Source organism: Eretmochelys imbricata, chromosome 8 (assembly GCF_965152235.1).
Source record: "Eretmochelys imbricata isolate rEreImb1 chromosome 8, rEreImb1.hap1, whole genome shotgun sequence".
NCBI classification, from domain to species: domain Eukaryota; kingdom Metazoa; phylum Chordata; order Testudines; family Cheloniidae; genus Eretmochelys; species Eretmochelys imbricata.
Window position 1 is genome coordinate 65,682,713 of NC_135579.1, and position 288,358 is coordinate 65,971,070.

Sequence of the window (288,358 nt, forward strand, 5' to 3'; positions counted from 1 at the left end):
TCAGTAACAAATGCCTTTCATCTTACTGAGGTGCTGGTTATATTGAAGGTGTGGGAAAGGGAGAACAACATTTTAATGATGAATTTAATGCTTGTGGATTGTAAGAGATTGATTCTATTGTAGACTGAATTCCTGGACTTAGCCAAAGGCTATGTAGAACATTGTAGCTGTAATGCTAACTATTAAAGCCAACATTACTTCCTCATTCCTATAGAATTCTGTTTTATAATTCTCCATTACAAGGATAATTTACTCTCAGTGACTACTATTGGTGAGCAAAAATAGATTAAATAAAGCTATTTAAATAGATTAAATGAAAGCAATGATCATTTTGATCGGTCTAGAGTGCACTAATCTCTGGGTTGCTTTCCTCAATGAGTGAGATTGAAACCCAAAGGTCTCCAGGTGGTATTGGAAAGAATGCAATTCACATGTATATGCCAGGGAGCGCTGCAGAAGAGAACTTGAGGAAAGCAGAAATGGGATAGTTAATATTATAGAATAAGGTTCATAGAATGGTTGTAAGCAACGGAGAAGCACTCAAATTAATTCCATTTACAGACATTTGTGTTCAGCGCTGGATTTTGATCTGAAGCTTCACAAGTAAAAAGAGAGGGACAAATTTACTGTGTCAAGAAATATATTGGTTCCTTTTCAAATACATAGACAAGCTTCTTCAGAATTTTCAGACAAAGTGCTTTTCCAGCTAAGATATAGTTTTAAATGCATTTCTGAAAGCCTCTTAGATCACAAAACTCATAGCAACAGCTCCTGCTACTGCTTTAAAAGTGCAATAATGTTTAATAAGAAGGATGCACTTCAGTTTATAGATCACTTGTTTTCTGTTTTACTTCATTTGTCATAATACTTACCTTTCTCTTATTCAAAAAAAACCCCAACAATCCTGTATTGATCTCCTCTTTCCCAAAGCAGATTCTCTTGGTCTGGATCGAACCTGCCTCTGTCAGTAACTGTTTTTCCAGACCATTCTATTTAAAATGTTTCATAGGCTATCTAGTTATTTGTTCATTTGTTAGGAATGGTGGGACAGACTATAATAGACAAGCAGTCTCAGCTGGCTGCTGGACGTAAGACTAGATCTGGTAATATTACAGGAGAGGATATATATTCTGTGCACTATGGAAAATAGTTTTATGATACATCTTGACCCAGGACTTATTAAAAAATCTATTACTTATTTTAATTGAAGTTCAAAATGCCCTTTGGAGTTTAGGCATTTTTTTACTAAAATATTAGTTTCAGTGCTGTGAATGAGAAATAGCTTGAGTTGCCATATGGTTTACATGACAGCTATTAATTCAGTATTGGAAACTGCATTTTTCTAATTTACAGTGAAATGAAATATGTTTTCCTTCAGAGCGAACCTCATATCAGCGGTACGGTTTCTTTACATCAGTCCTGGATGAGCACACAGGTTCTGTTTATAGGCTTGTTAACCTTTGTCTAACAAGGACTGACTCAGTTCTTGAGTTTGCTTTTTTAAAATTTTGACCCTAAGGATAGCTTCCTACAGACACAACTGTACACAAATATCAGGGCAGGAATGTGTTGTAAAGTGTAATCTGGACAGTCCTCATTTCATCTGTAATATCAAAGCTCACTGATGTCAATGGGAGAGGCAGTTGGAGCTCATACCCTACATTAGGCATGGTGAGAGGAAACCTGAGACCTGCTCCTTTTCTTCTGACACACTTACAAGACAAACACATGCGCCTTTAAAAATAACACTGCTCTGCTCTGATATGTTTCCCTCCCATGTGTCTGCCTTAAAAATGTGCATCAGTTCACAGTGTTATGCTTGTTAAGATATAATATTACTGCTCTGCAATGAGGCACTTCAGAGAATATAGTGGGAAACTTGGCTCCTGTTCTGCTGAGCCAGAGCAAAACAACCTCTTGTTGTAGCACCAGTTCTTTCCTCACCCTGAGTTTGTTCTTTGGTTCTTTGCTTGGGGGTTTTGGGGTTTGTTTTTTTTGGGGGGTGGGGGTGGGGGGAGGGCAGGGTTGTGTCGTGCAGGTTCCACCCTTGAAAACTGTAGTGACATAATTGACATTCTTTGCAGCTGTGGCTGAAAGCACTAGCAGGCAATGTATTACATTTTCTTTTCTCTGCACAGTAATTTGTGGGTCACAAGCATACAATCTCATTCTTAGCACATCTCACTGTGAAGTGCTTTTAATCCTAATTTTTTACCATTATTTAAGAATAGTCTGCCAATGGGAAAACTATCAGAATGCTGCTGTGTGGTGTTAGCCATTATTTTGATCTTGGCTTACTCCTGCACAACAATCTGATTGCAGTTTGCAAGCACATGGAATGTTGTTCGTATTCACATATTACTTGACAGTAGTGGCAATATAACCCATAATTGCAGGAGGAGGGTTAGCGTGTGGTAATGTTGATGTGGGATGGGTTTTTTGGTCCATATTGTATAAAGGAATTCATCTAGATCACAGAATTTTTCCATTAAAAATGATCCATTAAAATAATGGATATCCATAATGCAAGATGCTGTATATGTGGTCCTGCATACAGGGCTTAATTGTGTGTGTGGTGGGGGAGAGGAGGGAATAAAAGATCACTTGAAGTAGAAAGAAGAAAGATTCCAGAAGAAGTAGATGAGACTGATATTCCTATCTACATCTTAAGGTCCTAAAGAAATTAAAGTAAAGGTACTAAAGAAATCTTTATAGTCATTTTTGGTGCCTGGCTTTTATGAATGAGCATGTCACTTTACATCCTATTTCAGGAATGAGGAACCCTAGCATTTCTCAGGAGGTTAACCACCATGGAGATTCCATCCACTGAAATTTCCATTTAGCATTAGCACTTTAGGAGCAGGATCAATGTCATTTTAGTGGTGGCTGTGAATGCTTCAAACATTTAGTGCTTGCTGATACATTAGCTGATCTTAACTGTTTATCCACTAAAAAGGTTGAAGTAAAGTGACTCAAAGTGCCTGTTAATTTCGGTTTTAAAGTTTGTTATACATTTAGTTTTTGTGAATTAAAATATCAGTATAGAATTACTTCCTGGTGGAGAAGTTTGTCACAGATTTAGATCATTCTGTTTTTGTGTAGTTTAATCAATTTAATTCTTCCTCCTCAATCTCACCTCCCCCTTAATAAATGTGGTTGTATGTGGTTTAGGCCCAAACCTTAAGGGCCATATCTCCAGCTGATATAAATTGGCATAGGTACATTGATTTCAATGGAGCCATCTGGCCCTAAACTTTTGCTTAGTCCTTACTCAGGCAAGAGAACTTTAAGAGAGTGATAGCTCAATCATACATGAGAGAACAAGTATCCAGCACAAGTGAATATAGGGGAACAATCCTCCTCTCCCAAATTTAGGTTTGCAAGAGGCAAATCATCCGATAATAATATCTGAACCTGTTCGCTCTCTTTCGTTTCAGCAGAACTGTAAATTAGAAAATATAGAAATGCTTGATAAAAGCCATACAGAGTTGGAGTTATAGCTGGGATGGGGGAGCAGAGGGAATGGAAATATGTTATTTTCTATTTTTCAATGGCAATATGGCCTGATAAGGAAGATGTTTGTTTACATTTCTCAGACATGCCCTGTGTCCAACATTGTGAGTCTTCAGTAAACACTAGTACTGATATGACAGGTAACTATTCAGCTTTCTAATTGTGTAAGTACAAATACCTGTGGCTAGCTCTTTATTAATAACAAACAATAGAAATGCACATGATAAGAAAGGAAAAGGTAAATTTTGCTATGAAAATTCTGTGGGGAGTTTAATCAAAAGTACATAAAATCATCCAGACATATTTTATATCATTTTAAAAGATACCTATACTTACACTGAAGTGAAACTTGACTAACAGAATATAATTTTTTTCAGGGTGATTAAAACTCTTTAATTTTTGGTTTCAGAGTAGCAGCCTTGTTAGTCTGTATCCGCAAAAAGAAAAGGAGTACTTGTGGCACCCTAGAGACTAACCAATTTATTTGAGCATGAGCTTTCGTGAGCTACAGCTCACTTCATCATGCATCTGATGAAGTGAGCTGTAGCTCATGAAAGCTTATGCTCAAATAAATTTGTTAGTCTCTAAGGTGCCACAAGTACTCCTTTTCTTTTTTCTTTAATTTTTGTTTGTTTGTTTTTAATACCTATTCAACTCTGTGTCACAACCAAAAGAGTCCACATGATCATCCCTCCAGCTAAAGCTGAAGAGAACTTCCAATCCACGTCTATGGGTCCTGCAAGGTCAACTTCCAGCAAACCAAAGGTAAGACTTGGCATGCTTGATATTTATATGTTTTGGGGGCTTTTAAGAAGGAGAAGAAAAAAACATTATAGACCTTCTTAAACTTTTCCTTTTCCCCTCTTCAAGTCACCTTTAAGAATAGCTGGCATCCCCCCACACTAGATAGTGAAACAACACCAACCTCACCCAACAACGGGCCCAGTACCCATGAAAATGGCTATTGTGAGACAAGGGCTCAACTCACAGGTTTTTACTTGGAGCACCTTCCAGATCTCAGTGAGCCATACTGGCTGAAAAACAAGCAGAAAAAGAACGGAGGATTTTTGGCCTGAGCATTTGCCCTCTCGATCCTGCTCTGTCTCCACAACAACAGACCACTCAGTTCAGATCAAGAGAAATGTATTTACAAACTGACCCAAAAATACTTCAGGGTATGAAAAACTGGACTCTGTATCTTAGTAGATGAAGCCTGGAATAACCAGGTAATTGACCACGTGGAACAAGTCAACTATGCAAGACTGTGGATGCAAAGAACCTGATCTCAATCTTCTGTGCAGCCACAGCATAAGACTTCAAAAACTCTTTATGTTGTAATTGATCAGACGTGGCATGGGACTTCCCCCAACAGCACTCCAGCCGTCTCCCCTTGCATTTCATCTGTTGTGGGTCACCCATAAACCATGCTGACCCCCAGGAGGAGGGAACCAGTGAATAAGATTGTGCCTTTACATATGCACACAAGTGTAAATAAGATGTTATGAGACGTAACTTTTGATTTGAGGGAATTTGTCTGTTTAGCTGGAGGGTTGCATTCATGTAAGTCAAACATTTTTCAGATGGCTTGGAAAAATATTTTTCTCAGAATGATTGATTATTCCAGACAGGGGTTTATAATGGAAATGCAAGCAGACCCTTAATTATTGCCAAAACTGGGTATGTTTCACCATAATAAAATAAAGCAGAGAAGGCCACTTCATGTGCAGCTATAATACTTAGACAGCATAAACAGTGTTGTGACAAGCTGCCATCAAGGAAAGCCCACCATATGGGATCCAGTTAAACTTAAATGTTGTTTATTTCTGCAATCAAGGCAAAGTAACCTGAAAATCCAAAAGACTCTATCAGAAGGAAACCTTCATGAAAAACTTTCTACAGGAATTTTACATGGAGATCAAAGACATTTTCCTGGGATCTACCAACTGGGAATTAGGGATACTTGTTTCTACCACAGTTGTAATGTCCCACAGAGCTTTGACACTTACAACTGCTCAGGGAGTAAAGCAGATTTACAAATGGCAGTGACCTGTTTGTCAAAAGGGAAGTAAAGTAGCTAATTCCCCCTGCCCCTTAACATGACAACATCATTCAACGTACACTAGGGAAAGTGCTTCAGCAAAAAGTTTACAAAAATGACATTGACAGATCACTGTACATTAGATAAAATCCCAGCAGTATACCACATGTTTTAAATCCTCGCAGTAGCATCTTTTGTTCGACAGTGAGACTATAAATGTTTGTTACCTAAATATTTTAGTGTCATCTGTTTTGCCAAAGTAACTGGCAATGGAAAAGCCATTGTAGCAGTAATTTTTAAAATAATGAATGTGTAAGCCACAGATATTTTATCTCCCATCCACTCATCCTATAGTAAAAAAAAAAATCTATATTTAAATATTGTTGCTAGTTTTTTCTCTCTCATCTTAGATACAAGTAACATTGGGCTGTGTGGATGGTTTGTGTTCACTACCTGGTTACCTTGTTACTATAGCGACTAATAGCCAGGCTAGCATAGAAAAAAAATAATAGAAGTTGCCTCCCCAGTTTGTTTGTTTTTTAATGAAATCGACTACTTTAAAACTTAGTTAACTCCTGCTTTTTAATCTCAGTGCTTATGGCTGAGAATCCACTTCTCTCTCGCTATAATTTCCCATACATAACAATACAATTCAACTCATCTATTTATTTTGCTACATAGAAGCAGTAAAGCAAAATTCCTTTCTCTGTCGACTTGGACAACCAATGACTAATTTGTTTTCACATAGCAGAAAATAAAATCTACTTCTGTCCATTAAAACGTTTCAAGATTCAGTGCTGAATTAAAGTAAAAAGCAAATGTATTTAATTTACATATTTTTTAAAATAGTTTAACAGAGCACATTACATAAGTATTCATAATAAATATGCTCGCTTTGGGCTGGAAGGGAGAAAATTCTTGGGCAACTTTATGATAAAGCAAGTTTAGCTTCTCCATCGATCCCGAGAGAGGCATTAACAATCCTTAAGGGAACATACTGCAGAAGATGGCATAACTGACACACACAAAAGACTCAGTAAAAGGTATGTGGAGTGTTGGGAGGAAATGGAACATTTTTAACATTACATCCTGGTCATACCAAGGTCCATTGACCCTAAACTCATTCCAGATAATTAATTTACAACACATTAAACCTCTGTGTGAAGGAGGATGTTATGCATCAATTGTGTAGGAATAAAAAGTGCTATTGATTTAAGATTTCTACTGTATCATGCGCTGACAGAAAGACACAATCTAGCTGTTTCTTATAGACAAAAAAACCTTTTCTGAAGGACAAATTTGCTAATAAGTGCACTTTATGCCACACTAGTGTTGACACCCTAAGAGAGATTCTTGTGGAAAAAATTGAGCATAATTAGAAGAACATAGAGTGACTCACTAATATTGACAATCACTCTGACAATCAAATTTTTGGAGGTGATAATGCTCTTTCTTACAGTAAATGTTTAAAATAGCAAAACACATTGACACATATGAGTGAATCTGTACCATTCACACAGTGTGAAGTCTGATGTGAGTCAAGATAATTCTCTCTGAGCAGGCATTGTTGATGTTTAACCATTATGTAAGATAAGAGAATAGCTTAAAGAAGGCAAAGTTTGAAGAGACATGAACCGGATAGCACAAGGCTAAGTTGTCTTGGCTGAAGTTTATTGACAGTTACAGTCTGATTTTTTTTTTTTAACTAAAACTCATACCAAATATCCAAATTAAGGCTGGCAAATGTTGCTAAGCATTACATACTAAAAAAAATTTAAAATGTAGTTTTAAATAAGCCTTTGTTTTATACTGAGACACTAGTACAGTTGGAACAACTAACATGCAAGCTATATACATTGTAGTTCATCATGTCCAGCATATAGAAATGAGATAAATTCACTGAATTTCCCAGGAACTTAATACACATCCTCAAAAAAAGTCAATCCTGGGTCACTTTTACTTTACAGTGGGCCTAATCCAAAGCCCACTGGAGAGGCCCAATATGGGTGCTTCTGTAAAGGATGTGGCCCCTTGTGCAAGATCTCTTCGTAGCATCTAATGCATATTATTAACTGAAGGTGTATATACGTGTATATATATTTCATATTACACAGAAAAAACTCCATTAAAAATATTAAGAAACTGGGACTGGCTGGGCAAGGACACTGTAAGTGGAAATCAGGTAGGGAGGAGAGGCCAGGACTGCACACACAAGGCATATATATGTATGTATATTTCATATTACACAAAAGCACTGCATCAGAAGAATATTATTAAAGTTGCAAAGCCAAGCACTGAAAATCTGGGACATGCCCATATTAAGGTTACCCGTGCACAAAAGAGCCAAATTAAGGTTGCTGAGACAGACTTTACCTTCTTAGCAAACAATGCAAACCGTGAGTATCTGCAGTGAGGCAGGGCAGCCTTTTCAAAGCAAGGTAGCATTTACTAGTCAACTGGAATACAGTATGAGAAATTCCTCAGGTTAGCATAGAATCATAGGACTGGAAGGGACCTTGAGAGGTCATCTAGTCCAGTCCCCTGCACTCATGGGAGGACTAAGTATTATCTAGACCAGTGGTTCCCAGACTTGTTCCGCCACTTGTGCAGGCAAAAGCCTCTGGCGGCCCACGCCGGTTTGTTTACCTGCCGCGTCCGCAGGTTCGGCCGATCGCGGCTCCCAGTGGCCGCGGTTCGCTGCTCCAGGCCAACGGGAGCTGCTGGAAGTGGTGGCCAGCACGTCCCTTGGTCAGCGCCACTTCCAGCAGCTCCCGTTGGCCTGGAGCAGCGAACCGCGGCCACTGGGAGCCGTGATCGGCTGAACCTGCGGACGCAGCAGGTAAACAAACCAGCGCAGCCCGCCAGGGGCTTTCCCTGCACAAGCGGCAGAACAAGTTTGGGAACCACTGCTCTATACCATCCCTGACAGGTGTTTGTCTAACCTGCTCTTAAAAATCTCCAATGATGGAGATTCCACAACCTCCCTAGGCAATTTATTCCAGTGCTTAACCACCCTGACAGGAAGTTTTTCCTAATGTCCAACCTAAACCTCCCTTGCTGCAATTTAAGCCCATTGCTTCTTGACCTATCCTCAGCATGGTAAAGCCAACCTAAACCTCCCTTGCTGCAATTTAAGCCCATTGCTTCTTGACCTATCCTCAGCATGGTAAAGCCAAGCTCAAGTCAGAGTCCATATTGGTATAAGCAAGCACCCCAAGATGCCATGCTCTTCTGATATCCTTATTTGCTCTTCATCTCTGTGGTTGACTCTTTGTGATCTTCTAATGTTCCCAGCAGTCTGTTCACACCCTGGTCTTTTGTATCTTGTTGCAACCACACTATGCTCAGCCTGTTTTGGCTTCCTGATCATTTAGTGCTGAATGTTCAGTCATTGGAGGCTCCCATTTTATCATCTGGCTTCTCCATTCATACATCTTGATTCCAGAAAGTGCTTGTTAAATTATCTGGGCTCAACCCAGACAGCATCTGTGACACTTAGCCATGCCTCATTCCCTTTTACACTCAGTGTATAGCAGTACATAGTGAGCAGAGTAAACTGGGGCACACATATGGGTCCTTAAAATATTACCTCATTCATCACAGGCACCTGTGAAGATTTTTTTACTGAGCTTTTTTTCCCCAGAGGCTTATACATTAGGCACATTCGGGCAGCTTTTCACAGGGATAGCAAAAAGCACATCTCTAACACAAAGGTCACCTCCCCCACCTCGCCAAATTTCAAGTCTGTCTTCCAAAGCAGGGGATGCTCTTGCTGTTCAAGGGAAAGGGTGCCAGAATTTTTTTAACATGGGCAAAGCATATTTTTTCCTCGCCTTGTTCTCAGAAACATTGAATGCATTTGTTTGACATTTTCCAGAAAAATTCAACCCAAGGCAGTGATTCAGCATGGAAAATTTCAGCCCAAACAATTCAGTTTGGCAAGGTTATAAATAACTGCAAACAGTGTTGGGCAAACTTAATAAATATGCAGCACTACCAGCCTTGCCTATAATATGCACACATACATATATCCTGAAAATGCATGTTTGTTGGTGGGCTTAGGGAAGGCTAAAAGGAGCACTGACCTGACTTGCTGAGATCATTCCATTTAGTTATAATTATACTGTGACGTTGCACTCCATATGTTTATGGAAATATGCTTATGAGTGTGAATATAATGTAACTGGAATATGCTTTATGCAAAAGGTCTCTTATAAGGTATTGTTACAAAGCTTATAATCCACTGAGTGTGTTCATCCTATTTGCATGAATGTATCATTCTTGTATCTGAAGCTAGAAATATAAAATATTACTCTGAAGTCCTATGGTAACTATGCAAAGTGTGGGCCATTAATGGTGGCTTGGAATCTTGATGGCTCCCATTAACCAGGACAGTTGGTTGTAAATGGCTCTGCTTTCTCGCAAACCTTCCTGGGTACGTTCAGACCAACCCTGAAAGAATGGAGAATGAGGTCTTACATGTGATCATGTCACCTGATACTGGAATCCATCTTAAACCTGGGGCTTTTCCATTTAGAAGGAAGGGTGGGAGCCCAGAGAGAGAGACAAAGGATTCCCGCCTTGTGCCAAAGCTATAAAAGGGTATGGAACTGAACAAAGGTGGCTGCAGACATGAGAAATCCCCTAGTTACCACCTGAGCTGGAACCAACAAGGACTATACCGGGGAAAGGATTGGGCCCAGACTAAGAAGGCGTCTAGTCAGTGAAAGAAGCTTATTGAAACATCTCTGAGGGTGAGATTTACCTGTATTCAGTTTCTTAATGTATTAGGCTTAGACGTGCGTGTTTTTGCTTTATTTTACTTGTTGACTTACTTTGTTCTGCCTGTTATTACTTGGAACCACTTAAATCCTACTTTTTAGTCTTAATAAAATCACTTTTGTTTATTGTTGAACCCAGAGTAAGTGATTAATACCTGGGGGAGCAAACATCTGTGCATATCTCGCTATCAGTGTTATAGAGGGTGGACAAATTTCTGAGTTTAAGCTGTATAAGCTTTATACAGAGTAAGACAGATTTATTTGGGGTTTGGATCCCATTGGGAGCTGGGTGTCTGGGTGCTGGAGACAGGAGTACCTGCTGAGTGGTTTTCAGTTAAAGCCTGTAGCTTTTGGGACATGGTTCAGACCCTGGGTCTGTGTTTGCAGTAGGCTTGCATGTCTGGGTCAACAAGACAGGGTTCTGGAGTTCCAAGCTGACAGGGAAAAATGGGCTCAGAGGCAGTTTCAGCACATCAGGTGACAGTCCCAAGCGGGTCTCTGTGACCGAACCCATCACATATACATCATCGGCTCTTGGATTGCTTTGAGTTTTCAGTTTGTCATTCAATTTTTAGTCCAGCAATTCATGTGCCACTTCACGTCAGAGAATTTCTCTAATCACACCTTATGAATAAGCTTCTAACAGACATTAGGTCAGATTCTCAGCAAGTGTAAAATGGTATAGTTCCATTGCCTTCAATGGAGCTTTGCTGATTTAGACAAGCTGAGGTGCTGGTCTATAGTATTTTTATGGGAGCATTCTTTTAGGTATTAATTTAGAGCCACATAGACATGGAAAGTGTTCATGGCTGTTACTGGAATCAATAGGAATCTCAAATGCACACATATAAGGACATAATTTAGCTATCTCAGCATTTGTCTACACTTCAAATGCGACAGTGGCATTCTTGCAGCCGTGCCGCTGTAGTACGTCAGTATAGACACTGCCTACACCAACAGCAGGGGGAGGTTCTTACGTCGGCATAGTAATCCACCTCCCTGAGAGACAGTAGTTAGGTCAACAGAAGAATGCTTCCATCAACCTAGCAGGTCTACACCAGGGGTTAGGTCGACTTAACTACGCCCCTCAATAGTGTGGATTTTTCACACCTCTGAGCGATGTAGTTAAGCTGACTTAATTTTCTAGTGTAGACCTGGCCTTAGTTTCATAGTTTCCAATAAATTCCTGCTGTCCTATTAAAGGAAAAATTTCAGTCAGTCCTACTTATATAATGACTACAGGATCGGGCCAAAGAATAAGCAAATTTTCAAATTAGATCAGAGAACTCTATGTTCAGGTAGATGGTTTTAAAACTCTTCACCCCCTCCTTACTCTCTCCCTTAGACAGGACAGGCTGTAGAATTCACAGATCATTATTCGTTACAGCATCGTTTCTCTTCAGTATAAGATTGTGGAACGAAGCCCACATTCTGAAATTACGCACAAAAATGTTAGAAAAATGGAGTGTTTGAAATCAATTCTAATGTTAAATGCAAAGGACTTCCTTGGCTCATTAAGTTAAAATATCTCATTTAATGAGCGGGAAAGCACTGGAGCACACTGAACCCAGACACAAAGCAAATTATTTAAGTGATAAATTATATTTTATGGGGAATGTAAAAGTTAATAATACGCAGGGGTAAGGTAATAAATGCAGAGGTGTAACTAACTTCATTGACTGCTTTACTTGCAAACATGCCATATGTACTTAGTTACTTGAAATAGTAATAGAAGGACTGGGCAGAATTGCCTGGAACTGAAAAGTCACATAGAGACCTTTGCAGCATTCTTTTCCATTAAGCAACCTGTGTTTTATTCTTTCCAAACTCTTTCTTCTCTCCTCCCCCTGCACTTTAGCTCTGTTCTCTTTACTTTTCACTTTTTATCAAATATTTGATTTTGCAGCCATTAAAACTGAAACTTCCTTATCTACCACAAGGGCTAATAAAATCAGGTGCTCATTGACCCTCCATGATGCCCCACAAGTGACCTGAATCCTGGCTTAAAGAGAACCAAGTTGCAGATGGAAGAAACCAATGGTTCAGTATTGAATCTCACACCATTCTAGCTCTTTCCTGCTCAGTAATGCTGATTGGCCTTCTGTTATTCTCCACCAACAATTTTCAACAAAAAAATGATTGAACCACCCATGTTCTGATGAAACTTTCACTGAGATCAGTTTCAGTGAGCTGGCACACAGTGAATTTAAGCATAGGACTAAGTGTTTGCGAGTTCAGGGCCTTTATGTAAGATTAATGCACCAAAGCCGAGCCCCTCGTTTTATGTTTTTAATAACACAGAGGAGCATTCTTACATGTCAGCTGAAGTAGTGAACGGTACCTAGTAATTGGCACCCAGCAGAACAGGGTAAATTCTAACAAAAATATTTGCTGAAAGTAATGCTTACATTTACATTTAATTTGCTTCAGTCAAAAGTGGTATCAAATCATAGAAATGTAGGGCTGGACGGGCTCTTGAGAGGTCAAGTCCAGGCCCCTGTGCTGCACCTAGACCATCCCTGACAGATATTTCTCCAACCTGTTCTCAGAAACCTCCCATGGCCGGGATTACACAACCTCCCTTTGAAGCCTATTCCAGCATTTAACTAACCTTAAAGTTTTTCCTAATATCGAAGCTAAATCTCCATTGTTGTAGATTAAGTCCATTACTACTTATCCTCCTTTCAGTGGACATGCAGAACAATTTATCATTGTCCTCTTTATAACTGCCTTTAACCTATTTGAAGAGTATCAGCTCTCCCTACCCTCCCTCTAGTCTTCATTTCTCAAGACTAAACATACCCACATTTGTAAATCTTTCCTCAGCAATCAGCCTTTCTAAATGGTTTATCATTTTTTTGTTGCTCTCCGCTGGACTCTCCCCAATTTGTCCACACCTTTTCTAAAGTGTAGTGCCCAGAATTGAACACAGTACTCCAGCTGAGGCCGAGTAGTACGCAACAATTACCTCCCATGTTTTACATATGACACTCTTACATTTCAGAATTATATTAACCTTTTATGCACTGCATCACAGTGTTGACTCATGTTCAATTTCTGATTCACTATAACCCATACATCATTTTCAACAGTACTGCCACCTAGCCAGTTTGCACTTGTCTTTACTGAAATTTCACCTTGTTGCTTTTGCAACAATTTGTCAGGGTCTGAATTTTGAATTCTAATCTTCTCCTCTAAAGTGCTTGTAAGCCTCCCAGCTTGGTGTCATCAACACATTTTATAAGAATTCACTCCACTCCATTATTCAAGTCATTAATGTAAATATTGAACAATACTGGACCCAGTACTGAGCCCTATGGGACCACACTAGAGGTGCCCTCCAAGTCTGACAGCAAAGCATTGATAACTATTCTTTGGGTAGGGTCTTTCAACCAGTTATACATCCACCTTGTAGTGCGGACTTGGACATGCATTAACACAGCAGGGAACAAGGTTAGCAAAGCCCCTTGTGCAGACATAATTAAATAAATCAGACATGGGATGTAACTACACCTATCGCAACTAGGACTGCCCTCACACCCGTGCAATTATTCTGTGTGCATATCATGGGAGAATAAAGTTAAACTCTGAACCAAGACAAAAAAATCTTATGTTAGCCCCAGTTTTCTAGGAGTGAGGCCTCCAGCAAAGACCATATTTCTCAGAAAGGGAAATGTTTAGAATATGGTGCTATTCCCTAATCCCTTTTAGCTGTGATCACTCCCAAAACTGCTCCCTCTCCTTATGAGAATCAAAACCCAGTGACGACTTCTGACAAGCCACCTGAGTAAGAGTTATTCTCATCAAACAAACAAATAACATGACACCACATGACTGATCTCAAATCACCACGCCAGTTTGCATTTGGAATGCCAAAATATCAACTACAAAAAGAGAACTGTTCATGATAAATTCATAGAGTAAACAAAACCTGGTGAAAAAAAAGTGTAGAGTGAGTTCAAATCATTTAGCTCTAGTAACCATCAATAAAGATGTGAGAAATGACACTTGGGGTACCTTAGATCTAGAACAGTCGTCCCCAAACTTGTTCCGCTGCTTGTGCAGGGAAAACCCCTGACAGGCTCGGCCAGTTTGTTTACCTGCTGCGTCCGCAGGTTTGGCTGATCGTGGCTCCCAGTGGCCGCGGTTCGCTGCTCCAGGCCAATGGGAGCTGCTGGAAGCAGCGCAGGCCAAGTGACATACTGGCCACCACTTCCAGTAGCTCCCATTGGCCTGGAGCAGCGAACCGCAGCCACTGGGAGCCGCGATCAGCCGAACCTGCGGATGCAACAGGTAAACAAACTGGCCCAGCCCCCCAGGGGCTTTCCCTGCACAAGCGGCAGAACAAGTTTGGGAACCACTGATCTAGAAGATGAGATACTTGTCTTTGAAAAATGTAAGGGATCATAACTTCAAACATGGGGGTGTTTGAAATCACTCAGCATTTTGTGTAGGTTCACTTGTAAAATGGCCAATCTGAACTACTCCTGGTAGAAACAGTCAGTTGCTAAACAATATCAGTGGAGCACATCACTAACCAGATTACAATTTTTTAAAGGCAGTCTTCCAGTCTTGCAAACATCCTGGGTTCAGCCGCAGGACAGGTGAAACAGCATCAGTGACTCCAGAAAAAAAACACCAATATTTAAAATAAAATGTAAATTTTAATAGTCTTTAAAAATAAGTATTATTGTATTATTTGAAATTAAAAACCTATGGGATAACAACCTCATGCTTCCGCAGTAGCATGTTATTGCAGAGTGGTCCATGGTGGGACTCCGCTGTCTTCCTCAGAAGCATGTGGTACTGGCCACTGTTGAAGACAGGCCTAGATCTCCCATTGGATTAATGGATCAAATATGTAATTCTTATATTCCTATATACAGATGAAAATTTCACATGAAGGGCCTGATCCAAAGCCCATTGAAGTCAATAGGAGCATTTTCACTAACTTCAGTGGGCTTTGCCTGAGATGCACTGTAATTGCTTTATGGCAATTTATGGTCACTACTCTTTGTAGCTGCATGAGCAACAATTTTCAGGTGGTGGTTGATTTGACTGCGCTTTTGCATTTTCAGACTTTAGGATCTCACTACTCCAGACAGAGAGGTTATGATGGTGACCACACTCTGAGGTAGGGGTGTAATTCCCAGCTCGAGGAGACATACCTGCACTAGCTCTAATCAAGGCTGCTCACTAAAAATAAAATGTGAACAATAGTGTGAGCGGGTCTGGCCTTCTCAAGTACTTACCCATCTGAGACACTAGGCACTTACTCGGGGCAGCTAGTCCTGCCCTCCACTTGTGCTATTGCATCTACACTATTTTTAGAACACGAGCTTGATCAGAGCTACTCCAGGTATGTCTCCCCGAGCTTGGAATTATACCCCCTGCTCCAGTGTAGACATACCCTACCATGAATGGATAAGCAAGATGTGATTGGTACATTTTTTTCTTTAAAAAATTATTTTTTAAAAAAAATTCCCAAAGACGTTTTATATTTAGAGATAGTTTCTAGATCATATGTACAAATGGAGAAAAAGATTTTTATATTTTTAAGCACTAAACACTTTTCTACAACAAAAGATATCTTTTGCATGCAAGAATTACATTTGCATGAGCACTGACGGGAGGTTTAGAGAGGCTAAGGTCTGAATGGTCCATGGAGATGGATTTATCGTCTCCAGATTAGAAATGTTAATTTCTGGTCAGGGTGGTGGTGAATTGGCATTAGCAGGTTGGTGTAGGGATGCTTGCTCTGCTACTGCTGCATGAATTCAGTGGATAGATGCAGGATTTCAGGCTGCAGGGCTGTCACTATGGCATTTTTCATGATCTGTAAATCAATTTCAAAAACACTAAGTCTAAGAAAAAATTATTTCCATTTCTGGGCAGAGGCCTTTTTGTTTTTAATTTAAGACCTGAAAACAGAGATAATCCTGACAAGCTCATAGACTAACTCCTGTAAGGCAGCAGTTCACTTTAAAATTTCTTTTTAAAAATGTGCTTTGCTCTTCTCATCCAAGGATCTGAAAGTGGTGTAGATAGGATTATTCCCACTTTGTGGATGGGTAATTGAGGCACAGAAAAGTTAAGTCACACAGTGAGTTAATGGCATGTTTGAGAACAGTGCCTATGTCTTCTGTAACCCACTAACCAGTAGATGCTGATATCTTTACTTTTTCCCCACACATGCTTTTTATGGTTTTGGTTACATGTAGAATAACAAACGTACTGGTGCCAGTCAGATATTTCATATCACTAGCCTCCACAAGCAAATTTATTTTACATAGCAGTTGAATGAAAAACATCCTGCAGAGAGTGCAAATGCAAGGGAATGAAAAGAGAAAACACAGCACTAGCAACATGATTTAAATTAATTAAGTGAACATTAATACCTCCAAGACATTGCATTATTGCTTCAACTCTTTGGTGGGAAAAGCTATAATTTACATGTACAATATTTTTAACACCCTCTATTAATTAGACATGTACAGCAGTTCTGTTTAATTGATACTGTAAACAAAAGATCCATTCAAAAACGCATGCTGCAATAATTAAAATGTTATTATGCTGACAGTGTCTTTCTTTGAGGAACTTGTAACATCTGTATTGACTGTGATAAGCATTGATTATCTGGAGTGATATAAATATTTGGGGAACTAATAACAATCAGGTAGGAATTCAGTTCATGCTATAGACACCAAAGATAAATCACAGGAAACGTAGATCAAAGCTGGTTAGTGAATAAGTTTGTTTTTATACTTAATGCCTCACTATAAAAACACACACAGAAAACTGGTCTGAGATTTAAAGCACAAGGAAATGCCATAAAGAAACAGCCCATCCTGTGCAGCAGTTCTGTACATCTGTAGAATCTCCATATGTAGTGAGCAGGACGTCAGCATATAAAGAGAGACATGAATCCAATTCACCAAGCCCCTACCATGCATATTTATCAGTAGACATTTCTTTGAATGATTAAGAATCAATTTAAAAAAACCAAAAAAATAAAAAACCCTGGTATAAATCTTGCCTTTGCTCATAGGTTAACTTTACAAAGTGTCTGGGTCAGCAGCAATCTAGTTCCAGTTCAGAGCCTGGCTTACATGGTCAGCTGCAACTTGGTTCTGATTCAGAGGCTGAACTTTTTTTTATGCCCAGGTTTCTGATTTACCCTCATTAATCATCCATTTTAGTCTACTGATAGTAGAGAAATTGCAGCTAGGGCTCGGATCGTCTCCTGAAGATCCAAGTCTGGAAGTGGCCCTTCCCAGGTACCTTTCCCTTCCCATTCTGATGTCTCTACACTTGCACCTCCCACTTGCCACGTTGTCATGGATCCACAGGCTCTGTGCTACACCACAGCTTTTAAACAGTCCCTTCAGTCTGCCATACCCCCACGGGGTCCCACTCTTCTTTATGGGTAGGCCACGAGGATTTAATGCCTCTGAGACTGAACCTCTGGGCTCCAGCATTCCTGTTTCACACTATCAGCTCTGCCCAGCGAGTCCAACTGAGATAGATTCCTGTTCAAAGGCATTTTGCCCTCCTCAGGGATCAATGCACCTCAGCAAGTATTTGCAGGGACACCAGCAGCCTTATTAGTCAACTGGAATTCAGCATCAGGAAGTCCTTAGGTTAACACAGAGAAGCAAAGCTTACAGTAGAGTTCAGACTAGCCAATATCAAGCCTCTACCCAGCCAAGCAGCTATAGAATCCATTTTCATTTCCTCTCTCTCTCTCTTTGTCCCTTTGCCTGCCAGTCCAAGGTGAGAGCTGTTGTGTCTCCCCATGTGTTTAACACAACCACATGATACCTCTTCCCTTTGTTCTCCAACTCAGGCCCTTTGCGCTACTTCCCTGTGGGGGGGAATGGGGGGACAGACTCCTTCCTCTTGGCTGTTGGTTGCTAGGTGTGAATGTCCAGGCCACTGGGGTTCCCGCTGTCTTTCCAGATCCTTCATTCATGGTCAGTTTCAGCCATTCTTTTAGCTACCTATTCATAGTATCCTAGCAGTACAGTTATGTGACACGCACACACCCCAACTCATGTCTCCTGCTCTTCCCCCAGAGCAGTTTTTTAACCCTTTTGCACCCACTTGGTAGCAATCCTTCATCAAGTAAGTCACTGTCATGCATATTACTCATAAAAGGGTCACAGAACATTCCCACTTGGTCCCACATGCAATTACTCTTCCCAGGACACTTTACACAGAAGGGGCCCCATACGTTTCTAGAAGTGATAGGCAGTGGAGTAAGTTTTCTGGCAGAGATAGCATTGACTCTAGTCAAGTTGAAAAAAGCATACCTGAAAGCAGGATCTGGCCCCCTGCATTCACAAACAGGAATTTATATTCTTGCTTAGTTTCCTCTTTCAGACACAGAACAAAAGCTTAGTCCTGCCAGTCAGTGGAAACAAGCACAAAAGATGATTTTGTAAGATACATAATGATGTGTGCCTGCATATTCAAGGACAGGAGCTAGCGCTAAGGATTCGATCCTGACTTGAGATACACCTGTGTAATTCCCACTGAAGTTGCTTGTGCCTATTAGAGGACAGAATGCGGCCTCCAATTTTTCACTTTGATCTGTGGGTGAAATCCTGGCCCCAGTGAAGTCAATGTGAGTCTTTGCCATTCACTTCAAAGGGGCCAGGATTTCAGATTGTGTCTATGGCCCCGATTCAGCAAAGTACTTAAGCATATGCCTGACATTAAGCACACGAGTAGTCACATTGACTTCAAGTCCTGATGGGCCTCCTCACTTGCTCATGATCATTAAAGAAGCACAGTTTATGTAAACCTTCATCCATGAGTCAGAGCCAAGAAAACAGAGATTTAATTCATATTTTGTGCAAACACTCCACATTTAGTGTACAATGTACTGCATTTTTTCTTGTTAAGTCATATTTTTCATTTCTTTGCTTTTATAATTTCGATCTGACACTCATGGTTCAAGTCTCTTTTTTAAAGTTATGCATTAACTCATCTTTCTATAACCTCTGTGCAGCTTTTTCTGTGATTGTTGTAACAGTTTGTACTATTCAGAAGCACAGGGATTAATTGTGTCTCCAGTTTTTATCTTGTCCTTGTTTCACTCAGACTAGCAGCCTCTGAATTTTCTTCAAAACAGCTAGGAGGTTAAAAAGACATCATTTGCCCAATCACGTAAACAAATGTTCTCTAGACACAACAATGGCTGTTTATTGCACCTTGCATAAACTACTTTAATTACCGCCAGATTACTGTTGTTATTCAAATCATTCATTTATAGCTAAAAGGGACTGTGGACATAGACAGAAACTCTACAGTACATTGTACTTTGTACTAGGCTGCACTACAATGTATTCTACTCTTTATGGGATTCAAAACAGGAAAAAATTATATAAATGGCTTTTCAGATATTAATATAGTTCCTATTTTAATAGCTTTATGGCTTCTATTATTTTAAATGAAAAACTGAAAACATTGTAACTGAATGCCTTAGTAAAGCAGCAGTAATGTCATCATAAATGCATTGCTAAGTGTTACTCTATTGAAAGACTAGTGTGGTTTTAGCAAAGTATAATTTGGTCAAAATTATATATAAATTCACAGGTTTTTACATACTATAGCAGCTGTACAGTACATTTTGGTTGCACTTGGCTAGCCAAAAGATAACTCTAACTCTCTCGCTCGTCTTTGCATACGGTTGTAAAAGTTACAAGGATGGTAGCATGGTAGTGAGTATTGGAGTTGGAGTCAAAGACCTAGGGTGTGATTTTTCAACAGTACCTCAGTGATTTGAGAAAGTCAGTGGAACTAGTGATCCTAAGTCACTTGGGTGATTTTAAAAATTCACTCCAGTGATTTCCCTGAGCACTGTGGACTTGCTTTGTTATGCTGGCTAAGTCACTTAAATCTCTGTGCATCATTTTACTCCCATCTTCAAAATGGAGATGATGATTTCCAAAGTTTGTAAATTGCTTTGAGGGCTGTAGATGAAGAGTTCTACATATTATTATTATTATAATAGGGAAAACAGATTTTACTTTCCCTTGAATCTTAATAGTTCTGACTGTATGGCACATTGTGTAAATATAAGGTTATATATATATATTTAGTTGACAAACAGTTTAAAAAACAAAACCTGTCCAGGATTGGTTCATTTTTTCCTAACCAGCAAAAGATCTGGTCAAATAATGGGGGGTAGTGGGTTCATTGTTAAAAATGTCAAAAAAAAAATTTCAATTTTAATAGAAAATTTAAAACAGTTTAATTTTTTCCAACTGGATCTAGTTACCTGGATCATATTTACATGGCTAAGTATAATGTGTTTTTTTCAAACCAATCTGTGTGCTAGGCTCTTACATTTGAGGCTAAATTCTAAAATGGCTTAGACCATTCTGCAAAGTATCAAATAGCATAGGCTTACCTTAAAATAGAATAGGTGTCAGGTACCGCCCCCAGATGGAAAATCAGCTGAAATAAGAAAATAGGAAGAGTCCTCGGACACCAGCTCATTGTGGCTTCCATAGGTTTGGATGCACGGGAAGTAAGGGAGCCTAGCAGAAAGATAGTAGGGGTGTTCCACCCAAAGAACCACGGGAAAGATTAATCAGTATCTGAAGCCTTGTCTTTCTACCCAGAAAGACCAGACCTATTTTCCAAAATTCCCCACCATGTCTACACCTCCACCAATGGTACCAGTACCAAAGCTGGGAATACACTTGCAAACATGATCTTGGTGATCATCAGAATTTTCACCATTGTTTCATCTAGACCTGGTTTCAGCAGAGCTGGACTAAGTCCTCAAGCAGGCTGGCAGAGATGGTGGGAGACAGCCAGGTGGAGACACAACATACAGAAAATGAAGACGTCCAAGGCTAACTTGCTGGTAATTCCTTGCTGGTCATGTTGGAGACTTTCCTTTAGGGGCCTTTCACTACTAGATGTGGATAAGAGCTAATAGGGAAACTGACCCAGATTCACAGCAGCCCTGCATTATAATGTCACCTTAATTGTAGTGCTTCACTGTATTTAGAATAAGAAATCGCTGTGGTAACCGAATGGCTTTTGTCAGCAAACGTTAAGTTTCTGGTGGTAACCACTGTATATGGAAACAGTGCTGCATATCACACATAGCTACTGGCCAAGTGGAATACTTACCCCTATATCAGGTCCTGCATGCCTCCAGATACAAGCAACTAGAGCCCATAAACACATAAGAATCTTCTGTCTTGACCATTGTGTATTTTCTAAGTAAATTGTTTCCTACTTGTTATTAAGGCAGAGCCAGTTTAGGGAAGTCATAACTAATTTGCATTGTAGCCCCAAATTCAGCATGGAGCCCTGAGAGGTGGTTTCTGTTTGACAAACTAAGGAATGGGAAGAAACTGACTTGAGGAAATTTGTGTGAAGGAGGTACAGAAGGAAAAGATTTGAGGAAGGATGGTCTTGTGGTTAAAATTCTGGACTGGGCCTCCAGAGATCTGGGAATTGTTTCTGGCTCTGCCAAAGATTTGCTGTGTGATCTTGGGCAACTCACGTACATTCTCAGTGCCTCAGTTTCCCATCTGTCTTAGACTATAAGCTCTTCAAGGTAGAGGGGGACACTTGGGACTTATGTGTGTATATATGATGTCTAGCACAGTGGAGCCGCAATCTCAGTTAGGTTCTTTAAGCACTACTGTAATAATAACATTTATAGATTTGTATAGGGACAAAGAAAGATTGAAGGAATTATTATTAATTATTTGTTTTACAGTATCACAGAGACTTCAACCAAGACTGGGGCCCTCTCATGACAGATGCTGAAGGGATGAGGTCTCTGTCAGATAACTTCACTTGTTACTATTTCCAATTTGATTTCACGTATACTTTAAAATAAAGTATGAAAAGTTTGCAGCATGAATCTCTCTAATCCTACAGGTACAACGAAAGGAAATTCATATTGATTTACTGTAATCACATATGTGTTAGACTCTTGAAACAATGTATGTTACATGTTCCTTTTATTTATTGCTACATTATCATAACTACTGCAGGACTGGTTAATTTTTTCAATCCAGTCATGACACCCACATTTTAAATTTAGAAACTATGCCACATCACATACAGCTACATATCACAAAAATGGGCAAGTTTTCTATCTTATAAATATGTTTCCATGAACATATAATGACTCTTAACTATGCATAAAGTAATTCCATTTGGAAGATGGAAATTCCCATTTACATAGATGGTCCCCTTACATTTTTGTCTCAAAGATTACTTACTAATTAGAAAGCTTCACAGCATTTTGTATTCATGCTAGAGTAACTCTTATATATAAGTGTTATGTTAATGATCACTGTAATTTGAGACTAGGCTTTTATAAGTGTCAAAGATGTCTGAACACATTTGTTTCTAAACAAGAGACAGACTGTGACAAACACACATGCTGAACAGTAAAAGAAGGGAGAGTGGTTATGGGAACTGGAAATTAAAAATGAAACAAAAAACGTAACAGCCTGTTCTAGTGACCTTGATACAGAATCTACTGTTTAGCTGTAAGCTGGGTTTCAACTATTCATTCCATTCTGGTTCTCTCTTTATTTAGTATAGGTAGCAACAACAGAAGAATTTTTTGGGGAAAATAATAAGATCTTTGTCTGAAAATGGAAAAAAAAAAATACCTACAGTGACTTAATATTAACATCATAAAAATCGCATGTCTAACTGTGAAATAATTTGTATACAACTATAAATGTTTCATGTTTCTATCAAACATTGATAATAAATGTTTTAATATTTATTGTTACCCTTGGCCAAACTCTCAGAGTTCCCTCTCCAGCAGGGTAGGCACACAAAGGTACAGATTGCCTTTGGGTACTACTGATTGGGGCGGTGAGCACACTGGGGATTTCCCATTGGAATATAACACTGGTACTCAGTTCTTCTTAATATTCAATTTCATGCATTCATCTGTAATTATCTTTATCTTGAATTCTAATGAGTTTTGTTTTTACATTGGGAGCTGTACCTTTAAACAATCAATGTTATTAAAATGACCCTTGATACTTCATGATTCTACAGTGTGGATTTTCAAAGCTATGTACAAAAGTGCAGTTCATTACCACTTTAATGTGGAAATTAAGAGTCAGAACTTCTTTCCATGGTTCTCAAAGTTATTTTACTAGCTTTGAACAGTTGCTTGGCCCACCATGGTGAGCAATATGGCATGCTCCCCACAGCAGCCAGACAACTGTTCAAATCAACGTAAGAAACATGGGGTAGGAGATTGGATGGCTCCTAGGATGTGTGATAGGCTCTGTCTTTGACCTCTAGGTCACTAGTCTGAATGTAGCTCAGGAAAGTAGTGATAAAAAAATCACTGCCATCTGACAGTTACTTGGTGCTCTGTATTTTACTGGGATAACTTCAGAGGGGTTGTTTAGTTGTCTTTTAATTGTTATATTTATGACTTTATGTAATGGCTCCAAACTGACATGACAAATAAAATTTATTGCGAAGTGAGTTTGATTTTGGCAGTCCAGTTCCTATTGGACGGGTGAGCACATCTCAGAAGCTTCCAAAATAACAGTGGTAATAGTGGAGAGACTACATGTAGAATTAGCCATCATTCACAGCACAGCTTACTTATTAAAAGTGTTTAAATGGTGTTTTAAGCTGGAGTTATGATAGAATAATTATAGTCGCAGATGTACAGTGTCAGTGCACAAGAGTGAATGGCTGCAAGAGGATACTGCTTTTTAAAATCTGAGTAGAGACTGATGACATCTCAGTCAAAACTACACATTAAATGGATCCTGTTTTCTGAAAGACAGAGTCAGCGTGTATTGGAGAAGGTTAATGGCTAAGGTGCAGGGGAATGAATTAAACAGGAAGCAGGGGTACATAAACAAAGAGCTCCAAGTGTGTGGAAAGGGAGCCCAATGTGACATGGAGCAGGATGAATATAGACCTCTGAAAATGAAATAACATGAAACTACTTACCTACCTTGCAGTCTCCGTAACAAGTTGTTTTTCTTTCCTGGAGCAAATTTCAAATATACAAGTATAAAGAAAAGCAGAGGATCCATGCATCCCACTATTTAACAGCAGTTTCCTTTTCTCCTAAAGGACATGAAAGGAAAGCATAAGAAATCAAAAGATTTTTTTAACAAATGAAAAGAATGGTCACGCTAGAAGAACATGGTGCCAGTTCAGTGTGAAAAACATTTCCCCTTTTGACACATTTACATTAAGACTTAATACACAAATTAATCCTGATGGTGGATTTAAAGTAAGCAAGACAGAAAGGCAGTATTTCACTGGGAAGCAGCAGGACATCGGAAATGTTCAATAGATGTTAACCTATTACAGGCTTTAATGAGTTTGCTCTAATATTTATGTATAAACACATTTATCTGGCAAGAAATACGAAGATCCTTAAGCACTGAACTGTATCTGCAGGAGTGGGAGGCAGCCCTCAGTCACAGTGCCCTTTAATATAGTTAAATACACAAAAAACAATGTTAAAAGAACATTAAGGTTTCAAAGTCAAGCACTCAGAAAGTTAGGAAATGACAGAATTAAGGTTGCCAGTGCAATGATCAGTCAGCTCCCTTGCGTGTATGCATTAGGACACAGTCTTTAATTACATTCAGTTTCCCACAGGACCGCTGCCTCATTCAGTACACAGGATAGATTCTTTCCTTACCTCTACCACAGGATTCTTATATGATTCTGGGAAGTCACTTAAACCAGACATTTCCCATGTGGTCTCTAAATGGGTGTTCCTCATTTGCTGGGTGAATGAGTATGTAAAAGCCAAAGTGTGTAAGGCACTGTGTACCATTACCCCTAACTCCCAGTGATCTCAGCTCACCCTCTAAAAATGCCGTTGTTCTAAGATTCCAATCAGAGTATTTTCCTCCAGTGAAATTTTATCTAAATTCTTATATCTTTCCTCAGAGTTTTTGCTCGGTAAAAACATACGAATTTAGCTAGAATTTCATTGTAGAAAATAGCTCCTGCTAATGACAAGTTTGTAGCTTCCCAATTAGAAGGACCTTGGCAAACTCCAGCAGCTATTATTGTTAGTGTAGTATTGTAGGCTCACCTTGAATGCCCTTTCTTTATTTCTTCTGCAATCACAAAGAAAAGTGGACAAATTTTACTGAAATTCAGTCTCTAAGGACACTAACTTCATATGTTTTCCTAGTTAAGGATATGGTTATTACTCGTTAATATTAGAGGACTTGTAAAGGATGATGCTGCCACAGTTTCATTTGCTACTGTTAAAGCATTTGATATACAGACATTATAACAAGGGGAAAATATCTATCATCATGCCATTGATCAGTATTCAGGTTCAGGGAGGTGGCCATGTTTACACTACCACTTACCATCAGCAAAACTTAGGTCACTCCAGGGTGTGAAAAAAAGAAACCCTGGACGACATAAGTTTCGCCAGTATAATGGCAGTGCACACTACGCTATGTCAGCAGGAGAGCTTCTCCAGCCGATGTGACGACTGCCACTCATTAAAGGTGGTTGCATTACGTCGACGGGAGAGCTCTCGCCCATCAGCATAGAGCTACTACACGAGAGATCTTCCAGCCGTGCAGCCGCATCAGTACAGCTGTGCTGCTGTAAGGTCTCCAGTGTCAACATAGCCGGTGAACCTTTGGAGAGATAAAGCTCAGAAAGAGCCTGAAGATCAACTCTTTTATAATCCCTAGCTAACAAAGTTGACTTTACTTTTTCTATCACAAATGATCTATTCATTTATCCTAGAAAAATAATCAGAACAGAGGCTGGTTGTAGTATGGACAGATGCTATAATAATAGGCACTTTAGCAATATGTGTAATAATAAATAATGAACTGTGAGGTGATGAAAACGCCAGTAAACTCCATTTTGTAAACCAGTATGCAAGAATTGGCTAACAGGAGTTGTCTGGTTCGTCTAAAAAAGAATTGCCGGTCTCAACAGCAGTTCATTCTAGGCAGCAGTAAAATATATATTCACATGTTCTTGATGGAACAGTGGGTGTAAAAAAATAAAGGCACGCCATTAATAATGTTAATGAAATAATTTCCTTATCAAGTTGACAATAATATGAAGATCAGAAAAAACTCTGTTACAGCTAAGATTACTCAAAGGTTTACTTGAGGCCATATAGGATTACTTGTTTTCCTGATTAACAAATCATCACTGCTTAAGGCATGTAAGAGCTACACAGGTGGTCAGTCCTCTTGGGGTCACATCAAAGAGGCCACCATGAAGTTTTAGATGTGATTCAGAAGTGATCTGAAACTTGTCTATCAATGTTTGCCACCATCGACTGTACTCCAAAGAGTCACACTTAAAGCAGCATTGGTTTACAGTAATTGGATTTTGTAAATAAGCTGATGTTAAAAAATTGTTTGATGGTGTTTTATTAACTTTTTATTTTCAAAGTACTTGTATGGAATAATATGCCAGTTTAAAAGTGTATTTTTCTATGAAGCGCTGTCTACTTGTCCTCAAGTGCAAAAAACAAAGGGAGTTTTACCATGTGATAACTCTCCGTATAATCCTGTCTGTAACTGATGTCAGTTTAGGTTACAAATAAACTATGGTTAGGAAAGCAAAAGATAAAGAAATCCCAATTCAGAATTCTGAGTCTCCCACCCCTTCCTTCACATCAATAAAAAGAAATATTGTATAATATAAATTAAGAATAATGCTTGAAATCATCTGTGCTGTTCCCTTGATGGGAAATGTCAGGCCACTTTTGATTAATCTTTTTTAAAAAATTTATCCTGAAAATGTCCTTATTGTTTGTTTTTATTAGCTGTTATCATACAATAATAAAAGTATGCTTGATCTATACTGCACATGAGATAACATTTTAATGTACATCCCAAGAAGAAGAGAAATTGAAATCTTTTTCTGAAAAATGCTTTCTGTTTACAAATGTCTAGAGTCTACTAACATAGCATTTAAATACGTGAGTTGCTGAAAAAGATCAAAGTCTAATTAAGTACCAGTTATTCCATCAATATCAATGCAATGTTTGTAAGCCATATTTCACTGTGGGGACACCAGAGGATAATTCAGACCTATAGCTCATGAAGACAGACAAAACTAACAAGATTTTTCAGCTACAGAACTCTGCCTGACAAATTAAAAGCAAACTCACAGGAAGAAAAACCCATTGGGACTTCACATTTTTAATTGGCAGATAGAAAGCTGATGACAGAAAGATTTCTTGGCCCTTGTTTTTCAAATGTTCCCATTCACAAGATGATGTACTCAGAAACTCTAAAGAAATGTATTTTACCTTGTAAAGGCATTCATACTATCATACTACTTTAGTTCTATTGTATCTCATAAGTTATGTAATGGGAAATCTCCAAGTAAAACATGGGTGTTGCAAGAAGTGATTTGATCAGTGGTATTCTTCCTTTTAACACTGATGAAATATCTCAGCACAATGCTATGGGCTCTGTACTGCTGGATGTGCCACTGTTCTGATGAGACATAAAACCAATGTCCCGAGCTTTTGAGGTCATTATAGATCCCATCTCACTTTTGCACCTTGGCCAAACACCAGTTTGCTAGGTTACTTTCACCCAACCTAAAATTCCCCAGTAGTTTCAGTGGCAATGACCAGCTCCTTTATCTCCTGACCTAAGGCGCTGTATAGCACAGCTATGCACTGGTAGGCAGTTGCCATGTTTCACCCTAGAGATGGTTGCATGGGGAATCCTCAGCTGCTTCTCTTGGGTGCCTATGCCTCTCCAGCATCTCAAAGGGGATCTCTGGGAAGACCAAGGATGTAGCCCCAGTGAACCAGTATTACAGGCAGAATTAGAGGGCAAGAATATCTGGCTCAACACTCATGTTCAGCCCAAGAGTTCCATACTGCCTCATTTAGCTGAGTTTACTCACAAGAACTTTGGGCCTTTGGTAAGGGCTTATCTTTTCTCTCTTCCTTGAAGGGAGCTCAGGGCCCAGCTGTCTGGGCTGAATTCTGGTGATGTACCAGAGGCCAGTGGATACTGTGACCACCCCTTTCCAGTTCTATCTATGGTAGAAAATTCTGAATTCCTTAGAATCATAGCCTCAGGTATTGCATTGGTAAATACATTCTTGTGGAAAGAACAAACTCTGCAATTTTCTATCCTTTTCCTTGCGCCTACAACGCCCTTTTCTTTTGGTTTGATTTTATGCTGGGTACAATGAAGCCCCATTTTTTTGGCAAGGAAACTTTGCCAACTGACCGTCCAGCCTGGCGTATGTGGGGCAATCACTTTTCTGCTGCTATCTGCTCCGAATATAAGAGGCTGTGTACTCTCACAGAGCACTCATTTAAAATTCCCTTACTGAGATTCAAGTGCAGTATCATCTGCTCCCTACCTTTGAAGGGTCCCTGTTGCTGAACAGAGAAGGGAGGTCAGATGCTTGATGTCTCACACATAGGATGGGGTGGCTAAAACTGGTTTCCCCACTCCAAATATGGCGAGAATGTTAGTTATCTTCCAGGAGCAACATTCTCCTCAGGGCCAAGGAGTGGCTGTAAAGAGACTTTTCTCTCCTACTCCCACCTGATCTTCATAGTCATGTACTCCATCACCTTTGGCAGGGCTTGGGAAGTGATGGTAGTGGCAGAGGGACTGAAGGGCACTGTTAATGGCTTCCCAACGTGCTACTACAAGGTCTTCTGAACCCAAGAGCTGGCACCTGAGAGGAGTTCCTGGCACTGAAGAGTCCGTCACATCTGTTCCCCACCAGCACACACTGTGAGATACTTAAGAAAAGACATCATGGCAAACTTGTAAGCCTCCTGACTGATTCACACTTTAAAGCAATCTTTGCAGCTAGAACAGCTCGAAACATTTCTCTGAAATGAAAGTTGTGACTTGTAACATTGGCCAAACCAGTAATGGCTGTGAAAAAACAGACCCCACCTGCAATATGGAGACTTTTTCACGCCATCTTGATAAAAACAAAAGTCCTGCAGACACATTCTCAGTAAGGATGTAGGATCAGCATTTTACGTGAAATATGCATTTCCCTCAATTAAAACAGAGTGTGTGATAACAAGTGCTGCAAATGAAAGAGCAGAAGAGGGTATTTTTCCATTGCTAATATGTTGCCCAGAGCACTTTAACTGACCTCGTAGGAGGGTAAAAAATTGCTTCTATCCAGTGACTCTACAGTCCAGATCAACTGTAGTGGAGGATTTTTTTTCAATCTAGCAAGGTAACCGCTCAGTGAGACTAATTAGTTTTCTCTGACAACAGCTAGACTATTGATCTGAGATTTGAAAACATATTGATGTACAGTAGTCAGTTCCACATGAATGAGAATTATCTTTATGGGAATTTTAAATAAGAAATAGGGGAAATTTTACATTTTTCTGACTTGTATTGGTATGTAACTAGACAGTTCCACTAAGAAATGCAGAGATTCTCAGTGCAAATACATGCAAACACTTTGAACTTTATGACCATCATGATATTAACAGTGACTTCTACATATACTATGTAAGTTATGGAAACCATAGTGGGCTTTTTACTGGAAACTAATCCTCGCATTTACCTGTCAGATTCTATAACCTAACAAGCTTCTGGAATGTGATTTCTCACATTGGAGTATCTATTTTAGGACTTGTCAGCATAGACAATTGTTTTATCTGACATACTAGAGATATGACAGTCTTACACTGAACGACTGTGATAAAAGCATGTTTATAGGTCAGTGCCAACAGCCAAGCTCCTCCTTCGTATGAAAATCTCAAGCATTCTGGGCCACATTCTACCCTTGAGCACGTATGTGTTGTGACGATGATCTAATGGTCCCTTCTGGCCTTAAAAACTCCAGTCATCCATGGTAAATTTCACTCTAGGAGTCAACTGTGTTTATCCAAGGGCAAGGTTTGGCCCCACATATTCTAATTGTTATATAAGGGTCTGATCCTGTAAGGTGATCAGCAACCTTGGTTTTTCCAGCCCTGATGGCATCTCTCCATTGATTTAGTGGGAATAGGATTGGCACCTTATCCCTATCAGCCAATATCTAGAACACTTACTTTGTTAACGACAATTTTGGGCTTGGCTTGCTTTTATATTATCTATTTTATGTTTTCATTCATTTTACGTGGGACTTCCCATGTGCTTAAAGTTAAACACATGCTAAAGTGCTTTGCTGAATCAAGACCCAGATTCTTAGCACAGCCCCCATTCACTCAGGCAACAGAAGAGTCCTTGGATTCCCCTGCTAGATTGCTGCCTATGGACCATCAGAATCCTGGTTGAGGCTCAGCTGTGGTAAAGTATTGGGAACTCAGAAGCCACAACCAGCCACCTGATGGTGAATTGTACTAAAGGTCTATCCAACACCCCCTGAAGTCAATGGGAGTCTTTCCATTGACTTCAGTGAAAGCTGGATCAGCTTTCCTGGAATATGGCTACTGGTTGTCAGAAACAGCACTAAGCCACTGTAGAACTTGGGTTTTTAAGCACAAAATGCAAAGCAGTTTGCGGTGTGTTTTGATGTGCTGATTCCTTTTACTCCTGGTATAAGTTGTAATGGCTAATATATAATGTTAGCAAGTCTGAGCAAAAGAAAAGCCAGTTTTCCTGACACTGAGTCTGAGGCTTCTTCTAAACACATACAAACAAGGTAACCCATGTTGCCTCTGATCCATCTTCTCTGCTAACATGAGGCTTGTATTTTAAAAAAGTAAGTTTTTCCATTTAACTCTAGCGTCATATTTCACATAGATGTGCTAAAAGGCAACATCATAATAGAGATCACACATCCCTGTCTCCCCACCACAGTGAGACCCTTCAAACATGATATTTTTGCTGTCACAGGCCAATTTATCAAAGAGCTCTGCCCCCATTTCATGGTGTTTCTGCAGAATATAACTACACAGACTCCTGGCGAGATCTCATTTGAAGGGCCCACTTAAAGCATGGCTAGCTTACAGCCAGTAAACAGGGGGGTGGGGGAAAGGAAGAGGAGTGACATTACATCTGGCTAGGCATAGTTCTTACAGACTATCTTTACAAAGATTTTGATGCACTTTTTTAAAATTGATTCACTGTGTGTAAACAGAAAAGGAGTTTCTTTTTTCTTTTTGAGCTTTCTTATGCTCAAATAAATTTGTTGGTCTCTAAGGTGCCACAAGTACTCCTTTTCTTTTTGCGGATACAGACTAACACGGCTGCTACTCTGAAACCTGTGTGTAAACGATGAGAGAGTACATCATCCACAGCCTGCTTCTACTGGGCACTCCTAGAAATAGTTAACTCTGGTGCATATGTCAGAAGGGACCTAAAAATACAAATCCTTGAGTAAATTAAAAACTCATTTCCTGCTCACTTATTTTTTAAACTGTAGTTTCTGTTCTTAGAGTAAAGAGATATTTTCAGTGTGAATAACTTATTTTAGATTACGAGAACAAAAAAAAAACAAGCAAGAACCAGAGTAAGGTCTCCATGATAAAGCATTCAATGCATGTGTGTATCTCTCTAGTCTGAAAATGGCTGCTTGTGTTTGCAGATGCGCAGACTATATGGGCCTTGTTTATATGAGAGAGTTTTACCAGTTATTCCAGCGTAGTTATACTGGTACAATTATGCCTGTGTAACCTCCTGTGTGGACACATGTATTCCAGAAGAAGAGTGGCTTCTTTCAGTTTAGCTTAAACCCCATCCCAAGTGACAAAGCACTCTTATGCTGGAATAAGAGGGTCAATGCAGGGGGTTATACCATTATAATGGTACTGGTTTAAATTCACCTGTATAACTTTCCCATGTAGCTAAGGCCTTACAGAATTAAATGGGTAGCACACAAACAGCAAGTATAACAGTTATGTAGCTATCTACACCACAGTTTCCATTTCAGCAAGCCATGATTTGCTGGGCTTGGCTATGTATTGCACTTGCTTAACAGTGAGCTTGAGAAGATGCGGCTCCTTTTTTATTTTAAAGATACAAGGTGCTTTTGCAGCTTCAGAGTTCAGTCCTTTTGCCACATCTGCTGTTAAGTAATTCTTCAGCATCCATCATAGATGGTTTGGCATTCTGAGCACTAGCTTCTCTACATGATTGCGGTTTAGACTGCTCAGCCAAAGACCAACAGCACTGGTTCTGGGCCTGTGAGATGTTGGACATCTAGTCCACTAGTTTGAGCATCCATAGCCCACATTATGCCCATGTGGCTGAGGACCTTCGGTTGTAGGGTGATGAGATTTTCAAAGAGATGAGCCAAGGGTACCTGGTTTTGGAGGAAGGGGAGCATGCAGGGTACTGGTTTTGACAGGGAGGTGAGCAACAGTTTAGAGAAAAAAATAACATGGTCCTCCTTTCTTAGCCAAGCAAACCGCCCCCCTCTCCTTCCCTGTGTGGGAGTGAGCTGGCTTGCAGACTCGTGCTCAACAGTGGCAGGAAGGGAACATGGAGTGTTTCTCCTCACTGACCGGTCCTGGCTGATTGACGGGATCCTGGCAGCTCCTGGACCTTTTGTTTGTTGCTACCTAGTGTAATTTAAGCAATGCAATCAGACAAAATCATCTTCTCATTCTGTCTGAGACCAGATTCCTAGCTGAAATCTGGACCCTATGACAGCTGTGTGTATTCTTCCAGAGATCTAAGTGTGGTTTTAAAGTTACAGGTTGATTATTATTATTGATCTAGGTATGTCTTAGGGTCATATACATCACTCTTAGCACTAGGACACTATATCTCCTACTATTATGTTATTCATTTAATGATAAGTAATACTTAGCCTTTACATAAGCGTGTATATGTTCTAACCACTGTACAGACATTAACCAATCCTTACAACTATCTCTGAAGTAGATGGACAAGATTCTTGCTTTACAGGTGGAGAAAATGTGGCAGAGAGGTAAAGTGATTTGTCCAAGGACATAAAAACAAGTCAATGGCAGAGCCCAGATTAGAATTCAGGACATCCTGATTCCCAACCCTGTGCTACTTCTTTAAAAAGCACCATAGAGCTTCCTGGTGCTTTACAGAAGGCTGAACTGTGGCTTTGCCATGAGCACCCAATCAAGAGTCAGTGCTTGGTTTTGCTGCCCTTGGAGCAGCTTAGGATGCAGACTATGACTCAGCCCAGACTAAACAGTGGCCCAGCTATTGTGCCAGTGCAGGTCCATCAGGTGCACAGCACATAAAGAGAAGCAGGGTCTGCAGAGGTGCAACATACCCTTGCACGGATGGGCAGGAGGGGATGGAACGGGGAAGGGAATGGGTGGAACCTTGGCTCTGCCTCTGAACATGCCAAGCAGCACAGATGTGCCAGGGTGCCAGGATCCATATAAACCAGGTTTGGACCAGTAAAGTTCACCTCCATTCCTCCTTCTGTTCCTGCTTCTGCTCCAATGGAGTTTACAATCCGCCAGGAGGGAGATTATCAAGGCACGAACAAGTATTTGGCAATAGGAATGGGTTTGGGATATGTTGCAAAGGAATAAGAGGCAAGATTTAGCAATCGCTTGAATGAGGGGGCTAACTGAGCGGAGTGAGAAGTCAAAGACGGCACTGAGGAAAGGAAAGGATTATGGAATTCTCTGCTGTAACGGAGAAGGGACAAGATGGGGAAAGATGAGGACTGGGAAGATAAAGGGTTCTGTTGTTGTCATCAACGTCTTCAGTGGGAATTGTGCCAGTTGATCTTGGGTAGTACATGGTTCCAAGCATGCGAAACAGCACCTTCAATGGCTATTTTCTCTTAAAGTTGTGAAATGTCCAAACAGATTTAATGTTGAGACCTGGAATGAGGAGAGAAAGAATAGTCCAAGAGCCCCTTTTGTTAAATTTCAGCCTGGAGTGTAAAATTATTGGTGTTTATGAAGGAAATGCTGACTGACCCTTAACCATAGCAGTGTGAACAAAAATATACATATTCTTCTTCCTACTAAAGTTTTATTGTCTTGAAATTCAGTGTAGAATTAGTTTATTGATTTTAGAGAGAATTTTTGAAAGAAAGGCTTCATGGTGCTTTCCTCATTCCCTAATGCACAAAAGAAATAATTCCAGTTAAGTTTACTCGGAGGGTTTCAGAAATGAGTATGACTAGTTTCTCCTAAAATTGGCCATCTGGTTGCCTGTGACAGCTTTACAGGCTTAAGCGCTATTTCAAGAGGCATGTAATGGTTCACTCAGAACGGAGAAGGCCATTGAAACGAAATAGCCACAGCATTGTATTCGTTTAAACTAACATCATCACTTCCATCTTAGGCTCATTTTTTTTTATTTGATTTTACACTGTGCTTCCCAACAGGGTCCCCCCATTAATATTAAAGGATTTGTGAATCTCATTACTCTCATTTAGATCTTTTCAGTATATTTAAGACTATGTCAATATTAAGTTATCTGTCCCTTGCAAGGGCCTTGAATAGAGCTTAGATTAGGAATATTTTTAAATATATCCTCGCAACCAAGGAGTCTTTCATTCCACCCTGGGCTGCGACACGACACACTTGTACATTGTACTTGTATATTGCTTGCTTTTATGACAGTATAATTTAACACTAACAGTTAGTAAGGCTTCTTCATACAAAAATATTACAATATTCTACAGCAATGGGCCAAGTCATTGTGGTAACAGTGTATGCAGCAGTGCTCTTAAGGACTCCTTACTGAAATATTCTGAGCACTCCTGGGAGGTGCTGAGCACTCCTGGGAGGTGCTGAGCACTTTGAAAGCCCCGGATTTCACAGGTATTGAGGATGCTCTGCCCCTCAAAGGAGCCAACAACCTGGTGCAGGCTTTTACCGCCTTTCTTGATGTACCACTCACATTAGTCCTGTTCAGGCTACCTGCAACCCCACACTACCTCCCTCCCCGCTCGCCCATAAATTAATCATGCTGGTGAAATGGAGCAGGAGTAATCTGCATGGCTTGGAGCTGATCGAGACCTGTTAGGTCCATCACAGTCAAGTCGAGTTTAGGGATATGTTCCACACACCAAAAAATGAATGTGCCTTTAACAATCAACTCATGCTAAAATGATATTGGGCACATACACGGCGGACCCACAGAGTCACATTTCCATGGTTTTGGATGGGAGCCAGAATACAGTTTTTGCTCTGTGGTTGCCTTCCTAGCCAGGTGTTTCTGGTGTGCATATCCCTGTGGAACAAGCTAGAATTTGTACTGACTTTATCAGTTTTGTTTAGGCTTGTTAAAAAGTGCAGTATGTTGACACAGATCTGAGCATCATTCTAGCTGCACTATATGAGTTAGTAGAAAATCCTGCAATGATTTTTTTTTTACTTATGTAAATGATCAACCCAAGTGATACACAGGCAGATGAGAAGACCTAACATAGCTTCATTTCTCAAGCAAAGGATGAGTGTGATGTGACTGGAGCGCAGCTTCTTTGGACTTGCTAAAAATCTACATAGTGCTGAAATTGATTACTTTGCTAATTACTGTGGTTAGCTGTCTTCTACTACCGCTTCAGTAATAAAGCGACTAGTTCTGTTGGAACACTTTGATGTAATTGATATCTGTATTAAGATCTGCTTGTACAAACTTCCCCCTGCAAACCTAGGTTTTCATTGAAAATGGTCAGAAATATATTGGAAGTCAGACATATGTTCAATGGCAAGCGATGTTTCAAATAAATAAATAAACCCCCAATGGACACACATACACAAACACAACCAAGTCTACCAGAAAACGATTACTGCAAATCATATATTAGAGAGGTGACAGGACAGCATTTTATCTCCTGTTAGGTGGGGTGAGACTGTGAGATGGTGTATTCACCCTTGGAGCTCCACCTTGCAACCATGTGTAATGTTGCCGGTATCCTCAGCTCCAGCACCTCCTCTGTCTGCCTCCTCTCCCCAGCTTTTCTGTAGCTCGGCTTTCTGGCCAAGACACACAGTACAAACCCCTTCCTGGTAAATCCAAGCAAATCCAAATGATTCTCCTGTCCCGCTGGGCTATGGAAATCTTCAGCTGCCACTTACAAATCCTATCTCAGGACTGCCTCCCACTGGAGCCTACTCTGCTTCCCGTGCAGCTCTGCCACCTGTTGTAGGCCCCTAACTCCGGGCCTCCTCCCACTGGAGATTACGTTGCTTCCCATTGTGTTATTTCCAAAAGTGATAAAGCTCTGCTGCATTTCTCACTGAATTTTGCCCCTTTTCCAACCCCACCAAAGGGATCCATTCTGTTCCTGCGGTGAGTGTAGAGCGCATTCCCTCTCTGCTGGATCTTCTTCCTTCAGTTTCTTCTTCAGTTTTGTGCCATAAGCCAACTCACTTCCTGAGACTATGACCACCAGGCACTGAACTGTGTATCTAGTTCATGACTTAGAGTCTCGCTCCTTTCCTGGTATTCTTAAAGAATTGCAGAAGAGCTCTTTTATTGGGCCCCTTTTCCTTGTCTTCTTGATAGATGTTGCAAGGACCGTTTTGTTACTTTACAGCCTCTGAATTTGCTATCTAAACTCCTCCTTTCACTGGTACAGCCTTTACCATCCCAAAAGGATATTATCATTTCCTGGACCTCACATGTTACCCATAATCAATCTGTGTTCATGTTAGTTAGAAATAAATACTGTTTAATTCACAAAGCCCTGTTAGAATTCTAAATAGACGCACTGCACTCTTCCTCTCTGGGCATTGGATCATAGCTACATTGTCAACTGTTGGGCTTACTTCTCGGAATTTTTTCTCCTTTGTTTCGTTTGCCCACAGTTCTTACCATTCCTTCCTTAGCTCATTTTTGATTAGGTATTTAAATTCCAGTTTGCCTAAAGGAATTCCCAGGTCAACTTCTTCATGATTAATAGCATGATTTTTGCATGGTTGTCCACCAGTTCATTGCTTGCTATTCCTACATGCTCTGGGATCCATGCTATTACCATGGATATATCCAATTGCGCCAGCTCAGTTGTTAGCAGTAATATTTCATTAAAAATATCATTTTTGCTGTCAGACTTACCACTGTAAATTGCCTGCAACCCTCATAAGGAGTCAGACAAGTAGGCCACGGCAGCTGGCCACATATCTAAAACCTAGTTTACTGCTAGCATAATCCCTGTTCGCTCAGCCATAAAGAGAGCTACAAAGTTAGACTTACGGCTTTCTTGAGTCCCATTGAAGTCATGCAGAAAGTTGTTCCCTGTACCTTCCTCTTTGGAGCCGTCTATACTTATTTGGCAATAGTGTCCCCACTTATCACAAATATAATGATTTGCTATATCTTGTATATTTATCAGTCTTCTCCTTTTATTTATTTCCTTATTTAATTCCATGTCTACCTCGAGGGAGTTGGGGATGGTTTCCTGGGGTAGAGTATGTTCCCACAGTTACAGATTTTGGTCTCTTTCAATCCTTTCTTTTCATTAAGATCTTTATCTACTTCTGTACCCTATTTACCTGAGGAAATTTGATTTTTTTTTGTCCTGTTCAGGCTCCACTTAATACTCAACAATCATTATATATATGCTTCATGCTGCCATCTTCGCTATTACCAAGTCCTTTGGCCCAAGAGATTAAGTCTAGGAGCTCATTCTAAGAGTGATAGGCATTTCACCACCTGCTATATGTGGCACACCCAGACACACAGTAATGAAGGCACCACATACAGTATGAAAGGCCTGTACTTGGCTATAATTTAGTTTTCTCAGATTTGTGTTCATTGGTGATCCAAAAGCTTGTGAATAAGCTAAACCCAATTAAGCCCACTTTAGTTCTGAATGAGAAGTCCACAGAGGGGTTCACTGCAGTTTAACTAATACACTTTTAATTCCTACCTTTTTGTTATAACTCGGATTAATTGTGCTGAGTGTCCCCTAAGACAATTTTATTTTGTGGATGACTTTCTATTAACTATGTATAGTTGCCTTTTTCAGGTACAAGCATCTGTGGTTCCTGCCTATCATCCAATCACATTTCTCAATAGTAATGGATTATCAGCACAGGTAACAAAGTAAGGCCATAAGTGATGGGCTGGTAAACCTTTCACTGCTACATAAAATATAACTGAGCATATCAGCAAATGTCTAATGTTACCTCTCAGAAAGAGCTCTCCTGTGACATCAGAGTCCCAGCCCAGATTTTTTTTTCCTAATGGGTTTCTTTCTGGTTAAGATTTTAATTCATTTATCTAACTAGCTAGGGCTAGAGCTAGAGCAAACACTCCTTTTCCTTGCAGAAGTTCATTTGACCTCCCTTCAGCTCAGCAAACTGACCTTTCCAAAATAACCTAACTGCAAAAAGAAAAGGAGTACTTGTGGCACCTTACAGACTAACCAATTTATTTGAGCATAAGCTTTCGTGAGCTACAGCTCACTTCATCGGATGCTGTAGCTCACGAAAGCTTATGGTCAAATAAATTGGTTAGTCTCTAAGGTGCCACAAGTACTCCGTTTCTTTTTGCAAATACAGACTAACACGGCTGTTACTCTGAAACCTAACTGCAAAAGTAGATTGTGAGAATTCCAAAATTACAAATTGCTTATTGCCATTAGTAAGAGCTACAACAGATCTCACTTGCAACTTTCTATACAAAAAAATAATATTCTTCTTTGGGAAAAAGGATCTGTACAATTTAAAAAGGGAAAGCATTAAAGCAAACCCTTTTTTCCAGTCCAGGAAACATGGACTTTCATTGCCCCAAGGGAACTGATGAGGTCCTAATCTATGTTGTTCTCCCTCCCCTTCCCCCCCACCCGCCGCCCATTTCTGCATTCACTGGATGCAAGATCCTTATCAACAGAACACAGCACTCCCATTTATTTTCAAAAAATTAATTAGTTGCAGAGTCCCTAATATATGTTCCCTCTACTGCTTTACTAATTATTAATAAAGGCTGACAACTCTTTTTTGAAAATGAATTAGTCTAAACATACTGTTTCTATATTAAAGACAGAAAATTAACAGATTGAATATGTTTAAGAGGAAGTATTTTAGTAATAAAAGCTTGAATATGCCCATAACCAGCACTTCTATTATTCTGTAGTAATGATGATACATTTGCAGGTGGATGGGGAATAGTATTTGTTTAATTAAACAAAAACACGCCATGCAACATAGAAACACTGTTTTGGCATATCAACAAGAATAGGTACACTACACTTCAGAGACGTACCCAGAAGTTGTACCTTCAGTTAGTAAAAGGACAGTCTCATTTTTAGCCAAGAAACTACCAGTCCACAACTTAACTGAGTTTTAAAGAATGAAGTCATGGATAAAAAACAATATTTGTCAACGTTTTCACACAGCAGTGGGGAATCTGCCAGCTCCTTTTCCAATGTCTTCCTCTGCTACTTGGAGCTACACTGCACAGTGGGATGCAGCCTGCTTTTCACTGTGGCGTGTAGCTACACATACTGCGCCACCGCAAGTGTAGACAAGGCTTAATTCCTTACAAATTGCCTGGCGGCAAAAGCCTGCTGCACACAGACACCAGTGACATCCTGTTTCGGTTCCAGTAGGTCCCTTTGGAGTTGAGACGGTGCCGGTCAGGGGCATGAAAGAGCTCCTTCAGGGCTTAGTTCTCCATTTTTTTCATGACAGTCCTGTCCATGGCTTTTGATACAATTGACACAATGGTTCATTGTAGGGCTTTTCCTAGTGCATCTTCAATGCTTGCAGCCTGTTCAGAATGCAGCAGCACACTTGCTCACTGCTTTAAGCCACCATGATCACATTACACCTGCAGGCACTCTCTGCTCTGGTTGCCCATGACCTGGCTTATTGCCTTTAAAGCCCTAATTCTTCAAGCTGCTCCATGTGTGTGGACCCCATCTGTAGTTTTATTTGGGCACATCGGTCATCTTCCTACATGAAGCAGCTTGTAGGACTGAGGCCTCAGTAGGCACTGTGGTTTGTTAAATGGTGTAGCCCCAAGCTAGACCTCCATTTTGCATCTTGTCCTGTAGAGGGAGTAGGACACCACCCTGACTGTAGGGATCTCCAGCACATCTGAGATCAACTAGAGATTTTACCTTAGCTGTGATGGCTCCTAATCGGTAGAATTTGCTCCCACAACATCCATTCAGCTCCTTCTTTGTCACATTAGAAAATTACTTTTAGTATCATTTACTGGGGTCTTTATAACCATCCTTCTCTTCCCCACCTGTGTTTTTAATGAACAGGTTCATTACAGCTAAAAAGAACCATTATGGTCATCTAGTCTGATTTCCTGCATACTACAGGCCATAGAATATCACCCAATATTTCCTACAGTTTGTGAACCAAAAGAATCACGCTGTCTTTATTAACTTTATTTAAGATTTTTTATGAGGATGCATTTTTAAAAAAAACAAAATTATCGCATGTCTTCATTTTAGAATGATTTTTAGAATGTGTCTTTGTTGGCCCAAAATATTTCTGAAAGAAGCACAATATAAAGTCGTCATCATTTATTATTTATTTCTATGGCAAGTTGCAACACATTCTATTTCACTCTGTTTTGGGGATTTGGGTAACAATGAAAATAAGGGGGAAAGAGAACCTGTGACCCCAGAATTTAAACACACACACCACATGTACATACATGCTCCCTTTATTCTTTCAGATTCCTCCATTGATTTTCATTAAGGCCTATAGGCATTTATATGCTTCAGTGGTATTTTTACTAAGGACTAGATTTCAGGTTGGACTGTGAGTCAATGCAGGGATCTAAGGGGCAGTAAGTATGTGCACAGGATATTTAAACCTTGGATGCATGTGTGCAGGGATAAATGGGCACTGCACACCTGCTACTTCTTTTCCTCCAGAGCAGGTGGATAGGGAGTGGGCTGGGAAGAGCAAAGCATGGGTGCAGCTGAGCCTGTGTGAAGGGGGTAGTAATTTGGTGCTGGAAAAAAACAGTGCCAAATTACTAACCCCTTGGGGCAAAGGGTAGCAGGGGCAATTGTGGCTACCTGAGATGCTCCAATAGCACTGAAGTGATGCTCCATGCTTGGCTATGGGCTGTGTCCTTGGGGAACAACCTAAGTTGGAAGACATAGAGCAACAGAGTCCAAAAACCCAAATACTGCAAAAGTTACATTTCAACAGGCAAAAATATCTAATTCTATCATTTTACTTAGAGCCTGATCCTCCAGCTGTAACTCAGACTAAACTCCCCAGTGACTTTAATGCCTGTTGTAAATCTAACCTAGAAATTATCACCCTATCTTTTAAATGTTGACAAGTGGATTTGCAATTACCGATTTGCCATTTTAAAGAAAACATGTAAAATGATGAGCCTAACTACACAATGTGTTTTCAAGGTCCCTTAATTATTGTCATTTGCCATGTTTTAACATCCCTGCTTATCCTGCCTAGAATGACATAGCACAACACTAGAAGAAACAGTCTTCAGTATTGTTCTGGTCTCTGCTTCTGTTAGAATTGTGTGAAAATAGTATTTGTTTTCTCTTGCCTTTTTCTTTGCTTGTTGGATTCGGATGAGAACACATTGTCACAGTAAAGAATTGTGATAAAAAGAAGAGAAGTGTATAACACTAACCCACTTTTATGGTAAACTTAAATGTATGTGGGCAGAATTTTCCTTAGATGGAGATCCACATAAATATAGAAGAACCACAGTACTGTATTTGCCTTTTCTGGTGTACTGACTGAATTTACTAATCAGGATGATATAAAACCACACACACAAACAAGGTGGAAGCAAATCATACTCAAATGCATGCAAAGAACTAAAGTTGGAATACTGAAAAGGGTAGAACCAGAAAATTCTAGAGTAAACGGTTGGATTTCCAAAAAACAACACCCTGAATCTCCTCTTGGTCTATTGAAAAACAACTGGCTATAATGAAAGAATTTTTCAGATTTGTGTAGAAGCTTACTGGTGATAGCACATTGTTTTTAGAATCAGCGAAATCATTATGCACATGATAATCAAGTGCTTTAAACCCTCTTTTAAATGACATTATGATATTTTTAACTTACCATTTGAAAAATATTCCATTTGTATACATTGCTGCTCCATAAGCATACATGTTTAGCATGTTGAAAACAGGCTGCTAAAGAAGTTGATATATTTGGCTATATAAAAGTCCTCTGAACAGAAATCATGAAAAATCCAGAAGAATTTGAATAGTTTCCTATATAACAAAAATATAGCCTGAATTGTCTGCACTGGCAATGCTGACAAATGGTGTTAATAAATGGGAATTCTCTCTCTTGCAAAAACTAAATGTTCTAAACCTACTACACCAGCTGAATGATCTGTGCTAAATGGAGGTTCTCTAATGGTGAAATTCACTCTTATTCAGAAAGCCAACACAAAGCCGTTGTGGGATTAAAGTGCATTCGAAGAGCACACTATAATGCAATTGTGCTTAAACATGTTGTGACACACAGACCCCATGGCAAAGTGTCTCTTGTTCTTTGCAAACAACTCTCTACTCAGACCGACAAACTCACTACAGCAAACACGTGTCTTACAGGATACTTATCCATAAAGAGTAACATGGAGGGTGTATACAGGAAGCTCATAATGTCCAGATTCATAATCACTGTGAGAGGTAGGTATGGGTAATATTGAAGGAATAATGTATTTATATGGAAAGTATGGTCTATAGACTTGGAGTAAAAATTAGTCACCAGGAGTTGTGTGTCCTGGTGATAACACATTTGGACAAGGTGAGCTGTCACCCCACCCTGTTTAGCCACTGAAGTAATGCAAGGCTCAGTTATCTAGCCTTGCTCCCTCCCAAGACTATCAATGGAAAACAAGCAAAGACAACTACAATCAATCAAAACCACGTGGAGATGAAAACGGAACATTACGACAAGGCAGGGGCTCGTCCTATCTGTGACTAGGAAAGGTTGTGTTCAATATAACACAGAGGCCAGAGAAGCATTGTGTACCAGTCACTGATGAAACCCCTTCAGGAGCAGGGGGCTTTCATCAATGTATGGATCCTGGTTCTTGTGAAAACAGCTGGCTCTGCAAAAGACTAAAATTGGGGGGGGGGACTATTATATAATATAGACTAGAACTATTGATAAGTGTAAACCCAGGTTTACAATTTTGTTTTGTGTTGTAAACAGTTGTAGCTCATTGCTTCTTATTAAATCTTTATTCTTTCTTAAATAAACGTACTTCTGTCTTATTATAACTTCTCCCAAGTAGTTTACAGGAGCAGTGCCTTAGTTTAGTTTACAGGAGCAGTGCCTTACAGTAGTAAGGCCTTACAGTGCCTTACAGAAGTACTGCTCCCAAGTAGTTTACAGGAGCAGTGCCTTAAGGTGAAACTGGTAAACTGGGGTACACTGCACCTTTGTGTGCAGAGGATCCAGAATTTCTGTGAGTCGCCAGTGTCAGGGGCTGGCTTTCACAGGGGAACGCTTCAGATGGTTAACCTGCACGTTATGGCTGTCATAACCCAGAAGGAAGTGACTGAGTGGCCTAAAGGGCTGGTGGTGCTATGGAGATGACACCCAACTACCACAAGAAAGATTTCCTCTTGCTGGAAGAAGGAATAACAAGATGACTCTCAGTGCTGGGTGCCCTGAGAATTGTCACACGTGTATTAACTAACATGATTCTAAATGCAGACCAGGAACAAGCATTTTAGAACACTGACACATGATAAAACATGATCTCAAACAGTGGTGTAGCAAGTGCTAAATGAGAAGCACTCTTGAGGAAACAAATTTTTTTGCAAGATTTACAATGAAACAAAAAAAGAGTTTTGTCCTCATCCTACACCAAAGCAAGTCATACTGTTTCCACCTCATTCTCCTGTCCCTTAGTGTGATGTTGGAGATTAATATTTTTCTCTTTCGTAAGACCAGTACATTAAAAAAAGGAAAAAGATTGTTTTCAGCATTCTGGTATCAGTAGGGAAACAAACCCATGATAAAAAGGACAAACAGGAACCCCACACCTGACAACAATAAAGAATCTTAGTTTCAAACATCACACAATTGGCTGACACGATTTTTTTTTTAATGGGCCAGCAGCTGCATGACTCATTTATGTATGTTTTGCCTGCCTTAGCACTTACAGGACGGTGTAAATAGGAAGCGATGAGGAAAATCAATGTAAGGCAAACACATTTTTTCAAGGCTGTAACAGGAAGAGATAGGAAGCCCAGGAAGATACTTGATAGATATTCAACTCTGTAGAAAAGAGGAAGTAACATGTTTAAAGCACTACGCTGATTATTTTGAGCTGTTGAACGGAAACGGGATACAGCACAGAAAGGATGCAGATAGAATGCATTTTGTTGCATAGCAACCCAGGGGATAGAAGCTCCTGTATATAACTGAAGATCATCTGCTGGTATGACAGAGAGAGAGAGAAACACGTGTTTAAAGGGGAAAAGAAAAAAAATGTGTAATGTTGAAGAAGGAAGTTTGTATACAATATAAATTTCCTAAAGGTTCTTTTACAGAGATAAATTCTCCCCTGGTATAAGTAGGCTGAATGCTATTAACCTCATTGCATCTACTTATACCAGGGCTTAATTGGCTTCATAAAAGGACCTTTAATACCAGTATAGTGTATACAAATTGCCTTCTTCAATATCCTTATTTGTTTTATATGAGCCCACTTCACACCCAGGTTGAAGTTGGTTCTCTAAGAGCACAACGCCAGTGAGATCAGTGAAATGCAGCCCTTTACACCACAGTTAGATTTGGTCCTCTTTTCTTTTCAGCAATATTTGATATTGAACTGGATGAATTTTTAGTGTGAGCAAGCGTTAGCTTCCCGTTCAACCATTCCAATTACCTCCATTCAGACCTTGAACACATCACCCTGGAACAGTAGCTGCATGTGAATTTTGTGACTGCTAGTCTTCCCAAACCATGTAGCAGTGATTTTCTGACATAAGCAAATGTTGTTTGTGGCATTAGACTGAGACAACACCAAACTCATTTCACTTTTGTCCCAAGTCAAACTTGAACCCATTCTTCCTGAAATGAATGGAGAGTGCTTGCCAATGCACCAAGCTTCTAATCAATTTATAGTCAAAGAAAGAAAGAAAGAAAGAAAGAAAGAAAGAAAGAAAGAAAGAAAGAAAGAAAGAAAGAAAGAAAGAAAGAAAGATATTCTGGAAAAAAGTACCAATGGATTGGTCTGTCCATGAAAGTGCAATGAAAAGGAAACAAAACATTAAAACAGGCAAGAAGATCAGAGGTCCAGTGAGTTTTCAGATACAGAGCCAACCTCAAGCAAAAATGCCATGGAATACTGGAACTCACTGTTGTTGGTATTATGTCTAAAGAAATGTTTCTCCTGAGATTTGCCAAAAATTATGTATCCACCTACAAACATTTTTGCCCATAGTTGACATAAAAGTCCTACTAATCAAAATAACATCACTTAGATACTTCAACAATGAGCCAACATTTGAGGCAGAAAAAAAGCAGTTTAAAACCGAACTAGATATAGATATTTTAACGGGTCGTATGTGGCACTTAGTCTGGTAAACATTTGATGCACTTGTTGCACTTCAAGAAAAAAATACCAAACACTGTGAGGTCAAAATTTGCAAAGTTGGAGTCCTAAACTTAGACAAATAATTTGTCTAAACTTTGTCTAAACTTGAAACTTAGACAAATAAATCCATATTTAAGCTCCTGAATATCTGGCCTGATTTTCGAAGTGCACAGCGCAGCCTGCCAAATGCCTGTACATTGATTTAGATGTTTAACTTTAGGTATACAGGTATGAAAATAATGACCACAGTTCTTTACATTTCTAAGAAATGAACAATATATTTATCAGACATAAGCCCACGACCACCCGACTAGAGGTGTGCAAAATTTCTAATACAAAACTGAAAATGACACAATTTTAAAAAAATATTATGAATTTAATGGCCTATGTTTTGTAAAAATTTGCTAAGTATGCAGTTAGTTTAGCAAAACTGGCTCTATATTTTGAAAAGATATTGCTAAGTTATATTCATTATAATGCTGGAATGTGCTATTAAAAAGAGAAAATAGACCAGTTTTCAAGCAAAAATGTCTGTTTCTAAGCAAATATGACATTTGCATTAAAACCAGCAGTGCGCATTTTCAAAGTGGACAAAGCCATTTTGTTGAAAATTGGAATAAAGCAAAATTCAGGTGGTATAAAATTCTGTAAAATTAAATGATGAGAATTTTGATGCAAGCTTTCATGAAACAAAACGTGATTTTTGCATAACCCTGCACATGTCAACAGAGTGAACAAGGAAAAGGGCTGGGTCTGTAGCATGACGAACAGCCTAAATCAAATCATTCCAGGAAATACTGACCCCAGAAACATCATTGAGAATATCATCAAAGCAGCTTTCCAAACACTGGAATGTTATATCCAGTGCGTTTGGTGTATACTTGAAATTTTGTCTGCCAAATAACAGCACCAGTATGGTAGGAAGTCTATAAGGGTGGGAATAAGTTTAATCCCTCATGCTTTTGACTGGCATAGGCCAGAGGAGAATGAAGAGGGTTAATCCTACACTGATTAGCCCCCTTATTGGCACTCTTATCAGAGGCCACTGATAGGCTGAGCATGGAGACTGAACTCCTCTCTTGCTGCCAGATGATGAAGCCTCCAGGTCAGGGTTCTGATGCAATGGTGAAATCCTGGCCCCATTGCAGTCCATGGGAATTTTGCCAGTTTGGCCACGATTTCACCCCATACAAATATGTTAATGACTAGTTGTCACACAGTAGCTGGTCCTTTCAGGGGAGTTGAGTCCCATCTGTCACACGCTTCCCCAGGTAGCAAGAATGATGCAATGTCACATACCAGGCACATCATGTGGCTAAATCAGGCATTCTGGGGGAGAAGGGGAGATAAAGCAGAAGCCTGTGGAGTGCAGAAGAGGAGAGCCAGAAAGACTCCAGGTAGAAAGCCTTGAGAGCTGCTTGATAGGGAGCAGAAGGGCTACAGACTCTGCTTAGCTCTCAGGCACAGGCCCTGAGGAGTGCAGAGAGCCAGTACCTGCTAGAGAAGCTGGAGCGTAGGGTGAAGGAACGTCTGAGCTTCTACTTCCATGCCTTTCTGAGTATCAGAGTAATGTTTGACAGGGTCCTCTTACAGTGTACCATCTCATCATACATATGCACATCTCATATATGTCACAATGTTTTCTCCTTAACCATTTAAAGGCATGTAAGGAGAATATTTTCCCCTTTAAAGACCATATAGTGAATAAGTAAATGGTCTAGGAGCTGTCATGACAAGAGTAATAATATTTTTATATATCTACAAGTATAGAACCTTTTTAGAAGCACAATAAATAGGTTACATGGGACATCATATGGTATTTACATACACAAGCAAAACTCCCACTGAAGTCACTGAATGACTAATTAAGGAAGTGCAGAATTGGCCCCACAAGCTTTTATGACTTTTCAATAGAACCCTCAGAGGTCAAGCCATTGGTCATTAATGAAAATATAGATGTAATGGAAGCAGTTCAAATGAACATCTGTTAAAGAAATAAGATTGTAAAAAAAAAATTTCTGTATGAAATAAAAAAGTATAAAAGAGTATATAGATACAGGAAAACTACATGTAATATAATATCAGCATGCCAAGCAAGGCCCCAATCTAGCAGTGTGCTTAAATGTGCTTAAATTTAAACACACAAGTCGGCCCATTGAAGTTAGAAGTACTACTTATTCATTTAAAGTTAAGCCTAGCCTTAAGTACTTTGTTGGAGCAGGGACTAAAAATGAAGACATCCACAGTTAAAGTTTACAGTTCTCCCTGAACCCATCCCACTGTGCTTTTAGTGACTATATTCCGAGAGTCCCTACAATAGCCATGCACAAAAGAACAAATTAAGGGTGGAGAGTCAGACCCGCTTATCTGATATTATGTCAAACTTATATTAGCACAGTCCATCGGGAATACCTTTTAAAAAGACTGGAGAGATTTATTATTATTAATTTTTTATTATTATTATTGTTAGATAAAAATCTATGCCTTTAGGAAGAGATTTAATAGACCAGAATTCTGATTTGGATAATGTTTTTGATGAATTATAATGATAAGAGCTGTGCAAAAGTATCAAAGATTTGCTTTTGCATGAGTATGTGAACATTTTTTCAAGTAAGTTCTGCATGAATTTAGATAAGATCTATATGGTTTTGCATTGTTTTCATGTTCAAATGGACCAACAATCTAAAAGCAAATCTCATCTAAAACTAGCATGTTTAATCTCTTTTTGCATTGAAACTATGCTAATTTTGCATGATTTTAGAGCACCACCATACATTAAATCAGCCCAGATTCACTTGAAATGATCATAAAAAGAAAAGGACTACTTGTGGCAACTTAGAGACTAACAAATTTATTTGAGCATAAGCTTTCATGAGCTACAGCTCACTTCATCGGATGCATTCAGTGGAAAATACAGTGGGGAGATTTATGTACACAGAGAACATGAAACAATGGGTGTTACCATATACACTGTAAGGAGAGTGATCATTTAAGATGAGCTAATACCAGCAGGAGATGGGGGGAGGTGGGGGTAGAAAACCTTTTGCAGTGATAATCAAGGTGGGCCATTTCCAGCAGTTGACAAGAACGTCTGAGGAACAGAGTGTGTGTGTGGGGGGGAGCAATAGTTTTACTTTGTGTAATGACCCATCCACTCCCAGTCTCTATTCAAGCCTAAGTTAATTGTATCCCGTTTGCAAATTAATTCCAATTCAGCAGTCTCTCGTTGGAGTCCGTTTTTGAAGTCCTTTTGTTGTAATATTGCGACTTTTAGGTCTGTAATCGAGTGACCAGAGAGATTGAAGTGTTCTCCGACTGATTTATGAATGCTATAATTCTTGACATCTGATTTGTGTCCATTTATTCTTTTACGTAGAGACTGTCCAGTTTGATCAATATACATGGCAGAGGGGCATTGCTGGCACATGATGGCATATATCACATATGTAGATGTGCAGGTGAACGAGCCTCTGATAGTGTGACTGATGTGATTAGGCCCTATGATGGTGTCCCCTGAATAGATATGTGGACACAGTTGGCAACGGGGTTTGTTGCAAGGATAGGTTCCTGGGTTAGTGGTTCTGTTGTGTGGTATGTGATTGCTGGTGAGTATTTGCTTCAGGTTGGGGGGCTGTCTGTAAGCAAGGACTGGCCTGTCTCCCAAGATCTGTGAGAGTGATGGGTCGTCCTTCAGGATAGGTTGTAGATCGTTGATGATGCGTTGGAGAGGTTTTAGTTGGGGGCTGAAGGTGATGGCTAGTGGCGTTCTGTTATTTTCTTTGTTAGGCCTGTCCTGTAGGAGGTGACTTCTGGGTACTCTTCTGGCTCTGTCAATCTGTTTCTTCACTTCAGCAGGTGGGTATTCTAGTTGTAAGAATGCTTGATAGAGATCTTGTAGGTGTTTGTCTCTGTCTGAGGGGTTGGAGCAAATGTGGTTGTATCGTAGAGCTTGGCTGTAGACAATAGATTGTGTGGTGTGATCTGGGTGAAAGCTGGAGACATGTAAGTAGGAATAACGGTCAGTAGGTTTCCAGTATAGGGTGGTGTTTATGTGACCATCGCTTATTAGCACCGTAGTGTCCAGGAAGTGGATCTCTTGTGTGGACTGGTCCAGGCTGAGGTTGATGGTGGGATGGAAATTGTTGAAATCATGGTGGAATTCCTCAAGGGCTTCTTTTCCATGGGTCCAGATGATGAAGATGTCATCAGTATAGCACAAGTAGAGTAGGGGCATTAGGGGACGAGAGCTGAGGAAGCGTTGTTCTAAGTCAGCCATAAAAATGTTGGCATACTGTGGGGCCATGCAGGTACCCATAGCAGTGCCGCTAGTTTGAAGGTATACATTGTCCCCAAATGTGAAATACTTATGGGTGAGGACAAAGTCACAAAGTTCAGCCACCAGGTTTTCCGTGACATTATTGGGGATACTGTTCCTGACGGCTTGGCTAGGATCTACAACCTATCCTGAAGGACGACCCATCACTCTCACAGATCTTGGGAGACAGGCCAGTCCTTGCTTACAGACAGTCCCCCAACCTGAAGCAAATACTCACCAGCAACAACAACAGAACCACTAACCCAGGAACCTATCCTTGCAACAAAGCCCGTTGCCAACTGTATCCACATATCTATTCAGGGGACACCATCATAGGGCCTAATCACATCAGCCACACTATCAGAGGCTCGTTCACCTTTGTTGCAAGGATAGGTTCCTGGGTTAGTGGTTCTGTTGTGTGGTATGTGGTTGCTGATGAGTATTTGCTTCAGGTTGGGGGGCTGTCTGTAAGCAAGGACTGGCCTGTCTCCCAAGATCTGTGAGAGTGATGGGTCGTCCTTCAGGATAGGTTGTAGATCCTAGCCAAGCCGTCAGGAACAGTATCCCCGATAATGTCACGGCAAACCTGGTGGCTGAACTTCGTGACTTTGTCCTCACCCATAACTATTTCACATTTGGGGACAATGTATACCTTCAAACCAGCGGCACTGCTATGGGTACCCGCATGGCCCCACAGTATGCCAAAATTTTTATGGCTGACTTAGAAGAACGCTTCCTCAGCTCTCGTTCCCTAATGCCCCTACTCTACTTGCGCATACCTCACAACAGAACCACTAACCCAGGAACCTATCCTTGCAACAAAGCCTGTTGCCAACTGTGTCCACATATCTATTCAGGGGACACCATCACAGGGCCTAATCACATCAGCCACACTATCAGAGGCTCGTTCACCTGCACATCTACATATGTGATATATGCCATCATGTGCCAGCAATGCCCCTCTGACATGTACATTGGTCAAACTGGACAGTCTCTACGTAAAAGAATAAATGGACACAAATCAGATGTCAAGAATTATAACATTCATAAATCAGTCGGAGAACACTTCAATCTCTCTGGTCACTCGATTACAGACCTAAAAGTTGCAATATTACAACAAAAGGACTTCAAAAACGGACTCCAATGAGAGACTGCTGAATTGGAATTAATTTGCAAACGGGATACAATTAACTTAGGCTTGAATAGAGACTGGGAGTGGATGGGTCATTACACAAAGTAAAACTATTGCCCCCCCACACACACACACTGTTCCTGTCAACTGCTGGAAATGGCCCACCTTGATTATCACTACAAAATGGCCCACCTTGATTATCACTACCCCGCCCCCTCTCCTGCTGGTATTAGCTCACCTTACCTGATCACTCTCCTTACAGTGTGTATGGTAACACCCATTGTTTCATGTTCTCTGTGTATATAAATCTTCCCACTGTAATTTCCACTGAATGCATCCGATGAAGTGAGCTGTAGCTCATGAAAGCTTATGCTCAAATAAATTTGTTAGTCTCTAAGGTGCCACAAGTACTCCTTTTCTTTTTGCGAATACAGAGTAACACGGCTGCTACTCTGAAACTTGAAATGATTGTGAGTCTTTCCACACCTTTTGACACACCTGCTCTGATGGCGGAGTTCTTAGCAGAACCTGACTCATGGCAAGTTTCACATTGCATCAGGTTTTGTTGAGAACACATCACTCGTCCACTCTAGTTATAAACCCCTTAAACGTGGGCAAGGCAGGTGTAAATAGGCATAGCTCAGCTGAAGTCAATGGAGCTATATATAAATTACACCATTTGAGGATCTGGCCCACAGCATATAATAAATATGTGGCTTCAACCTGTGTATGACATGAACAGTACAGGTCTAGTAATCAACTGAAATAATTTTCCTGCTATTAGATGCTTTAATACATTTTCTGTGTGCTGAAGGTGTCTATTATATCTTGCAAAACATATTGGTATGTTTAATATGTTGAGAGAATACAATTACAAAGTCATTTCTGCATCTGGCTTAAATGGAAAATGCATTAAACATTATTATCTAATTTCCAAAATGCAATTGTAGGGAAAAATCTAAAAAATGGTAGCACTTGCAGAGGAAATGAGGCCTGTTGGATGACTGATGCTCCATGGATTCTTTTACTTTTCTGCATGTATAGAATAAATAGGAAACAAATGTAATCAGAAATAGGATAGTTTTTAAAAAAAATCTAATATAACTCAATTTTCTTAACTACAAATAGCTAAGTATTTTAATTGCTAGCTGCTTTTTGCACACTTTTCTCTTATAAGGAGTGTGTGTAAAGAGTTACATTAACAGCTCCATCAGTAACCATCCAGTCACATAAATAACAGGGCAGAGAAGCTTTGTAGGTTTCAATAGTTTCTACATATGGAAACTTAAATGCAATGTTATTAGCAGTGCTTATCTGATCAAAGGTAGGAACTTTGGCATTCCACACTGCCCATCTCTAAGGCAGTTCCTAAGGATTTTAGGCCCTTCTAATTGTCATACCCATCTATGTAGTATTTGAGAAGAACACTGAAAGGACTCTTAAAAATACTCTAGGATTTTTTCTTTAGACAGATATTTTTCCGAAGTATTCTAGTCTCTTCAACCAACAGAAAAAGTCTACCATATCTATTACACATGCACACACACACACACAAACACAAAATAAAGGGAACAACAGTAAGCCTGCTGGAGGAAACCTGCTTCCAGTAGGTTAATATGAATGAACACAATTACTGAACTCACAAAATACAATTAATATTCTGCCACATTTTCACAGTATTTTAGTCCATTGAGGCTACAAACAAATTGTTGTTCTGTGTTCTGTTCTGAGCTACACATCAATTCTGTGTTGTCTTTCATACGTGTATTTAAAGAAGCATTCATGTCATCCTTTACTATTTCTTCCAAAAAAATCTCATGTTTGTTCAAATATGCAATCTACCTGTGTTAGAGGGAATCCTTAAAGTATTTCCCAAACCAGGAAGTTGCATCTCCACGGAAAAAAAGCTTAATTTATAACTTAATGAAGAATTGCTTTCTAAAAGCAATGGGCTAATCAAAATTCCCAAATTTCTGAACTTCAGCTGATTCTTTAAACATCCCATTCTACATTGGCCCTAAGTATTTTTCAGGAAATTCCTAGTGAGAACACTGCAGGCATACCTGATTGCAGTGTTTGAACTGCCTGCTGGTAAGTACTTTGCTTTAGTGTTTAAATTCTATATGGATACATTATTTAGCATGCCTATTGATCTAATAGCACAAAATCCATGTTTTTAAAATAACATCTTCACCAGCTTTCATATTATCCACACTTTTCTCCATCACTAATGGGGTATCAAGACAACAAATAAAAGCTAACAATGAAGGTGGCACAAAAGCTCTTGTATGGTCCTTTAACAAATCTGTAATCACTAATTAAAAGTGAACATTTTGAGGGAACAGTACTGGAAGATCTGAATGACTCAGGGACTGATAAGTCATAATGGAATAAGGAGCCTTTCTTCTCTAGATCACTAGTTTGAATGCAGCCCAGGTTGATATTAGCTGAAAGCTATGATCTGTTGGCTGTTTGGTGACCCATGCACCATAAAGTGGTAGCCTGTGTCGAGTTTCTATTCACATCACATTCTGCATCACAAAAAACATTGCCAGCGTTTGGCACCACAAATGGCGGAAGAGATGAATGGCCCGGCAACCAAATCAGCCTCATTTACTCAGAAAAGTGATCTTTCTAGATCAAGAGATGAGGTATGAAACAACTTGATGGGATGATGAGGAGAATTTTTGCTGGAAAACTAAGTAGTTAATTCTCCAGTATCATCAACACAGCACATTCACATGCTCTAAAATCAGCTGTTAATTATTATTTCTATTATGATAGCATCTGGGGACCCCAGTGAAGGATCAAGAACTCTCTGCACTAGGTGCTGTACAAGCAAATAACAGAAAAGACAGTATCTGACTCAGAGGCCTCACAACCAGACAAACAGAGGCAGGAGGCTGGTTTGGAGAATGAGAAGAAAATAAAATGAACAGATTTTTAGCAAAAATAAGCAGAAGTCTGAGTTAAAATAAAGTATTTATTTTAAAAATCAGTCTACAGGCCTGATTGTGCTGCCACCAATGTCAAAGACAACATTCCCATTGACTTGAAAGGGTAGGAACAGACCCCAGCTATTTTTCATTCATCTTAAGAGACAATTTTTATATGTATGTTTACAGTTTGTTTGGAAACTTGAAATGAGTGTTAATCTTGTGTAATGGCTGGTCTAGTCACAAGCACTTGGCTGATGCTGTTTAATTTTGTCTTAATAATTATTTTGGGGGCGGTGGGAGGAGTGTTACTGAAGCATTTAAAACACACACACACTGAATTATCTGAAGATTTATCAGATATTCAAAGAGCAAATTCAGGTCACATTTTGAGACTGCCAGGCTTGGCGTTGTCCCTTTTAAAACAAGAGGTGGGATAGATTTGATTTTGAAGCTAGTTTCTCTTCCATGTATTTACTTGGATGTTTGGCTATAGGATTTGGACTTGAAGACAAGTTTTTTGTGAATGGTTCTCTTTGGGATTATCCTGCTTCCTTCCACCTTTTTCTTAACATTGCTGCTTGCAGCAGGACATCCTGCATTTTAGGAATTCCAGTTTGTTATCTCAGTAGTTTTAAAAGCATTGTCTGAGTCATGAGTTTTCCTTTTGTCCTTAGCTGGTCAGCATCAGCTTGGTAAGCAGCTGGCATCTATCCTCCTCTGTGTGTGTGTAATGTCACATTTTTCTTTCTCAAGCTGACATTTCACATGGACACACTATGGTGAAGGGTCTGAATAGAGCAGAGCTGTATATGACAAATATAGTGTATAGGACACTCCACAGCAATAATATGTTTCTCTTCAAAATATGTATTTCAGTTTAAAATTTCTGATTCCTTAGTACGGTGGTAGATTGTACAGTATTCATTGAACTCTTCTTCCTTCTCAAACAGCTCTGACTCATGGGGCTTTTTATAGTGTCAAAAGAAAGCATTTTCTGCCATTCTACACGATCTCAACAGTGACATAAAATGTGGTTAAATTCCATACAGCGAGACATTTTCCCTTTTTTTCCCCCTGTTGACATCATAAACCAGAGAGTTCCTCTTGATACCTGGTTAAATCAACAACATTATAGGACCTGATTTGTCTTAAAATCTGTGCAAGGCTCGAGAAACTATGAAAGGCCATAGATCCCCTCCCCATGGTTAGCCAAGTCATTACTATTGTTTTCTTGTTATGTTGGCCTAAGTCACAGATCGGGGGTAGCCGTGTTAGTCTGTATCCACAAAAACAACAAGGAGTCCGGTGGCACCTTAAAGACTAACAGATTTATTTGAGCATAAGCTTTCATGGGTAAAAACCTCACTTCTTCAGATGCATGAAGTGACTCTAAGGATCTCATCCTCCTTCTCTGTGATAAATAACTCTGGGTACAATATTATATTATATATATATATATATATATGTATATATTTTAAGTGACTTATACAAGCACCCATGGGCCGTCTCACTGCTGCAGTAGAGTTTTGCAGCAGCCTGTGAGATCAGAGAATGATGCATTCTGGGGGGAGGTCAGTTTATACAGGGTCTTTGATTCCTTCTCAAATACTATGCTGACATTTAAGCGTGTATAGGATGAAGATATCCAATTTCTGATTTGTAAATTGGACAGTTTTTATTTTCTTTTTTAATGTATCAATGACAGACTCAATCATGGTGGAGCATTTAAGTTCCCTCTGTCCTGGATGGCATTTCTTGCCATTCAGAGTGAATATTACTGATCAAGCCTAAATTTTCAAGTGTGCACTAATTTTGGATGCCTCTGATTTTAGGCATCTACAGACTAGAGACACAGTACAATGTTCAAAGGTGTTATGCTTCCACAATTCCAATTTAACTTCAATGGAAAGATATGGAGCTTAGTATCTTTGAAAATTAACCCCAAGTTAAGCACCTAGAAACTGAAGCATCAAAAATTAATGGACGTTCAATAAGAAATTGACCTGAGTGCCTTTAAAAATACACATCTTTCTTACAGGACAAGTGGAATTTTAAGACTCCAGCTATATTGGAATATGAGGTTAAGTATTTACAGTGTGATCTTATAGCATTTTTAGAAATGAAGAAGATTCACTCACTCAAGGTATTGGTAATAGAGTATACAGCCTGTCACTAGGTCACCAATTCAGCTCCAGCTCAAGTCAGTAGTTACCTAAAGATGTTACCTTCTGATGGCTGTTCAGTAGCAATGGAAAATAAATATGATGTTTGTCCAGTTCCCAATGAACAGGTCTCCATAACAGAAAAGTCAACACTGCAGTTGACAGTAAGTGGTAACAGTGTGAAGTTTCAGCAGTAAGGCCAAGAACTGAATGATCATAAGAAGATTCAGCACTGATGTACCTAGAGGAGGTTCCTTCCAGGTCAGAGTTGAAGAACACACGTGGGGAAGCTTGCACAGCCATTGGCTGTATTGTGCCCATCCTGTGGATAAATGGAGGAATTCAGAAGCAAGGCTGCCAATCTAGCACTTTTCACAAACACAAAGTTCCCTGGTGAATTTTTGTTTTTATCGTAACAACGTGCTAATGAGGTAATTAAGGAGTTCAGGAAGGTTATATTCAAATATAAAAATGTGCATGTGTGATCATGGAGAATTGGTTTGGAATAGAGCTACTTAAGCTGATGCAATGACCTGCAGTGTCATATTACTCATCCTTATAATATCCAGCATACAGATGTGGTTTGCCAAGGAGGCATTAGATTCAAACTATAGTTAAATGGTTCATAGTCACAAATTTGGGAATTGGCAGATTGCAAGGAAATAGTTAGGGATCCCAAGCAGTTTCTACTATTACTATTTTTAAAATGCAGAGAGCATTCCTGTGAACCATTAAGGATAGTCAGGGCTATCTAATATAGTTGTTATGTACACAGGCTGCACATTTGATCTATCTCAGCCCCTCCTGTTCAATTGGGAATGTTCTGTGATAGTGCTGGCAATAAATCTGCCAAAGTTCATAATCAATAGTTGGTCCCCTAAGCTTTTTCACTTTCTGTTCTTTCAAAACTCAGACAACATAAGGAGAGGGGTGGGCAACCTGATTCAGAAATTTCTCTCTCTTGCTGAAAACCTGAATGAATTAAATATCAGCATTCACAGTTGTAGCTGTGCAAGTTGCGATAGTGTTATGGGTAATAATGAAATCCATGCCTGAGGCACTGTGCTAATCGCCTGAGTGGGTTAGGAAGCACCCATGTGTGTAGCCACAGTTTTCCGACCTTGATACCGAAAGCTAGGCACCTAAGGGCTTGTCTACACTTGAAATTACCGGTAATTGAAATAGCTATTCCAAAATCACTCCCCATGTTATTCTGAAATAAGTGTGTCTACACAGGACCTTATACCAAAATAAACTATTCTGGAATAGCTAGTGCAGTAAATTTCCAAGTGCAGACAAGCCCTCAATCCATGTTTAGGCTCCTACATAAAAATTTTCCTGTTTTTTAGGAGTACAGTGCACACATAGTTCTCACTGATTGCACTGGAGAGTTGCAGACACTCAGCACTTCTGAAAATTGGGCCTCTTATTTACGTGGCTAACTTTAGGCATCTGTATTTTAAAACTGGGCCCCAGGTTCATCATTGCAACAAGAAAGGTCAAAGACTACATGGATCAAAGGTGCATGCATATGAAGGAGACTATTGTCCCCTTATTAAAACTCAGTGGGAATGTTTTGGTTGGCTAGCTCCCAGTACCAAAAGAAAGGGGAAGGGTCAATGGGAAATCAGGACCCTGAGACTGACAGTCCCCAAGGGCAATGGGGAAAGGCCAACGCTCCAGATCAGCCTGATTGACAGAGCAGGCAGGCTAATCAGGGAGTCAGGAGGCCAAGGTGGATCCTGTCCTTCCTATGAGCTGGAATTGCCTGTGTCAGACAGAGTGGGGCTAAGCGAAGGAGAGAGCAGGGGCCCAAGCTGAGCTGTGGAGCAGAGCTCTGGCAGATCCAGAGGGACCAGAAAAGCAGCTCAGGAAGCAGATCCTGTGCTGGGAGCAGAGCTGTAGCCACAGAGCCAGAGAAGCAGCCCAGGGGGCTGGAGGCAGAGCAGCAGCATCAGTGCTGAGGCAGAGTGGAGCTGGAGCTAGAACAGGGGAGCTGGAGCAGTCTGTAGCCAGGTGTGGTGAGCAACTGGGGCCAGCCAATGGGGGTCCCTGGGTAAAGGGCCCAGCACAGAAAGACACCCCCAGCCAAGGATCCTTGCAGGCCAGACCGGGAGGGGGATCTTAACCGAAGGGGGCTGATGCTGGGAAGAAGGGTCCCACCACCCAAAGCCCAAAGCTGTTGTGGTCACCACCAGAACAAGTTTCTCAACCCGCAGCATCCGTGCAGCACAGCCAGGGCCTGAGAAGAAGGCCTGGGACCTACAAGGAACAGACTGTGAACTGCCCTGACATTCCAGAGACACTGTTTGTGATGTTCCCTGCCACAAAGCGGGGTGATGTATTTTCCTTTAACCTTTCCCATTTTTCCTTATTCTTTTTTAAATTAATTGTTGATTAAATAACTTGTATTTTCTTTAAATTGTATGTAATGATCAGTGGGTCAGGGAAATGCCCAGTGCAGAGAGAGTACCCCGTAGTGGGGTATCCTAGGTGACCACAGCAGGGTTGGGGGTCGAGCCCCCCAGGAATCCTGGGCCCAGCCTTGTCAGGGTTACGAGGACTCTGCCAGACAGGACAGTGCAAGGGGAGTTCTCAAGGGCAGGGAGGCCTCTTGGGAAAGGAAGTGAGAGCGAGGACTCCGATTCTTTCACTAGCCCATTTCACCAGGGTAGTACAGAAGCCAGGAAAGTTCCCCACAATAGCGGGACCATTCCCCCGCTTACACATATGGCAACTTCTAGTACTCTCTCTAGTACACTGTTTTCATATCATGTGTTGTTGATTACAGTACTCAGTGACTAGGATTCTTCTGGGTAGAGATTGCACTGATACTGGGTAGTATCCCATTCCTTGCATTATTTATTTATTTTTACTGCCTTTGTCGGTGTTATATCCTTAGTTATTCCTAATAAGATTTTTGTTTTGTGGTTCAGTGTCTGACTATTAACTAAGTAGTAGCAGTTGTATATTAGATTTCTAGTCCCCTCCCTGTCTTTACTTTGCTTTTCTAGTTGCAGTTTTGCTGCACTCTTGCAAATGCATGCCCCTCATCGGTCTGGGGCATCATGTGAGAGTGTGTTGTTCTCACCACCTGTTTGGTTACCATGACACATGTAACATACCTGAGGGTGGAGCTGCACCTCAAGAATGCAGGCAGGAATTACATTGTTCCTTTGCTGTCACAGATTTTAAATTAATTATTGTACTTCTCTTCATTATCCCAAAATAGTCTTCCCATTACTTAATCCTTTACCTCCTTTCCACATAACACAGCAAGAGAGGTGATATCGGAAACCAGAAAAAAACCAACATTTTTCACAGCATAAAAGTATGGTTTTTTTAAAACACCTATTCTTCCTACATTGACTCTTTGATCACAGAATCCTAAATACAGGGACATACTTTGAGACAGTAGGGAGGGACAGAGGAAATTCTAATCCACAGGTTAAATTACCAAGGGTTTTAAAAGAAGCACATGGATTTACTGGTAGACTGTTCTTCAGTGACTGGGAAGGAACAAAATATGCAGGCTTGCCATGCTCTGCTGTAAATGCTTTGGAATCAGAGCCGTGCAAAGCTAAGTGCCATAGTGCCGTGATCCTATTTTCTTTCAGCTGAAGGTTATCAGTAATTCTTAGCAAAATATCAGAATTATGTTTTTTTTCCTAGAATTTTCTTGTTTAGGAAGGATGCTCCTCAATTGAATGAAGCAATGTACAGTTTGTGAGGACCAGAATTATCAATCTAAACAATAGAAGGGCATCAGAATAGCATACCCACTGTTAGATTAAAGAAGAAACGCTAGTTTATATAGCAGTTAGATAATTTTCATTATGATGCCTTCTCAGCATAGAATCAAGGAACATGTTGTCCTCTTCATACTTCACTGCAGTCTTCCTCAAAGATATAGTCAAAATTTGCTAATTTTGATTATAAACAATAGACTGAAGAATCTTCATGGTTTCATTTGTAATGAATATCTTTTTTATCTTATCAGTACAGTCAAACCCCATCAGTCCAAACTTCAATTATCGGAAACTAGGTCATTTCTTCCTCATATCCACATGCACCTTACACAGATCCCCTATTTATGCAAACCTCCATTTTCTACAGGTTTTATCCATTTTCCTCACAAAGCATGTATTCTAGAAAATTATATGCTATCTAAAAATGGCTGAGTGTTCGTTCTAAGAAGTTTCATAAAAGAAAAAAAATCTTGAAAATTAATGAGAATTGGGGATGGGGAAGATTTTCAAAGGCACAAATGGCAGCGAGGCACCTAACTCCCATTTCTGCCTTTGAAAACTCTCTCTGGGCATCCAAGCCTACTTGACAGATTTGAAAGTCTCAAAACTTCATATTTAATTGGACATATTTAATGCATGATCATGCAAACACTTGCTACAAAGTTTAGGGCCAAGGAAGTAGAAACAGAAGCCATTATGGCTCCATCAGGAGCACTTTAATGCCATGAAAATCAAAAAGGAATCCTACAAAAAAAAATGAAAACTTGGTCAAATTGTTAAGGAGGAGTACAAAAGAATAGCACAGACACGTGGAGACAAAATCAAAAAGGCTAAGGCACAAGAAGAGTTACCCCTAACAAGGGACATAAAAGGCAATTAGAAGAGGTTCTTTAAATACATGGAATTGCATGGAAGGAGAGCTAATAATAGAGGACATCAAGAAAGCTGAGGTGTTTAATGCCTATTTTGCTTCAGTTTTCACTTAAAAGGTAAATTGTGGCTAATTATTTAAACACAACTAATATTAACTAAAAGGGGAAAGGAATACAATCCAAAACAGGGAAAGAATAGATTAAAGCAGTGGTCACCAACCCATCGATCGTAATTGACTGGCCTATCCTGGAGCCTCGGTCAGTCGATCATTATCTCCAGGCCACTAAAAGTCCGGCGGCGTAGCAGGCTCAGGCAGGCTGCCTGCCTGCTGTGGCCCCACGCCACTCCCAGAAGCAGCTGACTGCTGGCACGTCTCTGCAGCCTCTGAGGGAACTGGGGGGAGGCAGCTCCACACGCTGCCCCTGCCCCCAGCACCGTCCCCGCAGATCCCATTGGCCGGGAACCTGCCAATGGGAGCTGCAGGGGCGGCAGTTGCAGGCACAGGCAGCACACAGAGACCCGCTGCCTCCCCAGGGGCCTCACGCAGAGGCGTGCCAGCAGCCAGACGCTTCTGGGAGCAGCGTGGGGCCACAGCAGGTAGGCAGCCTGGCTGAGCCCCGCTGTGCCGTTGACCGGGAGCCACCTGTGGTAAGTGCCTCCCGGCTGGAGCCTGCACCTCACCCCCCTCCTGCACCCCAACCCACAGCCCAGAGCTCCCTGCCAGACCCCACAACCCCTCCTGCACCCCAATCTCCTGCACCAACCCCGTGCCCCCTCCTGCACCAAACTCCCTCCCAGAGCCCGTACCTCTCCCCCCTCCTGCATCCCAACACTCTGCACGAGCCTGGAGCTCCCTCTTGCACCCAAACTCCTTCCCAGGCTTTCACCCCTCACTCCTGCACCCCAACCGCCTGCCCCAGGCTCAGCCAATGCACACCCCACAGTTGAGAATGTTACGCTGATTTGTGACAATCCCTGAAGGCTTTTGGATCTATAAACTACAAATGACACTAATAAAAAGTAAAACTCATAAAATGTCCAGTGGATTCTATGAGATTAGGTGCAGAGCGACCATATGATGCCTGCACCCAAACTCCCTCCCAGAGCTTGCACCCCTCACTCCTGCACCCCAACCCTCTGCCCCAGGCTCAGCCCGGAGCCCCCTCCCACAGTCTGAATCCCTTGGCCCCAGCCCACAGCCTGCACCCCCGCCCACACCCCAACCCCCTGGCCCAGCCCAGTGAAATTGAGTGAGGGTGGGGGAGAGCGAGCAACGGAAGGAGTGGGGAATGGAGTGAGCGGGGTGGGGCCTCGGGGAAGGGGCGGGGTAGATCCTGGGTTGATCTGAAATTCAAAAAGTGATCTTGTGCATAAAAAGGTTGGAGACCACTGGGTTAAAGAATATTTAGATAAGTTAGAGTATTCAGGTCATCTGGGCCTGATGAAGTGCACCCTAGGGTAGTTAGGAAACTAGCTTGAAACAATCTCAGAACGTTAGCAATTATCTTTGAGAACTCATAGATGGCTGAGGTCCCAGAGGACTGGAGGGGAGCAAACATAGTACCTAGATTTACAGATGGGGGTGGGGAAAGAGGACCCAAGGAATGATAGACCAATCAGCCTATGGGTATGTCTACACTCACAGAGTTTTTGCACTGTACGTTTCACAGGTGATAGGGAACCGGAGAATGTAGAGCACTGGTTTGTGTACTCACTCAATTCCTCAGGCATCAGAGAGTGTTTACATTACCAGCACTTCCATCCCCGATGAGAGCAGCACTGTAGGCCAGCTATCCCACAGTGCAGCTCTCGCGATAGGTCTTGTGGGAAGGGGGAGGGGGAGCGGAAGGCATTCTGGGTCCCTGATCAGTGCCCCACGCTGCCCTGCTTCATGTCTCAGGAGCCCCATTACTTCCTGGTTTCTTCCGTGGCATTTTTTTTAAAACCTCCTGCTGTCTGGCTGCTTTCCCCACCACATCTACAAACAAAGGGAAAGGCAGCTTCAAACTTCCCGGGGCTTACAGGGGTAGGAGCGGACATCCATGCGTCAGAGCAGCAGAGATGCTGGCCAGAGTGGTAGCTTTTGGAATTGTGGGATATCCTCCAGAGGCCAAAGGGTGTTTACACTGCTAGAACGTGTCTTCACTTTCACAGCAGCGCAAAAAGAACGGCGGTAAGAGCTGTATACCTCTCGTGAAGGTGGTTTTCCTTTTGGGGTGAAACTTATGAGTTTCACTGCAAAAAGTCATTAACAAGTGTAGATGCTCCCGTGGTTTTAGCACCAAAAAAGTGACTTTTTGTGCTTTAAATGGTAAGTGTAGACATACCCTAAGTTTGATACCTGGAAATATACTGGAACAAAATATTAAACAATCAGTTTGTAAGCACCTAGAGGATAATAGGGTTATAAGTAATAGCAGATATGGATTGTCAAGAACAAATCATGCCCAACCAACCTCATTTCCTTTTTTGACAGGTTACTGGCCTAGTGGGTGGGGGAAAGCCGATGTAATACATCTTATTTTAGTAAGGCTTTTGACTGTCCCATATGACATTCTCATAAACTAAACTAGGAAAATGTGGTCTAGATAAAATTACCCTAAGGTGTAAAACTGATTAAAAGACTGAATTCAAAGAGTAGTTATCAATAGTTTGTTCTCACATTGCGGGGAATGTGTCTAATGGGCCCCGTACTAATCAATATTTTCATTAATGGAGTGGAGAGTATACTTATAAAATTTGCAGATGACACCAAACTGGGTGGAGTTGCCAGCATTTTGGAAGACACAATTAGAATTCAGAATGATCTTGACAAATTGGAGAATTGGTCTGAAATTAACAAGATGAACTTCAATAAAGACAAGTGCACAGTAGTATATTCAGGAAGAAATAAAATCAAATGCTCAGCTGCAAAATGGGGAATTACTGGCAAAGCAGTAGTACTGCTGAAGGGGATTTGAGGATTATGTCACAAACTGAATATCAGTCAACTGTGTTTTGGGTGCTATTTATTTGTGTTTAAATAATTAGCTACAATTTACCTTTTAAGTGAAGACTTAAGATGTGATTTGGGTGCTAAAAAAGCTAATATTCTGGAGTGCTATCATAAGATGGCTGGCCTCAGTAAGTCCAGCGCCTCTGTGCTAGAGCAGGTGCTCCCCTTTGCCTAATTAAGAGGGCAGGACAGCACCTGGGGGCTATAAAGAATCAGAGTGCACCAATGAGAGGAAGTCCCTGAAGGAAGCCAGAAGAAATAGTCCCAACAAAGACTGGTTCAGCCAGGGTTAAGTGAGAGTTACCAGAGACTAGGGGGACAGGAGGAGATCCCAAAAGGAATCAGAAGGTGTTTCCTAGGAGAAGGCTGAAGGCAAAGAGAGCAGCAAGAGGGGTTTGCTCACTGGTGTCCCCAAGCCAGGACCACAGCGTTGGAGAGGGCTGAATGCAGGAACAGTAGTAGAGGGTGTTGCCTGCTGTTTCAGAGCCAGAGTGGGCTGAAGGCAGGGGAGCAATGGAGGCACTTACCCGCTGACAACTCCATTGCTGGACAGCTGGACTCAAAGGAACTATAAGAAGGCCAGGGGGGATGAGGGAGGTTCCCTTGGCAAGCGTGCTCCAAGCAGAAAGACTGTAAGGGTTCCCACTGGAAAGAGTGGGATTGTGGGCCAATTGGAAGGGCTGGAGTGGCTGTCCTGGTTCAAGGACAGAAAAGGGCTGAGCCAGGACATGGCGAGGAACACTAGGGCTATATGAACTGTTTGGACTATACTGGGGAAATTCTGGACTATGATTTATGTGCATGGGGGATAGGTAATAAATGAACCCCAAAAGGATATTTATGCTTGGGAAGATGGTTTGGACTATTTCTGGGGAGTTTGAAGGAGGGAAACTGAGGCAGACATGCCTGTCATGCCGTGGCCTACAGCAAGAGGGTGTTCCAGATGGGGTCATCCTATGACATCCTATGGAGTATTTTAGATAAGACACAGGAGGTAATTGTTCCTGTTTACTCAGCACTGGTGAGGTCTCAGCTGGAGCACCGTGTTCAGTTCTAGCTCCACACTTTAGGAAAGATGTGGAGAGAGTCCAGAGGAGACCAACAAAAATAATAAAAGATTTAGAAAACCTAACCTATGAGGAAAGGATTAAAAAACTGGCCATATTTAGTCTTGAGATAAAAAGACAGTGAGAGGACCTAATAACAGGCTTCAAATCTGCCAAGGGCTGTTATAAAGAGGATGCTGATCAATTGTTCTCCAGGAACAATGAAAGTAGGACAAAAGTAATCTGCAGCAAGGGAGATTTAGCTTAGATATTAATAAAAATGTTCCAAGTATAAAGATAGTTAAGTACTGGAACAGGCTTCCAAAACAGGCTGTGGAGCCAGTAGCGAGTCAGATAGCGGCTTCACAGGTCACATATGATGGCCTCAGTCTCTCCTTTGTATCCCCTCTTCCCCACTTGGGTTTTTTCTTCTGGCAGAGTGGTGGGGGACTCACACCTTCCCACTCCCACCAGATTCCCAACCCAGGGCCCTAAAGTGGTGTAGCAGTATTCAGACCATTCATTGGTCCACTCCCCCTGAGCCACTTCCTACCGGGTTGGGGCTCTTCCATTTTGGGCATGATCACAGTCTTAGTAGTACCTTCTTCATCAGTGTCCCATTCTTCAGGGCCTTTTGTGGGTTCTTGACTCCAGAGGATGGGGAGGAATATGGATTTACTGGTCCCAGAGTGGCCTTACTAAGGCTGCAGGTCCAGGCAGCAGCATCACTTCCAAGTGCAGCCTGTAACTCCTTTCCCTCTCTAACTGGGCTACCAGTGCCCTTTTTAAACTGTTCCTCCTCCTGGACCATGTCCTGCAGGTGTTGAAGTAATAGTACTGCTCCATGCCATGCTCTGGGTCCATGTGGGGTCTGTCACACCACCCACAACCTTATCACACCACCATTGGAGGTTTTTTAAGAGCATGTTAGACAAACACCTGTCAGAGATAGTCTAGGTTTACTTGGTCCTGCCTCAGCCCAGGAGGCTGGACTTGCTGGAAGGGATCTTGAGAGAGGTCGTCCCTACATTTCTATCATTCTACAGTGCTTACTTCCACTCAGTAGTAATTATTTCAGGATGAAGCATCCGTGCGTATTTGTGCAGCTATATAAAGACTGTGAGTTGCTTTCTACCACCTCATTATACGTCATTTTTTCACCTGTGTAAGTCCATTGACACAAGCTGAGTTACTCCTGATTGGCACTGCCGTGAGGTTAAAATTGAACCTTTTATTAAAGCCAAGATGCAATTCTGTTTGTGCAAATTAAAGGTTTTTAAACAAAACTGTACACTTGAAGATTAATGAAGCAAACTAATTTAAATGAGTTAGCTGAATATTTCTTACTACTTTGTGGACAGGGGGCCTGAAACTCCATTGCCTGTGCTTTATGTAGTCATTTACACCAGAGCAAAGTGAGTGCAGAGTGGATGTAAAATGCTACCCATTGTGATTTGGTGGCATTTTACATCCCCTCTGCATCTGATGCAAATGGTGCACATGGTGCAGGGTAATGGAGAATCAGGCCCAGTATTCTTATTCCTTTTGAAACATCTTTGCGCATTGCCCCTACTAAGCCTGATGGCATGCAGCCCAATTGCTCTCAAAATAAGCACAAATTTAATCAAACTGTTGATTGACAATTTTAAAAGAAATAATGACTTTGTCTTTGTGGCTTGGTCATAAAAGCATTATTCAGTCACAAATATTCTAAAAGTCCCATAAAAAAACAATCCACTAGCATAAATCAAAGAGTGTAAACCTTGCAAAGCAATATCACTGATGTCTATTATCTAGATATGATTGATTATCTGCTTACCCCAAACTCATCTAAGTGCCAAACTATGGTGCACAGTGTAAGCAGATTTGTTTCTAAAAATAGCAAGACAATAACTTGACCAAGCAAAACCCAGTACCACAGTGCTAATAACACTTCACCAAACACATCTGAATCAGGATATTTAAAAAAAAATAATACAGTAAAAGGTTTGCTGGTAACATATATGGTACCCGTAAGAAGAGATGCAAGATATATGGATGCTGTCATGGATTCACATGGGATATGTGCTATGCCCCAGCTTTTAAACCACTCTTCCTCAAGGGTGGACCAGATGGCCTCAGCACCTCCACTGAGCCTCTGGACTCCAGCACCCTTTTTTCACACTGCGAGCTCTGCCCAGCAAGTCCAACGGAGACTCCTGGTCAGAGACTTTTTGCCCTCTCCTGGGATCAATGTACCTCAGCAAGTATTTGCAGTAGCACCAGGCAGCCTTCTCAAAACAGTGCTGGGTTTATCAGTCAACTAGAGCACAGCATGGGGAAGTCCTTAGGTTAGCACGGAGAAGTCGAGTTCAGATTGGCCAGCATGAGGATTCTACCCAGCTATGCTGATGTAGCATCCATTTTGGTGCTCCCTCTCTCTCTCTTCATCTGTCAGCTCCAGGTAAGAGGTCCTGCAATTCTCCAAAGGCCATTTCTTAATACAGCCACTTTTCAATCCATTGTCCTTCTCCTGCAAGACCCCTGCAGAACTCATGTGTTCTACCTGGCAGAGTTTCCTATTGTTAGGTGTCAATTTTCAGTCCCATTGTCTTTCCAGATCTCTACTGATCAGGACCAGCTGAAACCAAACCATAAAGACTCATTCATACACCCTAGACAGTACACAGTTATGTGACATAAGCACCTCATGTCTCCTACTTTGCCCCAGGCTCATTTTAAGCCTTCTGCACCCCATAGTCAAATAAGTCACTACCATGCATATCATTCATAAAAATATTACATAAAATCATCACAGATGCTCTTCAGACTTGGTTGATCTATACAAACAAAGCAATATTAGCATTGTGTAGACATCAGTGAGTGGTGTTTGTACTAACAAAGCATTGAGAAATCGTAGCTCTTGACATTTTATCTAGATGGTTAAAAAGCTATGTAACTTTAAGATTAGCATTTTTATTGAGGTTTAACAGAGTTCTTATAATTTATTTATATTGGAAAAGGAGGATTATCCACATATTTGATAATAATTCGAGGTCAAAATAGTTCTGATCCTGACTTATACACAGTTGTACATGCTCTCTCCTTTCATAAATCCTATGCTTTATTAATCTTCAATCTCAGCTATAATCCTTATGGATGCACAACCCAAAAAGTGCATCTGTGTTAACTGAAAAGGGGCTTTTTGCTTCAAGTTTTATACTGGTATAAAAATTGTCCTAAATTCAAGTGTGCAAAAATGTATTTTCTCCAGTTGCTGTATATTCTCTGCTATATTGCCATTGCAAATCCAGGATCTGCTCACTTCCCAAAATATGAACTTCAACCTCACAGGAATACTTAAATCAGAACTAATTACAGTAGAACTGTTGTAAAATGAAGATAGGCAACATCTCATAACTGTAACAAGAACATTATTACCTTGCTTAGAGACCTCATGAGACGTTTGCTGATGAGCCCTACCCATATCAACTGAAAGAATACTGCAAGCATAAGTGCACGCACTAAGGAAGGGTTTATAAGGATTGAGGTCCCTTCCCCAACGTTGTACTATCATGTTAACACCATCCCTCAACATGCTGTAGGAATTCATGCCCAATTCTTCTCACAAACACCAACACATATCATGTGGGTGTACACTCAAGCGTTAAAATACTAGAAAGATAAAGCAAACTTGTTAAATGAAATAAAGGAACAGGTCCATTTATTTTAGGAATATATAATACCATATATTAATGGACCAGAGGGACTGGAGCTTGGATTTTCTCTGGCACAGATGTTGATTCATAGAGTTCCCTGCATGGTGCTAGTTTTAGTTGTAGTCGTTAACATTTTGTTGCAATGTCCACATTACAATAAATGACCCACAATATAGTTGTGGCTGGCCCAGGACAGCGGACTCAGGCTCAAGTGGTAGGGCTATAAAATTGCACTGTAGACATTCAAGCTTGGGCTGGGGCCCAGGCTCTGAGACCCTATAACAAGGGAGGGTCTCAGAACCTGGGCTCCACCCCAAGTTGAATATCTACACTGCAATTTTATAACCCTGCAAGCCTGAGTCAGCTGACCCAGGCTCTGAGACTCAGTGCCATTGTTTTTTTATTTCAGTCTAGACATACCCTAAGTTATTTTGTCTTGCAGTGTGGATTTGGTTACAGTATAGGGTTGGTTTATGAGAGTTTACAGCAATGCCTGGAGACAAAAATTATGCTTTGGAATCTGCTGCAATACCCAATAACTTGAATGTGCCTTGTGTCAGGCCCTTGATGCCCAAGTCTCAAAGAAAATCATAATAATCTAAATTGAATGCATCCAAAAAAGACTCTAGCAAATTTTCCATATAAGTTATTCTTCTGGCTTGAAGAAAACAGAACAAACTTAAAAAAAGAGTCTAGCCCACTACTACTATCACCATGTTGGACTAGAAGTTTAATCCAGATGTTTCCTAGGTTAATAATATGATTTGGGTGGGACAACAAATGAGGATATAAAATGCTAATTTTTCATAAAAGGCCTTTAAAAGACCCTTGCCTATCTATTTATTGGCAAGTAAGAATTTTCAGCAGTTTTCATGCACAAGCACCATTTACTTAGAGAATCTCAATTCTTCCAAGTGCAAAACCTAAAATTTGTGGGTGAAATGTTAGACGATGCCTTTGAAAATTTGTCCCTGAGAGTATGCTGAATTAAATCTGAGAGCTAAAACTGTGGCTACGTCCAGGATGAAACCAAAAACAGAGTAGATGAAAGCATTTTTCAGAGATTTGGAGTGTACATATCTTTGAATACAGACAGTGGGTGGACCTGCACACACACAGATAGTTCTTCCTCTCATTCACGTCACTCAATCAGGAGAGACTGGACTATGTTATGGAGTATTTTCTTTCATTTCATTTATTTAAAAAGGTATGGGGGGAATAAGCAGTGGACCTTTACACTTACAGTGATGACGTTCATCATCATCTCACCCAGGACTGAGTTCCAGTTTTGAGTGCTAGTTACTGAGAATGCTCTGCCTCTTGGACTCACAAGTTTCATTCTTGAATCTGACTGCTCCATTGTTCCAGGGGAATGCCACTGTCATGAGACATCATGATCAAAGCACATCCGACACAAACAGGCTTCCTCAGGTAACTTGGACCATTTATTTATTGTTTGTTTGTTTGTTTGTTTGTTTGTTTGTTTGGAGGAGCTTCAAATTTTACCCTGTATTTTCAGATAGCCAGTGAAGAGTTAGGTATTAGATTGGGGGTGATCAAAATACTGTATTCAGCAGTATTTGACCTTTGGCAGATTTCTTCGTGTTTTCTCAAATTGCTATGAACCCTCACCACTTTGTATTTAAAATTATCTTGTGTCTGTTTCTCTAGCATAAGTGCGTTACTACAAAACTTTAAAGAAATTATTTGACCACCTTTCTCATGGACATTTCCAGAGCTGTTCAAGCTGTTCAGCTACTGACTAATAACCTTTCCTGGGTATGCTATTTTCAAGAACTCTATTAGCTGATCCTGATTAGAAAAAAAAAAAGTCCCTTCCTGTTATTTACTATCATAAATCTGATCACAGTTAATAACCTGATGTCACTGAATCCTGCTCATCTCTGCCAGCCCTGAGTCTCAGGTGGAAAACATATTTAATCAGTTTTTCACTCAACGCAAATCTGAAATTGAGCCATATATATTATGTCCATTTGGGGTTTGTTTTATATAGATGTAACAATTTGGGGCAAACTCGTTAGAAAAAAATACACATACACCTAAAATTTTAGAATATCTTTATGAGACTCTATAATACACAGATAGGAGATTTCATTTCCAGTTTGATTAGAAGAAAAAAAAATCAAAATATTATGAAATAGGCTGCTCTCATGGTATTCCCAGCTAGAACTGAATCAGAAGCGCTGAAAAAATCTCACCAAAAAGTCTTTTCCTATGAGATTTTCCAGCCCAATTTTGCTGAATCAAGAGGTTGGGGGGAAGTGGTGGATAACAGAGGCTGCAGAGTCTAGTGGTTACAGCAAGGAAGTAGGAGTCATGAAACCTAAATTCCATTCTTCACTCTGCCATTATAGCTAAACAATCAGGGGCAAGGTTCATCCTTGCACCGGTGCCCTCTGAAGGGTGCTACTCCACCTCCTATGCAGGACTGATTGTGTTTCCTGCTATTCCAGACGGACAAATCAGCCAGGGCACATTAGCTGAAGCCCATGGTCTTGTGGTGCACATCTGAATCAAGAGCTTCAGCTATTAGGCCCTTCTTCAGCAAAATACTTAAGCATATAATCCTTTAAGCACATAAACAATTGCTTAAGTCCCATTGATATAATGGGACTTGACTAACTTTTAGCACATGCTGAATTGTGGCCATATTGAATACGTGATTAGATTCTTCTCATTTAAAAACTGCTTATATTATAAGCTATTACTTCCTCAACTTCTGTATGGTTTATCATCATAATGTTCTCTGATTTAAGGCAAATGCATAGTACTTTAGCTATCAGCTTCTATATATTAAATCCCATTATAAATACCTTCATTTAAACAGCTTTGTTAAAAATTCCTGCATATAGCATTGTAATAATCACAGCTGATGTTAACTGCTAGTCAGAATTGTAAACAGTGGTCTAAACTCACATGTTGGAATAAAGACTACTGCTTCTGACATTGAATGGCACAGTCTAATAAAGGCATACCTGCTCTAAAGCTATCAGCTGAGAGTAGCAGTCAGGATGCAAATTGCGCTACAAGAGACTGACCTTTCACTTTTCTTATATGATGTTTTTTGCATCAGAAATGAGGATAAAGGTGAGATTCTGCAACTAGAAGAAGTTGGAAAAGGGTGGGGGGTAAATTAACCAAAGCTGTTTGGATCAGGATTTGAAATGTTAATTAGAGTGGGGTTCTGTAGCTAGGAAGAATGAGACAAAAGAGGAACTAATTTTTAGATCTCTTATTTTAAAATGTATGCATTCCTTATTCAATGTAAACTAGATCTTCTCTGATTAGTACAATATTTTTTTTTAATAACGGATGCAATCTCACTCCACCTCTCAACCTCAGTCAAGGGCATTTAAAAATACATAAATCTCTCATGCCTTTATTCCTTTAGATTATGTGAGAACTGTATAAATGTTTGTGCATGTGTAATCTATAGAGAATACAAAATGGTGTGCCATAAAGCTTTTATCTGCATGAGTTTGGTATGGTTGCATTACTCACAAGTGGTGAAGCTGTAAGTGATATAGGATATCCAAAATGAGTGCTGATAAAACTTTTGTATCATAGGATGAGGCATTCTGTAGACAGGCAACATGTGTTACAGGAAGGTAATTGTAAGAGTATTGAAGAGATACTTTAAATGTTTACTGGGATTTCTGATAATAACCCTCTTCTTTAAACCCCACATATATGGTATATCTTTATGATATGCTGTGGAGCCAGAGATATATAAACTTGGAGAGGGAGCACGAGATCTGGCACCTGAACCTCCTTACCAGTCTAAGACCTCCAGTATACCATCCTATACCACCATTCACTTGTGCATTTTCCCAGCTCCATAGACCAGTCTCATGGAGCTCCCAAAATCTGCTGGAAGTGCTGAAATGCTATAAAGCCATCAAAGGTTGATTGAGGCATTGAAAGGCCATGGAAACACCAGACCAAGATTGCAAAGGTGCTGAAAGACTGTGGAGCTGATGGAAACTCTAAAGCTGATTAATTCTTCACATGTTAATTATGTTTCAATCTAATACATAACACTACAGCACATGCTCAGCAATACCAGCTACCGCAATCACATCAGATCTGTCCTTCACTCACTACACTGGCTCCTCATAGAATTTGGAATCAAGTTCAAGTTGGAATTTGGTCCTTATCTAAAAGGTCATATAGAGGTTCGAGATGAAGACCGTGCTTGAGCGCTCCATTCCTCTGGCACAATGGAACTCTCTACTACGAAGGTAAAACTTGTGTGTGGAAAACAGAACCTTCTTGAAGGCTGGTCTGAGACTACAAAATGAACACCCCTAAGAACTAAGGACCATTATAAACTTCACCACCTTCCTCTCCGAGTACAAGGCTCATTTCTTTGACCTTGACTTCTCGAACATAAACACATAGCAATATGTATATTTAATTTTAAAAAGCCCTAAAACCCTCTACTTCACATGCTTCTTCCACAGGGGAGAGGTTGAGAGGACAAACACCACATGATAGTAAAGTTGTTTGAGTGCCTTCTAATAGTGCATTAGATATTATGGTGATGAGTGCCATATAAGAACCTACATAGAACAGAAAAGAATCTGAGAATGTTATTTTCTGACATCAGAAAAGTACCAACAGAAAGTATGTTGTAGAGGAGCTGGGAGACGCCCAGCATTCAGAATATTTAGAGAGCCTTGAGCTGCAAAGGTTGAATCCAGATTCAGATCTAAAATTGGAGTTGTTCAAAGCTGAGACTTTGGTTTGGTTCCTCCAATCCCTAATAACATCATATAATATATACAGTACATGGTGAGCATCTTGAACATAATGCAATGGTGCATGCCTTTAATTCTTATTTCTGTTACTTATTGTAAACACAAAAATTGTATTGTGTAAATTGTATAATTAAATCTTGTTTTCCCTTACAGATCGGATGACAGTGTCCTTTGAGTGCTGTCAGATTTTTGGCTACTTGCAATTCCTGAAAATATTGATAAGTTAAAAATATTCGGATGCTTGTCTTTGCTTACTGCAGCCTTTCTTCTTGGTCAGCTGGAAAAGAACCAGCAATTTTGTTATAATGATAAATGACCCTCATAGACAGGTCACTCTTTTTTTACCTAAAGCCACAATTTGCTCCTTCCTTTAGGTCACAACCTGATTTCTCAGGATGACAGATTTATTACTTTCTTTGTGGGCTAAAAAACAAATCACCAACAATTGCTCAAAATACAATCCTGTCACAATAACTTTGGTCACTTCCCAGCCAGAATGATGCACCACATTAGTTTTCCTGTTCTAATGTGGAACAGCAGAATCACATCTTTTCTGAAGAAGAATATAGTTGACTTGAATATTCAACAATATATTTAAACAACTCGTTGAAGGATAAAATATTAACATTCTACTCAAAAAACAAAATCAAGGCTCAAGGATCTCCTTTTAAAAAAAGAGGTACCCATTTTTAATAAGTGTCACAAAAGACTATTAAATTCTTTCTCTCCCCCCACCCACCCACCCCAGGGCTTAAAGGCCCAGCCTATTGCACATAGAAATCAGTGGAATTTTTTCATTGACTCCAATGGGCATTGGATTGGGCCCAAAGTAACAATTTGTAAGCTTCTTAGATTCGTCAGACCTCATTCTTCACTCTGTTACAAATAAGCTTTGAGACAAACTGTGAGGTGGTCTAAAATTTGAGATGCTCCAGAATTTGAGAAGTATGGGTTTTGAATTACTAGGTCAAGTCTTGCTCAGGAATGGTTAGATTCTAAAGGCTTTGGTCAAGGATAGGTGGGTTTAGAAGGCTTTTCTCTGGGATAGTAATATGCAGGAGGCATTGGGCCAGATAGCTTCAGCTCAGAGAACTTACAAGCTCCATTTGTAGCCTTACTCTTTAAATATACTCGCACAAACAGAGGTAAAGGCATATAGTAATCATGGCTCTATGGTTGAAGAAAAAATAGAACAAAGTTGAAAGTAAACTCTTTAGTGACTGAACATTTAATGACACGGACATTTAGTGACTGAACACCAAAGTTGTAAATAGACAGCACAGTGGAAACTATTTGGATTGGTGAAGAATCTTGTCCCGAGCTATGATACACGCAATGTTGTGGGAAATTGTGAAACTACAGAATGCCTTTAAGCTATACTGAAAACTAGGTGGCAGTTTACTCAGGGCTTGTCTACACTGGCAATTTACAGCGCTGCAACTTTCTCCCTCGGGGTGTGAAAAAACACCCCCCTGGGCCCAGCAAGTTTCAGCGCTGTGAAGCGCCAGTGTAGACAGTTCCCCAGCGCTGGGAGCCGCGCTGTCAGTGCTGGGAGCTACACCTCTCATAGAGGTGGGTTTTTTAGAGCGCTGAGAGAACTGTCTCCCAGCGCTCTGCTCTGCCTACACAAGCCACGTTAAAGCACTGCCGCAGCAGCCTTTTAGCGTTGACAGTGTAGACTAGCCCTTAGATGACCAATCACGTGGAGCTTTTGGCACAAGGTGACTATATCCCAGTAGGTTACAGAAATATAGGTGCAATTTATTTCACTCGTTGCATGTGAAATACAATAGACAACAGGTATTCTTCCAAGTCCTGGAGAGGCATGGTCATAGGGACACTATGGTCATCAGTGGTAGATGTGCCCAAGAACCATCCCCTTTTGGGAAAAAATTATAAAACAGATGTTTAAAATAAGAACGCTTGGCCTGCCTTTAGACTCTGCTGGTGGTTTACTGGATAAATTCCCAAATTTACCAGAGATTAGATTACACAGGGAATTGTACTACCACACTCTGATGGGGGCCAAATCATTATCACCCACAAGTGTGAAAATTCACTCATTCCTAGAATTTCTCCGATTATGTCCAATGACTACAGGATGTGGCGGTGCTGGAAAAATTATTTTACTGTTCTAAGAATAACTGAATACTTCGCTGGTTACCACAGTATCAGGCACTCTTTCCTCATCGAAGCTGAGGAAGACAATCATCTCTATTCAAATCCCAAAATATCTTACAATTTTTTTACTATGCCTGAGATGCTGATAATCAAAATCAGGTTTTTGTGTATTCAGATTTAGAGCCATAATGTTGGTAGTGGCCACCTTAGTGTTTCATATCTGTCATGTAATATCTAAGTTTATAGCATAGTCAATATGAGACTTACTGATGGGCTTTCTTTTCCTATTTCACACTGAAAAACAAATAAGACATGCAATGCTAGCTAAAGTATTTGGTTGGCTGGTTTTTGTATATTACAAAGGAATTCAACCAGTGGACCAGTATCCTGACTCTGATAATGACCACTACCAGATGCTTCAGAGGAAGGTGCAAAAACCCTGAATTAGGCAATTATGGAAAAAAACAGTACTTACAACACTTAGAAGCTACACAGTTTGTGAAGAGTTACTTAATATTATTGTTTAAAAGGCAGAGTACTTAGCTGTCAAAGAAAGAGACAAAAAGAAAAGGAGTACTTGTGGCACCTTAGAGACTAACCAATTTATTTGAGCATGAGCTTTCGTGAGCTTATGCTCAGATAAATTGGTTAGTCTCTAAGGTGCCACAAGTACTCCTTTTCTTTTTGCGAATACAGACTAACACGGCTGCTACTCTGAAATAAAGAGACGTGTCCTAAAGGAGATTTTCTTTTATGAAACAAAGCTCTACTGGTCTCTACTATCCACAGTAGAAAGTATGCTCTTGTGAGTAAGACCTGAGTCCTATTCCCAGCTCTGCCACAATTTTGCTGTTGGACCTTGGGTAAGAGGCTTAATTTCTGTGTACCTCCATTCCCCGCATCTGAAAAATATGGATATATGATACTCCCTTTCTCCCACCATTCGTCTATGTTATCTGTTTCGATCGTTAGCTTTTCAGGGTAGGGACTGTCACTTATTGTGTGTGTCCAGTGCCTAGTATAAAGGGAAACTAAATTTCCTTGGGGCCTCCGGGTGCTACATTAATACAAATAATAATGAATAGCACAGTGACAGCAGACATTATGAATCTGGTCACAACTCTAGTGCCTCCACAGGGTTGCAAAGTGAGAATTATTTTACTCTGACAGAGCTTCTCGTGAATCTACCACCACAAATGAAGCAAGAGCAGTTTTAATCTTCTTGTCCTTCTATCTTTGCAAGACTCAATCCTTTGAAACTGTAGTCTTACTACATTGTCTGTATCAATGCCTATCTGATATTAGGTTGATAGGCTGACCCCTTTGCAAAAAAAAAACTCACTGAAAAAAGCTGAAAAAAATATAAAAGTAAATGAAAATGTAGATTCAAATCGTTTTTTGAAAAAAATAATCTTGCCATTGTTAATTTGTCTACGGAAACACAGCACTACTTCAGCTAGGCTCCATTCCTATAGTCTTTACTCTATTGAAGTCAGTGGAGATTTTGCCTAAATGAAGATTGCAGGATTGGGCGCTACAAGTGTGTGACACTTTATTATCTGTAATCCACTTGAAAACAAAAATCCATTTGAACGTCTAATATAGCTCCAAATGTTGACCAGTTCAGCATTAAACTGGATTTTCAAATGATCTCATAAAAATACATTCATTGCCAAGCTATTGTCTTCTCACAAAATCTCTATACAATTAAACAAACATATTATAAATGTATACTTCTGATAGTTTATCAAAGCCTGTTCCATTAAACTGTGTGTTTTATTGTAGGCTTCATAAAGCAGAGGATATACTATAAACACCAAGACAGCAATGAAGCTGAGCTATTTCATCAAAAGACTACTGCAGCCTTGGGAATAAGCTGCCAAGTAAGTTCATTGGAATGAATAGCAGAGCCAAATTTAAGAGAAAACAAGACATTTTGAGAGTGAGAGAAGAGAGCAGGCACTGAGAGATTCAGTGCGAAAGCAGTTAAGTGAGACTGAGAATAAGCTTGTTGGGGTAAATGGCTTGTTCCCGTGTAGTGATTCTATATGCCATTAAGTCCCAAGATACAGAGCTTAGGAAAGTCATATCTCCTTGCCTTAAAGTGAAGCATGGACAATGTGCTTCACTTTTCCTGCTACAAATAGAGGATCCCTGCTTCCAATGCATTTTTTCCAGCTATCTTTAACAGATAGCCTGTTCCCACTGATTTAGCACTAATTGCAGATTCACTTCAAGGACTGTAGCGCCACAGTAAGCAGAGACGATGCCTGTGAGTGTGTTGGGGGCAGGGGTTCAGGCATCCTCAGTGAAATCTGTTTGAAGAACAACAGCCGTCTCTAAATGCTGAGCATCTAAGAGGGTGCTCAGGACACTCATTAACACTCTTATTCTATTGGTAGCCCACATACATATATGTCCTGATTCAAAGTCCACTGAAATGAATGGAGACACAAATTAACTTTGAATCAGAATGCCGGGGGGCGGGGTAGATACTTAGACTCACTACTGTCTGTCTCCCTTATCAAGAAATAGTGCTAACTGAGTCACCTACCTCTTTTGCAACTACATGTGCCTCTGTGCTTCCTGCTTCTGCCTGTACCACAATACAACAGATTTCCCCACTCCTAAACTCTGTGTTGCTTGTAGTCTGCAATGAATATAAGTGACATCAAGATGGTTTAAGGAATTTGAATTGTTCTCCAAGCTACAATCTTGTGTAGACACACACATATGCATAGGGCTGCCTCCAGTTGCCAACCTTCCATTTCAGAAAAGCCACATACCAACAGCAACTTGTTTCCATTCCTCTCTGATGGCCCTACCAATGTGTTAGCATGTTAAGATTCTCTTCTGAGATTGCTGGGTTAAAAAAAAAAAAAAAAGCTGAAGTCCAAAGTCAGGCATAGCTCCCACTGACTTCCATGGGAGTTCTGCAAGTGTAAGGAATGTAGGTTCTAAACATATGTATACTCTTTACACGTTTTGTAATGAATTACTGACATAGGAGTGGTTAGCTTTTCTAAGAAGGGGGACTTATCTTTATTGATTGTAATGAAGAGTGTTTTCTCTCAGAAGCTTTTAGTACTGTTGAAAGACATTACTTTTTTTTCAAGCCCATCCTCAGCAAGAAAAGAAAATAAGGTTGGTGATCATTAGCCAGTTTTATTTTATTTACCGAGATAAGGTTTACAGCTATGATATGAGACAAAAATGTCTCAAGCCCACCTATAGTAACCTTTTAACACAGAAAATGAAAATTGGGATGCTAAAATACGATGCACCATAAAGGATGATTCTGCCAAGTTGTTATGGTATGCAATAGAATGTATTATTTAAATAGCAAACCGCAACAAATTAATTTTGGTTCATTGTGTTAGGTCACTGGCAACTCATTACAGAACGCTTTACGTGGCAGACAAGCATTCTGCAGGTCACAACTAGCACAAATCTAACCTACTCTGACTGGATTTGGATTTGTGTTACCTTTTTAAACACAAAAATAAAAACACATACACAAATCCCATCTTGTGTCTAGGTTTCCTTCATTTTAAGCTGTTGCAGACTGACTGCCCTTTATAACAAGTGCCTAGTGCACATTCACCTGTCAGTGCAACAAGGTAGAAAACAGTGGGAAAAATATTAAGCTGTAAATCTTTCCCTTCCTTCCTGCTAGGCTGATGCCAAATATTCTCCGGACAAAGGCTGAAAGTGGGCATCTAGACCAATAAGCACCACTGATCTCCCAGATTAGAACCCTTTGTATCAACGAGAGCAAATCTAATGGCATGAGAACTATTAGAGTCAGATGGCACCGAAGTAAGCAAAACACAGAAAGCAGAACTCTAGGTCACTGTTCACCAGAGTTGTAAACAAGCAAACATCTCAAAAACTCATCTACTAGGCCTTCTCATCATTAGGAGCCAGAATATGCCCTTTAGACTCACGGCAAAATAAAAATCATATCAATAAAGGGGAAAGTGCTACATTTCCTTATGCATGGATGCCAACATAGCAGCTAGAACAAATGTAATGTTCAGGGTGAGACCTTTGTGTCATGATCTCACCCTGAACATACTTGTTCAGTGAATTGAAAGACTAGACTGAAGCAAAAAAGGTGAGGAGAGGAGGAGGAGTCTGGCCTCCACACCAAATTGTATCGGTTTAACTAAAGATGTGATTTTCATCTGCTGTAGTGAAATAGGTGCAGCTTTGTGTATAGGCAATCTTAGATTGATTTAAATTTGGTTTATGTCAGTTTGGCTTGTCCTCCACATCTACAGGAGCAAGTTAAACCAATATAACCAGATTTTAAACTGATGCGCGGGCACACACACACACACACAGGTTTCTATTAGTTTAACTAAACCAGTTTAAGTTTGTGTGTAGACAAGTCTTGAGAATTGTTTGCATCAAAAGAGAACCAGGAAAGAAAGATGCAACAGGGTATAAAGAACAACAAAACCTGCTGATAGGAACAGTTTGCTCCCAATAAACATTTTCAAGTACCTATATTTTTCCTTATTGTCTGACTTCAATTAAGGTGACCTCATATTCAGTGTGAATTTAGGCATGTTTTTTCTCCTTACAAAAGAAAGAGCCAATGTTGCCTAGTGGGTGCAGAAGCCTAGGAGTCAGGAATCCTAGATTCTGTTCCTTGTTTTGTAACTTACTCAGTTTACATATGTGTAAAATGTTGAAAGTCATACACCCACCCTACAATTCCTATCATAGGGCTTCTGTGAGGTTTAATTAATATTGCCAGAGCTTCTTGAATTTCACCACTCAAAGTGCGAAGTATAATTATTTTATTACTATAATTACTTTTAAGAGCATGAGTACCCAGGTGTGCTTAAACTCACTTATCTTTAACAGGAATCCACTATAGAGTGAAAAAGATAGATTTCTACTTTTATTAGTCTAACCAAATCAGAATAAGGATTGAAGGGGGAAATGATATAATCAGCAGACTAACATATATAGTTTATCTTTAGAAGACTGGGAGAAAACCTAGCTAACTATAAGTTTTTGCTGTTTTTTGAAGAGAGGTGGTAAATTTGCTTTTCATTTAATGCCTGAGCTGAAGCCCACTGACATTAATGGCAGTCTTTCCACTGACTTTGATGAGCTTTGGATCATGTTCTTAAAGGGCTTGGTTATGTGTGCAAAGTGCTGATGTATCCATACTAAAACAATGTGGTTTAGTGACTGCAATGATACCTCTGGCTAGGTCATCCACAGGGACTGAACCCAGGTCCTGGATCCACAGCTGTGAGCCAGGATCCATAACTGTGAACACCAATTCTTGTCATGCATCATCCTCCATTGCCATTGACTCCAATTGGAGTTAAAGGCATTCAGTACCTCACATGAGCACTCAACACCTTGCAGCACGACTCTAGTTGATTATATAGGTTTTGCTATATGTTTTTTATTTAACTAAAGTGGTGACATGCCAAAGGAAAAAAGAGAGGTAATAGCTGGAGGGACACAGTAGCTGCTTTGAAGACTGAAGGGTGAATTTGGCAGGGGATCATTCTTTGCATTGGATTCTTTCCCTCATGCTTGAATACTCCATATAGAATCTGATTTAAAGCTCAATGAGTCGTTCCATTGACTTCAATGGGCTTTAGATTGGGCCCATAATTCACTCAATTATGAGCAAAAACTTAATTCAAAGAATCCATCTGCAATTTGAATTAAGATTTTAGAAGAAACACATACAATTTAGTTCACAGATTAAGTAAAATGTATGGAGAGAATGAGACAGAGAGAATATCATGCATAACTGGAACAACAAAACAAAATAGAACCGTTTAAATACACAAACTGTTACATACAAACCAGAAAGTATCCAAACTGTTAAAAAAATAAATCTGACTAAAGGAACAGTGAACTAGAGAAACTGAAGGCTGTTTGCAGGGACTAGTATGAGAAAATGTATTATTCCATGAGAAATTAAAAGTTAGAGTTGGGAAAATACCTCAAAACATTTTCCACAAAAATTCAAATAAAAAGTGGAATTTGCTTTGCCTCAGTTGAATTGCTCATGGTCATAAAGTTAAGCACATTTGCAGGATCATGGGCCTTGTCACTACTGGTAAATTCACCATATCCTTTTACTTGCACACAGTAAAATAATAAATACTTCCTGTGTTTAAAATGATGTGGAGTCCATGAATACTACTTTTCAAATCCATCCAGGGGATATGCAACATATGAGACAAGTATTTAGAATTTATGGGTCCAATCCTCCCCTCTTTCGGTTTGCCATTGGCTTCAACAGGACCAAGCTTGGGCCCAAAGCTTGTAAAATATAACTACACCCATTTTAAATAATTGGGCATAGAAATACAATCCAGTCTTGTTAACCCTCTACAGGGTAGGGGCTTTCATATTTTTACATCATTGAAGGACATGAAACCATATTCAGTGTTTCTTGGAATATCATTAGAGTGTTACCTACACTGTAATATCTGATGCTGTGATATAATATCCAGTTTTATTCTTGGGTCTTCAAAGACCCTTACCCGGCCTTCCCCCCAGTTTACTAATCACAGAAATTCTTCAGACTGGTTTGCCCCCTAATTTTTACCTTCTTACATTTATAATTCTCATCTCATGACAGAATCTATTTAAACATGGCTCACAAGTTAATGGTTAAACTTGTTGTTTGTAGTACCATTAATTTAGGTCAAGCAGCACAATAGTTACAACTGCTGAGAGGGAAGGTACATAAAGACACAGTAAGCAGTTCAAGACCTTATTACAACATGTCTGTCAAATGCAGAGGTACAAACAAAGTGTCTGATTCATCAAAAAGATAACTCCTGCTGACAATACACACTGTTCCCTGGAGTCTCTTACATGTGGCTCAAAAATTAAAACTGGAAATGTACACTACACAGACACATACTTGCAAACAGGGATATGTTTCAGCTCAGTGAGCATTTCTATGCAAAATGACAAATGTATGCACTGGGATGATTTCTGCTCTCATTTGCACTGGTGAGACTCTATGTAACTCCATCAACTTTAATGGAATTTCTCTGGTGTAACAGAGGGAAGAATTTTTTCCACAGTGCCTAAGGACACACACTTTTCACCATGGGATGCACATGCATAATGCCTACAAAAGAGATTACCTTATGCTTTATTCAAGAATATTAAAAAGAACAGGCCTCTGTCACACAAAAGCTAGTATTTCAGAAATACCAGCCGTAAGTACTTTTTCACAACTAATGGCATCTTAAAACCTTGGAAAACACATTGCTTATGCTCAGTGCCAGTCATGCAGTGTGTGCCTGTTCAAATTCACATCATTCCTGAGCTGGTTCCCAATCACCCTGGCTGAGGTTCCCAAACTAAAATGAATTCCCAGGCAAAACACTTAGTTAACCTGGAGTTAAAGCTGAAAGAATCTATCGTGTACTTCAGCTGAATAAAAATGTACTGATATTAATTTTGTATTACAGTAGCATGTAGAGGCTTTAGTCAAGATTAGGCAGGGTGACCAGATGTCCCAATTTTATAGGTACAGTCACGATTCTGGGGGCTTTTTCTTATATAGGCACCTATTACCCCACCCCTTGTCCCGATTTTTCACACTTGCTATCTGGTCACCTAAGATTAGGACCCCTCTGGGTAGAAAACATACAAACACATAGCAAGAAACAGTCTTTGCCTCAGAGAGCTTACAGTCTAATTGGACAAGGCAAACAAAGGAAATATTATTCTCCCTATTGTCAAAAGGGAAACTGCGGCACAGAGATTTTAAATGACTTCCCAAGGTCTCAGAAGAAATCTGTGGCAGACTCAGGAATGAACACTGACCTGCTGAGTCTCTGGTCAGTACCTTAACTGCAGGGCTATCTTTTTCTTTCTAAGAAACCATTGTCATTTTCTCAAAAAAATTAGACAAAGTTGTACTGACAGGAGCAGAATTAAGGTTATTTGGGTGACTTCCTCTCCTCATTGGCATGTGTATATGGTCCACAAAAAATTCACAGTGTGCATTAAAGCCATCCATCATACATGCTATACATGGAAGGCTCAGTTAATATCTAAATTATTCCATAACCAATCACCATTTCCTTCCCAAAAAAAGAAAAATATTAGCAAAGACATCATTTTTGGCAACACCAACAAAATAAAATAAAGTTGGAGTTTCCTGACCAAGCCATTTTGAAGATGTGATGAGCCAAAAAAGTATTTGTTACATTTTTAACATTTTCACATTTATTTTAACCCAAATGTCTCCAAAATCTCTTTGCCGATTCACTCCAAGTTTGCAGAAAAATTTGACTCGTGACTAAGCTAACAAGTGAAAGTTCAAGATCAGTGTGATTTTGGTGAACTTAGGGAGGGGATGTAAGTGACAAAAACAACCTTTCTTGCTTGTGTGTGCGATAAACTGTACGAAACAACATCTACTAATATATATGACTAAATATGCAACTGTTAATAAAAAAAAAGACATTCTGAGAAGAGACCACTCTGGAGTAGCCTGAAGTTAAGGCTTCTTCTATGTAAAAATATAATCAAGAATTTGTTTCAAACAGTGTTTACGTGTTGGTATGCAAAGGTGCTTTTTTTTTCATTTCCTCATGTAAAAATATATTTTAGTTCTATGGTACCTGTTATCCAGGATCTTGAAGCTTTTTATTAACTCTGGGGTGCTGTTACTTTGGGCTGGTGTAAATTAGCATAGCTCAATATTAACTTTAATGGAGCTCCACTTATTTAAACTAGCTGAGAACCTTGCCCATTGACAACTTACACAGCTTCACAACATCCCTATGATGTAGCAGAGGGATATGTAGGGAATTTTATTCATCTGGCACTGAAATGCAGTGATCATGGAAGGAGTTTCAAGCAATTTCAATCAGTATGATTCCACCTAAGTACAGCTTTCAGGGGCAGTGTTGTTAGATGTGACGTTATGTGAGATAGTTGTACTCGTATTCTCAGGGGAAGAGGTATTCAATATGCATAATATACTCACATGGTTTTCTTTGGAATCTTGGGTTTGGAATAACAGCAGATAGAACAGGAGTGGGCAAACAACGGCCCGCGGGCTGCTTTCAGCCCGTCAGATGTTTTTATTGGCCATCGAGCTCCTGCTGGGAAGCAGTGGTGGAGGCTTGCCCTGCTCTGCCTGCCCGGCGCTCCCCAGCCCCTGACTCACAATTCCCTTCTTCCAGCACACGCAGAGCCACACGGCACAGGCACGACTTCACCACGCTGTTTCCAGAATTGGAACCCCGCGCCTACACGGCAGCCTCCCCCCGTATGCAGCACTGCGCCCATTCCTCTCCCGGTCTCCTATGGTCCTACCCTCAAGAGCCTCCAAACTGCCCAGGGGCCACACCCATCCCAGCTAGGGTGCCTCTGCCTGTGGCAGTGTCTGATACAGCCGCCTTGGTGTCACTGCCAGCAGGACCCTTAGGAGTCCCCAGAACCGTCCCTGTAGAGCCCCCACCACCACACCACACCCCATGAGCCCCTCTCTTCCCACCTCAGTAACATCCCTTATAGAGCCCCCACCATGCAACATCCTATAGAGTCCCCATACAATTTCCATACCCAGGTACGGCCCTCAGGCCAAAAAGCTCCTTCCCTCCCCCCGAGATAGAACTTCTGTTGTGCTAGTCCCCTCTTGTGTGCCTTACTAAGAAAGAGCAAATGGACAAACCACTAGATAAAGCTTCCTAAGACTTTCTTTTAAGAGAAACACTTTAAGATAACATCAACACTGCATCTTCAAGTTGTTGTGCATTGTTTGTGGGGTGTGTTTTCCCATCTAAAAAAAAATCAGTGGGAGCATACAATTCAACTGCACACACAACTCTTTGTAAATCAACTACTACAATTGTAACTGACATCACAAAATAAAAGCACTCCAAAAGGAAGTTGAAAGCCTTCCCCTTCAGAAGGTATTGCACTAGACTGGTAATGCAGCACATAAGGTACTTTAGATAACACACAGTGGTGACTATAGTTTGCCTGCAATGCGTCAACAAAAATGGTTGCAATTGTAATGGAATTTTAGGCATTCATGATGAAATCTTTGCTATTCTAAATTACAGGTCTTCACTGAAAGCTTTACATGTTGCAGTTTCCTTGACTGAGATGAGATGAGCTCTACTTTAGAGCAGATGTACAGGAAACCATACTACAAGATGGTTCCTCCCCATTGAGATTAAATGGAGCTGAATTCTTTATGTGCAGTGACCGCTCATTATTGCTAACAACAGGCATAGCATAATATTTTTCCCAGCATGAGAATGCACCAGTTGAAACTACAGATTTAAGGGTGAAAGCCTGCCTTAACTCAAAGGGGAAAATGGAGTAGCAGTGGGAGAGGGAAGTGTCCAGGAACCAGCCTGACAGCACAAGGGAGGATGGCAGAAGGAAGACTAGGGGGCACTGTTTTCCACACCACATGTTCCTGCTGCTCCAAAAGAGAAGGGAACTCTCCCCAATCCCTCCCAAGACCTGATGCTGCTGGCAGCATACACATGACTGGGTAGGGTTGTGCCGTGCCCTGCGACAGTGTAATGAAATCTTTGTCCTATGCTCAAGGAAGCACTGTGCTGGAATCCTGAGTTGCTGGGGCACAGGGAAAAGACTTTGTCTTCTTGCCCCCCAACAAGACAAGATTTCACCCTAATTGGATATCTGCTGGATTTCAGTTTGTGACACTCAATCGTATTTGCAATGGGGAAACAATATTCTAAATCCCATCCTAATTAAACTATCCAAACCAATTTTATTAGCACCTTCAAAAAAAAAATCAGTTGTTCTAATGGCAAAGATTTAAGCCATTAGAATGTTTCAGTGCATTCTCCCACCCCAGCTCAGTGAACAAGAGGGGCTCATCTACCCACAAAAGTTGTACCAGTTCAACTAAAGATGTGATGTCGTTGATTTAGTGAAACCTGTACAACTGTGTGTGTGGATACATCAATTAACATGGCTTACATGGGTTTAGCTAGCCTCTTAAATTACCAGTGGAAACATCCACACACAAGTTGACCAAGTTTAACTAAGTCAGTTTAACATCACACCTCTCACAAAATGTGTGCAGCTTTGTGTGTAGACTGGTGCGTCATGATGAGAAGATGAGTGCAAGCAAATATGTCTTCATGAATGCCAGTGCCCTGCCAGTGAATCCGTGATGCAGCGGAGGTAGCATCCCAGGGGGAAGCCATGCATCCCATTCCTGGTGATCCTCTCCTGGAAATAAGAAGCAATAAGTGGAGAAATGTAGAGTACATTAAGTGGTGTGTTCATACTGTGCAGGATTGGGCCCAGAGTTATTCTGCTGTAATGCAGAAAATAATCCATTTCTGTCCTGTATTAATGGCTTGTCCAGTTTGAGGATGCCATTTTGAAAGAGTCTGATAAAACATTTAGAAAGCTGCAAATAGGAAAGTCACCATTACAACACTTCAACAACCTGCTTGGACAATAGGGCTTTTGTATATTTTACTGACTCTAGGGCTGAATCATATCATTCCAAATTCTCCAAGTAGCTTATCAGAACAATGGTGTAAAAGCAATTGGGGCTTAAAGCGCAGTACAAAGTACCACCACATAGCAGCCAGCTTTCAACATTGTTGGTAATCAAATCAAATAAGATAAAACAAGGAACACCTAATTCATTCTCAAACCACTTAGGCCTCTTTTCTTTAAGGAAGATTTAAATAATCTTCCATCCCTTTCCACATGCAGAAAGCCGCAGGTTTACATGTTTGGCCTGCCTTTTTTTTTTTTCCCCTCTTTTTTTTTTTAAAACTCAAACAGGCCTCAGAGTTCCCTTTGGCTTAGTGGGTCTTTCACAGAAGGCTCAAAATCAATTGAGACTTTGTTTAAATTAGTCTGTCCAATGGAGTCTGACTGATTAGAAAACAGAGTTGTGGGTACTATCAGGATGCCAGTAGCTAGGTTGGGTGGCTTGATCCAGGTAAGGCGTGTTGAATTACAATAATTGTTTGAATAGCACTCAAAATGTATAAGGTGCTTTACAGATATCTAAGATGCCTCCCACCAATATATTATGGCCCCACCCGAGAGACCCATCCAGAAGAGTTAACCGTGTATTCCCAGCAGACAGTATCAATGTGGTCACCTCTCACACACGATGCGGTAGTCAGAGACATTGACAAGGCTGAAGCTTCACTCAGACAACCTTTAGCAATAGGAGCAGGCTTAGCCTCAAATCCCATAAGAATTTATGATAAAGCCCCACAGCGAAAGCCATGGAAAATCCATTTGAGCAGAACAGAAGCTTCGTGTGCAGCAGTTCCAGCACTGCAGCATAGGCTGAAAGGTCGTTCTGCACAGCATATGGCTCGCTGAAAGAACCCTTTTCCTCATGTCATCGTTTCCACTGTGGAACGTGCATAGGTGAGGATCAGCAATGTACTGTTGCTTGTGAAAGTCTAATATAGTGAGAGGAATTTAGGGATCATAGCAACATTGTGGGTTGCAACGTTTCTTGCAACAACAAAACCTCTAAGCTGTGTTAGAAGAGGTAAGGAAATGAACAAGCAGCAGCGGTGGGGTAAGGCACTAAGGTTGGAGGCAGCTCACGTAAAAAAGTAATACAGTGATGGATCAAAACACTACAACTCACAAGTGTTACTGTGCTTGGATCTGTTGCCATAGAATGCTATAGTTTGGGGTTTTTTTAACTATGGGAAATGTTTTTAGCAGCAGTGGCAGTGGTGGTTACTACAGGCCTTTCAAAGGCTTAATCTTCCAGGGTGTGCTCAACACTGAGCAGGATCAGCCTCCCAGGCCAGATCCAAAGCCCTCTAACATCAGTGGAAAGAGTCCCAAAGGAGTAAAGGTGAAGACAGTGGAAAAGAGGGTAAAGAAGAGGGTCAGGAGAAGAGAAGAAGGATCTGGAGCAGAGAGGGGGGGAAAGCAGGACCAAAAGAGTGAGGAAGAGGCAGGATGGATAAATGTTTGTATTTGAAGTGACAAAATGTACTTTAACCTACCTAGTCAAAAACACTGTGATCCAGCCTATTTCCCTTGAATATCTTGCATTCTATTAGTCACTAAATCCCACTGATAGCACGCAGCAAAGTTTTCGTTTCTGCCAAAGCATTAGGATTTGTTGCAAAATTTCATGATGTTTCAGGCAAGCTTCTGGGAATTTTAAAAAATGGGGAGGGGTGATTCTCCTTTCAGTCCCAGCATTTTAAACCACTAACACCAATGTAATAACTCTTGATTCACACCAGTCTAATGAAAGGAAGATTCTGGAGCAGTATTATTTTTGTAAAAAGAAATTATAGAGTAGGTTTGAGCTTGCTCCCAAACTAGTTTTCAGTAGAAGCAGTGCTGATTAAAAACAATTAAGTAAATAGATCAAAGTACATTTTTATATCAAAATCAAACCTTTGCCTCTCCCATCTCTCCTTCAGTCTGAAAAATACTGATCTTTAGAGCTAGTCAGAAACAGAATTTTCATCCTGCAGGAAATTCTAACATTTTGAAATTCTCCTTTGTCCCAAATTGGGGGAAAATATCAAAATTTTTAAATTTATTGTGGAACGCAAATTCCAAAATATTCCATTTCAGAAACATCAAAATTACCTTATTGAAACATTTTATTTCAACAACATCAAAACAATATAAAATACACCATATTATATATGGTAATATATAAAAACATAGTATTAAAATTAAACATTACGAAAAGTTTTAATACATTAAACGTTGAAATGAAATAAGAAAATTTGAACAAAACAAACGAGGCCTAAACAAAGCAAGAAAATCAAAATGAAAAAGTCCATTTTGATTTGAATCATCAGACATGTTCCCATGAAAGATTTATTAAAACAGCATTTTCAAATGGAAAACTGTTCCAGCAAAAAAATTTCGGCCAGCTCCACAGATCTTGCTTCTCTTCATCTCCATCAGGAAGCTAATCCAATGTATGTTGAATGGGAGTCTTTCCATTTACATCAATAGGCTTTAGATCAGGGCCCTGGTCTCCTCCTCGATTCCATATCACTTCTCTGCCCTCTCTTCTACTGACTTTCACCTTTGTACACTTAAAGTTCCGGTGGACAGCTGATACCCTTTCCATTCTAACCTGCACAGCTGACTCCGCTACTGCTGGTATTTTTCCCTTAACTTGTCTCCCCGATCTTGGTCCAATCTGTTTGTTTGTTTTTTAAGTTCCCAGATAATTTGTAAACCATCGTGACATTTGATGTAAAATTCTAAACCTTTTTTTAAATCCTGAAACTTTGTTGCTTCCCTCTCTGTCCCAGTGAGAGAAATTCCCACATAACTTCTCATATGGTATTTGTCCTGGGGCATAAAAATCATTTGTTTTTTTTTTCTGAGATCTCACAAGTTCACAAAACAACTGAATGGGAAGTCATCTGCTCAATTTGGCATCCTTCCCTCATTACTGAGTCCAGAATTTGTCATGCCTGTTAATGTGAAATGAGGATCAATATTCATTGTTCAGTCATTACATTTAATCAATTGATGTGCCAAATCTTGGACACAACAAGGAGTTAGGGACAATGCCACTAACTAGCAGTTATTTTCATTTTGCTGTTGGGATTAAATATGAGAGACACAGAATTTAAAATAAATTTGGAAAAATATAAGACTTGATTACATACTGTGAATGAGCTGAGCCCCTCCATCACCCTCAATTAACACACTGGCTCTGAGACAATGACAAACCACTTTCCTAGGGTTTAGCTATATTTAGTGACTCTGGTTTGTTAAAACAGTGTACTACAAACCCCAGCCTAAGATCCCCTCCTTAAATTTTGCTGTTTCTAGGGTTTTCTTCCAGAAGCTCCTCTTCTTTCTTCTCGTTCCATCTGGCACAGTGAGACATTCCCACACCTCTGAAAAGCCTGAGTATGCTATACCTTAAAGGTAAGAGCTGCACATCACACCAAATGTTGCAATCCCCTATCATGTTTTGTATGAGCAACTTTCATTGTATCTTCCCACACGTAGCGTTTGTAATAAGCTGGGAAGGGCAATATCCTTGCAGAACAACAGTCTGCTGCTAGCTCCCCACAAGCCTGAGCTAAAGGCCACTGAAGTCAACAGGAGTCTTTCCAGATGCATGTGGTATTATTACACTATGCACCCAAGGGTAGTACTGGGCCCTTATCAAAGTGGGCTCTCCTTCTCTTCAGTCTCCTCATGTACATATTAATAACAATTTGATTTATTATAACCAAAGGAATCACAGTCCCCTTAGTTTTCCTTTAGCTTGAGCCATAGAATCAAAGTGCTTCTCACTCACGGCATACACTGGAAAAGCAGAAAATACAAGTGGATGGGGAGAGCCTCAAGAGGGGATAATCAGAATCCCATTTGAAAGGCCTTTGCCTTCTAACTTAAAAGCATGTACAAGTCCAGGCAAGTACGTGGGCTTCATTATACAAATAGCTGTTGATTACCCTGGGAAGAGATGAGGCATATTTGCATTAAATACAAGGCAAACAAGGTGGAATGATGAAATCCTGCTCACCTTATTCACATGAGCAGTCCCACTGAAGAGCAGAAAGAGGTCCACTATGTAAGTGAAAGAATGGAGTTGCTTGTGTAAAAGTAAGCCCATTCCTTGGGAAATGGAGTGCCCTTGCTGATATGAAAGAGAAAGAGTGGAGAGGGAACAGCTGGTGTATATCAGCATTGCTCCACTGAGCCAGATTTACACCAGCTGAAGGATCAGACCCTAAATATTTTACTTTCTGATCCAGAACTTCTGCTGGACATTACAAAAAGAGGGAGGAAAGGGGGAGTGATGTTGGTGGGTTGATTTTTAAGTGAATATAGTGTTCATGAAAAGCTGCCAGATGTCAGTGAACAAATACGTCCTGTTTATCGACAAAACAAGTAGAGCACGGCAACATTGCCAACACCATCCTGCCTATGTGTCTTTACCCTGACCTGGAATGACCATTTCTAGGGTTAAGAGTTGAGTCTCTGTGCTCCTTTGCCTTTCTGCTGAGAGTACAAACCAAGTTACTAGCTGTGGTAATGGTTTTGTAATGTAGACACACCCATGAGAAAATGGGCTGACAGCACCAAAGTCTTTTCTTATAACAAGCTTCCCATTTATCATTCTTGTACTAGTAATCTTATTAAATCACTATTATTATATATTTGTATTACAATAGTCCTGAAAGTTCACAGTCAGGACTGGAGCCTCATTGTTCTGGGTGCTATACAAACATACAATAAAAGATAGTTCCTGCCTGTCGTGGGGTGCACTCAGTGCAGGTGGTGCCTCCTCCTGGCTGTCCTGGGGATTAGCCCTGGCTAGGTGTTGTACCCTCCTCTGGCCCATCGTCATCTTGCCCTGTGGTCCTTCTCACTCCAGGAACTTCAGCCAGACCACCACATGGCTTCTCCTTCTGGGAGTTACCCAAAGTCCTTCCGCAAAAACAGTCTCAGGCAGTGTTCTCCAGTACTGCTCTGATGGTGCCACCTCTCCAGTGGTCAATAGAGAAACCCAGGCCCACCCACTACTCTGGGCTCCAGTCCAGGGACCCTCAACTCAGCAATTCAGGGCTTTACTCTCTCTACCCTGACTGCTTCTTCCCTGGACTGCTTCCTAGTCTTCTGGTCCATCCCTGCCCTCCTTTCTCTGGGTATATCAGCTCCAAACCCTCTTCCCAGGGAATGACTGCAATCTTTCCCAGCAGCTCTGTCTGTTGCCAGCTTCCTGACTTTATATGCCTCATCCCTTCCTGCCCAGCTGTGTCTGCTTGCCATCAGTTCCCTCCTCCCTGGCTCTTCTTCCAGGTGCAACCTGTGGAGTTAATAGGCCTACCTGGCCCCCTTAACTCCTTCCAGTCCTGTGTGGAGTGGACACCCAATCACATTGCCCCAGAGATGTTACAGTGTAAATCAGAGGCACCATTTGGTGGGGGGGCACTTGCTCCCTCCCTGAGTTTCATAAAACATTTGGGTGAAGTTAGCAACAGGAGAGAAGATGCTGCCCCTCCTCCTTCTGATGAGGAGATGCTGCCCTTCCTCCACCCCCACCCCCACAATGGAGCCGCTGCCATCTGCAGCTACTGTGCTGCCCCTGCCTCCCCTCCACACACACACACACCCCGGGGAGCCGCCACTGGCTGCGCGGCTCAGGACTGGGAGCCTGCCTCCTGATCTGCTGCGCCGAACCAGGCAGGGACTGATGTCAGGCTGTCCTTCCCCCAGCCATCGTGAACCTGGGCAAGCAGAGAGTGCCCCTCACCCCAGCCCCTGTCCTACGGAGCTGCCCCACTGTGCCAACTAGGGACCAAGCACATGACTGGCCCTGCAACAGCAGCACACCCTCGGACACAGTCCCTCCCTGCACCCTGATCTGAACCCCGCCTACACACAGCCCCAGCTACCCCATTCCTTGCATCCTGAGGTACACCCCTGCCAACACACAGCCCCTAGCTACCCCCTCCCTGCACCCAATCTGAACCCCGCCTACACACAGCCCCAGCTACCCCATTCCTTGCATCCTGAGGTACACCCCTGCCAACACACAGCCCCTAGCTACCCCCTCCCTGCACCCGATCTGAACCCCGCCTACACACAGCCCCAGCTACCCCATTCCTTGCATCCTGAGGTACACCCCCGCCAACACACAGCCCCTAGCTACCCCCTCCCTGCACCCTGAGCTGCACCCCACCCACACACAGCCCCAGCTACCCCATTCCTTGCATCCTGAGGTACACCCCTGCTAACACACACTATCCCAAGCTACCCCCTGCCTGCACCCTGAGCAATTTTCAAACTTTTTGAGCTGAGCCCTCCCCCCACCCCCCCCCCACACACACACACACTTTGAGTTATAATGTTTAGTTGCACCCTTCACCCCATTATCTGCAACAACAAAAACTAGATTTTTCAGGTGCCTAAGTAGCCCCTGGAATCATGGTTAAAGTTGCCTCCTCTCACCAAAATCTGGATTGGCGCCCCACGTGTTAATAGGGTTACAACACAGAGGTATAAGAATGCAGTTGAGAGAAGGGGAAACATTAGGAATAGAAATACATTATCAATACTAATAATAGTTAATATTGTATTTCTAATTTCTTTGTAGAATCTCCAGTCATGAATCAGGGCACCGTTGCGCTGACTGCTGTACAACCACATTGACTCCATGGTGACCCCAGATTTTGCATGCCCAACTTGAGATGCCTTCAAGAGATCTAATTTCCAGAAAGTGCTGAGCACCCGTTTTCTGGCATCTCAAGTTAGTCCCTCCCCGCCCCCCCCCCCCCAAATTTAGGCATCCAAACTCACTCGTCACTTTTGAAAATCTTGGCCAAAGAATAAAATAAAAAATCCAATATTTTGTGATAGATTGTGAAACATTTTAACACAACTTGTCCAAAAAAGACAAAATGAAAATTAAAAATAATGTTATTAATTAATAGGTTATAAGCAATCTATTATTCATGTGAAATTGCTAGGGAGACTATGCTCCTGATGTAATTAAATATTTCTCCGATGAGTCTATTTGTGCTAGTTTTAAAGAACTGCAATAGTATGTAATATTTTCAAGTAGCTAGTGCCTTGATAACTTGGAAAAACACTAAAAAGGTTGTGCATATTCAATGCAACGTACCACAGTTAAATATATACCTTATGCTATTTTACCATGAAGCTAAAATCTAGATATGCGTTAGTTATATATCATGAATGATGTTCAGAATTCAGCATAAGCCCTACAGAAAACAACCACCTTAAAATTTCAGTTGCAAAGAGATAGACTAGTGTACTGTTGAATTATTAGTGCCATGAAACTGAGCAGTATTTACCTGGCAATAACAGTGCTTTGTAAAATCTACTTATCTCTCCTGCCAGGTGTTGTATTTCTCACCATTATTAAGAAAATGGTCAGAAACCTTTATTTTGTTTCACAATAGTTTTTATTGCACCTTCCTCTCCTTTATATTATCAGCCCCAATGAAAGTCAGTTTTAAAATGAGAACTTATTCCTGTGCTTACAACTAAGAGAATGCAGTCAATTCAACTGCAAGCCCTCCCTTACTTCAGGTCCCCACCACTGATCAGAATTAAGCCTGGACTTGCACCTGCATACACCAGGTTGGAATTTGGCCAATGATGAATACAATGGACAGTTCAGTTCTTCAAAAGCCTCCAGAAATGCTAATACAGCAAACAAAGTTCAACAAGATGACATTCATATCTCTGGGCATGAATTGCAGGCTCTGAACTGCTCTCTTGGCCCAGTCCTACATTCATTGTGTACCACGGACTCCCATTGACTTCACAGTGCTCGGGTAAGGCCTGATCCTGTGAATTACTGAGTGCCTTCAGCATCCAATGCAGTCAGTGAGAGTGGAAGGTAGTCAGTGCCTCACCAGAATGCTTAGCACGTTGCAGGATGAAGTCTTAACCTGTAAGATTTGATATTTTAATTCACTCTTATCAAGATAGGTTTTTTTCTTTGCATATGTGTCTATGTATGACACCAATAGCCATGATGTCTAGGTGCCAAATACAGGAGTTTTTAAACATCAGCATGAGTCCATTAAGGACTCTTTTCTCCTGTACACCCTCTGGAGTTGTCGATTCCTGGTTTTTTATTAATAGCAATATAAATTTTCTCCCTAGCTCTATGTACAATGATGGGTGAGTTCAGAGCACCTGTTTCTTCTGCCATATATGGAAGCTATTCTTTCCTGCCTGTTTCACAAAAATCTGTTGTTTTCTCACGAAGTCAAATACTAAGCTCTTATTTCTAGTAAATGAGTCTCCCAGATAAGCTTCAAAACAGCTAAGTAACTCATTAATATCATTTTTCTTAGTGTGTCAATAAGTTAGACTGGTGAATAGCAACAAGGTGGGCAATAAATTAAAAAAAAAAAAAAGCCTTCAATTCATAGGGCCCAAACTGCTAATACTTGCGTGAGTAGTTCAGGCTTATATGGGGTGAAATTCACTCCTGTACTGACATGTGCTGGAGCTCTGTTCCAAGTCTCACGTAAGCCCTTAAAACAGTGCCTAAATGAGACATACATTGCTTATAAACCTTACGCTGGCCCTCTGCACAGAGGTGAATTTCACCATAAGCAGTCCCATTGGCTTCAATATGATCACTCACTTGAGCAGATCTGGACAAGTTCTGTAAAAAAGTGTTCTTGAATATTTGTTTTAATTTTTTAAGTTGTTTTCTTTCAGCTCTGTGCACATTCCTTTTGCATTTGCCATCCAGAAATTAATTTATTAGCAGAAATATTCACTGAAATAATTTACTTTAAGCAACTCTTGCACAAAAGTCATGGAAAGCTATTTTAGAATTTGTAATCCTATATATTTGCTCCAGCCAATGCATTTTATCATTCTGCTCATCCAGTCAGAGAATAGAAATAGATCAGTAGTGGGCAACCTGCGTCCCGCGGGATGCACGCAGCCCATCAGGATAATCTGCTGGCAGGAGGCGAAACAGTTTGTTTACTTTGACCGTCCACAGGCACAGCCGCCCACAGCTCCCAGTGGCCGCGGTTCACCATTCCCAGCCAATGGGAGCTGCGGGAAGTGGCATGGGGCCACAGGGACATGCTGGCCACCACTTCCCGCAGCTCCCATTGGCCGGGCACGGCGACCCGTGGCCAATGGGAGCTGCGGGCGGCCATGCTTTTCAGATGGTCAATGTAAACAAACTGTCTCGCAGTCTGCCAGTGGATTATCCTGATGGGCCATGTGCGGCCTGCAGGCTGCAGGTTGTCCACCACTGAAATAGATCATGTGACTGATGTGCCCAATCAAAACATCTTGAATGTTGAATACCATCAGTGAACTGCTCACAAACATTATACGGGCCAATAAATTTCAAATACTGAACAAACTTGAGAAAATTGCAATTTAATTGTGAAAATTCTGTGACGCTGGCAGACCAGGTGCCAGCTCATGCCACGGTTTTAGGCCTCAACCAAGCACTGACAAATTCATTGCTGGAAATCGGTCTGTTTCACCTGTGTGTTAGTACAGTTAAGACGTGTATTGGACTTATAACAATATGTTTAGACTTTATGAAATGCTTGTAAATTGCTGCATGTGTTAATCTCACATATAATATCTTTATCACCTGCTATACGGTAATATTTAAGTTTTTGCTTTGTAACTGTAAAAAATGTTTGCTTGAAACTGTGAACCCAGTCAGGAAGGATCATCTCCTGCCCATCAAGAAGGCCTATCAAACTAGATGGGCCATTGTGGGACATCCCAATACAAAGGCTTTGTTAATTTCCCACTCACACACATGAAGATGCTGTGTGCAAAAAGGATTATCACCCCATCAGCTTGAATTCTGGAAAATGGAAATAAAAACAGCTGATAAGAAAAATTTTCCTCTCTCTTTTGCTGTTTGGACTCTCACTGAGCCAGAGCTGTGAAACAGAAGCAAAAATCCCCAGAGTCATCCTAGGTTAGCCCTAAAAGACATTCAGAGCTAACAGATCACTACAATTCCATTACCTTTTGTAACCATAGACTATCTCATTATATGCTTGCCTGCTTTAACCTTGTCATAACTTTCTAATTACCTTTCTTAGTTTATAAAGCTTTAGACTGTTTACTGTAGGATTGGCTACACGCATTGTCTCTGGTGTGAGATCTAAGGTATAAATTGACCTGGGTTAAGCGACTGGTCCTTTGGGACTGGGAGTAACCTGAATATTTAATGATCGTTGGTGTATAGCAGCCATCTATCATTAAATCCAGCTGCCTGGATGGCAAGATATGCTGAAGTGCCCAACGGGATTGTCTGTGACTCACTGGTAAGACTGTTATAGTGCTTTAGGAGTTCACACTTGTGACTGGGTTAGTGAAATCTAATTATACAACATACAACTAGTTTGGGGTCTCTGCCCTGCTTCTTGACAGTCTGTCCTGAGGTTGCCACTCACAGTCATGAGCCACGCCAGACAGCGTGACAAATTTTTGAACAAAAAGGAAGCCAAATTCATGAAGGCCCTGATTGAAAGGATCCTTTGAAGTCAGCCATTGGGACAGACCCCAACTAAATTATTTATTAATGAATTATTCATCCACTGCAACACAACAGTTGAGACTCCCTATAGCAGGAGTAAGAGTTTGAAGGTTTCAGCATTTATTTTCACTATAGTAATATTACCATTCTTTAGTCTATTACTTTCTCCTTCTAGAAGCTAGTTTGTATATATTCAAATCCAGAACTAGGATGTGGCAGATTCCGAAATATATTTCCAGTTCTAATATATGCTTCATTTTACGGGGAGGGGGGAAAATTAAAAGAACCAATCATTTCATGATGCAAATACATTCCATGATCATAGTCATTTGGAATCAGCTGCAGGAAATACATTGCTTACATCAGAACTTTCACACTCCAGTATTATAATTTTTATTTTTTAAATGAAACACAACAGAAAGATAAAGATGAGTGGATCGATCAGATTCTCCTTTTATGGAAATACAGAAAAAAGAAAAAAAAAAAACTACGGTTGTCTACCGAATGTGCTATTTTGGTAATGAAATATTTTGAACATCAAAAATAATGTAAAATGTATCAATAAAGAAAAAATGCACAAGATATTTCAAATGAATTCTAAATGTGTATCGCAGCATCAGGATGAATATTTGAATGGATGAAGTAAAAGCAAGATTTGCAAACCTAGAGTCAGATTCTATAAACCTTACTCACATGAGTAATCCTGGCTATTTATGCCAATTAGCATGAGTGTTACAGGTAACCTGATCTGACTGCCACTGAAATCAGTAGCAATTTTGCCATTGACTTCAGTAGCTGGAGAATCTCACCCACACATTGACACACCCTTCTCTTTACACAGAATGAGAAAATTTTTAATCTTCACTGTCTTGTGTGTCTATAAAAGGTGGACGGTCTCCTGAGATGGCATAAAAAGACATTGATGGATGTACCAGATACCAAGAGAGCAATGTTTAAAAAGTTGAAAGAGAAGGGTAAACTCCAGACTGATCTCACTAGATTTACAACCAGAGATTCAAACTGGGGTCTTCGAGCTATTTCAAAAGGTCACTGTGTATTCATCAAGCCACTTTGCAAGGTATCCTTCAGAAAAAGGGCTACTCTCCTTACAAGCTCAGGCCCCATTAAAACGCATGCAGTGATAATGTGATGTGATTCACAGTATATGAAAAATTCCTTCCAACTCCATATTGTGGCAAATCGTTGCAAAGGATTACATAAGCAAGATTCAGTGTAGGAATCCTTGCCAATCTTTTTTCAAACCACCAACTTTTTCATCTGGCAATAAATGAAAAAAAACACTGGTAAAGCGTGTTTCTACTCGATGTTTTCCTAGCTCCCCTCATGACCTATATGACCATGGATGGAAAAATAAAATTGTAAAAGTATCTTGGTTTTATCAGAAGAAACAAAGTATGGAGCACACAGAAGTAGAAAACTATTGCATGGTGCCATAACTACAACAAGGGAAAGCTGATCTCATTAAGGTCAAATGGGAGTTTTAACACTGACTTCTCTGAACAGAACTCTAAGTTTCTGATCCAGCAAATACTTAAGCACATGCTTATCTTTAAGCGTGTGATTTCAATGAGACTACTCACATGCTTAAAGTTACACACATCCCTAAGTACTTTACTCAGTCAGAGCCCGAGTCCCTTTTGCTAAGTAATGACTGATTTACAAGCTGATGTAGGATGTCCTTGAGTTTTCCTATAACTTTCCTCCTTCCCACTGGCCCAGGCACTAAGGAAAGTTAAAAGTCTGTTTGTCTCTGCACCTGGCACAAATTCTTCTATCACTGGAGACAATGTATCATCGAGGGAAGGAGGTACATTTTTAAATGACCTTGACATTTGATACTGATGCAAAAAGGAATGGAGCTACAGAAGTTGAAGCCAAAGCCAGGGACTTTCTTTATAATTCCTATGATTTAGTGTATCTGTCCCACGTACTGCAGATTTCTTTATAGACACTCTTGTATATGGGCCAACGGAGCTAAAACAATGTCTCTAATGACACACTGGAAAGTTTCTAACCACAATATCATTTGCAGCATTTCTTTTATTTTAACCCTCATCTTCCCAACACTACCCCTGAGGCCGAAATAGAAAATACACAATCCATGACTGGAGGGGAGGAGGAGCTTTTCATTTTTATAACCTGAAGTTCAAATTCATTTGATCATCCCATGAATCAAGAGCAGATATAGAATTTGAATCAAATCAGATTTTCCTATAAAATCAGTCAGAATTGTCTCTGGTTTTTGATAAACATGAACCCACTTCAGTATATTTCAGTGACTGTAGAGACATGCCCAATATTATTAAATATAGCCATTTTCTCTGGCATGTAAATTTAAGCGTTGTCAATAATAAAAATAATAATAAAAATTAATAAGCATTTACCCAACCTTTTCACTTTCACAAACATACAAATTAATACTCACAACACTCCTGTGAGGTACATAAGTATAGTTATCCCACTATACAGGTGAGAAAACAGAAGATGAGATGTTAAGGAGCCCAGTTTTCAAACGTTGCATGAATTTACATGGCACATGCATAGTTACCATGATAGACTGCACAAATTAATGTTTATGACAATCACTGGTGATTTGAGTAACCAAATATCTGATTTGCACACCCCATTGTGGTACGTACACAGGCAAATAAGGCATGCATTTTGTACTTATGTTTGTGCACCTAGCGGTTTTGAAAATCAGGCCCTACATGACTTACTTGCAAAGGCCATGGGGGAGACAGTGTTATAGCCCAAATTATAACTCCAGTTCAAGATTCCCAGTCCAGACCATTAGAAAACAACTACAGATAATCTCCCACACCCAATGCCCTGCTCTAGCTTCAGTCCTGACCAGAAGGACAGGAGTGAAAAGCAGTTCAATCTGTGCACTATTTAAATTGAGCCAACTGCCATGCCAAAATGTATAAAAGGATGTGTGCGTTGCTTTAGGGCCTGATGCACATTTCACTGAAGTCCTTAGAAAGACTCTCGCTGACTTCAGAGGGCTTTAGATCTGGCCCACAGCACAGTCAATTTTCTCTATTTTGGAATAGACTGGAAATATAGAATTAATGTAAACTGGATATGACAGGCCTGATTCTGAGCTCACAAAAGTTTTACACTGATGAAATTCCATTGACTTCAGTGAAGTTATTCCTGATCTACACTGGTATAAGAGGAGAAACAAGCTCCATGAGCCAAATTCTGCACTCAGTTACATGGATGTACATGCAGCCTAACTCTATTAAAGTAAATTGAGTTACATTGCATTTACTCCCAGTGTAGCTGAGAACAGAACTTTGTCTCATTGACAGACATGCTCAAAATGACATGTAGTGATCATTTGCACTACACGCCCTTGTAACATTTATTTTCAGCAAAGCATTGTTCAAAGCAATTCTACACATTAGGAAAAGTTTTTGCATTAAAGCAGCTTTAATTGTGAATACAATATTGCCTATACATTATTTTCCTAGGATAATAATGTTTAACTATGCCATAAAGCTCTTGCTTTATTGAAAATATAGTGTATGCTTTTAACCAAATGGCTGTCATCCAAACAAGTTGGGAGATAGTCACCTGTCTAATGAGTAGGTGCAATAAAATGGGTTTGTCTGACAAAAAATCGCCATAGGTTTGCTAATGCTCTAACCCAGGGAATACAGTCCTAAGCAGCTACATAGTCCGAGTTTAAGAAATTAACGTTTGCTTGTTTTGCCATCCAAAGAGTATTTACAGAAGACAAAACAGCCATACTTGTTGGCCGCTGTGCAAAGAGGTGATGACATCGAGAGGACAGGTCACAAGCCTGAGTTTATTGTCACTACACTTACATTGGTACTGGGTTTTATCCACTCAGTATGATCTTCTGACCCCGCAATTTTACAACCTTCCACTCTCTGTGCTTCATAGCACAGCTAAGTTAATCATTTCTCTGCCATTATCTGCCAAGAGTTCTTATCTCTTTTGCTGTCACTTTATAACAGAGTCCTCTTATCAACCTGTACAGAGTCATGTGACCATGCCGAACCTATCACAAGTTTAAATTCTTCTGATTAGAGAATATCATGAAATGGGATACATGGTTTAGGGCAGGCCACTAATGTTGGAAAAAGTACAGAGTCCATTGAAAGACATACTTGCTACTTTCTGAATTCTTGGATTTGTGTTGTTGTTGTTCATCTTGCTGACTTTCACTGAAGGTTATTGTAGCCTGGGTCTCAAGGCCAGAAAAGTTTACAAACCACACCTTTTGCCAAACTCAATGCTGTACACCCTATACTCAAGGACACTGTATATTTATACCTAATAATGTCTTCTAGTTCTGACAATGGCAACATACAGGAATCTATAAAACATGGACTTACACCAGTTGGTAAGTAAAAGCTTTTCTGTTATGGTAACTGCTTAAATCTGTTAACCATGAGCCTTATCATCCATGCCAAACTGAAAATAACTTAACAACTGTTTAATTTGCACTTTGATTTTATCAGCAAGAATATGAATGCATTAAAATCCCTGTTTAAAATGTTAAGTAAACAGTTGATGATTTAATTGAATAGCTCTCTCTTCTCCTGGTATACTATAATCACTAAATACATAATCTGTCATCACTCTAGTCTAAAAGAGGTATGCATAACATAGTTAATGTAATTATTTGTTACAATTACTAATACTTGTGCAATTGTCATTAAATATATAAAAGGCATAAATACATAAAAATCAGGCCTAAGTCTATTGCATGATTTGAAGTCAATAAAACCTCAGAAGCATTTTCTAGTCTTATCATACCGACATCTAATACATATTTATTTAGATACTGTACAAATGAAGTTAAATATTCATTGAGTGTGAGCAGGGCTGTAAATAAGACAATGCATTTAATATTTTAAAGTATCTTTATAAAGCTCAAGTGCATTCAGCTAGCCTCTGGAATCATCCACTCCACTACACTGGAAAACTGGAAGGCATTTATTTTACTGCATCCAAGCTCTTACTGAATGTTGCATGGTGTGTCTTGTTCTTGATGTTGTTTCTCAGGCGTGGTTTTGACTGTTTTAGGGGGGGAGGGGTATGCTTCTGTGTTTTAAGCCTTGTCCAGTCTCTCTGAAATTCTCTCTGAATAGTTCTTCCCTTTCATTTATACTTCGCTTTGACCTTCATAAAAATGCCAAATCTCGAATTATTCTGTTTATTCGTTCCTCGGAGTTGGTACAAATTAGATCTAGAGTCGGGATTCTTTTTCCGTAAGGAGACTCTAGCATCTTACTGCATGTCAGCGGAGGGAAGAATGAAATGCCTGCTGAACGCCTGGAAAAGTAGGAAGTGCATAGACAGAACAGCAGAGAATCACTCAAATGCTGGGCGCTGGGGTTAGACCGGGATGTGATTGTGCCAGGCTTGGAGGTGGAGGAATTTTACTTTTAAATGGTTTTCCAAATCTCTTGCGAATCCCGTTTGTGTCCCGTGGCCTGAGCGTGTCCTTTCCGTGCCTTGAGCTAGCCAGGTGTTGATCGTTGTTCAGTTGACAGTCCCGGATTTGCTTGCAAAGGGTCTCCAGTTGCGCCGTCTGGGTTGTACATAGATGCCCAACCAGGGCTCGCGTGAAAGTTACAGTGGGCGAGTGCGACACCCCGGCTGAGCGCAGCCCCAGGCAGGAGGTTTCTCAGCCCCCCGGCAGCGTTGAAATACACCGACGTTGTGTCCTATTGTGTTTCACTTCTGGGGCTTGGCTTTGTGAGAACTATGGCAGGCGCGAATTTGAGGCTGGACTTTTACAAGGACGAATTCGAACCCGTGCCCTTGAAAGAAGGGGTACGCCTGGTGGAAAGCCTCCGAGATGGAGACCTCTGCCCCGGGTGGGCTGGGAGCAGAGCGATCTGAGGACCCTCTTTAGCGGGTGGTGCTAGCGGGCTGGGGAATGGCTTCGAGATCTTAGTTTGCCGGCAGTCTAAAGACGAGCAAATGCAGCTGAAACGTGATCTTTATCTCTTGGGGGGGCCGCTGCTTTTCCTTTCACTGAACCCCACGGAAGAACTTAGCTCGGCTTCCCGAGGTGGGTTAGCCAGCCAGCGCCCAGTGACTCCAGAGTCGTCCCCAGGCCAGGCTCCAGTTCTGCGGGGGGCCTTTCCCTTTCGCTTCGGTCTCCCATTCTCATGGGTCCATCTTTCAGCGAACGACTGGTGGCTACTCAGCGTGTTCTGCTCGCAATGAACCTCTGAAACAATCACCTTCAGCGCCTAAGCCTTGCTGTTTAAACTTGGCCTGGCACAGGTGTACTTCTAGAGCGTGACTGTGTCTCGTTTCAAGTGCAAAGCGGCAGGTTATGTGGGTCAGCGTCCCTATCTACTAGCCAAAGAGTATAGACCTGCGTAAAATGCCCCAGAGCCAAGGAGAGTAGGCCCATGGGCTCTTGGGGGACTAGTCCCCTGTGATCGCTTTGAGTAGCTGAAGGCTCTCCACTAATAGCCTTGATGCATCTTCCCAAACTCGAGCCACGCCTTTTCTCTCGCCATCCCAGCCACAGGCTGTTCGGCACAACGAAGTGGGTTTCGTTCGCTTCCCATGCCAGTTGGGGGTATAAATCCATTGCTTTTCATTGCTCAGCTACCGCGGTGTGAGAGGCACCTGGCGGCCCGCTGTGCTTCAGGAGATTTGTACTGAGTCAAAGCAGCTCTCTAAATTGTGTGTTCCGCTGTGATGAAGGGCCACACGCTGCTCTCATTTCTTCAGAGAGGTTACTCCAGATTTAGTGCGGGGGGGCTCTGGCCCAAGGATTCCATATGTGTTCCAAATGTTGCAAGTTCTGACCCACTTGTCTCAGGACCCTTTGGGAGATTTTTAGGCAGACGTTCTCAGGTAGCCTTAATAGTCATCGGTTGGAATGAGGCTAAAGACACCACAAGAGGTAAACTTAGGTCCATCTGAAGACTACTGCTCCCCGACATGGTTAGCAGAGAAAGGATCAACCCAAACTGCTACTGTGTGTGTATACCTGTGCTCCTTTAAACCACAATTCTACAAGCTTAAGAAAAACAAGAGAGTTGTTAGTAGAGGAAAATATGAAAAGAGATAGTCTGATTCTGATCTCATTCAGACAGAGGTGAACCAGAACTCCACTGTCCTCAATTGGGTCAATGACCTCAGTGTAAAACCAATATGAGATCAGAACCAGGTCCAGTGTATGTGTGTGTGTAGTGTGTACTTCTACAGTTTACAGGCCAAACATACACTAGTTTAAGTGGGAATAAAATATGGCCCCGTTGCTGAACAATTTAAATACCAAATGTATTTTAAATAATTATAATAGGGCCAAATCCAGCAGCCCTTACTCGAGTTAGCCTAACTCCCAGGACATTAGTGTGATTTTTGCCTGAGTAAGAACTGTACAATGTGGCTCAGAGTACGATATAAAATGTCTGTCTTCTTTTCTTAAAACTATTGTATAATAAATTGTTGAGTGCATCTCAGGAGTAGGAAAAAATGAAAGAGAATGGTCCATCAGGGGAAGGTTCTAGGCCATATCATAAAGAGAAGTGTAATACCTAGCACAGTGAGTCCTAGTCCATCACTAGGCCTCCTAGGTACTGCAACAACAGTAACAATAATCATTAATAATATATTAGCATGTATCACATTTATCCCCAACTCAGTTTAAGCTTCCTGTTCATCAAGTGGCAGCTGCAAAAAGTATGTCCCTTACAGAAATATAATGATGCTGCAGAATACCTTATTCACTTACATTTTGTTTACATAGGGGCCATACCCTCAGCTGGTGTAAATTAGTATAGCTCTACTGACAGCATGCACTTTCAAAGTGACTATATTATGTGCATTGTATCTCTGAGACACTGGAACAAATTCAGACAAATGCTGAACCCTGGAAAAAGCCAGTGTAACTCCCAGGAGAGTCTCTGGGCTAAATTCAGTGGTGATCAATGCGCTTGGCCAGATTTTGCTGTCACTTATATTGGTGTAAACCTGGAGTAATGCAATTAAAGTAAATGGAGTTACTTCAGTTTATGGCAGTACAAATGAGAACAGAATCTGGATGTCAAGGCGTCATAAAAGAGTTGTAAGTGAATGTAGGTGGCAAAGCACTGTAACCTTGCACCAATTTGGTATTCATTCAATAGATCTGTGTCCAACTTGCACACTATTGTTTGGAAGTGGTGTAGAAGTAAACTAAATGGCTTCTGCTCTCACTTGCACCAATGTAAACCAGGAATAACTCTACTGAAGTTAAATTAATTTCATTGGTGTAAAACCAGTATAAGCAAGAACAAAGTCAGATCCAGAATTCTTAAAGATAAATCACTCTGGTCTATTTTGCCTTACTCTCAGGGCCTCATTTGCCCTTGGCATAACAGGCACTGAGTGGGCTGGATTCTGATATCTGTTATTCTAGCTTTACAGCAGTGTATCTCAACTAACTTCAGTGGAATTATTTCTAGTTTATAGTTGTGTGAGAGGTGAATAAGGGCAATTGACTTCAATGGGCATATCGCCTTCTTAAAACCACAGCTGATTTTGGTCTTCAAAGATAGCATTCACTTTGTATGCTCACTCAACAATAAAAATCACAATATTTTGCCATTCACAGTTTCTGGCCAACTGATGAACAACATGTGATTCACACCTCCATTCAGAGCACCCATGTACTTTGTCCATTTATTCAAATTTATACTTTGTGTAAATCAGTTACTAGAATTGGACCAGGAATGAATATCGGTGATTAAATCAAAACCTAGCTTTTACTTAGCATTAAGGGCCTGATCCAGCTCCCAGTGGGAGTCTTTCTATTGATTTCTGGAGAAGTTCTATCTTGCCCTTAAAAGGTGAATCAACCTTGGAACATAAGCAGCCCCCTCGTTTTTCCTCACTTCCTGCCTTTTATCTTTTCCTTCCCCTCACCCCAACAAAGGTCATGGTAGGCAACTGGGATTCAGTGAGCTGATGGTGTTCAGCATTCACGGGATCAGACCATGTCATTAAATAGACTTTGGAAAATATTCATCCAGGGCTTCACATTTTTAATGGTTTTACTTTTCTTTACTCAGCCTCTTGTCTCAGGGTTCCTCAGAGAACCAATATACAATTTGTAGACACTTGAGTTATGATTATTTAACTTGCCATTAACTTGAAAAACTGGTTAAGTGGAAGGAAAAAATAATCTACTTGTAACTTCTACCTATGAAATTTTCCAATTTGCATAATACTTACTGCCATCCAAATTTTCTGTAGTCCCCGAGGCAACATCTATATTTCATACTATATTGTATTATATTTACTAAAGTGTTTTTAGGGTTTAATGAGGTAATTGATAAGGTATAGTTTCCAATGTATAGTGCAATATTAATTGACTGACAAAGCAGCAAGATTATATTAAAAAGTTGAACCTTGATATGTGTGTGTCCTTTGTACTGTGGATCAGTATCGTGGGGAATTAGGTTTTTGAGAAATTTGGATGAGAATCTCAGCATTTGCAGATAGCTGTAAACTCAAGTTTCACGGTACTTTTTCAAAATAGGGTCCCCTCCTTAATTTCTTACTCCAGCAAAGTTTCCACTAACAAATGTAGTTTTGCCTGATTCAGGGCATGCCCCAATACTGTCAGGAAACAAGTTAAATTCTGTACTTGTTTACAACAGTAAGTTTTTGAGTCTGTCATTTTTAAATGTATTATGTCAATCTCGTTTCAAGATACTTTTGAAAATTTGGCTCCTGAGTGACTAAATACTCAACTTTTTTTTCATTTTGATGTAATGGAGTAATTAGACATTATATTTAACTTGCCAAATCTAGTGTTACAAGCATTAACACATTTACACCTGCATTACACATTACACATTTACACATTACACATGCATTCAGTCTGATTCTAGATTCCAGAATAGCTGAGACAAAGTAACAGAGATGATGTCTTCAGTGTCTAAGAGGAAAGGATTGCAGTGTTCACAGATCTCTACCAGGCACCTGGCCATGTGGGTAGGTTAGGAATCAGCTCTTAAACTGTTCCTTATATAGAGTGAAGGGGGAGAATCTGCTGTTATGGTCACCAGTACAGGATGGATGGGTGGGGGAATAATTATAATTTCCTATGGTAATATATATATATATATATACACACACACACAGAGAGAGAGAGAGAGAGAGACATTTCTCAAGTATAAATTTTTAAGGTTTATTTTAAGACTATATGTGTGAGAGAAATTATATATAAAGTATATGTATATATTGATATATAGATGTATGAGCATAAACTGTATTAATTACAAAGATTAGTTGTTTAAATAAAGTTTTGCAAGCTTCAGCACATAACTGGTAAGTGGGGGGGGAAAGGATACCCAAGAAAACTTTTTTGCTATTGAATCAAGGTTACTTGTCCCAGAAATAATAAAGACGTTTTTAAAATCTGGCTGTACAGTATAGAAATCAGTTATCTCTTATGATATAGAGACTTGGGTTTAGTTCGAATACAATTCTTACTTTCTTAATAAAAACAGATGTAGAGTTGTATGTGTACTCCAAGCTACAGCTTTTCTTTTACAGAAAAAAGAAAAGGAGTACTTGTGGCACCTTAGAGACTAACCAATTTATTTGAGCATGAGCTTTTGTGAGCTACAGCTGACTTCATCGGATGCATACCGTGGAAACCTTCTTTTACAGAGTGAGCTAAACCTCAAATAGTGAAGCAGGAATATGGACAGAGGAACCTAACTAGAACAGTATAGTGATTTCAATAACACTGCAGTAAACATGCTATAGATTGGCAACAGTAAAAGTAGGTGAATGTGATAATTAATAAATAGTAACTAGACAAACGTTAATAAAATAAAGTAGTAAAAGCTAAAGCTCCGATCTTGCAAATCCTTACTTACATGAATAGTATTTACTGTCCTAAATAACGCGGTTGGCACACCATGAGAAATGTCTGTTTGTGTAAGGGGTTAAGGATGGGGCTCTTCTTTGTATTCAACTCTTCTTTGTCTATATGATAAAAACTAAAAATGTCCTCAACTTCAAAAAATTATCAAAGCTGAACAAATTCCCTCCCCCCTCCCCTGACTGCTAATGGCAACAGGTCTGAGCTGTATTTAATCCTTCTCCATTAGATCAGATTTTCCATCTGAAAGGCAAACAGTGAATCGCAAGGGGGAAAAAAACCCGAACACCATTTCTGCCTGAACGTTTGGCTCTCAAGGTGGCCTAATGGGATTGGGTGAAAACTGCAGCCTGGAATAGATTGCAGTTTGCTATTGATGCTGTTAGTTCAGGAAATTCCTCACAGCAACCTTTGGGCACGTGTTGTTCACATATTAAAATGTACCAAAGGTTGTCATTGTTTAATTTCAAATTGGATTGCAGAGTTACAACCACTTTGTCCCACCCTAAACGTCCACCACCACCCCCTTATACACACCTCACCCTCATCTCTTTTAAACCTCAATATCCATACTCCCAGTTTGTTTGCTGTAAGAAAGTTACATTGCAACCTAAAGCTAATGGGAAATTATAAACTCGAGTTTTGGTATGACTATTGAAGGTGGGAATATTTTACTCCCAAACCATAAATTGCAAACGTGAAATTTGCTTGTAAAACACCTTATTGCATAATATTTGTATTGAGATTTGTAAGAGAATTAAGCAGGGATCAGCTAGGCATTGTGTCGTGTCCCTACCTGCATGGGCTGGAAGGTACATCAACTAGTAGGAGGTGAAGTCATTACAACTCACTGGTGATGACTCATTTCGCAATAAAAAAAAATACAATCACAGAGATACTTTACCACTTACCTGACCAGGTTTATTCGTCATATAACATGTCCTGCAAGTTTCACTCTACGCTGCAAGGTGTTTATAAGGCATGGGTGCGTTCCAGTGTGCAGCAGTAAGTTTTATTGTTCTTTAAAAATAGCACTGCAGTCAATAATTGATTGTGTCGAAATAGTTGTGTATTTCGGAGTGGAGGAGATCGACACCCTCAGTAAGGTAACTGTGAATCACTCAAGCTCGTAAATGTAATAGACTTTTGAAAAGGTTGATCACCTGCGACGTATATTTTACAGCCTGACTCACTCACTGTGTATTGCGTTTTACATCGGATCAGAAAGGTGTGGTTTTGGTTTTCACTTCTCTAGACCGGGCAGTTTACTTTCTAACGCCTCCTTCTGAGAGGTTTGGATTAGAGCACTAACAATCCCTAGCGCCTCAAACCCAAGGTATTAAATACAAGACTTCCAGTCTAATGGGAAAAAACAACCAACTCCTTCTCTTAAGGGACTTGCAGTGACTTCATGTCACTCTTCCCTTTCTCTGTCTGAGAGACGTGGGTATGCTTCACATTCTGATTGACAGAAAGCAAGCACGGAACAGAAATGTGTGCTCATGTGGTCGGGGAGATGAAGTATAAAGCGCATGAATTGTTCAGGAAGAGAGCATGTCTCCCATTGTAAAGAGATCCCTTGCATTTCATGCTCTCCGAAGTTGACACGAGCAGCTAAACACTGGCTCCTCTGCTGTATTTTGTGAGGGGACGTATCAAGTGAGTGGGCTATGGACAGGCTGCGCGTTTGTGGCTCTTTGCCTTCCATCTACAGACACAGTTTGTCATGCTGATCTTTGCAATGTGAACTTTCAGCAGAGGCAAAAAAGAGAGTGCAAATCCTCTCCACCCTAAACATTAGTATAGAAGCAAGAGGACTCTTGCCAACAGCAAAGTTACAATTTGCTCTCATTTATTTCTTAATGGGATCTGGGGGAGGAGGGGTTCTTCTGCTAGAGCTGCCTGCCTTTGTGGTCAGATAAAGCAAACCCTCTCCCCTGCAGGACACTTTACCCTACGCAAAGCAGAAGGAAGGTAGCCTCGCATTTGTTGCTCACAGGAACGCCCATCAAAGTTCGAAATGTTCCTGCTTAGCTGGGAAGCCTTTAGGAGCGCCCAGCTTTGGGCCTCTTTCAAGTTCCCAAGAATTGGAGCTGGCCTTGAACTTCCACGACCATGGAGCCCTGCACTGTGAAAACAAAAGAGCAGAGGAAGTTCCCGATTAAAAAAATAAAAAGATAAATAATCAGCCCGTGTTTTTAATGGAATTGTACATACATTTAAACGGGAAAACATAAATATTCCAGAGCTGTGCTCCTTGCACTAATCAAGGCTGCTAGAGGCTCCCCAAGCCATCATCTTTTATTATTATAATTACACGCGTCAATCAAGACCTTCAGGCTACATCAGAACAAGCCAGGCAAACTCTGGAGAGAAGTCACATTAAAAAGTTTGGAGAACTTGGTAAGGAATGGCGAAGGGATTAGAAGAGAGGGTAATTAAGGTTGCTCAAGGCAATTGTGAGAGCTAAAGCTCCATGTTAAATTTAACGTAGCCACGAGGGAGCAGGTATAATTTATAATGGTTACTGCCCTAAAGTGTTACTTCGGAGAAATGTAGATGTGTAATAACCACTCCAAAGTATTTTCATCGACACTAATAACTCCTGGAGTAGCTTTGCAATGTACCATTTGAACTCCTTCCAAGTCAGGCCCCCGTGGAGTGATACTGCCTGTAACATTGACTCCACAAGTCCTAGTTAAACAGAGACTTAAGCACTAAAGAGTCATTTAGAGGGTGGATTCTGTTTATACCTGAGTGGGAGTAAACCACTGGGGGGGTGATGGGGTTGTGGAGAGTAGAGATAGAGATAGAGAGCTATAAATGAAGCAATAGGTAGAATCTTCACAAAGAAGACTGGCTCGTATTGATGTGAAAATAAGTAATGGGGAAAATCTGAACATTAAGGGCTCGATCTTAACCAGAGTAGATTTGAGCGCTCAAAACTCCCATTGATTTCAATGCATAATCTGGTCTCAGACGAACTATGAGACTGAGCTATACTGTCCTAGTTGGCATGATCTTTTTCTGCTTTTGCCTTGGTGGGCTAAAATGTTGATCTTCTTTACTCACCAGAAAGAGCGGGAGAAACTAAATGGATTGTCTCGCTGCGAGTTTATCGGACAAACAACATGAAATCACTTTCCCCGGAACAATATACTGCAGAGAGGGATAGAGAACGGCCCTTCTTATTTGCCCAGGAAACCTTAGAGAGCTGTAGGACTGAGGATCTGTATATAGGTATTAATCTAACTTTCCAAGGTCTGTTGTAAATACTGTCATAGGCTGTGCCTTTCATAATTTATGTCCTGCGGGGAGGTAAAGTGGGGTGGGAGGGACAGGGCGCAGATCCCTCTAACAGAGAACGAGGTGCTTTTAAAATAGGACACAGATAGCTACCTTTGCTCCCTTTGGAACGAGTGGGCATGTAGGGGGAGAAGCAGCGTCAGTCAATCCTGTTACATGTCTCCAAATCAGAATTTTCCGTCTAAGACCGGCTCTTTGAAAGCACCTCTGTGTTTTTATCCATTGATCTGCTCCTCTTTGCTGCGGAGACAGGAAGCCCAAAGTGTTCTCCTCTAACCCATAGCCGAACCAAAAGCAACTTCCATCAGATCCACTTTTGTGACCCTTTGCCTCTATTCTGAAGGTATTACAACTGCTGAGCCCATTCAACCTGAGCTTACAACAATTTTATAGAAGCAAAGTCTATAGGTTTGAAAAAATAAGTAAATAATACATCTACAAATGCCAAGATTGTATGGTCTCATCTCATACCCGTCCGCTCCCCTGAGAGGAAGGCATCTTTCAGGGGACATTCAAACAGCCCTCCCTAGTAGGATAGCTGCGCCGGTATTTATTTTTAAAACCTGTCCACAAGAGAATTGGAGAGATAAAATTCCAGGTTTGGAAATCATGTTAATATTGAGCAGGATTTTTTTTCCCCAAATTGGCTATTTCAATATTTTTAAATTGCAACACTTACAGGTCTGATTCCCTCCCCTCATTTAACCCGTCCCAAGAATATCAAGTCAGGAAGTCTCATAAAAGAAAGAGAGAAAGAAAGAAACCTATTTTTCAGTAACACTGTCGTTTGGAGATATCCAGATCTCCAGGAAATTAAGTTTAGAGTTTTAACTTTTAACTGCTTGATGGGAAAAGTTCAAACTAACTAAGCACAGAGCACAACCGACTCCGTTATCGCTCTTAAATGACTTTTTGCCACTTTTCCATCAGCACTTTGGTGATCAAAATTGTTTAATAAAGTTAGAGCAATAATTACCTTTTATAGAATCTGGATGAACAGTCATGAACCTTTATTTTCCATACACTATTATAGTCAATAGCATATAATACTTACAGTTCAAAGGGATTTTTATTTTCCAAATATTTATATTTTTCAATAAACGTGAACATGATTAACAAGCCATAGAAAAATAATCATATAAACTGTCAGATAGAGGAGGTTTTGATTGTTTTGAAGATGGAAATAATGCTTGCTCATCTAATGTCAACAAAATAGATATATGTTAATACAACTAATTTGAATATCACAGCAATTGTATTACCTCGACTAGTGGAGGGTGAGTTTTGATTGAAATATTTCTGCTCCTCTTACTACTCAAATAGAATACATTAAAATCTTTGAAATCCCATTCACTAGAATGGACTGCGAATGGCTGCAATAACTGTGGGATTGCAAAAGCTGGCACCAATAATTAAATATTCTAGCATTTAAAAATACTATTTGAACGAGGTCTTTCTGGTAACGTTTAGGTTGGTGCCATTTACTGCACTTTTAGTCGGCAGGTTGGCTGTTGTTTGACAGATTGCTCTTTAGGACGTTTGCTTTATTTAAGTTATGTAGCTCGTCTTGATACGTCTCACAAGACGCTAGAAAATGTAGAATTAATACAGAAAACCCAACTGTACCTCCATTAGGTCTCCATCGGACTGTAAGAAGGAAATGTAAACAAGGGGGATCAAGGCAGTGTTTGCAAAGATATACAATTCCTTCATAATAGTGGGGCGGGGGGTGATAGCTTCCCACCTGAGTCCATGTACAGGCGGCGAGCCTAGGACCATGTGCGACAACGTACTCTCTACTGGAGAGAGTTCAACTCCAGCTGTCGCTGCTGTGGGGCGGGGAATAGCCCTGATGGGTGAAAATGGGATAGACAAAAACGTCTCTTATCAGCCCTGCACATACCCCCTGTGCACGCACAATGGCTGGGTGAGAGTGTAAGGCAAGAGCGCGGCTGCACAGTTAGGAAACAGCCTGCGATGACTAAAGAAGACCCCTTAGCCCTGCCTTCCACGGAGCAGGAATAATGCATTGCCCGGCTCCTTCCTTGCACGGCACCTTCATGTCTTAGTTCCCCTGGATGCAGAGATCACCTGGCTTGCGAGGGGTGTTTGCAAGCTGCTGGCCGGTGCTCCTCGCTCCCTTAGGCGGCCCGTGCCTGTTTTACTAGCCCTGTAATATCAGGGTGATTTAACAACTGTAACGGGGGGAGGGGGGGGCTTTAGTGAAGGGGGAAGGGTTGGTTGCAGATTGTGCCTCTTCCTCATTGGCTGGAGCGGCAGTGTCAGCCTCCCCCCCGAGAGCCCTCACACTCGCTATCTCCCCAGCCCCCCTCCCCCAACCCCAGCCGGCTGGGAAGCGCCTCTTCACGGTGCATGTGGAGTAAACAAGGCAGGACCGCAAGGTCTGAACTTCGCAACTCCACACTTGTGACAGGGCGAGAGCCGCGGCTGGAGGGAGCCCCTGCCAGGCCGAGGGGAGGAGAAGAAGGGGGGCGGGGAACCCGGCCAGCCGCGCACCAGCCCCGCCGCAGCGCGGCTTCCCCGGGCTGGCGCTCAGCCTGGCTGCCGCCGCTCTCCGCCCGAGCTGCGCCGCGGGCTCCCGGGCTGCCCCCTGGCGCGCGCCGAGCCCCGGCGCCCCACGCGCGCGGCGCTAGCGGGCGGCGGCGCTAGGTGTGGGCAGCAGCGGGGCGCGCAGGGCACGGGCCGGAGTAGGGGGTGGACGCCGCCGCCGCCGCTCGCCCCCTCTCCGAGCTAAATCTGTGCTGCCGTGCCCAGGTGCCGCTCTCCCGGACGGACACGGAGCCCCCATCCCGGCCCGCAGCCGCCTTGTCATGCTGCCCAAAGTGGAGACGGAAGCCCTGGGACTCGCCCGAGCGAATGGGGAGCAGGGGCAGATGCCGGAAAACATGCAAGGTAAGCACAGGGGGGCTCGCTCCTGCGGTACCTGCCGGGCAGGGCTCCGAGCCCCGGGGGCAGAGCTCCGCGGCTCCCTCCATAAAAAGTTGGGGGCTCCTGAGCAATCGGTTGCGGAGGTTTCTAAAGCGATTGCCAGTTAGCCACTTCGAGCCGGCAGGGCTTAGCGGCACCGGCAGCTGGAGCCGGGCTGAGCCGGGCAGCTGAGCCTGACAATTGGGAAGTTCGCTGAACTTCCAGAACCGAGTTACTAAAAGCTTGGGGGGCGGGGGGGTGGGGTTAAAGCCTTCGGAAATTCAGCACGAAAGCAATGAATGGGAGGGAGAGCTACGTGTAACGATCCGAATCTACCCTCTGCCCCCGGTGCATGGGAGACGTGACACGGTGCAGTCGTATCCTCAAAGCATCAGACGCAGGGTTGAGCTGTTAAGGGAAACTCGGACCCGCTGTCTAGTATTTTAAGGGGGGAATGGGGCCTATGGGAGCGGGGATTTGCAGGTCCCCTTTATTTTCCTAGCTCCTGATTGCTCGCAAGAAAACATATCCATCCCACTGGCTCTATTTTAAACGTGTTTTATTAAGAAAAAAAAAAAAAAGGCAGCTCCAGATTCTGGCGCGCGTGAGAGAGCGTCTGAAGTTTCTCTCAAGCAAACGAGGGGGTGACATCAGGAAAATCCCTGCAGCAATTCCATACTCGCCCTTTGCACGACCCAGATTCTGTCTCTGCTCTCGAAATGCTCCTCGCCACCCCTTTACAACTTTACCTGGCATAGACTCGAAGGAATAAGGCTTGGAGACTGAAGCCTCGAAGGCATCCGAAATACACAGCTGTCAGGGGACCATTTCCAAGCAGGGTTTTAGCCCTTCTGATGCGTTATTAGCGGTCGTTTTCTGGGCTGTTCCTGTCGGTTTGCTAATTGCATTTATGGCTTTGTGTGAGAGTAAGTGTGGTAATAAGGGCAGCTTGTCTTTCAGTACAAATAACACAGGTGATCAACCAGATGCTTTGGGAAACTTTGATTCAGCAAGTCCTGAAACTGACGGCGTATTTATGCCTCTGAATTTCATTCCTGGGTGGGCAGAGAATGCAGGCGCTGGAGCTGAGTCGCTGGGGTACCATAGTTTAGCAGGAAGATCTTTTTAAAGTCCTAACTCCAGAGCGGAGCTGGAAACTTTCTGTCTGAAACCCAGAAACTTTCGCTTTAACCTGCGTGAATTTTGAGCTCGGGACAGGAGATTTGAACGCTCTTTCCGAGAAGTGACTGTGAGCGGCACGGGAACCAGTGATTTTCAGCTCGCTCCCGAGCTCAGTTAAAGGTGGTCCTTATTTGCCATGCTAAAGGCAGGGGGCTTTCGCTGTGTCACAGAGAGATTCGGCATCAGCGCTGGAGTTGCACCCCATTCACACCCCTAAATGGAGGAGCAGAGAGGATCCCCTAAATGCTGGGTCTCCATTTCGGGCATTCTCCACATCCTATAGTCCCAGGTGTCTGGTGGGGCTAGCTGGCCAGAGACACAGCGGTAATTCTTCACTGTAGAAATGCCCCATTTTAACACAATGTGCTACTCAACTCCTGAAGGGGGTAGGAGTGAGGGATCTGGGCGACCCTTTAGCAGAAACTTCTCTACCGGTCGCTTGTTTCAGCCTAAATTGTTCGATTTCAAGGGGCCCTTTTCTGTCTTGAGGCTAATGGGACGCAGAAATTGTAAGGGGATTGGGGTGTCAGGGTAATTCAGACTTTTTCTTTGGATGTGTCTCGCTCAACACTGTGTTATCCTGCAACGCTCCCGGACAGCGCTTGGGAAAAAATCCTTGTTTTCCCTACTGACCCCTTTGACCATTTATTTTCTCTTGTGACACCGGGAACTTTGTTCTTGCGTCGGCCCCTGCAGCCCAGATAAAGTGAGGAGAAGGAAGGGACTGGTCGTTCTCTCTCTCCCCCTGTGTATTTATTGCCTGCATACCGTGAGCAGAGAAACTACATTCATCCGCTCTTTAATCTTAAAGAATCGTCCATCTAAGGTCAGGTATATAAAAGAAATCAACAAGCGTGGAGATGGTAGCTGGAGAGCCCATAGCGTATAACACACACACACTACTCTCTGATCAGATTGGCCCTGATTCATAAACCGTGAAGAAGTCGTTCTGAAAATATTTTCTCTCGGCTATTTCACGCCGTGTTAATTTCACTCCAGTTCCCTCTCTAGTTCCCAGAGAGAGCCTGGGGGTTCTTTCCTTAGGGGACACGGCTGCTGTTAGTTACTTAAGTCTTAGCACATCTTTTTCTTAACCCAGAGACTCTTAACTCCAAGACATGCTCAGCCGCTTTCTGGGGGATCTCTCCCTTGCAACAACTACTTAGATGACTCAAAAACGTGATAGCGGTTTGATTCTAGGGGGACAAAATAATAACTTCTGCCGCTGCTGTGTCCATCACCCCCTTACAGAGATCATTGATTACATTACAAACCAGTCAGCTGCCTGGTGTATTTTGCAGCAGGAAAAGGGAAGGAAATTGGCTCTGCGGTGAGCGATGGGAGGGTTTTTTTTGGGGGGGGGGGGAGGATAATCAGACCTGCTGAGTGCGCTGGTTGTGGGGTGAATCCGGATCAATTCTCTCTCTCTTTCATTCAGGTCCTTTCGCACCCCCTCATCTCCCAGCTCCTCCTCCACCTTTCCTCGGAGTGGCAGAGGCCGCATTAGATTCCTACAGACAGTTTTTTTCCTTCAGGGTTTTGTCTAAATTGCATAGGGGTATTTGGGAAAATCAGGGCATAGGAACTGCTGCGTTTCCTGTTTACATTCTGTACATCTTTTAGATCTCCCGCAAACACTGATTACTTTTGTCCGAGGAAGTTGGTTACTTGCGCCTGGGACCTTCATCCTGGATCGTTGGGGTTTGATTTGTGTTTAATTTAGCATGGCGATTATATAAAATTAATTAGGTTTAGGTACTTTACCACCTCATCTCTCCAAAAAAACAATCCCAGTGCCTTCTGCTTGTCTCGTTCTTTGCTGTTCTCTAGTTTCCGGGGGTTAAAAACGTTTGGAGGCAAAAGTAAATAAAATGGGAAACAATAAGAAATGTGAAACACTTAATATTAAAACTGATCGATTTAGGTATTACAGGAAGCAGGCTTTTGTTAAAGATGAGCCTGATCAGAATCAAGCACACAAGGTTTTGGGTGTCAGGACAGCATTTTAACTTGGTGCTGTAAGTAATTTACATTCAACACACTAGGAGAGTGCTGGTTATGTGGGTTTCAAGTTTAGATAAAGTAAATATTTACAGATTGGTATTATTTTAACAAAACTTTAAAGGAAGCAAACCTAGTTAAAGTTAGTTTACATACATCAGTAAGATTTAACCTTGTCAATTTTGGTTCTGACTTTTCAAAGCACTTTTCTGATAAGTGGTGAAATTAAATTATTTAACATAGTTTCTGGTTTGATGGACTGTAGATGGTTTAAGAGCAGTGGAATTCTGAATAACTCTAGAATTTTTTCTTACAACACAAAACTTTGAAGTTTATACTTTTGTTTACTTGTGAAGAGTCCATATTGTTTTGCTGTTGAATGAAAAATTCCATGTTTCTGTGTGAGTTGTGATGGTGGGATGTTTTGTTTGTTTGGATTTTTTTAAAGTCTTTTTATTTAATTTGCAGAAGGTGTTTAATGAATTGTTTCCTCAGGTCAAAATTAATGTCTGATAGTTGGAGCTGAGGAAAGCATTTTTGAACTACTAATGTAAATGCTCATTGAATGTGTTATTTCTGTTTTTTCCAGTGTCTCAGTTTAAAATGGTGAATTACTCTTACGATGAAGACCTGGAAGAACTGTGTCCAGTTTGTGGAGATAAAGTGTCTGGTTACCATTATGGACTTCTCACCTGTGAAAGCTGCAAGGTTTGGTACAAATTACTTAATAGAATGCAAATCAAAATGGTTTAAAATGTTTAAAAATGTTAAAGGAAAGTGCTGGTAAAAATAAACAAACAGGGGTTTGGCTTCTTTCTGATTCCATTTATTGTTAGATTCACACCCAAAATTTTGAAAAACCTCATTTGCCCAAATGGAAAAAAACAAGAAGTTAGATTGTTTTGTTGTATGTCTGTGTCCACTGCTTTTAAATATTTTGTTGTTGTGAAGTGATAGAGTTGTAGAACTTTCAGTCCTAAGTGACTCAACTATTGATTTTAGGTGATTTATATACATTTAGAGTACTATTGTTCCTGTAGGATAAAGTGACAAACTGGTATCCTCAATACATTTCAGTTTTACAAAATCTAATGCCACTGTTCCAAGGTTTTCCCTTTCAATATAAAAATGTAAATTTCTGTTGTCATCACAACTTCATGCTTATTTTTCCTACAAAGTATTTTATTTTAGTATTTACTTGGACATGTACACAATTAAAGTCAAGCAAATAATTTCTTGCAGTATATTAAATAAAGAATAGTCACACATGTAATTTATCTTGTGCACATATTTGGAAACTAAATCCATATCTAATGAAACCAACTATTAAATATAGTTGAGCCTTGTAAGTGAATGCAATAATTTGTCATGAATAAACCTTTTAAAGTTATATACAACCATTTAAATCGGTTTTCTAAGAGCAGAATCTCTTACCCTCTACACCAGAACAATGCAATTTTAAACATTTCACTGTATGGCAAGCAGAATAAACCTAGCAAATCGCATTTTTGTTTTAAAAAAATTGTATCGAGACAATAAAAGTGAAATATTTATTATGTCTCTGGTATACACCATAACAATATACAAAGAGCCAATGTATCTCATGTTTCTCTTACATTTTGCATCATTTATTCCATATAAGATTACTTGAATAAGGCAGGCTTCAGTCATTTTATGAATATTAAAGAGCAGACAAAAGAGATACTGGTCAGCATCAGTGTTTATGGTCATATTGTCAGGGATGCAGTGGCATACAGACAAGTCTCACCAATCTTTGACGTAAGTCTACAAAAAACGCAGTACTACTATCAGAAAAACTCGTCTCTCGTCTAGCAGTTTTCTCCAGGGTATATCTTGCTGAAATCTAAAATAAACTACGTAACCTCATAAGTGTTTGAGTGGTATATGACAAGTTTCTGACAAATTTCCATAAAATAAAATGCTGAAACCTACTGTTAAAGTGAAACGGGCTGACTCTTTGTCTGTCATACAGGGATTCTTTAAACGAACGGTCCAGAATAACAAAAGGTACACGTGTATAGAAAATCAGAACTGCCAGATTGACAAAACACAGAGAAAGCGCTGCCCTTACTGTCGATTTCAAAAATGCCTAAGTGTTGGAATGAAGTTAGAAGGTAAGAATTATTACTGTTACTGTATATTTATAATCTATACAAACTATTGAAAATATTACATACATTTTAGTTTTATACAAATTATGTTGCACATAATTTACCATACTCATTTAAAAATACTTGCTAGTAACTTACTATATGCTGCTCTTGTATGTTTTAAATAAAGGATATTTTTAATCTATTCATAAGTAGTAGCAGGTCAATTATAAGTTAAAGCTAGTTAAAACCACAAGAAAAAATTGGAAACATTTGATTTATAGATAGTTTGATGCATTTAGGAGTACTTGGACGAAAGAGTAAGAATAGCATGGAAATTACTTTTTAAACTTTATAGGAACAAACAGAATTAATTCAGAATAAAAACAGAATACAGAACGGGGAATTAATAATTGCAACTAATTTCTGGTCTTTAGTATCAGGATTATTTTATTTAATTTATATTTTATAGAGTATTTTGTTTTTGTTGTGGTTTTGTTTTGCAATATCCATCTTAAAGAGAATGTGAAATAAAGAAAAATTAAGAGTCTTTCCTCATGCAAAATTGCAACGGATTTCAATGGGAGTTCAGTACACAGAGTGACTAAAGAATTGAGCTAAAAATAGGGGTAAAATAATCTCCAAAAGTATGTCGTAAAGCTATTATGAATAGGTATACTTTCACAATGAGATTTCTTGAAAAATTTAAAGGAAATACAAGATTTTAGAGTTCAGAAAGATCATTCGCATACAGAGAAGAATGGTAATACTACAAGAGTCTATTGAAATAATAGAACGCAAAATTACTGTCAAGAGATTAGTAAGAGAATCTTGGCAGTTCAACACAACACATTCTAAACATATCATTTACACTTAGGCCCAGATTCTACAGTCAATGGGAATTTTGCCTGAGTAAGAAATGCAGGATCAGAATTGAACATTCTTTACTCATGCAAAACTCTTATTGTAATGAATAAGTTTTGCCTGAGTTAAGACTGCAGGATCATGCCAGTATTACAATGGAAATATGTAGATATAAATGCAAATATGCATTCAAATATACAGACACCCTCCCACAATTTAGTAAATACAACACTCATTACATTTGCCCACAGTGCACAGATAAAACTGGTATATTACAGTGAGCTAAACATCTTGGGTTGCAGTATATCCCTCTGAAAACTAGTGGTAAAATAAGTCATTTAATGTTTTTGTCAGTATGGACATTTATCAGGTTGAAAATATATTGCATAACTGCTACTTCTAACTGTTTTTAATTATAGATAATCATTCAGGGCCAAATTCTGTAATCGTATGATTACATACAACTCACTTTTGTGCAACTCCTACTGAAATCAAAGTATCTCAGGGTGGAATTTGACCTATAATATTTAATTGTGCAGCATGTTGCAACTGTTTTGAGAAGGATGCTTATATATGTTACATTTATCAGCAAAATATTGTATAAGACTTTTCAGTTTCCTGTAATATTCATAAGGGATAGTGTTAGCAGCAAAAAATGCTTTAACTACAGCATCAACTAAAACTGAGAGAGACTATAAAAGATTTATCTTTATATCCTTCTGTCACATCTGTACAACTTCTCTTTCTCTATCTGGAAAATTGGAAGAACACATGCTTTCATAATTATAAATGCCTGTAACATTTATATATCTATTTCCCTGATAGTGATATGTGGACTTGAATTCTAGTTAATAAATTACCGTGTATACCAAAAATCATTAATTGTTAAAGTCTTCATGATAATTTACAGTATTGTGTACCTAGGATTCATAATAAATTTTTAATGTTACACTAATCCCTAAGATAAAAAGCTCAAGAACTTAACCTCCAGCAATCTCAGCAGTCTCATCATGTCACCAAGCTGTCAGAGGTTCCTGTTTCTATCTAATTGCCATTGGGCAAGGTGGGCTTGGCGAGAACTACTCACTAGTCCATTAGATATATGCCATAGTGACAGATACTGCTGTGACAGAGACCACCAATATGATTCCTGAGGCAGCTGTTGAAGTAGATTTGTTTTAATTATTTCTGATTCCAGAGATACTACAAGCTATAACATTGTCAGTAGTTTCTGAGTCAGTTCAACCTTCTGTGTGGAATATGGCAAGCGGGCAGCTTTCTCTATGCCTATTCAAATTGTATTTGAAACATCTCTAGAAAATGAGGAATGTTCCTTAAACATTTGCAACGATATACATAAACCATAAAGGAAATAATCTTTAATTTTTGCCAAAGAAACCAGATTCACCTTTATGCCTATTGAGCATTTTCCAGCTTACATTTCAGACAATTTTTGTGTAATGGTGGTATGCAATAATGGAATGATTATCATGAGATAACATGGCCCTCAGGATACTTCTCAGATGAGTTCAGGACAGAAGCCATTTTTTTCCTAATGATACCGTGGGTTGCAGTTAAAAAAAAGTATGAGATCTCAACAGGAATCACGTTATCTCACCATGTGTGAAATTTGTTCAACCAACCACTGTGTTTGTCCCTAATTATTACATTTTAAATGACCTAAACAATGAGTTCATACATGTTAAGAATATTTGTCCAATAGGTAACTAAGACAATTAAAATTCATTAAATCAAAAGATTTTTTTTCCTTTTGGAATAATCGTGATATTTTGATCAAAGTAAATTAAGGGAGTGCTGCTGTCTTGCCACTCTTTCCTAAACGTGTGTTCAACTCAAGAATGTTAGTTACCTGCTTAAGTTTTAACAAATATCTTACTTCCTTCTCTTTTCCCCAACAGCTGTGAGAGCTGACCGAATGCGTGGGGGTAGAAACAAATTTGGACCAATGTACAAGAGAGACAGGGCACTGAAGCAGCAGAAGAAAGCCCTTATCCGAGCAAATGGACTTAAACTGGAAGCCATGACTCAAGTGATCCAAGCAATGCCCACTGACCTGACAATATCCTCTGCAATCCAGAATATCCACTCTGCTTCCAAAGGCCTACCTCTGAACCATACTGCCTTGCCTCCTACAGACTATGACAGAAGTCCCTTTGTAACCTCTCCAATTAGCATGACAATGCCGCCTCATGGCAGCCTACAAGGTTACCAAACCTATGGCCACTTTCCAAGCCGTGCTATCAAGTCTGAGTATCCTGACCCTTACACTAGCTCTCCAGAGTCAATAATGGGCTACTCATACATGGATAGTTATCAGACAAGCTCACCAGCAAGTATTCCACATCTGATATTGGAACTCTTGAAGTGCGAGCCAGATGAGCCACAAGTCCAGGCTAAGATCATGGCATATTTGCAGCAGGAGCAAGCTAACAGAAGCAAACATGAAAAGCTCAACACATTTGGGCTTATGTGTAAAATGGCTGACCAAACCCTCTTCTCCATTGTTGAGTGGGCAAGGAGTAGCATCTTTTTTAGAGAACTTAAGGTAGGTAAAAAGCTCATATTATTTTAGATACAGGTTTTTAAGCAAGAGAATATGATTTATTTTGTTAAAATGCATCACACTTGCTTACTTTACTTCGGCTTCATGTAGGTTTACTATAATGAGAATAAACTTTCAATTGATTTTGCTATTTTAGCCTATTATGTGGGATATAAGAAAGACTAGACACTGTTCCGCCTTTTTTATATTTAATGCATCTCCCTCTCTCTCTCGCTCTCCCTCTGATCAGAAATCATTTACTCTTCTAAATACATCCATTGAGTATATTGTATGCAAGTTACACCACTATAGGTAGCATTTACTTAATTGGTCCTGTTACTGTAGTCACATATGGGGAAAAAACACTTTATACACTTATGTATATACAGCCCCAAAATTACTGTGTACCACTGGAGCATGGGACCTGATGAAGAGCAAGCAATGGTGGCTTAAGGTCTCCTTTGCACTCCCCTGATCCTAGAGGTACCAATGGACTGCTTTAACCCATGCTGGCTGCAACAGCCCCTTAGAGGCTGTTACTCAGGCCAAGGTTTGCCAGAGCACTAAACAGCTGGAACCCCTAACACACATGAATGACAGCTCTATGATAGCCAGGAATTCCCTCACACCAAGGGATTCTCCAGTTGATTTGTTAGGGCAGCTTTATGGCCCAATTGTGCAATTGATCTGGCATAGAAGAACTGGGGAAGTGGGGTGGGGGGCAAACATCAGGCCCAGAATGTTAGAGGGGTAAACAAGAGCATTCTCTACCCACTAGCTTAATAGGGGGATCGCTCTTGAATGACCAAATGGTCTCTTTCTGTCCCCAAAAGAGAAGATGCATTGGAATCCACCTCTGAAACTTCCTGCTCTAGTTCCTGTTTCTGCATTTCCTTCTGCTACTCAGGGAGATGCTGTTGCTTCAACATCATTTGTTGTACAGCCTTGTGACAGTCATTGGTTCCTTGCAGGCTGACTCTGTAGCCAATGGAAGGTAATCCAGTATGCTGATAGAACTGCTGCTGCAGAGTTTCACTGAGCACTGAAACCTCCCTTGTGAATCAGGAGCACTGATGGGGGACCCTGTTAAAAAAGGCACAGGTACAGAATAGGACGCTCGCTGCATCAGAGTTGCTGGCTGTTATAAGCATGACGATGCTAAGACACATTTGGAGTGATCTCTGAAGGCCAGTTCAAAGGAAGCTAAAGGAACCTCGTGCTACCTAGGCAGCTGAAGTATGGGTGACTCTGACCTCAGATGTCTGTTCCCACTCCATTCATGAGAGTAGTTGCAGGAGCAGTGCATACTAAGCCTGAATGATGAGGAAGGTCATTTAGAGGGAAGGTGATTTAAAAAGGAAAAATAAATGTATAATTTCTTCTGATTTATTTGCAAATATAAATTATTTAAGATTTTATAATGAGCCATGTGCTCTATTTTAAATAACTTTAAGCTACAAAATGCAGAAACAAACTTTTAGCAAACCATTTCCTAAAAGTCAAATTTATTTATAAAGGACCAGACCCTGCTGCTCTTACACTGAGGAATACCCACTGAAATCACTGAGACTATTCACAGAGTAAGGCACTACTCAATGTGAGCAAAAATGGCAGGATCTGGCCTAAAATTATTATGGATTTATGTGATAAAATGATAATCTGAAAACATCTTTAACAGATGTTCCTTAAACATTCATCTTTTGGAGTAACAGCCGTGTTAGTCTGTATTCGCAAAAAGAAAAGGAGTACTTGTGGCACCTTAGAGACTAACCAGTTTATTTGAGCATGAGCTTTCGTGAGCTACAGCTCACTTCATCAGATACATACCCAGTGCGTATGAAGACTAACCACTCAGATGGCTGTAGTGAGGACAGTTATAGGAGACAGCCATTACCTCCAGCATCAGCCACGTAGAGTCTCTTTATCCCTTCCATTCACTACAGTAAACACACAAGATGCAGGAATGTGTTCCATACAAGAGAGAGCCAACTTTTCCAGGCTACAGAAGTATGGGGACTACATACATTCTGTACCCAGCAAGCAGGTTTTTTTAAAATAGGCTTTTTAAGGCACTTTTTTCATCTTAATATTTGTACCTCTTACACCATAGGACCTTATACTTCAGACAGTTTAATGTCTACTGACAGAGATCTTCCTCTTGGACAATGAGCTACTAAACCACAGAGCATCCCTGGAAAATCACAAGAAAATGAAGCACACTAGCACATATAGATCTGATGGATTTTATGGCCCAGGTCCTGCAAAATGCTGAGCATGTTCAACTCCCAGTGACTTCAGTGGGAATTGTAAGTGCTCAGCACTTCCGTGGATCAGGTCCTAGAGTGAAAGACAACAGCATATCCCTTTGCTGCTAAAAGAAGATGAGAGAAACAGCACTAAAGCAGGACTTACATTCCTATCTGCGCATGGATTCCTTCCCAGGTCCCCCCTTCCTATCACCTTTTGCATCAGTTTCAGGTGTCCATTCCTGGTCAGTACAAAAGGAGCAGACATCTCAGAATGCTCCACAGAGCATGGATACTGAAGGAAGCATATTTGGCCTGTGGATATGACTGGGAGAACTCAAGTGCAGTATGGGAATGAGAAGTGTTTGTGAGGAAAGAGGGACTAGATCGCCAAATGAACTAGCCCTCGTCTTGCCAGTCTCAACTGATTCAAATCAGTAGTCACAGCTGAGAAGCATGAGAAGTATGTAAAAAGAATGAGAAAAATGTATCTCTTTTTATTCCTACTTCTCCAAGTTTAAAGTATGAATCTTGAACATCCATTGCAGGTTAGACAGCTACATAAAAAGAGATCTGGGAATAAGAGTTTCCCTTGGATGAGTGAATCACAAATGATGTAACAAAAAAATCTGCATAAATAGTGACTAGTAACAAATTCATAATGATCCAATGCATATAGATCACATCTTACACAAATGGGTGCAAATTATTAAACAGGGTGTTTGCAAGCCATTCAGTTCCTTCCAAACCCATTGTTACATGCTCATCTCTTCGATGCACAAGAAAGGGGAACCTTTTCTTTTGTCCCAACCCTACCGATTTGGAGCCAGAAAGCTTAAACATCCTTTAACTCGGGACTGAAAAGGACATATGATGACAACGTGCTGTCCTAGTTCATAAATGGATTAGGAAAAATTCATCCTTGGGGAAATGGCACTGAATTTTGTTCATTATTTTAAGTTTTCCCTTTATAATTATTATTTTAAAATCAACTCACATGATAATAAATGCATATTTACTTCTTAAATGGTTATGTCTTGAAGTTTCCATTCAGTTTATCCATGATCATCTTCCTCTGAGTGTATCTGCTCTATCAAAACACAGCATCTCTTCTGTGGTCCATGACATACATACAACAGGAAACACCTACCACTAGAGTAGTAGACTTACACCAGGGAAAAAAAGAGAGCGAGAGAGAACTTATCCTGTTGTGACAACAGTACATAGATTAAACTCCTCATTTTGGACCCTGCTCCTTAAAGGTCAGTTAAATGATATATTGTAGCACGCTCTTTGCATTGTACTGGACTCTTCAGAGCTTTGGAATGAAGTTAAAGATCTTTTCAATCCATGTATGAGTTAAATTTTGGGGATCATCCTTTTCATGTTGGAGAAGGAGAGAAAGGAATCATTAGTCTTCAAATGATGTTCATTATCATTTGCGGCAATGAACTATAAAGTATGCATAACAAATACTTTTCAAGCTTGGTAGTGAAATGATATTAAGAAAATGTAATGTTTTAAGACTGATAATCTTACTTATTAAGGGCCAGATTCTGCCAGTTTTTACAATGAGTGGCACCTTATTCTGAAAGTTGTCCTATCTGAAATTAATAAAACCACATGAAGTAAAGTACTATGCATCAGGGAATATGGATGTCAAAATCTGTCTCCAAGTGACTAGCTGCAGTCTGGAAACTTTGATTTCAACATCTTGCTAATATCTCAAACTTAAATATATCTTGTGTGTAGCCCTAGATGATGGCTGTGTAGCAGGCTGTGCTATCCAGGAGAAAGGTCTTTGCAAGGCTCAAAAGAAAACACTGCAAGAGTTTCTTCAGTCCAAAAACTGCATGGCCCCAAGACTGGATACAGAAAGTTCCAGTGGCCTCCATCTTCCCTGATCAAAATGTTAGTCAGCCACAGAAGAATTCACCAACTGCTATCAAAGCTAACATATTCCCCACTCCATAATGGGGAACAATCTCTGTTGCTGCATAACTCAGAAAGACAATAACACTTCCATGACGCAGTAGCCATCAAATTGCTTTCATCTTGATGCAGTCCTGATTACGCTGTGGCATAATATCCTGGAAAGTAGCAAGGGCCCTGGGCTCCAAAAATTAACTGAGGTTGGTAGTACCTAAAAGGCAAGGATCATGTAATGTTTAGCTCAATTTATTCCCATAATTTGGAGTGTGGATATTATAGGTCAAAATACTATATGGCCACAAAATCCCAATATCCAGCTGTGCTAGAAGAAGGATAGGAGGCACTGGATGTGGTTTAATTAGGCTGCAACTTTATTCCTAAATGTTAGGGAGTACCCAGCATGTAAAAGCATACAGTGCAGGTAATCCCATAATAATTTATATATACTAAAGGTTAGGGGAGTGATGTCAGCTCTCCCCTTTACTCATTCTGGTCCCCAGATAACCTGCTGCTGGGCCCCCCACCCACCTCAAAAAAGGGTTAAAAGGGGGGGCTATAAAGGAGGAGGGGTTGGCTGCCAGCTGTACCAGTCATAGAAGTCCCAAAACCTGTTTCATCTCCTTTAAATTCTTTACCAATCCATGCTATCTGAACACTGTATCCCTTCCCTATGGAGTACCTGCAGTGGACATCCGCCTCATGTTTACATAATGAGTTGTGACATCATAGCCTAACCTCCATTTCATGTCCACCCCAACTAAGCCCCCATCCTGCTGTGGGAAGAAGAAAACAACCCACCTTGCCATGGCCAATCTGGCAGTGAGGGAAAAAGTCCTTCCCAGCCCTTTGAGAATGGAATAACTAGCATAATGACCACAGCAGATCATGACAGAACCTGGCATTTAACTACTTCCAATGGGGTACGAGGGGAGGGTTGGTGCAGCTCTGCCTGGTCCAGGTTAGAGAGGGCTTTTCCTGCACCAGGGTGGACTTAAGTAGTCCCCGCACTCCACAAGTTGCACATTTTTCCTATAAGCCAGACATCAGCCCCTATCATTTAATGTGTGGTGAGGTCATTTTGCAAATGGTTGCAAGTGTGGGCAGCTTCACTGACTTGGATGAAATTACACCCACTTACAGCAAGGAGGATTCTGGTATGTAAACCATGCTTACACAGAGTATACAAAGCCACATTTACATAAATCCCCTCTCCTTGTCTGGGGTGCTCCTCTTTGTGACTTTTGCAACTTCAAGTATTGCCCCATTTTTTCCTGTTTTAGACTGCTTTTCCTTCATTACGTTGCTGGAAAGAAATGATATTAATATGTCATTTAACTGACCTTTGAGGAGCAGGGGCTGAAATGAGAGGAGTTTAATCTATGTATTGTTGTCACAATGGGGTAAGTCCTCTCCCAGCCACAACCCATACATTCTTTGTCATTAAGATGATCATTTTTATTATGTTGATGACAATTTGGTAATGTAGTCAAGACAGGATAATAGCGAGGAAGTGAGATTCTTACAAGGTGAGCATGCAATTTAAAGTTGGAATGAGTATCTTGAACATACCCAGTTTTAAAACACATTGAAAGGACACATTTATTAGGGCAAAGTTCTTTTCTCCCCTCCTGGCTGGTACAGGAGAGACCCCCAAGAGGACCCTCCAGAAACTGCTTTCTTAGTTAACCCCTCTAACAATGATGTTTTTGGACCTCTTCAACTTTTGTGTGGCAACCCCACTGGAGTTAATGCTCACCTGGGGCTACAGGAGCCGTTGTTTCTCCTGTGCAGGGGAAAAGGGGAAACCAGATTTATGGAGGCCTCCCCGTTAAGTGGCTTTGCACCCTTGGAGAAGGTGCTAGTCCATTTTCCAATATATTTACTGTCTTCAGGGTTGGTCAGGGCAGCGCAGAGCTGGGTTAAGGATACTGTGTCCTTTATTCCTGCACAACCATGGATCCAGAGTTTGTAGACTGAGTTGGACAATCCAGTGATTTCTGACTGTATCAGTTCAGAGCCAGAATCCTCCTTGCTGTAAATGGATCTAATTTCATCTAAGTCAGTGAAGATGCCCACACTTGCACCAAAACTGCATTTGGCCCTTTGACTTAAAATATATTTCTTCCAAGGTTTTAAATTCTCTAAGAAACCATGCAAAAAGAAAAGGAGTACTTGTGGCACCTTAGAGACTAACCAATTTATTTGAGCTTAAGCTTTCATGAGTTACAGCTTTGACAATTTATGTTCCATAGGACTCAGTCTACTCTGCTACTTCTGCTGTATAAATACTTGGAAATTTGTTTACCCTGGTATCAGAGACAGATGGCAACTGGGCAAAAGCCATTTAAATAAATTTAGATCCCATGCTCACCATCAGCACACCAGTTAGCAGAAACTAAAATGGGTTCTAAATATGGTAAAAAGTATAGTGTGGACAGAATCAACAAAATTACTCGGCTACATCTTCCATCCAAAAGCATTACAGATAATACTTCGTACATCACCTTTAATTCGAAATTTCTAATTCCAAACAAATAAATCAAACATCTTAAAACAGAACCCATAAAAAAGAGGGAATTGAATTACAGAAGTCCAGGAAATATTAAGTTATCTCTTATAAGATAATTATATAGAGTAGGAAATCTATATTTGTTTGTGGAGAAAAATATTAGCAGTGGAACTCAAAATTTTCCTTTGGGTGCTGAAAGACTGTTACATTATTCAGACTAACTAATCAAATGCAACTGGGTAGCTTGAAGTGCTTTAGATTTTTCTTGTATTTACATTTATCAAAGCAGGAAATGTAACTAACAGAGCTGATGAAAGGAATCTTTTGCAGTGTTCTTTCAATCAGGGATCTTCCAGAGCAAATAAGGAGAGAACAGCTCTGCTGTTTAAAACATTTAGGTTCAGGATTTCCCTTAGTATCAATGGTTATATTAGCTGTCACGTATAGTCGTGGATTTCTGGTCACGCTTAGGAAATGTATTCCATGATATGGAAATAGGAATTGCCTTCATTCTTAGTCTGTTTCTCAAACTGTGTGGAAGAAATATTGGGTGAAAGTATTAATCTTGTACAACAAAAAGAATTACTCATTTAAAAAAAACTTTAAATTGACAAACGCTGAGTGTACTTTGATGAAAAACAATTGTTCATACTGACATTTTTATCTGAGAAGACTTGGAAGGCAGTGGTAAAATCAATATTACAAAAGGAAAAGCCTCAAGAGAGGACAAGGATGGATGGAGCATGGAGACTAAGCTACACACACCATCTACAGGTGAGCCTTCTCAGTCAGTGTGGTGTGTGTGGAAGTTTACTTTGCCACTGTCTTTGCTGTATCTGTTCTAAGGATAAATACAGGATTTCAGTATCTAGGGCCATTATTCTGACATCCTTCTTGAACACTATATTCAGTCCTGATCCCAAGCCTTCTTGGGATGATAAGAAAGCTGACCTTCCATGCCCAATTACTGCAGGGCTTGTGCTGAGGCAGCCCATAAACATGCCACTTAAGGGGGTATATGTTTGAGGTAGACACTTTCCACTAGAGTAGACAGACTCAGCAACCCACCTTAGTGAATAGCCAACAGGTAATAATGATGTTTAGTCATTTATGAACTGAGCAGGACTTGAACTACTGATGATGCCATGAGGCATCCAGTCCACCCTAGAACTAGGGTCTGATGTGATAAGCAAAGGCACGCAGTACAACAATTAGCTGGAAACATGACAGGTAAAGGAATTTCAGAATTTCCATTTGTTTAACTTTCCCTTTCAAAACCGAGGTGCAAAATCAGAAGCTCAAGGCAACTATTTGCACTGAACTTTGAACTGTTACATGGGAGACGTTTATCCATCCAGATTAGAATGAAAAGATGCTGCTCTTTAGGGGCCTCATTCTGTAGGCTTTGGTCAAGCAAAAACTATATTAAAGTCAATCCAAGCAAGGATTGGGCCCTTGATCAGAAAGTGGGCCCCAATGAATAATGGGCCAGATTTTCAAAGGTATTTAGGTGCCTAAAGATGCAGATAGGCACCTAGTAGAGTTTTCAAAAACAGGTACACAGGTTAGGTGCCTAGTTCCCTTTGTTTTTATCGAGGCTGCTTAGGTGCTTCTGAAAAATCCCAGTAGCACCTCTCTTCATCTTTAGGCTCCCAAATACCTTTGAAAATCTGCCCCATTATGAGTAAAATTGAGGAGAGAATGGTACTCCCCTCAAGGGTACATTCTAGCGCTTCTGTACTGGCTGCTTAACCCAGATTCTCCCAGCTGGGGAATGTTCCTCCTCATGGAGGTGGAAAGCTATATTAAGTTTGATGCTGACTAGATCAGCATCAAGTTATCTACTAAAGACCTATGGGGTGGGTAGGGAGACATAACAATTTCTGCACCCACTGCCTGCCCCATTTCACACACAGATGTTCGGGCGTGCCACAGAGGCAGCACTCACCACCTCTACACCCCTTGCACTGGGTGCTGCTAGAGAAGGATATGATATGGTCCACAATCTTCCAAACTATTATTTGGACTATTATTTGCTGTGCTGATGTAGGGTGCAATTTCATTCTCTGTTAAATGACACAACTTTTATAACCGTGAAAAAAGGAAGAAATTCCAGTCCCGGGGAAAATCACAGATTTGTCCATTCACAGAGGAATGTTACAGTTTCATGGTGGAAGGTTTCTCCTTGTAAAAAGTTCTTTCATCTTTGCAAAAAGTTCTGTGTGAGAACAAAATGCCCTGCTTTTTGCAAACAATGAAAAGAATTGGAGGGAAGGCTGTTTTCAGTTACATTGAAAGTTTTCTCATCCAGTTCTATCAAGGAGATGTAGATTTAAGGGCATCTTTAATTTAACCCATTGCAGCTAGCAACTGCTACATCTAGGTAAAATCCTGGCCTCATAGATGCCAATGTCAAAACCCTTACGAAGTTCAAAGGTGTGGGGGTTCCGTCCCTATGGGACTAGCCAATGTAATTTTACGCTTCATATGTAGAGGTATCATGTTGTTACAGAGTAGGGAGAGGATTATCTTTCTGTATACAATACATACAGTTTGGAGGCAACCCCTAGAATAATGCATTAAATTCTTGGGGCAGAAAAATATTGACAAACTGGAGGTAACTATGGGAAGAGCGGTAGTAGTAATTGAGATTGGAGAAATTGACTTTAAAGATAGATTAAAAGAACTGCATATGCAGAGCTTGGTCAAACAACCACCTTGGGAACCACATAAGCACATAGAAGTGCTGTATCTGAATGGAGCAAACACCAAGGACAGTGAAGAACTGTGTTCTAACTGCACTAGGAGTAATAGAGTGATACTAAGAAATGGAAAATTTAGGCTGACTGTCAGGAAACATTCCCTAACAACAAGAGCTATCAAACTGCACAATAGTCTCCTAGGGGAAGCGGTGAAAGTCCTATTGCTTGAGTAATTTAAAACTGGTCTTCACAAAGTATACAGCTGTATACTACAGAGAACTGTCCAACATATGCAGAGGAGTGAACTAGATGACTTACTATGTCTTTTCCATCTTTGGTTTTAAGATTGCACTGTAAAAATCAGTTTAAGCCCCACAGGCAGGAAGGAACAAAGATGTAGACTGAAGTTCTTAGTTTTAGTGAATATAAATTAGGGAGCAGATCATTCATTGGGGTCCATTTACTGGTCCATAAATGGCATGGGTCCATTTACTTCACTGGAGCTGTACCATTTCACACTAGCCAAAGATCTGATCCCTAGATTTTTAAAATTATTTTTGGCATTTATTGAATCCATCAAGGTTTGCTCCATTACCCAGTCTCAATATCTGAGCATTCAAATTATTGCCAGCTTTACTTGCAAACTCAAGCAGGAGGTAAAGTCAGGCAGTGGAAAGTGAATTCAGTTGCTTAATTATTTTTCATGCTAACTACTCTACCTATTTTCTCAGGAGCAAAAACAACCTCCACAGAGCAAGTTTCACTTTTGATGTGAAATCCATCATAGTTTCATTACACAAGGTGGAGGTGTGATAGTTTCAATAATTAGGTTATATCTGAGTGGACTTTACAGTGTCTATGTAATTTTTCCCAGTGTTAACTCTATTAACACAAAACAATCAGCCAAACTGGAGAGTAGCACTTAATACAATGACTATGTCCAGAATTTGTTGTTCTGTTAACATAGGGGTAAGACAAATCCTGCAGTGAGTCATGATGAATAACATGGCTATGTAATTACTAAAGCAGGCAAACCTTCTGGTGAATATTTAATTTGTTGCAGCACCAAAACTATTCATGACTTTGGGTCGAATCTGACAATTAGTTTCAGTCAGAAAAGAAACCTGAAAAAAAAAAGTTGGAAACACTGAAACATTTTGTATTGACATTTAGCTTTGAAATAGCATTTTCAAAATGACATGTCGGTTTGAATCAATATTCCATTTCAAAATGTTGTTTCAAATCAACATTGGAAATGTTTCATTTGACCCAAACAAAAAAAATATTTTTTGTTTTGGCAAGAAAGACCTTTAAAAAAATTTAGTTTCAGTTCAAAACAAATCGAATTATTTTTCTGATTTTTTCTGTTCAGCCATTGAACTGAAAAATCAATTTGCTCGCTTCTATTAATTATTCCCTTTTCCCCTGAACCTTCTAGTATGATCAGTTTTTAAAAAGCAAAATAGTAAAAAATATTTTTGTTAAAAGAAGGCTCTTGGGAATTGAATGTTCTAACTTCCTGTTTGGTTTCCTGATTGATTTTCTAATGAAAAACCCATCTAATTACCTTGTTCTAGTGGTTTTAAGGTTTATAAGTAAGTACTGTTTATAAAAAAGCACCATTTATATTCAGAGAATGAAGAGGAGTTAATAGTAAATTCGAGTACATTTTGCTTACTTGTGGGCTTTCCATATCGTAACATTCATTTGAAATGGCTCTTTCATTTGTACTTCTGCAAAAATGACTAATTTTTTTTAAAAAGTACTCTTAAACTATCATTACATTTGTACTTTATAGTCTCTTGATGTACTGCTCTGTCAATTCAGCTTGGCAGCAGGATGTAGGATTGCACTACCTTGTGTGTCGAACAGAAATAGACATGCAGCCCTCACTCAGACAAAACCCCCATAGACATCAATAGGAATTTTGCCTAAGTAAGGGAGTACAGAACTGTGGCCTAGTTGTTGAAATGACTTCATCTTGAAATGAAAAAAAAAATGTCAATTATTTGCTGAACAAAAGCAACATACTTCAGGGAGGCATTAGCCTAACAGCAACTAGTTTACAGATTAAAATCTCAAATCTAGCTGTTTGACGGCAGGTCTGTTTCCATTTCACTGACGTTCACAGCATAGGGTCAATCTTATGCAGTGCAAAAGGGGGCAGGGGAAGGACTTTGTATACCACAAGAGCACAGAGATACTGCAAGTGCAAACCTGTCAGATAATCTGTAACTTGCACAAGCTTCTGCACCCTGCATGAAATTCACCCTTGTACAGAGGGCCAGACCAAGGCCTATGCACTACATAAACCCTCCAAACTGGATTTAAATAGGACTGAGGTGGTGTATAAGCCTAGTGCTGCTCTCCTGCAGAGGGGTGAATTTAACCCCACTCTGACCCATTCCCTTTGCCCCCATCTCGCCTCCATTTTCCACGTTGGCACAAAGGCAGGAGAAGGGAATATGTAAGGCTTCAGAATAGATTGAGGAGTGGTTTGGGTTGAATTTCCTGCTCCTGATCTTGCAGTGCACAGCAGCCATTTTGGACAAAGTCCATTACATCTGCCCAGTTGCAAGATAACTGGGATACAGACTCAAGACAGCATATGATAAATAGGATAAGGAGTTAGGCTACCACCTGTTCAGGTTTGTATTCCACACAAGTGCAATTCCCCTTGTTTCTGACCAGAGGTAGATTTGAGTTAATGCTACCTATTGAATAGCAAATCATTGATAATTTTCTCACGCTTTCCTCCAAAACTTTTCTTAACCCTATTGATTTCAATAGAGTTAAAAGGCATGGTACAAGTTTTGCCCCCAAATGTACCTTATTTATACATTTTAAATATTGGTCATAAGCAGTTGCAACTGGAGTCACTACTATTAGGTTGTCAGGACAAGTATAGGGCAAATAGAAAAAGAACGAAAGAAAGAAAGATTTGTATTTCTCATGGATATGATAGTGATGAGTGACTTAGAAGCATTATAGATGGATACACTGCTGGTAAAATCAAATCACACTGAATAATTTTAAAACTATTGAATACTTGTGTTCTGATAAAGTACCAATAGTTAAAAAATTTGCAATTTACAAGAAAAGTTCAAGTAAATGTTTGGTAAGACACTGAATAAACACATTACTGAAAAAACAAATATTTGTTTTCTCTATTTCTAGAGATTCCTATAGTGGTCCTCACTCTTGTATTTGGAAAGAAACAAAAATCTGTCTTCATTAATACAGAAATAGAAAAATGCTTTGTTTACATCTAAATACAGCTCTTTCGTTTGTAGAAAGAAAAGTAGCTTAGAAAAGTTTGTTGCTAAATAAAATCTTGGATCAAATAAATTTAATTAATAATGTGCTAAAGCAACAATAAACACAGGAAATATACATGAATAAAGTGTTCAGAAAGTCAGGCAAATCTTTTAAGACTATAAATATCACCTAAGCTAGGCCACTATAATTAGCAAAGGGTGAACAAAAGAAGATATCCAGAAATAGATATGGGGGGAGGGTGAAATGTCTTGGCTAACCTTATTCAAGTGTTCTTTCCATAGCATAGGAAATGGTTCTAGCTAGCTCAAGAGTTCTGTGGCTATTAACTGATTTTAAAAGGACATTTCCATGTTGTCTCTTTGCCAAGAAAATTCTTTTACTGGCATGTTTCCTATATACAGGAAATATCATCCTTCCTAAGTGACATTGGATGAGACAAAGAATTATATCTTCATTCTAGTGCTACAATGAGCATGGTCTACTCGTCTCAACTGATTACCTTTATGTATTTATTCGTGAATATTTAGGGTCTTATTGTAACCTCACAATCTGCCCTAAGTAAGGGACAGTGCTGTGAATTGTGGCTCTGAGGGCTTGTCTTCGCTGCTAAAAAGGCTGTGTTTTTTTTTTAACCTCAGGGTAAGTAATGAATGTGAGCTAGCCTGAGGTAAAAACACAGGCACATTAGTTTTACCAGGAGGTAAATTCACCAAGGGTAAACCCAGGTGGAAGTATAAGTCTGACTATGGCAAGTTAACCCCACAGTAAAATTGAAGTGCCTGGTCTTCATTATGATTTACCTCAAGATAGCCCATGTACATTAGTTACCCTGAGATTAAAAACACAGCTTTTTTTTTTTTTTTTTAAAGCAGTGAAGACAAGCCTTTTGTCATCATTCATTCTCTGATTCCCCCCTTGCAGAGGGAGGGGGGTGAGGATGGGGACTCGGGAGGGAAGCGTACCCCTGTGGTATGCGGTGCAAGGATGTTGAGAGGCATCTATACCCCCTTGCTCCCTAGGCGGGTGATTGAGAAAGTAACAACCTTTCCCTTACTGATTATCAATGTGAGTAACTCAGTCTAACATATCTTACTGGGAGAAAACTTGCATGGAAGTCAATGGGAGTTTGTCTGAATAACGAGTGCAGTCTTAGGTCCTACATATGTATATTTAGAATTTAGTGTGAAGTGTCTGCCTGGTTTCTTTGGTAGGAGTTCCCTTGTTAAATTGCTCACTATTATATTTTTCTAAGACATTATTCACCTGTTTCCAACTTCCCAGATATTCACCCCTTTTTCCTTTCATTTCTCTGCCTCTTGAAAACTGTATTAGCACCAGCTTTGCCACCTGGAGTAGCATTTTTAGCCCTTTATATCTATGGGCCAGTTTGCATCCCTCCACAGAAAAACCCACAGCGGGGGCCAGAAAAATTCTGTGAGATTCCCCCAGAGACATCTCTGTGAATCATCCTCTCAGGGGAGAGGAATTTGTGGGGTTGTGAGATGAGGAAGGGGATAAGGCTTCCCATCCCTCTTGAAGCCTCAAATCTATGGGAAGAGAATCTTCTGCATGGATAAACTCTGCCTCTGTGATATTCCAGTGGCCTTCTTTCTGGAGCTCAGGAACAGCCACAAAGATGGCCCAGAGGTAGCCAATCTGAACTCTATTAGCTTCCCCCAGGTTTCAACAAAGAAATCCAGCTGTTAACAGATGATGATGCTGTGCAGAGTAGCCTGTCTTGTGCTCCATTCCCACTTAACTTGGTATCCACTCCCACAATTGGTAGAGTCCCTTCCATGCAGAGGGACTTCATAGGGTGCTAGAGAGGGGGAAACAGTGCCACAGATGTAGAACTCCCTGTCTCCCCCTTCTGTGCAGCTTGGAAGAGATCATTAATAACTATAACTTATGCAGTAGAACAACTCCTCATAAAAAGCATGACCAGACTATTTTATGCCCAAAGCGTTGAGGCTTAAAATCTTTTAGCAGTAATTTTTAATATGAATCAAACCCACGCTGCCAATACTGTTACTCTTTGGAAAAGTTAAATTGCTGCAGAAAATGACATCAAAGAGACCATCTTTTTGTTATATGTTTTACAGTGCCTAGCATATTTCCTTGTCTACCAGGACCATCCTTTCTATTCTTTCTTTTACTACCACAGTCACTATGGAACATGACCTGCCTTTCCATAGACCACACAAATAACTGTATCATACCAATGAAGAAAAATTAAACCTCAGCACCCTGGCAAATTCATATTAATTACATAAATTATTCAAATTATCTTGTTTTGTTTTAAAACAGCAACATATGTATCTAGCTAGCTAAATATTTTTAATTATCCTGATGCTAATCTTAGCACCCTGTACATAAACTAGAAAAATTACATTTTCTGTGTACGGGACCAAAATTCTCTCTACCAAATTTAGGGCCAGATTCTGCCACCCTTACTCACCTTGAATAGTACTATACTATGCAAACAATCCCATGGATTTCAATAGGACTCTCTGTGATAAGATGCTACTCAACTTGAGTAAGACAGGCAGAATCTGTCCCTTAGTTTGCACTGCTTCCTGACTTTTTTTTTTAAGCAACAAAATTTCTGTAACTGTAGTTAACATCTTGAGAACAAAAAATATTCTTCTGCTTTGGGATTTTGATCTCAAGCTTGCATGCCCACATATACCCAAAGACATATTGAACAAGAGGCATTTTTCTCTCTTTAGAAGTAGTATTCCATGTGGTTTTATGTGCTCACATAACCCCTGTTCCAATATTTCAAAAGATACAGAACTTCCCAGCATGATGATAAAGTTTTCCTGTGTTCCAATAATAAAAGCTGAACGTACCAGTAATTTCCAGTTCCTTTGTGGCCAGGCAGCTTGTGAAGACTAACTCACTCATAAGTACCCAACCTGCAATATCAGTGTGGGAGTCGGAAACAGATGTTCACTGGACAATACAATTTGTTGTCACTGTCGATACTATGTGGCACTTTTCCCAACTGAAATTGTTTGTGGATGGAAAAGAATGTAAGGAGTGATTCATGCCCAAAATGATTATTTTTTTCATTTGCTAGGTGCTACACATCTAAATGACAGAACAATAGGGAACTAAACAATCAAAATACAGTATGCTGATGCATCTATGTAATACTTTACTGAGCAGTGTTTACAACATTTTTCCCAGAGTCATGACTATTCTCATTATTATTGTGAAAATGTTAAGCACATAGGGTCAAATTCACTTCGGTTATAAAATGGATAAAACTCTACTTATGTCAACTGTGCTGCACTCATTTATGCTAGCAGAGAATCTGGTCCATAGTATCTATCTATTTTCCTAGAGACTCAGCAGTTTTCTTCTGTAAAAGTTACAAATTAGCATTCTCGTACATAAAACAGTTAATTTATTTTAATGGCTTCTCTGTTTCTTAGCAATATTTTCAGGATTTTTGAATCATTCAAAAATTATCAAACACTCAAAATAGTAAAATTTTCTCATGAGAATAGAATAGAATGCCTAGCCTTGATTTGAAAATATCATGAATATTACAAAAGCAAAAGCACTAGATCATACTTACTGTAAGAGACAATGGATTAGCCTAGGTGCTTTTTAAATTAAATATTAATTTTTTAGAGATGCATCAACCATATTTAACAATGTACTGAATGCAGAAAAGCTACTTGAAATCAAGCCTACCATGTGACTATATTTATGAAAACAATTTCTTCTCAATATGAGCCATAATGAAAGTTAAAGACATGATTGTCATAACTCAGGGGGCATTCCTACTGTATTCTTACACTGCAAATCTGTGATATAATGTTCAAGATACATTTAAAAATTAAGACATCTTAGCTTTGATTCTGTGCCCAGTGAAGACAATGGCAAACCTCCGATCCGGTGACAAATTGAAGCTACAAAAATCAACTGTGTGAGCATGCTTCAATAGGAAAATAAAGAAAAAGAAGACTATATTCATGATAGGGTCCAACCAGGAGTGAAATTATTTTAAAACTATAAAGCCAAAGTGTTGATTCATTTTTACAAAGACATGGGGTAGTATTTGACAGAATTTCTGTAATAGTAATTTTGCTCTCATTGCTTCATGTATCCTGCAACAGACTACTTTAGTACTGTTTGCATGAAATATTTTTATCAGCGGAAAACATGAGCTGATCCTCAACTTTGTGGGGTAGGGCGGGTTAAACTATCAGAACACTGAACATTAAGATTCCCGTTATGATCCCACAACTTTAATGGTTTTAAACTTACTATAAAAGAATAGTTGTAATGGAGGAGCACTATTTCCTCAGATGATTTCCTTTAAAAGCTTAAATTCCATGCCTGACTTCCAAATTCATCATGTGATACGAATGAAACAAATTAGCTGACCAGATATCTTCTTACTATATGTTCCATTCTATGCATCCAATGAAGTGGGCTGTAGCCCACGAAAGCTTATGCTCTAATAAATTTGTTAGTGTCTAAGGTGCCACAAGTACTCCTGTTCTTTTTGCGGATACAGACTAACACGGCTGCTACTCTGAAACCCATAAATTATATGTATATTTTTGAGTGTGTGCATGTGTATATTTGTGCATGGATTAAATTAAGGTTTTCATCACATAGGAGTTGGCATGTGCCAAAAATGATTTAGGCTTAGAGTTGAATCTGCATTTGACCAGGAGTTTAGACTAATCGAGCAGCAGTTACATTTCTCACTTCATCATCATGCCTTGGATTGTACAGACAGATCTTTAATTTATGAAAATGACAAAATTAAACGTTCATACCAGACATCCCATTAGGTTAAGGGGGTAGAGGGGAAAGACTGTATTAGACCTTGCACCCAACAGAGAAGAAGCCCTGAATGCACAAAACAGCTGGGAAACTTCATGTGTAGTATATAACTTGAATAATGAATCCAAGTTAGAAATTAATTCTAAATAGTCAAATGAAACAAACCCTATTTCCTGGTCCTGTAGTCCTTGTCTTTGTAAAATACAGATTTATAGCTGTTGTGTTGTCTTGGTGCATTGTCTTTTTCAATATTAATATTAATCTTGTTTTAGCCATCATGCAGATTGAATTCTAATAAACACTTTGGGACTTTTAAGACCTTTAATTGTAATACTGTCTCTAGAATGTGGTTATCTTAAAGTTTTGCTGTTACTTAGCATTTCAATAATTATAGGGGTGGGGGGGGTTAAGTCTTTTCTTTGTAAAAGTAGCTAGTCCATTTTGAAAATTTTGTTGATGTTAATATATTAAATGTCCACTGAATAATTTCTGGTTGTACCTTCCTGCCAGGCCACATTTAGGTGTTAAAAAAAGAGAAACTTAACCTGGAAACAAATTTCAATCTTTATGTTACAGGAAGGATTTCAAAGAAGATCAGAGAGAACTTAAATTAAAAAGAACCTGCCCTACCTTTTATTAACTTGAACAAATATTGTTTGGAAAAGAGGAAATCCTTGGACACTGTATAATGTCACTTTGTAAACCAGAGTTAGTTAGAGTGCTCTGAATCTCATCTTTTGATCTCAGGCAATATTTTTCCCTGTTATGTCACAGAGGTCACCTGGCTCATGTGTGACAAACTGCCTGCATAAGTCACAGTGCCAGTGGCAGAGATTTGTAACCATGTCCCTGGTCCATTGCCTTTGAATTATTTCACAGGCCCTCTGCTTTACATTTACACTCTGTCGGAAGATGAACAGGGGAAGAGAGTAAAATCAAGGGCAGGGTCTCATCCTGAAGGACAAGGGGAAACAGGTGGAAGGTTAATGGCCCTGGAGCGTATCCACAAGCCTCTCAGGCTTGATATATGGGCCTCAGGCCTAAAACGGGCATTGGCTTTCAAAGATATATTATTTCATTTGAGGAGAGACATTCTGGAGTTCCTGCATTTGTCTGCTGATAGATGATCCTCTGTCCACAATTGGTTATGGCGTGTGAGTTTTCCTTGGGCCTGCTCCCGTACATAAAAATTTTGCTGAGCTCTCCAACCTTTCACATGCCTTTAAGAATGGGACGTGTGCAGGCCGTTTGGCAGGCTGTTGAATTTTTGTGGCTGCTATTTTAGTAGTTCCTTTTGAACCAGGAGGCAAGTGGGGGATGAAAGACACTTCTGTTCATTCATACATAACTTGATAAGGGTGGCCTTGCAACAACAACAACAAAAATAGATGTCAGGAATCAATTATGAATGTGTGTGTCAGGGTCCTAAGATGAGCTTAAATCTTCAAATGCAATATTTCTGTATTGACATTTTACCTATGTAAGGCTACACAGAGTAATGTAACAATTTAGAGAACTTCTCACAGTCCCCTGTCATTTTGATTTATAATATTTCATTTTTACTAATTATTTTCAAATGTGCTTGAGTATTTGGTGATGCAATAAATTACCCAATCCATAGCCAAAGATGCTTTATTAGGGGAGCCTATCCAGCACAGTGCTGAATGCCTACTGGGAATTGCTGTACACTTACTATGAGGTGCTCAGTACCTTGAACCTAAGTCTCCCCTTTGATGAATCCCACATCCTGGATGAGTGCTCTAACCAGTTAAGTAAAAATCCTAAAGTCGATACCTTGTAGTATCAGGTCCTTACTGACCACATTTTAATTAAGCTATTGTACAGTTAGGGCCCAATCCTGCTTTCATTGATATCAGTAATATATGATTGAGTTGAACAGTCAGGATTAGGCCAATAGGGCATGATCATGCAAAAATGTACTGCTTAGATTAGCGCTTAATACTAAACATAATCCTGTTGATTAAATAGAACTATGCTTAGTGGTAAGCACCACAACCAACAGTAAGTGTTTGCAGAATCAGGCCCCTGCTCTGAAAGTTAATTTATACATTAATTTGGGCCCTGATTCAGCAACACACTTAAACACATGCTGAAGTGTCACAAGCATATGCTTAAATACCTTTCGATAAAGCTCTCAATTCAGCAAAGAGCCTGATTCTGCATTCATTGCACACCCAGAATTCCCATTGGCTTTCCTTTGGCTGTATGGCCATGATAAATTATCATCTAGCATTTTGTTTAAAGTGCCTCTGGATAGTTAGCAGATTGTTAACAAGTTTTTCTTTTGATCTTTAGGATGTTTAAATACACATATAATGTTTGTGTCTCTATTTCCTGATAACTATTATAAGACTTTATTTTGGAGATAACTTATTCGTATACTTTGACAACATGAAGCAAGGAAAAGTTGGGTCTATAATTTAGCTACATAAAATATTATTCATTTAAAAATTATTTTCTAATAGACTTCACCATACTTACAGTAGATTTTATTTAAAACAGATCATATCAATTATTTTCAAATCTGCCACATTTTTATTATTGACATTTTTGCTCCAGATATATTGGATAAAACAGGCAAACAAACAAAATCATGACATATATATCTATGTATGAAGTCACCATGTAGTTTTTGTTTGTTTGTTTGTGCTGTCTTTAAGAGTTTGTGTTTATAGAAATAATTGTTTGATTTTTATAGAATGGTTGTTACGTTAAAAACTAAACTTAGAATCATGGGAGGCTCAATCTGAAATTAACGTTGAACAGAAGTATTGCTACGTGGGTAGCCTATGGATTTAGGGCCTGATTCTGCTGTCACGAAAATTAAAGGCAATACCACCACAGACTTCAGTGGGAACAGGATTAAGATCATCTTGTATTTCAGTCAGTCTCTGTAGATAATGCACTGTTGTAAAGCAATTATGGATTCCTTTAGAATCCAGCAGAGTTTAGTTTAGACAAGCGAGTTAAAGACTTGAGAGATGTATTTAGTACCGACTGCAGCAGTAGGAAGGAAATCTGAGAACTTGTTAAAAGGAAAGATTTAGAATCAGAAATTCTACAGAGAGAACTGAACAGAGGGTGTTAGCAGTCAGGAGGATCTGCTTTTCCACTTGTTGCTTTGATAATGGATAAAAGGCTGTCATGAACTAGAAGATACCAGCTGGGAGCAAATAGAATATTCCTGGCAGAGGGCTGCTCCCAGACTACACAGGCATTCTTTTAAATTATAGAGAATACAGAGAAGTTGTTTTTGTCATCGTCATCAGTGTTGATGTGGGTATCTTCTGTCCATGTTTAAAATGTTTGTCATCTAAGTTTATTTTAAAATTTATTTTTATTTATCTTCTCTGTGTTATTTGTCTATCATTAAATAGACAAAAATACTTCAGATATTTCATTTAACTGAACGAGGAATCCCAGAATACCAAAGAACTAGATCAAATATAAAATTCTGCTGCCTTGGTAGATCTCTCGTTTGTTCTGAACATGAAGGGATTGCACCTAGGACTCAGATAATCATACACATGCCCTGGGAGGAATAACTTGCTTGTAATCAGTTGCTTAGCTGTTTTCTTGTAGGCAAAATGTTTGACACTTTAAAATCAATGGGTTCTATACCTGGAATGGGAATTACATTAGCAATATCATGTGTTAGAACGAGTGATCCCTGCATGAAACAAACAAGTGCAAACATGACAACAGGCGTAGGGCCCAATCCTGCAAATATGATCCACTTTACTCGTGAATACTCTCTTTGACTGCAAGTTACTGACATGCTTAAACATTTGCAGGATTGTGCCCATAGCATTTTCTATGGTGAGTGGTCAATGAGATCAGGTATAGTGCTTACTTATACCAATAAGCAGTATAGCTGGTACTAAATGTTGGCAGGGCATGATACTGCAGTTCTTCCTCTGGCAAAACCACCACTGAGGTTAATGAGTTTTGACCAAGAAAGAACTAAAAGGATTGGGCTCATCAAACAGTAAATGCTTTAGTGGAGCTGAGTTATTTCAACTTGCATTCTTCCAGCCAAAGCAAAAGGCATACTTAATGCCCTGTTTGTCATTCTATACTGTTCATTTTAATGATATATTTAGGGCCTCATCTTACTTTGTATTCTTATGTGTAATTACCTGTATTAAAAAAACCACTCATTACTGTTCTGTTCCAGTGACTTAATTATACTCCTTAATTAAATCTTGACTAACCGGGGGTCACTGCAGTGTCAGTGGGATTTGTCACTATTTGTCAGCAGGTGTCTGGTCACATCTATTTCTGGTTTCCCTACTGCTGCAATCTGTTTTCAGAGCCTGGTCTTTTTTAAATGCAAAGGACAATTATGTGTTAGCTTATTGTGTTTATTTTGTGACAAATTAAATGAAATGCCAATGAATCCACTCAGTAATTTTCTTATGTATTAGCACTCACTGGATCTTTAAATTCAGGAAGAGTAACTGTAAACCTTGTCAAAACACAATCCAGTACCTGAAATGTTCTCCTTTACAATGCTCATGCCTTTCTTCACAATAGAAATTGTAGTTTTATTCATTTACAAGATAATTGAGTGTACAACAGATGTAAAACATATGATGCAAAAATCAATCCAGTGATACTTCCTCCCTCTCTCCTCCACCCCTTCAACATGGAACGAATCTAAAACACTACCAGCAAGGATAAGCTAAATCTATATTGTACACATAACAAATACAGCTGGCATGTGCAACTATTGCTGTGTTGCTTAGAGTCAAAATACCAACAGGCCTGATTCTGCACTCCCTGAATAATTCAAGTTTTGTACGTGCAATGAGTGCATAAGGGTGTCAGATTATATCTGCCATTTCTTTCTATTTCAAATTTGCATGTTTTGGGTTTGTTATTTTAGTAAGTTACTTAAGGGAAATACAATTCCCATGTTTATGTATATAATAGGCACCTAATGTTCATCTGAATAATTGATTAGTCAAGTCAGGCTTTCATAATTAGTTGTTGGCTTTCCAGTATAAGCCCACAAAACAGTTGCTGTCAGTCTACAAATATTTTTAATTTATTAATATATATGTTATCAAAAGAGCAGCAGTAGTTACCTGGAAAGCATTTATTATTTATTCTTTGGAGGCTGAGATACATGTATAGAACAGAAATACTATTTTCAATCTATTGTAATTTTCCCAGAAAACTATCTTTTTCTGCTGAAAGTTTTCATGGTTGTTTTCTGTCTATAAGCAACCGCTTTTTGAAAGTTTTATAAAATTCTATTAAATCATTTCTGAATTATCCAAAGGTGGAAAAGTGGTATGTTTAATTGGTTCAGAAACTATGCATACAATTTATTTGTAGTTGTATAAATAACCATCATTTAGATGTATAGGTAGTAATATCTATCAGTAGTAACATTATCAATAGATACTATGAATAGATAAACAGATCTATTGGTACAACACATGTAGTAGTGGTATCCAAGTTATAAATTGGGGAACTATATGATAAATTGCAGATTTATATGATAAATAATTTATCATGCACTTTGATTGCCTCACCTGAACTCTGCCCACTAATCCATCTCTGCTGCCTCAGATTCCAAACCTTTCAGCAGCTTCCAAGCAGCTGCCATTTTTAAAAAAACAACTTGCTGCAAAAATGTTTCCTTATTTACCTGCCAGTGTGGAATTTCCCTACAAAACTACTTCAGTGTGAGGGCTAAGCGAAAAAATATTCAGTTGTAAACCCATAATAAGTTTAAGGTCCTATGTACGATAAACTATCCGGGCTAGAAATGGGTGCTTTATCCAACTGGAGAGCTAACAATCCCCCACTTTCCATTAGGAGAGAACATTTGTTTCTAGCACAGGTAGATTGTGAAATACTGGATTTTAAAAGGACATTATGATTTACAGAAAAGGTATTTTAGCTGTTATTCAGGGTCTCTGAAAATTATTGGATATACATTTTTCTCTCTGGCACCAATTCAGGAAAGCATCCCTATTCACAAAAGTACTTGAGCAGGTACTTAATGGGACTGAAGCACATGCTTAAAAGTTAAACAAGTGCACAGGTGTTTTTCTGTATCAGAGCCCCTCTGAGGCCTGTGAGCTTGGGCTCAAGCTCCTAGCTTTATGGGCGGGAGAATACAAACATCAGGACCACTAGAACGTCTTCAAAATGCAAATCTAAAACATTTTTAATAAAGTTATACAGCAAATATGTGCTGTAAAAACTATATCATAGTGCTGTCTAGAGATTTTTTTGCTACCCATTTTAGTGACTTGTCGCATGGTTTCACCACTGCAGGTTACGTGGTCCCACAAATTCATGCCACAAAACTTTCATCCTATACCACAGCATAATGTATATAACATGTATTTTAGTATATATCTATACATTGTATATATGTAATACATCTGAATATATAGAAGATAGATATTCTGTAGGCATATACACAGATGTATATTGAGAGAGACAGATAGATGCATCTATGTGTAATATGCCTCAAACTGAAGCCTAATAATGCACCTCCTAATGCAAAAGGCAAATATACTTTTAAAGTTGTAGGGGAAAGTTCATCTTGCCTTGTATTATCATTTTGTATTATTAGATTAATAGTATTTCTCATTCCCAAGTGTTATAGTAATTGCAAGATCATATTGCAATACGGGCTGTGTCTATAAAGAGTCAGTGTTAAGGTTACTGTGGCAATCTTAACTATAAATTTACTGATTTGTGTATTGTTAAAATCTCAAATGTAATGTTATATTAATGTAGGGGTTTTTTTAAATGGGAAATGAGTTTAAAAGCATCAGTAATTACCTGGAAAGCATTTATAATTTAGTCTGTTGGGATAATTAAAGATTAGAGCTGTGCGAACATTGAAATATCCACGTTCTCATTATTACCAAACAAAGTTCTCACCAGTTCTCTTGTCTATTAACTTAAGGGTTTCAAAATATTTCCCAGTGGTATTGTATGGTTATCTTAGTTCTTCCATCTAGATTTTGAAACCGTGTTGTTCAAAAAAGTGTATTATTAAGAGAAATGAATATATTTGTTAAAATGATTTACAATTTCATGCTTAGACAGGTGAACTGATTACAAAGAGGACTAGAGATCATATAAATAAACAATGAATTTTAAAGCTGAATAGGATCTCAGTCTGTTTTTCTAGGTTACAGTTAAATGAGAGTCATTATGTAGGCTTTCAGATAAGCTCACAAAGCTCTTATCTATACAAGCCTGATAGATCTGCCATTATTCTTAGTGAATAACAGAAGTTATATCATTCAGTTTCATTAAAAATGCATTAATCCTTTTTTAGTAACCTTCTTCTAATTCATTGATTCAATTATACACTGAACAATAAAAATGTTTAGTATAATAAAAATACAGTACTAAAATGTGCTTTATATATAAATACTGTATTGCAGTCAGATTATACAGGGTTTTAAATATGTATGTATTAACATAGAAACGTCAAGATTTTGGGCTACTAAGTATGGTTTGTTGAACATTTTTGAAACCAGGTACTAGACAAAAATTTGGTGTTTAAAAAAAGAAAGGCTGAAATGATTCCATGAGACATCATGTATAGATTACACCCAGTTCTGCAATAATTTCCCATGTAGAACTCCCACGAAAGTCAATGCCAATATGAGAGCTAATTCGTAAAAGAGCCAGGCACCATAATAAGAAGTATGCATGTAGTAGTCCTAAATACTACAAAGCCCCAAGCATCCAAAAGGTTCTGAGCAGCAGGTGAACACTTAAGCTCTAATGGAGTGCATTGACTTGAGTCTGCCTACTAGGATCCCATTGCAGGATCAGTTCCTAAAGTGGTAATAGTAAGGGCTACCTTTTGAGGAACTTACCCACAACTTTTGACTCAGTCCTTACTCAGACAAATTCCCACTGAAGTCAGTAGCGTTTGGTTTGAATGATAGCTAAGTAAGACCCTCAGGATTTGTTCAGAGTTAACAGGAAATATTATGAGGGTTATGCTTGCTACACAGTAATTGCAGAACGTGGCAATTTTATTAGCAAATTTAGCAGCAATGGCAGCTGTTACAATTTTATGTTAAAGAAAGTACAGTAGCCATGACCTCCATAATTTAAGTATAGCTGTTAGTTTTGTTGCTTAGATTAATCAGTTACAGCTGTGGTTTTCAACCTTTTTTCATTTGTGGACCCCTACAAATTTTGAAAGAGATGCAGACCCCTTTGGCAATCGTAGACAGTTGAAACAGTTGAAAACCACTGTTCTATGGTAACGACAACCCCATTCACGGACCCCTTAGACATAGTCTGCAGACACTAGGCAGTAACGCTGGAACTAAGGGTGCTGGGGGTATGGCAGCACCTCCCACCCATCATAAACAGGGTTTACAGTTTTGTTCAATGGCTTTAAGCACCCCTACTATACAAATTGTTCCAATGCCACTGCCTGGGGAACTGCGGACCAGAGATTGAAAACCACTGGTTACAGTAATTCAGCCTTTCAAGAATTCTATTATCCACTTTGCCAAGGCTAGTAATTTTTTGTTGACAGGCCAGTAAAGTATCATTAGTTGTACTTTATCCATAATCTTAATTGATTATGGTAAAAGTGAGTAAGTAGAATTGTACCTGGGCTGGAAAATTTCCATGACAATTGTGCAAGGCTGGTGTAATTGCTATAAGAACTAAAAAGCAAGAGGAAAATAAAAGCACACTGTATTTTCATTAGTCATCTCTTTTCAGCTTTATGTTCTTTTCTCTGTAGCAAAGGAGATTTATTAAAAGCAACGACCTGAGGTCTTCATTCAGATATGAGGTTTGCGGTACAGTATAATTTGCACTATAGGGCAGAGGTCACACTGATGAGTCTGTTAATGCAGTCACTCTGGAATAAGATCAATCTCCATACTTCATCATATTGACCTAATAGCTCATTGGCACTTCCCTCCTTGAACTGATTAGCTCATGTGTGAAAAGAGATTGATGGGTTTCTGACCCTGAGGATTCTATCAGGGTACCACCCATGACAGGAGAATTAGATGTTTTCACCACTTCATTTGGGTGGCTCATTATGTGCATGACTCACATAATAAGGGAATAAAGGTTATATAATTGTTTTATCAATTATTCAGAACAAGACATCAGGGTTTTTTTCAGTTTTGATTTATACTATTACTATACTGAATCTTTTCCAACCAGGACATAAAAAGTAGCCATGAATAACCTGAATGCTAAGCATGACTACCTTCAACAACCACATATTAGTGACTTTATAATGTTATTTTTCCAATGCAAAGTAATAATAGATATTAGATTTAGAAAGGACTTCATGGGTCATGTAGTCCAAACCTCTGTATCATGACAGGATACTGATGATATATATATATATCCAAGTATATATGTGTGTGTGTGTATGTGTATATATCTATCTATATATATTCATGTAGTACTAGTATTGTCTGTCCAGCTCAGACTTTTAAGTGACAAGTTGCATGCAAAATTTGAGTTAAAATATAAAAAATGCAATTTTTTCCATCTTTAAAGATCATTTGCAGGACCCCAGTTTCAACCTATTTCATCAGCCAGTCACATATTTGCAAAATGCATATATCCGATACAGAACACTGGATTTTAATGCTGTGTTATCGCATATGAGAAGGGCCCTACCAAATTAGCAGCCCATTTTTGGTCAATTTCATGATTTCAGCTATTTAAATCTGAAATTTCATGGTGTTGTAATTGTTAGGGGTCCTGACCCAAAAATGAGTTGTGGGGGGATCGCAAAGGTTATTGTAGGGGGAGTTGCGGTATTGCTACCCTTACTTCTGCGTTGCTGCTGCTGGCAGCAGCGCTGCCTTCAGAGCTCGGCAGCTGAAGAGCAGCGGCTGCTGGCTAGGAGCCCAGCTCTGAAGGCAGAGCTGCCTCCAGCAAAAGTGCAGAAGTAAGGATGGCATGGTAGGTATTACCATCCTTAGTTCTGTGCTGCTGCCAGCAGAACTGAGCCCTCGGTCAGCAGCCACCACTCCACGGCCACCCAGCTCTGAAGGCAGCAGCGCAGAAGTAAGAGTGGCAGGGCATGGTATGGCCATCCTTACTCCTGTGCTGCTGCTGGTGTGGCGCCGCCTTCAGAGCTGGGTTCCCAGCCACCAGCCGCCACTCTCCGGCTACCCAGCTCTGAAGGCAGCGCAGAAGTAAGGGTGGCCATACCACAGTGCTCCTAAAATAACCTTGCAACACCCCTGCAGCAACTGTTCTGACCCAAGTGAAGCAACTTCCTTTTGGGTTAGAACCCCCAATTTTAGAAACACTGGTCTCCCTCATGAAATCAGTATCGTATTGGGGAAAAGCACACAAAAGACCAGATTTCACAGGGGGAGACCAGATTTCACTGTCCGTGATGTGTTTGTTATGACTGTGAATTTGGTAGGGTCCTACATATGAGACAGGAAATCTGTGATACAAAATAAACCGCAGGCAGAAGACAAATTTAAAATTGGCTAATGGTGGATTGAGTTTTAAAATGTGTGCATTGTCATAGAGTCTTTACAAATATAAAGCAGTGTAAACTGAGGGCCTGATCATTTTTTAAGTCAAGAAGTTTTGTCTGAAAATTGGCTACTGGATCAGGCTCTAAAGTATTTATAATAAAATGTAATACAGCCCAATTTCAGATATGTCTGATTGCAGGATACACAGCTATGCAACATTATAAAGGACATGGAGTTAGACATTCTCACTGTATTCTTGTATATGGAATAAGACAGCAAATTGCTAATAATATCCTGCTGCATTATTTCCCTAGACATTCTGGCTTTATTTGGGGGACTGTCCATTTATGGGGAATGGTAGATTTTTTTTATTTACATAGAAGTTCCCATGCATGTTCCACACAGTGAAGCAGCCCTTTACTATTATTATTTTTATAATAGCACAGAGACCTCCACTGAGACAGGGATCCATTATGCTAGGTATTGTATAAACACATAATGAGAGACGGTTTTGCCCTGGAGAGCTTACCATCTAAATAGACAGGACAAACAAAGGGTGGGAAAGAAAACAAAGACACAGAGACTTCCCAGGTCATACAGCAGGTTAATAGCAGACCCAAAAAATTCCTGTCTCCCAGTCCAATGCGCTGTCTATTAGATCACAATGAATGTGTTTCTAGATCAGTTCAAGTTACAAGCACACAAATTTCTCAGATTAATTGTGGATTGCCAGATCCTACAACATAGCGAAAACTTAATTTTCTATGCATTCCTTGCATTCTCTATTACAAGATCATATAACTTCCCAGTGAATAAAGAATAAATATTGGGTGAGCTCTTGAACCATCTAGTTAGGTCTAATTCATTGACAAATTACTGCATGCAAGGCACTCATTGGATGAAGGGGAGTGAACCACAGGCAACATAGCTCCTTTCCTCATCCCCTGGCTGACACCCAGAAGTGAGCAGAGAAAACCTAATAAGTTGGGGTGGAACAGCCTCTTAAACTTCTTCCCAGACTAAGGAAGAACTTGCTCTTTGATATAGGCATTTAGGAACTCACTGAGCAACATTTAGAGGTGTTCTCACAAGGCTGTGTCCAATTGAGTGAGTTGACCACTGCTTCAGCATTCCATACTCACTTTGTTGTAAGGTCCATGTTCATTTCGTGCCTTGAACAAGCACCAAGTCCCTTACTGGAAAAACATTTTAATTAGGGCTGTCAATTAATCGCAGTTAACTCATGCGCTTAACTCAAAAAAAGTAATCGCGATTAATCGCACTTATAACAATAGAATACCAATTGAAATTTATTAAATATTTGTGGGTGTTTTTCTACATTTTCAATATTGATTTCAATTACAACACAGAATACAAAGTGCACAGTGCTCACTTTATATTATTTTTTATTACAAATATATGCACTGTAAAAATGATAAACAAAAGAAATAGTATTTTTCAGTTCACCTCATACAAGTGCTGAAGTGAAATCTCTTTATCGTGAAAGTGTAACTTACAAATGCAGATTTTTTTTCGGTTACATAACTGCACTCAAAAACAAAACAGTGTAAAACTTTAGAGCCTACAAGTCCACTCAGTCCTTCGTATTCTGCCAATTGCTAAGACAAACAGGTTTGTTTACATTGACGGGAGATACTGCTGCCTACTTCTTATTTACAGTGTCACCTGAAAGTGAGAACAGGCATTTGCATGGCACTATCGTAGCCAGCATTGCAAGGTATCTACATGCCAGATATGCTAAACATTTGTATGCCCCTTCATGCTTCGGCCACCATTCCAGAAGACATGCTTCCATGCTGATGATGTTCATTAAGAAAATAATGGGTCAATTAAAGTTGTGACTACTTCTTGGGGGGAGAATTGTATGTCTCCTGCTCTGTTTTACCTGCATTCTGCACATATTTCATGTTATAGCAGTCTCAGATGATGACCCAGCACATGTTTATTTTAAGAACACTTTCACAGCAGATTTGACAAAACACAAAGAAGGTACCGATGTGAGCACTTGACCCAAGGTTTAAGAATGTGAAGTGCCATCCAAAATCTGAGAGGGACAAGGTGTGGAGCATGCTTTTAGAAGTCTTAAAAGAGCAACATTCTGATGCGGAAACTACAGAACCCAAACCACCAAAAAAGAAAATCAACCTTCTGCTGGTGGCATCTGACTCAGATGATGAAAATGAACATGTGTCAGTATGCACTGCTTTGGATCGTTATCAAGCAGAACCCATCATCAGCATGGAAGCATGTCCTCCGGAATGGTGGTTGAAGTATGAAGGGACATATGAATCTTTAGTGCATCTGGCACATAAATATCTTGCAATGCCAGCTACAACAGTGCCATGTGAACATCTGTTCTCACTTTCAGGTGACATTGTAAACAAGAATCAGGCACCATTATCTCCTGCGAATTGAAACCAACCTTGTTTGTCTGAGTGATTGGCTGACCAAGAAGCATGGACTTGTAGGTTCTAAAATTTTACATTGTTTTATTTTTGAATGCAGGTTTTTTTGTACTTAATTCTACATTTGTAAGTTCAACTTTCATGATAAAGAGATTGTACTACAATTATAACTACAGTTGAAGTCAGTGGAGTAATTGTAGAATAGCACTGGTATAATTGAGAACAGAATCTGGCAGAATCTTGTGTACAAAGCAGTTCTTGGAAGGTACTGTAGGTGTCACTTGTTTAGTGAGAAAGGTTACACCTCCTTTCCCTTATTCCCTGGCTCTTTCCTATTATCCACACCCCCTTGAGTAGCAATAATGGAAATCAAGAGATGCAGAGCTTGATAGACAGGAGAATATACACATAACAAAATTTAAATTAGAGCCAATTTAAGCATTTTGTGTATTTTAACGGATGCAAAAATCGGCACTATGGGACATGCAGCACATGGAAGTACAGAACCCTATGTGCATAGAGAGGTTATTCTAGTTGTCCATTATGATGACAGAGGTTCTTTCTGAAATTAGCATGTCTCTGTTGCACAAGAAATAAATATGTTCTCCATCTTATATTTAGTTGATTGTTAATAGACTATTTCTTATTGCAAAAAATAAATTCCATTCTCACTAGGATGAAGGTCCTCCTTAATCTTTCTTTTAGCAATGCATCTGAATGTGCTGTAGTGATTTCTCTCAGGTTTTGATGTTGCTGTTTTCTAATAAATTTCACAAATGAGAGCTAATACAGTGGTAAACTTTATATATAGACTACTGAAATAAGTGTCAGCTGCAAAAATGGGGTAGGGGTGAGAAAAGTGATGCAATAACTATCCAATAAATCACCAAGCAGGAGATGAACTTTAAATATTAGAAATCATTTTACATAATGCTAAAACACTTGTGACTCAAAGATGTCAATAGGGACTTTAATCAAAGGCTGTTGTAACATATTTTATAATTGATGATTCAATATATTCAAAAATATGACTGGGACTTTTCAGCTTGGAAAAGAGATGGCTAAGGGGAGATATGATTGAGGTCCATAAAATCATGACTGGTGTAGAGAAAGTAGATAACAAAGTGTGGTTTACTACTTCTCATAACACAAGAACTAGGGGTCACGAAATGAAATTAATAGGCAGCAGATTTAAAAACAAATAAAAGGAAGTATTTCTTCACACAACACACAGTCAACCTGTGGAACTCCTTGCCAGAGGATGTTGTGTAGGCCAAGACCATAACAGGGTTCAAAAAAGAACTAGATAAATTCATGAGGATAGGTCCATCAATGGCTAATAGCCAGGATGGGCAGAAATGGTGTCCCTAGCCTCTGTTTGCCAGAAGCTGTGAATGAGCAACAGGAGATGGATCACTTGATGATTACCTGTTCTGTTCATTCCCTCTGGGACACCTGGCACTGGCCACTGTCAGAAGACAGGATACTGGGCTAGATGGACCTTTGGTCTGTCCCAGTATGACCATTCTTATGTTCTTAAATAAAATCACCAACAGCGTTTTAAAATTCACCCGGCTTTGTCCTGTCTTCTGATTCCCAACAGAGAACCCACTGGGCTTAATTCTGATTTCATTTGTACTGAAGTCAATGTAGTTACACCAGTCTACTAGTGTAAGTGTGATAAGAATCAGACCCATCGTGTTTTCGTATTTGGCATATTGGAAATAGAAGTAGATCTACTGAAGGGAAGAGAATACTTTCATTACCAGAAACTAATATGCAAAGTATGTACCTTTAGCAAAATTTTACTAACTATGGGCTCATCTCTGCATAGCTTTACTCACTTTAGTGGAGCCACTTATTGGAGTAAGGATTACTTACAGAAGTAAGCTTGCAGGAGCAGGGTCCTATGGGCCAGATCCTGTACAAGGCATCTTCTTGCCTCCTAGTAAAATATGTGCTGGAAAGTATAGTGTTTCTCTATACCTGTCGTTGTATCCACTCTGATACAGAAAAGTCCCTGCAGTGTAAGCAAAATTTCCAATTGAAACTCAAAATAACTTTTTTTTTTTTGGTAAAAGAGAAAAATAAAAGAACCCAAGAAACACACATTTATAATTCATCAAAAATAATGCTGGCTACAAGATACTGAATAATCTACATATACGCTAACATTGATTACAGAGACAGAAATCTATTTTTCTGAAAAGCTCACGCTAGTATCTTAAGTGTTGCATTTGTTGGATTATATAACACAAATAAATATACAGCTATGACCTCATTTTAACTTTCAAATCATTTGAGTCTTCCTCTGCACGATGAGAGCTTTTGTTTACCTTTTCCTTGGGGGTACAATCTCCAAATCGTGTAGATTCTAAGCATCCATGAGGAATAGAAGTGCCAGATCTGCAGTCTGGTTGCCATTTGCTGCTCTCCAGGGCCCGTTCTGGCAGTATCGTGTCCTTACACATATATCCCTGTGCTGTACTCTTACAGGAAGAGGGAACCACATGAACAGGGTGCTGTTAATGCCGGTATTTCTGCAAGTTTGGGAGATAAGCATGCAGTTTAGAAATTGCCACACCTTGGGAGTCTCTCGGTGCCGGACTGTTGGCCTGTCCCTACTTTGCAGCGATCTTATGTGTAGGTGTTGATGGGCATATCAGAAGGGAGCATGCCACAGAGCCATTGCTCTCCGTTTGCACAGCTCCTACCACACAATTTCTTCCTTTCTGCCTGTGTAAGTGGAGGAAACCAACCCTAGATTACTAAAGTGAGTATTTGATCCTCAAGTGCAGCTTTATAAAATGCAAAGTCAAAACACAGCTACTGTACAAGAGCCCAGTATGTTGCAGCTGACTATACAGTACACATTTTTCCGTACTTTTTCAGAACAGTGGCAGGAGTTTGAATTATCAAAAGACAATGGTTAGTGGAATAGTCAGCAGCAAGAGCCCTGCATTGCATGTCAGAGTCCTAGGTAGAGCTGTGAATTGGTTTGCTGGGAATTCTGAAAAAAAATCATTTCAGGTCAACCCCAATTTTTTTTAAAATTCTCAGCATATTGAAAAGTCAAAAAACTGATTTGACCCCAAACAAAACATGTGGTTTTTTTTATTTTGAGCATTTTCAAATGTTTTAAATAAAACTGCAGGAAATTTTGAAAGAAAAATAATTTTAAATGAAAATGTTTCATTTTAAATGTTGAAATGAAATAGTTAGACTTCAGAATTTTTTTGATGTGAATAATCTGGCAAAACTGACATGAATTTGCAAAACTTTTTGCTGTTGTCGAATCTGCAACGTTTCAGCTGACATTCCCTCCCTCACCCCCACAGCTCTAGTCCTAAAGTCTATTCCTTAGTCCTGCATCTCATTCCAGGAGGTTGGTAGTGGTTGGGAGCACAGTGGATTCAACGTGTTCAGGCCTCGCTAAACAAAAGACATCATACATCACCCTGGAGCAAGGGTGACTTTGGAGGGGATGTTAGCCTCATGTTCCCTTACTGTTAGCTGAGGGGAAGATATAATGTAGGTGTCACTCTCCAAGTCCTCCACAGACTGAAAGGGGGAAGCCAGGGCTTGATATTCCAGATGTTTAAAATATCTTTAAAACTTTTTAAAAGGCCACCACCTATACAGACCATAAATGAGCAGCACCCAGCATACACAAATCATGATAAAACGTACAGTTAACTAGTATATCTATTAGCGCTGAAATACACTGGACTAGCCATTGCCCACCTAAGGTTATCCTGGGCCAGATTCACCATTGCCCTGCACCTGCTAGAGTCGTGCACAGAAGCACCAAGTGGATGTAAAATGCTACCAAATCAGAATGGATCTGATACTCACTCTGCACTGGCACAAGTACAACAGGTGCAGGGCAATGGTGAATTGGCCCCCTAGTTTGTAAACATATTTCCTCTCCCTTAATTAGGGGGGGGCACTTTTATTGGCAGATAGGTTTCTACTACAGTACCAGTGGATGGCTGGAACAATCAGAGTTAATATTAAATCATTTTTTCTTGGACTTTGTAGCACTTTATTGCTGAGCATACAGATAATCATCAAACTTTATAATAGTGTTCACTGATTCAGCAAGTTATATGCATTGTCATTTAAAACCACATAGACAGCTATACCCTGCATTCAGAAGACAATGCTGTGTGCAAGAATTTTTCATTGTTACCAGCGACATATCAAGATGTACCAAACCCCTCCCCACCTATGTAACAATTTGTGAGCTACACTTGCATTCCAGGGCAGAAATTGGCCCTTCAAGTGCACTTGTCTTATAAAACTTTGATATGGGGGGATTTGCTTCACCATAGCATAAGAAAATGTAATAACTGCTTTAGCTATAGACCTGCAATGACTTTTGAGTGATCTCCAAACCACGCTTGAAAGAAAGTTCCAGCATCCCTTGAATTTCTGTGCTTCAGGCTGAATAGTTCAGACAGATGTTTAATCACTTCAGATTCACTGGGAAATGGCTATTCAATTGCCTAGGAATTAAAAAGCAACATTTTGATGTGAATGCTTCAAGTTACTTCTTGACTTTGAGAAACATAAGTAAAACCAATTCAACCAAAGCCAACACTTACAACTTTTTTATCATGTCAGTTTTAGATTTTAATTTCAGTAATTAGATACCCACCTGAATTTTTATTAGCAATAGATCACAAAAATATATTGGCAGTTGAAGCAACTTAAAAAGCAACTTATGTTTGCATGAAATAGGATCCTCAAAAAAGGAGCTGTAAAACTGGAATGCAGGTTGCGTTCTTTCGAAAAAACTTCAACAATAATAAGTAAAATATATACCTTTATGCAGTGCACAAAAATGTGTAATCCCTGAAAACTCAAAGGTAATTCATCAAGTTCCAGTTGGAAAACACTTCTTCAAGAGGAAAACAGAAATAGAGCTGCAGTTGTTGATTACAATACGATAAGTATTGTGAAGCGCTATTCTAAAAAAGAAGGTTTTGATACATACAGTATGGTTTTGATAAGGTTATAGTACATTTCAGCAAAACATACACATTTTTCTTCATTTTACTGTTTGCCAGTTTCAGCGTTCTTCTTCAAAGAAAACAAAAGTTTCTAATGATTAACATTCTGTGCTGTGGGAAGTATACACTGTCCAACAATACTACCGTTGTATTGCACTAGTCTCCCTCATCTATAACACCAGCATAGATCGTTTTTACGATGAGTAGCCAACATTTTTGAGATAAGTCCTTCCTTTAACTAGACTTGATAAGCATGTATTCTGTATTGAAGTGTCAGCAAGGACCTGCTCCTGCTCTACTGAAGTCAATGACAAATTTCTGTTGATTTCTTTGGGAAAGGATTGGGCCCAAATTAGGCAGGACTCCTCAGATAGATCTGATCCTGGAGGTACTGTGATGCCACAATACTCAGAATCAGATCTTGCATTTTTGACAGATGTGTTTACCTCACACACAAAAATATCCTATACTGGATCCTTTTATGTGCTTTATACTGTGTAAGAGAAATCAGCCAAAATGAGTATATATTTAATATATTTCTCGTGCATAGCTGTTTTCTAATCATAGTTATCTCATAAAGAGCGCCGAACTTTTCTTTAAAAATAACTTTGAGTCATAAGTAATTTGCCCAAGGTTCCACAGTGAGTCAGTGGAGGAACTCAGGCATAGAACCAAAGAGTCCTATCTTCATACTTGCATTTGGGTAATTAACAACAATCTTAATTTTACTGGACACATTCTGAGCCAGTTCTGAAATGAAAAACTCTTAAATCCTCATCAGCAAATACAGGTTTGTGTCCTGCCATCAGCCAGCATGCAGAACTAGGGTGACCAGATGTCCCGTTTTTAAAGGGACAGTCCTGTTTTTTGGGACTTTTTCTTATATAGGCCTCTATTACCCCACACCCCCATCCCGTTTTTTTCACAGTTGCTATCTGGTAACCCTATGCAGAACACCCATCAGTAGAAGCTCCGTGTGCAAATCAATAGTCAGCCATAGCCCACCATTAAGCTGGCCATGTTTTTTGTTTAGTATTTTACATGCCAGGCACTTTCCTCATAAGGCTGATATTTGGTTGTTAAATGCAGAGATTCCCACTGGAAAAGCAACTGATAGGCATTATTATGGATGTTTTCTGCTGGGTGTTTGTGACAACTATGTATTTCTCTCTACTTACAGAAGGAGATGATACAAATAGTCCAAGCAGCATGAGACACAAGCTTACATCTAGCTCCCAGTTCTCTCACTCTAAGTCTCCCCTTCTAAACTGGCTTCCAAGGACATCACATGGACAGAGGTTGAGCTGAATTTTTTGGAGCTTTAAATCCTAGATCTCTTTACTCCCTTTGAACTCCTGTTGCCATGCTTCATTCCCAGGCACCCACTCACCAGAAGGTAGATGCCAAGGACTACACAAGGGTATTCTCTCTTCCCCTTAACTCTAAGCCGGAATTAGAGGGTAGCTGGCTCTCTTTTCCTCCCCCACCTAAACAAGGAGTAATGACAGAACGAGGAGTAATGGTCTCAAGTTGCAGTGCGGGAGGTTTAGATTGGATATTAGGAAAAACTTTTTCACTAGGAAGGTGGTGAAGCACTGGAATGGGTTACCTAGGGACGTGATGGAATCTCCTTCCTTAGAGGTTAAGGTCAGGCTTGACAAAGCCCTGGTTGGGATGATTTAGTTGGAGCTGGTCCTGCTTTGAGCAGAGAGTTGGACTAGATGACCTCCTGAGGTCCCTTCCAACGCTGATATGCTATGATTCTAAACCAATGCATAAACTTGCACTGTTAGAAGGATGATGTTCCAGTCTCCATTCTAGTCTCTTCTCCAACCTGTGTGTGTCCACTTCCAAGTCAAGGAGAGAAGATACTGTACAGGTCCGTGCTTTGGCCACCTCTCAGTCTAATTATGTGTAACCTCCTCTATGGCCAGATCATCTTGCTCACTCATCAGTCCAATCACATCACACACACCCTTACACTTGAATCCTTCAAGTCTACATCAAGTCCAGGTTTATCATCCTTGCTTTCAAGGTTTTACCTTACTTCTACCTTCTTCTGTATGTCTTCTCTCCTCTCATCTAATAGTGAAAGTCTATGCACTGGTTTCCAGTTCACTTCTTAGTGTGATTCAAGATGATGTTGATAATATATAACATCTTGAACAGTCTGGGACCCAGTTAACCAAGAGACAACCTCTGACCTTTCAGCCCACTGACCCTGTTAACATTTGCTAGCATGATCTTACTGTTGGTTCATAGGATTAAAGTTGGCAGGATGAGCAGTATGGCTTTTTCAGCAGAAGGCTTCCCTCATCTTGGGAATCCATTCCACTTATTGGGCCACCAGAATATGAGACGAGTAGCCATCAGGAAACAATGCTAGTGACACTTACTTACTTTAGCCCGGAGTTGATTTTGGTTATGGTGTATGTACATGTAATTTGGCTATTAACATACCCATGGAGGTAGTGAGGTCCTTGTGGTTTAGCTGTGCAATTTTAAAAAAATCTTTATATACCAGCACCTCGTTAATTCATTTATTGGCTTTATACACATCATTGATCAATCAATCATCTTGTCTTACCATGTTTTTTCCAGTGGTGGACTGTGGGGCTAAGTTTATTTCACTTATACTTCACTAACACCAATATCTTATGTGGCTCCTCCCAGTTTACAAAAGCTTACAGGAGTATTCCATAAATGATCACATCCCGCAAGATGTAGAACACCACCACCTTTAAATTCATCTCTGTGTCCTTCTAATGCAAACTATACAGCATTCTGCTGCTCTACCAGCCTCTCTGATAGATGCAAGAATCCCATGCACTGCTACAGACTAGGGACCGAATGGCTAGGCAGCAGTTCTGCAGAAAAGGACCTAGGGGTGACAGTGGATGAGAAGCTGGATATGAGACAACAGTGTGCCCTTGTTGCCAAGAAGACTAACGGCATTTTGGGCTGTATAAGTAGGGGCACTGCCAGCAGATCGAGGGACGTGATCGCTCCCCTCTATTCGACATTGGTGAGGCCTCATCTGGAGTACTTGTCCAGTTTTGGGCCCCACACTACAAGAAGGATGTGGAAAAATTGGAAAGCGTCCAGCGGAGGGCAACAAAAACGATTAGGGGACTGGAACACATGGCTTATGAGGAGAAACTGAGGGAACTGAGGGATTGTTTAGTCTGCGGAAGAGAAGAATGAGGGGGGTTTTGAGAGCTGCGATCAACTACCTGAAAGGGGGTTCCAAAGACGATGGATCCAGGCTGTTCTCAGTGGTAGCAGATGACAGAACAAGGAGTAATAGTCTCAAGTTGCAGTGGGGGAGATTTAGGTTGAATAATAGGAAAAACTTTTTCACTAGAAGGGTGGTGAAACACTGGAATACGTTACCTAGGGAGGTGGTGGAATCTCCTTCCTTTGAGGTTTTTAAGGTCAGGCTTGACAAAGCCCTGCCTGGGATGATTTAGTTGGGGATTGGCCCTGCTTTGAGTAGGGGATTGGACTAGATGACCTCCTGAGGTCCCTTCCAATCCTGATATTCTATGATTCTATGATTCTGTGTCAAAAGAGATGCATCAGTTAAGTTCTCTCAAGAACACACTAATTTTTGCATGTGTATTTTGCTTTTTCTCTACTACTTTTATGGGCTCTTGCTCATTAAATTAAAATAGGTGCAAAGTTTGTGAGCCACTGGCAGATGTTCACTGTTGCTAGTTTTATGAATCTTGTACAACAGCAGGAGCAGATTATGTGAAAACATGGTGGGGTGGGGATTGTGAATTTGTCATCTCCCAGCGCTCTCCCAGCACTGATTTTGTAATGAGATGATAAAAACTTGGGAGGTGAGCTTTGATAATGTTAGCTGCTGTTGGATCCTTCTAAAACCAGAAATGTAAAGTAGTTTGTTCACAAAAGTTGTTGCCTGTAGCTGAGGTAGATTTTTTAAAAATATATTCTATGAGCAATTGCATGAATGGAGTCACGTATTTTGGCCTCTTTTCCAGGTATGAGTTGTTACTCATGAAGACTGTATGATTAAAATTAAAATTCATTTGCAAATTGGATACTATTAATTTAGGCTTAAATAGAGACTGGGAGTGGCTAAGTCATTATGCAAGGTAGCCTATTTCCTCTTGTTTTTTCCTACCCCCTCCCCCCCACCCAGATGTTCTGGTTTAACTTGGATTTAAACTTGGAGAGTAGTCAGTTTGGATGAGCTATTACCAGCAGGAGAGTGAGTTTGTGTGTGTATGGGGGTGGGTTTTTGGAGGGGGGTGAGGGAGTGAGAGAACCTGGATTTGTGCAGGAAATGGCCCAACTTAATTATCATGCACATTGTGTAAAGAGTTGTCACTTTGGATGGGCTATCACCAGCAGGGAGTGAATTTGTGTGGGGGGGTGGAGGGTGAGAAAACCTGGATTTGTGCTGGAAATGGCCTAACCTGATGATCACTTTAGATAAGCTATTACCAGCAGGACAGTGGGGTGGGAGGAGGTATTGTTTCATATTCTCTGTGTATATATAAAGTCTGCTGCAGTTTCCACGGTATGCATCCGATGAAGTGAGCTGTAGCTCACGAAAGCTCATGCTCAAATAAATTGGTTAGTCTCTAAGGTGCCACAAGTACTCCTTTTCTTTTTGCGAATACAGACTAACACTGCTGTTACTCTGAAACCTGATTAAACTTTGTTTCAGAGCTTGTTTTATTATGCGGTAAACAGAGTTAGAGACACAATAATGTGCGAATTGCAATTTATGTTGGAGGTTATTATATGTAGAGCATGGTTTAAATGGTTTTATAATCCTTGTTGTGCAGCGTAGACTATAGCAAAATGACCACAAAGCAGAGTTTCAGGTATTCAAATGATAGTGGCAGATTCTGAATACAGTTATGCTATTGTAAATTCCAAGTAATTCCATTTACTTAAAATCTGGCCCATAGGGTACATCTACACAGCAAAAAAACCACCCACGGCACCGAATCTCATGGCCCAAATCAATTGACTCAAGCGCATGGGACCTGAGCTGTGGGGCTAAAAATAGCCACGTAGACGTTCAGACTTGGGCTGGATCCCAGGCACTATTTTTATCTCCATAGCATGAGCCCCATAAGCCCAAATCAATTGTCCCAGGCTCTGAGACTCACTGCCGCCGGGGGTGGAGGGTGGGTTGCTGCGTAGACATACCCACAGTCTTTTCAGGGTGTGTATGAATGTTGTAATTTACAATCCTCTCTCCAGCTAACATGTTGCTTGGTTGAAATGGCAAGGGGTGTCAAATACACGTTGTGGGCAGAGGAAAAGAAACATTTTTAATACACACTCAGCCTTGCTCTGTGATCTGAACAGAAATGAGTTATCATGGCCACACACAACATCGGGACAGAGCAAGGCTGAGTTAGTGATAGCTCCAGCTTCACTTTGATCAGGAATATATCCATCTACTAAGCCCACTCCTCTTTCTCTCCTCCGTCGCTGTTGCCAATGGATATGTGAATTGTAGCTGATATTTGAGCGTACATATATTAACTTGGCTTGCACACTGTGATTGTAATAAATACAGCAAGGGGGTTTTTAACCCATTTAAAATTATTCACATAAAAACACGTTAGAAGAACATTTTTGCTAAGTCAAGCACTCAAAAGTTAGGGAATGCCAGAATAAAGGTGGTCTGTGCAACCCTAGTTTGTCCCCCTTGTGCATATGAATCATGACACAGTCTTTAATTACCTGATCACATACTATTTTTTCCACAGGACCACTGCCTTGTGCAGTGCACAGAATGGATGGTGCTACTGAATAAGAAACTATTCAATATTTTTTCTACATGTTGTTCAATATGTGGCCCCAGGCCTTATTTATTGTACATTTATTCAAAGTCTTCTCTGAAGACAGAAGTATTAATTTCCTTGTGGTGTTTTCTGTGGTGGTCACCACTATAGTATCTGAGTACTTTACAAATATTAAAGAATTTACTTTCACAACATGCCTGTGAGATGAAGGAACATTTTACAGATGTGGAACTGAGGCACAGAGAGATTAAGGTCAAAAATATCCACTAATTTTGGTGCACACGTTGAGACACCTAGGACCTGATTTTTTAGAGTACTTACCATAAGATAGCACTTTATGTGTTCAAAGCACAGCTCCCACTGACTTCATCTGCAGCTATGAATACTTAGCACTTCTACAAATGAGACCCCAGAATCTCAATTCAGGCACACAGATAATGAGGAATACACTATTACTAAACAACTGTAAAAAGTCTGGTTCAAGTGACTTGGCTAGCATCACATAAGAACTCTGTAACAGAGGCAGGGATAGACTCCAAATTTCTAGGGTAGCATTCATTTGCCTTAACCGTGAGACCAACTCTTCTCTTCCCACAATCTCCCACCTCATTCACTACATACCTGCCAATATACGGTCCACTGGGGATATTAGTTGACAGCTCCTCCATGGACCTGTGAGCATGGATATGTACATGGCACAGCTCCCAAACTCCTCCAACATTTGTCCCCTTTGTGGTGAGAGGGAGACCCTGGTACAAATCTACATAATGTGTCAGGTTGCAGCTCTTCTTCCAGCTCCTCCAGAACCTCTTACTGAGTTCTCTCTGCACTTCTCCCCACATCTCCTGATCCTCGCACCCCATCCACCACCCTGCGTCACGAGACCTCCTCATCAACCTCCTTCTGGCATTGGCCAAGATGGCCATCAGTAATACCAGGAGGAGAAAGCTGGATAGGGCAGGGATGTTCTGCAACTGTGGAGCCTATTTCCAGTCCCTTGTCTGCCGCATCTCCAGGCAGAGTTCCTCTGGGCAGTGTCCACTGACTCCTGAGCTCCTTTGGGAAGCAGGGTGTACTGTTCGGGGCTCTCTGCCCAGTGTCCCCTTCTGGTTCCTAATATTCAACCTTTAACCTCACTCCCATTCCTGTTTTCTCCTTTGTTGTCCCCAACAATCAATTGTAACCTGGACTTAGTGTCTCCCCCCTTTAATTGAGGAGGTGGGCCTTTAGTTATGAGCAGGCCTAGACCCGCCGGCCCCAGTATTACAAATAGTATGTACCTTCCAAATTCTGCAAGGTAGAAGCAGGTATCCTACAGTCAGCAATTTCTTCACTACAAAACCCTCACTCATTCCCAGAGCAGGTCCATCTTGCACACTGAATGAGACAGGGTTCTGTGGAAAAAATAGTATGTGATTACGCAGTTAAAAGCCGTATCATAATGCATATGCACAACAAGGCCAAATTAAGGTTGCACAGGTAACCTGACTTCTGGCGTTACCTAACTTTTGGGTGGTTGACTTTGCAATTTTAATAATATTCTTTTATTGTAGATGTTGTGTGTAATTTCTTAGGTTTTTAAAAAACCCACAAAATTCCATCATGTGGCATCAAATTGATACCTATATAGGTCATCAGGAGGGCTGGAATCTCTACCACATATCTCTACCACTTAAACTAATGGAGTTAACTGATAACAGTAGTAGGCTGTCATCCTCTGTGAGGAGGATAGCAGGAGATGAGAGTGAGTTTTACAGGTATTGGTTGACAGCACTGCAATTGCAGCAGAAGCTCTGCTCAGCACTAGGCTGGAACATGCCAAGTACAGACAGAATCTTCAGGAAATTTAGCTGCTAAAAATCTGAAAGGTCTATACTGAGCATATGTGAACTGCAATTTTTCAAAGGCTTCTAACTTGACCAAATTTGGGCAGATTTTCCCGGGGCTGGAAAAAGATACATCCCTCATACAAAGTCCAAAGTCCCTGCTCCAAAGCATGGGAGAGCTAGAGGTTCTCAATGAAAAGGTCACCAGGATTTTTTTTTAACAGGGGAAGAATAAAGCACTTTTCCCATGTTTCTTTCTTGGAAAGTGGTTGAACTGTTTTGGCTGAAACTTTCCACAACAATTTAGGCTGAGGCAGACAACCACCATGGAAAATTTCAGCCCAAATGGATAAAGTTTCACAAAATTATAAGCAACTGAAAACAGGAACTTATAATGGGAGGTGTCAGGCAGCCTTAATAATAGGCGGCACTACTAGCCAAGCTTATAATAAAAGCTTTGAGTTTCTTAGGCTAAGCAAACCATACAATTAGTACCACCCTGTTGGCTGTAGCCTAAGTCTGAAAGGGTGCAACTGATAAAAAGTTCATTGAGTCCTAGAAGTTAAAAATTGAAAAGACCTATTACATCACCTATTCCAGCTCTCCAGTTATGCAGGATTGTTCCCTGAAATACATTTTTCTAGTGCTTTGTCCAGTCTAGTTTTAAATGTATCAAATTGTGCAGTGTCCACCGCTTCCTTTGGGAGGCTCTTTTGCAGCCTAATAGGTCTGTCTCTCAGAAATTGTTTTAGGTAGATATTCAGCTTAAATTTTCCCATCTGTAATTTTGTTTTATTTCTCTGAATTATAAATATTTTAATTATCCTCAGTTCCTATCCATCAGTGGTGTTTACAGCCTTTAAATATTTGTTGAACCGTATCATGCTTCCCATTTAACTGTTGCCCAGCAAAGCTACTGTACAAATATGTATTTTTTTAGGGCAAAATCATGCAGTATCCTAAGCAAGCAAAACTTCACTTGGTGTCGGTAGGACTAATACTTGTAATGAGACTGTAGGGTCATGCCTTTAATCATTCCTTAAAAGTCAGACTCACACACCCTCCCCCCCCCCAACAATTGTGCTGCTTTTATATGATTCCCCTGCAATTTCTCTCTTTTTTTTTTTTTTTTTTTCTTTTTGGCCAGGAAAAGAAAGTCCAAAACTAAAAACAATATTCCAATTGCAGTCACACACATTTTCACTGAGAAATACAGTTGCTGGAACCATCCTTGTCTGCAACACGGTGCCTCTTTACATAACCAACCCAAACTGCATTGCACGTATATACATTGTACTGCAAGCCACTTCTTTGCAGCCATATCATATTTTAAAGTTTTCTCTCTAATTTGCTATTCGCTATTATCACTCATTCTGGCAAACCACTTCTAGCAAATGCTGTTTTCCCTTAATTTTAATGATAGTTGGAGCAAGCCTTTTGTATTATTCAAATTTCAGTACTGTGCAATATTATGCCCCCAGTTTTTGAGCATTAATAAAGATATTAAATATGGTTCCACTATTCTCTAGATGTTTTACAATATGTTTCTCAATATGTTCTAAGTATAGAAATAAGATTAACAATGTGGCAATAAGAAATGATCACTCTTTTTTTTGAAGCTTCATCTATGACTATTATACAGTCATTAAAATTGCACGTCTGTGGCTGTTCATGTTGTATCATCTATGTCATCTGGGCCATTTTCTGTAAGAAAAACATTGACATTGTGCACTTTACCTGCATTTTTCTCTCAAAAAGATTATTTTTCACTGGTCCCACTACCTAATGCCATAGCATTGGTTTAGTTTGTGTCACGCCTATTTATTCAGACTAAGTTTTTAAAAAATGAGTGCTCCTAAATCCATAGCCTGAATTTCAAAAGTGCTGAGCACATAGCAACAGCCATTGATTTCAAATGTTCAGCACGTTTGGATTAAGTTGCCTAAATCAGTTAGGAACCTAAATTCAGGAATACATTTTGAAAATCTTGGTTTCAGTATACAGTAGCACCAGAATCCTCTAGGTTCATTCTGGCACTGTTTACTCTCTGTATTCAGGAAGGTGTACTACTCACAGGAAATTTACCCTTTATTTTGCATGTTTTTTCTTCTCCTCCCTTTTGGGAGAAGACAGACTCCTTTAATCTCAGCCTCTTCCAGTCTGTCTCTGACTCAGATTATAATTGCTATGTTTCAATGCCTGGACAATATTCTAGGTGGTCAGAATCAGGACTAGTGTCAGATATGCTTCTGCTATTACCAGATGCAGTCAGTGATACAGCTCTTACTACTGTACAAATTCTCTGACTACTGCTTGTACATACATTTTCTTCTCCTGCCTGGAGTCACCCTGCTCCATTTTATTTCTAGAAGTAAACCGTGGAGAGGAAGCATCCTTCCTTTCTCAGTGTAACACCACCACTGCTGGAGGCAGTATTTACTTCTTCCTCAGCCTGCTCCTTGTCACGGGATTAATCCTGGACCGGGGCTTGTCAAGGCAACTGGGTTTTTGATACTTTTCTGCTGATTCTCCAGTACTTCTAAAGAGTGGGGCTCAGTGGCAGGGAGCAGGGAGATGCCTGCACTAGCACTGTCTTTTCTATGCCTGTTCTGTGAGTCAAATAAGATCCACTCCCCAAAGCTGGGGGGGTTTTTTCAGAAGGCCTAAAATTCTTTAATTACTTCTTTTAAAGTGTGTGTCACGCTCAGTTATTCAATTTATATTAATCCATGGTGAAAGTTGCAGTTTAAAAGAACATCGCCATAAGAGCATAATAGGCATATAATAATATTCAGCTCTTCTCCAGAGCTTTTCACTCATAGATCTCAAAGCAGTCTAAAGGAAAGTGAGTATCATCTACATTTTGCAGATAAGGAAATTGAGGCATGAGGTCACACAGCAGGCTAGTGGTTGAGAAAGGAAAAGAATGCTGATCTCCTGAGATAAGCACCTAATAAGGTGGAAAAATAAAATTAATTGCTCAGTCAGTGGGCATTTCACCAGGTGTCCAGTATAATTTGGTTATTATGCTCATGGATCACCTTATTCTAGCAGTTAATCAATTGTAAATATTCTACTTAACCATAGATTGTGCCATCTAATGACAAAGGCCTATCAGCTGCGATATCAGTGTTCTGACACCAATCATTATTGACATCACTTCAGTTCTCAAAACGTTAAATCTGAATATCTGAAACTTAACTAGACAACTAAAAAGGGTGGTATGCTACCTTCTTCTCCTTCAGCAATCTGTGCAGTATGAGTTCTGTAAAAGTTATTACCAAAGTAATACTATCAATTTTTCTGTTTGTTTTACAGGTTGATGACCAAATGAAGCTGCTTCAGAATTGCTGGAGTGAACTCTTAATTCTAGATCACATTTTCCGGCAAGTGGTACATGGGAAAGAAGGCTCTATCCTTCTGGTTACTGGGCAACAAGTGAGTGTTCAGACTCCAAGAGGTGTTGTTTTTTTATTAATCATCTTCAGAATAGCAGGAGCTTAACTAGGTCAGAAGCACTTGTGTTCTGAAATAGAGAGATTGGCTACAAATAATGTAGATAAAATGACTTGTGTACTCTGTTCCTAGTCCAATGATTACAGTTAAACTTATAAAAGCAGATATAATTATAAGCACTTTGCTTTTCCAATCTACTTGTATACCACTATGATTGAAAGAGAGTAGACCTGAAGTGTCTCTCAAGAAGTTTTATTTCCTAGGGCTAAGATGGTTTCTGACAAAAACTAGGGTTTAGACCTGAGCAGTAAAAGTTTATTTTTCTTTGAGAATTCTGGTTTACTCAGAATAATCACTGGTCAGCTCAGAAGTTCCCTGCAGCTATTACCCAGTGTTGCTAAACAGCTTCTAAAAAAGTTGATTGTCTCCAGGCATCAGAGGTATAGTCTGTCTGACACAGCAAAAAACAGGCTAAATTATGAAATGAGGAAAATTGTGGGAAAATCAAAATAATATAGAAAGCTTTGAATCATTTATAATTTCCAAAAGCACAACGGGCTTGACAATGAAAATGAGAACCTATTAATAGAATACATATTCAGACTTTAATGGAACAAAATGTACAGTATCAGTGAGAGGTAGAGTGTGCCTGTACATTTGGTTCCTGATTCAAAGTGAAAACAAATGATGGTCCACTGGTATTTAAGTAACTGCAAACTATATTCCTGGGGGAATTCTGCGCTATTGCGCATGCGCAGAATTTATGTCCACCACAGATTTCTTTGCTTCCCTGCAGAAAAATGACTTTCTGACAGGGAAGCAAAGGAATGACAAAAGAGCAGTCATGTGACCCTCCCCAGCAGTATGCTTCCGGTGCCCCAGCAGCTTGCAGAGAAGTAAATCACTGTGGGGCAGGGGGCAGGACTGGGGAAGACCCGGCTGGTGGCTCCTACTCTTGCACTGGGCTCAGCTGCTAGTCCCGGCTGGGCTGAGAAGGACTGGGCTTCCTCTTCCCCTGCATGGCATCCAGGGCTGGGTCAGACCCATCCCCCAATTTCTTTCCCAGCTGCAGGAAGCTCTGAAAATTCTTCCCTCTACCCCCTGCTTCCTGCACCCATCACTCCTCAGCTACAGTGGGAGGGATCCCTCTACAGGGAGCTGCTCCCCCATCTGCCCAACCCGCATGCATCCAGACCCCCTAATATCCAGCCAGTGCAGCCAGTGGAGCCATTATGGAGCCTCCACATTTATTTGACAAATAACATTTGCAGAATTTTGCAGAATTTTAAAATACTGTGTGCAGAATTTTTAATTTTTTGGCGCAGAATGCCCTCAGGAGTAAAACTAAGCTGCCTAGATTGATATGCACAATGGGAAACAACTCTTTTTTCCAACTACAGAAATACATCATGCATGGGTCTATGCTGTGCAGAATTTGCTTAGCAACTTAGTTTCATAATTTTATGAATGGAGGCCATTTCCCTATGCTCAGAAGAAGTGTTCTGCTTGCTATTAGAAAGTTTATCATCACAGACATGGTCTAGTGGTGCTAGACCAGGACTGGGCAGCCACATTACTCCCACATTCTAATCTTGGCTAATCCTGATGCCCTTTGCAGCATTTGGCAAATAACTTAATGTCCCTAGGCCAAGATTCTGCCCCACACTGAGATCAGCTGAAAGGAGTGGAATTACTCTGGGTTTATATTGGTGTCAGTGAAAGCAAAGTCGATCCTCTGTTTCCCCATCTGCAAAATGAAGATAATAGTAGCGGCTTACCTACCACACAAGGATGCTTATGATTTTTATGTTTATAATTCCCTTTCAAAATGGAAAATACTATCTGTTACTATGACACATTGGCAGTTTTCTATTCCTGAGGGTTGTAGTAAATTAATGTCTAATTTATTTTATGATTAACTTATTCCCTTGCATTGCAGCCATTTATATGCAATAGTAATTTCTTATTGCCTTGTGCACTTTTAGCCTGTACTTAAAAAAAAAAAAAAAAAAAAAAAAAAAGATGTGCTTGTGATACAAAGACAAAGCGGAACATTTCATGACTATTGGGCAATAATGCACAGCAGGCTGCATAATAATTGCACTGCTTACAAATGATCAGAGTTGCTTGGAAAATTTATTTTTCCAGGCAAAACTAGAGTCTCAAAATATGACTAAATTGGACTGGTTGCATCCATTTTTGCCCCACCACTGACAAGCTGGTCTAATATGTCCTCTTTTCAGACCCAATTTCACCTACGTCTCTTCCAGCATTAGTGCTGCATTAGTTGGTGCAGGCACTCTCAGCATCCCCTTCAAAGAGCTTCTCCTCATCCATTGAACACTCTTCCTTCAACTTGAAATGTTCAGCGAATAGAGGGACCCACCCTGCAAGAACAACAACAAAAACCAATTTCAGTGCCTCTCCTTATGGATGGGCTACTGCTCACTTCACTCGTGCTGAGAACTAACTTAGGCTCCAGCTAATCTCCTACAGACTTTCACTGAGAAGTAGAGATGAACAGCAGCCGGATCAAATAGACTATCCAAAAATAACAGCAGTCTGAGACTGCTGGTAATAAGACAGTAAATAGTCTGAAATCAAACACACATCTGGTAGATTCTAGGTATGCAGTCTCATCCTACTCTGATCACCATCAATATGGAATCAAATTCATTGCTAGTGGAAGTGCACACTACTCCATTGACTGTGCCTGTTTATGCTAGTGGCCTATCCACTGGAACATTAGCAGGGAACTATGGGATTGCTCTAACTATGCCAGTATAAGTAATTTGCCGCTTGTAATTTTAAAACACTCAGTTTAAAAGGCCATTCAGGACTAACAGAAACTATTTTACAGAGAGGCTAGCTGAGTGTTCTAAGGATCAGGTTTTAAATATCCAGACTTACTAAAACCACAAGTTCAAATCCTGGCAGGATAAACTCATCCCATTTATATCTGAGAGAGATAAACTGAAACTATGGCTTACTACGCAGGGAGAATTTTTGATAGAAAGCTTAGAAACTGTCTGTCGGCTTTACATTGATGCTAAAGATCCCACTGTGTTTTTAGTAATTCTGGGGCACCAATGTCCTAGACCAAAATACTTCCAACCTCTGCTATTGTGCAGCGTGCTGTGTGCTTGTTGATTGCTGCCCGGCACCCAAGATGTAACGGCGTGCCTCAGTTTCCCCAACAGTAAAATGCAGATAATGCCTGCATCACATCAATAATGCCTATATTAAGTAATTGTCATGACACTAAATTGCTCAATGTCTGGAAAGTACTTGAATCATTTGACTGAGAAGCGCTATGGATATTATTTATCATTATCATCCTCACTATAAGCAAGATTATAGGGCAACATACAAGCTTTCAAGAGAAATGTTTGTGGTTCTGGCTGTCACTATCTTTGAGTACAAGCCCATCATTTTTTCTAAATGGAGTCCTATATAGTCTGCTTTGTTAACTTGGAGACATTAAGAGCTAGATTGTGACTAGCCCTGCAAGGTAATAAAGTTAAGAGAGCCCAGAAAGCCTTCCTCCTTGCACCTTTGCCCATGAGCTGGTTATAATCATAGCCATTATGCTCTCATAGGGGAAGGACCATTCCTGGCTAGTGATGCCAACCTTCTCTAAGGCCATGGGAAGAGCAGGATAAATAAGTGTCATAAACTTCACCTACTCCACCCCAGCCAGCAGAACTGGGCCAGTTGCATGAAGCACACTCTGTACCCTTTCAAAGGCTTCAAATCAAGTACAGGATGTCTAGGAGCTCTGGTTGGAGTTCTGCACAGCTGTACTGCCCTCTTTCCAGCCACATGCCGACCCTTGATAGGAAAGAGCACAGTCAGTGGCAAAGCAGCAAGCCCTGGGGCTTGCACAGAAAGGCTTTGTTTTATTTATTTATTTGGCTGGAGTTTCATAAATAATGCGGGGGGGGGGTGTTGCAAGAAAGCACTTTTTCAGATCATTACGGTCCCTCAGCAGTTCCTCATGGATGAGTTCCTTTCTGTGCACGTTTCATTTTCTGTACTAAATGCTGCCCCTCAGCAACAGTAATTACCATTTCAAAAGGACATAAACTAGCACAGGTGCATTTTACATCTCTTCAAATTTCATAACACAAAACAACCAAGGAATGAGTTGCACTGTATTAGTTAATTGTAAATCATTGCCACATTGCTTTCCATGTTCCAGGTTTCACAGGCTAACCACGTGGTATGTGATGGTAACAAACCATTTCCCATTAAAGAGAAACTTTAATTCCTCCAGGGTTATGTGCTATCCTACTGAATTCTCTACATAACAAGGTGCTGTCATTTTTCTTGTTCTCAGAACTCAAGAGTAGACATTACAACAGAATATTATTCATTGTTCATGCATTTTGCTGCAGTAGTTAATGTGCAACATGAGATATATTGCCCAGGCTGCCAGGACATGAGTTATTCATTTTGATCTTACCCATGCTCCCCTGATAGTTGCAGTAAAATCCTCTGCTTTCTTAGTATGGTATTATAAATCTAGTTGAGCTCCCCCTACTGGACATTCATCAGACAGCTGTGAGGGAATCCAACCACTGTATCCTGTGTGCTTTAAGCCTCTGGAGCGCGGGTGGCCAACCTGTGGCTCCAGATCTGCACGCGGCTCTTCAGAAGTTAATATCTGGCTCCTTGCACAGGCACCAACTCTGAGGCTGTAGCTACAGGCGCCAACTTTCCAATGAGCTGGGTGAGGTCAGGGGTTTGCTCACTGCTCAACCCCTGACTCTGCCACAGGCCTTGTCCCTACTTCACCCCTTCCCCCAAGGCTCCCGCTCCTTCCTGCCCCGTTCCCTGAGCCTGTCATGCCCTCGCTCCTCCCCTTCCCCCCAGAGCCTCCTGCATGCCGCTGGAGGCATGGGGAAGGAGGGTGAGGTGCTGATCAGCAGGGCTGCTGGCAGGCGGCGGGGGAGCTGATGCGGGGCTGCTGATGTATTACTGTGGCTCTTTGGCAATGTACATAGGTAAATTCTGGCTCCTTCTCAGGTGCAGGCTGGGGTCTTCAGACACACTCTTGGGATGCAGATCTTCTGTCTAGCACCCCATCCTGAGAGCTGAGACCTTGTGATCCAACTGCCAAGACCCTGGGACCAATACTGACCATTCCCCCCGATTCTCCTGTAGCTTAAACACACTGTCTCCCAGAACTCCAGTTGTGTGGGTGTTCTGGGTCCACAGGTTAACTCTTCTAGGGCACATGAGAGGCATAACACAACACAGACAGATTTTGCACAGATTTCTAAAACCATCATTCTTCCTTTAAAAACCACAAGAAATGCACAGATCTATATAAAAATAATGAATTCTACACACATTTCCCTGCCTCGATTTCTTCACCACTCTAGGGCAGCCTTTGGGCTGAGGTATCCTCTAGGCATATCCAGGATACTTCTGCTGCAGCTCATGGCTTTACTGCTGAACCAGGGAGTCTCTCGCTTTCTCTGACGTTAGTTGTTCTAGCAACTGAACAGAGAGCACGCACATCTCGCAGCTATGAGAGCATGCCTGACTCATCTCTTCCTACCTAAACCTTCCTGCCTCTCTCATTCTGAGTACCTTTAGTTTATATGTCCCATCAACAACAATATGTCCTTTGTTCTGCTTCTGGGGATTTTCCACTGCTCTAAATGCCAGTCCCCAGTGGAGGGGTTGGAAAAAACTGGTTCTCCTTGCATCAGCCAACCTTCTTAGCATACCTATTATGTGGGCAGAGTACAATCATTATGGTTATCTACCCTCCATCATCCCTAGTCTGGTCTGTATGTGCTACAGGCCCTGTCAGCACATGGTGAATTCCACATTTACATAGAGGTATTCCAAAATACAGTATTTTCATAAGAACAACTTCAGAGCACCAGTCTTAATTCATAAAATTGTACAGACAGATTACCACAGATCACCACATTTGGTCAAATCAATTCAGATAAAAAACAATGACTCACAACTTTGCCTAAAACTCAGACTTCTTTGAGATATTTTTTAAAATTTTTGACTGGTTGGCCAATTGACTGAAACAGGTCACATGATTTTCTATCCCCAATTGGGTTTATGAGGATGGGCTGTAATTGAAATCGAAGATCTAAACAACGTCTAGTTTTGAAGCAGGTTAAGATCTGAATCTCAACCTACATCTGAATATTGTGGTTTGAACCCATCTCTTGGTGCAATACTTTGCAGCTTTCTTTTAATTCCCCATTACTATCAGATGTTGGCAGAGTGGGGAATGGGTGGGCTTTTTTATGCGCTGCCATAATCTCTGGTGGACACTTACTCACCTCAACCGTATTAGCCAAGGCCTTTGGAGACCAAATTTGCCTCAAGATCCACCCTGATAGCACATAGTTGATGGAGAGAATCTGGGGGCACAGCTGAGCTTCCTAGGTGCTGGCTACACACAACTTCATGAGAAAGAGGAATCCATTTCAGAAGCAGTCCCATGGCAGCAACACCTAAATAAAACTACAGGAGGAACAGGAGAAAGAATTGTAGTGAGAGAGAAAAAAGAGGTTGTTAAAGAAGGGACATAAGTGAATTGTTCTTCTCTTTCTCCATTTTGTAAAGAAGGAATGAAAAAATATTTCAACTATAAACCCCAGTTCCATTCAATAAATATCTGATATATACTTGGTGTTACAGTTGTTCAACTTTTCTTAAAGTGCAATTTCTGAATTTGTCCATCCCATGTGTTTAGGCAGAACTTTCAAACTTTCCAACTTGCTGCGTGTTAAGGATATGAGATTTTGTTTTGCACTCAGCCAATATTATTGGAAGAAATTTTAAGGACTGAAGTAGGAACTAAATGGTAAATAGTCCTTATGTTAGTCCTCTATACAGAGGTGAATTTCACCCTAGTCTATTAGTGAAATGGAATCCACAGCCAGTATATTGCAATACTTAACAACAAAATGATTACCCTTGATTTTTATAAAGGAGGCATATGGTAATGACGTTAGCTTTTGCATGAAATTGTTCTGAAAACAAAATGGTATTTCTTTTTGCTTTCTTACTAACTTTGTGACAAGAACACATTGCAGTCAGTGCAGCTCGTGGTGGTGTAAATTTAAAAAGAGCATCAGCGCACAGAGCATCCAGTACTAATTTGTGCACAAGCGGCCAAATCCTGAAGTCATTACACAGGCAATGGGCTTCAGGATTTGGGACAAGGTGAATACAAACAGTGTACAGCAATGATTGTTTTGTGTTCGGTTTATTGTCCTCTTGTGTTCAGGTTTGCCCAAGTCTCATCTGATCTAGCTATCTCTGACCAAAAGGGAAGGAAAAAACAGAACCTTAACCCACATATTTAAAACAGTGTTAGGTTTGTCCTTAACAGTCTCTCATCTCTGATGATAAAATGGTGTGTTCATTCCATCTGTGCTAAAAGTTTACAGTGACATCTCAAATTACACAAAACTCACCAGACTGTAGGCTTAATTACAAATGCCAAATTCAGGTCCCTCTAAAGGTTTGCTAAGGATCCTGAACCTTTTAAGTAACCCTGGGCCAAGATTTTCAGCAATCTTGCCATGATTAGTGTTTGCTTAGGAGGCTTTGCTATGTTATGCATTCAATACAAAACCAGTTTACTACTGAGATTTTGAGTTTGAATAAATGTTATACCAATAAAATAAAAACCAGCAGGATCTTATTAAAGGGGGAAAGGCAAAATACCACATTTATTGTGAATACAGAAAGAATCATAGTAAGCAGTTAGTTACAGCTATAACATTCCATTCAATTTCATATTTATTCACACATTCATTCATTCATTCATTCATACACACAAACACACACACACTCAGGTTCTGCAAGGTTATCATCATAGTTACCAGCCTTAGAGTTGCTCATGCCAAGCCACTGGCCAGGTGGCCTGGACATGAAGAGGGAGCAGGGACTTGTCAGATGCTCATCTGATGCTCCTGGAAGTTGGTTTGCAGAATCAGACCCCAAAGTTCTCACTTTCTAGAGTCCATTTTTATAGGAATTTCTTTCTATGCCAGTCTATGGGAATTGCTTCATCATGCTGTTGCTGAATCAATCAGCAGATGTCACATTCCTGATGGCTCTGTGCTGCCAGATGTTATCTTGTTCTTTGGTTCTCCCATTCTTGAGGCTGTTGGGTGGATTCCAGTCTGCCCTCCGGGGGTCCTCTGGTTATTTCCACTTGACGCCTTCTTCAGCCGATGGACACTGGATTCTTAGGCTGGCACCTCCCTGATCATTCAGTTATTATCCACACCAAGCATCCATCCACATACATCCTCTATCTCTATTTTAATCACAATTGTTAACAAAGCGAGATGAATACAAGAAAAGGGTGGGGAGTCTCTGGGTGCTGTTTCTATTGTTACAGAGTATTGCTTTGAGCCTTTCTCTGTGTGAGTAGTTGTTGTTACAAAGAATTGCTTTGAGAGCAGACTCTGTCTTAGAATGTACTAACACAATTAGCAGCTTGCAAGTTTCACACAGAGGGAGAGAAACAGTACCAAAAACCAAGAGATCTCTTAATTAGTAATAGCCTGGAATTTAAACTATGGGGAATCAAACTCATTTGTGATTTTAATACAGAACTTCTTTAATATGATCCAACATCTAAAACCCAAAAAAATATATAGGGATGAGGATCCCCACAGCAAGGAGAACACCTTCTATTAATCCCTGTGAACCAAAATTGCAGTTTCACACAGTTTTAACACCTAGACCCTTCCTTGGGAAATGTTTTCCTTTCTCATTCTTTAATACAGTGTTTCCAGAAAGACAAAGAGGGTCATTGCCAAACCATGAGCTAATGGACTGGCAGTCTGGTAGCAGCACCACAAGGATGGTGCCAGTATAGGTCCCATATCAGATTTCAAGCTCTAGAACCAACAAGCAATGGGAGCATTTCAGAAGCAGTATCCCTGGAGGGAGTGGACACTATATCATTTCTAGCAACCCCTCAGGGCAATTGCAATAGTGACACTGATGGTCTCCAGAGTGAGCATAGACAGCCCTCCTCCAGTGGAAGGAGATTTGAAAATCTTTGAGAATAGGGGGGAGTACAAAGGGAAATGTTAAATCCTTGGAGTTAAAAGCACCTCCTCACTACCTATCAGTGGGAAAATAGTGAATTAGTATGACACTAAGGCATCTATGTAATCATTCACAAAAGTAGAAAGTTCTGATCTCAGATCTAAACTTCCCTGAAGTTCTGGCATGTTCAGACTCAGGGATTTGGTTCCAGGCCATCTCTATGTAGGTTGTACTCCAAGGGGAGGGTCATTTGTTATAGTAATTTCTGTAGTAATTTTGTAGAGGTCTCTGAGCAGATGTGATAGTATTAATCAAGATAAGGTGAGCAAAGGATGGAGTGGGCACTTTAACAATGTATTGTGGTAACTGAGTTAGCCAGGTCCTGCATGTTACTTTAACATAATGTTTATAGTGTTGTTAATTTGAAGAACCTGATCTTGGTCATTACTTCTATAAAAAAAATAAGTAATTGATTAAAACTGCTCTCTGTACGGCACCTTGAGAATACTTTTACAATGATAGGTTTTATAACAAAGTCAAATCAGTCACTGTAGATAATATATATATGGCCCAATACAGGAAATTGCAATCTATTCCTATCTTGATGTACTAGTGGTCTTTATAATGTAAGTTAGACAAAACAAATACAGTACTTTGAAGTGTTATCAGTTTTACTATTTGCATATTATAGCTAATTAGCAACCACAATAACATCATTCTAAGGGAAAGGTCCACTGGCAACTTAATTCATTATCTTCTATTATTGTGTACCATGTTAAAATGTCAGGCATCTTACACTGTACAAGTCATCACAATTTTAATTAATATAACAAACTGATTTAACTATACCTTCTGTCTTTGTCCAATATGAGCCCATCTCAATTTATATAAAACAAAGGCAGATCTAAAAATCTGAAGCAAATATTTATGAACAACATTAAGTTACCGAGGTAAATTATATATGAAAAGTTCTAAATGAGCTTTAATAGCTATGTAAAAATGTAGTGAAAAGTGAAATGTAGTTGCCAGTGAAAGGTATACAGTCTCATGCTTCAGCAAACAATAGAAACATAATTATGCTTGTGATATTAAATAATCCTTCTCTACAAACCATGCTTGTTACTATAGTATCACATCCTTATGAGAAAGTTTTAGGTATGAAGCTAACTTATGTTAAGTCACCTGCCTGTCCACCCCCTTCTCCCAAACACACCCACTTATCCACAAACAGTAAGTTAATTTACTAAATTATATATGAATTAAATGTCACTAAACTGAAATTACATTATCTCAGCCAGTCAGAATGTCCAGTTGCTGTCCAGTTATTGATCTGTAACTGTAGCTTTATTCCTCAGTTATGCAATTCCTGGCACTGGTTGAAGAGGATGTAAAATTCAGTGGTACAGTTGGTATTTTATAACTATACACTGTGAAAGTCACTGTAATCTACTAGTCTGGGGACAATTATTAGCCAACTAAAGGATTAATTATTGAAAAAGGACAATACAGTGATTATGCAAATCGCTACACTATGACTGGCTACTGCACCCCATCCATAAGCATTCAGCAAATATGACCACTCAGCTTCAATCTCCCCACTCACATGCTTCCCCCACCAACCCTCTATTTCTCCACCTGATCCTAGATGTTAAATACAATTTAACTTTAAAAAAAGAATTAATTTTAGTGCAGGGAAGGAGCCAGATTGTGCTTTTACGTTTTAGGATTTGTATTAGGATCTGTATGGAAGAGTTCTATAGCAGCGGAATCCTTTGTGGCATTCTGGCTGGCTCAACCAGAATTCCTCCTGAGGAGCCCACTGCAGCAGGATCTCTGCTGCCCCACAAGAGGGTGCAGCATACTCTCCCCTTCAGACCAGTGCTGCTCTGCTGTCCAGTGAAAGGGATAAGGACCTCATCTTTCCTAATCTATGTTTAAGAGGCTACTAGTCCTAGCGAGTGTACCACAAGACATTGCAGCGAACGCCGTTCTCTGGGTGGCTTGTAACATCTGGAATAAAATTCCACCAACTGAGGGGTGGAAGCAGCCAAGAGGCAGATCCCCTATTACATAGGTTCATCAAATCTGTTCTGATGTTGGACGCTCAGGCCGTCAAGCCCTTGCAGCCATGCAGGAACAGACCAAATGGCGAACGACTGCTACGACCAACTGTTCGGCTAGGTCTTGAAGAAGTAGTCCTAGCTAGGCCTTCTGCCCCCAAATGCTTGCTGGCACCTGTTCAGGGCACAAAAGATTCATTGTGCCACTGCCGCAACCCCTTTTGCTTGTGGACAAGGCCAGCCACAAGTCAAGTGACAGGCTGGGGAGAAATTCAGGCAGTCATGGGCTGTAGCCGGTCAGAGCACCAGTGAGATGGAGAGCACAATTATTATACTAAATCATAAGAGCACCAATCAATTTGATGGTCCCTGTTAACTCAGTCGTATTCATATCTTGGCTTTCAGGCTCAAAGCTTATTTAGCCCAGAATATAGTTTTCCGTTGTAAACAAGATTTGCCTTAAATTCTTACTTAGGCAAAACCTCTCATTGACTTCAGAGAGATCTTTGTGTGTAAGGATCTCAGAATTTGGCCTCATCTAAGTAAATACCTTACAACTGTATTGATCAACTAGAGATTACTTGATCTGGTTTCCGGTATAAGTTTTCCCAAATACATCACTTTTCACAGTTTTAAGATGGGATTTTCAAATGTACTCAGCTTTGGCCTAACATTGCTCCCATTGAATTCATTGTGACTTGTATTCCTAAGTTACTTAGGCACTTTTGAAAATCCCACCCTCAGGCACCTAAATAGGGATTTAGGCGCTTAGTTTTAAGCTCTTATTTTTGAAAGTGTCAATCATCATGTTGAACCATCTTCTTCTGCATTAAAATCTATTGTGCAATATCAGACCATCAATCTTAAGGCAGGTTTAAGAGTAGCAGCCCTGTTAGTCTATATCCGCAAAAAGAAAAGGAGTACTTATGGCACCTTAGAGACTAACCAATTTATTTGAGCGTAAGCTTTCGTGAGCTACAGCTCACTTCATCGGATGCAAATCATCATTTAATTTCAAACGGGTTTTTGGTTAATTTGGTTAATTAACCAGCATTGATGGCACAGTATGACTCACTATTAGGTAAAAGTTATGCTCTTCAGTATGCAATTGCATATGATGTGAATTTGCAGCTCAAGTTACAAGTACTGTAGTTTATTTGGGGTTTTTTAGAGAGACGTGGTATTTGAGGTAATATATTTTATTGGACCAACTTCTGCTGGTGAGAGAGACAAGCTTTTGAGTTTACACAGAGCTCTTCTTCCGGTCTGAGGAATGTACCCAGAGCATCACAGCTAAATACAAGGTTGAAGAGATTGTTTAGCATAAGTAGTTTACACATTTCAAAAGGACCATTCTAGGTGAAGTGTCCCCTTTAACATCTCTCCAGTCATAGAGGGGAAAGGAAAAAACCTGGGTAAGTTAAGTGGGTTATAGATTGTTGTAATAAGTCATAAATCCATCTCTCTATTCAGTCCATGATTTTTAATATCTAGGCAAAGTTATGAATTTAAGCTCCCAGGCTCGTCTTTTGAAAGTGGTGTGCAGATTTCCTTTGAGGATGAGAACTGAGAGGTTAGATACAGAGTGAGTGCTTTGTAAAAAGTATTCACACACTGGTGATATGGTGTTTTTGTCTTACATAATTTTTCTGTGTGAGTTCATTTGAAAGTGTAGTGGTTACGTAATTTCACCCACACAGTTGTTATTGGGCCATTTAGTGCACTGGATGAGGTACACCATATGTTGTGATAGGCATGTTAAGAACCCATGGATCTTGAAAGATGTGTTAATCATTATAGCAGTGGAGATATACTCACAGATTTTGCATCTGTTGTTCTGGCAGAGTCTGGTGCTTTGAGTTGGTGAGTCCTGGTCTGGGGGAGCTTCTGATGATGAGCTTGGAGAAGTTGGAGGGTTGTTTGAAGACCGGAAGAGAGGGTTCAGGAAAGATTTCTTTCAGGATGATCCCCATCAAGTATGGGTTGTAATTGTTTGATGGGCTCCAATGTGTGGGGGTAGGTGACAACTAGATGTGTACGGTTGAGGGGAGGTATTTCTGTACTGAAGCAGGTTCTCTTGGGACTCTGAGTAGCCCATTCCATGATGGAGTCTACTTTTTTGGTGGAGTGTCCTTGTTTGGTGAAGGTGGTTGTTGTTTTAAGATGTGTGTCCTAGTCTTTCTCCTCAGAGCATATTCTGTGGTCTCTGAGTGCCTGGCTGTAGATAACAGATTGCTTGGTGCATTTTGGATAGTTACTGGATCTGTGAAAGTAATTGTGGTTATCTGTGAGTGTCTAGCATTTAGTTGCTTTGATACAGAAATAAAACCCACTCTGACTATACACCTCTAGTTGTGTACAGTGCACACAGACACAGCAAATAGGACACCATGCTGTTTAACATGAACACTTTTTTTCAGAATAGACATTAACTGAGGCTTTTTCATGCACAGTTGACTTTATATAAACTGATTGACACCTTTGGGGGTCGTCTTTCCACTGACTCATAATTTTTCTCACTCTTGAAAAAGGCTTCTGTACACCCAGTATTCTCTAGTTAAAGCTGAAAATTCAACTCATCATATTTACACAATAAAAAAATCCATTCTGTCTTGTTTTTAATTGCAAATCCTCCTCAAGGGACCAATTCTCCTGCTTAGGAGGCAGCCCTGTGCCTTCTACTAGAGAACCAAGTGCAGTCAATTATGGTAATGAAATGTCAATAAATATAAAAATTTAATACAGTCTGCTCTTGGTGAGTGGCAGATGAGGACTTGCCTCCCAGACAAATTTGTTGGTGCTGCAAATATTAAATGCACCTGAAAGAGTAGCTGGTTGCCCGAGAGCTTTCCAGTAGAGGGAAGGTGGGACATTCAGACAACTATTAGGTTTTTCCATTATAGTATAATCACGGCAGGAGGCCAGTAATATTCCTGAAATCCATCCAAACATCTTAACTTATTATTAGGAAGTGAAGATCATATTTTCACCCATGAAGATTCTGAAATTGGTACAGCATTGAGAGATGTTTTTCCCCTAACAAAGCAGTACAATTACAAAAAGGGAAATTAAGTTGTGAATGAGATGATTTTGCTGTGAATAGTTTCACAGCAGTACGTAGCATCATGTCACTACTAGAAAATTGCTGTTCTGACAGATACGTTAACATTGAAAAAAATTATTTACTGAAACAATTAACTTATTTTGGTGATTAAGGTGGTTTGTGGGATGCAGCTTGGGCCAGAGACAAGAACACAGGGTTGCAAGTCAGACTCCTGGGTTCTAAATCCTGGCTTTGTCACTGATTTTTTTTAAACAGTTCTAGTGCATGATGTTGAAACTTGAAATTTAGCAGACAGAATGTCTCCCTCTTGCAAATAAGTGGGTAGGTGAAAATTGGCTTTTATTTATCAAAGCTACTTTTTTAAAAAAATGTTCGTTGTGCATGCACACCAAGTTTTGTAATTCAGGGTATGAATTCCAACATTCAATTCTTTCTGCATGTGAGGATAGTGTAGGAAAGTTCATAGGCAGTCCTAGCTCCTCTACAGAGTAAATGGGGTACATACCAATGAAGGCAAACCCTAAAAGCAGTCCTGCTTTCTTCCCTATATAAAGAAATCTGCTACATTCGTTGCAGCAGTGGAATGGTGTGTTGTGGATGAGGCTGCTGTCTATAGCACTCCTGCTTCACTCCTCTAAGAGGAATTAAAGTCCACTGGAATTCACTAAAGCAAATGGGACTTTGTTGAATTGACAGGGGTTGAGAGAGAGAGAAACCACTCCCACAGCCCTAGGAATTTCTATGGGACTCCAGTTTATGGGCTGGAAGAGAGGACACTGCCCCAACTGTCTCATTTATGGAGGCTGCATCACTCCTCTCAAACACCTGGCACCAGTCTCCTCTGGATCAGTGTACTCACAGCAGGCACGGAGCCCACTTCCTTGGTACACAACAGGAGCAAAGACCAGCCTCTGAGGCTCCTCAACCAGTGCCCTCCAAGCAAGGGTACCACAGTGTTTCCTTAGTACAGAGGGCCTTGTACAAGACCTCTTCCAATGGGTAAATTTCACTCAGTCAGCTCGGTTACAGTGAAGTGTTATCTAAAGTTGAGGGTGGATTTCATCTTATTATAAATAATAATAATAATTAGCTCCTATATAGCCCTTCTCAAACAAATTTAAAAATGCTTTCCATTGTAAATTCCTTTTTTAAAGTACAGGATTCAACTGCAGAGCAGACAAGTCAGGCTAGATTCTGCCTTCATTTAAACCTGAGCAACCCAACTGAAATCAGGGGTGTGTAAATGAGGCCCAGATATGGCTCTTTATATTTTAAATACAGTAACCTTTTTCGCAAAAAGAAAAGGAGTACTTGTGGCACCTTAGAGACTAACCAATTTATTTGAGCATGAGCTTTCGTGAGCTACAGCTCACTTCATCAGATGTATAAAATAAAGTCCTATGGTGAAAGCCTGGCCCCCATTAAAGTCAATAGCAAAATTCCCATTGACTTTAGTAGGGGCAGGATTTCAGCCTCTTGAATCAAACTATTTTCATGCTCCAGTTTGTAATGGCACCAAATGTTCCCAATCAAGGGTCAGATATGCACTGTACACACACACAGTGAAAAGATGGTCCCTGCCTGAAGGATCTTACAATTACAATCTAGGTATAGGATGAGACACAACAGTTGGATACAACTAACAGATAGAGGAGACAGTTTTGGTAATGCATAGTGTCATATCAAAAATATTTTATCCTTTAATTTAGTACAAACCAGTACTCAAAAATGTTGTTACATACCATAATGCTTTACACCAATAACATTTGAAAAGTACAATGCCGTGCAAGAATAGGTTTCTAAACAAAATCTTCTTGATTTGATTCCATAATTATTTTGAGATTAAAGTAAAATGTTTTACTTCCTGGGGTCTCTCACATGCATAAGATTTCTTGAGACTCTCCAACTGGACACAATATCTGGCAATGATAATCAGACAAAAATGTGACCTTCTTTTACAGATGGATTATTCAGTAATAGCATCTCAAGCGGGAGCCACCCTCAACAACCTTATGAGCCACGCACAGGAGCTAGTAGCAAAGCTTCGTTCCCTGCAGTTTGATCTACGGGAGTTTGTGTGTCTCAAATTCTTGGTGCTCTTTAGTTTAGGTAGGTAAATCCTGTTATTTGTGCATTATTTAATATTGATATCTTTTAATTGAAATTATTTTAATATTGATATCTTTTAATTGAAAATCTTTGGCTTTATAAAATGTTTTTTATTTTTTTCTTAAAAAATGAAGTAAGACTTTGAAACATATTTTATGATGTTCACAGTAACCTGGAAATTATTTTTGAATTATCACATTTGGAGAAATGCTATACAATGTAGGAGGGATTTACAAAATAAGGTTCTGTGGAAATGATTCTATGGGATTTAAAAGGGTATGATATGCTTTCAACGTTTACTTTAACATGCTATAAAATTTTAAACCAGGTATATAGTTCTTTACTAAATTCTAAAGGAGGGTGCAGAAAAACTATAGAAAGGCATAATTTTGTGTTGAATTCTATAAAGCAATTCTGTAAGAGATAGAGAAGTAGTAAGGTTGAAATATACATGTATTTTGGAAGAGCGTGCATGGTAAGTACACACAGTCTTGTTAGCATTTTGGTGTCAGTATTGCAACACATAAACCAACAACGTAACTAATAGTTTTTAAAAGTACAATGAAAGGCACTAGTAAAGTGTAAATAAATGGTCGTCATTTTATGAAAGATCTATCCAGGAAATAGACTTTAAAGGGGAGATTATTTTGTACTAGTGGAAAGGCCTTAGAATGGAAAAGATACCTATGCAAGACAAATTAGTTAAATCAGTGCTCCCAATGAATCAGTCAAGAAAAATCACTATTGCCAGGAATAAAAAAGGGATTAGGGAGATGGATTCTTATTGATTTCCGGAGACCAGATTTTTCTGCCTGTCGTCTGTTTTAGGTTTGCATTTTGTTGACTTAATAAAGCAAGCAAATACAGCTTTGCCAGGTGAATTTATTATATGCTGGTAGACAGCTGAAGGAGGAGACTTGAAAAACATAAATAGGGCCAGATCCAGCCATCCCTCCATAGACAAAAGTCCCATTTATATCAAAGGGCATTTTGTCCAAATAGAAGGTGCGGGACTGAGCCAAATGTAATAAAAAAAAATAAATACCAGTAGTGCTGAAATATACTGATATTTTTTCTTTAATTTCAAGTTACAAGCTCTTGTGCAAAGGAATAAAACTTTAAAAATAAAGAATCATTGCAACACATCCTTAAATAAACTGCAGGAGTGAAATGACTGGGCAGCAGCATAAATCCGAGAGCTACCTCCTAATGTTCAAAGTTGTCCCCTAGTGCCTTGCACTCTTCTTGGACTTGCCACCCAGCATTTGTTGAAAACTAGAGTGTTTGTGAAGGAAACTCATTTTAAATATAGGCATCTTAAAGAAGAAAAAATAATTTCTGACATAGAACGTGTAGTGAAATAACATAACCAGAAATGTTATTGGAAAAAACCTGAAGATGTCAGCATTGGCAGGCCTTCTGGGTGATTGCAAGGCTTGTGCATGCTCAATCCCAAAAACAAATGAGGTGTAATTTATCTACTGTCCGCAACATACTAACATTCTATATTTGGAGATCTGTCTCTTCCCATATGTTAAGTTCAGAGAAGGAAAAGCAGACCTTTCTTGGCAGGAGTTGTATTGTCTTATGAATTAACGTGGTGTAAAGCAAGGCATCTGCTTCTTTAGTTCTAGTACAGTATATTTTTGTAGTCATTAGACAATGTTATAGAAAGGTCTGAGGAGACTTACAGCTTTTCCCTGATAAAATATTTTGAGAAATTCATCTCACTTCAGTGGTATTTCAAATTAGCTGAAAAAATGAATTACATTTGGAAAACACTCAAGTTTACTTTAAGCGGTCTTTATGTCTGATCATTATCATCAGCTCCTCAAATACTTGCCATTCAGTTAGGAAGTATTCTGCTCCCTGCCTTTATATTTTTGGCTCTTGGCCTGATTCTGCAAGGTGATGAGCTTGGCTTCAAAGGAGTTGAGGGTATACAGCATCTTGCAATGGTGCCCATCCCTTTGCAGAGACAGAGGGTCTGATTCTCCTCTCACTTACACTAGTGTAAATTAGGGCCAACTCTGCTGAAATCAAAGGAGTTATGTATCAGCATGTTTAAAGCAGTGTACCTGAGAGAGGACCAGTGCATCTGAAAACAGATTAACTCACAGGGCCAAATGCAGGCCTAGCACATCCAAGTACAACATAATTGACTTCAATAGAATGTCTCCTACTTACTGCATGCTTGAATTTGGCCCAATATTTAAAGCTACATGTTATCCTACTAAGAGTAAAATGTAAATATATTAATCATCATCATCCTCATCTGAAGTTTTCACTGGAACTAAGGCAGAAATTTTAAGTAGAATTATGAGACAATTAATATAGTAAACACAGATGTCCTTTCCAGCAAAGCACTTAAGCACATATTTAACTTTAAGCAGATGAATAATCCCCCTGAAGTTAATGATGTTGCTCACAGGCTTAAAGCCAAGTATGTGTTTAAGGGCCAGGTTTTTGAACCTATTTAGGCACATAAAGATGCAGATAGTTGCCTAGTGATATTGTCAATATCACTTTTCACCACAGACTTAGCATGCCATTGCCATCCTTACTTCTGCCCTGCCACTGCCACCCCAAGGCTGACCGCTAGAGCCCCGTCGCCTCCAGGTGAGGGATTGGGGGTGGGGGAGAAGGAGAGTCTGAGCTCAGGCTGCCTCCCAATGAAGGATTGAGTAGGGGGGGTGGAGAGGGAAGGAGAGTCCAATCCTGGGTGGTGGGGCTCCGGTTGTCCCCATATCCCCACCTCCCAGGTGTCCATAGCCCTTCTGCACAAGCCCCAGCCCAGCCACCCAGGGCTGACAGCCAGAGCTCTTCACGCACACACAAAAAAAGCACAAGCACACAGCACCTCCCTTGGCACATTCCCACGCCTCCCTTGGGAGGCCCGCCCCATAGTTTGAGAACTGCTGGTCTAGATATAAAATTCGAGACGTAGACTGTTAGTATCTGCTAGTAAAGCAGTCCAAAGGGCTTGTGCAGAAAAATGCTTTTGATTGATTCCAGAGATAATAAAAGGATGTTGAAGCTTAAATGAGAAGATTCATATTGTAGTCCCAAAGTCCAGCCAATCCCAAAATTAGCTAGGAACTAGAAAAGAGAGAGAGTTTTACAGATTTTCCTTGTTCCATTTTTTCCCTTGCCCCTTTTGGCATCTGTTTTCTGGTGCCTCCCACTCCTATCCCATTGTTTCTTCTCTTCTCACTGAAGACCCCTCTCCAAGCCCAGTCCCCCTGGGTAGGTATTCACGTTGCTAGCCCACTCTGTGGTCCATTCCACCTTGTCTTCACTGCTATTTTTAACTATGCTAATTACATTAAAGCTAGCAAAAATATGCCTATGCCAATTACAAATCAGAGCTTTGATCTAAGTCCATAGCCTAACTCACAAGGAATGGAGAGCAGAGGAGCTGGAGCAGAGCATATCAGGAGAGAGTCAGCAAGCCCAGGTATCTGGAAACAGCATCCCCTTTAAGGAAGCAGGATGGGACCCACAGAGATCATAAGACCAAAATATATTAGACCGAAATCAATAAACACCCCTTCTCTGCCACAATTAAATCAAGTCTCACCAAAATATAACTAAATTGTTACCTATTTAATTCCCCTCCCACCCCACCTCCGAGAAATTATTCCAGACATTGACAAAATGTAACAGTCCACTGAAGCCTGAGCTCTTCATGGGATTGATCCTACTCCCATTGAAGTCAATGGGAGTTTTGTATTTGTCTTCAATGGGAGCAGGATCACTCTCAGCGAGCCTTTTGTGGAAAATCCCATGGAATTTTATGGGGATTAAACAGAGAGAGTTCTGTGGAAATTACCTTCAACATTTATAGAAGTTAACAAGGAATGGGATCCTTCCAGTGGGATTTTAGAAACATCCAATAGAATTCTTCAGCAGGAGTATAATTTTCTTTAAGATGGTCCAAAACCTACAGAAAAATTATTTTTCTATTAAACTTTATGGGGCATTTCCAAAGAGAGCAGCAAACTACGGTCTGGAATTCTATACCCCTATATTCAAAAATAGCCAGATACCACTTGATCTCATTTTACAGGGAACTGAAGACCAAGACGGGTCAAAACAGTAGAAAATACAGGCTTTAATATCCTAATACATAATTCCTCAGAATAGTTCTACCTACAGGTCCTGCTTCATCAGTGGGTTCAGAGCTTTCAATTCCCCCTTGGAATCAGTGGAACTTGGGAGTGCTCAGCATGTCTTACATGTAGTTCAGCATCTCACAGGATCAAGTCCCCAGTGTATTAACATTCCATGCACAGATTTTCCATCTCCAAACGCTGGACCTAGAAAGCAAAGTAGCCACAGGTACTAACTGCTTACTATACTACCACCCAAACCTTGAAAATTAATATCTAAATACAATAATCAGCGCACACAGAAACAGCTATCAATTCCCCCAACAAAATTAAACATCTAACCATTAAAATACTAGTTGCAGACTGCTTGATAATAACAGCTAATATAAACAAAGCTACAAACGTACGAATTATTTACAGATCCAACAATGTCAAAAATATTCCTCTTCACATACACACACAAACAGAAAAGTGCATGTATTCTAGCAGCAGAACAGCATCGTCACCTTCCTGCTTCACTGATTAGCACTAACATTCTGCAACCCTAAAGCAGAAACAGATACACAGCATAACTTGGGTGAAATCCTCGCTCCCTTGAAGCAAATAGGAATTTTGCCACTGACTTCAGCGAGGCCAGGATTTCACACTTTAGCTCTAAATTAGGTCCCCTTTCTACAAAAGAAAAAGAGTTCAGATTAATTTTTCATTACCTAAATGACTAATTTAAGATGGACATTTTAACAACCAAGCAGGTTTCTCATTGGGATATTTTCTATCATCTTGAGTTTTCAGTGCAACAGATCTTTTCTTTATTGCTGTCCAGTATTTTTACAGTCAAGTCATTTAAACTGAAATCCAGCCACTGTTTTCCCTTTACCAAAACTTCCTATTTGTCCTGCTAGCTTTCATCATTAGAACTCAGCAAGGATTTGTCAACGCTTCCATCAGAACAGTTTGTAAAGTGAAATGCCAATAGGAAGAAAGTTAGACATCATTTGACCCATGTCCAGCCACTTGTCTGCCTGCAGAGCTTACTGCTAGAATAGGCAGCAACTGACTGGTACTTCTCTCATCTCTGTCAGAACAGAGATAAATGTACTTCATTTAAGAAATGAAGGCTTTATCAATGGGCAAATAATTGCAGAGCAACTATTGATCTTGCATCTCACTTAACATGAGGCAACAGGGACTTGTACAAACAATAAACGTTTAATCATTATGTATGGCAAACAATGGGCTATTAAACAAAGCAAAGAAAGCCTTAGTTTTCAAGCAGGCCACCATGTCACATGGGGTGACAATTGTGATTCACTCTCCCTGGATGTTATATTGTCCATTATGGATGTGCCCCTTTTCTGCCAGATAGGAGCAATATTAGCAAAGAAACCTGTACTTATGTCTGTGTATTCTCTATAGTACTCAAGCACAGATGGGAGAGGACAGCTCTCATTATTGTGCTCCATCATTTGCTTCTTGGAAAGCACACAGAGAAATCTGTGCCGCAACACTTTTCAGTTGGTTCCAAGAGCTCAGCAGCAGCCTGAAGCTGGAAAAGCATTTTGTTATTAATTATTACTATTATTTACTTATATAGCATCCACAGTGTGCTGGGTGATTTACAGACAAGGAATGGTCCCTTGCTCCAAAGAACTTACTATCTAAACAGACAAAAGCTAGCAACAAATACTACTAAAGCTTTGTGGTTCACATGTAACTTGTCACTTCCACAGTTTTTGCTGAGGGTTTATTTTTTATCACATGGTTAGTTAGCCCTTCTTAGGTGAGGAACACTAGGATATCATTTGGAAGCAGTATGTTTTAAAGCGGGATGTGAAGGGGGCATGGGGACTGGTTTGTGGTGGAGTTTCAAGGCTTAGGGATGCACAGATCTGGTGAGTGTGAGATGGAACAAAGTGAGTCATGTGGCTTGAGCAGGCCAAAGGGGTCTGAGGAGTGAACAGAGGACAATATCAGAGAGCTAGACAGAAACTAATCAGTGCAGGGGTATATGACCCTCAATTTATCATCACACACAGAGACACAACCCAACAAACAGACCTTTAATGCAGCTTCCTCAGAGATCATTCTGCATCTACCACACCTGAACCCAGCCACTTGGATTTTCTGGTTTGGGCTGCTATTGGGTTTGTTAAAGGCACAGTTCACTAAAGGTGCTTTAAATTTGGGAACATAAAATAACAAGAGGAAGGATTAGGTCAGACAAAGTTATTCCCAGAAGTTCTATTTCCAGTTCACATGTGCAAGTTACTTAAGACTTTCTGTGTCTCTATTTCACAGTCTGTAAAATTGGAACAATAATAGTTCTTTATCTTAAAGGCTGTTGTGAGGCTCATAGATAATATTCCTAATACTTTGCATTTATATAGCATGTTTCATTCAAAGATCTCAAAACAGATTTTACAAGGTGGAAGTGAAGTATTATGTGGGACAAATTCTGCCCCCAGTAGCTAATGCAGATCTCTAGTTGAGTTCTGTAAAAGCTGACTGCACACATGCATGCAAAGATAGAATTGTTGCCTTAAATATGCTTGATTCTTATTGAAAGTATCAGACAGTACTTATGGTTTAATTTAATCTTATTCAGAATGAGCATCGTGGTCACGCCAGATTTATTGTTTTACCTTTGACAGCTTATAAAATATGCCTCTTTATAACTGGTCTAATATTATGATGGTTTTAAGTGATAACCATTGGAGGTCTTTGTAATGTATTCATCACATACTGTTACCCGAGTGCATTAGAAAAATTGTATCTAGTGAACTCAGATAAGCAAGAGAAATATCCTGGGGTTCTCAGCTTTATTAGCATGCAGCCGTAGTTTTAACTTTCCCCATATGATAGCCTAATTTTGAAAAAATACTTACTGTACACTTGTCAAATAGATGCACATATCTTGATCCTAATGTCTAACTAATGTATGCATCGGAGGATAATACTGGCAAATAAACATTTCCTTAAATTTATGTAATCATTTGGAATTCAGAAAGGATTGATTAGCATTCAGGAGATGTGACCGTTCAATATTTGCACCATAGAGACTTGGCAGAAGCAAATAATTGTACATAAAGCTGATGCTTGTCTTAATTAAACGCAGTATAATAGGTGTTGGAGTTGTTGGGGTTTTTTTCTCTGTCTAGTGAACAAAGCAGTTGAGCCATGGGCAGATATAACTCATTTTGAAGTTCAGAGTTTAAACCTAATCAATATGTATTTATATCAAGGGAAGGAGTGAATTTCATTTATTATGAGATGGCAGCTGGCTGCAGTAGCTAAAAACGCCATGAATTTAAGTATATTTTTTCAAACAGCAGTTTGACAATATATTTATCCCATGTGATGCTTGTTACATTAATAGTGTTGTTTACTTAACTGATGGTATTTAGCGTAGATTACTTTTGGAAATGAACAAGATCATTTACATTCCCTGTTCTTTACTCCCAGCCTAAGAATGACTTGCACAAGCAAGGAGACACCTTTAAATTCATTGAGTTGGTTGCTTATTAGTGTAGAGTTGCCCTGGTTATCAGATAAAAGTTTAGTCCTGCAAATATTTACTAGTGTGAGTAATCCCACTGCAGTCAATGGGATTATTCACATTTCTAGGATCAAGCCCTAAGTGTGCCCTAATGGAACTGGTGAGATAGCTAATAAATATTTTTTAGGCAGGTCATAGTAAGTAGGTGTAGTTTTAACAGTGAGGATAATTAATTATTGAACCACCACCTAGGAACATGGTGGATTCTGTGTCACCTGAAGATTTTAAATCATGCCTGGATGGGTTTCTAAAATATATGCTATAGCTTAAATAGAAGTTATGGGCTTGATGGAAGAATTACTGGGGGAGTGGGGTTCTTTGACCTGTGACTAGATGATCATAATGGTCCTTTCTGGCCTTAAAATCTATTAAAGTAGACTTCGGTTGAACTGGGTTGGCCCAATAAAGATATTTCACATATTGCTTTTGTTTATTTTCTATGTCTTTGATCCTAATTGCTTTAGATTTGAACACATTTAGGATTAACTCATGTTATGAAGGATTTTCCGAAGGGGATGGGTGTCAGGAGAATTGTTTTCTATTATTGACTGTCACAAATTCACAATGTGGCTTTGGATTATTCAAATGATGCCTAAATCTCCTTATCTGTAAAATGGTAATAGTATCTATCCACCTTTGTAAGTTATAATGAGATGCTTGAATGAAAGATGCTATATAATTGAAAGTATCGTAACCAAAATATCATCTGGCACTGAGACAGGGTGACTGGACCCTGTGAGTGAAGTAGGTCTAGACAGCTTGCATAGAGTTACTGGGGCCTCTGAAAGGGGAAACTGAGGCAAGCATGACTGTTATACTGCAGTCTGTCACAGGCGGGCACTCTAGGCAGGGCTGCCTTATGACAGACTCCATAAAAGTCACAGCTAAAGGCCCCTGATTAAAGAACCTTTATGGATGTTGGGGGAAGTCTTTTTTCTTTATAAATTGTGTAACATATTGTCCTGAAGGAGTTACCTTCTACATTTTCATGTTGGTGGGAATTAAGGGGCTAAAACTGTGTGGAACCCTTTGAAATGAATCCTTTCAAAGGTCAATTTTCACACCCAAACACTTACATTCCATATATTGTATGGCACAAAATGACACGTACTTGACTTTCCTTTGCAACCTTATATCAAAACCATATTCCTTTGCTACTCTGGCCCTTCTAAATTCAATATAGGGAAAGAAATCAAGCTGTCTTCCTTTCACTTCATCCATGATAACCAGCAACAAAAAGCCAAATAATGGAAAATGAGTCCTGATTCCTGAAGTTGTTACAGATGCTAAATGATGATGTGTGGAGTGAGGATTTTGATAAACTGGTATTCACCCACAAAAGCTTATGCTCCAATATGTCTGTTAGTCTATAAGGTGCCACAGGACTCTTTGCCGCTTTTGATAAACTGAGTTGACCATGCAAGACTACTCTTTGCTTCTTGGACAACACTTATTCGGCAAGCTGACAATTTTTTAGTCCAGCCTTCCATGCTGGTTTCCAAACACTGTACAATCAGCTCAGAAGAAAAACAGACAGCTAACATTTGTTTTCTACTTTCCTTTCTTCAAAGACAGGTTTCAGAGTAACAGCCGTGTTAGTCTGTATTCACAAAAAGAAAAGGAGTACTTGTGGCACCTTAGAGACTAACCAATTTATTTGAGCATGAGCTTTCATGAGCTACAGCTCACTTCATTGGATGCCTCCGATGAAGTGAGCTGTAGCTCACAAAAGCTCATGCTCAAATAAATTGGTTAGTCTCTAAGGTGACACAAGTTCTCCTTTTCTTCTTCAAAGAGTTTCTCAATCTATATCTGTTCAGTGTCTATGAAAAAAGTAAATTATTTTAAAGGAGTAAAATGAACAGAAGTGGGGGATTAATAAATTATGAGGAGGAATTAAACCAGCCATTTTGGTTTTTAATCCTTTATAATTCACCTCAGCTCTGGATGTTAGAGTCATGGTTAATAAACTCCTCAAAAGGAAGCAGAGTTACCCTTCTGTTTTATGGTTACATGGATTGTGTTTTAACAACTGCACTAAGCCAAAATTATATAGAAATTAAATAATCATCATTCATTTGCATTGATTTTATTTGATAAAACACAATGAATGGTGCAGATTCACCTCGGTGTAACTCCACTGAGTTTAATGGAGTTACACCAGGCATGAACTACTTTCGATATGGTCACTATACCTTTGGGGAAAGGGGAATGTTACAGACCAAAAAAAGCCGGCAGTTTCTTTCACTGGGTTTTTAAAAATGCAATTTTTTAAACAACAAAAGGATCAGATGCTGAAGAGAAAATTAGGTCACATATTTGTTAGACACAATTTTGTCAGTAATTAGAAACATGGGTATCCAAGTGATGTTTATATTCTATACTGCCTTTATATGCATTCAGTGGGGATTTCAGAATAAGCCTACCAGTATCTTCTGCAATCATAACACCAAGGGACTTTATCTATCTAATGAATTTATAGAATGTCAGTCACTGTAGTATTAGATGCTTCCCCCATTGCTAACATCTATACTGAAAACAGCACATATCCACAGTTGGGTCTGATAGGTCACTTTGGAATTTGTGCACCATATATGTCTTCAATGTAGATTACATATGTTCAATGTTTGTATGGCACTGGATTGCATGTGTTTGGGGGGAGGGAGCGAATGAGCATACATACACAATTTTCAAGTACTGTAAGCAGAAGCAGTAAACTCCTTAGACCAGTTCCTCAGTTTTGGTGTCCCAGGCCCCCTATCCAGCAAAACTTATCCATTTGATTAATTTTGAATTCAATAGGCCCACCCCACATTTTTAAAGGTAAGCATGATCTTAAGTGCTTTGTTGAATTGAGACATATGGTAATATTCTGAATGTATGGATAGATTCTGAAAGTAATTGTAGCAGGCTGAGAGTTAAATATTTTTATGTAGAAGTGATCATTATAGAACTGATAATTCCCCCATCACTCCCTCCCACCAGAGTAAAACTAAGAGGTTCTTGCAAATCCTTACTGCTGTAAGTAAGCAATGTGTCTAGTTACATAAGTAAGGATTGGCAGGATCTGGCCATAATATCTAACTTGTAGGAGTTTGCAGTACTAAATATATGGAACCTTTAAAAATCTTAACAGTGATTTTCCCAGCCAATTTCTAACATCTCGAGAGTTTGTTTACAAACATTAATTTATGATGAGGTGTAGAAGGGAACAATGAAGTGCTGTAAATAACTATGAGCTAAATCTGAAATATGGAACAATCTACCCCAACAGAGGCCCATTCCACACTGGGATCAGAGCTGTTGGCTACAAACATGTTTAAACACAGCATGAACATAGATGATCACCTGAAAGCCAACATAAACTTGATAGTCAGCCTCTAAGGCAACACACGCTGCAGTGTGTGCCAAAAATCCCCATCATACTTCTCTCATCCCATTGATGCCCAACTATGGCTGTAGCAGCCCTGCCAGGTTGCGAGCACAGCAGTGCCTTCTCCAGTGCCAAATGGGAGCTTTTATTCCTGTCACCTGCTGGCCAACCAAATGTACACTTGCCTGCCTCTTTGCTGTGCAGCAAGAGTGGACATGACCTCTGCTTCCTACTGCTGAGAGGTCTGATGTGGAGGGCTATGCAAATACATAGTAGCAGTATCTCCTGCTTCATCCTGGCTCTGCATCAAAAGAATCTTTGCAGCCAGGCTGAAGAGATTCTTGGGCCTATCCTACTTACAGCCAAAAACACACAGCTGGAATTAGCCATGGTGGAGACAGGAAAGCCGTTAAGAACTGAAGTAAAGAGCTGCACAAAGGAATCCATTTGCAAGGCACAACAACAACTTTTACTGCTCCTAGAAAACCTGTGTGCAATGCTGCATATTCTTAAGCACCATCTTCTAGTACATTATTTAACTAGCTATATATATACAGACATCTCGTTTAGAGAGCACTCTTGTAACTGTGGGGACTGAGGTGGTTAATGAAGACATGTAATAGAGGACCTGGGAGAGAGCGAAGGGGGGACAACTTGGAAAGAGAGAGAGAAGGGGGAGAGACCTGAAAGTGGAGAAAAGGAAGGAATATGGACGCTGGGTGGAGTAGAAGGAACAACTGGGGCAGTTTGAGTGGCTTCCTAGCAAAGGAGGAAGAAAAAATAATGGGTGGATCTGCAGGAGAGAAAGGAAAATGGAGGCAAGAGCAGGTCAACAAGAGAGAAGGAAGTTCAGGAAGGAAAACAGATGGGAGGAAAAAGAGCATGTCAGGACAAAAGAGGAAGTGGTGAAAGTGTAAAAGATGAAGGGTAAGAATAGTATGGTATGGGGGTCAGAGGAAAAGATGGCAAGAGAATGGAGGGTCATGAGAAAGAAGTAAAAAATATTAAAAGGTGGGGAGGAGAAAATTGGCAGAAAGGAAAGAAAAATGTAATAGAACTAAGAGTAAAAGTGAGAGATGGAGGGAGAATGAAATAAATAAATTAACAGGAAAAGAGCAATGGAAGAAAGTGCAGAAAGAGGCTTCGGTAGTTAGATGCAATTTCTTTGGTGCAGGCACTGTCTTTTTGTATTGTGTTTACAGCACCTCACCCATGGGTCCTGGTTCATGTCTGGGACTCCTAGACACTACAACAATACAGATACATAATTATGTACATGAGCTCTTAAGGGAAGAGGCCCTATGTCTGTATCTGTTTGTACAATGCCTACCACAATGGTGGAGCATGCAGCAGAAAGTGAGCAGGGTGAACTAGCTTTAGAAGCCCTCAAAATACTCAATGCAGTTTCCAAAACCTCAGCCTGCACAAGATTCACTCACTGTCCTTAATTATTAAGGATATTCTTAACTTGCTTTTATAAACTATACTCAAGAGTTTATGCGGAAAATATACTTTAACCATCATCACCAGACAGTGACTTTCAGTGCCCTTTGGAAATGTGGGTCCCAGTATACCCCTCCACTTGCTGCTGTTGAGCTACAGAAGGGGTAGGATGCCAAAATGGGGAGTGGCACCTCAACAGCACCCTCTCCATTCTCCCAACTGCAGGAGAACCCTTCATGGGAGTGGATTGCTTGGGGACAGGGAAGGCAAGGACTCTGGTCCTCCTCCTGATGATTCCTCTCCAAAAATACCCATGGACCAAAACAGAATAAATTACTGTAGACAGACTCTTCCTCAAAGGGCAGCTGCTGTCCAAGTTCGGTAGGGAGGCAGGTGATTTTCTGAGGATGTCTGTTCCCTTTGTGGATACCCATTTTTTTCTGGCAGATGTCCAGGCTTGCAGAGATGGAATCATCTGCTGCTTTTTGGAGGGCTGAGAGGGCCAAAAGTGAAACCCTGAACTCTTCAAAAAAATAACTAGAAGGGAATTCTACAAGTGCAGGAACATGGGTAAATAGCTACTGTGAGAGCATAAATAATACATAAAGCTTCATCCAGCCAGCTATGTTATCTGGAGTTTTGCCCCCAGTAATATCCCATTTCTTTACCACAGATCTTTACATTTTAAAAGTTTAGCAGTGAGATGGGACCATACAGTTAATAAAACCACAAGTAAAACTACCATAGCTGGGACAGGGGTGAAAAGGGAATGGAGCAGCTGAACGCATTCCTGGTAAAAACCTCACAAGGCATACTGTACAATTCAGACATATTTGTGCCCTGAAAACATTCTGCAGACACAGCAGCACACACTTAAGAGCACCACCAATTATTCACATGACTTCTGGCACCCTTTCAGAACACTGGAACCGGAAGTGGTTGTGGTAAACGTATTTTCTGTGCAGTTGTCTTTTCTGACAAAACAGCTCAAATATTTTGACACCAACAATAACCAATTCTTAGGCATTTCCTTTACTGAGACCTGCAGACTTCTGCAAGTTGAGAATTAATGACAACTTACTTAAATCCTCTGTGCTCTTTTCTGGAAATAATCTCTTACAAAGTTCAAGTCCTACCCATATTCTCTCTCTGTCTCCCTTTGCAATAAGATGCAAAATGGACTCTGCCACAACAAAACAACTGAGCTTGTGGAAACTATTACTTTGAAGATGAAACATTGTGTTGTGTCCGTTAGCACTATTACAGGCAGTCAGTCTGTTAGAACATATTGGGCGATTATAGGGTAGTCTTTTCAGAGAAAGCCATGGGTTTCAAGTGAGCAGTAACCATCTATCAATTCCTGAGATTATGCCATGATTTACTATCACAGCATCATGTATTCTCTGATTTTCTGCCTCCTGTGAAACATTGTGCTTTCCTTTTCTATTGATGTATCAACTATAATAGTTACAAGCAGCTACAGAAAAATCAATAGTGAACTTTCATTACTGTGCACATAAAGTAAAGAGTACCATACTGTGAGAGCACCTTGCTGTTAAATAGTCACCAACTGCAAGGTACACAATAAATGTCTGTTATTTCGGTCTAAATGAAGGATGTCTGAATTTGAAACATCAAACATCTGGGATTTTTGACGCAACTGGATCCAATGTCATGTTACTCTAGCTGGTAATTCTTTTGCAGGGTAGGTGCCAAGGCTGATTTGTCTTTTCTACACTGGGAACTGTTTGTTTGTTTACCCCAAAAGCTGAACTACGAAAATTAATATCAAGATGAAATCTTTCACTGCTTTATTTTGAAATAATTTAATTAAATTCAGCCAGACAGATATAGTGAGGGTTGCTTTAATGTTCACTAGTCCACATTCAGAAAACTTCCTCTGATTAAAGCAAACGGTACAATAACCTCTGTGTTAAACACCCAGTCACCACTACCTACTAAAAAAGGTTCACTATAATATTACCAAAGACATAGTAGATACAGCGATGGCATTTAGAATATTTAACATGTTCAGTGGCCTTCTGAAGCACACCTTGGAAGAAAGTCGTATGATTTTTAGATTAAATATGATTTATGTGCCTCTGGGAGCACATTAACTTCCAATTAGTGAATGTAAATCAAGAATGCAGAGAAACAAAAGAAAATTTATGAGCTGATAGCCTGGGATATGATCAGGGCCCTTGGATTTCTTCAGCAGTGAAGTATTGTTTTCTGCAGCAAGGGTGGGAGAATGCTGCAGCAAATTTTACCAGTTCCTCTGGCATTTCTAGGATATGATCATGTATAACCAGAGAATCCAGTGTTTGCTGCTGAATACCTTTGAACTTGAAAGTCTGCATGTTTATATAAATATATACCACAAGGGTGCGGGTATATACTTACTTAAATTATATCCCACAAAACATATATCCCCCTTGTTTCAGTACTGTGATTTAACGGAAAAGCAATATTTCGCGGTCATGACCTCACATTTAAAAGTAAGAAACTCAAGCTTCTTTAAAGATTTCTGTAGCTACAGCCAGTGTAACTTCTACTGTTAATTTAGAAAGATTAATGAGAATCTGTAAAAAAAAAAAAATTAAAATGAAGATATAAATTCCACTCTTGAAAATAAAATGGGAATGGGAAATGTAACCCTGTCCACAAGTAAACACTCCTGTAACTCACAGCTGGAAAAATTCACATGCTCTGAGGTGCATTGGGACACTTAGTTTCAAGTAGGACCTTGTCCAAATACCAGTCAATTCAATAGAAATACTCCCATTGATTTCAGTGGGAGTTGGATTGGGCCCCTAAAGGGGAAGCAGTAGGTGACAGTTAGTAAGTGGTGCACCTGAGCTCAGCCTAGTGCCCACCAGAGCCCTGTGGAAGAGGAAACAGTAGTGGGAGATGGAACTAGGATTAGAAGTCTTTACAGAGATTTGATAGTGGAGGCAGAATTAAGGGTCTGATCCTCTGGGGTTTTGAGCACCCTTTACTCACATTGACTTACTTGAGGGCATTCAGCAACTCACAGGATCAAGCTGTTTATCCACAGCAATGGTTCAAATTTGATTTGAGATCTGGGATTTACTTAACCTGGCCCACCCATCCCTAATTAGCCCTCATATTTACACCAGGGAAAACTTTTAAAATGTGCTCTGCTGCTACACTATAGAAGCCTTTCAGAATAGATTTGTGACTAGGAAAATGAAGGAGGTGACGGAGAATTAAAGCTCACTTCATGAGAATGTCATGTGTTCAAAACAGAATGGCCACCAAGCATAAAATAAAATAATATTTAGAAAGGAAGGATGGGATTTTGGTTAAGACACTGAACTGGGACTCAAAGGATCTGAGTTCAAGTCCTGGCTCTGCCACTGACTTAGATAGGTCAGTTTCATCTCTCTATGCCTCAATTCCCCATCAGTAAAATAGGGAGAATAATACTTCTTTTCCCCCCATCCCTGTCTATCTTGTCGAAACTGTGAGTGCTTGGGGGCGGGGACTGCTTCTCGCTATTTATTTACACAGCATCTAGAACAGTAGGGCTTGATCTCCACTGGGGCCCACAGGCACTACCGGAATACAAATAAATAATAGAATTTACAGACATGAATCTACAGTTAAGTTGTGCTATGGAAAGCATCACACTGTGGGGTAAAATTTCAGTGGAGTCTTTACCCATCCACTACCTGTGTGTGCATGAAATTGTAAATATCTGCATATGCAAGTTAGCAACTGATACAGAAGACCCAATGGGGGGAAATAATTAATACAGATTTTAACATTTGCATGTGCACAGGTATATAACCTTTTTAAAGTACATATGCAAGCATTTGTACCTGCAAAGTGCCTTTGCACATGTGGAAGCCACAGGATGAAATCGCTCTCTGTAATTTAAGTATCCAAACCACTTCTATATCCAAGCGTAGACAAAAAGTCTTGGTAGAAAAATTATGTTACCACTTTTCAGGCAAGTAACAAGGCTATGTAAAAAGAAAGATGGTTTGAAATATTCTAGTAGTAAATCACATAGTTAAACTGCACTTAATGGTAGTGAAAGGTCAAGGATTCTGAAAGTGAAGCCTGCTTTTTATCTATGGAACAAGAAGCAGCAGTGCCTTGCCTTGACCTGGAGGGACCACTTTTAGGGGGGAAAGGTGAAAAATCTCCATGCCCATTCATTCCTTGGCCTCTCTGCCAAGAATGCCAACAGCAGTACCTATTATCTGCACAGATACAGATTCTCACACTCGGCCCTGATGGTGGATTTTGTGACATCCACATCTGCTAGTGAGGAATGGCACTTCCCACCCCTTCATTTTACATAGTTCCACCAAACTGGCATCAGATGACTTTTGATCAGCTCTAATTTTGGATGGATTTGAACCAGTCGCCTAGATGGGAAGACCCCATATTTCATTACCAATCTCTAACCATCTTTGTAGTTGTAAAGTCTACATTGTGAAAAACGCAGATGCTCCCAATAAAGACTATCCCATATGTAATAATAGTAAAGCTCAAGTTTTTCATTGATATTATGTAAAAATAGTCAAACTTTATTACCACTATTGTTATCATACCATACTGCACAGCACATTACTGAACCATAACAATTATACAAATCTTTATTCTCATTATGGTAACTACTTGCCAGATATAGCAAAATAGATATTATGAACAACAAAACCCCTTACTGTTAGCACTGAACGCATGGAAAAGAGTGAGGCTGTCATTCTATTCTTAACACACCTCATTGTACCTATATAATATATATATAAAGTAAGAGCTACAATGGCTAATGTACTTTGAGATTCCTTTGGTCAGTATCCCTGTTGCTCCCTCTGCCACATGCTTTGGAGTGCAGAAGACAAAAATCACACTATGGATTTACTGTCCGTCATACACAAAATACATTTCCCCAAGCACTTGGATGAATTAATAATTTAAACAATGTCAAAAAATTATTGATAAGAACTTGGCTTTAATGACCTTGTTAGGAAATCACTTTGACAATGGATATTTTTCCCCCAGAAATAAGATGCTGGTTGGACTCTGGATTATTTTCCTTCATTTTGGCTCCTGGTTTTGTAATCTTGCCATATGGAAATGTCAGGGCCTGACCCCTCATCCCATTGAAACTGATGGCAAAAGTGCCACTGATTTCAGTGGTGTAGGATTGGGCCCAGGAAAGTGAATTGTGATCATAGTGAGTGTGTCTGCACTGTTTTGTTGCCACAGTGGGCTCCGTCCTGCTGAGCACTCTGGTCCAGATTCAGCAAAGCGCTTCGCACACACATTAAGTAAAGCACACACTTAACTGCTTTGCTGGGTTGAGACCAGAGTGCTCAGCCTCTTGCAGGATTGAGCCCTTTAAGGTAAGAGCTAAAATGTTCAAGTGAATACAAACAAAAAAACTAAACAAGAAAAGTCATTTGCTTAATGGAAAAAGAATTTCCACTCACATTGTAGAGTGTGCAAAACTTCAAAAAAGTACAAACGGTCTATGACTGTGTTCCATTAGGAGAGGGCTGTGTGTTACCATACATACAGAACATGTTGCTATGGTTAGCACTTAAAACTTATACAAACTTACAGCTACCTATCAACCAGATTCCACAGTACACCTAAATATTTATTTCAGAGTAGCAGCCGTGTTAGTCTGTATTCGCAAAAAGAAAAGGAGTACTTGTGGCACCTTAGAGACGAACAAATTTATTTGAGCATAAGCTTTCGTGAGCTACAGCTCACTTCATCAGATGTCTAAGGTGCCACAAGTCCTCCTTTCCTTTTTGCTAAATATTTATGTTCTTCATCTGTATTTGTTTTGTTTTAATTACTAAATTAGGTAATTTTTCTGCCAACATATCTATTATGTTGGCAGAAAAACATGGCACTGTACAGGGTCTCTGAAATTAGTAAATCACTAAAACATCTTTACTGTAAGCTATATTTTCTCATTTTAAAGAAAAGACGTTACAATTCTTGTTCTTGCTGGGACTTGGTTACACTGAAACCAAATGGTGTTGTGTAGCCAAACAAGATTCACAGAATAATACAAAAGTAAAAGGAGTATGAAGCTCTTCTCTTACCTATAGAGCATCATAATATAACTGGCTGACCTAACATTTTAGCCAAGTTGATAAAAGTTTTAAATGTAATAATTAAATGTACATACAGTCCTGATCCAAAAACCAGAAGAATGCCTTTAAGCTAATATTTATAACAAGAACTGTTTGACTGAGCTCTCTTGTAAATTTTATCATACCGGAGGCAGTTTTCCTCATTCGATTAGCTGAAAAGCTGAATTTATCCCGAGGCAAACCAGACATCCAGTACAGGCTAAATTCAACAACTGGAGCTTAAATTTGGCTTAATATATCCCCACTTGGATCTGCCTGTTTAATTCTCTTTCATATTATAACATAGCTTATTCATAGTCTGGACTTGCCACCTGAACAAACTGAACCTCATATCTTATTCTATTAGAATAAGAAAACTTCGCAAAAACACAAAAGTTCCAGAATGAAAATCAAAAGCAAACTTAAGTTTTAAAAAAGTGTTTTGTAAAGTGTCTACAAGATTAGCACATAGAGGTTTTTCCCTAAGGAACACTGCTTTTTATGATCATGCATTTTTCATAGAGACAGATGGGCTTTATAAAAGGATACAGCCTGCTACTCAAGAGGGTTTCAGTGACAGCTGCACTTCTGTGTTTTAACCACAGTAGACATTTATATAGGCTATATTTTCAAAAAATATTTGTACTTCTATTTGGTCATATTCATTCCTGGTGTAATTTCACTGACTAAAGTGGAACTACACCTGAAATTAATCTGCCCATTATTCCTCCAATAAACAGGGTTTAATTAGTAAAGGGGAAACATAATATTCCAACTTCCCCCCCTAAAATGCCTATCTAAAAACCCATGTTTCTTTATTCCAGACTTTCAGTACCTTCCCATCCAAGGAATGTATATTTCCACATTCCTCTTTTATTGTGATTTGTCATTATCTAAATATAACACCTTATTTACCTTTGTTCTCAGCTTCACGTCTTTTGAAAGATTGCCCCACCCACCATTTCCAGGAATTTCATATAAAATTACACTGATTTTGAATATTCATAACCTACAAATTGTAAACATTATATGTTGACAAATCAGGTTCCTATGACTACGGTTAGTTCAGTCAACAACTCTTGAAACAAAGAGGCTCTGAGAAGAAAGAATTATTAGGCCAATGAAATCCTTAGCTCGCTTAGAAGTACAAGTATTTGCCATATTTGGTAAGCTGAATATTTCTAGCCATTAGTCATACTGTGGACAGGGGACTTGACTAGGAGTCAAGTAATATGGGTTCTAATCTATGTTCTACACTTATGGCAACATGTAGAGTACAGACAATGCACACCCAGCCAGCACTATAAATATCAGTGCAGACAGCAAGACACAACTTACACGAGTAGTGTGCCCCACGTGCCTGAACCCCCAGTGTACATACCTGACACTGTCCACACAGCTCTCTACATGCCAAAGTAGAGCCTCCCACATCTATTTTTAGCAGTGTAGAGCCTTGCTGCCAGACCCTTTCCCCACCACAGTAAAAGGCTCTGGCAGCCGGAAGACAGTGAGGAAAGGTTCTGGCAGCAGCTCCCTGCTGCCGGAGCCTTTCCCCACTACCTCCCTGCTCCCAGATCCTTCCCCCACTGCCAGAGCCTTTCACTGTAGCACGTAGCTACACACTGCAGTGACAAGTATGGACCCTGCCTGCCTTCTTTCCTTGTGGCAGGTAGTGACATGTGTACTGCCTGTAGTGTACACGCCACCATAAGTGTAGATATAGTCTATTCCCTGCCATAGACTCCTTATATGACTTTCAGCAAGTCACTTCTGCCCAAATTGTCCAAAATATCCTATAATTTTGCGTGTTCAACTTTAGAAACCTATGAGGAGTCTTATTTTTGATAGACCCCAAAATATCATAGTTGCTATTCAACCTTGCATATGGAAAGACACAGTCCCTCTTTTGAAGGGTATATAGTTTAAAAAGACAAAAATAAATAATGTAGGGAAAGGATGCAAATTACAAGCATGTGGTCACCGGAATGGATGGCACATGATTTATTAGTTCCAGAGTTGCTTTTTTTATTCTTTGGATGGGCAGGTAGAAGAATAATGAAGAAATAAATTGGACAGAAGGAAGGGAGGGAAGAAATGAAGGCATGAGGAGAAAAGAGAAGAGGAAAGAAAGAGGAGAGAGTGGGAGATTCAGGCATCTGACAGCTGATAGGCCAAAAAAGTCCAAGTGTAAATGTCAGTTGTGACCTCAGGAGGCTGAGGCTGAAGGGTGCTTCAGCTGCTGCAAATGTGGTGAGGAGGCAGAAGAGAACAAAGGTCTTTAATAGGGCACCCAAGCAGTTTGTATACATCAAGTATACTACTGTATTTGTCCATATGTTTTCCCTACAGCTGAGTCCTTTGAGAAACAGAGTTTAATATATAATACATTTAAGAATTTTATCTATGGCCCACTGAAGTCAATAGGGATTGGAGCAGGACTTAAATTAATCTCTACTTTGAAAAGTGACTTGGTAAATATGCTGCTGTGGGGTTTGATTTTTACTGTGTCTCAATTATTTCAATGATAAATGTCCTCAGTTTAAAAGTAGTAATGGTTTTTGTTTTATCTGCCAGCCCTACAAATTCAACCTGGGATCTGAGAGTCAAGCTGGCTTCATTTCTTTTCATGTATCATCACCAGTAATAAAGATTCTGGAGGTCAAATTAGGCCTAGGTGAATCTGTACAAAGCTCCTTGTCTTCTGGGGTTGCACAAGCAGATGTGATAGGAACTTAGTAAATATGCTGATGCACAAAGGAAGGAAGGAACAGAGTCCAGCTCACTCTCTCCTAGTCATATTTATCTCCAGAACTTAACAGAAGTATGAAGCAGTTATAAAATATTTTGACACAAAAGTAAGTAGATATGATTCTGAACACTTATAGGGAGCAGATCTGTTGCGGAAGTATGGATCATGGTCTTTTAGAATAGCAAGTTACTTTAAAGTATTGTAAATACAGCACAAAACCTATTACTACAAAATGTTGTCGAAATCTCTCTTTCAAATTTTGCAGCCCAATGTGATTTTTGGGAATCTAAGAGCAGAGAGGCAAGGAAACATTGGGGAAAATGTAAACATTTAAAAAAGGAACCATTCCAGAATTTTCTTCTCTAAAGTACTTCACTTTTTGACATCTTCTGGAAAAATTCTCCTCTCATACCTTAAAATATTGAGAACATTAGCATTCTCATTTGTGGAACTAGAGTAGGAGCTGAGAACTCCAAAGTCCAGAGAGGAGGGAGTGGAATTATGGGTTCTGTGCATGTGCATGGCCAGTTGGTTCATGCAATACAGACAGGAGTGGCTGGTGAAATGAAGTACTAAAAATTAATTAACATTCTTTGAAAAGTATTTACACAGCTCCTGCACAGTAACCATTTTTCAAAGTTAAATCTCTCATTCCCTTTCATTTTTCTTTTCAAAATTCCCAAACCAGTGAGAGCTCTCTATAGATTAATAGCACACCAAATTTCAGTGTTTCAAGTTTGGAACATGAGGGGAGGAAATCTCTCTGAAACCTAAATATTTCCCCCCTCTAAAGGCCAGACCCATTTTTTGGAAAATATGCAAAAGTGTTTTCTTCAAAACCCAAGTGTGCTCATCTTGTATGCAAAATTTCAGCTTAGAGCACAATTTGATGACAGAGGTATGAACCCGTGAAAATTGAGGATTTAGTGAGAATACTGACAGACCTTTACTGTGACTATAGGGCTGCTACTGGCACCACTATAATAATTTTTTTGTCTTCATCTTCAGAAGTAAACTATAGAGAACACAAAGTCTATGTTTGACAGAATAGCTATTGCTAGTTCTTGTAAAACATGTAATATATTCCAGAAGACCTAAGGGTGTACTCTCCAATAAGGATGGAAAAAGATGTGCGCCCCACTGTGAGCTCACAGTAAGGCTGTTTCATGTAAAAAGTTGGTAATTAGTCCCTGAGTGAATAAAGTAGATGAGATAAGAGATTGGACTTACTGTAGCAACACAACATGCGTTTTCTAGTTGCTAGAATTTAAAGGGTGTATGGGTGCGGGGGGGGGGCTATTTCTGCTCATTTTATTTTACAAGTTTTTAAATCTTCTAAACGAATTTATTACTTTAAGCTTAAACATATGTACTTTAAAATCTCACTAAGAGATACAAAGATAGATAGGAGACATATAGACTGCAAAAAAAACTGGAATAGGTTGAATAATTTTATAAAAAGCACTACAGATTTTCTTACTATACTTGTCAGGTGAATTTCATCCCAACTGATCTCAATATGTTGACTGGTGCTTTGTCCACATAAAACATTAGTGGTCACAGAATCTTTAGTCAGAAGATAAATATTTTTATAATGAAATCAAATCGCTTTACCCAGAGGTACAACCACAAATGTTAAAAAAAAATCCTAGAATAGCTAAAATAAAAGAAAATCAAAATTACTGTTAAGTACCACATTATGAATAATCAGCTAAATACACAAGCATCAGGAAGCAGCAATGGGCCCAATAGTGTTATAATCTCCTTTGCTCTAACCTGCAAAGCTGAAGAAGACAACAAAAATACCTTACATTTTCTATTTTTCCTTGTTACTCATCCTCGTCAGAGGTGGACCTCTCCCCACCTTGTCTATCTCTTTAAAAGTATTTACATTTATTATTGAGACTACTTTTAAGTAAATCCATAAGGGTTCCAAGAAAAAAAAATTATGAAGTAAATGTTATATTTTATAGGAGTACTGGGCCTCACAATGAAGTCTAAAATCATGTGTTCCCATTATATCAATGCCTCATAATTATCTCCTGTGTTTTTCCACATTTGTTTTGTGCATAATTTGTGAGACCCAGCGGGTTTTCCGAGACCACAGGCAATGGTAATACTTTATTAAGAATACCTCTCTAAAGCAAATGCATTAAGAAGTGTATTTTCAACTTGAACATGTGGCATTTTAGCCACAATACTAGCATTGGTATTTAATGTCATTGTTAATTGAAGTTATTTATATGGCATTCCTAGAGTGGTCATCACTGTTCTATAGGAATGCTTAAAGCTCTGTGCACTGAAGTGAGAAAATATCACAGAGACAGATTCTGCCCTCACCTCCATGCATCCTCCATTAAATCAAATCGAGCCACTGAACTCACAAAGGGTCACACAGGCCTAACTAATGTCATAGGTCACAGGTAGCACAAGTTTAACTGAGGGCAGTATATAGCTGACTCCAATATGATACCAGCACATCTGACAGCAGAATATGTCTCTCAACAGCACATACTTTGCCTCCATATCTTAAACAAAAAATAAGAAGAAAAAACACCAACTTAAGAAGTATGTGTATTTTCAGACTTTGGCTGTTCTTCATCTCTGCTAAGAATTGAGTGGTTTTGTGAAGTTACAGTTGAAAACATGAGTAATATTTAAGAACATAGAGCAGAAGTCAGGATTAAACTTATTATAAAAATATTATAATAATTTAACCTAAAATAGGGCCTAATCCAAAATCTATTGAAGTCGAAAGATGCCCATCAATTTTAATAGGTTTTGGATCAGGTCCACAGTAGCTGAAAGCAGTTCAAAAGTTACATTTATAAGATGATGTTTGACATACTGATTTTGTAACATATCATTGTTCATTTAATATAGTCTAAACTGTATACTCCCTGTTTATCTGTTTGTCTTTTACTTCACCTGCAGTGTCTGTGGGAATTTCTTACATTATAGCAGCAAACTAGTGATTATATTTCACATTTGAAAGTAACCCATTTTAAATAATTGTGATAGTTAGTAATGTTAGTATTCTTAACAACCTCCCAGAAACATATTTTAGACAGATTTTTAAACCATTGCAGAATTGCAAAATACCTTGTGAGTGTCATTACTCTTCTAAAAAGCAAATGGCAGTGGTAATTTATGCAGAGCAGTACAACTTTTCACATTTAATTCTGTGCACTTTGTTTTCTGTAGACTAGAGAAAATGAAATTATGCCATTTTCCACACAAGACATTGCAAAGAGCAAAAGTGACTAATTACAGCCTCCTGGAGGACTAATTACAGCCACATAGTTTGCAATTATGAGCATTGAAACAATGTCTTTAAAAACAATGCATGGTATATTTTTATAATATAATGCAAACCTGATTATCCAAAGATCTCTGGGAACACCAGAAAACTTTGGATAACTGAGGGTTTGGATAACTAGGGGAGGTGGCTGATCAGGCTTTGAAGTCTAGTTTCTGGAACCCCCAGCTATGAATAGAACCTGCTCCAATTTTAGGGATTTCCCACTGGCTTCCTTAAAGCCAGCGAGCAATTCATGAGGAGGTTGTGTTCCCAGTTGCTCAGGACTGCAGCACAATAAAAAGGAGGCAAGTGGATTGCCCAGGGTTGATTCATGAACTCAGCTCAATGTAGAGGCATAGGCTGTTCCTCTCTTCAGACAGAGAGTGTAAGGGCCAAATACACCTTGGTCACAGGAGGCCTCACACACACACACACAGTCAAACTAGCACTTTGAAGGAGCAAGGTGCAGAGTAACCATGGAGGGAAACCTCATATTTTCAGCATGCTGAAGAGTGCAGCTGCTGCATGTCAGTCTCTGCAGCAGGCATACACAGTAGGGATTTGTGGCTATGGGACAACCCATGCAAAGAGCTGCGTATGCTACTGTAGTCCCAAGTCTGCATTAATGGCCATGCAGAAACTTCAGAGTGGTTCAGACCTTGTTGCCAGGTTGGAATGGGAAAATTCTGTCCTTCAATCACCTCCAACGTCTTCCTGCACACAGCAGAATTTATTTGGGCTCTGTGCAGGAACCAGGCTTTGCTCCATCAGAAGTACTTTTAGGAATAGGTGCCGATGGACCTGATCTCTGGCATATAGGCTGAAAAATTGATTTGGGGTGCAAAGTATACCAATCACAGATAGCAGGTTCCCGCTCTACCAGCTACATACATTATTATTTAATAAATGAGATTGGTGAATCACATGAATAGAGTTTTTATTTAATAACCAAAGCGCACAAATCATTCATGCAACTGAACAAAAATCAGATGCATAGAAACAGCCAGTCCTAGTGTTGTCATACTAAAACTTCTGAAAACATAGGAAACAGATAAAAATAGATATAGTCAGTGGAGTCCACCATAATCTGGAAGTGATGGTCCAGTTTACATCAGCTTCTCAGGTGCTCACCAAAGATCAGATACATGCCTTCTTTATACCCCTTTCTTTCCTTATATCTACACATGACTGGGACCATATTTGACAATGGTTCAGCCCCAACCCATTTGTGATATTCTGGGAAACCTTTTTTGGTATGCTGGCTACCCATAAATAACTTTCTACAGTTGGCCTCACTGTTAGGTCAACCCCTTTCCCACTACTTTTGATACATCAGTGTAGTCAGCTCCATGGATAGATGTACCCCAAATCCCCCCAAAAGCTACTATATAACTTGTTTTTCACTTGTGTGGCTAACTTGCTTGTCACAAGATACAAATCACAAAAAGTCCCCAGAACTGGTGACCCTAGGTGACTTATTAATGCTTACTCCTGATTTAGTTATGCCAACTTTGTAATAGGCCTTACTAGGTCTCACCTTTTTGCCAAGCCTGTAATTTATACCGTGTGTTCATCTACTTGCGTTTCAAGCACTCTTATCCTCTTACCTATTAAAAGCATTAAAACACATTCTAGCATTAATAGCCTAAAGCTTAAAATAAATTAGGTCAAAGCTTGGGCTCAAGTGAGTGCCACTTGTATCCCAGGCCAAAACCCATTCTTGCTCTTCATAATGAAAAACTCCATTCACCTCCCTTCACCAATAAAATTTGAAGGAGACTCCACAGGTGGGAATTCAGCAAGTTCCCTGCCTACTATGCTGGAAAAATCTGCACAGGAGAAAATTTGGCCTCTACGTTCATGTTAATTAACATTGTTATTGTGTTTCTTGCTAACATTCATTTGTGTCATAATGTTATGCTGACAACCAAGACACGTTCTCACAGCAACTGTACCTTGATCACTGCATACATATATTTAAAGTTGTTAATTTAACAGCATCTGGTGCGTACATGTATGCAGGATGATTTTAGTTATCCTGAAATTTTGAATTTCTAGATCTTTTTGTGTTTTAGTTTCTAACTAAGCTTTCCAATAGTGTTGTCTTTTGCATTGAACAGAACTTTAATTTACACTCTTTTGAATAATAAAAAAAGTTCAGCATCTCATGTTAAGGACTATATAATACTGCAATATAGACACATCAAAATAAGTATGCCACCAAACTACCTTTTAGTAAACCATCTACTTCAACATTCCTAGAGAGCTCAGAGGTGCTTTATAGATAATCGTATGTTGTTAGAATGAACAATTTGTCAGTGCCCACCTCACCAGTGTGAATGACAGTTGTCCAATAGCAAAGAAGATCAATGTATCAGAATTTATAAACCATATTCAGGTTAAAGGGCACTTTCTTATCTTTTATTCTGTCCAAAGGACATGGGTTTTATTTTATAAAGATCATTAGTCATTGAAATATATATTTTAGAGAGTTTCTAGTAGGTAAGATTATTTTGGCAGTCACTGGAGTGTACCAGATGGCTCATTAGCATAGGCTAGACAAGTCAAAGGCTTTCAGAATCATTTAGAAAATGTCAAACAGAAACAAGAACCCTGTCACTTTTTATTAGAATTAACTACATCATACCCTGGACAAAGATTTCACCTTGGGTCAGAAAAATTAATACAGAATTATATGAATTGTTTAATATACTGGGTTAAAGATAGGTCTCCCTCTGGGGACTCATTTGCTGGCAATATATTATGGTCATCTACTTCAGAAATCTTCAACCTTTCCTTTTGTAAGCTATGAAAAGAGTTGACCTTGCTCAAAATCCATTGGTGTCTAATTGATTTGAGGTGTATGCAAAATTTCAACAAGACACTCTGCTAGAGTTCTTTTGTGATCATTTTCCCAGGAAAGTTGGGGAATGGATTTGCTGAATATTCAGCAGCATGTAAAGTATGCTTTTGTCAAGAGAAAAAAACATCTTTTAAGTAAAACATTGCATTAGTAAACAGGAATTCAGATGCAATTGAAATGTTACTTTCTTTTTCCCCTCCTCAGATGTCAAAAACCTTGAGAACTTCCAGCTTGTGGAAGGTGTTCAGGAACAAGTGAATGCTGCTCTGCTGGACTATACAATGTGCAACTATCCACAACAGACAGACAAATTTGGGCAGCTTCTCCTGCGGCTACCAGAAATCCGGGCCATCAGTATGCAGGCCGAAGAATACCTCTACTACAAACACCTGAATGGGGATGTGCCATGTAATAACCTTCTCATTGAAATGCTGCATGCAAAGAGAGCATAAATTATACCCACTAGAGCTTCTGCTTTCAAGAAAAAAAAAAAATACTCTGAACAGCTCCAAGCAATGCTAATTAAAAACTTGGTTTTAAGACTTTGCAAAATGGTATAATAATCAAATACTTAATAGTAAATAAGTGATGTATCAGGGTATTTGTATTGCAAACTGTGAATCAAATGCTACACATCCCCAAAGGAATCTTTACAGGACTTTGTACTGGAATGAAACAAGCTTACAAGTGGATCTATCACCAATGTCAACATGAAAAAAACCGGAACAATTCTTGTATATTTAACTTTTCTGATCGCCACTATGAAGAAATTTAGGAACAAACTGATCTGTGTTATTAAGCTAATATAGCGGAGAAATTGAGTGCACTAAAATCCTTCACTGTACAGCAGGACTTCTAAAACAACTCTAAAGGATGCAAAACTGCACCATCAACATCTTCTATCATCCTTCCAAGGACCCAACACTTACTTTGCCTGTGATAAATGTTGTGACACCTATTCAATCTGTAATAAAGGTCTGGAGTAGGCCACATACTGTATAGTAACTCCACCAAATCATAAAAGCCTGGTTTTGAATGTCTGTGTCTCAGGCCTGCAAATAGATAATATGAAGAGTCTGTTAATAAGTTAGCTTGACATTCTTAATATGTTCTGAAGTTTGTTTTTTGTGTGTTCATATAATTAAATCAGGCAGTATCCCTCTTCTACTAGTATCACATGAGATGGGTATAAAACATCACAAATAGTTGCTCCAAAGTAAATTTGCCAATTCAACCATGTTTCAATCACAGTGTCAAAAACATGGCTCTGGCATTGTCTAAGATTTTCATGCTAAATAAGCTTGCTGAAGTTTTTCAGTCTTTTAGCCATCCTGTTTAAAGTTAGTTTCTTTTAAAAATAAATAAAATCTTCTCAGATTTCAAATGGTAACATTGCTAAATAATGCAAGTCAACATCTAAAGTGCATTTAGCGATGGAAAAAAACCAACGATCAAAATGTATGAGCTGATGAAGTAAAACTGCTTGCTAAGAAGTGATCTTTAAAATTATCAAGAAAAGAAAGTAAGTTTTAAACACATAATTTAAATAAAACAAATATTTTTTTAAAAAAAAGTTAGGTAATTAAAATATTCTCCATGGGTAAAGAAGAGTGATACTGCCATGTCTATGTAGACCAAAGTCTGCTGCAGAACAAATATTGGAGAAGGACAAATAATTACATCTCTATCCAAATGAAGATATCAGTATTATAACATGTAGTGCCCCAGTTATGAAAGTCTTGCCTTATTTCATTATCCTAAAAGGTAACTGGGCAAATGTGGATCAACGTATGTTTAAAATAAGAGTATTAATACTTTACGTTAAAAAGAACCCTAGTGTTTACATTCTTTAGGTCCTGTGGGAAAAAAATCTGTGATAAGATTGCAAAGAAGTGATTCCCTTAGTGTTGCTTTCTGATTGGTAATTATTTTACCAGTACTGAATTACTGTATGTCGTGAGACACTAAAATCAAAAAGGGAATCTCATTTAAACTTTAATTTTTTGAGATTATCGGCTGCACAATCACTTGTAGAAACTGTATAAACTCCTAATCCCTTAATTTTTTTTCATGACAGTTGCTGGCTTTTGAATAGTTTATTTATATTGTATATCATAGTTTCCACTGTAGACAATTATGATGCTAATTTATTGGTCCTTGGTTTCATCTTTATATAAGATATAGCCAGAATGAAGAAGCCAAATATATGTGTTTACTGTAGCATGTCTTCAAGTTAGTGGAACATAGTTCAGGGACATACAAGGGTCTTTACAAATTGAAACCATTCACTTGATAAATGTCTGTAAATCTTCATAATCCTAAATGTAGTTTATTTAAATCTATTGTAAATTATGTGACTTGTAGCTTCTTCTGGTTTATGTGAATTTAACAAGGTGCATTCTTATCTTAAATTCTTTTCCAAACATTGTACATTGTATACCAAAGACATCAGTTATTTCTGCATTAGTATAAAACAGATTATTTTAATCACCTGTATTAATAATCTCTAATATTCTGTCCATGTGTAGGGTACAAACCTAGCTAAGCCTAGTGTCAGCAGCACGTAGATGTCTGTCTCACATCATGGAACACCACTCACGCTGTTTTACAGATCAAATGTTAATATGAAAATATTTCACCTGAGTATCTTGTATAATCAATAGGGATGGAAGTATCACTTGAAAAAAACAAAACAACTAAACTTATAGAAAGTAAGATGTGAATGGCATTTGAGGGTGGTAGTGAAGTTGCTGTGGTCACATATGTACAACATGGGTATAATATTTCTTTTTTCTTTTTCAAGTGTTCAGATTCTGTAAATTCTTGATTTGTTTTTATGGAAACTCTACAGTGAACCTCAGTGAATATTAAAGCTTAAAAAATAAATAAAAATGTGTTGCTAACTGAATGCACAGCACCATTATCTATGTACAGGACAAGAGTACTAATATAAGGATGTAAAAGACAAGCAACAATTTGCATACAATTTAATGGAAACAGTTTCAGATAAACTATAACATATATTAGCAGTATCTGTGGTTCCAAGAATCCCTCCAGATTGCCCAAAGTTTCTAAACAAAAATCTCCCTAAGTTAATTGTTAACCACTTTGTAACCAGACATTTACTTGTGACTGCCTTATTGATTGCAGGACATATTAGTAAAAGCAGACTGAAATACAAAGGTTTTGGCTTTGCCTGGTTTATTATAGTTCTGTATTTGTAAGCAGACGATCTGTAATGTCTGAATATTTGTATTACAGACATTCTGCGGCTGCCTCTGATTTAAATCCATGCAACTTTTAGAATGTGCAGTTAGTTACTTGTTGAAGTTGAAGTTCTCTTACTGTATCAGTGAAATACCTATTGTCATGTCAGTTCTTGCCAGGAGTTATGCATCACCAATGGATTTTTTTCAGTATTTCAATAAATATTGATATGCCCATCCTGATTATTTTAAAATTGTTTTTATAATAATCCCATTGCATTGGAAATTAAGTCCTAGTCAAAGAAAAGTCAGTTACTCAAGCAGGAGTTAAAAAATACTGAAGATGAGGCCAAAGAAAATTTGATGCAGAAAGGAATATAAATTTGCATGTATGAAACATTACATTCAGAACCTCAGATATCATGATGAACACGGTGTAGATGCATATGCTGAAAGCAATACACATGACTTGAAAGAGTGGGTAAGAAATCTCCTTTCAAAATAGCATATTTATAGATACATGGTTTTATATGTATTCTTTAACAGCATTCTTAGTCTTAGAATAGCAGTTTGATATTCAGTGTTACCTACAAAGACAAAAGAGAATCAATTAACAGCATTCAGGAGGACAGCAGAGCTCAGACTAACCTGTCAGCAATGTAAATACATGACAAGGCCAGAGCTTCCAACACAACTGCCAGAGGACTCTGCCAAAGAGACAGATGTTGCTGCTACTAGAAAAATTATTTTGCCTGCCATTTCAAGAACATGAGGAATAGTGGTACACTATGATTTGTCAGTAGAATCCCACTATGAGATCAAACACACCTTTTCTAGCTTAAAGTGTTTTTTCTCTTCGGCCCTGATCAGGCTCCCACTGAAGTCAATGTTAAGTCTAGAATTAGTTGTGTACAAATATTTTGCTTAAAAGAAACACAAATTCACAAAAGAGACACAAAAATTAAAGATAATATCGTGTGGCTTAAATGTTGGAGGAATATGTTTTTATTTTGAAGGCGCACATATTACAAGAAACTTTTGGATCAGCCCTCAAAGAAGATGTCAAGTTTATCAAGTTAGCATCACTTAAGAAAAAACTTCCTAATATATATGAGTGATGTATTTAGTATCCACAGTACACACAAACTAGGAGGGGATTTTAGCTTTAACTAAGTTTGACATTGGTTCTGAAGCAAGCTGATGTATGTTTTTATTGGAAACATGCAAAGAGAGAGTTCAATGTAATTCAGGCCAACGGAGTTCAACACTTAGTGATCTTGACAATTTCCTGGCATGCTAAAAAACAGTTTTTTTTAACTCTTCACTGGAAGCATGAAGTTCAATCTCTAACATAAGGTATAGTAACAATATTTTCACTCTCACCAAAGCATTTGCTGTGTGCAGCATTACACAATGAGCTACTACCTTTCATAGGAAAAGTTGTTGTGTAGAAACTAGATGCTAATATCTAAGCTGGCAATATTTGTAGGTCCAAGAGTGTTAAAGTAACAATGATCAAAGCGTGGTTCAGCCAAGTTACAACAGCATTAGGGACAAGTATTAAGACAGTTTTATAGAGGTACCCTAGTGATGCTGGAATGATTCAGATCACCTGTGTGTCAAAGCAGCACTCTGCTATTTGCATATATGCTGGATAAAAAAAATATTTGTAATCCTTCTGCCAGGTGGTGTCCTCAGCAACAAGGGCCAAGTCCAATATTGAGGGGTTACTTTTAACATTACAAAACAGAACTAGCTTAAACCTTCACCCAGAAAGCTGGGAAAACTAAACACCACCCCTGGGTGCCTCTAAGAGGCAATACTTCCCCACTTGCAAGCATTGAGTCTGTGTGTAACAAAAGGAAACGTATTAAGAACAGGAGGAACTCAGGATTAATTTGGGAAACTACCGCACCACTTATTCAAAAGTATGCAAACCATAAGTAAACACCCACCCTTTAGTATCATGGGCAATAGACCTTTGCCTCAGTTTCTCACATTGTGGTGTCAAAGTCTGACAAATGTCCCTTTAAGATGCCATGCCTCTTTCCCTCCACCACACCCCACTCACAGTTGATTGTCTGAGGTCAGTGAAGTCCCAGAATTCAGGGATCTGCATGTAAGCTCACCTCCTACCCCTGAATGGGAGAAGGAGGAAGATGGTTTGAGCAATGCCTCTGCTCCTGTTCATTACTGTCGCTGTGGTCTCTGCCACTGCTTGCCTTTGTCACTGCCATCTTTGCTGCTGCTCAGTGCTACCTCTGCTTCTAACTGCAATGCTGTGTTCAGCAGTTCCACCACTTAGCCCAGTTCTTAGTGGTTTCAGCTCTTAGTGATATCTGTGGGTAGGTCTTTTCCCCCAGTTCATCAATAGATGGCAGGGGAGAGCTCACTCAGACCCTGGCTTTCATATTAGTTTAAGTATAGCAATTTGCCATTAATATGAGAGATACGCTAACTGGCAGTCTTGGGACAACCAGCTCCTTATCCACTGGCGTAAACTGATGCAACTCCATTAATGTCAATGGAACTATGTCAGTTTACTCCAGCTGAGGACCTGTCCCAGGTTTACTAACAGAGCCAACTGCAGAGTAACCATCAGCTTCAAGGGGCCCTCCAGCTATTACACTCTGGGTATAATGAAGAAATCACAAAGCAAAAGCAACAGGGTGGTAGTATGCAAGTGTTACCCACACACCTTCTGCGTGTGGTGTTCTGTCCCATCTAGTGGCACTGAGACTACTTAAAGAGAGTTAAATGAGTCTGCTCTACAGCCTTAGCTAACAGCCAGTTGGCTTTTAGCTCATGCAGTAGAAGCTCATACACTAAGCTCCAAAGGCCCCAAGTTCAATGCCGACAACCGGGATCTGTCGGCGTTATAAAAGCTCTTTACCAATCCTGTGTCTCAATCTTGCTGTCATAGGCCAAAGGCAATAGTGGCACATTGAAATTAGTGGGCACTTTCCCTGAGTCAGAACAGCAAAGGGACAGCAGGAATTGTCTCCATAACGCCACACAGGTTGACACGCATTAGCAAGGCAACATGGGGAAATGCTGCACATCAGTATCTGCTCCCCCTCTTTTACTTTTGTGATTACTAAATTCACACTCTAAAGGAGGGAAACAATTCTCAAACTGAGGCTCAGAACATTTCTCAGAATGCTCCCAGCAACACTAATGAGCATTGTTATGTTGTTGCAGCCACTCAAAAGAAGTTGAGTCATTCAGTGCAGTGCATGATAGATCTCAGAGTTCAGGAGCCTCAGTTGAAGCCTTAACGAAACAGGAACTTTCTGGTAGAGCTGATGTCAGTCACACAGTAACCGTTGCTTCAGAATGTTTCCCTGGATGGTATTAATCCACAATGTCATTTGTAATAACATAGCAAATAGTAACCTGCACTAGAGAGATGAAAGTAAAATTGTGTGAAGGGCCCAGAAGAAGTTGCAGTCGGTGTGTTATACATTTCTAGATGTCACCCAGTAACTGTATACACACATGCACACACCCCAAATGCCACAAATGGCAATTTTTATGTCATGTACAGAGAGCTGTTATTACTAATTTCCATCAATAATATATAGTTAGCATAAAACTGAAAGGGAACCATTGGCATCAAATTAAATGTTTAGAGTAGAGTTGCAGTGGCAGAAAAGGTTTACCACATTATCTTCTGGTTAGCAGCCAGCGTCCATGTGAGAGCTAAGTGCATATTCATAAACTGAGTGCTAAACTGTCAGCTTCACAATGTGTTTAGAAATGGCTGTCCCAAAGATGGAGTATTTTGTCTTCTTTCCAAAATAGATACCCTCTCCTTTGATAACAGGTCTAATCTGTTAGTTATCAATAATTATATTTAACATGCTGCTAGCATTGAGACATTATCCATCAACATCTCCCTAGTGATATCAGTCAATATTACTTTTGTATGGAAAGACTCCACCCCTAGCATGCAGCTTCACACCCAGGCCAGATTCTGATGAGGTTCTATTAAGGAGGGGTGAATGGAAGAGCCGCAAATTGGCTTTACCCATGGTCCATACGCTCCCTTGTTTAACATTTGGAAAGCATTTTGAGAATGTCAGCAATAATGCACAGTATTTGTAATATGCATCATCACTTTCTTTTAATTATTTGTAGGACATTTCCAGACTGACTATTTGTTGTATATATTGCCTTTAATATTTCCAAAAGAAATAAAATGGAAATTTCTGCAGCGCTTTACAGGAGTGGTGTAAGTATTTTAAAGATGAAAACATGATAAAAGCCCCCAAGTGTTGTTAACCAGTGCTTTTACTGACCAGTACATTCTTCTACTCCCATAGCCCTGCATCACTAGAGTGGGGGAGAATGTTCTTGTGACCACTGGATATAATGAAGTGAGGTCAGTTTCCTGAAGAGTTAACTAGTGTTCTCCCATCTTCCTTCAGTATAGTCTTCAGAAACATAAGCAACATTGATGGAAGTCATTCAGCATCAACCTAGAAGTAAAGAGATTCAACAGAAGAAGAACTGGCTGTTCTGGTAAAATGTGTGTTTCCTTGCCTTAGTTGCCAGAAATACAGACTGGGGGGGGGATTCTCTTCTCCAGCTGTCAGGTAGGCTGTAATCCATCACAACATAAAAGTAGTTTCAGAGTTTTCATTCCACCCCACGGCTCCAGGAGGGTCCAGAATCTTATTAAATTAACCTACTATTAATAGGTGGCTATTGCATATTTCTTTAAACTGACTGCCATACAAGCACGTCATATTCTGACTTGTAAAAGGTCACAGATAGACCTAAAAACTAGATCTGGAGATTTCCAGTGCAGATTGGGAGGAGGTATTGTTTCATATTCTCTGTGTATATATAAAGTCTGCTGCAGTTTCCACGGTATGCATCTGATGAAGTGAGCTGTAGCTCACGAAAGCTCATGCTCAAATAAATTGGTTAGTCTCTAAGGTGCCACAAGTACTCCTTTTCTTTTTGCGAATACAGACTAACACGGCTGTTACTCTGAAACCAGTGCAGATTGTAGATATTATAGTACCTAGCACAAAATATCGCAATTCCATAGATAAAGTTGAAAGGCTCCCATCATGCAATTCCAGGTGACAAGCTGTTTTCCTTGCCACTCATCATTCTCAGAAGCCATATAAGAGTGAAGTGGTAGGTATCTTACAGGTGAAGTTAAAGTGGCATTTTCATTATTAAACTCCTGTTTTCAGACAATTATAATAAATTCCTTCAGAGAGAAAGTTTGATATGATGCCATCTCAGCTTGGGAGAAATTCCTTATGCAGAATTTAAAGAAAACTAGTTTCTCTTTGTTATATTTAATTTGGTTTAAATTTGGGTTATTTGTTTTATTTCAGTGGTTCATTGTAGCATAGATGTTAATTTCCCATGTGAGCGTGCTTTCAGAGTGGGACTTCTCTTCCTTTGAGCTCAGATCCACCAAGCCTTTAGACTTTGCTTCTGAAGTACTGCAAAAGTGAGAAGATGGAGATTTCCACTTGCTCTGTGATTTACATTCCCTCATGCCAGTTTCCTGTTTTTCAAGTACTGAGGAAAAGTTTTCCAAATAATTGAATTTCCAAAATTCAACAGAGCATAAGAACACAAGTCAGTCAGTTCAACGTAGCCTCATAAACAGTGCAAAAGTATCACTGTGGTCCTCAAGAGCAAAGGATCTCAGACTTGTAGCGTGTGTCATGGGCCCAAGCTAGTTCAGGACTGTAATTTGTCAGTTCTTGATTCCTTATTACCATACATGTATAACATATACAACCAACTGCACCTGGTGCCATGTTCCTTTGGAAGATCACAACCTTGTGGAACTTCATGATTCTGTCTAGATCTACATGCAGCAAAGGATGAAAGAAGTTCTTCAATGCACACTACAGACTGATGAAATTAATACTCTGCAGTTCTGTAGCATCTTTTATGCAAGGCTCAAAAGTATTTTTATTAAAGTAGATAAGTATTATCCCCATTTTATATATGGGGAAATTGAGACAGAAAGAAAGAAAAGGGACAAAGTTTCAAGTGTCTTCTAATTTAGAGGATTTCATTTCCCTAAATTAAATTAAAATTTAATTTAATCTCCCTATCTTGAGATAACTATTGGTGCAGTCTAATTTCAGAGGTACTGATCATCTCGTCTCCAGTTGGGTACTCTCAAATTACTTGAGCTAACAGATGAGCTGGAGTACTATTTGCATTAGCATTCCATATTAAGAAATATGCAGTTGTGTCCATGTCTATGTTATTGTGAACACAACCCATAAAATGTAACAGGAAGGGGATGGGGTAAGGGAAGAGCAGAGAAAGAACTTAGAATAAAAATACAATACAATTAGAAGAAAGCACAGATGCTGAATATGACATATATGTTTCATAAATATTTAAACTGAATTCACTTTTAATCTAGAAGAAATAAAACTAAATAAAATGCTGGATTATTACTATTGCTTTGAAGTGTTAACAAGTCTTGTATAAATTATTGTTTATGTATTTCGGGGAGCTGCTATATAAAGTGACATTATTAATTTACATCTAATACATCTAAGCTTTGTTCTACCCAATCTATACAAACTGATGATTAAGAAAACCAGAGCATTGCATAATTGATTAAATACGTTCAATCAATTCATTCAGATCATGCTGTGAAAACTGAAGCCTCTGATTAAATTAGACCGTTTTTTATTTAAAATCATATAGTATGATTGTCTCACAGACTATTAAGAAAATGCAAACTGTAAAAGGATTGTTTTCCATTTAGAATATAAGCCCCCAAAGTATGATCAAAAGACAGTGAAGTCATTTTTTCTACAGAACAATTTCTCTGTGAGTAAAAGTTCACTGTAACTGGATGTATAGTTCACATTTTGCAAAGCACGGAACTCTTGTTCTGCTTCATTGTAAATAGAACTTCATAAATTCAAGTTCATTAAGGTCATGACCCAGCAAAACATTGAAGCATATCTTTAACTTTGAGTCGATGAATAGTTCTGTTGATGTCAATGGGACTACTTGTGTTCTTAAAGTTAAGCACGGGTTTAAGAGCTTTGCTGGATTGTGGCCTAAGGGAGAAACTCACCAGTTGTGGAGACCCCATCCATGGCCCCTTGCATGACTTACCACCAACACATATGTACTGTGACAAAGTTTCTCCTCTACCTTGGTGGGTCTTGCGCTTATTGGAGGATTTGCTCACCTTGGAGCTTCACGGCAGCCCTCAGCTTGACCGTTTTTCTGAACCCACAGTCGAGGTGGACTCCTTCTGTGTCTAACCAGGAGTTTGGAGGTTTGGGGGGAACCCCCGGGCCCGCCCTCTACTCCGGCTTCCAGCCCAGGGCCCTGTGGAATGCAGCCGTCTAGAGTGCCTCCTGGAACAGCTGTGCGACAGCTACAACTCCCTGGGCTACTTCCCCATGGCTTCCTCCCAATACATTCTTTATTCTCACCATAGGACCTTCCTCCTGGTGTCTGATAATGCTTTTACTCCTCAGTCCTCCAACAGTCCGCGTTCTCACTCTCAGCTCCTAGTGCCTCTTGCTCCCCACTCCTCACACGCACACCATAAACTGAAATGAGCTCCTTTTTAAACCCAGGTGCCCTGATTATCCTGCCTTAATTGATTCTAACAGCTTCTTGATTGGCTGCAGGTGTTCTAATCAGCCTGTCTGTCTTGTCTCCAGAAGGTTCCTGATTGTTCTGGAACCTTCCCTGTTACATTACCCAGGGGAAAGGGACCTACTTAACCTGGGGCTAATATATCTGACTTCTGTTACTCTCCTGTAGCCATCTGGCCCAACCCTGTCACAGTACTAGATGGGACATCTACCTCAAGTTCTTAACTCTCTCATTACTTAGTTTCCTGACACCTCACTCATCAATGCAATGATTTTATTTTGTTTCTATTCCTTTTGGAAAATTTGTTTGCTTGTTTTTAACTTCCAGTTCTGTTCATCATTCATCTCTGCCCATCTATTCCACTCTAATTCCAATGATTAATTCACTCAGGCTCTCCTACTCAGACCAAAGTCCTTTTTAACATGAACACACTTCTGTTTCTGTCTCCTGTTTGCTGCCTTCTCACCTCCTTCTCTCTCCCCTCAGTCTTCCCCCTAAATCTGTTCTCTATCTAATCTCTACATCATTTCTCTCTTTGTATCCTCTCTTTTCTGTGTCTCAAAGAAAGCTTACAAATCAACTGAATAAAATGTGTGAAAGGTGTCATGAATGTTACCTATGTGACCTGAAAATAGTTTCAAGGATTCAAAATAACATGCCTGCTGTGTTTATAAAGCAGCAAAATGACCAAAACATGTCAAAACAGGAAAAGCAACAGCTGGCCCTGGTCAGATCAGCCTGAAGAATCATCCGGCCAACAGCAAAGACAAGGTCATTGGTCAGCCTGCTGCATCTTGGCTCAAGTGAAACTATTTTACAGAATCAAATAACTATCTGTATTTAGTAAATTTGTTTTCAGAAAAAATGACAGCTGAGAATTTCAGTTCATGAACTGGATCTCAGGATGAACTGTTATTGGTCCTCAGAAGTAACACTGAGACCACTTTATTACTATCATAATTAATTCGTTTAGTACCAACATTGTGCTTAGCTTTCTCCAGTTCCCACAAATGAGGACAGACTTTTCCCCAAAGAGTTTACAATAAGGACAGATGGGACATCTAGAGGTGAGGAAATATTAATATGGATTTTTGTTTGCTTTCCTAAACTTTGTTATAACGACACTTATCGTGTGTCTTGCAGAAAAAAAAGTCACATGATTTCTTGCAGTGCAAATCATACTCACGTGAGTGGTTCCTACACTAGTAAATCAGACCTTAAAAAGAAAGCAACAGGACACATGCACAAATAGCCCAGAACAGAATTTAGCCCTAGGAGCATTCAAAGACTCATCTACACAAATGTTTTCAACACTATGGTCAACTGAGAAAGCAGCATATATGAAACCCTACCATCAAGCAGAGTTTTAAAAACTACTACGGAATTCATTTAATTGTATCACATTTTACTTATTTCTTCAATAGACACAGAATGTATCATGAAGCACATTGTTCTTAAATAAATTCATAGTATATTTACATATGCAAAATGAAGTTCAATAAAGAGAACTCAGGGGGTTGAAGGCTACAGTTGCATAAAAAGTAACTATGCAAAACAAGAACAAAATTCCAAAGAGGAAGTGAAGTCAGATTTGCAAGGGTGATAGAATTAAGGCCAAGGATATTGTGAAAGCTAGGCTGATCTTCCCAATAGTTGTTTTGTAATTTAACTCTTTCCAAGTTTCAAAGCTGTAAGAAGGGTCATACTAACCAATATAGCTAGTCAAAATATAGTGAAGATTTTTTTCAAAAAACAATTTAATCATTTTTCAGAGAAAAAAATTGACCAGTTTCATAAGGTGTATAAAAAACAGAAATTGGGGTGTAGAGGGGAATGTGTTAACATTTTGAATCATTTCCACCAGTTCTATTAGTCAAGAGGCTAAAATCTAGGACACTCTTCAAGAAAGAGATGTGGTCTAATGGTCCTTCTCACAGGACTGGGAGCCACTATGTCTTAAATTCCACTCCCTCTTCTGTCACCAACTCCTTTGTGACCCTAGAGAAGTTGAGTTTTTTGGACATGTCTCTGATTAACTCTCTCTTTTCTGATGTGCTACTGAACAAGAAAGAGTAAGGACCAAAGAAGTAAGCACATCTTCCAACAGGCAACCAAAATAATGACAACATCTCTTTGTTTTTGTTTGAAAGGTGGGTTTTGTTGTTTTATTTGGGGAGGGGAATCTGCATAGGTGTGGGAGATAGGGTTGCTGCTTCACCTCCTGGTTTGCAGTGGTTTCCATCATGTACAGGGTTTACAGTTTGTTTGGCTCTCAGCACCCTCACTTTATAAATTGTTTCAGCACCCCTGGGTATACACGTACAAAATGTAATGACAACAAAATTTCAATCAGATACAACACAAAGAATTTGACATTTTTGCCCTTAATAGTATAACCTATTAGGAAAAAATATCTTATCTTCTTTCTTTCCTTATCTTGCAGAACTCCTGTCAACCCAGCACTTTAGGTTTTTTTTTCCCTTCAGTGGGTTAGTCTTTAGCATTAGAAATTAGACAGTGTCATCTCCCAGCAACTAATCTCAAGCTTCAAAATTCAGATCTGAACTTCCACATGTCTCTGATTTTTGGGGATCTTGGGTTTTGGATACTACCCATGTCTAATTCCAATGGTAAATACACGTTCTAATGTTAAATACTATTTCACCTTGGAAACTACAGTATGTGCCCCTTCAGAAACTGTTTACAAGCAGCCCTTCCACAGAGAATACCAATGATATACTGCTGATTAACATCCTCTCTCTCCTTTACTGAATGAACTGTTAAAAGACCAAGACATGTTGCAGAGATAATATGAACTGAAATACATGGAGCAGTTGTTACATGCCAACCTATCGAACACTATGATAGCTTCATTACCGATCTAAGTCCAACCAAAGCAATTCCTTCAACTTTGTACAAGACAATCTGAAGATGACTCTGCTGGGGGAGTATTGTGCACTTCACTATCTTACAAAGCCAGAATTAATATGCATAATATATCTTATTTGCTTGCTGGTCAATCCCACGGCTGCAAAATCTTAGGTCCAAGAAAATCAATCCAAGACAGCACAGCATTAAAAGATACAGATATATACTTTATGGTGCCATTAAAAAAAAAAAAAAAAAAAGCCAGCCAGCCAGAATTTAGAGTTCAAAGTGATAGCCTCTTTGGAAATAAAATCCCACTCATTAGTTCAGAAATTTGATCTCATCATGTATTTGTTGGATGATGACTTTTGGGGGGTGTATGATCCTGCATGAGGACACGGTATGTTGAATATTAAATTACTAATTATTGTTTGATTTATCCTTATTCCTTTCTTCTATCAGGAAGTTCACTAATTATTTTTAAATTTAATTTTGGATGAACCTATAACAACAGAACTTTGTGATAAACAAGTGATGATACCGCGCTTTTAAACATAACAGAATAGAGGTGCCGCCCACACAAAGAAATCTTCACTGTTGTATTGCTGTGATGGACTTAGCCTAAAGACAATTTACACTGAAAACTAAGCATCTGATTTGCCTCTTGCCTATACCAGTTTTACATGGCTGTGACTTAATGAAGTTACTCCTGATTTACAACAACGTAAGCAAGAAGAGAATCAGAAAGACAATTTCATTTTTTCTTCATTTATTCTATAAATTTTATACCTTATCAAGTTATTGACCAGAATAGGGATCTCAGACTATAAATGGGAGGTTTGCAAGCACTGATTTTCCTGATTTATTTTCCTGTCATTTGATATTTCTAAGCAAAAGTAAAAAGAAATACCTGCTCAGAGTCACAAGAGAACATTTTGCAGCAGTTGATGTGCAGCAAGTTTTATGCTGAGCTCTCAGAGGTACTTAGCACACCAACCAAATATGTAGTCTACTGGGTCACTGAACTGTAGTAAAAGGCACCATTAAGTGAAGTATTTGATGGAGGTGCTTGGCTCATTGGGTCAGTGGTTATAGTCATAAGCAACTCCTTGTGAAGCTAATAGATAAAAAAATTAGCTATTTTGATTTCAAAGACCAGCCTCTCTTTTTAGAGTGGGGTACTTGACAGTTTATAGTAATGCATATAAGTAGTTCTGACACTTAAGTAGAGTACAAACTGCTACTGCAAGAGATTCAATAATATTTAGGCCAGTAACGAAGAACATTTACAGCCACTGTTGCCATCAATGAATTTGTTAAAATAAAACTTTACTACCACTCTCCTACTTTTCCTAGTAGTTTGAGATTACGGCAACTGCTCTCAGGCTCTAGCTGATTTTCAAGAATCATCCCTCCAAACTTCATTGAAGATTGCTGAAAGGCTGAGCAAAACTATTAGGCACATATTACATTTTCCCAAAAGTGAGATTCTTACCCCCATATAAAGTTACTAGAGACCCACGCTTCCTGGTTTTCCTATTGTCTTTCTAGCCAGCCAATCCCAATCTGTTTCCTCTTAGGATCCCACATGCACTTCATACCTTAAAGCCAATGGGACTAACTCTGTTCTAAGTAGTATATTTCTGGTTTGATGTTTATGTTTAGAGTATAAATGCCCCTGGATTGGTGAATCATAATTCTGACATAAGAACCAAGAACATGGCCAACAGCAGATGATTTAGCACACATTAGCCAACCAATAATCTGTTTCATTACTCTGCTTTTATCAGACTTTGTTAAGTACTGCATTATTGTAGTTACTTATTGTTCAAAATAAGCAGGCACACAGAACAGCTGCGCTTTGGTCCTGGAGGAGCCCACTCCTGTATTTCCATATCCTACTGTGCTCTGCTACCCAACTGAGACATGCACATGAAGAGGATCTGAGAAAGCTCCCCACTTTTTCTGCACCCTTTTGAATCACATTTGGAAAAGTTAACAGGTAACAATTAAGCTACAATTTGATCTAAAGCCTGGGTATAAGAAGAAGAGTCACAGCACAATGCACAGCTTTTAGGAATGACCAGTAGCTGTTCAGAAACATTAAGAACTCTGAAAACATGGAGAGAAGGGCAATGTATGTATGTTTCACAATACTGTAACCAAACCCAGCTTGACTGTGGGAGAAGAGACAGAAGAATGAAATAAGTCATTTTACTGGTATAATTTTTCTTTCACTTTCATAGTAAGGAGATAAAGCCAGAAAGGCAAGGCTAATGAAAGGCTCCACCCCACCTCTGGGCTTTTTAGCTCTGTTCAGTTAGAGGCAAAAATTAGCTAATCCTTCCCTCTTTCTGTGTTTAGGGCTGGCTATTTGGGGGTTTCTGGGGAGCAAACCTGCAGGCAATTAGAAAAGCCCACAAAATTACAATAAATAATCATTAATAATACCTAGGTATTAATAATATCTAGCTCTTATGTGGTTCTTTCAGTAGATCTCAAAGGTGCCCAAGTCCTGCAAGATCAAAATATCTACAAGGAATATGACAGGAATCTGTAGGAAGATTGTAGCCTAAGATGGGGTACTTGGCATTTCAAATGCGCAGATATAAAGTGGATGCAACTGTGACCCAGATGCTAAGTAGTTTAGTGTGGGGGTAAAGCCACCCAGTATAAGCTGTGGGTATTAGGGTTCTTTGGAATGAAGAAAGCAACGTGTCAAGGAATGGAGGTGTTTTATCACGCCGAGAAATCAGGCTGAACTTACACCCCAGGAAATATTATGATGAAGAGAGTGCCTAATTCGAAACATAGTAAGAAAAGGTTACTGTACCACCTTTCCACGGCAAAGAAAGTTATTCACTTTGGGCCAGGCAGGTTGAAAAAGGATGTCATTCCTAATTTGGGGGGACATTTTCCTCTTGTAACATCACTGATTTTCTCTATATACTAACGGAAAGAGTGTTGGACCAAATTTGGTCCATCGTGAAGAATGTGACAAGTATTTATACAGCATCTGACACAATGGAATCCTGATCTGCCAGAAGCCTGTGGGCACTACTACAGTATTAATTTTTACTACTGGGGGAATTCTGCGTCACTGCTCATGAGCAGAATTCATGGCCCCCACAGATTTCTTTGCAGAAAAATGGCTTCTGATTGGGAAGCAAAGGGAAGCTGCAAGAGCGGTTATGCTCCCCACTCTGGCAGTGCAGGCAGATCAGTTTGGGTGCCTGGAGCAGCCAGCAGAGACATAAATCACTGCTGGGATGGGAGGGCTGGGCAGTCATGTATGTGAGAGAGAAACACCACTCTGTTCCTGTCACTCACTATTGCGGCACGCTCGGTGTGGAGCGGCAGAGCTTTGGGGTGTTTCTGGGGAGGTAGGCATAGGGCAGGCTCTGTCTTCTCAGGCAGAACAGAATGTAGCAGCTTGCCTGCTTAGTGAATTGTTCCCATTGTTCTTAGTGAATTCCCCCAGAAGTATAAAACAGGTGTAAAAATTTTAAGTTTCCTTTACATTACCAGAGTGGTGTAAACGAGCCTTATTGTAAAGGCCAGTGTAGCCTTATAAATACTTATGGTGCTGGTCTAAATTTTTGGACTGAAAAAATATCCTATCAAAATGTGCTCCATGAACTGTTTGCTACTGACCTTCCTAGAGATGGTCAGTAGCCAATATAAATTGAGAGTTTGAGTCCTCAGCCCTTGCTTGCTCTTCAGTTGCCTATGATGTAACACTGAGCATATGGCTGCATATATTTATTGACTAATAACCAGCAGTGAGGGGTCAATACTAGCTACGTTACTATTAGACAGAGGGGGGTTGGGGATTTCCTCCAATGCTCCCCACTCCCATTCTTCATCCATTGTATTGTAGTTTAAATAAATTACCAAAATAATTATATTGCATTATTTTAACAAATAAAATATGCAGAATTTTGCAGAATTTTAAAATATTGTGTGCAGAATTTTTAATTTTTTGGCACAGAATTCCCTCAGGAATAATACAAGTGAGAACGTTAAATAATGTGGCTGTTTAATTAAAGGAATGGAGTGTAAGAGATGGCAGTGGCATTAAATCCCCACTCTTCCACTCGTATCAAGCAGCATTGCAGAGTTCCTAGACTCATTGCAATTTTTCACTTTTTGTTGCTCTCATTTCTATGCATACTCTTTATTCATAATTTTTAATTATTAAAAAGTTGGATAACAATTAAGAATTATAAGATGGACTTTTCTTGAAATGCATTTCCCTGTAGCGCTAAGTAAGATGTCATATTACTAAACTACCATTAAAATAATTTCCATTAATGGCTGGTTATGAATGGTTTCCCACTCCAAGACACATTTACTACAGCAATAAATAGGGCTGTATTAAAAGGAAGTACACGCCATTGTTTCATAAACAATTCATTTGCTATTTATGATATGTAAATTCCATCAATAATGCAAATTATGAGATAATCTAAGGAGGAAAAAAGCCACCTAGTATATTTAAAGCAGTATGTTTTTTTACTAGTGATCTCCTCCTAGCCAGTCACCAGATCTGGATAGCTTTTAAATCCCTTTTTAACACCAACATCCCAGAAGAAATTGTATCGGCTGATGGAAAGAAATTTTTATTATGTCTAGCGTATACCCAAGGAGACACTAAGTTCCCATGTAATGCAGACTACAGTCTCAGTCCCAGCAGCAGTCACTTGATATCAGTAGGCAAGCTCTGAACTGAAAATGACATACTTACAGCAGCAGTACCTCTTAAGAAGGCATGTAGTGTTCAAAGAGAATAGTGAAGTAGCATCTGTTAGGTCTGAGAACTGCTTCTTGTCACAAAATGTGCCAAACTGTCAAGCTGTCTGTGACCTATTACAGCAACCATTTGTAACATACTCACCCGACTTGAGTTGCTGTCAAAACAAACAAGTATCTCAGGAACCATCATATAAGAAAAGCCTATTGGCAGAGAGGTGCATTTATTTAAAAAAAAAATCTACATCAATAAAGATGTAGCACTTAGAAAACAAGACCTATAACCCCAAACAGCAAAAAACAGCTTATACATTTTTCTGCCTCAGTACAACAGTCTCCCTGTATTGCAAAAATCAGCAGAGGATTACTATTGTCTTCCAACCTAAGCACAAATAAGGTTTGCCATCTTTCAGCTACCAAGAAACTTAGCTGTGTTTTCCATTTCTAGATGCACAAGTCAGAAAATATGAGCCTCGTGAATCTATAACTGACTTAGGTCCCAGTCCTGCAAATGGGATCAATGGGATCTTGACTTCAGTGGAACTACCTAGAAGTTAAAGTTAGTAAACTTAAGGTTTTGCAGGATCAGGGCAATAGTGAGCTAGATTTTTGACAAAATCAAGGCAAATAATTTAGCTTCACAGTTAACATATGTGCATCCACTTACGCTCAGAAAAATGTAGTGAAAACTGCAAAATGAGTTTGAAGGATATATGCCCAGTTAGGATTTCTGTATGTTTACTGTGACCCTCAGCAATGATTAGTGCACCATTTTAGCAGTGTGCTCTCGGAGCTATTAGTCACATGCAGCTTAATTGAAAATTATTAAACTCTCCTTCCACCACACTGGGTCTGCTGCTGGGAAATATCAGTAAAATGGCACAACAGTAGCATCCACAGCAACAAAAATGGAGAAACAGTGGCAAGTATTTCTGGAAATAGTTTAGAAATTTCATTTTTACTATAGTCGTACCTCAACTAATCAAACCTCAGCTACACAAAATTATTTGTTATCCAGAACATGACTATATCCATAGGTGTTTCTTATAATGAAAATTCCTTTACTGCCCTTGGAATTCTCCTCTAGTTCTTCATCCCCCATTGGCATTTTTTCTCCACAGGTCTGTCTTTTCAGTCTTCCAGACCTCTATTCTCTACCCTCAGCCTGACATCACCCAGGCTGGATGAAGATCCCACTGCTGGCTAGGCCACAGTCACCTGGAGTTGAAGCCAACCAGCCACCGACCTAGCCCTAATATATGTTCAAACATAATTTTGTAAAAGAAAACAGCATAAAGGTGTCCAAGATTAGAAACAGCAATGATAAAGATGGCAGCCAAGTTTTTACAGCTCCTACTCCCATGGGCACATGACTGCGCAAAACACTGCTCAGTTCTATCGGGTTGGAAAAACAATGCTATAATATATGCACATAGCACTGCATTTTGATTTATTGCCCTCTGATGGTAGTTCCAATTAAATTCTACTTAGTACAGGAAATGCCTTTTGACTATGGTACCCAGAATCTTTTAATAGAATGTTGGTCATTTCTGTGTTTGCAGGATGAAATTAACATACGCTAGGCTATTAGCTTCAAAACCGAAGCCCTCTTTTCACTCTTCTTATGAAAATCCAGGGAACGTGCAAGATACTTCCAGGGAAATGACACTTTTCAAGTGACTGCCTCATCCAACAACTCTGACTATATCCTCCACCACCACCTCGTGAGATCATATGATACAATACAAAAGAGTTCTCAAACAAAGACTGTAGATGGAGTGGTATCAGAATACAGACTATCTGGTGAAAAAGTAATCTATGGAGTATATTGGTATGAATAAACCAGTAGTAAACATACAGGTTTTCTACTAGTTAGAAGCAGGACTGCGCAACTGTATATCATAGCCCTTTCACTGCTCACAGACAGCAGGATTTGTCTTAAGCTCAAGGAACAGAGTTTGCTCTCTAGGAATAGGAGTGTCTGGGTTCTATCCCTGCAGCTGCTGTGAAGTGCGAAGTGACCATGCTGCAAAGAGACAACTGTGAAGTCCTAGTAGTCAAGAATTTGTAATAGCATCAATTCCATACATTTTGGATTGGGGGTTAAAGAGGGGAGATGGTATGCAAATTGTGTTACTCACCAAAGTACATTACCAATACCACCTAGAGGTGAGGGTAATATGATGTAAGAAATTGACTAAAAGGTGTAAGATCTTCTTGCAGATATTACAGTGGCAAGAACTGAAAAGAGAAATGCTTCCAGTAGGTTCATAAGTCCCTGAGTGCAAGAAATACAGTGATTTGTAATTAAAATGTTATTGCTTATTCCCTGTAGACTTTCTTATGAGTCCCTCTCAGACTTCGCAAGGAATTGTACTTTGTTTTTGTCTTTATGATATATGCTGGTCTGGGGCTGCTTTCAGCCAGTGGCACCCTCTGCAGTCAAACAAGTATTATGTCAATTCTGCCTCAGTTTCCCTTTTGTTCAGCCAATCACAGTTCAGCCACTTGTCTGGTAGGTCCTCAAAGTAACTCCAGCCCTCCAACAGTATTGTTAATAGTCTCCACCCTCTCAGGGCAGTAAAGTTAATAGTCTCTACCCTCTAGTGAGTCAACAGGCTGGTAACCCTAGTATCTCCATCTAGGTGTCCAGACTTTGCACAGCAGGCTTTAATAGCTCCTTGCTGGAGTTGGTATGGAAACCCAGACACACCCACTCCTCTGGGCTCCAATCCCATAGGCTACAGAACTGGAGGGAGGGAACCACTTGGGCCATCATGCCAACCTTTTTGGCTGGGCCAGAGTTGAGTGGCGTTGCAACCCCATGTACCAGATTGTAATGCTACTTACTCACTCCTCACTAAAATAGCCAATGCTTCATTCAGAGAAGGAATATTCCCTTTCTCCTTCAAATACACAATCATCCAGCCAACACTGAAGAAACCCACCCTGGATACTACAGTCCTAGCCAACTATTGCCCAGTGTCAAACCTGTCATTTCTGAGCAAGCTCATAGTGGCTCTCGCCAAAGACCTATTAACCACATTCTAGACCTGGCACAATCTGCATTTAGGCACAGAACTGAAACCTCTTTAGTGACATTGATGGATGACCTCCCCCCGTCAATGGGCAGCGAGCAGGTATCTGTTCTCATTCTCCTGGACTTCTATGAGGACACCATTGACCAGGAGGTACTGCTGTATCACCTGAGTGGAGGAAGGAGCCCAAGGTAAAGTGCCAACATGGTCTGAGAGTGACGCACACAAGGAGAGGTGATGGGAAACTGCAACTTTACATAAGAAGAGCCTTACTGGGTCAGACCAAAGGTCCATACGGAAGCCATTATATACCCCTAATCATTTTTGTTGCCCGTTTCTGAACCTTTTCCAATTCCAATATATCTTTTTTGAGCTGGGGCGACCACATGTGCACGCAGTATTCAAGGTGTGGGTGTACCATGGATTTATATAGAGGCAATATGATATTTTCTGTCTTACCTATCCCTTTCTTGATGATTCCCAACATTCTGTTCCTTTTTTTTGACTGCTGCTGCACATTGAGTGGATGATTTCAAAGAACTATCCACAATGACTTCAAGATCCCTTTCTTGAGTGGTAATAGCTAATTTAGACCCCATCATGTATGTACAGTTAGGATTATGTTTTCCAATGTGCATTACTTTGCATTTATCAACATTAAATTTAATCTGCCATTTTGTTGCCCAGTCACCCAGTTTAGTGACATCCTTTTGTAGCTCTTCACAGTCTGCTGGGGACTTAACTATCTTGAGTAGTTTTGTATCATCTGCAAATTTTACCACCTCACTGTTTACCCCTTTTTCCAGATAGTTTATGAATATGCTAACTTAACCACTAGATCCCTCACTTGTGGGGTTCCACAAGGATCAATTCTCTCTCTGGTCCTTTTCAATATCTACATGCAATCACTAGGTGAAGTGATTAGATGATATGGACTGAAGGGCCAGCAATATGCAAATGACACACAGCTCTACTTATCCATCACATACAACATAATCACCACCACCAAGATGGTCCAGTGCTAGGATTAGATAAGCTCATGGGTTAAGGACAGCTGCCTGAAGCTGAACCGAAGCAAAATACTGTTGGGCAGAGGAATTTGCAACCACAGTGCAGTCTCCTTTGTTTGAAGGTTCACATCCACAATTGGTCAATGCAGTCTGTAGTCCAGGAGTACTCTTGGATTCCTCACTGATGCTACAGCAATAGCCACAAATAATGCTTTTTACCATCTCCGCTTGGCTAGGACACTCCGTCCCATCCTAGCAGATGAAGACTTGGCCTCACTTATTCATGCCTTTGTCACCCCTCAGCTGGACAACTGCAGTGCAATATACCTGAGTATGAAACCTTCAGCGCTTAGGAAACTCCAGCTAGTACAAAACACTGCAGGACATCTCAGCATCACAGACTACCATGAAGACATCACACTTGTTCTTTGCACTCTATGCTGGCTTCCCATACAATTTGGAATCAAGTTTTGGATCTCAATCTTTATCTTCAAAGTGCTCTTTGTCCTGGGCCCAGTATACTTAAAAGACCATTCAATGCTCCAGAACAAAGACTGTGTTCGACAACTTTGTTCCTCTGGCACAATGGAAATCTCAACAATAAAAGTAAAGCTGGTCTCTGCAGGACACAGTCTTCTCCAGGGATGGTTCAAGAGTATGGAATGAGCTCCCCCAGGAATTAAGGACTATCACAAACCTTACTTGTTTTTTCTCCAAATTCAAGGCGAATTCCTTTGACCTTGCCTTCTCTAATGTAAATCCATCGCAAACAGGTATATTTAAAAAAACAGCATAGCAAAACAGGACACTCCACTGCACATGCTGCTGCTTCTGGGGAGATGATGAGAGAACAAACGTGACAGATGTGTAGTCATGTTGCTTAATGCACAACTGGAAGGCACCTGGATACTATGGTGATATGCGTGGTATAAAAACCTATAAGAATGGAATTTGGAGGCAGTGGGTGTAGGGGCTCATGAACCAGGGGATCAGGCTGTTGGTGGAGAGGGCATCTGAGAAGGGAAGAGGAGGATCAAAGGCAAATCTATGGCCTTTCCACTTTAAATGGTGCTCTGCAGCCCCTGAATCTAGAGATCCTGTATAAAGCAGTTTCCCCTCCCACCTCATCTCTTATTGTTTCCCACTACGCCTCTCATGTAGACTGTTTCCCAGGTGCACACTCTGTGATCCTCCTCCTCTGAAAGTCAAACTACCTGGGAGGTTTCTGACCAGTCTGTTGCTGAAGGCCCCTGCTCTCAGTGGTTCCTCACCCGCTCTGGCAGCCACCCCTCCTTTCCAACCTGCAGCCTTTTGGTCTCCTGTCAAGGTTCCTCCCCCACTCTGAACTCTAGGGTACAGATGTGGGGACCTGCATGAAAAACCTCCTAAGCTTATCTTTACCAGCTTAGGTCAAAACTTCCCCAAGGTACAAAATATTCCACCCGTCATCCTTGGATTGGCCGCTACCACCACCAAACTAATACTGGTTACTGGGGAAGAGCTGTTTCGACGTGTCTTTCCCCCCCAAATACTTCCCAAAACCTTGCACCCCACTTCCTGGACAAGGTTTGGTAAAAAGCCTCACCAATTTGCCTAGGTGACTACAGACCCAGACCCTTGGATCTTAAGAACAATGAATAATCCTCCCAACACTTGCACCCCCCCTTTCCTCGGAAATGTTGGATAAAAAGCCTCACCAATTTGCATAGGTGACCACAGACCCAAACCCTTGGATCTGAGAACAATGAAAAAGCATTCAGTTTTCTTACAAGAAGACTTTTAATAAAAAATAGAAGTAAATAGAAATAAAGAAATCCCCCCTGTCAAATCAGGATGGTAGATATCTTACAGGGTAATTAGATTCAAGAACATAGAGAACCCCTCTAGGCAAAACCTTAAGTTACAAAAAAGATACACAGACAGAAATAGTTATTCTATCAGCACAACTCTTTTCTCAGCCATTTAAAGAAATCATAATCTAACACATACCTAGCTAGATTACTTACTAAAAGTTCTAAGACTCCATTCCTGGTCTATCCCCGGCAGAAACCAGCATATAGACAGACACACAGACCCTTTGTTTTTCTCCCTCCTCCCAGCTTTTGAAAGTATCTTGTCTCCTCATTGGTCATTTTGGTCAGGTGCCAGCGAGGTTACCTTTAGCTTCTTAACCCTTTACAGGTGAGAGGAGCTTTCCCCTGGCCAGGAGGGATTTCAAAGGGGTTTACCCTTCCCTTTATATTTATGACATCTCCCAAGGTGGTACAGGGTCTCCATTCAGCCCCCGCTGAGGAGGCCCCCTGTCAACCTTTTAGAGGCTTGGAGAGGATGGAGTCTGTACAGCCCATGACAATACCACAGAAATAAATTTTATTTCTCTAATAGAAGAGTAACAAAGATGGCTGCAAATTTCACACAGAAAAAATTTGTTGGCGGAAAAACATTGTGGATTGGGTTTTGTTTTGTTTTTTGTTTTTTTACAGAGTAAGATTTTACATCACTATATTAATACATTTTATGACGTGCTACTGTCAAATTCGTAGTTATCACATAATTAGGTTAGTTTTTTAAGCTTTTCAGATGCTGTTGAGTACATTCATCTCCATGTGTACCTAACTCCCAGGACTTGTTGAGGAGAATATTAGATTGGGCTGGACCTCAGGCACATTAATGGTTTGGATGCGTCTCAGAAACTTATGCAAAGGCTGGAAATTTTGTGAGATCATATTGTCATGAAAGACACTCCCTACTTCCCAATGTCAGTCAGGCTGTGACAGCAACAACCTCTCTCACATATGGTAGTACTTTCACTTCTGCATCCAGCTGAAACCCATAACTGCAGAAGCAATGAAAAAAATAAGTAAAAGGCAAGGGAAATATTCTGCTCTCAGACACACCCATGAAACTCCCACTGAGGTCAATGGGAGCTAGGTGTACACAGTGGAGTGCAAAACTGTGTCCTGTAAAGAGTCTGTACAAAAAATTCAAAAAATTCCTTCACTTTTGCAGGTTGAATTCAAGTTCTGAAGAGGTGTTCAGGTAGGTTCATAGATATTCCAAATCATTTTGCCCATCCCTAGAGACTACTGGTTTGATCCTTCACCTTTAAAGTCAAAGAATTTTGCCATTGACTTTAACAGGAGTAGGACCAGGCTCCATCTTCCTAAATGTTATATTTATGTTTCAAACATAAATTTTGCCATTCAAATCAAAGTTTTGGTCCTTAAGTTCCTATTCAACTCAAACATTCCTGCACAAGCCAGGTGGTTCCAAATCCTGTTAAACTGTTTCTGCATGTGAAGCATTTTCGTTAAGTTCTATTGTATTTTCGTACTTAGAAACACTTCCTGTTTTTCTGTCCCACATACATAGATCCCTGTGCATTGACCCAAGCACTTGGTAATATTTGGAATAATACGTCGCAAGAGCAATGGCGCCTTAATGATGTATTACATGAATACATCATCAAAGCTATGGCATTCTTATGATATATTAGTTTAATACATCACAGCAGTGCCATAGCTTAGACAATATATTACTCAAAAACATAGCAATGGCTAGAAAGATCAAGATAAGTTTTGTATTTTTTTCAATTTATTTACACGATGAGGGTTTTTTTAAGTTTCAGAAATAAAATGGACAGGAGATTGCTAGTGCCACCTGATAAATGTGGAGGTTCCCTAGAATCCCCTTCACATTTCTCTGCCCAATTCACCCCCCCACACCCCCAAAATCTTTACAGCATAAATGAGCAAAGACACCTCCAGCTGCTCAAGGAACAGTTCTGACAGTTTGCCAGAGCTCTTCACTTTGATGTCATATTCTATTCCTTTTACAGTCAGCCATATTTTTACACATTCATAGCATATGGGTTTGGGTTATTTTTCATTTCATTCTTTTGTTATAAAAATAACTAATAATACTTAGTGCTAATTCAGGGTGAGATTATCAGACTGCAGTCTAGACTGTTGTGAGAGATAACACACTGTTGGAGCAAAAACAGCCCAAAAGGGCTCTGTGACTCCTCAACTCACAGTCTTCCCTCCTCCTCCAACAATTCATTGCCTCTCACTCTCCAATGCACTGGCACAGCCATCCTTTCTACACCCCACACCCACTTGTGCAAGGCAGGGCACTTAGCCCCCTTACTTCTTTGCGCTGGCACGGAGGATAAGCCACAAACTAGTCTATAGTGTTTTCTCATCTGAGAAGCTTAATGCACTTCACAAACGTAGGTGATCATTATGCCCACTTTACAAAATGGGAAACTGATTTGCCCAAAATCATACAGCACATGAGTGGCAGAAGCAGGAATAGAATCCAGCTCTGACATCCATTCCAGTGCCCTATCCAGGGGACCATGCTGCATTTCCCTGTTCTCACTGCTGGAATTCCAGTGTGGTTGGATCATATTTGATCAGGAGGAGCCACAAAAATATCCCTTACTTAATGATCAGCTGACAGAATGCCACAGTGACCCTTTTCATGTCCTGCATCACAGATTATTTTATACCCTTTTTCCACACGCCCAGCATTCACTGGTCAATGGCTCCCAAATCTCATTGAATTTCAATAATTCGGAAAACATAATCCCAACTATACATATAAAATGATGGGGTCTAAATCAGCTGTTACCACTCAAGAAAGATCTGGGAGTCACTGTGGATAGTTCTCTGAAAACATCCAATGTGAAGTGGGAGTCAAAAAAGCAAACAGAATGTTGGAAATCATTAAGAAAGGGATAGATAAGATGACAGAAAATATCACACTGCCACTATATAAATCCATGGTATGCCCACATCTTGAATACAGCATGCAGATGTGGTTGCCCCATCTCAAAAAAGATATTTGGATTGGGAAAAGGTTCAGAAAAGGGCAACAAAAGTGATTGGGGTATGGAACTGCTGCTGTATGAGGTGAGATTAATAAGACTGGGACTTCTCATCTTGGAAAAGAGACAACTAAGAGGGGATAAGATAGAAGTCTATAAAGTCATGACTGGTGTGGAGAACGTAAATAAGGAAGTGTTATTTACTCCTTCTCATAACACAAGAAGTAGGGGACACCAAATGAAATTAATAGGCAACAGGTTTAAAACAAACAAAAAAGTATTTTTTCACACAATGCACAGTCAACCTGTGGAACTCCTTGCCAGAGGATGTTGTGAAGGCCAAGACTATAAGAGGGTTCAAAAAAGAATTAGATACATTCATGGAGGATAGGTCCATCAGTAGCTATTAGCCAGGATGGGCAGGGATGGTGTCCCTCACCTTTGTTTACCAAAAGCTTGCAACAGGATGGATCACTTGATGATGACCTGTTCTGGTCACTCCCTCTGGGGCACCTGGCATTGGCCACTGTCAGAAGACAGGATACTGAGCTAAATGGACCTTTGGTCTGACACAGTATGGCCATTCTTATGTTCTTCTGTTCTAATTGTTCCAATAATTCAGGGAGAGTTGGGCACCTAGCTTAAATTCCTTAGTTTATTTGAAAATCCCAGTAGAATAACGATGACCAGAACTTCCCACCATTCTCTGGAACTAGAAATTCTCTCTGGAATCTCTCAGTATCCCTTAACATTCGTATAGGTTCTGTGTGTGTATCTATATATTAAACATTCCAAAACAAAACATTCCATTGCACCCACTTCTCTTCCTTAGGGAGAGGATGAGAGAACAAATGCATGGTAGATGTTAGTCACATTGCTTAAGACACTACTGGAAGATGCTCAGACACCGTGCTGATGAGCACCTCTATAGATTAGAACAGGGATCGGCAACCGTCAGCACACGGCACGCTAGGGTAAGCCCCCCGGCGGGCTAGGCCGGTTTGTTTACCTGCCGATTCCGCCGGTTCTGGCGATCGCGGCTCCCACTGGCTGCGGTTTGCTGTTCCAAGCCAATGGGGGCTGCGGGAAGCGGCGCGGTCCAAGTGATGTGCTGGCCATGGCTTCTCGCAGCCCCCATTGGCCTGGAGCGGCAAACCATGGCCAATGGGAGCTGCAATCGGCCAAACTTCCAGAAGCGGCAGGTAAACAAACCAGCCCAGCCCGCTGGGGGGCTTACCGTGGTGGGCCGTGGGCCAAAAGTTGCCGATCCCTAGACTAGAATATAACATGAAGGAATCTAAGTCTACTATTGATCATAGTCTTTTCTAATGAAATATGAAACATAAGACCATTATGATCAGTAAATAACTCCTAATCTGAAGTATCTTAAAACAAATGGGAAATGTATACCAGATTTAAAATACATTTTATTAGGATTGCCTAAAGATCCACTCCTCCTAACTCTTATTTTTCTAAAAAGGGGGGAACGATATGATTCAGATCATGCCCAGTTTAAAACCTGTTTGTCCCCCCTGGTTACAGCGCACATACAAAATTTAGTGAAGATGTGTGGAACCATCAAAGTATAATTCACACCCATAAAGTACACAATCCACTAGTCCCTCCTGTATGCTTGCAATTTACAAATAACCTTAATGAAGTGAGCTGTAACTCATGAAAGCTTATGCTCTAATAAATTTGTTAGTCTCTAAGGTGCCACAAGTACTCCTTTTCTTAATGAAATAAACATTAATTAGCTATCTATTCATCTTCATGGCAGTATAATAGAATATAGCCCATAGAGTGGACTACATGTTAAATTGCCAGTAACAGATTTGCAGAGCTCACCTTCACAAAGCCAACTAGAAAGGTATGAGCCAGTTTAGAAAAAAAAAGAACTGTCCCAAGCAAAAGCTCTGAAAACTTTGTGTTTTTTAGTTTGGTTGGGGGAAGGAGGGTGGTTTGGATATGGAGAGATTGGGGGGGGAGGGTTGTTATTCTCTCCTCCCTTCTTCTGCAGTTAACTGCTCTCTTTCGCTTCACCTATGTTACAACTTTTCAGATATTGGATTAGGCTAATCAAATGCTATAGCACCTTTGTGGATGCAGACAGTAACACAGATTGCCAGGGTCTACCTGATAACGTGGCTAACAATTATATAAATAAGTCACTTTACAGTTCCTCTTGTAAAACAAACTGCATTCCACTGTCTATGTAGACTACATAGGTCTCTCCTAGGTGATTTTACTACATCAAAACCTTTCGTTATTTTCAGGAGTGAAGTTACAGACACAGGGGCAGTAGCATGATGTTTCTAAGGCCACATATCTTTGTACTGTATGCAAACATTTCTCTGAAACCAGAAAACAGTCTCTACATCTATTGACAAAGCTGATTCCCAACAGCTCCAGCCTCTTCTTGGCCTTCCTTCCTGGTGATCCTGTATCCTTTGCTTGTTTACAGGTCACTTTATGTAACGCACAGGTTACTGCAAAGACCTCACACACTTTCTCTGGTACATGTTAGAAAAGCATCTCTCGCCAGTATCATGATTTTCAGTAGGCCAAAGGTTCCTGTGATCTGACTGTCTTTGTGGTATGATTACAGTTCTGTTCAGGAGAATTAACATTATTTTGGGCCAGTGACTATGTCTGAAAGATGAGGACCAAAGTCTGCTGGTGGTGGGCACCCTCAGCTCAACATTAACAAACTGCTATATTTGGAAGACCCTTTGCAGCTGAGCTCAATCTCTGTAGAAAGTCAATACCATTGGATGGCCCTTTAATCTATCAGAACAGGTAAATGAGTAGCTCTGAGGCAACAGGAAGGGGGCAAGAAGAGCATTTGAGGGAAGAAAGTGAGAAAGAAGGGAGGCAGGAAGAAGAGATGGAGACAAAGGGCTGGCAAAGAAAGATACAGAGGGAAAGGGCAGGAGGTGGTTAGTGCTTCATGATTTAACAAATTGGTGGGTTAACAGTACTTCCCCAGCTTATGCTGTAGCTGTGGCTTCCAGTAGTTGTTTGGGCCTTTAAAGCCATCTGAAGAGTCTGGTGCTGAGCTGTGTGGGTCAGTATCAGTAGGGGAAGTGAAGCTGCTGGGAGTAAGTGTGCCAGGGTAGCAGGGTCTATTGCTATAGAAGTGTCCCTGTTCTTAATTTTTAAAATGTAGCCATCTAATTTGCAGGGGGACTTTTATAGGGAACCTCTGGGTGAACACTGACTCCTGAGGTGATGAGGTGGGACACAAAGAGTGGGGGAAATATGCATACCAACCTGTTACTGCTGTGTGCTAATTGTAAGATTCCCTACCTTGACATCTCCAACTGTGTTTGGCATAACCCGTAAGAGGACGTCCTTTAGCATGACACATTAATAACTGTATTTCTCAAGGAAACAATCTATTGTATGCCCACAGGATGCAGTGTACTTCTACTGAGCTACAGTAAGTTACTCTGTATTAAACTGCTGTTACATAACTTCCTAATAATTTACTGGCAAACATAGGTCTGGATTTGAATTTGTTTATTGTTCGGGGGGGTGTTCTTCCTTTAAATACATGAATATTTTTGTGTTGTTTTTGGCATACAGCATTCCATATATTCCTGTAGGGCTGCTTCCTTCAGAAGCATAAATCAAACAAAGTAAAACCGTTATTGCACATAAGGGATGCATTAGGCCCATTTGAAAAATCACGAATTTTAGTAAAAAAACCATGCACAGAGATCTCTCATAATGTAACCAGAGAGAATGATTCAGCTCCTCACCTGAAAATGTAGCAAAGGCAAATGAACCATGAACCCCATTTTGAAAAGATGAGAAAAGGCCTAATGAAAAGGACTTTGTTTGCACAAAAATCAACTGCCCCACCATGGGGCTGAAGGAATAATAATAATTCTTATGTAGCACCTTTCACCTGTAGATCTCCAAGTACTGTACAAAGCTGGGTACATGTCATTATTCCCATTTTACAGCTGGAGCACCTAAGGCAAATAAAAGTTAAGTGCCTTGGCTAAAGTCACACAGTGAGCCAGCCAGTGGCAGAATAGGGAATAGTACCAAGGTCTCCTGGTTTCATATTCTGTACATAGGACCACATCCTGCAATCCTGGACCCACACCCTGGAACCAAAATCCTGGAACAAAATCACAGCCCTGGCACATGTTGTAGTGGCAGGGCACCCACACAACCATTCCATTTCCAGCTACTCTTGGAGACAGAGGTGGAGGGAGCACTGAAGGCAGCACACTGCTTCCCACCTGTTTCACATGGATCCACATCATGTGAAGACCCAGCAGCTACACCCTCATTTGGAGGCAATACACCCCCTCCTCCACTGCATGTTCCTCTGTGTCCATCTGGAGCCCACAGAGGATGCTGAGTCATCCTGTGCAGATGCTTTGTCTCACCTACAAAATGGAAGCTTATAGTTTCTCAGGTGTTAGGCCCTTTGACACCCTGCATAAGCAGTCAGGACTTGGTCCTACAATAAGTACATTCTATCAGAATAAACAGAGATAATGGAAACAATATAATCTCCAAACAGCATATCTACACAGGAGATATAAACTACTTCTACTACTAAGTGTACAAAAAAAACAAGGAGTGCTTGTGGCACCTTGGAGACTTTTGTAGTGATAATCAGGACGGCCCATTTCTAACAGTTGACAAGAAGGTGTGAGGAACAGTGTGTGTGGGGGGGAGGGAAATTTGCAGTTAAAATTAGCAGAATTAATTCCAGTTCTGCAGTTTCTCATTGAAGTCTGTTTTTGAAGGTTTTTTGTTGGAGAATTGCAACTTTTAGGTCTGTAATTGAGTGACCAGGGAGGTTGAAGTGTTCTCTGACTGGTTTTTGAATGTTATAATTCTTGATATCTGATTTGTGCCCATTTATTCTTTTACGTAGAGATTGTCCAGTTTGGCCAATGGTAATGGACACCATTAAATTAGGCTTGACTAAAGACTGGGAGTGGATGGGTCATTACACAAAGTAAAAACTATTTCCCCATGCTAATTTTTCCCCCTACTGTTACTCACACCTTCTTGTCAACTGTTTGAAATAGGCCATCATGATTATCACTACAAAAGGGTTTTTTTCTCCTGCTGATAATAGCCCACCTTTATTAATTGGTCTTGTTACCGTTGGTAGGGCAACCCCCATTTTTTCACGTTCTCTGTGTATATATAATCTTCCTACTGTATTTTCCACTGCATGCATCCGATGAAGTGGGTTTCAGCCCACGAAAGCTTATGCCAAAATAAATGTGTTAGTCTCTAAGGTGCCACAAGTACTCCTCGGGTTTTTTTGCTGATAAGACTAACACGCCTACCACTCTGAAACCTCTTACTAAGTGTACAAATGCTACCTCCAGACTGCACTGTCAAGTAAGGAACCTGAAGCAATAACAGATGTTGTCCAAAGTTCCTTAAGGGACCAACACGTCGTTTTCATAAAATGAAACTAAGCCAGCAGCGACTGTTCTTAATAGCAATGTACCAGGGTTTACTCACGGGTCAGGGACCCCTTTGTGGCTGCATCTGGGGAGTAGCTCTGCCTGGTCTGATGCCCCCTTCCTTCTCTCATACTATGGCCCCTCTTGCTCTCTAGGGGTCACAATGCTTCCCCTTTGTGACTCAGCTCTTCAGCCAGGTCACTATAAAGTTTTCCCCTTCCAGGGTAACAAAGTCTCACTGGACTAGCTGTCCAGGTGCCATTCTAGGCAGTCTTCCCATTCAAGACTCTGCCACTTTCCTCATGGTTGGTACACGAACCCAGACCTGCCCACTACTCTGGGTTCCAGCCCAAGAACCCTACAATCAGCAGCCTTGGTTGGCACAGTCTCAACCTTTGCAGCTGTTTCCCCTGGGATTCTTCCTACTCCACCCTCCAGAGGCTTTCTTCTCCACCATGCCTGTGGATGAGCCCTTCCCTCCAGGTCAGGTTTCTGCTCCCCTCTTTTCCCCAGGTTTCCTCCCTCTCTCCTCAGTAGGCCCAGAGAATGACTGCAGACCTCTACACTGCAGCCCCTTCTGCTCTCACTTCCTGGCTTTATACAAGCCCCAACCTTCTCCTGACAAGATGGGCTCCATTTTCAGTTAGTGCTTATAAATTAAGCCTAAGTCTCCAGCACATCAACCTTATTTGGACTTTCTTTTTCAAGTCTATGACTATCTGTGCATATGATAGGGAGGAACAGAAAGCTAGAATGGAAATAGCTGTTTCTCTTAGCAAACTATAATTCCAAAGAAAACAAATATTGTATAATCCACAAGACCATCACATTTAATAGGTGACCAGAAGGATTTCAATTGAGTTTTTAGAATAGATGGCAACCTGCAACGAAAACCTAAACACTGAGCCAAGCACAGAAAGAAGTTCTAAGTGCCCAGGGTGCATATGGAAAAAAAATCAACCCAGAAATAACCTTTCGGAAGGAGGCAATTTATTACTCCTGCTTCTTCTGGATTCACTGTTGACAACCCAGAGTGCACCATTGTAGGACAGCACAGCTCAGCTGCGTCAGCCCATAAAGCCCAGAGGAAAATGCTTATTGTTTCATATATAAAGCAGTCATGAAGATGACAATAAACAAAAACCTTTGAAAACTCTGCCCTGTGCAGGAAAACATTGAAGTCTTTCTGGTGCCCTTATGGGCCACCTCAGTTTTCTGAGGAGTGTTCTGGTATCTGTGATGTCAGTAGCAAACACTGATTTTACTGGAGCTATAAAGAACTTTTTAAGAGGATTGTTTAGACTTATTTTATGTATTGAATTCTCCTCTACCCACACTGCCTGGCCAGTAAGGAGATAGTGAGCTCATTTTTCATTGGCTCAATGTGAAGGTTTCCTTTCTAGGTTATCTTTAGGCTTGGAAGGATTAGATTTTTGTCAGTAAATGTCAGTAAATATCATTTTCACCATACACACACAGAGCAATGAATAAATATTTTCATCAATAACCAAAATTTACAGATAGGCATATCAAGTTCTGCTTGAAAACTTTTTAGAGTCAAAATCCAGTGGTTTATACTTTTGAATTAAGCTTTTTACAAATGGACAAGTGAATGAATAGTAGAAACAGGTATGATTTGTTGATTTAAGGATATTTTGTATATTTTGACATATTATGTGACAATTTGTGTTTAAACAATTTATAAAACTTTAACTTTTTGAATCTTAACATCTAGTATCATTAAATAATTGTCTGGCCCCTCCATAATTTCCCATAATTGTGAAAAATTTTAAATTAATAAAAATAATTGTTTTAAAAACAGATATCTGTTGAAATTCTAAAATAATAAAAATCAAATTCTACCAAGCCTTTTTATCTTTAATATAAATAGGTTGCAAAAACTATGGCAAAAAAATTATTGCAATTTCTACTAAACTATGTTGTTCATATGATCATAAAAGAAAATTCTGCATCTTATTCTGAAGTTACTGTAAATAGTGCATATGATACGAAGCTATTAGTAGGAACAGAGTTTTTTTGCAAAACCAGACATCTGAAACAGCATCTGGCACTGAGCTCAGATTTGATTAAAAATAGTGACACTTACATAAAGTAGCACTAAAACTAGCATTTTATTTCATTCACAAATAAAACAACGTAAAAGTTTCTGGAAAATTCTATGTAACCACAATCACAGTGCAGTTATTTATCAGTGAAATCTCACACTGGGCCTAATCCAAAGATTTCTGACATCAGTGGGAGTCTTTGGATTAGTGGGTAAACGTTATCCCCATTTTACAAAGGAGTTAATCGAGGGGGTGAGTGATTTGCCTAAGATCTCACAGTATTTCACTGGCAGTGTCAAGAACTGAACTCTGAATTCCTGGCCTATACACCAAGGACCCTATGTTTATGGAGCTCGGCAAGGAGAGTTTAGTAATTAACATATCTGCCAACATTGGAAAGCTTTAAGTACTGAGAGTGAGGGAGAAAATAGGGAAACACCTTTTAATTCTATTAGTAAAAAGAAAAATAGAGGCAGCCCCTCTTAACTGGGGCAGTTAGTAAACATCCTGTTTCTGTATAGCATGAATGTTTAGGGAACAAAATAAAACCATAAAAGGGTTTTGCGGCACGCAACAAACTCAGGCGCTGAGTGACAGAATCCTCAGACCAACTTGGCCAGTCTTCAGTCTGTGAATCTGAGCTGCAGCCACAAACACAAGCAAAGAAGATGAGTAGCAGAAGTAGCCCACTGTTTATCCCCATGGACAGTTGTGACTTCTCATGCAGTGAGAAGGCGAGGGTGTATGAACACTTACCACCTCTAGGGGGAGCTACAAGTACCCTTCACAGAGAGATTTTCTGCTGTATATACAGAAGGACACATGCAAAAGGTTACCACTGATGCTGCTCCTCACATAGCCAATTTGCAACTCTTAGGTCACATCTATACTACAACTATCACCAGTGCATGGAACTCAATACAACAGAGTTGTATCCTGACATGGTTGCAACAGGGTTAAAAGTTGTTCTGTGGTTGGAACCCAACATGATTTTAGTAAACTCAAGTGTTCAAGTTTGAACAATTGCCTCAGGGGAAAATAGGGAAGAAAACAAGGTCTCAGGCAATTTGTACATTTGGTTTTTAACCTAAGTGTGGTGCTCAGATACTACAGCAGTGGGTGCAATTATAAAAGCCTGGGTGGATGGATAGTTAGGATAAAAAAATGTACTGAAAAAATACAAAAATCCCCTATAAAAATTAGACACCTAAAAATATACTGAAATCAACACAATGTTATTTTGTCAGCATCTGATATACAAGGCTCAAAATGATTAACCAAAAAGTTTCATAGTCCTCATTTCCCTCAATATAACTCAACTTGTATTTACACTCCTTTTATGCCAGCTTTCCCAACTAAATCTTAGAATCATAGAATATCAGGGTTAGAAGGGACCTCAAGAGGTCATCTAGTCCAACCCCCTGCTCAAAGTAGGACCAATCCCCAATTTTTGCCCCAGATCTCTAAATGACCCCTCAAGGATTGAACTCACAACCCTGGGTTTAGCAAGCCAATGCTCATCCCTGAGCTATCCCTCCCCCCCCATTGTACAGATTGCCACAGAGATTTATTACAAATTTTGCAAAGCTTTTGACCTGTATCATCTTATTAAATTTTTATGAAAAATCAATGGAGTTCAATCATGTTATAGGCTGTTCTTCACACACTTCAGTGGTAAATGGAGAAGTCTATTTATCCCCAAAGTCTAGAGTGAAGATGTTAGTACTGATAGAAGTCTCTGATTGTATCTTCATCTGTCATGGCTGTGAACTTAAAATAGAGAGTTTAAGAAAATAAAATAAAGAAATTCAATTTTGAGAAAAAGAGGAAAACAGAGAACTGAGAATCAATGGCTTTTTGAGGACCATCACATTATAAATTAAGAAACTTTACCCCACAAAAAATGTTTCAGATATATACTAGAGAAAGCATGCTTTTATTCAAGGATAAATACACAGGCATAACTGTTATGTAATACATTACTAATGCCACCAGGAGAGAGGACAAAAATGATGGACTCACTTTTTAAAAATAAAACAAGCCACATTTTGAATAACATAAGCAACAATACATGCTGCATCTGAATAATGAGAAGCAGTCACCACAATTGTTCACAACTATCAAAAACAGCCAAAAACTGTTACCATGCTCCGGACAGTAGAGAAAACTCAACCCATGCACGAACTCCATAAATGTCCTTCCCCTACCCAGTTCAGGGGACAGTTCTGATAGAGGTTTGGGAATAGGAGCATAGCATTGTACGGGCAACTCGGGGAAGAGTTTTGATAGGAGAGGAGTAGGGAACTCACTGGTTGGCTTTGTACAGAGGAAAAGTAGCAATATATATTGATTGCTCATACGTACGTGCTCAGCCACCCGACAGGTGACCGGGGTCTGCAGGGATTACAAAAACAGGGACAAAATATCCATGTTTGTAAAACAATCAGGGACACCAGGACAAGCCTTGAATGCTGATCCAGTCACAGTTTTCAGGCACACATAATCATCTGGGTCATGGTCACAATTACAGAACGCCATTTTGGAATCATATGAGCAGGACTAGGAGTATTGCTGACCTATAGCCTCCTACAGCGCCTCAGAGTGGTATTGAGGCGCTCTGAGATGAAGTATTCCACAGACATTTCTGTAGAAATTGCCTTAAACTATGTAAGCTGTAGGACTTTGAACAATCACTGCACAACACTGTAGTCATTTATAGAAGGATATCGACTCATGTTTGTTCAATTTCTTTATTTTCCTTTTGTTGTCTTTTCTCTCCAGTGATAGGTGGTATTGTTATCCTTTTGACTTCCTGTTAGCCAGAGGACGTAAAGCAGCAGGGAAAAGAACGGCATTTTTTTCAATAATTTAAAAATACCCTATTAGAAAATATGGAAAGGTGGATGGTGCCAAGCTGGCTGAAGCAGGGAATTGAGTCTGAGTCGCTCCCATCCTAGACCAGTGCCCTAACCACTGGACCACCCTTCCTCTCCATACCTGCCACCTTGTATAAGGGGATTTTTTTTAATAGAACTATAAATACATGCAGATGTGTGTGCACGCGCACACCCACCCCACAAATACCATTAATGGGTTCCATCTATCCCCCACATGCTGCCCCACGGTGAGAGTATAACCCACAGTTCTCAGCGATAGGTATACTCTGATGCTCCATCATCAATGACAGCATTTATCAGGAATCCCTTGAGGCTAACAACAACTAATTTCTCTGTGCTCACCTGCTTGCCAAATTGGGTGGAATGCTCATTTCCATTCCAGTCAGTTGTACCAGGGCATAGCAGGGTACATCCTCATTGTGGCAAGAATGAGAATTCTAATAAACAAGGGGGAAATAACACCGTACATTCTGCTGATTAGCAACCCCTCAGTTGCCAGCAAAGAATTGCCATTATCTGGCATTTACCAATGAGCCGACAGCAGATATGAGGCGCTGCAGCCAGGGAAGGAAGCACTGGGACCTACCTTCCCTGGCTGCAGCCCCACAAACCTGCCTGTGGGCAGGGCAGCAGCAGGGAGAGCGACTATGCAACTCTGCAACCCTCAGCGTCCCTGTTCCCTGCAGAAAGCCTGGCATCCAGGCTACAGACCTGTCCCCACTGGTACCCTGCCCATAGCCTTCCCTCTCCCCTCCCCAAGGCCATGGCACCAAGACTCCAACAGGGGCTCCCCCATTAGGAGGGGATACAGGTGCCCCAACCCCTCAACTCTCGTGCAGTCCCCAGGTGCAGGTAGGTTTGCAGAGCTGCAGCCAAGGAAGGCACGTCCCAGTGTTTCCTTCGCCATATACAGCCCCACAGACCTGCCTGAGGCAGGGGCCTTTCTCCCAAAAAGAGTTCTCAGTTTGTGGCACATTGTTACCAGTATCCAAATCCTATTACTGTGAAAGTCAATGGGACAGGATTGGGTCCCAGTAAAGTGTTGCTATTAACTGAAACTTGTTAATATCAGGGATGCTATCAAGCAGCATTCACTGTAATTGTAAAGAAAAATATCTGGAATGTTAGACATTTTTGTGGTCACAGACCTGGTGTCCACAATTCAAGAAATACGTTGATAAATTAGAGAGGGTTTGGAGAAGAACCACAAGAAAGATTAAAGGATTAGACAGCGTGCCTTATAGTGATAGACTCAAGGAGCACTATCTATTTAGCTTAACAAAGAGAAGGTTAAGAGGAGACTTGATTACAGTTTATTAGTTCCTATATGGGGAACAAATTTAAAAATGGGCTCTTCAATCTAGTAGAGAAAGGTGTAACACGATCCATTGGCTGGAAGTTGAAGCTAGACAAATTCAGACGGGAAATAAGGAATTTTTAACAGTAAGAATAATTAACCATTGGAACAACTTACCATAGGTTGTGCTGGATTCTCCATCACTGGCCATTTAAAAATCAAAATTGGATGTTTTTCTAAAAGATATGTTCTAGGAATTGTTTTTGGGAGACTCCTATGGCCCCTGTTAGACTACATGATTACAATGGTCCTTTCTGGATTTGGACTCGATCAACCTTTTACCCAAGAAGTAAGTAAAATAAAAAGAAGATTCACACTGTGATGTAACACTTATTGACACAGCAAGAAAGAAAGTAAGTAAAAGCATACTCTATATATTAGAACATGAGAAGTTAAATGCTTCCCATGCATATCAACATAGGTATACAATATAGGCCAGATCCTCAGGTAGAGTAAATGAGTATCACTAATTTACCCCAGGCAAAGATCTGACCCTTGAGAACATTATGTGGAGGAAAGATCTTGTGGCAAATTAAAGTACAGGTTTTGAACAAATATTCATTTTGTCTAGCTACACTGACAAAGTCAGATCATGTTAGAAGTATATCATAGAAATGAATTGGTTCTACAGGTTAGCCTTAAACATCTGTTGAGTTCATTTTATTCATGTATCCCCTGAAGGGAATGCTGTCCTGCTCTCTCTTTAACCTTGATTACTATGGGGAAAACCCCTAAATGGGATGTTCTTTTGGTCTGATAAACAAAATGTGTGCTAATACATCTTACACTGAACATGATCATCAAGGGAATTAGTTGCATAGTCATTCTATAGTTCACCTGGGTACAGAACAATATTTGTATGAGGTTATGCTTATTGAAGGGCTGACTGAGGAAAATGGCTTAAATTGCTACTTTCTGCATTTTAAATCAAGATCTTCTATAGGAAGCAAACAATAAGGAAAAATGAAATTAGATGATAATCAAACAATACTTTCCTGTACTCAAAATATAAATAATCGCACCAGCTATTATCAAATAAAATTCTCAAGAAACCAGGGAATGGATGGAAAGGAATTGTGCATGCAGACTATGACTACCCATTTGACTTTGACAGTACTTAGGCAATAAACTTGACTGCATGTAATGGCTATTTTGAAGAACATTCAAGCCAAATTTCCAGCCATTAGCGCTATATTTAGAAAAATCTTGGCTTGTAAAGAAAGACACAGAGTACCTCATGTTGTAGAATATGTACAAATAACAAAAGCTTACAATGGTGACATGGTTGTTTGTGAATTTTTTTAAAATAAGATTTGATTAAAAGGGACGGAGAAAATCGGAATTAACCAGATTTGTTCATTTTTCAGCTCACTAAAAAGGATAATGACCCAGAAAAGTTATTAGTGAAAAACAGAAAAATCCCAAGCAATTTCAGCAACAGTATATATACACCCTGTATTTAAATGAATACATCAGAACTACTTTTCACTGTTAATTTCCTCTTCTAAATAGAAAAGACTTAATTCAAAGTACACCAGATTACGTAAAAAGTTCTAAAACTGTAATGAACAAAATATATGAATTTCCCTAAAGCTTATTTTTAAGTTAGTAGACCAGGTTTTAATTGCTGATAACCTCAGGTCAGATATACAATAGGCAGGGTCTCTGTGAGGCAGTAAACTTGGCATCAATTCTCTTCATTTCATGCACTCTCTGATCAGGTTTTGTTTTGCAAAGGTCATTTAATTAGTACTATCAGTAACAGTTACTACCTTAACATTATCTTCCTTTAGCTAATGATAGCATTTTGCATGTGTTAAGTAAAACAGGAATTAACAAAATTCCAATGGCTTACTTAAATGATAAATAATGAGCCATTTTAAGGAAGAAATCTCCCGGGGAGTGCGGAAAAACCTGCAGCTGAAGGCAAGCGAGTCAGGATGTGTAACTCTGCACAGGCATAAACAGGAAATGGAGCAGCTTGCATTTGGATTGACAATCTGGCTCCAAATGGCTCATCTAAAGCGGGCACGAAGCTTGACCCCTGTCAAACACGAAAACTAAGGTTTTGTAACAGTTTTATGTCCTGACACCTCTAAGCTCCTCCATATAAAAGAAATCTTTCCTTCTCCGTTACTCTGAATGACTAAGGAAAATGGGACTTGTTAAATCAGGGAATTGTTTACGGTAACAAAATCACATTTTATTTTAAATATTTTCTCATCCCAGCTCGCCATACAGTCCATGTGATAACACCAGGAGATTGGAAAGGTCAGCAATTAATCTTTCTGTCATATAGAAATAACATCTGACTCTCTTATTGCCATGTTCCAACATACTGTAGTGTAGGGAATAGCTTGGCTTCCTACAAAGAGCCTGCAGGACCTAAGCCTACACCACCAGTTTCAATGGGAACAGTGTAGTGCTCTGTATCGGGGGCAGGAGATTTTGGGAGTAAGGAAGTGGCAGGGTAGCACAGGAGCAGGAGGTGGGCCACAGGTCCTTAGTTATTCAGATGCACTGGGCGTTATCCCTCATCCGACCCCATGGAAGATGCATGCAGGAGCCCAGGAGCAATTTCAACCCTAAGGCTGCAGCACAGGCTGCAGAGCACAAAGGAGATCACTAGGGTTGTGTGACGAGTTGAGGATTTGGCCCTTATACAGCATACTCAGGTGATCTTACCACATAATATAAAGAATAGATAGAACACTATAAAAAGAGTTCCATACAACACAAGAACAATTATCATCCACTCTCCACAATATATTCCTGAAAAAAAAAAATGGGGTCAAGATTTTCAACATCAGCAGCCTAAAGTTAAGCTCCTCAATCCATAATTAGGGACCTATATAACTGGTCTCCATTTCAAAAGTACCAAGCATCCAGTAAATGGAACTGACTTCAATAGTGGCTGTTGGTTGCTCAGCACTTTTGAAAGTCAGGTCACTTATTTAGGTGCCTAAATATGGATTTGGGAACCTAGCTTTAGATGCCTGTTTTTTAAAATCTTGGACTTGGATTTAGCACAAAAATTTATCAGTCAGACATCTACTGCAGGACAAAGGGGATATTGAATCATCATGATTCTTACTACTGCTAATACTTATTAAAACATTTAAAATTTTAAAAACAATATTATACAGTATGTAATGTCAAAGTTTGCTGTCCAAGAAGAAAGCTGCTCCCCAAAACAAGACATTATAAAATAAAGCTGCCGACATAGTATTTTTTAAACTTATATTAAGCAAGTCAGAGAGAGCATGGACCACTCATTCTTATGTTTAAAAATAGGTAGTTTAAATTGCACTTGCAAAATAACAAGTCACATTGTATTCCTTGAAACTCCAACATAAATAAAGTACCTGTATATCTAGATTTTGCATTTAAAGTTCCAATTACTGGGTTTAAAGATTAACTGAACTATTTAGTGTGTGTTTTTTAAACTGCAGTACAATTAACATAATACACGTGTAGAATAGTTTTTCAATGCATTTTAAACATGACTCAGAGTTCTTAGCAGGTTAACAAACAAACAAACAAACAAACACTTATTGAAAAAATCCTGTCAATTTAACACAAAAAATAAATAATTCTACAGTTTTTTTTAAATCATGCAATAGAATTTAATAGAGAATTATAATCCTGCTATAGCATTCTTCTGCATAGTAAAAACACTTCAGAAAGACGATCACTTCCTATAAAATTCTATACAGGGTTTTAGAGCATTTCCATAGAACCCTCTATTTAGATGCTGCAGAATTCTATAGATTTAGTCCCTATAAAACTTTATACAATTTGTTTCATAGGAGGAATGTGAGTTCAGGGTTCTATTTTTCCTGAATGTGAAATGACATCACTAACACCAACAGCATGAAGCTGCATGCCATATGCTGGTTTAGGTGCTAGTGACATCGTAAGGAGAAAAAAGTCCAAAAATAGATCCTGATAGATTAGAAACCATTTTCAAATATTTTATTTTAAAATGTATTTGTGTATCATTTCATTCTTCTCATTTTATTATTTATAACATGGTAGCGCCTACGAGTTCCAGCCCTGGACCAGGACCACATGCTACAGGCACTGCACAAAAATGTGGTCCCTCTCCCGAAGAGACTTACTGTTGACTTACTGATTTAGGACCTGAAGCAGTTTTTTGTATATATTTACTTTTAAATCACTTTGCTTCACCTTTAAAACAAGGTGGAGGGGGAAATAGCTGATCTATATTTAGCAAACAGCAACATTCTGCCCATTTATAAAATTTTGATTTGATGCCATCTTTGTGCTCATATATGTTACAAATTTTTACTTCTCTCAGTTAAATAAAATAAAAATAAAATGAGTGCAGTTAATGATTTTTACTACTTATCATTTTTCTACTGTTTCAGGCATATTATGCAATAAACCATAAATCAGATATTTGCAAAATATAGAACAGCTTTTAAAGAGTCTTCCTCCCCCTCTCCCTTCCGAAGAATTTCATTGTAGCTTCTTGAAAACAATACAGTGAGTTGGGCATTTCTCCCATCAATGAATTTATTTAACAAGTAGAAGGCAGGGACCTGGAAATTTGCAAAGTGGATACCAGGAACAAGGGTCAGAGGAAGGAGATGTAAAATGTCCATTTGTCACTCATGCATCTTAATCACTAATAAGACAGCAGTAGATATCTCGGAGCCTGCTGGAGAAGAAAACAAACTATTCCCTGCACAAACATCCCCATCAAATGGCCAATGAGAATTCTTGGCACAGTCTGCAAAGGCAGATAGGCAGTTAAGCAGCTATTCATTACGCACCCCAATCAGAGAAGACAGCATGGAGTTGTGCACACTGTATGTGTGTTTGGTGGGGGGAGGCTTTGGAAGGAAGGGCTGCATGGGGGGGAACAACAAAGGGAAATTAGAATGGACAATCAATTAAAATATATGAAAGTGTATGATTAGCATACAATGACCGATTTCTTACTTTGTTTTAATGCTCAATGGCACGTATTTAAGATATTTAATAATGCTATTTTAACACATAAGCAACAATAGTTTATAAAAGCCTGATATGAGCTTAGAATGGAGCTAAGCACCTCAGTAGTGACACAATATAAACTTCAGTACATGAAATACTGGAAGTTGATGTAAACAGCTTTTAATAGCAGTGAACATTTGTTCGCTTTGTTTAGACCATCTGGATGTTCCATTGTGTTCAGTTCAACACTGACTGCCGTCGGGTGACAGTTGATATATGTTAAGTACAAGCAAAGTGCCGCGGCCCACTCCAGGGACTCTTAGGAGAGCTTTTCAGTGTTTTGTGGAATATTCTGTCAGATCACAGCAGAGTCACCTACATCCTTAATGGCTCTGTGCCAAAGTCCTCCGGCTTTTTTTATCAAAGGAGAGTTTTGCTTTTACTGTTTGAAAGGTTAAGAAAACTATGCCAAAGTTCTTCCAGGCAGCTTGGAGAGCATCAGCTGACAGGAATGATTTTCAATATGGAGCAAAGAATAAAGAGAACCACTAAATCCTGAGAGAGTCCAGGTTTCACTCACTTAACATGCAATGTGTTGAACAAACAAGCCTTTAGAACGCAACAAAAGAAAAAGTTACCACAAACATGATGTTATTGTTCTGAAAAAAGATAGGAAATTAACATTTAAAAGCACATTGCTTTGTGCAACTGGAAAAATCTATGTGGTATATTATTTCTTTATTAAATTTTAGGCGGTGAGCTATGCACGCCCATGAAACTCAGACCTACCTTTCAGAAGTGTCGGCCACTTGAAGCGTAATTAATGTTTGTCAAGCTCTGAGATCCTTGAATGAAAGCACTACATAAACACAAAACATTATCATATACAGCTTCAAATAACCAGTTAAGGACAGTGTTTTATGCATTCAAATCTTTTCAAAAAACAGAACAGATAGAAATCCAAGCTTACATATAGAAACACAAAAAACAGTCAGACTTATTGTACATAACTTGAATAATTTTGATCATCACTACCTTGGGATTTTTGGTCATTAAGTGCTTCATTTTAAAGCAGAACTGGAAAACTTAATGGAGACACACTGGCTTTTGCTACACACAAGTCTATAAATAGGAGATAATTATATAATAAATTTCATATCACAGCAGAAATTTAGATGGGTCTTAGTCATGTATCACCAGCCATTTTTTGCTGTATTTTAAAATCAGCAGTAACAAAGTACTGCATGACATAGAATAAAACGTATTAGACGGGGTGGGGGGGGAGGGGTATGTGTACACTGCAAAAAAAAACCCACAGCAGCGAGTCTCAGAGCCCAGGTCTACAGACTCAGTCTCACAGGCTCAGACTATGGCACTAAAAATAGCTGTGGAGATGTTTGGGCTCAGGCTCTGAAAACCACTCCCCTTCCAGGGCTTCAGAGTCCAAACTTCAGCACAGGCTTGAATGTCTACACAGCTATTTTTAGCACCATAGCAGAAACACCACAAGCAAGAGTCTGCACAGCCACAGGCGTGGTTTGTTTGTTTGTTTTGTTTTTGCTGTGTAGACATACCCACAGAGTACATGCCTTCCCCTTTTTCCTCTTCTAATTATAGTCATTAGAACATTTAATATGCTTCTCATAGATCATTTTGATGTCTGAGCAGCCTTAGATATTCACAATGGCTTATTGAGAAACTATTCTAGTAATCTCTTTATCTACGGAACAGGCGCTTTCCATCTATGCCCTCCAAAATCTAGTACATCAGGCTTGAAATAGTCAGACCATCTTTAGAGGTGAGACGATAGGTCAGTTTCCATGCCATTTCAGTCCTTGGTGCCTTTGTTGAGAGAGCTAAAAGGGTACCAATCAGTAGATCTGTGATGGAGGTTCTATAATGTGGACATTTAACCACAGGGAATTGGCCTGAGAATATCAAACTCATTTGAACTGGAAACCTAGAGCCTCTATATCCCAATCCCTGAGCTATCTAGTCCCCTGATTGGTAATCATCTTTTTAAAAAGAGCTAGAGTGGAAGAAGTAACACTCCAAAAAGGAGAATCTCCACTTCCTCAAAGGTTAGAGATAGACGCCTCTGAGTGAATTATCTTTGACCCCTAGAAAGACTCCCCTCAAATTAAACGTAAGAATTTGAACCAACATGGTCCTTTTCAACTACACTTTCGACAAGGTGATTCTTTACGGACCTGCTTCTGCTCTCACTGAAGTCAGCAGGAGGTAAGTTTGTATAGCACTTTTTAAAAGATATAGCACCTGATCCTAAATTGCAGTGAGTGCCTTCAATTCCCTTTGGAATCAACTGAATCTAAAGGGTGATTCCACAATACACTGAAAGGGTGCTCAGTGTATTGTGGAATCAGGCCAATAAAGCATAATATAAAGTGCTAAATATTGCCATATTGAAACAGAAGTTAAGACTGCATAGGAGTCATTAGGTCGTACTCTTTGGAATCAGTATTCAGTTAGAGCTTTGAAACCAACTTAAAAGTAAAATCCTGCCTCATATGAGTAGTCCTGTTGAAGTCAATGGGATTCCTCACATGAGATCGGTCACAAGGATTTGGCCCTGGAGAATAGCAATATATCTATTTCCATTGTGTAGGTAGTCTTTAATTAGTTTCTTCTATCTAAGCACTATACCTAAAAATATTTGTAATAAAGAGTCCAGTTTTTTAAAAACCTGTAGCTGAACCAATTAATGTAGGATCTTCCTTTTTCAACCCACTATTTCTTCTTTGGGGCGTGGGAGGGGTGTACATAATAAAATAAGAATAATTTGAATTTCTCTAGCACTTTTCATTATAGGACTTCAAAGAACATTATAAATGTTAATTAAATCCCACAACATCCCTGAAAGGCAGGTAAGTATCATACTCACTTTACAGAAGGGTAAACTAAGATACGTACAGGGCAACTTGCTCAAAACCACACAGCAATTCAGTGGCACATCTGCAACTTGAAACTAGTTCTTCACTCTAGGCACTAGAGCACAGTTCAAATATTGCAACTCCTCACTCACCTTCTTTTTCCTATGTTGATATTTGCATTGTAAAATAGTACGTTTAAAATAAATTAAACAGCCAAGTCCCAAATTGCCTCTTCCAGCGTGACTTGGGCTGAACAGTAAGCACTCAAGCTTTTAGTTACTGTTGACTACTGCTCGCAGATCACATTAATGGAAACTGAAGCTTTCTATTTACTTACAAGCCAGGTATTTTGTAAGCAGATGTTTTACACATTTCTCTACACTGCTCTAAACACAAATCCTAGCTTTACTTTGATTACACCTTTATTTTATTTCTTTCCCTTCCAAAATAAATGTTAATTTGTTTTCTACATGTTCTTTAAACAAAAATGCCTGTCACAACAAACTTCAAAACCAGCAGCACCCTAGTTTACATTTTTGCTACACATAATGCCAGTGCTACTAACACTATACAGAATAATTGTCTTAATACAGTGGAGGTTTTTAAAAATTATCAACTGATTAATATTGTACAAGACAAAATATTTTTTGTAAATTAATAATCTCATTACATAGTTTAGCCAACAAAATCAATAGCTCTCATACTATATTTATATTTCTAGGTCGTTAAGCAAAAGAAAGATATGGGGAAAATATTTATATATATTTCTTATTTGGGAAACACAAATAGGTTTGGGGGGGAGGGTTAAATGTTGGTATTCATGAGTTTATTTGCATTCTTGTGTAAACAGCCTAATACTTCATCTCTTAAATGTATATTGTAATATTACATTTCAAAACATTTTAAATCTTAAAAATGAAAACAGCTGGTCTTTCACTAAAAAAGAATATGTTAACAAAGAAAGTGAACTCAATCAAATGCAGAAGTTATTCAATAGATAAATATGTGTACTGTACAATTTAACGTCACCTAGTTAAAAAAAGTGAAGATGCTAATTCTGCTGATGAAGATATTGTTTTTCCCCTCTTGTGCCCTATTCATTATGCAAGGCTGCAGAATATGAAGTGTAGTGTGTGATCCGAGCGATCTAATGATCTCCCACACCTGCTCATCTGGTACAATTTTAATTAACACTCCAAGGAGGTTTGTCAAGAGTAATCAAAAACATTGTCGCTTATAAAGCTGTGGCAAGAAATCAATACTTTTCATCAGAAAAAGTAAGGTCTGGCATAACTGAACCATTTAATTGCTCCATTCCAATAAACAAAAACTGCACATTTTAATGACTTGATTCTGGAGATCAATATCTAACTACATATTGCATTAAACAGCAACATGTGGTGGGGTATTCACAGTCATTTCAATGCAGAATGAAGCATTCCTCTTTTTTATTTCATCTGGAATGGCAATAGGTTGCTGAGCCTATGCAGTGCTATGATTTATATCAAATGAGTGACCTCTAGGGCCGTAAGACTAGAACGGGTGACTAGTTCTCAATGGTAAGCTACTGGCACTTGACAAAGTGCCTGAAGCAGAATGAATTTACTTCTCTTTTCCTCAATCATCAACAGGCTCTGCCCTGACCCTCATACTGACTCCTATAACAAGATCTCCTGTCTCTGACTGAAAAATTTATTGTCATGTCTACTTTTCATTGAGCTCAAGTGAGTACTTCTGTCACCTTCAGTGAACTGAGTCTGTAAAAGATTTAACTAAACACCAGTCACAGTTTAAAAACTAAATAAGTACATCTCATAAGAAGATAGCGCACACCAGTTTCTTAAAAGCCTATCTAAACTCCCTAAGTTATACCTTTTATTATGCTTCTGCTTGTTTAAATGTTTGTTGGTAAATTACTGAACTCTTAAAAGACACTTTATGAAGAAGTGAATGTAAGACTCATTGTAAAATGCAGATACCATAAAAATTAGTGTATGTCTGAATTTAACACTGTGAAAACTTCCCATCAGATACATAAAAAGGTAAATTTTAAATGCTTCTGAAGCTATGAAACTCTCTAAAAATAAGTTGTCAGAGATTTAAAAAGGTGAACGTCTGCATATGGAAGTAGATTAATATATGCATATTTCATACATAGTCATTCGACTATAATAAATTATTTATATACACAGTGTGTCATATATAAACTCGTATATGCCTGGGTACAATAACTAAACTAACAAACTTACCACTATTTAGTAGATCTTTAATATTAAAGAGCTATTAGTAAAACATTTTCTCTTTTAAAATTTTTTTCAAGCTATTATAGAATATATGAAAATACCCATACAGAAATACATTCATAGTATCTGTTACTTAAGCATTTTAGCTAATATTTTACTAACATTTTAACATCTTAAAGTAATAAAAATTAAAATTTCAAGAACCGTTTATATCAACAATAAGGCTATTAAAAGAATGACATTTGATGGTTTATTCCAACACTTCACTAAAGCCTTACACAAAATTTTCACTCCCTCTTTAATTTTCCATTCTTCTACCCTCCCTGCTTCACAGCTTCTGGCTATTGGCTTTTACAATCTGTCCCTAGAGAGCCAGGAGTTATTACTCCTGTCGATGGAAGAGAAAGGGATGTTATTCCCCTGTCACCCTCTTCGGCTCCAGCAGATTCCTAGCTCTGATCTATAGACTTCATTGGAGAAAAGCGTCTGACATGCTGTTAGTTCTCAGTCCTGTCAGATCCATCTACCTGTGCTACTGGCATTACTTACTGGAGCCAGAATGACACTTACAGTCACAGGAGTTAGACCAAAAAATTCTAGAAAAACACTGCACAGCATTTCTTCCTGGGTACATACCAGAGTGAAATATCCTTTGCAAAGTGTGTACGTTTGCTTGTGATACACCAAGACACAGACCTCTATACTCCAATTCAGACTGTAACTAGAAGAGTATTACTGGAAAATTATCCAGTAGTTTGTAACATAAAAACTGCTTGTACATAATTTATTCAATAAGACAGAGCTTATTTAAAGGAAAGGAGTGCAACAAAATCTTTAATGTAAAAGATTCAGACGTTTAATACCTTTTTCAATGCTGTTTTAAATAACTAATCTTTCATCTTCTGTATTATTGATATAATCTATTCATAGAATCATAGAAATGCATGACTGAAAGAGATCATCAAGTTCAGCCTCCTTCACTGAGGCAGGACCAAATAAACCTAGTCCAGCCCCAGCAAGCATTTGTCCAACCTCTTCTTAAAACCTCCAATGATGGGCATTCCACTATCTCTTTTGGAAGCCTATTCCAGAACTTAATTACCCTTATAGTTAGAAAGTTTTTCCTAATTTCTAACCTAAATCTCCCTGTGCTGCTTTGGGGTACAACCCACACAGTAAGGAGTTTTGCCACAGCCTGCTCTAATATCGGCTCTAACAGAGCAGATTCCTCACTGATTTCCTTTTTGTTGCTCCTAGGACCCTACTGGACTTTTCCATATCCCGCCAACATCAAGACCTCTGTTACAGTTGCCATTTTTATGCTTACCTGTGGGGCTTTGTCACCTGCCCCCTTTGAATCTAGTTTAAACACCTCCTCGCTAGGTTGGTGAGTTGGTGCACAAAGATTAATAGTTTCCAAACCGAGAAGGAACCACTGTGATCCTTTAGTCTGACTTCCTGTATAACACAGGCCACAGACCTTCCCCAAAATAATTACTAGTGCATAGCTTTTAGAAAAACATCCAATTTTCATTTTAAAATGGTCAGTGATGAAGAATCCATCATGACCCTGGGTAAATTGTTCCAATGGTTAATTACTCTCACTGTTAAAAATTTACACTTTATTTTCCATCTGAATTTGTCTAGCTTCAATTTTCAGCCATTGGATCATGTTACATCTTTCTCCACTAGACTGAAGAACCCATTATTAAATATTTGTTCCCCCTTAAGATACTTATAGACTGTAATCAAGTCATTGCTTAACCTTCTCTTTGTCAAGCTACATAAATTGAGGTCCTTGAGTCTCACTCTAAGGTAGGTTTTCTAATCCTTTAATCATTCTTGTGACTCTTCTCTGAACCAGCTCCAATTTATCAACATCTTTCTTCAGTTGTAGTCACCAGAACTAGATGCAGTATTCCAGCAGCAGTCATACCAGTGCCAAATACAGGTAAAATAAACCTTTCTAATCCCACTCAAGATTCCTGTTTATGAATCCCCAGAATGGCATTAGCTTTTTTGGCCACAGCATCACACTGGGAGCTCATTTTCAGGTGATTATCCACCACAACCACCAAATCTCAGTCTCACTGCTTCCCAGCATAGAGTCCCCCATCCTGTAAGTATAGCCTGCATTCTTTTTGTTCCTAGAATATACATTCACATTACAGGTATTAAAATGCTTACAGTTTGCTTGCGTCCAGTTTACCAAGTGATCTAGGTCACTCAGAAACAGTGGCCTATCTTTGTCATTATTTATCACTCCCTCAATTTTTGTGTCACCTGCAAACTTCATCAGTGATGATTTTATGTTTTCTTCATATCAATGATAAAAATTTTAAATAGCATAAGACCAAGAACTGACCCTGCAGGATCCCACTGGAAACACAGCTACCCAATGATGATTCCTCATTTACAGTTACATTTTGAGACTTATCAGTTAGCCAGTTTTTAATCCATTTAATGTGCACTTTGTTAATTTTATATCATTCTAGGTTTTTTTTAATCAAAATGTTGTCTGGTACCAAGTCATATGCCATACAGAAGTCTAAGTATATTACATCAACACTATTATCTTTATCAAACAAACTTGTACTCTTGTTAAAAATAGATATCAAGTTAGTTTAAACAGGATCTATTTTCCATAAATCCATGTTGATTTGCACTAATTATATTACCTTCCTTTAATTATTTATTAATCAAGTCCCATATCAGCCTTTCCATTATCTTGCCCAGGTTTAACATCAGGCTGAACGACCTATAATCATCCAGGTTATCCAGTTTTCCCTTTTAAAAATTGACACATTAGCTTTCTTCCAGTCTTCTGGAACTTCCCCTGTGCACCTCTAGTCTATAAAAAGGACCTACATTTCCCTTCATCTTTCTCTTACTCCTAATGTATTTCAAGAACCTCTTCTTATTGCCTTTTATATTCTTTGCAAGGTGTAACCTATTCAGTGCCTTAAACTTTTTGATTTTGTCCCTACATGATTGTGCTATACTTCTATACTCCTTCTAAGCAATTCTTCCATGTTTCTACTTTTTGTAGGAATCTTTTTAGGGTGACCATAGGCAGATCTCCTTATGACAAATCTTGTCCCCCGAGCATGAGTGCACAGGGACCATTTTGTGGTCTTATCTAGTTTATTCCCTCTCCACTACAAGAGTAACCAAAAACATTCACCTGAGCCAAATAACAGTGATGAAGAACAACAGTGCCAGGTGCTCAGATGTGTATCTTCCCCTCCACCATCCACATATTTCTGCTTTGTTTGGGCCAATGCAGGATTGTCCCCACAGTTTGAAACCTACAGGCATTCTTGTTTTTAAATGCAGTTAAGAAATCACTGGCATATGGGATTAAATATCCACAAGACTTCCCTTTCCTCTCCCATATTAAGTCATGCCAATGTTTCTTATGGGTATGTTGCTGGTGTACTCCATGCCCTGAAGAATTCTTAAATTCTCTGACTTGTTAAGTACACACACGATATCTTCACACCGACATAATCACAGGGTACCATTTACGACTATTACAGTGTCATTTCTTAGCCACACCATTTTCAAAGCCACCACAAATATAGAAAGAGCAGCACAGTTGTAACAGATCTAACTGAATGGAAATGAACAATGACTATAAAGTCTTATTTTTTTGCTGACTTTTATATTAAGTAAGAGCCAATTGCTAATCATCAGACAAGGATTCATGGATAGACCTTATAATTACTAAATTCACGGCCACGAAAAAAGCATCACGGACTGTGAAATCTGGTCTTCCCCCATGAAATCTGTATAGTATAGGGTAAAAGCACACAAGACCAGATTTCATGGGGAAGACCAGCATTTTTTAAAATTGGGGGTCCTGACCCAAAAGGGAGTTGCAGGGGGGTCACAAGGTTATTTTAGTGGTGTCGCAGTATTGCCACCCTTACTTCTGCGCTGCCTTCAGAGCTGGGCAGCCAGAGAGCAATGGCTGTTGCCTAGGTGCCCAGCTCTGAAGGCAGCGCTCCACCAGCAACAGTGCAGAAGTAAGGGCAACAGTACCACAATCCCTCCTACAATAACCTTGTGACCCCTCCACAACTCATTTTTGCATCAAGACCCCTACAATTACAAAAATAGGAAATAGGCCTCTTGTTTTTTCCTACCACCGCCCCCCCCCCCAGATGTTCTGGTTTAACTTGGATTTAAACTTGGAGAGTGGTCAGTTTGGATGAGCTATTACCAGCAGGAGAGTGAGTTTGTGTGTGTATGGGGGTGGGTTTTTGGAGGGGGGTGAGGGAGTGAGAGAACCTGGATTTGTGCAGGAAATGGCCTAACTTGATTATCATGCACATTGTGTAAAGAGTTGTCACTTTGGATGGGCTATCACCAGCAGGAGAGTGAATTTGTGTGGGGGGTGGAGGGTGAGAAAACCTGGATTTGTGCTGGAAATGGCCTAACCTGAAGATTACTTTAGATAAGCTATTACCAGCAGGACAGCGGGGTGGGAGGAGGTATTGTTTCATATTCTCTGTGTATATATAAAGTCTGCTGCAGTTTCCACGGTATGCATCTGATGAAGTGAGCTGTAGCTCACGAAAGCTCATGCTCAAATAAATTGGTTAGTCTCTAAGGTGCCACAAGTACTCCTTTTCTTTTTGCGAATACAGACTAACACGGCTGTTACTCTGAAATCTGTTAAAATGATGTGCTGGGATATTTTGAATTCATTTGCTGAACATTGTACTAAACATTGCACTAAAACTGTTGCTTCTTAGCCCATTGGCACACACATCAGTGAGCCAGTTATTCCCCAATTATCATGGATACCTACCAGGTGGATAATTGCACTGTATATGACTCATTGGATCAAAATATGTTGGATGGATGATTAAACTAGCGCTGGGTGAACTAAGGGATCTCCTATCTTTGGTGGTGGCTGGCCTTGGTAAGAGTACTTTCCTGCATTGGTCACACAGGAGTTAATCTTTTTTTCAATAGATGCACTCCCAGGTCTTTCTAGTAATTGTCACTTGTTCCAAGCTGCCACCCTTGTTGCTTCATATTGCTTAACATGAAAATAGCTGCTCTGAAATGAGGGCCATCAACATAGCCTAAAAATCAGGGTTACTTAGGAAATATGATTGCTGAGAAAAATCATGATGCTTTAACAGGGTTGCCAATTTGCACAACTTATTGGCAATTCTCATGATATATTGTCTCTTTTCTTAAAGGTCCAGCTCTGAGAATCAAGCAATTATTTGATTTTAAAAAAAATAGTTCCTAACCCTCACTAGGAAAAGGGTGGTTTTTTTAACCATGAGCTAATACACACATGGTAAAGAACATTACTCCTGGCAGAATTCTGCACCCATGCAGGGGCACAGAATTCATGTGGCCCACATATTTCTGTGCCCCCCACACAGAAAAATGCAAAAGAAATCTGCAGAGAGACACGCATCTTTCCCGGCAGTCCAGGCAGCACATCTGTTCCAGTGTGCCTGGAGCAACTTCAGAGACGCAAATCACTGCGGGGGAAGGAGGGCTCCATGTGCATGCGTACCTGCGGGGGAGATGTTGATCACTGTCAGGAGGCGAGGCTGGCCAACAAGCGAGAGAGACTCGCTCCATATTTCTTGATACTGTGGCTTGAGGGGTGTGGAGGAGGGTAGGTCTTTTTGTTATGCAGGAGGAAGGCTCTATCCTCGAGGCAGAAATGTAGCAGCCTGACTGCTTAGTAAAATGTAATTTCTTGAGAATTGAAAAAACACTTTATTAAATATTAGTATCATGTTACTGAAAATTGTTTGTTTTTAAGTTAAAGAAAATAGCTTTTGTTAAAAAAACACATTTTGTTAATGTTGCTGTTGATAGTTAATTGATCTCATTCTCTGAGGCAGAAATGTAGCGACCTGTCTGCATAGTAGCATTGTTAATTATTCTATTGTTAGTTAACTGTTTCCATTCTCAGTCAATTCCCTCATGAGCATAAAAACCTGTAAAAGTTTTAGGGCCCCTACATTGCCAGAGTGATGTAAAGCTGTATAAATGACAGTAAGGGAATCAGCTAGGAATATCTATGCACTTTCTCACTTTTTTTCCTGTGCCAAAGTGGAGTAGTAGAACATGTAGCAAAATGCTACTGTGGATTTGAAGAAGAACTTGGGATAGCTCAAAAGCCTGTCTCTTTCACCAACAGGAGTTGGTCCAGTAAAAATATTAACTCACCCACTTGGTCTCTCTAATATCCTGAGACAAACATGGCTACAACTCCTCACAAACAAGTGTGGACAAAGCAGTTTACAGTTCACACATGTGTTAGTAAATCAAGGTAAACACTAGAGGAGGGCCCAGGCAATGCCAAACAATGGTACCAAATGATAGCAAGAAAGGTTCTAATATAGAAGTAAACAGCAAAATAAACCTATTTTATATTTTAACCAGCAACCAGAAATGGTCAATATACCACAGAGGCACTTAGATCCAAAGTAGTTTCAATTTTTTAACATGCATTCCAGAGAAATGGCATTATCAAGGATGGAAAGGAATGACTGAAAAGGCTCTTAGTTCTAAACCAAGTGTATAAAACCCTTTAAACCTAGGGAAATCAACATTAAATGCATTCTAAATAATGGAGAACAGGTCCCAGCACTAATGACCTCCAGCAAGCTGATAAAGTATTCTCAGTGCTATTCATCTATTTTTTATATACAACCAGAATAATATTTAAACAGTTGGAGTTTACATTATCATTCACATGTATTCTCCACCATTTCCCAACTATAATATCTGGGTTCAACTCTGAAATGTAACGTATCTGGTTCCTGAAATGTACAGCCCATCCATAACTTAAAACAACATAGACGTCCTTTGTTGGTAATAAGACATTTACTTCATAGATTACTGCATGCATCCTTTGGTCCAACCTCCCACAAGGCAGGCATAAAGGTCAGAATGGAAGAAGATGCAATAAAAAACAAGAATTGAGAATGGAGGAAAGGAAACAACAATGGAATAATTACATGAGAAGACTGGTGGAAACAAAAGGAAGTTAGGAAGAAATGAGAGCAGAAATGTAAGCAAGAGTAGACTTGCTCATAGCCTGAAGGTAAAGACAATAAGCATGTAACTGATGAGGACAGTAAAGGAAGCCAGTACAGGGAAATGAAGAGGTGGGAGGTAGTGTATCCAAAGCAAGAGAAGAGGCATAGGTAGAGCATTATCGGAGCAGCATTTTGTATGGATTTGAATGGAGTAAAGGGAGAAGCAAGCAGGCTGGAGAAGAGAGGAGGTTATATTAGTCACAATGGCAGGTTAACAAGACAAAGACAAGCATTGTATAATTGGGGATGGGAAGGAAGAGGAGTTTGTGAAATGCAGAACCACCACCAAAAGGATTTGGTAACAAAGAAAGGAGTCAAGATGAATACTGAAGTTCCAATAGGTGACAGGGAGACTAGTGATGTTAACAGTGATGGTGTTGGGTTTGAGTTAGTGACAGAATATCCAGTATGAGACATTGGAAACGCAGCTGGAGATGAAGGGATAATTCACAGAGATTTGGGAGTCAGCGGCACAGAGGTATCATTTGAAGCTTTACAAGCTTTTTTTGCCCATGGGGAACATAGCATAGAAAGAGGGGCAAGGGTCAGAACCTTGAAGAATACTGGTAGACGGGGCAGGAGAGGAGCCACCAAAGAAGAAAATGGAGGAGCAGTAGGAGAAGAAAGAAGAAAAGTAGGAGAGCACAGAGTCTTGGAAGTCAAAGGACAAAAAAAGGCCAGAAGAAAGCATGTCAGCTGTGCCAAAGGCATCAACAGATTGAGAAGATGTGGCCAAGGAGATCGGCCAATGTTTGAGCCTGAAAGGAGGAGATGGGGAAGTAGTTGAAGAGACAGCTGAAGTCAAGGGATAGGATTTTTAATACTGAAGATACTAGAGCATGTTTGAAGGCCCATGGAAATTTAGACTCTAGAGATTACCACAATATCTGTTAGGAAGACCCTAATCTTGCAGATTTTTATTCTCCTCAAAAATCTCCTTTGTCTTCCACTATAAACTATTGAATACAATTGAAAGGAACAGAACTACTGACAATAACCAGAGATCACTTATTAATTTACTTCTAAAATACCAATATTTCAGCCACTCCACCTCAGGGTACAAGAGGCAAATTAATTCTGGTTTCAAAGCAGTCTGTGGCAACACCAAATTTCTGCCCTTGGGATGAAGCTCCACCTGCTGAATTTCATTATCATCATCTCTAGGTCTTGTTTGGGAGTTAGATCTTCTCTCTCATTTTCCATGTTATAAATACATTACATCTCAATGTGACAATTTCATCCCTAATTGGTTAATTTCAATTACTACAAACAGCTAATAAATTATATTTTTCTTTACCCCACACAGTCATGTGGTACAGCATCCTCAAGATAATGATCCTAACCAATAAAGCTGTGTCCAATTGCTTTAACATTACAACACTAGTCCATTCAAAACCTCTACAAAAAACACAATTTAAAAAACTTTCTTTTAAGGGGAATATCAAAGTCATAAAATCAAATCCCACATTCTAAATCCATTTCTCATCAGCCTTTGTATCTCACAGAAAATTATATGATCACAGCGGGAATTAAAATGGGGCCTTTTTCCTTAATCCAGCAAAGGAAGGGTATTAATGCATCAATAGTTTAAAAGTCCTAACTCTAGTCAAATATAACTAATCATAGCATTTCTTCTCACAAAATGTATTCATTTAGAAAAAGATAGAAAGGAATTATTTGTATGAAACTAAGAAGACTTACTGTTCCTCTTAAAGACGGTACAAAGTACAAGACATTCCCCCTACAGGTGCTTTCTTTCATGTGCACCTGGAAAAGATCCATAATATCAAAAGCAGATGATGATTTGGTAAAACTGCTGAGATTAGCAACACAGAGGTTCACAGACTGTTTGATAGTCTGAGCCAGTGGTTCTCAACCTGGGGTACATAGAGGTCTTCCAGAGGGTAATCAACTCATCTAGATATTTGCCTAGTTTTATAACAGGCTACATAAAAACCACTAGCGAAATCAGTACAAACTAAAATTTTATACAGACAATGGCTTGTTTATACTGCTCTATTTACTATACACTGAAATATAAGTACAATATTTATGTTCCAATTTATTTATTTTATAATTATATGGTATAAATGAGAAAGTAAGCAATTTTTCAGTAACAGTGTGCTGTGACACTTTTTTGTATTCGTATGTCTGAGTTTATAAGCAAGTAGTCTTTAAGTGAAGTGAAACTTGCGGGTATGAAAAACAAATCAGACTCTTGAAAGGGGTAGAGTAGTCTGGAAAGGTTGTGAGCCACTGGTCTGGACGACATCTTAATAGTGAGCATGTTTGTGGACATTCCCCACTGCCATTCAAGAACAAAAGGAAAACCAAAACCATAAAAACACCCAGCTACCTGCACACTACCAACAATGACTCTTCTGACAAGCAGTGGGCTACCGACCACAGCATGAACTGTGGTTAACGACTACAAGCACAAACCAGGTTTGTCCCTATCAAGGTCAGCCTATATACCCTTTTGTTGGCAAACACATTCATGAACATTTTCTTGCATGTTTATGAATTTGCATTGGGCACACAGGGGTGATTCTGTTTCTGTGTAAGTGCAACATTAGACATAAGAAGTTTGCCTGCCAGTCAACCAGGTATCAGGGCTGTGAGGGGATTTGAGATGGAAGCTCTTACAGAAGGAAAGGCCCATTCTTATCTTTTCCGTGTTCTTTCTTTGTTTACCTTAATTTGTAATTAAAATAATCTAGACTGATTATGCTTTGCCTCTGTGTGGGGGGCGGGAGTGGGGGGGGGCAGGGACAGGAACCAGATCTGCTCATTGGAAGGAACCGCACCCTTTAGCAACGTAGTTTGTTCCCATTTTTACAGTAGTAGCTCTTTTCACAAGGCAGCACAGGACTTTAAATGGCTATAAAACATGAGATTCCTCATAGCATATACTGCTAAAAACCTGGTACACGTCAGGTGAACTACACATCCTCTGTACAATGCTCACAAGAATTAGCTTTGTAGGGGGAACAGTGGTAACTGTTGAGAGAGGATAGAGTCCTCCTTCCTAATCTGGAGGCAGAGCATAGACCTGCATAGACAGGCCTCAGTGACTGCTCCAGCCCCCTAGCTGAATTGGTTGTTATGGCTTGGCATACCCCACTCCCCACACACAAGATTTGCATCCAGAGGATCTGTTCAGTTCATGGACCCACTAGTCACACCACTGCCACTCTTATACTGACCACAAACCCTATGTTCTCACAGAGAGCACTGCTGAAGAGCTCTGAAGCACATAGGGAACCGTGAAGCCCTCTAGCTCAGTCTTTTCATTTCCTGGCATTGTCTAACCATGCATGTATGTCCCTCTGTATTTAAGTCCCTCTGTAACTACAGAAGGGAGGTGGAGGATTTCAAACAATCTACCATCTTTTAAAAATGGGCCCTTTGTTCCTCTAGAGAAACATTAACACTTTAGATTAGGAGGGCTCTGCAATATTAATTAACATAAAAATAGGGAGATAACACTGATTACTATAGACAATAGTTAACATCTACTACCCACCATTGTAATGTCTGTACAACATGCTGCCTTTGAAATACTCTTGATTTAATTTAAACTGTTAATGGTTAGTGATGTGTACTGGGAAATTCTACGCATTAGGATTATTTTGAGCAATAAATGTTTAAGCGAACTGACATTGTTATTAATTCTTTTCCAGGCAAATTACTTTTAGAGTTTTTCTTGTTTTGTTGCTATTTTTTCCCTTAAGGATAAAAGTAGTATAGGGTGAAAGTTACATTGAGATTTTGTGTTTGTTTGCTTTAACTTGCTTGTTCATTTGTTTGCAGTGTTTTGGAGGGTTTTTTGATTGGTTGGTTGGTTCAGAGAGTTTTTGTCGGGTTTTATTTATTTTAATTTGTTTTGTTTTTGTGTTGATGATGCAGACACCAGTATTCTTTTATAAAAGAGATATAAAACTGAGTCTGTGAACTGTGTAATCAGACCTTATCCTTAGCAAAAAGGGATTTCTGAAGCCCATGGAGATTTACATGCATAAATCAATATTCACCTAATCCTCATCTACAAGCATTAGGCACCCATGTAAAATTGATGATTTTCCCCCCTTCATAAAAACAATGTAGCTAAAATTTTTGTGAGAAGAAATTAATGACTAGCCAACATGTTTTCCGAGAACCATATCCTTTAACACAACTGCAGGCTGAAGGTGTTTGTTTTGTTTTGGGAATACCTGATATGAATATATACCTTTCATAGGGCCTAATCCTCAGTCCCTACACATAACTCCATTTGCTTCAATGGGACTTTGGCATGAATGGGGACTGCAGGACCAGGACTATTGTGCCCATATCTATTCTATCTCTCTTTAAGAAAATACCTTTATAGGCCCAAAGTGTTCATAGCCTGCCCCTAATTTTTCCACCCACAGATCAGGTAGACATGTAGACATGACAGGTTGCAGGCATATCAGCAACACTAAATATTTTAGTTAGCTTGACACTCAAATCACAGGTCATAGAATTGACCCTCACAACAGAAGAGTAACTTCGCCGGAGAAGCATTAGAATACAATGTGGGAATCATCATTGAACAGGTGTTTGAAAATTCCCAGATGCCCATTCAGCGTCATATTAGGGTTGCCAACTTTCTAACTGCAGAAAACTGAACTACCTCGCCCCTTCTCCAGTGCCCCATCCCCACTCACTCCTTCTCCCATCCCTCCATCGTTTGCTCTCCCCCTTCATCGCTCACTCACTCATTTTCACCTCATTTTACGGCTAGGAGCTGGAGGGACATGCCGGCCGCTGCGGGGAGCCGGGTAGGGAGCCTGCTTGTGCCACCAATCGGCCTTTTAACAGCCCAGCCAGCAGTGCTGAAAATCAGACACCTGGCAACCCTAGGTCATATACCAATTAACGCACATACAGCTACATTCTGCTGTGATTTGCACTAGTGTAACTGACATTAGAATACAACCTACTATCTAAGTACAATAACAAGTACTTAGTAACATAAATAGAAGTTGTGGCAGAACAGTAAATGTATACAAAAAGAAACTAAATACTGAAATATAAAATACTGGAGACCAAATTCTGTTCTCAGTTACACTGGTGTAAATGCCTGATCTTCAGTTTAGCCTAAACCAGGAATTCCTTTATGCACCCTCAATTTTGCAGGTATAAACAACAGTGGGCACAATTTTGTATTCACAACTGATTGTGGTGCAATTTAGATCATTTAGTCATATATATTTCTATTATGCAGGCAAAATCAGTAGAGTTAGACAAAAGAAGGGGACATTTTTGTTTAAAAAAAAGTTCCTATTTTTCAACCAGCTCTAAGAGTCAAGTACGTAAACGTCTAAATGGCCTAAATGACACCCACAATTAATTTTGAGTGCAAAAGCTGAAATTACTTGGGCACACATAGGGTATGCAGGGGCATTGGAACAATTTTTATAGTGGGGGTGCTGACAGCCATTGAATCAACTGTAAACTGAGTATATAATGGAAACCGCTTCAAACTAGGGTTGCAGTACCCCTCACACCTCTAGTTCCAGCACCTATAAGGGTGTGTCTACATACAAAGAAAAAAACGTGGCTGGCCTATGCCAATCGTCTCAGCCTTGTGGGGCTCAAGCCATGAGGCTGCTTCATTGTTGTGCAGATTTCCGAGCTCAGGCTGGAGGACCCTGTGAGGTGGAAGGGTCCCAGAGCCCAGACTCCCGCTCAAATCTGGAAGTCTACACAGCAATGAAAGTACTCTGCAAACCGAGCCTCACAGGCCAGCCACAGGGTTTTCTTTGCTATGGAGACATACTCATAACGTAGTTTCAGTAAGAGAGGCACTGTTAAAAAAAATCTGACCCCCAAATCTCAAGTAGCTTAACTGACTACTAAATCAACCAGAATTCTTTCTGAAGACCCTAGGTGTTGCACAGCCCTCTAATGGGCCCACATCTACGGCCAAATCCAAAGTACGTTGAACTGAATCTTTCCATTGACTTGAATGGACTTTGATCCCTAATGCTCCTACATCACGTTCCTCTAATATGCCATGGGTACAGTCTATATCATAAGGTGAAGTGCTGCACATAAGACAGCATATTCTATTCAGATTTTTACACTGTTCACATCATGATACCTGTATGCCTTGCACATGTGAATTAAACATGACTAGCATAAGCCGTACACATCAATAGTCCTGTATAGTAAGGGCGTGTCAGATGGTTGATGCAGAAGCAAATATTTTAAATCAGCCTCTTACAAAAAATGTGGGTTGTTTTCTGAAAAAAATAAAAAAGGTTCATAATGGAAATGCTAGCTGTTGATTAACTATAACAATACCAAACAGTATTGTAATGCTGACTACACTAAAAGCAATCTTTACTCAGAACTTCTACAATTTAAAATCAGTGGCATGTAAGTTAATGAGCAGGCACTGGTGCCAGAAAAAATTGCCCTGGAACTGTAAATGTCAGTTTACAATTCCAGAACCAATGATAGTTAAACATATTTTATTTACAGAAGCTGACCTGTAACTACAGAAAATACGACACATCTGTTACTAAGTTGACAGAGGGGAAGTGAGATGTGGGGATAGACATAGGTTTTATGGTTCCATTAGGAATCTGACTCCAAGAACCAGCACGTGTTATTGAAAACAAACTACTTGTGGTAAAAATCTACTGCTGAGGATTGTTTACTGAAATGAAATGTTTATTCTCCAGGGCAGTATTTAAAACTCTAAGATAAGTGCAAACTGTTTCTGAAAAGATACAGCATGTAATAAAATACATGGAAGGAAGCAGCAGAACAATATTAGATTTTTACACCAGCTAATTTACAGTAATATTAAGACTTCATATATAAATTATAGGGGATTCCCAACTACAGTCCACTTATGCAGTAAGAGAAGGTTTACTCTATTTGCTTTAGTTACAATTCCTAAAATTTCCAGTTTTCTTTTGGAAGAATAGAAAGCATGCCATCTATTTCAAGGTTAATTTAAAAGCGAGGTGAAGAAAACAAATTTATGACATTGAAATATGACCTTTCAATTATTCTTACTTTGTGCTATAGACAATATGATTCCTGGCACATCTCTGTTTCATATCTGTTGCACTGTTCTATTGGCAGGATCGTACGCCTACAAGCACTGGATTATAGAAGAAATCACACCTCCTGGCTAACTTAAATAAAAATGTTAAATAGAAACAGTAGGCCCTAGTCTCTCTAATTTTGCGGGTGGAGAAGCGGCATAGGGTAGAAGAAGAGGTTTCCCTATAGTATTAGTTCATACAAACACCACACATTAAAGGGCAACATTAAACTGACCAATGTCAAGCTAGCCAAACTCTAGCAAAGTTTTTATTCAACAGATAAATTATGAGAACATATTTCAGACAGATAGATCACTCTCAATTGATTTACTGCAACTACTGCTGTGAGTAGATGCTATTCATAATTTATTACTGTAAACTGGTTAACTTAGTCACATGGTTCTGCTTCTTTTCCCTAACTGGAAAACTTCTGCAGCCACAAAGCAATCTCAAAATGGCCATCCAAACTCCTTTCCACAGTAAATATTCATGTGAATACCTATTTGCAAATATCCACTTGAACAAATGTATACAAAACACAAGTAAAAGGGATCTGTACCTTGTCAGAAGAATGAATTCTAACAGGGTCTGCAATATTCACCCAGGTCCAGTCCTAGGTCCTAGTCTGAATGTTCATTACATGGCTCAGTGACATGCAGTTATAATCCATGCTACCCCCCTGCACACACAGAGCCCCAGACTAGTCCCATCTACACAGGCAAGACCAAGCCACATTATGACACCTTTGGGGAACATTATGATCCCGCACAACATGGCAGATTTGACTGTGCAGACTGGGCCCCATGTTTGGCCCAAAACTTGATCTTATCCATAGATTTACCCAAAAAAAAGGCACAAAACTAGAGGCCAGAAAGAACAACTCCCCAAGGGACTTGACTCAATATTTGGCTGGTTTTATTTCATTAAAAAGAAACTGAGGTAGTTACAGTAGAGCAGGATATTATCATCTGTAGTCCCACTGATGAGATTCAGGTCCCCTTCTGGGGATCCTGTATCAGATGAATCCTTTTTTTGTCCCTGTACAGTTTATAGGCTGCAGCCTGCCAGCCAGCACTCATTATCAGAAGATCTCAGAGTTTTAAAAACATAACAGTTACTGGACTATTATAGGTGTGAAAGGTTAATATAAGGAGTTCCCTGCTCCCATTTTTATTTAAATCCCTGCTGCACACTGTACTACTGACTAATGCTTTACGGCAACAGAAGGAAAAATGCTAAAGGTGTTTGTCAGCCCTACTGTCAGGAAAGTCAAAAGCAGATGGGTAGGAGAAGAAAAATGATCACATTAGACATAGAAGAAGAAAGATTAACTTATGAGAGCTGTAGGAGCAGAAAGATGAGTGAAAAGCAGGGGGACTCAATGGCTCAGGGGAATTGGTAATGGGTGACACTGCCTTTCACTTCTAGATCACTGGCTCATATCCAGCCCACATCAGTAGTGACTGTCATTACCATCTGATGGATTTTTGGTGACCTCTGTGGAAATGAGTTGGTGGTTTCAATACAGTTCAGTTCCCAGTGAACAAACGTTCACATCACAACTGGTACACCACTGTCTTAAGAGAAGGAACACAGCCATGAAAATTCCAGAGCCCCTTGAAGAACTGAGACAGAGCAAAAGAAGTCACCCAGCCTCAGGAGCCAAGTAAGCAGCCCACCTCCAAACGTATCAACAGGTGAAGTGGAGCCTTGGAGCTGCCTATGGAAGAAGAAATTCTGTGCAATGGGTAGAATCAATCCAGATTAGGCAACAAACATAACAGAACCTGAAACAATCCTGATTCAGGCTGGGTTCTGGGTTTTATGTGAGCATTATGCACAGCTGTATTTAAAAACATATCAATAAAGCCCATGGGGAAGCCACCACTGCTGCTACTGCACTGTACCTGCCATGAGAATGGAGCAATTCAATTACTGGGAACCTAACAGTTTTCAAGAGCACAACTTCTTTTTTCAAATTGACTGGCTACCCTCTGTCATGGATACCATTGTCTCGCTGTATCCCAGTCCATTCAAATATTCAGACATTTACAATTAAAATAATTCATTCCAACTTAGGATACAATATATACACTATATTTTATTAAATGAATAAACACCACAAGTCGAGGGCAATGGGAGCTTGATCACTGCAGTTACTTTCTGTATTTTTATCAGATTCCGTGTCAAAGAGCTGCTGATGCCTCAAGGAAAACTTTGGAAAATATTTTATTTAGAAACAGGCCTACACTTATCTATTTTTGTGCATTTCTTGTACCTTATTCTTTAATACTAAGCACATTCACATGCAAATTGAATGTTTATTTCTTAACAGGTGAACTGCACAGGAAAAGAAATAGGCCAAATTCTCAGGAGGTGTAACTCCATTGACTGCAGGGAAATTACAACACTAGCAATCCAAGTGCGTTATTATTTTTGTTTGTTTCTCAATCAGGATAAAACAAACTCTACACAAGAAAATTGGGAGGAGAGGGTGGGTTCTATTTTTTACCTTAGAAAAATCAAGACCTTCAAATCTGGGCTCCTCTTTTTCTGCTGGATGGCCTTTGGCGGGCTGGATGGCTCAAATGGGATGGTGACCTCACAATAGACTAAAAGCTGGTCTACAACATTCCTTTGCACTTTGCAAAGGGAAGGGGACAGTGAAACTTTCACAAAGTGCATTTTATTCTGTTTGTCATTAAGCAGGTCTTAGCAAAAAGAACCAAACAACATTTATAACAGTCTGAACAGTCTAAGCATCCCTCCCCTCTCAGTTTAGGTATGCAAAAGTTGCAGCTAAGGTTTTATTTCAAGGTGATGTCATTATTTCACTAGCCTCCACTCGGCTCTCCCACAAAAACAGAAAATTCAGGACCAGATATTTCTAATCTATAAACATTTTAAACTGCAAACCTTTGAAGTTATCTCTATTGGTCATAAAGAAGGAATAAAAAGGTACAATACCTTGTTTTTCTTTCTAGTTTATCTTTAAGAGTTGATGTGAACGTATGCAGGCCTTGTGCAAACTGCCCTGTTGCTTTAGTATTAAGTCTTGAGCATAATGAGGACAATGATAAGCCTGTTTTATTTGTGGAAAATATGCTTCGCCATCTATATCATTCCATCTCATACCTCTGTAAACATAGGAGGCCCCTTTCAGAGGTGACACATAAGAATGGTGTAAGCTACCAATGGATATTTCACAGAGTGAAAGACAGTGCCTGCCATGAAAAGCTTTCACCTAATTAAATATGATAGCGACACCATTACAGTTGTTATAGTCCTTATAGTCCTCCTGAGGACCTGTGACAGTGCGCACTCACCTTTTATGAGCTCCTGCTGTCGGTTGCGTGCGAACCTGCACGCTCTCTGCTTGCGCTGCCCCTTGTCGGCTGTTGCCCTCATCAGCAGGGTCTTCAGTGGCTCAGCCCTCTGGCTAAACCACATATAGACTAAATGTATGAAGAAACTTCTTCTGTGGTAATGCAGTCCAACAAAGGGTTGGCCTTCTCCAGGGTCTTCAGCCCAGTCTCTGGGCCTGTTTAAACTCTAGCTCCTTTCTCGGGCTTCAAAACAAAACATGTCCCCTTCTCAGGGCTTTGACCAATTCACCAGTGGCTCATGGGGGGAACCAGGCCCGTCTACTACTCCGAGTCCCAACCCAGGGACCCTCCAAGTAGCAGCCACATGCTGCTTTCTTTGCTTGTTGCTACTGCTGCATTCCTGGGTGGTTTCCCACTCTGTCCCACCACCGTCTTGGGTTCTCTGTTCCCTCGCTGAGCAGGGTCTTTCTCAGGCCTCATTTGCTTGGAGAGCTTGTAACTGGCTCTGCCCCCTTTTTAGACAGGGTTCTCTCTCCCAGGTCTCTGCACCTGGAAAGCTTCACAGTCCTGTCTCTGCTTGAGCAGTGTTTCTCCTAGGGTTGCCAGGCCTCTGGTTTTCAAGTAGAAAACCTGGTTGAAAAGGGACCCTGGCGGTTTCAGTAAGAACTGCTGATCGGGCCATTAAAAGTCCGGTTGGCTGCTCGCAGTGGGGAAGGCAGGGTGCCTGCCCAGCCGCACATGGCTCCCAGAAAGCTACTGGCATCTCCCTCTGGCTCCTAAGTTTAGGCGTGGCCATGGAGGCTCCACATGCTGCTCCCCCCTCTTGGTGCCAGCTCTGCAGCTCCCATTGGCCAGGAACTGCAGCCAAAGGGAGCTGCGGAGGTGGTGCCTGCAGGGGGGGGCAGTGCACAGAGCCTAGGAGATGGAGGGAAATGCTGACAGCTTTCTGGGAGCCGCCTGAGGTAAGCATGGCCTGGAGCCTGCAGCCCTCACGCCCTCCTACACCCCAACCCCCTGATCCAGCCCAGATCCTCCTCCTGCACCCCAAACTCCTCATCCCAATCCCCACACCAGAGCCCACACACCCAGCCAGAGCCTGCACCCCCTCCCACACCCGCACCCCCTGCCCCAGCCGGGAGCCCCCTTCCACATTCCAAACCCATTGGCCCCAACCCCCAGCCCAGAGCCCCTTCCTACATCACAAACCCCTTGTCTTGCCCCACCCCAGAGCCCACACCCCCAGCCTGCACCCCTTTCCACATCCCAACCCCAGCCCTGAACCCCCTCCTGCACCCCAAACCTCTCATCCCCGGCCCCAGCCGAGGGCCCACCACCCTCAGCTGGAGCCCCCACCCGCATCTCAACCCCTTCCCCAGCCCAGAACCCCCTCCCACACTCCAAACCCCTTGGCCCCAACCCCCAGCCCGGAGTCCCCTCCTGTACCCCAAACCCCTCAAGTCTGGCCTGACCCCAGAGCCCGCACCTCCATCCAGAGCCCTCACCCGCTCTCACACTCCAACCCCTGCCCCAGTCCAGTGAAAATGAGCGAGGGTGGGGAGAGCGAGCAACAGAGGGAGGGGGGATGGAGTGAGCGAGGGCGGGGCCACAGCCAAGGGAAGGGGCCAGGCAAAGCAAGGGTGTTTGGTTTTCTGCAAATAGAAAGTTGGCAACCCTAGTTTCTGCCCAGTCTCTTTACCTGTGGAGTGTCTCAGCCTTCCAGTCCTTCTTCACCCTTCTAGTCCCAGCCAGCAACTGCCCTGCTCAGACCCTGTAGCCCCTTTGAACTGAGTCTGCTGGGCTGTGATTGGCTGCTTCCCTGCATCTTTTCCAGGTAGGCCTGGAGGACCTGCCTTCAATGCTTTTTTTCCTGAGGCAGGGTGTGGTAGGACCACAGGGCCTCCAGCCGGGGGACTCAAAGGGCCTGATACACCCCATCACAGGACTCCAGGACAAAATTTGTCACATTCTTACCCTCATCATTTATCATCTCACCTGCTTGTTTCGAGTACAGGCGTTGGTTTTCCCATACACTTGGCTGCTTTGGAAAGGATTGTTCAAAACTAAATGCAGGTCTTTGTTCCCTCCTGGGAGCTTTATAAAAAATTCTCTGTCTACGGAATTCTTTAAAATTCAAAGCTATTTGTCCTCTTTCAAATGTGCTCTATAGTCAAGGGAAGTAGCTATAAGTATCAGGTTTGAAATACACAGAGGCCCTGGCATCAAAGGTCCAAATTTTGGCAAGGCCAATTCCATCCTTTGGTACAGAGATGGGCAAAGTATGGCCCATGGGACCCTCCTGCCCTGCCCCTGAGCTCCTGGCCCGGGAGGCTCACCCCCCAGCCCCTTACCTGCTGTTCCCTGTCCTCCGCAGCCTCAGCTCACTGCGCCGCCAGCTCTGTGCTGTGTGGTGGCATGGCTGGCTCCAGCTGGCCGGTGCGGCTGCCTGTCCTGGTGCTCTGGGTGGCATGGTTGTAGCGCCGCCATGCATCGGTGCTCCAGGCAGTGGGGTAAGTGGAGAGGGAGCAGGGCGGGGGAGGCTGGATAGAGGGCAGGGGAGTTCAGGGTGGTGGTCAGGGGGCAGGGGTGTGGAACAGGGGGATTGAATATAGGCAGGGTCCCCGGGGGGCAGTCAGGAAGGGGGCGGGGGTTGGATGGGGTGGCGGTCAGGGAGAAGGGTTGGTTAGATGGGGCAGGGGTCCCGGGGCAGTGCAGTCAGGAAGGGGGGGTGGGATGGAGCGGCGGGGGGCAGGTAGGGAGAGGTGCATGGGGCAGGAGTTCCAGGGGGGCCGTCCATGGGTGAGAAGCAACGGGGGTCGGATAGGGGGCAGGGGCCGGGCCACGCCTGGCAACCAGCCCTCCATACAATTTCAGAAACCTGATGTGGCCCTCAGGCCAAAAAGTTTGCCCACCCCTACTTTGGAAGGTAGATAAACTGAGTACTAGCTGGCTGCCATCACCCTCATACAGGTGACTGCATTGCAGTGGTCCTGAAAGCTTATGAAGTATTTAGGGCTCCTTCAGGAAAAATGTGCGAAATATTACAAAGAATAAAAAGAAACAAAAATGTGCCTTTCACTATTTGGTGTATTCATAAACATCCAGAGCAAAGAGGGAGTGGAAATTAAGCTCACCAGACATAGCTGGAAGATGTTACACATACTATGGAAGATAAAGAGACAAAAATGGTATGACATTACATTATTATTTGAGAAGCAATATGTGATAAAGACTATATCACAATGCTTAAGGAGGTTCTGTTAAGGTTCCAGGAGCAAAGTGTAGAAAGAAATGGTCAGTTTTCACAGGGGAGAGAGGTAAATAGCAGGGTCCCCCAATGATCTGTACTGGGACCTGTGCTGTTCAACGGATGTATAAATGATCTGGAAAAGGGGGTGAACAATGAGATGGCAACATTTACAGATGTTACAAAATTACTCATAATGATTAAGTCTAAAGCTCACTGCAAAGAGTTACAAAGCGATCTCACAAAACTGGATGACTGGGCAACAAAATGGCAGATGAAATTTGATAAATGCAAAGTAATCCATATTAGAAAACATAATCCCAACTATACATACAAAATGATGGGGTCTAAATTAGCTGTTATCACTCAAGAAAGAAATCTTGTAGTCACGAAAAATGTCTGAAAACATCTGCTCAATGTGCAGCGGTTATCAAAAAAAGCTAACAGAATGTTAGGAACCATTAGGAAAGGGATAGATAAGGAAACAGAAAATATCATAATATCACTATATAAATCCATGGTACGCCCACACCTTAAATACTGTGTGCAGCTGTGGTCAGCCCATCTCACAAATGATATATTACAATTGAAAAAGGTACAGAGAAGGGCAACAAAAATCATTAGGGGTATGGAACTGCTTCCATACGAGGAGAGATTAAAAAGTTGTCTCTTTTCATCTTGGAAAAGAGACAACTACAGGTGGGTATGATAGAGGTCTGTAAAATCATTAATGGTGTGGAGAAAGTGAATAGGGAAGTGTTATTTACCCCTTCACATAAACACAAGAACCAGGGGGTCACCCAATGAAATTAATAGGCAGCAGGTTTAAAACTAACATAAGGAAGTACTTCTTCACACAACACACGGTCAACCTGTGGAACTCATTGCCAGGGAATGTGACAAAGGCCAAAAATATAACTGGGCTCAAAAAAGAATTAGATAAATTCATGGAGGATAGGTCCATCAATGGCTACTAGACAAGATGGTCAGGGACGAAACCCAGTGCTCTGGGTGTCCCTAAACCTCTGACTGCCAGAAGATAGGACTGGATGACAGTGGACGAATCAATCAATAATTGCCCTGTTCTGTTCATTCCCTCTGAAGCATCTGGCCCTGGCCACTGTTGGAAGCCAAAATGGACCACTGATGTGACCCACTATGTGTTTGTAGTTTTGGCATTTATTTAATATTGAGTGGAACTCTAACCTAATTATTGAAAAACTATAGAATAAATCTGTGCTTGAGTCTTCCATTTCTCCTTTTAATCAGTCTTTTTAAGACCTGAAATAGTTTCAAAACACAGCAACGAACAGAAACTAAAGTTTGCTTCTTACCAAAGGAGAAATAAATATATTCTTCTTAAACAAGCTAGACAAATAAACATATATATCATAGAAATGTTATCCTACAAACTCTTTACTCTAGTACCATAGAAGCAGACAGAAGATGCCAAAAATAGGAAAAGTCAAATTTGCCTACTCAGTTCTTTGAAGACCTTTTATTTACATGCAGCAAAGTGAAAATCTCTCACATAAGTTCTAGCTGTTTAAATTAAGGATCAATTTTGCTACCTTTGCGTATACTGAGTAGCAATTACCCCTGCAAATAACTACAATTAGGCTATTCATGCAGGTAAATAATGCTCCATGTGAGTAAGGGTTGTAGAATAGGGACCTATAGGAGCTGCAGTGCATTTCAAAACTTCTGATCCATCTCCAATTCCAGTGACATGAATACACCTGACTGATCCAGTGATTACTTGAATTCTGCATATGCATCATCTCCGCTTCATTCTTGAAAAAGTATCCCACAAGCAAATAAACTATATTTATTTGTAACCTAATCTACGATTTACTTATTTAAATCACAAGCCTCTGACAAATGCAGAAGCGATATATCCCAGATGCAGCAAACGACGTGATTATTCCTGGAGGCTGTAAGTGGTTAAGTAGTCCTGGTTTTAATTGTTTTGTCCTACCTTATACGCTCTTCAGCTCCTTTGTTCCAGCTGCCACTGAAGCCTTTTATTAGAGTTCAGTCATTTGCTCAGTGTAATTCCAACAAAGTGAGCCAAATGAACCATGTTCAGCCATCTGGAACATCTTCCTCCAGGTTTTGCTCCCTTTGGGCCTATAGAATCAGTCTATTTCCCTGGCATGACAAGATCCAGAAACTTGCTGCTACAGGACCTCAATTACAATTCCCAGCTTGGGTAGCACTGTCCGGGATTCTACAGTATTCTGTTCAGTGCAGCAGACACCTCATTTGTCCCTCACACATTATCACCAAGCTATTAAAGCTATTATACTTAGTGAGAATTCACTGATTACATTTTAGGGGATAAGGGGCATGCAGTACCCTACTTGAAACAGGGGAGGCCTGTGCTGTCCTAACTGATCTTAAGGATAGTCAGAGAGCGCAGGAAGGGAAGAGGGGCTGATCTATAACCAGGACAGGGCAGAGTGCTCATGCTATCCCAACCCCTTTTTACCTCGCCTGGTAGCCCAGAAAGCTATTCCTGTCTAGGGGCAGCAGTAGCTTCCACAGGGTGCCCTGCTCAGAGGATAGAGAGGGCATCAGGGGCAGGTCCCAGTATGTCTCCCCCAAGAACAGCACTTGAGAGGCTGGTAAAGAATGGAAGCCTGTGCTGGCAACCCACTCTTCCTTTTCCCACGGTAGGGTGCATGTTTGGTGCTGACGGGCCACCCTCCTAGTCAACAGCTGTGTTTTGGACCGGTCAGCCAGCTCTGATGCTGAGTGGAAAGAGGGAGAGAAGACCACTGGCCTTTATCGCCATTTTCCAACTTGTCAGTCAGCCAGGGAAGCCAAAGATATCAAAGGAGGCACCACCTCCTCACCATCACTCCAGTGCACCCCCACTGTCATATGTGACAAGGAAGGTAGAGTCTGGGAGGGACTTTGCCTCTGAGGAAAGGGGGCAGGGCTAAATGGCCACAAGAGCAGCTCCATGGCCCCTGGTGAGCAGCCCCTCCCCTTCAGCATGCAGCATTGCTCTATAGGTTAGGAGCCTAACTAGGGCATGGAGCTTGTTGCCAGGCTGCACGCCCACTGTACAGGTGAACTGGAATTTAGCCTAAACATTCTGCATCTTTTGTGCTTCTGGTATGATGAGTAACACTTATTAAAACCATTTTCAGGAAGCAAGCTAACCGGAGCAAGATGTCAAGTTAGCACGACCCTAACTAGCAAAATAAAGGTCTCTTGAGACAAACACGCTGTATCCTCATCCAGAAAAAAACTGGAATGGCTTTCCTGTTTGACACTATCAGCACACCTGATTGAGCAGAGGCTATTCGCAAATGCCCAGCCACATTGCTGCTCACCCTAGCTCAAGAAAACTGCATATAGATGTGAAAGCATAATAGAGGATTTTTTATAAACAAAGCTGTAGCATGGATAGACTACACAGTTAGTTAGGTCCTGTCTATGCTGCCAGGAATAATGATGAATCAACTACGACAGAGGGCAGCTATAATATAAGTGAGTGGGGCGAGGCCGGGGGGAGAGCCTAAAAAGCAAAAGCACAAGAATGGGGAAAATAAAAAGAGATGGACTGAGGAAGAAAGCTCCTTGTTCCAACTAACCCACTACTGTGTATTCAGAGCAACTGAGTATGTCTGTGACATCTTGATGGCCCAGTGATTAGAAAGGACAGCCCATAACAATGGTTCAGGAGAAAGGTGGGATATACCAAGTGTGCTACGAAGTGTAACTCCCAAAGTGCAGTGTGCAGTACAATGGGTTTTCTATACAACTTGGTCCAGCATCAATAGATACTGTTGAATGGTCTCTTGTGTCTTAGAATACTGCTATCAAAATATCAGAGTAGGGCTAGGTAGACCGGACATGAAAAGGAACATTCAAATGCAAAAACTCTATAAAAAGAAAAGGAGTACTTGTGGCACCTTAGAAACTAACAAATTTATTAGAGCATAAGCTTTCAAAGCTCTAATAAATTTGTTAGTCTCTAAGGTGCCACAAGTACTCCTTTTCTTTTTACGGATACAGACTAACCCGGCTGCTACTCCAAAAACTCTATAGAAAGGCTAATTCTCTATACCCAGGGAGAACACAATTCCATACATTTGGGAAGGAAATTCCTATAAATTTCTCTCGTCTCTAGTGAAGTCACATCATTTACAAAATATATAACTGACAGAATCTAAAATATCCTCTCTCATTTTATTCTGTCAAGGAGAATAAAAATGCCATGATGCATCCTAGGGCCCGATCCTGTTCCTGTTGGAGTTGTAGCGAGTTTTGCCACTGACTTCAGTAAAAAATGGGATTGGGCCCCTAAACACAGAAGGTGAATTTCTACTTCAGTAGAAAAATATTTTGCAACACATTGTAATTTAGCCTGCTGATAAAGGGAATAAGGAAGTGAGCAGCCTGTTCTTCCCAATTATCTACAACTCTCTTTTCTCAGATATTAGCAAAGGTTGTTTTTTTTTTTTTCCCTTTCCAAAGGCAAAAATTTTTATCTGTAAATTTGCTTAATAAAATACAGACATATGTACAATTCTGTATAAGTAGGGCAGAAAAATAATTCCAATTCAAAATACAGAATCAGAAAACAATTATTATTTAACAGCTAGAACACCCACACTTTTGGAAAATACTGTGAAAATCTATGGAGACTCTACTCATTCAGC

At 40.0% G+C, this 288,358-nt stretch overlaps 1 protein-coding gene across 1 annotated transcript; it reads left to right on the forward strand.

Annotated features, from left to right (window-relative positions):
- Positions 1-114,630: 114,630 nt before the first annotated feature.
- Positions 114,631-214,203, forward strand: NR5A2 (nuclear receptor subfamily 5 group A member 2). The gene is made up of 7 exons (XM_077824209.1): positions 114,631-114,712; positions 118,500-118,618; positions 119,904-120,045; positions 122,805-123,451; positions 169,805-169,924; positions 186,082-186,229; positions 213,956-214,203. Exons 1-7 carry the CDS (start codon positions 114,631-114,633, stop codon positions 214,201-214,203), a joined length of 1,506 nt encoding a protein of 501 aa, XP_077680335.1.
- The last annotated feature ends 74,155 nt before the right edge of the window (positions 214,204-288,358 follow it).

Excerpts from the sequence above, each read along its gene's own strand:
- NR5A2 (XM_077824209.1), top strand. The coding sequence starts at position 114,631 with ATGCTGCCCAAAGTGGAGACGGAAGCCCTGGGACTCGCCCGAGCGAAT. Across the intron at positions 118,619-119,903 it reads TCACCTGTGAAAGCTGCAAG|GGATTCTTTAAACGAACGGT; the intron begins GTTTGGTACAAA and ends TCTGTCATACAG. Across the intron at positions 186,230-213,955 it reads CTTGGTGCTCTTTAGTTTAG|ATGTCAAAAACCTTGAGAAC; the intron begins GTAGGTAAATCC and ends TCCCCTCCTCAG.